We start from the raw sequence: 288,358 nt of genomic DNA, 5'->3' as shown, positions 1-288,358 counted from the left end.
CTTTCTGCAGGCGGCCCCTTTGGCCCCAAACTTCCAACCTCTTCGATCCCCATCCTCACTTGGAAGCAGCTGTTGAATTTTTACTCACTGAAGCTGTTTTGCTAGAGAACTTTTATACTTTTTCTTTTACTTGAGCCCATTTTAAGTCTTAACCTGTTGGTTCAAAACTTCAAGGAATTAGCAATAACATTTGACTCACGTTTTAAAAAGTCTTCCTTCATGTGATTTTCCAGAGTCTTCTGGTTTCCACATGGGCCCACCTGAAGCAGTGTATCAACATCAATATTCTCCCTTTCTTTCCTTCCATTTAAAGTTTATTTACTTATTTTGAAGGCACGGGGGGGGGGGTGGCAGAGAGGGAGAGCACAAGCAGGGGAGGGACAGAGAGAGAGAGAGAGAGAGAGAGAGAGAGAGAATTTCAAGCAGGCTCTGTGCTGTCAACATAGAGTCCAACACGGGGCTCAATCTCATGAATTTGTGAGATCATGAATCTGTGAGATCATGACCTGAGCTGAAATCAAGAGTCGGATGCTTAACTAACTGAGCCACACAGGCACCCCTTCTTTCCTTCCATTTAAGCATTAAGCATTTAAGCATTTGGTTATTTTCCTCAAATAGAAAATGATAGTAGAAAATGTTTTAAAGAGCCACAAGGAAGTGATACACTGGTGACTTTGATCCTTTCGGTAGAATACGTAAATGGATGTGAAATAGTTAAGCTGTAAAAGAATATAAACAAAACAAAACTCACAGCTTGCTGGTTGCTGTGGGTGGAGGGATTTGGGGGAGAGGGGAGGAATGACGTGGCGGTGGAGACAGTAAACCTAGGCTAAGTATCTTGGACTAAGCAGGAGAGCAACTTTAATGCGGCCCAGAAGCTAACCTTGGTTTCTTCCCCATTGCCAATGAGTTTATGCAAAATTGCAAATAGCCAGGGAGAGTTTTTGGAGACTTTGATCCTTGATATGCAATCTAAAGATTGAAAAGATTATATTTTCTCTCTAATTATATCTCCTCTAACCTTGTATTGAGTGCCTGTAAGGTGAGTAGGCAAGATCCAACCTGTTGATGGAGTGGATTCCCAGGGAGGCTGGGAGGCGATGCGTTCTGCCCAGGGGAGACCTCTCAGATCACAATTTGCAGCAGGAATTAGAAACAAGGGCTACCTGTAGGCAAGTAGAGGCAGAGAGGGAAACATATCCAGGGCATTTTTCCCTGAGATGTTGCTGTTGATGAGAATAAACCTCAGAACAGTTACAGGGGTGTCTGTATTTAAAAGGACCATCTGTCACCAGGACCCGCCTATTACAGCAATACTGAAAAGTAGGCAGTCACAGGCCCCAAATCATACTACCACTAAAGCCCTAGGTAATAACACGTGGGCTGTAAGCATTTAGAGGAGCAATTGCCCCCCAATTCTCTAGTGTCTCCCCTTTGGTCTTAAAAGGCTATTGTTTGGGGCTCCTGGGTGGCTCAGTCGGTTAAGCTTCCAACTTCGGCTTAGGTCACGATCTCACAATTTGTGAGTTCAGGCCCCATGTCGGGCTCTGTGCTGGCAGCTCGGAGCCTGGAGCCTGCTTCAGATTCTGTGTCTCCCTCTCTCTCTGCCCCTCCCCCACTCACACTCCGTCTCTCCCCCTCAGGAATAAATAAACATTAAAAGAAAATTTTTTAAGGCCGTTGTTCGCTAAATAATCCTATTATTTGGACACCTTAAAGAACTTATGTTCAACCATTTCCCTTTGTGGAAATGGAACATCAAAAGGTTAAGTCACCCCTCAAGGTCACCCAGCTGATCAGTAACAGAGACAGGCTCCTGCTACTCCTCGGCCAAGTAGAGTCTTTACACACTGGATGAGAACTCCTGTTTGATTTTGCATTGCTTTGCTTGCTCTCTCGCTGCAGTTCACAGGCTGCAGAGAGGTGATGAGGAAGAACTAACTATTCCCTGTGGGGGAGGAGGGAGTGGGCCCCGGGGAGTAGATACAACGGTCCCTCCCACAAGCTGGGGGCTGTGGGAAGCACCCCATACCACCATTTGTATTCCTTTCCTAGGACTGCTCTAACCAGTTGCCACAAACGGGGGGTACTGGGAACAACAGGGGCGTAGGCTCTCTCAGTTAAGGAGGCTGTAAGTCTGAAATCAAAGCGTCAGAGGACTGGAGAAGAATCCCTCCTCGCCTCTTCGTAGCTTGTGGTTGCCAGAAATTCACGGCGTTCCTGGGTTTGTGCCGCTTCCTTCCAATTCTGACTCTGCTGTCACATGGCGTTCTCCCTGTGTGTCCCTGCGGGCACTTTTCTGTCTCTTCTAAGGATACTGTCACTGAATTTAGGGCTCACCCGAATCCAGTATGATCTCATTTCAATCCTTACCTTGATTACATCTACAAAGATCCTATTTCCAAATGACGTCAAATTCTGAGGTTTTGGATGGACCTGAATCTCAGAGAGACCCTATTCAACCACTGTGTCCTTTATTCTGAAACGTCAGCTAATAACTGGGCACTAAATCTAAAGCATTATATAAGACTCAAGAAATCATTTTCTTTTCTATTTATGAATCCCTGTGATGGTCTATTGCAAACCCCAAATTCTGAAGTTAAAACTCCCTAGCAAAAGGCTAAAAGATTATATTAAACACTCAATAAAGTTTTAAGAGAATAATATATTTTTAGTGTGTTTTTCGACACCAGGCATTGCATTCAGTGATTTACGTGGACCATCTCATTAAATCCTTTCAAAAGCCCTGCAAGGCCTGCGCCATCATGGTCCCCATCTTACAAGGGAGGAAACTGAGGTTCAGCGAGCCTGAGCAACCTGGCCAGCCATATGCCGCCAGGCTCCTTGTCTTTGTGTTGGCCACAGGACTCCACAACTTTTGTGGTCTCCCTGGAACCTGCAGAGAAGAATCACAACCACTGGACGTTGACAATGTCAGTAAGATTCCAGATCCCATGCAGCTGATGATTGGAGACGGGGATATTGAAGCAAAAGCTGATCCCTGGAGGCAGGCTGCTTGAGTTCAAATCCCTGATCAACCATTTAATAGCCATCCGTTTTAGTTTCTTCTTGCCACAATAACAAATTGCCACAAACAACACAAATGTGTTATCTTATGGTTCTGGAGTTTTAAAATGGAGGTGTTAGGAGACCTGCGTTCTTTCTCAGAGGCTCTAGGAGAGACTCTGTTTCTTGCCTTTGCTAGCTTCTAGAGGCCACCTGCATCCCCTGGCTTCTGGCCCCTTCCTCCCGACACTGTAGCCTCTGCTTCCATTGTCACACTGGCCCTCCTGCCTCTCTCTCTCTCTCAAGAATCCTTCTGACTACATTGGACCCACCTGAATAATTCAGGATCATCTCCCCATCTCAAGATCCTTAACTTAATCTCAGAGGCAAAGTCTCTTTGCCATGAAGGTGACACACACACAGGTTCCAGGGATTAGAATGTGACCATCTTTGGGGAACCATTATTCTGTCCACCATTATGCTTTCAGGGATGAATTACTTAACCTCCTTAAGGCTTACTTTCTTGCTGTAAAAAAAGTGGGCAAATCATGGTACCTAACTTGTTGAGCCATTGTGAGGATCAAATAAGACTATGATGAACTCGTTGCCTGGAAAAGTAGGTAAAGGTTGCCGTTGTTATTATCACAATTGGTTAAGACACGAGCCAGGAGCTTTTGTCATGAAATAAGGTGGATGGAGTCTATACAGTGATGAGTATAGGGTTGATGGTCTCCACCTAGGACTGAAGTGCATGACAGGTGCCCCCATTCTGCAGGTAGGCAGAACAATGTTGAGTGAGGTCCAACCACTTAGACCTGGTGAACTGGGATTTGGGAAACAACAAGCTTTATAATTCTGAAACCATGAGGAAACTGAGGCACTGTCAGGAGCTAACCTTCAACTACAAGGTTAAAGAAGACCGTCTCCATACAAGGCTACCCTGCACTTCTGACACCAGCTGCAAGGGAGCTCCCAAACCACTCTCAGATTTAGTATTTTACTAGAAAGACAGAACTCACTGAAAGCTATCTCCTTATGGTTATGGCTTATTACAGAAAAAGGAAGTAGATAAGATACAGTCTTAGGAAGAGATAGGGCAGAGCCCAGGAGGAAGGTTCCAAATGCAAAGCTTCTGTTCTCTTTCCATGGAGTTGGGACACACCAGTCTCCTGGCATTGATGGGTGACGATACAGACGGAATATTTCCAGCCTGAGAAGCTCATCCAAACCTCGGGCTTCAGAGTTTTTATTGGGGCTCCATTATACAGGCATGATCGATGGATCGCTTGTGTGGTGAATCTCAGTTCCAGTCTGCAGGCCCTCTGGGCATGACCTAAAGCCCCTACCCTAAATCACATTGTTGGTCTTTCTGGCAGGGCCGGCCCCCACTCCAAACCAAAGCAATGCTATAGCAGTTACCTCCTAGAAGCCAAGGGCAAAGGCCAGATCCCATTTGGGGCAAGGTTTAATTCTATACTATATTGTCCTGAGGAGTTGAATGACTCAACCAAAGTCACATGGCTCGGCCAAAATATTTAAATTATTAACACTCTGTAATTCTTCAGTCTCTTATGATTAATATAGAATATGAAGCAATTTAGCATGATGGTTAAGAGTTTAAATTCCTAAATCAGGCTGCAGGGCCAGGCTACAGCTCTGCCATTTACTACTGTCTGACTTTGGGCAAGTTCTCACCCTCTCTGTGCCTCAGTTTCCTCATTTATAAAATGGGGATGATAATAAAACCTAAAAGATAGAGTCGATACACATAAAACACCTAAAACAGTATCTAGCATGTATTAAGTCCTCAATTGTAGTTTCTACTATTAAGCAGAAAAAATATAAGTAAATTAGAAAGCAAAATTTATCCATAATCTTCCTTTCTTCTTCTCACCAAACTGATAGTTGGATCTGTACGTCTCTAAACCTTATTATTCGTAAACGACAGGCAAATCATACTACATATAGTCTACAATTTCCCTGTTACCAAAGTTTTCATCAAGACTTATTTTGAAGTGAATAAGGATTTCTGAAATGGTGTAACTGTTGAATGAATGGGGCAATGCTAAGCAACAAAAAGACTACATTGTTTGGTTGCACAAGCATCAAGTAAGTGAGCAGTTGAAAGCCACCTAGGTTAGAGAAGCCAAAAAAGTCCTTGAGATTTGTGTAGAGTCACAATAACAAATGTTGTTTGTCCCACACACGTTCCTGCTCCAGCTCTATGTTTCTGTCATCACATAGGAGAATAGTGTTTGTCAGGGAGTACTGCTTTCCTAATGTCGAGGAAGAAAAATAACCTTGTGGAAATTTCTACTCACCTCAGTGGCAAGTTTCCAGTTTTCCAATTGTGAAGCGGCAAATATTGTTTTTAGCTGTTATGTCTAGAACGCCTCCCAAAAGAGAAAAGGCAATTATGTTCAATTAAGGGAAAATGTGATCAAGTTCCTACTGTGTGTCAGACGCTGGGCTGGCCATTCTGAGGGAACCAAAGTCAAAGAAGACTTCACCTTGGGTCCCCAGGCTCCCCCAGCCTAGCAGGACACACAAATGCACGGGGTGTGACAAATGACATGCTGAATAGATGTTCAGCCCCAGGGCTGTGGAGCTCCATTGGAAGCAGCGTTTAATTCTGACCGGGCCACAGAAAAGTGAGGACCCTTGAGCTCTGCCTTCAAAGATTTCGGCAGGTACCCTGGTGAGAGAGTGTGCCTACTCTATTGAGACAAAAGCAAGACATCACATGGGTATCGGAGATTGGTTACAGCAAGAAAGAATTACTGCATCAGGCTGATGAGACATGCAGTCAGTTTTCCTTCCTACTATGTGGGAAATTATGCCTTTTTTTCATGTTAATTATGAGAGAGAGAAAAAGTGTGCACGTGAATGGGAGAGGGGCAGAGTGAGAGAGGGACAGAGAATCCCAAGCAGGCTCTGTGATGTCAGGGCAGAGCACAATGCAGGGCTCCATCTCAGGAACCTGAGCCAAAATCGAGAGTCGGATGCTTAGTGGGGCACCTGGGTGGCTCGGTCGGTTAAGCGTCTGACTCTGGATTTCAGCTCAGGTCATGATCTCGCACTTGGTGAGATTGAGTCCCGCATCGGGCTCTGCACTGACAGTGTGGAGCCTGCTTGGACTCTCTCTCTCTCCCTCTCTCTCTGCCCTTCCTCTGCTTGAGTGCTCTTTCTCCCTCTCTCAACGTAAGTAAATAAACATTAAAAAAAGAAGAAAGAAAGAAAAGAAAAGAAGTGGATGCTTAACCAACTAGCCACCAGGCACCCAGGAAATGACGACTTTTGAGAGGTAGATGGGAGTGTCCTGAAATCCTTATACTCTGTCTTGTCCCTCCGATTTGAGTAGGGCCGATTGCTAAAGATCAGGCATTTACAGAAGTAGTTCATACTTTCAGGTGACTTTTAGGGTCATCAGCATGATTTGAACTCAGAGCAATTTCCTGGGAGAGGGAGGGTGGGTGAGGCATGCTCATTGAGTGAACTGATCATGTCACACTGGGAGCAGAATCATGGTGTCCCTTAACTTCTACCTTAGCACTCAGTATTCGTTATACTTCACCTCTTACACACTCAGCTTTCTGGATTCCTTCCTTCCTTCCTTCCTTCCTTCTTTCTTTCTTTCTTTCTTTCTTTCTTTCTTTCTTTCTTTCTTTCTTTCTTTCTTTCTTTTGAAATGGGCAAGAGTCTCCAAATTGCAAGGCACAGTTGGCACTATTTACATTTTAAGAGGCTTAAATTTTTAATTTTCCATTTCATTGGAACATTTTAGAAAGTTGCCCAGCTTTTCATTACGCTGCATTCTGAACATATCCTACCACTGTGATCCTAACCCCCGCAGAGCCTGTGCAGGGCTGGGCTTTCAAGAAATCAGTGAAGATAATGAGAGGTCCAGCGAGTTGAGAATGTTCCATGAAGCAAAAGTGGGCCAGAGCCCTCTACCTTGTGAGACCCCATTACGTGAAGGAGACAGCAGAATATGAATTTGGATTACCAGGCTCCAGCAGCCCCGCGCTCGCTCACAGTTTACCTAACACCTAACAAGAGCTCTCTGCAGCTTAACACATTTTCTACCTTCTGTCCCCCAAAGCATTATGGGAGGGCAGAGTCCTTCCTGGCCTCAGACTGCTGAATTGCATCAGGCTGTATGTCATTGCATTCCATGGCTGCCACTGATGGTGTCTATCTGCCAAATTTCCATCTGAGTGTCCCCCTCGTTAGAATTCAGAAGGAACAATTAGTGGTACCATTAAAATTTCCTAACTTATTTTGGTTTCACCCTTAAGCAACTGCTTAATTGGCTTGTTTCCCTTGAGACCAAACATTTTCCCATGGTGGGAGCAGAGAACATTAATAGCTTCTGGAATAGAGAACCGTCCCGGCAGGGATGGGGAAAGAATTCTCTTTTTCCTAAGGTTTTTCTCTTGGAAGGGAAACATCGTTACCACCTTCGTCTGCCTGAATCCTGCATTCTAAACATTGCCTGCACTTCACCTCTGCTAACTTGCAAATCTGTCAGTGAAAAGGGGTAAAATGTAAATCAGCATCAAAGCCGAACATTAAAAACAGCAGAGATCTAGGGTGTTAGGTTAGCTCTCACAGGTTGAGGCAAAAATAGCCTATTGTTCCCGAGAAAGCTCGGAAAACACACAAATCAGCAGCATGTAGCTGTTTGTCAGTAGCAATTTCTTTGTCCTGGCCGTCAACCATCTCCTCTCGGGAGTTTATAAGCATAAGAAATGTGCACAAAAGGGATTTTTCACCTGTGAATGGTGATAGCATTCCTTCCTTTAAGTGTTCTTTTCAGTTCTTGATTGTGAGCAGTATGCTAAATGGTTAAAGAAAGTCTGTCGAATTTGTTTTACGTAAAAAATACTTGGTTTTCAGATTTCCTGCATCTGTTGGCAGCTGGTTAAATATTGCCTCCTCTGCTAGGAGAATCATTGTCTTGGCAGTTAATGCTAAAGACAGCTCATTCTGCCTCTTCTTTCTCCCTTTCAAGGAATTTCTACAGTGGCTTATACGTTCTGTGGGGTAGTAAACACAGGGCATGGTTCCTACCTCTGTGGAATTTAATCTTAAAGCAAAGACAAATACTTAAAGTGCTTGTCTAGACGTATACACACGTGTGTGTTGTGTATATACACACACACATGCACGTATGTGCACATATACACACATAAACTACAAACTGTTTTAAGTGGTAGGAAGAAAAAGAGAGACCTAATTTATATATTTATTTTTAAATGTTTTATGTATTTTGAGAGACCACGAGTGGGGGAGGGAAAGAGTGAGCGAGGGACAGAGGATCAGAAGCGGGCTCTACGCTGACAGCTGCAGGCCTGACATGGGGCTTGAACTCACCAACTGGAGATCATGACCTGAGCCGAAGTCTGACACTGAACTGACTGAACCACCCAGGGGCCCCAAGAGAGACCTAATTTAAACGGGGGTGGTTGGGAACAGCCTTCCTAAAGAAAGCCACTTTGGAGCTAAGACCTGAGGTAGGTTGGACCTAGAAAGTAGGAAGAATGAATCCCAGGGAGAGGGAACAGGCTATAGGAAGGCCCTCAGAGACTGGAAGAAGTCCAGGGTGTGTGTGTGTGTGTGTGTGTGTGTGTGTGTGTGTGTATACACACACAGTTTGGGATAGGAGTGAGCAGGAGTCACACGGCCATGCAAGGACTCCAGGGTTTTTGCTAATAGAAGAGTTAAAGCAGTGTAGTGTGGTGCGATGGGTTCAGTTTTAAAGGGATCATTCCAGGGGCGCCTGGGTGGCTGAGTCGGTTAAGTGTCTGACTTCAACTCAGGTTATGATCGTGCGGTCCATGAGTTCGAGCCCTGCGTCAGACCCCGAACTGACAGCTCGGAGCCTGGAGCCTGCTTTGGGTTCTGTGTCTCCCTCTCTCTCTCTGCACGCCCTCTCAAAAATAAATAAACGCTAAAAAAAAAAACTTAAAAAATAAAGGATCATTCTAACAGGTGAATGGAGAATTGGTTTGAAGGAACCAAGGGAGAGAAGTGTTTGCCATAAACATGGAGAAACAGAAGGCGGATGAGGGATTCGCATTCTGTCGGATGGGAGAATTAACAGGACCTGATGACAGATCGAATGTGGGCATCACAGAGAGGGAGGTATAAAAAAATGACTTTTTTCCCTCTGATTTAAGCCCCGACTGCTTAGTGAGTTTCACTTTAGGTGACCTTTCTCCTATGACTATTGCAAGGGTTCAGAACAAGTCTCCCCAAAATGTGCCACTGTAGCATGAGGATTATTTTGAGCTAAGAGCAGTCAAATCCAGCAGGTTCAGGAAAAAAATCCACCTTGATTGCCTAAATTTACACTAGAAAGGGAGCCTGTACCAGGAAGAGAGAAATAGCAGAGATTGTCCTTTACAGAAGAAATTTACTGACCTAAGAGGGCAATCTTTGTTTTTCAAACCTCTCCTTTCTCTTCCAGTGCATGACCTCCTCCCTACCCCCTCTATATCCTCAGCCCCTATCCCTCTCCTTAGCTCAAGATGTTATATAAGCCTCAATTACCTGGTTGCCTTTTGAGTCTACACATCTTTATGGGGGTCCTGATTGTACATGATTAAATTTGTTTTTCTCCTGTTAATCTGTCTTATGTCATTTTAATTGTTTGAACAGGCAAAGGACTTAGAAGGGAAGAAGGGAAAATTTTTCCACCCCTGCACTGTGCAACCTGTCTCACTGCGAGTCAGAAATAAGCCGCCTAGCTAGTTTTCCCCCTCCGCTGTGGGACCCTGACTGGGAGAGGCAAGTCAGCTCCACAATCTCTGGCAGAATGAATACCTGTAGGGATTTTTAAACTCAAGATCTTATGAAAATGATGACATAATTTGGAAGTGACTGAAATCACTGTCCGTAATAGTGACTATTCGCAGGTGTTATGTGTGAGGGCCTATTAGAGATATAAAAAGCTTTCTGTTACAAATGTCAATTCTTCTTCACTAAGGAACTGGCTTGAACTCTTAATTAGTGTCAACAAGGAAATGGTTCTGGCCTGGAATTTGTTTCTCCAGGTCTGGGGATATTTTTGTCTATTTGATTGTTTGCACCATATTGGCTTGCCCCAGGACATCTGGGGAGGAATATTCATTTCTTGGCTTTAGGACTTTCAGGAGTGACTCCTTTCTCTGCCTCTGCAAATATGTCAAGTGAACTTTGAAAAATGGGTCTTTGTCAATTGACCTCCACAGGAGGGTTTGTTTCTCTTCGAAATGCTTTGAAAATTTCATTGTATGTTTTAAGAAGTAATCATAGTTAATAAGTATAATAGCGATTACGTATTGAGTGCCAAGAAACTATGCTAAATTGTAGACATAATCTCGCAAGGTGGGTGTCCTTGTCCTTCAGTAAAGTCAAATGGCCCGTGAGTGGTGGACATGAAATCTGAAGCCTGGCTGGGCTGGTTTCAGAGTCAGAGCACTTGGCCGAGCACTTGGCCAATGCCTCAGGTAGTTGAGGGAAACCTGGTAACCGGAGCCCTCCAGGCTGATGTTCCCTGGAGTGGCCGCTCTCCGGTGTGATCTGGGATCCCCGTGAGCTTTGGCAAAGGGAGGGATATTTTAAACCACCTGAAGAGGAAACAGCGACTTCCTCCTTGGCACTCCAACGGAATTTAATCACTTCTGGGCCCAACATCCTGTGGGTTACTACACATCCTCTTTGATTTTCTTTTCCTTTTCAGTATTCCCCTGTTACATTAAAAAACAAATCGTTTTCTCCAATTTCATCTTTATCATTCCCTTTCCAAGCCAAAAGGACAATTGAGTCACTGTGGCCGAAAAAGAGTCAGTGATGCAGTTTTATTGGGGGGAGAAAAAAAGTCCATTCTGGACCTGGTTCTGCCATGTGATGATTGCTTTCTAATTTCTGATTATGGGTATGATCTTAGATAAACCATTACCTGCTTCTTCATGTCAAAGCACAGTGCCTGGTACTGAACAGATGTATAATCTGTGCTAGTTGGTGTTGAATCCTAAGTAAGGAGGAGTTGTACATTCATTCATTTGGCAAGCTTGTGTTGAGGGCCCTCTCTGTGCACGATGCCATTCCAGGAGTGAGGGTGCAAGGATGATGCCGAGATTTCGAACACCCGCAGGCACCTGACTTCGATTCAGTTCTTGCTCTGCTCCCCGCACTAACTGTGATGCTGGCAAATTACTTATCTCCCTGAGCCTCCAATTTCTCATGCAACGATTAAGGCTTAATCAGAGGACCTATTTCTTGGGGAGGAGGGCTGAATGAGAGTGCCTATAAGGCCCTTAGCAGAGTGGAAGTGCTCAGTGTCTCCAGGATTATCATGGAAGGGAAGGTCAAGGGGAGGTGGACTGCATTTCCAGTGTAATTATACCAACAAACACACACATACACATCCATGCACGGGAGACAGTGATTTCTAACGTTGGGGAGGAGAAGGGCAAATATTTGATTTAAAATCATTTTTATAAGGGGCGCCTGGGTGGCGCAGTCGGTTAAGTGTCCGACTTCAGCCAGGTCACGATCTCGCGGTCCGCGAGTTCGAGCCCCGCGTCGGGCTCTGGGCTGATGGCTCAGAGCCTGGAGCCTGTTTCCGATTCTGTGTCTCCCTCTCTCTCTGCCCCTCCCCCGTTCATGCTCTGTCTCTCTCTGTCCCAAAAATAAATAAACGTTGGAAAAAAAAATTAAAAAAAAAATCATTTTTATAAAACTAAACAGTGCATCTTCTATATAACACAAACTGTGGAAAGTAAAGCTGAGCAATGTTGTTGATGTTGGAGATGTGCAGAAGAGAGCAGGGATCTTCAGGGTGAAAGCAGGAGGGGAGAACACATAGTAGAAGACAAATTCTGCAGAGTTCAATTTCAGTGTGTCAAGGGATGATGGAGTAAAGAATAAGCTAGCTTGAGCTAAAGGCTCTCAGTGTCCCTTGATGTTTCCATGGTAAATGAATCTATGAAAAAAGGGCAGATTTCAGTTTTGATAGAAGTTTAAACAGTGCCACAACCCAGCATTAGCAGGATTTTCAGAGTGAAAACAGACGTGGCCCGGTGACGCGTGGACAGAGAAGGAGGCTGGACAGAGCCAGTCATGGGACTCGGCCACCATGGCCGTGTTGCCGCTTGGCAGTAACCCAGCAGCCGGTGTTGGGCTGAGGTTTGGTGTGGAGTCCAGGGCAGAGCCTCCAAAGGGTACAAGTGCTGGCCAGAGTCCTGGTGCACTCAGCATGGGGTGAGTGGGTAGGCCTGACCCCAGAGGTCAGAATGTTCCAATAAGCAAGCAGAGCATGACAGCAGAGAATCTGGTGGAGGCAGTTCTCAAAGTCCAGCAAGATTGGCAGCTGACCTCAAAGAAATGCATCAGCAGGGAGCAGGGTCCTAACCTCTGGGCTTGGGCTCAGAGAAGGAGACTGACCAGAGCAAGGCGGGTCTTGTTTACAGATCTTGCACGCCAATCCCTCCAAAAGTCAGGTCTATGTGGTGGGGTTCGGGACCCGGAACCTACCATGGGTACCTTGAAGTACCCAGACAGCCTCTATTTAAGAGCTTCCTAGATGGGGATGGGACTGGGCCTGTTCATAAGGGTCCGATGTCACTTGCTGTGAGGAATGGAGACAAGCAGAGGCTGCAAAACATAGAATTCTCCCCAGAATTGGCACAAACAAATGCTATGCTTGTTTAATCTTCCCCTTTTCTGGTTATATTTAATTACTACTAGTACACCACATTGCTTTACTTAGTTAAACAAAACCAAAAAAATCCAAAATATGCTATTAAAACTACGTTCTGTATCTAACCATATGATCTAAAATGTCTGGGATAACCCCAAGCTGCAGTCGATTTTACTGCTTTCAATACATGGAAGTCATAACACCAAGTTAATTTTTTAAAAATAATTTTTATACGTCATCTGCCACAAATTGACAGATTGAAGACAATCCTTTGCCCTTCACATTTTCCATTTTTGGTTTGGAAAGCCATCGCTGCATTGAGGAGTCTTCAAACAGAGCATAGTTGTTGGGTTGGAAAGTGGCCACCTTGGTGATGAGCTTTCCAGTGAACAGAATGCGTTCCAGATTTGAAACAGCCACATTGGAGGTTCCTTCCGGGCAAGATCTGTTTGGAATACACCATAGTCCTGTACGCAGAACCTTCTGTGAAAATGGTGTTCAGTAAAGTTCAAATGTGGTAGGGAGCGGGGTAGGCTTTTCCAGCAATGTCTCCCCCAAATCTGAAGCCACCGAAATAAAAACAGGACAACCACTACTAGCCTTAGACATTTAGCCCTTTATGCCTGCCCCGTGTTAATCCCTCCTCTCCTTTGAACAGTGTTGCCTTAATACCATCAAATGTTTGCCCATCGGGTGGGAGTGTTAGCTCCTGAAATGCGACCAAGTCCATTGGTCCTCCTCTCTTCCTTCCGTTCCTGGCACCCCCTCCCTGCCTACATTCCCTGTACGGCAAATGGTCACAACCATCCCCCCTGGGTGTCCAAGTCGGACATTGTCAAGGTCATCCTGCTGCAAGGAAGAATTTTGCTTCCGTGGAAAAGTGTGCATTGTCCAGAGGACACAGCTCTGAGTATTCTGATGGTGCGGTGGCCGGCTAGACAGCTCTGTAAATGGTATATAGCTGATACATTGCAGAGTAATTCTTCGCTGTAGATGCGCAGATCCCATTCTGTCTTGTAGAGGGCGGCTGAATTCTCCTCACTGTGCAAGAAGCTAGTTTTGCCTCCATTTGTACATTCATTTCAATATTCCTCATCTATAAATGTGTCTATTTTTCAATTTCTCCCTGGAACCACTTATAACATCTGCCTGGTTCCTTCTTTATGAGTAAAATAAAATCTTTAACATGTGTTCATTTTATATCCTTATGAGTCATGATTTTACCTCCCCCCCCCCCCCCACAATTGTCTTTTAACACTGTCTTTTTCTCAGTCATAGCTTCTCCTTCATTTTATTCACTCAGCGCTCTTTTCAAGTGTCTCTAATTTGTCTCTTTCCCTGCAACCAGCTGCTGGCCTCCCAGGTCGTTGGCTCACTGACATTTTTCACACGGATCTGCCATAGCCTCCTAACTGCTACCCTGTCTCCAGCCTGGTGCCACTACCCCCCCCCACCCCCCCATTCTATTGCACACACTATCGTTCCCAAAACAGAGGTCCTAGCCTGTCCATTCCCGCTTAAAACTCCCTCAAAGACCTTGCACCACCTTAGACTCTCGGCCGTGCTGTGTGGTCTAAATCCTGGGCCTTTAAGGTACATGGTGAACTGACCCCTGCCCACATCTCTCTGTCCCCCACACTGTGTCCTCCTCAGCTAATAGGCTGACCACAATTTCCTTCTTTCTTCCTTTCTTTTTAATGTTTATCTCTGTTTTTGAGAGAGAGAGACAGACAGACAGACAGGCAGAGACAGAGTGAGTAGGGAAGGGGCAGAGAGAGAGGGAGACACAGAATTCAAAGCAGGGTCCAGGCTCTGAGCTGTCAGCACAGAGCCAGACATGGGGCTCGAACTCATGGACTGTGAAATCACGACCTGAGCGGAAGTCGGACGCTTAACCGATTACTTAACCGCACCAACAACTATAGAAGGGGGCGCCCACTTTATTGGTATTGTAGGAAAGATGAAAACAGTTAATATACACAAAGAGCTTTGAATAATGGCATTGGTTGGACCTGGACAAACGTTGGCTTTTGATAATACGACACCACACCGAAGGGTAAGGCAAGTCACTGTGATGTCAGACACCCATCTGAAGGGTCAGCCCGCCGGGTGGTGCATGCTTGGGAAGCCAAAGCTTACAAATCCAGTTTGGAGATTAATGTCAAGGGGTTTATTTTATTAATGTCCGCCCCTCCCCCTCAGGAGAGATTGGTCTATTTGCGGTCGTCTTTAAAGCGGGCTTTATGACTAGAGCGGGAGCACCTCCACGGCAAGACCAGGTCCCCCAGCCTTTCTGAGTCTTGCTCTACATGCAAATGTACAAGCTCCTGTGTTTCTTCCAGGTTGCTTTCAGTAAATTCCTCGTGCTCTCATGTCACCTGCTTCGTCTCTCTTGGTATCCACCCTCTCTGTTGCCCCCTCTTTGGCCCCCATCAACCTTACCACTTGGTCTTTCAGTTCTGGGCCCTTCCTTGTGAACTGAGTCTTCAGGCCAGTGGGGGGGCAGGGGTGGGGGGAGTGCGCCTGAGTGGTTCAGTCAGCTAAGCCTCCGATTTCGGATCAGGGCACGATCTCATGGTTCGTGGGTTTGAGCCTGGCGTCTGAATCTACGCTGACAGCTCGGAGCCTGGAGCCTGCTTCGAATTCTGTGTCCCTCCCTCTCTCTCTGCCCCTCGCCTGCTCTCTCTCTCTCTCTCTCTCTCTCTCTTAAAAATGAATAAACATTAAAAAAATTTTTAAAAGTCTTCAGGGACAGGCTGGTGGCCATTGCTGCAGCGGTGGTGAGGAGAAGCCGGACCAGACTTGGGTGGGAGTTTCTGCCCCTTACACTTTTGCCTTCCCTATTTTGCAGCTTGGTTCTGACAGTGAACTCAAGCTGAAGTTGCATCACGATAAAGCCATGTTAACCTCTGCAGCTGCGTGGAGTAGGGAAGTGTAAAGCCCCATTGTCTGCAGCAAAGCATTCGTCGAACACATGATGCCAGCCGCTGAGCTGGATCTGGGGAATACAGAGCTGGTGTCCCAGATCATGGCTCTGAAGGGCTTGCTCCGTTACCTGTGGGTTATGTTATGATCTGAGAGGCCTACAACAGGTTATTTTATGGAAAGTTTTATATCATAAAATGAGACGAAAAAACCTGATAATTCTACCACTTAATATCTTGGTCTGTCTGATTCCATTCTGCTGAATTCACACGTGATTATTCTATCACCCATTTGTCCATTTGCCTATCTCCATAATTTTTTTATGTAAATGGAATCCTTACGTATGTATCTCTTATTCTGCGATCTGATTCTTCCATGTAATAATATATCACAGGCATCCCGCAGGTCAGTACTTAGAATGACGCTTCATTCTTCTTGTATAGAATGTATGGTATAACGTACCGTAATTTATTTGATTATTTCCCTTGTATGAAAGTTTATGAGGCACTACAAAATTGGCTTCCAAAAAAATACTAATTTATATGTCTACTGACAGTATATAAAAGTTCCAGTGTGGGGGCGCCTGGGGCTCTGTTACACCTTTGAACTCTCGATTTTGGCTCAGGTCATGATCTCATGGTTCCTGGGATCAAGCCCTGCTTGGTATCCTATCTCTCCCTCTCTCTTTGCCCATCTCCTGCGCGCATGCTCTCTCTCTTTCTCAAAATAAACACTAAAAAAAAAAAAGTTCCAGTGTGCCCTAAACACTTAAAATTTTTTCTCTTACTATGAGGAGGAAAGTATTGTACTTTAGATTTTTATTTCTTTAGTAAGTTGCCCATCTTTTCATATATTCTTTTGCCATTTGTATTTCCTCTATCAATTCCCTGTCCCTCACTCTCACCTTCCCCCCACCCCTTTTTGGGGGGCCTTTTTTCAGGTTTGAAGAAGGTCTTTGAATAGTATGGCCATTGACCTGATGTCTCCTACATGATTCACTATCTCCTCTGGGTCTTTCTCTTGTCTCTTAATTTGCATCTGTTTGACTCATTTTTGTTGTTGCCAGGCAGAATCTTTAAAAAAAAAATTGTTATTGTACATTCACATCTGCACGTTTTCCTTTATGGCTTCTAAATTGTATGTCTCGTGGTGGAGTCCCCATCCCAAGATCATACAACCTAATACAGAACCTTAAATTTCATATAAATAGGGTGAATTTGTTTGGTTCATCAGTAATATTTTATTAAAAAAGGCCAAGGCCACTGAGTGCCTTGAATTACAGGCAATACTCGTTTGTTAAACGGTCGCATGCCATCCTTTACAGGGAGGGCTCTTTACCAAAACACATCTACGAGATTGAGTTCTCCAGTCTTGCAAGAGCTCTCAGCATTGCCAGCTATGTCATGGGATCTTTTTCAAGAGAGAACAGGCCAAAGAAAAAAGGAAGAAGAAAAAAAAATTTTTACATCTTAACGTACAAAGGCTATATAGATGGCATCTTGCCTTTTTCAGTGCGAAGTCAATGTTGAGCTTCTTGCATGTAAGACTTCGTTTCTGGTCATCTCCCCACGCCATATCCACAGGTGGTTTGTCTAGGGAGTGTTCTCAAACACAGGAAATCCAGGTGCTGTGTGTTTGGGGATTCGTGGAGGGCAAGAGGCCTCTCGGGGAAGGTACCATGAGAAAGCAAGGAGACAGCACAGTTTAGGGAAGTAAAAATTAATGATGGATGAAACTGGCCCATTTTAGAACCACATCTTGGGCAGAATCTAATTCTGCAGCGCCTGCTTCTGTAGCCCTGGTCCTGGCCACAGCTGCCACCTTCTTCCAAATGGCTTCGGCCTTTCTGCTCGACATCATATAGCTTTGGGAACAAAAGTGCCTTTTTGAAAAGCAAACAGCTTTTGTATATTTCATGGCCTTCCTCCTCGGATAGGAGGGTTCAAAATGAACCAGTACAGAAGAGGGAGTGCAGAAGACCTGACATGGCTTGCTGCAGAAATTGTCCCATGGGGCTCAGTACTGCTAGACCCCTGTGCATGGGCATTAGGCAAACTGCCAGCCTCATTGGAGGTGGGCACTGGGCGGCCTAAAGGACCTTTGAGTCTAGGCCCCAAGTGGCTTGGGGACGCAGCTGACACTCACTCACTGGTCTTAGCCATAGGTGGGCAGGAGAGGTTTGGAAGTAAAGAGTTCAAGGCAACGAGGGGATCACACAGGATTCTCACTGTCTCCAGGCTGATCTTCCTCCAGCCCAGGACTGCCTTCCCACGTCCGTTTTGAGGCATCATCACAAAGCCTCCTGTACGTACAGACTCGCTGTACAATTTTTTAAAATTACAACTTGTGTGTCTATAATTGTTTCAAAATTAAATTGAAAGTTCTTATATATCACATAGTGATCTATCTATCCATATATTCAGGTACATCACAAACTAATACCATCTTGCAAGAACACATACAAATAAAAAGATACGCTTATCAATGGAAGTAAATAGAGTTTGGAGATAAAGAGAATAAATAAACAGGGGCAGCTGGGTGGCTCAGTCAGTTGAGCATCCAGCTCTTGATTTCAGCTCAAGTCATGATCTCACGGTTCATGAGATCGAGCCCCGCATCTGGCTTGATACTGAGAGCAGGGAGCCTGTTTGGGATTCTCTCTCCCTTCCCCCACTTGTGCACATGCATGCTCTCTCTCCCTCTCTCTCTCAAATATTTAAAAAAAGAATAAATAAACAAAGCAACAAAGGGCCATTGAGAGGACAAAGATGATAATGTGCCATGAACTGATGTGCATAATTAACCCTAACCTTTGCACTTTGAAGTCAAAAAGAAAAATAAAAAGGGAAGGCAGAGAAAACCCATTTTAAAGCCCACAGTCGTTTCTGGTTGTGCCTGCCCTCTTCTCCCCTCCAGTGCTGGATGCTTTCTGGAAGAATGATTAGTCTTCCTTAACCATCAGGCCCCTTTCCCACTGTCCCTTCCTACCCCCCAGCAAAGAAATCCAAGCTGGGGAATTGGGGCCAGTGAGTCTCGGGGGTCTGGAAAAGAGTTGGCAAGAAGCAACCACTTTGCTCCCCTTCCCCCAGGCAGCGAGCTCTGTGGCCTTTGGGCCTCAGCTTCCTCTTCTGGAAAGTGCAGGGATTCATCTTCTCCAGGGTTCCTTCCAGCTGTCACACTCTGACATTGAAATTCACTGTGCAACCCTAACTTCATCAGCTCTCCCCAGGCCAGCAGAACACCCAGGCCCCGGAGCATTGCTGCCACCATTAGTAACGCGAGCCGCAGGGAGGAGCCACCCCCCCCCCCCCCCGCCCCGTTTGCGGGTGGTAAGAGTGGACAGGTTGTTCTTTAAAAGGTGACCTCGATCCGTCTAAAACCCGGGGAGGAAACCAAGGGAGGTTAATTTTTCTCAGCAAGCGGCCACCTAGACAGCGTCAACCTTCTCCTTGGCATTTCGGCATTTCTAGGGCCAGTTGAGACCAGTTGGTACAGAAAGAGGGAATTTATTAAAGGGTGTTGTCAAGCTTTTGAAAATCCAAACAGAACCCAGAGGAGGTTGAGCCAAAGGTTGTAGGTTGGGGCTCACAGAGTGAAAGACCTGTTTGTTTTCACTCCATTGAAATACTTGGCTTCTTTTAAATATACCACTAACAGCGCTTGCCCGAAATCAACTTTAATAGCACATATGTGTGAGTCTCAGCCCAAAGTGCTGGAAAGGCTGACAACAGTTTGAAGAGCAGTTTCCCTCACCAGGATGCGCCAGAGAAGGCTGATCTCCGTTATTTACATTACAGCAGGGGACGCTTACCGTTCTGCGTCACTTAGGAAATAAGGAGCTGGTGATGTTTGAATGAAACAACTTGGATTGTTTGGGGGGTTACTCTTGCCCCATGGAGGCTGCTCTGAGGCGAGGGGATGTCAGAGGGGGTCTCTGCGGGGCGGAATCCCGGCCAGGGGGCTCAGCCCTAGGCCTTGCCGACTTTACCTCTCTGAACCTGCAAAAATGGCCTTGGCTCCAAAGTCACCCCAAGGAAAGTCGATTTGCTCTGGAGGAAACCAATTCAGAGATTAGAGGCACAAGTTCCCATGGAAATTTACAGGTGATAAATGCCCCGCAGGAGGGCACCCTTTTTCTTTCTTAGCATCAACACTCAGATTCAGAATAACAAACAAGCGACATTAGCTGGAGGGGAAAATAAATAAATTAAGGAATTCAAACTGCGTTTCTTTCCCAACTTACTTTTAGAGAGCCTGCTTTCAGTATATAAATCAGCACTTGTTGGTGTTTTTGCCATTTAAAAAATTGCAAAAGCAAAACGTGGAAGAAAATGAAAAGAAGTATCACTGAGAAAAAAAAGGAACCTGTCATATATGTGTGGCTTTGAACTGATCTCAAGTCAACAGTCTTTAACGCTGCTAGGAAACATAAAATGGGCGTGTGTGATAGAATGTTTAAGCAAGAATGTAACAAAATTACCATTTGTTTACAATTACCTGAGGAAAATCCTACATCTGCTGGCACACCAGGGGGTGACCCCAGAACTATATTGGCTGGAATTTGCACAAACGGGACTCCACAAATTTTTTTTTTTAATTTTTTTTTAACGATTATTTATTTTTGAGACAGAGACAGAGCATGAACAGGGGAGGGGCAGAGAGAGAGGGAGACACAGAATCTGAAACAGGCTCCAGGCTCTGAGCTGTCAGCCCAGAGCCCGACGCGGGGCTCGAACTCACGGACGGTGAGATCATGACCTGAGCCGAAGTCGGACGCTTAACCGACCAAGCCACCCAGGCGCCCCTCAAGATTTTTAAAAACTGTAAGAAGTCAGGCAGACACAGAGGCCCTTAGAGAGATTTTATATGGCCTTCCCCACGACAGTAGAGATGCCACACGCAACTGGGTTCAGCTGCAAAGAACTGAGTAGGGCAGACTGTCCATAAGCACACCCATACGCACACGCACACACACGCACACACACCTCTGCCCCCTGCTTGGCGTGGCTGAGCTGGCACTGGGTCCACCTCAGTGAAATTCCTCTAGCATGCCATGTGATTTCCCCACGAAAAATAGTGCTTGGGTATCATTAGGAGAGAGCCCCAAACTCTTCAGGTGGAATCAAAGACTCCAGGGTGCTCTGCTCTTCAGAACACAGGTTCTGGAAGCTGTTCTCGTAACTGGCAGAAGAAAAGCGAGGAGAGTCTGTGGTTTCATGGCTTGGGAGGGGCTGCATCCTTTGCGTTCCGCTGGGAAGTGCATGGTGTTTGTTAGCGTATCGCCTCGATGGAAGTCCTGCTGCAAATAATCCTGTTTAACTTCGAGATGGCTTATAAGATAGACTTTCAGGAAATAGCAGTTTGCAAAATGCTGTTGGGCGGTCAGGGGGGTGGGGGGGTGGGAGGGTTTCCCGGGTTTGCGAACATAACCCCTCCCTAAAAACTGGCCAGGTGAGAGCCTCTCCCATCTAGGCGAGGAAGCAGGACAGAACAGGAGGGGTCCTGGGAGATGGTAGCACATCCGGAGTGATTCCATTGTAATCGTCTTGAGTAACATAAACTGCCCACTTGAGACAGCAGGTGCCCAGAGAGGCCCGAATACCCACCTTGTGTTCAGCCCTTGACTCAAGGTTGAGTCTGGAATCTTTGTCAGAAGGGTGGGAGGGGCAGGGCTGAGGCTCCTGGAGGGTGCCAGCTCTTCCGTCTTTGCGCTGGACTCTTCCCGTCTTAGCGGGGAGGGTTTCCCATCTCGGGATTCCCCTCTAACCTGGACACTTTGTCACCTTAGCTCTCTCTGGAAAAAGCAAAGCATTCAATCTAGTTTTGAAAAGAAAACAATAACTAGGGGTTCTACTCCAGGGGCTATAAAAGATTGCCTTTATCTTGATAATTCCTTCTCTGCTTATTTTTGTTACCTCTTATCTGTTTCCTGGTAGTAATCTCTTAGAAAGAAAATGGACTGTGGGCTTGCTGGGGCTGGGTAGGGTGTGGTAGCTGGGACTCTGGGCTCACTCTGCAGTTGGTTCAGAGGAGAGGAAACCTCTAAGTCTGGAGTGGCTGATGGCCCCTCCCTGGCTATGTCCTGGGGCTGGTGGGAAGGAAGAACCAGGTGCCGAAGGGGCTGCTGGGGGGTGGGGGAGCCTTCCCGAGGAGCTCCGGGTGGGGCTCCAGTGTCACTGGCCTTTTACTTCTTCCTCAACATCAGACCATCTTCCCCATTGTATGCTTGGGTGAATTAATTCCAGGCTTTGCCTCAAGTCTAGAAGGGAGCAATGACCTGGGCCAAAACACAATATGTCTTTAACTCTTCTTACACTGAGCCCCTATTCCTTCCTTCCTTTCTCTCTGTCCTTCCTTCCTTTCTTCCTCTTCTTCTCCTCCCCCTTCCTTCCTTGCCTTCCACCATTTCTATTTTCCTTTCTTTTTAGGGCTCTATTTTAAGAGCCACACCACCTTAAAGCCTGAGTGCCACTACTGCCCCCTTGTGTTTTGTTGATGAAAGAACTCAGTCCACATACCTGGGGAGAACCAAAGACCTTGGGAAGCACAGAGCTGTGAACGGAGCTGCGGAGCTGTTGACCACATCGTACTGTCAAAGAACATACATGCCAGCTGGGGAGACATTTCAGGTGGGGTGGCCCGAATGGCCTCGGGAAGCCATACAACTGTAGCTAACTGAGGAATTCCTTGGGAGAACACACCTTGATCTTGTCTAGCTACAATGAGCTTGTGTGGGTCCTTGTGGTGAGCTCTGGTACACACACGAGGGCAGGGCTAGATCTGTCTTGTTCAACATTGAATTTTAATGCTTCGCACAGCACCTGGCCCATATTTGTTGGGCTATATGGGAGTCAGATTCATATCACAGTTACATGCATATCATAATTACATATGCACCTATGGCAATATTTATTACATTTTTACTACATGCTAGGAACTGTTCTGAGTCCTTTATATGTATTATTTTCTGTATTTGTCACAAACACCTTCTAAATTATTACCCCCATTTTGTAAACGAGGAAATGTAAGCACAGGGTGGTACCTTGCCCCGGGTAGGCAGCAGCATCATGATTTGTATCCAGGCTATCTGGTTCCAGGGCACTCTTGTGGACCCTTACGTAACACGACTTCCTTTTGTATGCATCTGCGTTTCATCATGGTGCAAGAGTATCTGCCGTTAGCACAATAAAATGCACTTGTTAATCTAGAAAAACGATACGTTACGGTATCCTTTTTCAGTACTGCAAACTATTCCAGGATTCCTTAATATTCTTAACTACTGAACACCCCCATCAAACGGCGTGTACATATATGGCAAAGGGGAAGGTTCTGAAAGGTATTAATGTGCATTTCTCTGTTGCCTTTCTGAGCGCCAGGCTTTGGCCTAGTTGGGTCCAAGCATCTACTCACCTTGGCTCAAGGAAGGGGGGCCGTGGATGGGACAAGGAGATTCAGCATATTCTAGTGTGATGCAGGAAAGATGAGATAACATTCAGCTCCTGACATGCAAATGAGAATGAAGAGAAGACTTTTTTCAATTCATTCCACTTCCACCCTCCCCCCCCCCCCTCCTTAACATAGCCCAATCCTGGACAACCCCACTCAGAGAGTTCTGCTAGGGCATAGACATATGATAGTGAGAAGTGGGATTTATTGCCAGGTAATGGAAGAGGAAAAAAGCCTGATTCCTCCAGCCCCAGCAGATGGTGGAGAAGAGGTCTGTAGAACGAGGTAGGAGACCAAAAATGGGTTGTGTGTGCCCAGATTTTTGCCTCATCTGGCTTTGGCTCAAGGAAGGAGAGAAAAAAGCCAAAGGCAGAGAAGGGCTCTGTCGAACCAAGATGCTCATGAGGACCCTGAAAATCTCTCCGGATCAATTCTCAGACCTGCCCAGCTCACCCTGGAAAGCAGTCCTGCCGGTAGCACCAGAGAGGGGGGCTCTGGATCGAACTACCTCAGGCTACGAGGATCCCTGTTGTGGGATGCTGAGCTGAGAGTGTGCGCACTCCCGGGGGCCACAGTGGTAGGGTGAAAGAACATCAGCGCTGAGGCTGGGATTGCGGAGGTCTGTGGGAGCAGGGGACCACCGGGAGAGCACACTGATTGCAGGAAAGGCCTCTCTATAGCAGAGAGGGTTGAGTGAACTGGGGGGAGGGAGGTGGTGGGGTGGGATTAAGCCTGAGCATACCGCCCAGAGCAGTGCTCACACCAGGAAAGACCAGATCACAATTTACACGAGCTGCAATCACACTTCCCCTAAATGTCCAGGTGTCTACAGGGGACAAACTGGGGGAAGCTGAAGCCATCTGAGAGCTGAACACCTTTATCTAAAAGATACTGGACCCTTCCTAAAGCATTGTTTACATTATCAGGTTGGATTTAGTTTTAAACCAATTTGGACATTTACTTAAGATTGTTTAAATCATAGAAGTTGTGGGAGGCCAGATTACTTGTGAACAAAATGAAAATGTACATTTTCTGGGGTGCCTGGGTGGTCAGTTGAGTCTTCAACTCTTGGCTTCTGTTCAGGTCATGATCCCAGGGTGGTGGGATTGAGCCCCACATCAGGCTCTGCATGGAGCATGGAGCCTGTTTAAAATTCTCTCTCTCTCCCTCTGCCCCTTCCCCCAGTTGCGCGCGCTCTCTCTCTCAAAAAAAAAAAAAAAAGTTTATAAAAAGAAAATGTATATTTCCCTCTGTGCAGGTTAAAGTTTACAACCCCCCAAAAAAAAAAAAAAAAAAAATAAAGTTTACAACCCCAATACAATACGTACACCCAGGCAAGAATATAAAGGACCAAGCCTCTATCGATTCTTCCGTTTTCACTGTGAGTCGTGTCTTTATTGTCTCAGTTATTGGCTTTGCTAGTATCTGTTGCTGAAGATACTCCACTTCCTGAAGGCAGTAGCTCCTATACTAAAGTAGGAAGCTGTAGTAAGGGGCCATTGGATTGACCGAATAGGCCAAGTCATGGCAATGCCCTTTGGCACAAAGATTATTTTGTGGTAAAGACAGTTGAAAACCAGCAAAAAAAGTTCTTTACTGCCCACTCCTAACTGCCTCAAAATATAAGTTTCCCCTTTTGTAAAGGTGTTTCCAGAATAGGAAGAGAGCCGCTCTCAGAGACAACTCTTTTTTTCCCCTAAGTTTATGTATTTATTTTGAGAGAGAGAGAGAGAGAGAAAGAGAGAGCACCAGCAGGGGAGGGGCAGAGAGAGGGAGAGAGAGAGAATCCCAAGCAGTCTCCGTTCATACATGCGGACAGTGAGATCATGACCTGACCCTAAATCAAGAGTCGGATGCTTAACCAACTGAGCCACCCAGGTGCCCCAGAGACAACCTTTATCATCCGAGAGACTCTAATGTGCAGAACAGGACAACCCTTATTTACCATTTATTTCCTCCCCTTCTTATAAGTTCTTCTCCCCCTACCTTTCCAGAAGCCTAACCCCTTTTCCTTTGTGTAGCCTAAGATGGTACATAAGCCTCAGTTGTCTGCCTGCCTCCGTGTGTCTCGTTTCTTGATGAAACTCTTGTGCCTACATACGTAATTGTTTTCCCTTTGGTTAATCCATCTTTCATCGATATGATTTGTGGACCCAGCCAATGAAAAGGGTTTTTCCTCCAAGGCACCCCCATCTCCCAGCCCCCGGCAACCACTATTCTGCTTTCTGCCTCTACAGATTTACCTATTCTAGTCTTTTCGTCTCCATGGAATCATATGATGGATGTGTGGCCTTTTGTGACTAGCTTCTTTCACTGAGCACATTTTCAGGATTCATCCAAGTTGTAGCAAATGTTGCTGCTTTATTCCTTTCTTTGGCTGAATAATATTCTGTTGTATGGACATACCATAATTTATTTATCCATCCATCCATCCATGAATGGACAGTTGTGTGGCTCTTACTTTTCGGTTATTATGAATAATGCTGCTGTGAACATGCATGTACACGTTTTTGTGTGGACATATGTGTTCAATCTTGAGTATATATCTGGCAGTGGAAACACTAGGTCATTTGAATACTTCTTGTTTAACTTTTTAGGACCCACCAAACTCTTTTCCAAGTGGCTGCACCAATCTTAACATTCTCATGGGCGGGGGTGAGGTTTTCTAACTTCTCTGTATCCTTGTCACCATTTGTTATTGTCCTTCCTTTTCATGACAAATGCCCTAGTGGATGTGAGCAATGTCTCATCGTGTCAAATGTCTTTTCCAAGGTTTCTAATAACTGACCTTTTGTGTAGTTTGCAGACATTTCTAGAAGGTTCTTATATTCTTGGCATTGCTTCATGATCCTTTTTTTCTTCTAGTTGAGGGGTTTACTGCTATATCTTTCATGACTCTAAAATAAACACCTCTATTTAGACTTTTTTTGGAAAGTGACTACTCACGTGACCCTCTATATGGAGTAATTTTAATTGCTTTATGGTAATTAAATAGAGAGCTATTTATCTTGAAAGCCCCAAATTAAAGTTACCACAGGTTCCTAGTGATTCCCTCTCTAGTAACATGGGGTAATTTTTGTGTCCTGTCACACTCTGACAGATGTGTGACCAAACCTTACTCTGTTAATAACTTTACTTTTTAATTGAACTTTTACCCGTCACGGGCTGAGGGGCAGGGTATATAGCTGGTTCTGAGTTAATTACAACTGTCATTATTTTTTATTTGCAGTGCCCGAGCAAGCAGTAAAACAGCAAGTTAAGTCACATTTGCAATGGGACCATGACTCAATTAGTGTTTTTGAATAATAGGCAATAGTAATTAAGTCCACGGCAATTGCAGGGACAGCATTATGTGGTCACCTGGCTCTGGCAAAGGCTAGTTTGTAACATGTATCCAGGGAGGGTGTTTGAAGGGAGACAGAATAAACCAGGTGGAGGTTCTCTCTTTCATGATTGTTGCAAACTGGGAATGGAGACTCTTGAGAAGATCTTCAGTAAGTTTTCAACATCCAGTTTATCAACTTCCATTTCAGAAGCTCAAAATTCAACATTAAACTCATAGGTCCTGCAAGGTAACATTTTCAGTCCAGTTAACAGTGGCTATGAAAAGCCAGGTTCCTGAGACTGAATGGTGTAGGTTTGGTCAGCTTAGTTATTATTAAAAACAACCAAAAAAAGATTTTATTTTTAAGTAATCTCTGCACCCAACACGAGGCTTGAACTCTTGAGATCAAGAACTGCACGCTCCACTGACTGAGCCAGCCAGATATCCCTCAGCTTAGATACTTTTTAAGAAATGTGAACTTGCACTTACCCTTCCTTGATATCCTCCTAGAGTTCAAAAGATGATTGCTTTTTTGACTTTCTGGACTCCTACTTTCTTTTTTCTTTTTCCTTCTTTCTTTTTTTAATGTTTAATGTTTATTTATTTTTGAGAGAGAGAGACACACACACACACACAGAGTGTGAGTGGGGGAGAGGCAGAGAGAGAGGGAGACACAGGATTAGAATCAGGCTCCAGGCTCCAAGCTGTCAGCACAGAGCCCAACGCGGGGCTCAAACTCATGCACCGTGAGATCATGACCTGAGCCGAAGTCAGGTTGGACGCTCAACTGACTGAGCCACCCAGGTGCCCCTGGACTCCTACCTTCTAATTTGATGTTAGAAATCATTCAGGATGGAGTGGCTTTATAATTACTAAAAGAAAGGTCACAAGTGTTTCGCACTGTGGGTTGGAAGGTGGGAGGATGAAGTGATTTTCATACATTTTTTTTGGAGATGGAAAGATCTCCCTGCGGAGGGTAGCAGAATAAGCAACCACAAAATATGCCACCTTGACATGAGGGTTGTTTTGAGCAGAAGGCAATTGAGAAGAAGGAGATGTAAGAAAAGTTCTCCACCTTCCCCCTTTTTGCCTAAAAGTAGGACATAAGTTTGTAAAGGTGTCCTGCCTCCTCTCTGCCAGAAAGGACAAAAGATAATCACCGGAGACAACTTTAGACCTTTATCTGCCGGGAGAGGGCACCAGAGGAATCCGCATAGCAAACCTCGCTAACCAGCCCTATCTTCCATTTATTTCCCCATATATTTGCCTTTCCACAGCTTGCCACGCTAGAAACTCAAAGTCCTTCTCCTTTGTCTTGTCACTTCTTTAAAAACTTACTATTGTTTTATTAACATGCTATATAAGCCCAAGCTCTAGCCACCCCTTTGAGTTACTCACCTCTGGGTACTTCCATGTGTAAGTGTGATGACATGTTAATAAAACCTCTGCTCAGTTTTTCTCTTGTCAATCTGTCTTTTGTGAGTCTGATTTGCAGGGTCTCTGGTCAACAAATCCAAGATGGACAGAAGGAAGGTCAGAAGGAAAAGATGGTTTTTCCCCTTTCCTCTGCGTGACTTCTCACAGGGGATTTATTTCTCTCTTATGGGAAACCATTCCTCAATATTCTCTTAGAGACCCTACCATCTTCCACTCTAACAGTTATTTTTTGACAATGGAGTTTAAATGGACAAGTAGATTAGTCTGCTCAGGCTGCCATAGCAAGATACCATAGACAGGGAGGCTTAAACAACAGCAGTGTATTGTCTCACAGTTCTGGAGGCTTGAAGTTTAAGATCAAGGCGCCTTCAGGGTTGTTTTCTGGTGAAGGCGCTCCTCCTGACTTGTGGATGGCCACCTGCTGTGTCCTCAGGTGGCCTTTCCCCTGTGTTTGTGTATTGTAGGGGAAAAGGGGAGAGATAGCTGATATCTCTTCTTATAGGGACACCAGTCCTATAGGATTAGAGCCCCACCCTTAAGACCTCATTTAACCTTAATTACTTCTCTAAAGTCCTTATCTCCAAATACAAGCACAGTGGAGATTAGGGAGTTGATGTACGGATTTTAGGGGAAACAATTTAGTCCATAACTCAATTCTAAGGGTCAACCAACTCTGACCATCTCAGAACCTACCTTTGCTTGTTCTAATTTGTAGAATTCTTTCTAGTTGGTCCTAACCATTATTTTAGAGCCATTAAATCACAGAATAAGGGCAGAGGTGGCTCTGACCTTAGCGGTTCTTTGTGTTTTCTGGGAACGCAAAATGGCTGGAGGATTCCTCTATCACCCCTGCTTTCAGGGAATGCAGGGCTTAGTTAACATTCAACAGTATCACTAAAGAAAAGGCCCCCAAGTTGTTTTGGCTGGTCATCCTTATCATACATTTTTGAGCATACGCCCGGACATATTTATCCACTCATTTGATTATAAATTATATACATATACTATAATCCTGCTACATTATATTGCAAAATATACACAAAATACTTAAAAATAAACACAATAAAATGGTTTTAAGTTAAAAATGAAGAAAAGTAACAGTTTGAATTATTGCTTCCTCCACTTCACTCTGGAGACCACTACCCTCGGTTTAGGGTATAGTAGGGAAACCAACAATGAATTTGGAATGACTCATTTTAGATCCCGTGTTTTTTTTTTTTTTTTTTTTTGGTCCACTGTGTTGTCTCTTCTGAGTGGCTGAGTTTCAGCAAAAGACCCAGGAGCCTCCAGTTACCTCCAGCAGGCTGAGAATGTTGATGAGCATTGGTCTGCTTTGGTACCAAATACATTTTAGTGGAGATATAAAGAATACTTTCCCTTCCAGTAGAAAGAGGGCAGGAGAGTGGTGGGGGAGAGGTTTGGAGGGGGTGGAAAGAAGGGTTGGGAAGTTATATACTATAGGAAGAGGGCCAGTGCCTTTATTTTTATTTTTAAAGAACTTACTTCGCATTTAAAGCCAAAGCTTACACTTCAGTTATGAACATTTTGCCATAGCTCCTTGTTGTCACTGACATTAAGGACTGTTAGAAAAGGAAAGTTAAATTTTATTTACTTGCAAATGAATCCAGGCTTCAGTGGATTGAGGATGCAGACTCAGCTGGAGTCCAGCCGCTTGGATGTGAATTAAAACACCCTCCCTGGGGCAATAGATTTTCACCTCTAAGGAACCCAGAGGGAAGAGAGGGAAAAAGCCTGAGCCTCCAGGGTGAAGCATCTATTGTTATGCTAATGTACCATGAGCAGGTGTACAACTTCTACCAAGTTTTAGATGCTTGTGGCTGAATCACAGGGAAGAACCTGGGTAGGTTCTTACTAGAGGCTCTTAAAGAATACATATATTTTTAAGTTTATTTATTTATTTTGAGAGAGAGTCGGTGGAGTGGGAGGAGGGTAACAGGCACAGAGAGAGGGAGACAGAGAATCCCAAGCAGGATCCTGATTTGGGGCTCAGTCTCATGAACCATGAAATCATGACCCTAACTGAAATCAAGAGTCAGACGCTTAACCTACTGACCCATCTGGGCGCCCCAAGAATATTTTTTTAAAAGGATAGGGGCGCCTGGGTGGCGCAGTCGGTTGAGCGTCCGACTTCAGCCAGGTCACGATCTCGCGGTCCGTGAGTTCGAGCCCCGCGTCAGGCTCTGCGCTGATGGCTCAGAGCCTGGAGCCTGTTTCCGATTCTGTGTCTCCCTCTCTCTCTGCCCCTCCCCCGTTCATGCTCTGTCTCTCTCTGTCCCAAAAATAAATAAACGTTGAAAAAAAAATTAAAAAAAAAAAAAAGGATAAAAATCACACCTCTCATGCATATATGAAAAAAACACATGCTGAAGATTTTATTTAACTCAAACTGGTGAGGTGTTACAACCAGTCCAATGGAAAAGTTAAAAAAAAAACACAAAAAACAACCTCTGGAGTACAAGAATATTAAAATGAACATGTACTCCAACCTAGCTTTTACATTAGAAGGGAAGTCAATGAAACCTCTAGGGATAGGACTTATTTTGCATGTCTATGGCCAAGAATTATTTTGCATTTCTATCAGTCATATACGATTCACAGTTGTAAAATAGCTTCCACAGAATCCTATAACCCAGAAGAGTCCTCTAGAATCTAGATGATGCATAGTTTCCCATGAAAGCACAAATTTGTCCCCATTGCTTTAACTCCAGGGGCCATTGTGAATGGTGCCTACTGGGATTGTGCAGCACAGGGGCTGCTGGGACCACTTTGTGCCTGTTCTCCCCTCCTGTCCCGTTCTTTGGTGTCAGCTGCATCCCCCAAGCAGGGCATCCACACAAGAAGACACCCCCACCCCCCCATTCCTGATTTGGATAATATTTTTACTTCTTTTAGTTCCTACTACTTCTGTGATACCTGGAGAGAGATGGGAGAAGGAAGATGATGTCTGTTATTTCTTTTCTGCTTCTGTTAATGACCTCTTCCTCTTTCAGAGCTCTATGAGGGGGCTAGGGCAAAGAAAAGGAGGAGAATATGGTGCAAGTTTCTCTGTGATATTAGCAGTACTGTACTCATTGTAAACAGGCTGTAGCATATATGTTAGGAAAGTGGTTTCATTTTAGTAAATTAATTTTTATTGCAGTTTCTACCACATATTGGAAACGTGAGTGAGGGCAATTTGAATCTCTCTGAGCTTCGGTATTTAAAACTGATAAAATGAGATGGCTGCAATAAACATTTCAGGGTCACTTCCAGTTCTGAATATTTATGAATGTATTCCTATTGATTAAGTACCATGGATCATACATGCAAATATAGCAACTGATGTTCTTACTTTCATGGCTCTTTTCTTTACTGTTCTCATTGTTGAAAAATATTTAAATTAATTTATTTTATGAAATAGTGCATATGGTTGAGCTGCACTTTGGGAGAAGCTGAGCAGAAAGCAGAAAAGGGTTCATGTGTACCATTTTTACACTGAAAAAAGTCTTCAAATAAAATAGCCTGGTATAAAATTGGAAGGATGCTAGCCCTGTTAGCAGAAGTTTGATCCTTTGAACATTGCTGTCTTTTCTGCCCTTTCTCATCTCGACCCCATGTTTTAATGCATTAATATGGGTGTATTGTTTTGGATAACGTTACCACCATTTTGTGGCCAACCAGGACGACATCTTAATAGGGTGCCTGAGGGGGAGTGTGGAACTGGGGCAGCCGTCTTTGTGCATAGGCCTTGTATGATATACCATATGAAACTGTTTCAGTTACTTTTACTTCCTTAATAAAAGTTATTAGGAATTAATTAAAAACTTTTTTAATTCTGAAAACACAATAGAAGTTACCCTTTGGCAAGGAAAATTTACATGTATAAAGGGTGTCTCCCTCTCTGTATCAGGAACAGAAGAATGGCTCTAAATTACAAGAGAATTTTTTTTTTTTGTCAATAGAGAAAGCATCGATTTAAATTTGAACAACAAACCTTATCCTTGTTTGCCATGCTTTTCCAAATAACCTCCCCATAACTGACCTCCTCCTCGACTATACTTTTCTTCTTTTGTCTTTAGCTGACCATGGTATTTAGCCTGGAGTTCTAAGCCACTTCTTAGAGTTACTCATTTTTCTCTGGGTATCTCCTATGTATACACGAATTATACGTGTTATAAAACTTCTGCTTTTTTCTTATTAATCTGTCTTTTGTTATAGGTACCCCAGCCAAGAACTAAGAAAGATAGAATTATATGTGTCATGAAACTTCTTCTTTTTTCTTATTAATCTGTCTTTTGTTATAGGGGCCCCAGCCAAGAACTAAGAAAGATAGAAGGGAGATTGTTTCCCTATCCTACACATCAACAACCCTGCTAGATTTATGTAGCCTTTAAGCAAGTCCAAACTCAGACTAGAGCATTTTCTCATGACAGTGCATTAAACTGATCCATTGGCTGGGCCAGGCAAAGGACTTCAGGATTTCAGAGAAAAGGTTGCTGCTTGTTCAAACCCCAGCCCTCCTGACATGGGCAGCATATTTCACATTTCTGATTCAAAATTAAACACTAGATCTCCTTAGGGCTCATTAGAATTGGTTGTCTCTGGGCATTACCTATTCAGCATTTTGTCTGTGTTCAAAATTTCAGCTTAAGGGGAATTCTCCAAATTTCACAAGACATGATGGGGTTCATTCTTTCAGCAGCCATTTCTCACTGGTTTAGTGTTTTCCTGAGAAGGAAGCTAGCTTCCCTTTCTGTCATGTAATAAAGCATAAGATTTTCCCTATGGGTCTTAAAGCAAACCAGAAGCAAAATTACAATGAGAACAAATATTTGAGAACTCATCTAAGAATTTTTTAGGGAACAAAGGGCTCTGAGAAAAGAGATTCTAAACAACATAAATTGATTAAATGGAAAAAAATTGTTAATATTGTCCTCCTCCTTTATTTTGACATTAGATTCAGCTCGTGCCACAAGGGGCAGGACATGCTTTGATTTGGCCTAATTCAAGTCATGTTGGGAACAGAAAATAAGATTGGGCACTGAAAAAGTGTCAATATCTTAATGAGTGAGAAATAAATAAGTTCTTATGTAGGTACCATGTCTTATCCATCTTTATGCCTGCTGAAATGACAAGCCCAGTCACTTGTACATGGTAAATGATTGATAAAGTTTTGCTGACATGAATTATTAAAGATTGGAGAGTTTTGGGATTAGATGAGTGCTCTTAATGTTTTGAGACAATTGTCAAGGACATCCATGAGGCATTTGGGGGAAAGTGTATTGATTCTTATTTTTAACTCTATTCCGGAAGGTTTGCACATGGTTATTTACTCATCATGGCATAACATCCAAGGACACAGTTCATTTATCTTCTGCTTTATTTAAATTAGACTTAAGGAAAGCTTATTCAGCTTACTCCATTATTAATAGATAAGTAATATATATTCAGGAAAGAGACTTAGGTACTGGGGCAGAGGAGAGCTAGTTCAAACAGGTAGACCTCTAACATTTTAATGAGTATCAAGTACTGCAAATACTTGGCATTAGCAAGTTATAGAGTAAGTTTTTGAAACAGCCCTGTCTTAAAGTAGTTGAATGGCCAGATCAGTGATTGCTTGTTTCTATGTCTCCTATCCAGAATCATTTTTCCCCTCATTAAAGTTATGGCCAGTAAATAACCATGCTTCCTACAAAAGTGGAAACAGCAGTGTGGGAGTCATGTTTGAGTGAAGTACATAGCGATATAAGGTGGGTGGCACACACTGAAATATAGTGGTCACTTCTCCATTCAGAATTTATTTTAATTGTTTTTAGGTGAGAAAACAGATGTGAAGATTTCTCAGGCAAATACAGTTTCTTGGAAATACAAATAATTGCTCCCTCTGTTGTGCTCTGGATGTGCAGCGATACTTGCTGTGATAGATCCTGAGCTGACATTACGTTTCCAGGCTGGAGTGCTGGCCTTTTTCACAGCCTCAGAGGAAAAGGAGGCTGAGATTGAATGACTCTTTGAAAGAGCTGACCTTTGAGAATACCACCTTTGTATATAAATTTTAGGTTCTTTAATAACACGGAATGGTCTGTGTACATTAAAATTTGACATTATACATTTGCTGGATATTAGATACCCAAGCAAGGAAGAATGAAGGGATGAATAACGCCAAGTTAATTTACTTCCATATAGTTTGTAAGTTGCTTTGAGCCATATGAGATGCTCCAATTTACTTTGAAGATCATTCTTTGTGACTCTATTCCCTGCCTTGATTTAATATGTACAAAAGTATGCGCAGTTTCAAAAAATGAATCCCAAGTTTGTAGCACGATTTACTTTTCCTTTTTCCAAGGCTCTTCATTCTGAAGAAAATGGGTAAGGCACAGAGAAGCCTACTGTGGAGTTGGAGGTGGGGAAGGCAGGGAAGTGGAAGGGAGTGTGTAGAGAGAGGAAAGAGCCTGAAATAAAGAGGGCAAGAAAAATGTGGGGATGCACTGTCCAGAGATGAGAAAGCATGTTCAGGCATGAGGTCAAATTCAAAGTGTGGGGCCAGGGCACTTGGATTTTCACATATCCCAGTGATTCTTGATCTTGGATGCAGCCAAGAGCAGAGCATTGTTCCTTAAGCTTTCCCTCTAGGATTGTTTGGCAAATCCAGATTTCCATCATATTCATCTCTGCACTTGGAATCAGTCCTATAGATTTTCCTGGGGGCAAGGCAGATCACTTGGAAGTCTGGAGTGGAGTGACCCATGGCTGAGATCAATTTAAGTATTTTTGACAGGACAACAGATTTGTTTTCACATAGACAAGAGAAGGAAAGAAAATACCATTTTAATGCAAGATGCATATGTAAAAAGTTGTTCTTGAAGCAGGAGGCAATTCTCAAGAGAAGCAAGTCCCAGTTGGATCTTTGTATAGGTCCTTATAATAATATAGGACCTTATGATGATGATGATGAGGATAATAATAATAATAATAATAATAATAATAATAATATCATCTACATTGAATCAGTGCTAATGTGGGCCAGGGACTGATCTAAGATGTTAACTCCTGACTCCTCTCCACAAATCTATAAAATCAAAAGGTATAAATAGAGAAAAAAAGTCAGGTAGTTGGGAAGCTCTGTTTTCTTCTTTAATTTGTTTTGCCTGGAAATTTGGAAGAATCCTTTTCCAAAAATCTGAGAACTCACAGCTTTCTCAGAAGAGGTCCTGGCAAGGTCTAAATGGCACTCCTCTTTATGAACATTATAAAACATGGTATTTAATATATTAACTGACGTAGTGAACCTGCCAAAGATTTACTAATGTGCCAGAACATTTACCAGCAAGCCCTTAATTACTACTAACGCCCCCTCTGGGTTCATGGTATCCTGAAGGCAACCCATTCTGTCTCTTTCCTGTCCCTATTTGCTATCTCCATTCTCAACTAAGTGGGACACAGATTTTCTTTCCTTTTGCATTGGAAGGGATGGAGGGCTAGAAGATTCTCCAGGGGAGAATCCGTTCCTTGCCTCTTCTACCTTCTAGAGGCTGCAAGCATTTCTTGGCTTGTGGCTACATCACTCCAGGCTCTGTTGCTAACCTCACCTCCCCTTCTTCCTTTTATGTAGTCAAATATCCCTGTCTTCCTCTTATAAGGAAACTTATTATATTCAGGGCCCATGTAAAATTGTAGATAATGCAGGACAATCTCCTTAAGATGCTCAATTTAATCGCATCTGCAGAAATGTGGTAATGTCCATATATGGTAACATATATGTAACATTTTGCCATATATGGTAACATTTATAGGCTCCAGGGAATAAGATCTGGATATCATTGAGGGTCATTATTCAGGCTACCATTTTTTTGGTCAACCAAGACAGTTGAATCATCATGTACAGATAGCTACTTTACGACTGGGAGGGTCTAGAGGTCTTGGAGAAGAGTGGTAGTAATATGTCCTTTCTTTTTAGAGGAAATCTGGCCAACCCTGAGGATCAGCTCCTGAGCTTTTCCCTAAGTGGACTTGATTCTGTCTTTGGAGTCACCTGAGCCAAAAGCAACCCTCTTTTATTATGGTCTTGAATGTGAATAGGTTTCCATTACTATCTGGGGAAGATAAACTTTTCTTCTACTCTCTTAAGTTCAGTGCTTGAGGGCCTGCAAATTAATCTGACAAAGAGATTAGCAAGAGGAATAAACATATTTAATTACATATGCATGTATGGGAGTTCACAGAGAAATGTGACTCAAGGAGTCAGGCAGAATTTGGGGATTATATACCATCTTTTTCTTAAATGTTTATTTATTTATTTTGAGAGAGAGAGAGAGAAAAAGTGGGGGAGAGATGGAGAGAGGGAGACAGAGAATCCCAAGCAGGCTGTGCACCGTCAGCTCAGAGCCCCACTCGGGGCTTGATCTCGCAAACTGTGAGATCTTGACCTGAGCTGAAATCAAGAGTTGGCTGCTTAACCAACTGAGCCACCCAGGCATCCCAAGGACTTATATACCATCTTAACAGGGAATGGGGAGAGACAGAGGCACATGTCTTAGTGGGGAATGGAAACAGGGTACTTACAGAAAAACAAAGGAAGTTTTTAAAAGATAAATAGGCACTAAGGAAAATATTTGGAAGATATGATAGTTTCGTGGCAATGCCTCTTTCGGTGTGATGCCAACTTCTATTCTCTAAGGAGAGAAAATTAGAGTCGCTCTGTGGAGGGGATTTATGACAATTCTTGGGGAGGCTCTGCTTTTAAGCAGATAAGGGATTTCAGGAACCCAGATGCCTTTGGCTCAAAATAATTTTTCTGCCATGGTGGCTTATTCTGGACCCCTTCAGAGCCTATAATCCTGCAAGATTTGATCCAACTCAACGTTCTGCACTTTTGAGTCTTCTGCATGTACCAGATGTGTGTTCCTCATTAGCACACATTTAAGTTACGTGGAGAGAATGAGCACAGTTTTGGGGCTAGTGTATCAGTAGGGCTATTTTTTTTTTTTTTTTTTTTTTTAGAATAAGGAAGATGTATAACAAATCAGATCCCAGAGGAGGAAAACCAGGGCAGAGCACAGATTATCCTGGGACTGAATCTGTAATCCATCCTCCAATGTTAGAGAGAGGCCCTTTGTGGGGAGAATCTGAACCAACCTGGTGGGCATTGGTCTTCGTTTGGAGCCTGGTTCCTGTTGCTATGTCCTTAGGCTGTGGTGAACCCTCCGTCATGTCCTACTTTACATCCCTGGTCTGGGTCCTGAGTTGCTTCCCAAACTTCTCTGCTTGGGCTTGCACATCTGATCAGCTCTCCTTGTACACTCTAGCAATTTGGGGGTTGGATTATTCTCATCTAAAAGTGGACAGCCTTAGTTACATAGTTCTCCCTTTTAAACCTTGAAAACATAATTTAGTCATCTTAGGAAAATCATCCATCTTCCTCTGGGAATACCCAACCAGTGGGTCACCAAAAAGCCTTCCAGGAAAGGGGTGGTGGCTGGGTCCCAGGGCTCATCATCCACTGGCACATCAGTTATCCATGCTCTACGAATGAACCAGGGTGGTCTTCAGACAGGAAATAGGATGTCTGCGGGTGGCCCTCAGGAGGGCCCAAACTTTGAAGCAGGAAATGACAGAGCAGTGTGGAAGGGATCCAGGTGAGAGTGTTTCTGTGGTCGGGGCCACTGAACAGTCAAGTGTGGCTTCTTCAAGCTGCCAGCCCTCCCCCACTGCTCCCCCCCCCCCACGGTCTAAATTGCAGGCTGTGCCTGTTGCCTCTTTTACTTCATTTTCGGCTCTTGGTAGCTGGCTTCCATTACCACCACTTTATTGTAATGTTCACTCGTCAGCTCTCAAAATGACCCTCTCTCAGTCCCAGCTTCCTTAAAAGCATAGAATGCCAATCATTTTCTCCTTCTTTGAGGTTGCTAATTGTTACAGGTTGAATCGTGTCCCCCCCACAAAAGATATGTGAAATCCTAACCCCTACTACCTGTGAATGGGACCATATTTTGAAACAGGGTGTTTGCAGAGGTAATCAAGTTAAAATGAGATTATGTTGGCCCCTAATCCAATATGGCCGGTGTGGTGTCCTTATGAGAAAAGAGACAGAGACTCACAGGGAGAAGGCCACACGGTTTTATTCCCTGATGATGGAGGCAGAGATGGGAGGGCTGCAGATGGGAGCCCGGGAGCAGCACAGCTCACTGGCCACCACCAGAAGCAAGACGAGGAACAGGGCCTCATTCGGATGGCTCAGTTGGTTGATCAAGTCCAGCTCAAGTCATGATCTTGAGGTTCATGAGTTTATGGGCTCGCTGCTGTCAGTGCATAGCCCGCTTCAGATCTTCTGTCCCCTTCTCTCTGCCCCTCCCTGGCTTGCACTCTCTCAAAAACAAATTTAAAAAAATAAAAAATAAATTAAAAAAGAGGCAAGGAAGGATTCTCTCCTATAGGCTTCAGAGAGGGCATGGCCCTGCTGAGCCCTTGGGTTTGGACTTCTAGACCTTGGAACTGTGAAATGATAAACTTCTGTTGTTTGAAGCCATTCAGTTCATGACATTTTGTTACTGGGAAATAAACACACTCAGATTTACAATATTATAATCCCACGGGGTCCTGGTTCTCTGTCCTCTCTTTCTGGCAAATTCTAACTCTTCCTCTTCCTCTTCCAGGTCCCTAAAGCTAAGTGTTGACCAGGATTTCATATTTGAGTTTCAATTCTCTATTTTGCATATCTGGCCCTCTCACTCATTTCTAACCTTCAGCCTTTATTTCAACACAAGTGAAATGAATTTCAAAATTTACCTTCTGGTCACATCTGACATTTTTACTTTCTATAGAACATATTCATTCAGCCTAGATGTCCTACTGCCTTCTTGAATCCATTACATCTAAAATTATGCTAATTTTCAATGACCTCCTCCCCAGTCCCAGCCCCTTCTCATCCACCTGACTTCCTCATCTGCCCATAGCACAGTGACCGCCCCCCCCCCCCCCCGTCTAGTCATCCATATCTGAAATCGTGTATAGGATTGCTTTGAGTCTTTTCCTCATCCTTTTTTTTTTAAGTTTAGTTATTTATTTTGAGAGAGAGAGAGAGAGAGAGAGAGACAGTGCAAGTTGGGGGAGGGGCAGAGAGAAAGGGAGAGAGAATCCTAAGCAGGCTCCGTGCTGCTGGTGCAGAGCCCAGCGTGGGGCTCGAACCCATGAAATTGCGAGATCATGACTTAAGGTCAGACACTTAACCGACTGAGGCCACCGGGGCCTCCCCCCACCTCCCTTCTTTTTCTCATCCTTAACCAATTGCCAGGTGGAGGAGAACTTCCAACAACTTTCATCAGTGGAGTAAGCACCCACTAAATTCTGCGTAACAGACCATACCAAACAACCCTTGTTTACCATACTTTTACTTGTCCCTTTGCATAACTTGCCTCCCCGATCCAGAAGCCCCAAACCCCTTTTCCTTTGTTTAGCCTAAGATGGTATATAAACCTCCGTGATGGAGGCTGTCTCCTTACATCTCATTTCTTTGTGAAATCCCAGTGCATACAAATGTAATTAAATATGGGTTCCCAACCCCCTCTTGTTAATCTGTCTTTTATCAGTATGATTCAGGGGCTTCAGCCAAACTAAGATGGGTAGAGGGAAAAATAATTTTTCCCTCCCCCCTGCAAAGCCTCTGAAAGTGGATTGCTTTTTCATCCTCATCTCTGTCTTGCACCTCAAGCTGTCAGCAGGTGAATGGGGAGTGGGAGAGCGGCCTTGATTGGCTGTGAGTAGGTGCTCAGCATGAGGAGGGGTAAGAAGAGGCAGGCCTAGAGCCCATCGGGAGGTGAGAGCTCTCGCACTCAGACTTCCTGAGGTTTGAAGGAGAAATCACAGGCGGCTCATCTCCGCAGCCAACCAGCCTGGGTGACATCTTGAAGAGCAGCACTCATAAATTCCTGCTGGGGCTGGAGCCGGTTTGACAAACTGGAGGTTTGGGGTGGCCTGTCTGTTCTTTGGGGGCAAGCTTGGGGAGCCGAAGAAATCAAATCAAGGCCTCAGGCCCTTTGCACAGTTTTTTCTCCACAACTCCGGAAATAGGTACTCAGCTGCTGATTTAAAAATCTGATGATGTCACATTAAAAATATCGTAATTCTCTTCCTTTGATAGTGGCTTCAGTGAGCCTGTGACAGCATTGATCAAAAGGTTCTTTGTCCCGACTTTGAAATAAAAATGAGTATAATCTAAATGTATCACCTACTTATTTCTTAGGGGATTCTAATGGATTATTATTTTTAATGTAAACTGGATGTGTTTGTAGTAAGAACCACCCATGTACCTCTGTTCTCCGCTAAGGCAAATAAATGCAATGTTGCCATTGCTTTCTTTTTGTCCGCACGTTTCAGGTTGAGCTTTCTCACCCCAGGGGATGAGGGGTGTGGGCAGAGGTACATTTGGCAAAATTGTTTTGTAAATGTAGATGGGCGCGCTTTTGGACACGGGGATGTTTCCCAAGATTTCTTTTTGTTACGGATTGGGAAGACTATGTTTCTGAGCCTGGGCATCATTCCCACTTGCCAAATGAAAACACAAACAGGCAAACGGATAGACACATTTTTTTTTTTTTTAAAGTTTGAAGGGAAACAATTGGAAAGTCAGAAGCAATCAAATTACGGTAATATTTTCAATAAATTAACGGGCTGTGTTTGAGGCAGCAGACACTTGGAAAAGATTGAGCTGACAGATGGGCACAAATAAAGCCACAGGAAAACTGGGAAAGATGATAAATATTATCTGCAGGCCAGTTTTAAGCCCCTTGTTAATTAGCCATGCTGCTCCCCTTACAACAGGTAAGCTTATTTTTCTTTTTGCTTTGAAGTTCTTTCATTTCATATTGTTTTCTTTGAAATTTTCTCACGTTTCCCTCCTGTGTTTTTTTTTCCTACTCCAAATCTGCTTCAAATTTCAATCCTGTGTTCTGTCCCACATTTCCTGCAGTGAGGTTTTTGCAGGGGAGAAAGCAAGGACATTTCCTTTACCTCCTGTCATCTCCCTAACAATTTTCTTGCTATTAATGTCTAACAACTTCCCAGCCCCAGGGAATACAAATTCCTTTCCTTTTCTATAAATTGTTGTGTGCTGTTCTCACTGCCCATCACTAAAAATACAACACAGCATTATTGATCTTACTCTCCCTCCCTTTTGCCCCCTTAGAAGAATTTTACAAATGAATTGCTTCTGCCCTGTATCTTTTAATGGTTTATATTTTCTGATGTCCAGCCTGGCAGCCTGGCAGGGTCATTTAGCTGAAAGAGCATGGTCTTTGGAAACAGCCAGCCCTTGGTTCATAGTCTCGTTGCTCATATTCTAGTTTTGTCTCTTATTATCCGGATGACCTTGGGTAAGTTCTTTAGGTCCTCTGAACCAGTGTCTTCATTCCAGTGATTCCTACTGTCTCATTTGCTGATGAGTCTCAAGGAAATGTGGTGCATATATAACCCAGCACCCCCCTTCACCTCTCCGATCGCAGGACGGCCAGTCACGTGACATCCCTGCTCTCCCTTTTACTTACAGCTCCCAGGTGGCTGTGGAGAGGACCATGGGATGATGCTGGACTCCTCATTCTGTGCAGCAGCTCAAGGGTGGTGGAAGGTCAAAGAGCTGAAATGAAACTCACTGAGGATTTGTCTAATTGGAATAATTTATTTATTTATTTATTTATTTATTTATTTATTTTTTCCAGCGTTTATTTATTTTATTTTTGGGACAGAGAGAGACAGAGCATGAACGGGGGAGGGGCAGAGAGAGAGGGAGACACAGCATCGGAAACAGGCTCCAGGCTCTGAGCCATCAGCCCAGAGCCCGACGCGGGGCTCGAACTCACGGACCGCGAGATCGTGACCTGGCTGAAGTCGGACGCTTAACCGACTGCGCCACCCAGGCGCCCCATGGAATAATTTAGATCTCAGCCAATTGCCATCTTTTCAGAGAAGCCTTCCCTGACCATGTGGTCAAAAGTACTTCCCCTGGTCAACTCTCTAATCATCATTCTGCTTTATCATCATTACAACACTCTCCACTATCTGAAATTGCTTGCTAATTTGTATGTTTCCTCATTTATATTTTGTCTGTTCCTCCGCTGAAATGTAAACCCTATGACAGCTGGAAACCTACTTATCTTATCTTCTGTTATAGCCTCATTGCTTCGAGCAGTGTTTGACCAAACAAGGTCCCCAATAAATGCTTGTTACATGAAGATCTCTTGAATGTTGGAAATTGCCCCCCCCCCCCCCCCCCCCGGATCTATCAATACATGAATGTAGCAAAAGATATAGTTTTGGCTGGGTTAAAGTAATCTTAGCTGGTTCATTTATGTGTCTGCATATATGGTGAGCATGGTGAGACAGGTTTCTTTATTAAATTCTAACTGGATCCTAGATTAGCACAGTGATATACCCAGTAGTTTCATGGCTCCTCAAGAAGAAATAGGTAGCAGTTAAAAAGTTCTGTTTAATTCATGGAGCAATCATTGCTCCACAACTGATCATTCCTCTCTTAAAACACTTTTGGGGTGCCTGGTTGGCTCAGTCAGTTAAGCGTCTGACTCTTGATATCAGCTCAGGTCATGATCACACGGTTCATGGGATTGAGCCCTGCATTGGGCTCAGTGCTGACAGTGCAGAGCCTGCTTAGGATTCTCTCTCTTCCTCTCCCTCTGCCCCTCTCCTGCTCATACATGCTCTCTCTCTCAAAATAAATAAATACACTTAAAAAAATAAAATCTTAGAAAAAAACCCAAAACCTAAAAAACAAGACAAAACAAAACGCTTTCTTAGCTTGTCTTCTAGAATACTCTTGTCTCTTGACTATTCACCTTCCTTATGAGCTCCTCATTTCAGGACTCGCTGTCCTGAATTGGGGGAATTTCATCTCCCAACCTTGAACTCTTCATATCTATCAACATCACCCTTTTGGTGATTCATCTAGTCACATGACATCAAATACCTTCCTATTTTGACAACCCTCACACTTATTTCTTCAGCCCAGACCTTCAAATTCCACACACCCATTTCCAACTGCCCTGTGATATCTCTAGTTGGATGTTGAAGTTGATTGCATTAATATCCACAGCCTCTGCCCATGAGACTTTACCTTTTCTCTCACTAAAGAGGTAAGGTTTACCTTTCCTGCCACCCCTGCTCAATCTGGGCTGAGCCATGTCGCTTGCTTTGCCAATAAGATGAGGTAGAATTCATGGTATGTAAGTTCCATGCTGACTCCTCAAGAGGATGTGTGTTTCTACTTACTGTCTCTTGTGCTTCTGCTATTGCTATGAGAAGTACAAGATGAGGCGAGCCAATGTGGTCGCAGAGGATGTAGGGGAGGAAAAATTTTTTTCTCTACCTTTCTGTGTTCTTTTCGCTGGTCTATTGATCATACTGACATAAAATAGATTAAAAGGAGGGGCACCTGGGTGACTCAGTCAGTTGAGCATTGGACTTTGGCTCAGGTCATGACCTTGTGGCTCATGAGTTCAAGCCCCACATCCGGCTTGCTATTGTCAGCACAGAACCTGCTTCAGATCCTCTGGCCCCTTCTCTCTGCCCCTTCCCCACTTAACACTCTCTCAAAAATAAATAAACATTAAAAAATGATTAAAAGGAGAAAAGCAAACGTAAATACTTATGTGTGGAAGCCTCACGTGAAATATGAAACCGAAGGACAAGTTAGGCAATTGAAGTTTCTACGCCACCCTGAGCTAAGGAACAGGATAGGAGTTTGGGGCTTCAAAGGGGAGAAGGATGATTCATGGGACAAGAAGAAAAGCAGAGTTTTGGTAATTAGATATTTGCCCTGCCGTACAGATTGGTCTTACAGATGAAAACACTATCTCTGGTAATAGCTCTTTTTCTGGACCAGGCCCCTATCTAAATTCTTTCAGTAGCTAATGGAGAGGTAAAAGTTTTTCTTGGATCTGCTGGATCTTGATTGCCTTCAGTTCAAATTAACCCACATGCTAAAGTGGCATTTATTGGAGTCACGTATTTTGCTCCCCCTCAAGGAGGGACTTAGAGAAGAGATTCTCAGCTAAGGAGTCTACACTAAGCAAGACTACAGCAGATCCCAGCTTACTGGTTGTTTGTTTATCTTTTTTTGTGAGTGTCTATTTGAATTTTTTGCCCTTTATAAAATTATGTGATTTGGTCTCATATTTTTGATTTATAAGAGTTCTTTATATATTCTAGATACAAGTTCTTTGTTAGACATATGTGTTGTGAACATTTTCTCCTACCCTGCGGCTTGCCATTGTGATTTCTTTTTTTTTTTTTTTTTTTTTTTTAAATTTTTTTTTTTTTTTTTCAATGTTTATTTATTTTTGGGACAGAGAGAGACAGAGCATGAACGGGGGAGGGGCAGAGAGAGAGGGAGATACAGAATCGGAAACAGGCTCCAGGCTCTGAGCCATCCTCCCAGAGCCCGATGCGGGGCTCGAACTCACGGACCGCGAGATCGTGACCTGGCTGAAGTCGGACGCTTAACCGACTGCGCCACCCAGGCGCCCCGCCATTGTGATTTCTGAGCAGCAAAAAGTTTTAATTTGGATGAAGTCCAATTTTAGCAATTGTTTTCTTTTCTGGATTTGTGTCCTGTGAGCTATTGAGCTATGAGGTGGTTTGGGATTCACACTATCTAGCTGAGGCAGAACCCTAACAGGTATCTCAAAATGAATGTGTCCAAAACTGGAGTCCTGATTCTCACCCTGTCAACCCTCTGTCAGTCCTGTTCCTGGGACAATTGTCCTCATCTCAGAAAATGCAATCCAGTCTTCAGTTGTCAGGTGAAGAAAGCCTTTATTCTTCTCTTCCTGTTCCACTCCATGTGCCACCATTAGCAAATCCTATCGGAATCCCTTTCAAAATATACCCAGAATCTGACCATATTTCACCATCTCTAACCACTGTCTTCCTGGTCCAAGTGGCCATGATTTGTGCTGTAGGTTTTTGCAATAGTCTCCTAACTGGCATCCCTTCTCTGCCCTTGTCTTGTCATCATTTATTCTCAACACAGTAACCAGAGTGATATTTAAAAAAATTTTAAGACTGATCATGTCTATCAACTGCCCCAAATCTTTACAAGGCTTCATTGTCATTCAGAGTAAAACTCAAAATCCTACAACTCAAAAGACCCTACGCAATCTTTCCCACTTCTGCTCTCTCTATGATAACATCCATGACCACTCTCTCTAGCTGTCATACTGTTGCTGCTGTTCCTGGCCTTCTTGTGGTTCCCTTAACACTCTAAGCAAATACCTGCCTCAGGGCCTTTGCATCTGCTCTCCTCTATGCCTGTGGTAATTTTTTCTCACATATTTGTGCCTACAAATTCCTTCATTTTCCTCAGCTCTGTATTCAAATGTCTTTTGGGCACCTGGCATTGTATACCTACTTCCCCCCCCCCCCATAATTCTTCCCACTACCTGATTTTTATACATTTGTTTGATATTTGTTTTTCTGTACCTCTTTTCCCTTTACCTTGGCAAACCTTTAGAATATAAATTTCATAAAGGCAGGGATGTTATTTTGTTACTATTGGATCATCAGGGCCTGAAAATCATAGGTAATTCAAGAACTTAGTATAGCATATTTTTTTAATGTTTACTTATTTATTTTGAGAGACAGCGCAAGTGGGGGAGGGGCAGAGAGAGAGGGAAAGAGAGAATCCCAAGCTGGGTTTGATCTCATGACTGTGAGATCATGACCTGAGCTGAAATCAAGAGTTGGATGCTTAACCAACTGAGCCACCCAGGTGTCCCTTACTGATAGAGTATTAATCAGTATATAGCAAACTCTTTAATTTAAGAATTCAAAAATCATATTGTAAAATTTGAAAAATAAAAAAATTCTGAATGTTCTCTATACTTGGAGAATAATATGTTTACAATGTTGGTTTTCTGGAACAGTCTAAATGCTCAGCAATAGAAGTCGCGAGGCCAATGTTGGGTTAGAAATCAGGCATTCCAACTGCATTTTAGAAGGATTTGGTATAATGACATGAAAAATGGTTCCAAATAAGATTTTTTTAAAGTAGAATTAAAAAATGGTATATGTCATAGTAATAAGGGAAGAAATAAGGCATAAAAAAAAGGAGGGGAAAAAGTACACTATGATTTTAGAATGTGTATTTCTTAGTAGTGGAATAATAGATTATTTGTCTTCATGCTTTTTAGAATTTTTCACATTTCCTAGAAGTTTATTTTAAAATAAGCAAGTCTAGGGGCGCCTGGGTGGCGCAGTCGGTTAAGCGTCCGACTTCAGCCAGGTCACGATCTCGCGGTCCGTGAGTTCGAGCCCCGCGTCAGGCTCTGGGCTATGGCTCAGAGCCTGGAGCCTGTTTCCGATTCTGTGTCTCCCTCTCTCTCTGCCCCTCCCCCGTTCATGCTCTGTCTCTCTCTGTCCCAAAAATAAATAAAAAACGTTGAAAAAAAAAATTTTAAAATAAGCAAGTCTAGAGGTGCCTGGGTGGCTCAGTCGGTTAAGCATCTGACTTTGGCTCAGGTCATGATCTCACGGTTTGTGAGTTCGAGCCCCGCGTGGGGTTCTGTGCTGACAGCTCAGAGCCTGGAGCCTGCTTCAGATTCTGTGTCTCCCTCTCTCTCTGCCCCTCCCTTGCGCGTGCTCTCTCTCTCTCTCAAAATAAATATTAAAAAAATTAAAATAAGTTAGTCTATTTCCAGTTCCAGTGGCAACTCTAGCTTTGCTTTTCCACTTAAGAAAGAATAATGTATTTTTTTCCAAACCACAGAAGCCCCCTGATACCTAGGTTGGTGGTTCTGCTGCCCTCCATTGAGAATGACTATCATTTGTTCACCTGCTGTTCACGGCCACCTGAGTGGAGGAGGAGCGGGGTGGAGGTGACGGGTGTTCCCTGCAAACACAGACGCCCACAGAGGGGGCACAGAGGGAGGGACTTCACCCTCTCGGTGGGGCAACAGTGACGGAAACAGACACAGATCTCTTTTTCCACCCCAAATCCACAGGCCCTCTCAGATCTGTAGGAGGAGGAAGGTGCTGGGTTAGACATGGGTTCTGAGTGATCTTTATTCTCTGGGGAGTGTGGGTCCTGCAATTTCTGCTTTGTAGACATGATACGAGATGAAATCTTCCTTCCACCTTCTGACTCTGCTCATTGGCCACCCTGGGCTTCAATGCAATATACCTTTCCCATTTTCCTTTGCTACCCCCAGGGGAAGCAGCCCCGGGGAGTATATAAACTTGAAAACATGAATATAAAAGTACCAATGAAATCTTGGTGGCTCAGTCGGTTAAGCATCTGACTCTTGATTTCGGCTCAGGTCATGATCTCACAGTTGGGGAGTTCGGGCCCCACATCGGGCTTTGTGCTGACAGCCAGAGCCTGCTTGGAATTCTCTCTCTCTCTGCCTGCCCCCGCCCCCGCCAATAAATAAATAAACTTAAAAATTTTAAAAATACAAATGCCAATAAAATCTTAATTCATGTACTAAGATAAAAATGTGTCAATCCCATCAAATTAAAAAAATTGTCAATAATCATGTAATTTCAAAGCAAATGGGCAGAATGATTATTGCAAACCTTGTTTATGCTTTTATAACACGGCTTGCCGCTTTGGGTTGCAAACAGAAATTCTAGCCTGGCTTTGCAGTGTCCTCTAAAGCATGCTGTTTTTTATGTGCAATGGAACTTCTACAAGTGAGTTTTCTGTGTGTGTGTGTGTGTGTGTGTGTGTGTGTGTGTGTGTTTTAACTATGATGCTATTATTTTAGCATTCACTGTTATTATCATGTAAAATATTTTTATGACCCATAACAATGTCACTTAAGTATTCATAAAATAGCAATGCAAGTGCTCACGCTGAAAAATGTGCCCCCAAATCAATAGCTTTGGAAGGGAAGTTATATGTGATAAGATGCCAAGAAGAAGGGCAAGCAACCACAATGAAACATAGTGCCGTTAACACGGGAGACGACATTCTGAAATATTAGATACAATGTCAATATTAGATACAATGTCAGGAGCAGGAAAAGCGGGTTTAAAGCAAAAATATGTTACAAGTTGTAAATGTGCTCTGAGAATACATCTGTCTTATTTTATATTTATTCCTTTGAGAAAATTGTTCTTGAATTATGCAGGTTCAAATTACACAAGGCCTTCTGAGATGCACCCTTTGTATGAAATAAGACCTCCCTGCATTTTTATAACCAGAAATAATCCAACTTAAAAAAAAAACAACTCAGCACGGTTTGCCACTTAAATAAACAAGTTCCAAGTTGTCTTTTTAATAGGAAAACTGCATTTTTAGATTATATAATCCATCAGTTTGAATTGCTTAGAAAATCCCCATGTGCGAATAGGTGTAAAGGAAATGTGTTTTCGGTGGCAAGAATCAGGTAGTTAATATTTCCAAAGCATTTCGTTCAGACATATGAAGAGCTAAATTAATTTCCTTGAAACGTTGAGGAGAATGCACAGTTATTAATCTAATTCAGCCTCTTGTTAGTGCAAAACTCACTGGAATATTGCAGCGTAATGGTCAGCTGTCGAGATGATTTATGCCATTTATTATTTTTTAAAGGAGGGATGTTTTGCATTTTTTTTTATTTCCATGTGATAACCTCAGCAGAATGAAATCCCATTTCTAGTTTCCACAGTGCAATAAAAACAGGTTTGGCTTTTCAAGTTCAGCCCTGTGATTTGTGTGTGTAGTTTCAATTTGCGATGTGTCAGCCAATGAGCAGCTGATTTAATAACAGTTAAGAACCTCTACTACACAGGAATGACTGAAGGGATGTTTCTTGAGATCAATAGTCTTGCCTGCTTTTACCATGGAAATAAATCATTTTGCCACATGGTTGCCAAAAGGTGAGGGTTTTTTGGATCAATGACACAAACCTACGCTGTCTTTGGAGAGGCTGTGGGGTCTTGGCGCATCAATCAAATCAACTTTAATTAAATCTCATTTAATGGACTATTGCCTAATGAAAAGAACATTTCAAAGGAAGTCAGAGTTGAAGCACACAGGGCCTTTCCCTTCCCACAAACAGCTAACCCTCTAAAAACAAGGCAGCATCTCGCTAGAGCTGGTCTGCAGAGGAATTTCTGAGGCTCCTTTTCTGTTCCTGCTCAATCCTCCCCCTTTTAATTTAGAAAAAAGAAGCTGCAGGCTGTAACCAGGAACCAAATTGATCTTTAATTAAATTTTCAATGTTTAAAAATAGAGATCATCAAGAAACTTCTTCCCTTTCCCTATGCTCTTTCATGCAAACATATCTTTTTTTTTAATGTAAAATATATAACTAGTACAAACTTGCCATTTTATTTTATTTTTTTAAAAAATTAAAAAAAAATTTTTTTTAACGTTTATTTATTTTTGAGACAGAGAGAGACAGAGCATGAATGGGAGAGGGTCAGAGAGAGAGGGAGACACAGAATCCGAAACAAGCTCCAGGCTCTGAGCCATCAGCACAGAGCCTGACGCGGGGCTTGAACTCACGAACCGCGAGATCATGACCTGAGCCGAAGTCGGCCGCTTAACCGACTGAGCCACCCAGGCGCCCCCCCCCAAAATTTTTTTTTAACGTTTATTTACTTTTGAAACAGAGAGCATGAATGGGGGGAGGGTCAGAGAGAGAGGGAGACACAGAATCGGAAGCAGGCTCCAGGCTCCGAGCTGTCAGCACAGAGCCCGACGCGGGGCTTGAACTAGTGAACCATGAGATCATGACCTGAGCCAAAGTCGGACGCTTAACCGACTGAGCCACCCAGGCGCCCCAAAACTTGCCATTTTAAAGTATCTAAGTTAGCAGCATTAATTACATTCACAGTGTTGTGCAACCATGGCCACTCCGTATTTTCATCATCCGCGACAGAACCTCTGTGCCCATTAAACAACAAATCCCCATTCTCTCTTTCCTAGACCCTGGTAACCTCGAATCCACTTTCTGTCTCTGAGCTTGCCTATTCTAGATCTTTTACATAAGTGAAATCATACAATACTCATCCTCTTGTGACTGGCTTATTTTACTGGGCACAATATTTCCGAGGTTCATCCATGTTACAGCGTGTGTCTAGATTTCCTTCCCTTTTAGGCTGAGTAATGTCCCTTCATATGTCTATACCACATTTTGTTTATTCATTCATCTGTTGATGGACCCCTGGATTCTTCGTAGCTTTTTTTAAAGTTTATTTATTGAGAAAGAGAGAGACAGAGACAGAGAGAGAGGGGAGAGAGAGAGAATCCCTAGCAGGCTCTGCATCGTCAGCGGAGAGCCCCAGGTGGGACTCAAACTCAGGAACTGCGAGGTCATGATCTGAGCTGAAAACCAAGAGCTGGTTGCTTCACGGACTGAGCCACCCAGGTGTCCCAGTTCTTTGCAGCTTTTTGATTCTTCACACAATTGTATCTTGACGGACATTTCACCCTCGATCTGGAATGCACATCCTTCCCCTTTTATCTGTTCGACTTGAGCTTGAACGTTGCCTCCTAGGAGAATCCTTGTGCTACTCTGGGCAAAGGCAGACTCTGCTTCACCCATATGCCTGCAGGCCCTTATAAGCCTCCGTTGTGGTGGGTTTCGTGCTGCCTTGTGGTTATATTGTAAAGTCCATCTCCCCCAGTGGATGGAGAGCTCATCAAAGCACTGGCATGTCCTGCTGTCCTTTGGTTTCACCACTTAGCCCTTTGGGGGGTAGATGTTAATCAGGGTGTGTTCCTCCTGCAGAAAGCACCCTCCTCAGAAATGGCAAATATAGACCAGTGGCCCACTGGGCTCCTGTCCAAACTGGGCCTGGGCAGGGCTGGGCAGGTGCACTGGTGACTGGGTGGGAAAGAAGAGGCCAGGTTGCTGGTGACAGTCTGGGCGGGCACAAAGGGAACATGGCAGAGGCAGTCAGCCCAGCTGTCCTGCTCCCTCCCCTCGGCCAGTGGGAGGTGGGAGGTGGGAGGTGGCTGCCCAGCGGGGGTCTGCATTACCCAGCTCTCCCCATTTCCAAGTGGGACGCCGGGACTAGTTGTCACCGGTGGGATAGGAGTGGAAGCGACGTGTGTCACTCCCATACTGACATGGGTGTCTTTGGCACCCTCTCTCTCTCTCTCTCTCTCTCTCTGTTATACTTGCTCAAAACAAAAATCTTGATGTCTAGAGGATGACGGATGGGTGCCACAGAGAGAGCCCGAGTCTCATTGTATGCAGATGGCTGCCTTCCAGATCCCCAGGCCAACTTCAGAGCAGCGAGAAGTAAACCTTTATTGCCTTAAGCCGAGGTTTCAGGGTTTACGTGTTACAGGAGCTAGTATTACCATAACTACAGAGAAACTGTGAAAAACAAGTCCAAGCAAGCTGCTGGCAGCAGGCAGTCCAAAAAGTACAGTATTCCCCCAGAGAGGTAGCACACGATGAGTCACACTGGGATGAGCTTCGGATCCCCCTGCAGTAGGGGACTTGGTGCCCAGCCTTCAGCTGTCAGGCGCTTCGGACACTCGTGGCTGCAGAGAGCCATCCAGACCCTCATAGGAGGCAGAGCTCCGAAGGGGACCTCACGGATGCCCACTTCCCTGGCATGGGCAGGCCTCTGAATGGATAGGATCGTCTTTCTCTTGATTAGGTCATGTTATACCGCAGTGTGACAGGATATCTTGCTATAGCTGACTGGAGGGGACCTGGAAGTCATATACATGTGTCTTGGCTGGTCTGGAAGAAAACAAAGGTCCACAATGTGAGCTGCACGTGGGGCCACATGGCAAGAAAACCGGTCTAGACCGCATTGTCTAGTAAAGCCATGAGACCCTTCAGAGGTGTATCGGGGGACTATATGCTTAGAGGATGATTGCTAATGTATATCTGGGGGGGGTGGGAAGAGATAAAGGAAGCTTCCAAAGGGATTTTCATATGTTAAAGTAGACTTACAGGATCCTGGAGGCAGGGCTCATGGCAAACTAAGGTTGCCTTTTGCCTTTAGCAAAGTATTCGCACGAAGGCGGTTGAGCTCCTTGAGGAAGGTCACCCTGGCGGTCCCAAGTGCTAGGCATGGGCTGCAAGTTGTAAGGAGTTTGAATTTTTTTCTCCATTTCTTTTGCCTTTGTTCTCCACATCTATTAGTACCAATGTATTTAAGTTTACCCAAAGATAGTAGTTGCTAGGGCTGATGCAACGCCGTCGCTAGGCTGATGTGTGGTTTGAACAACTGAACTCATTATCTCACAGTTCTGGGTCCATAATTCTAAGATCAATGTGTTGACAGCGTTGACGTCTTCTGAGGCCTCTCCCAGTGGCTTGTGGTGGTCTTCTCCCTGAGACTTCTTGGTCTTCTCTCTGTGTTTGAGTCCTAATTTTTCTTCCCTTCAGGGCACCAGTCATAGCGGATTAGGTTCCATCCTGCTGACCTTATTTTTACCTAATTACCACTTTAAAGACTTCATCTCCAGTCAACAGCTGAGGTGCCAGGGGTTAGGACTTCGACATACGAATTTTGGAAGGACACAATTCAGCCCAACCTAGAAGTTTACCAGGAGTGTAAACTTTTAGATTGTTGAAATCATGAAAATGCAAACCATGTGGGGTTTGGGGGATGGATTTGAGATATATATATATATATATATATATATATATATATATATATATTTCAGAATTATTTCTGTCCTCAACGCACATCTTTCATCAACTCCTGCAAAGGCACAGCATGGGCTGAGCAGAGCATCACACTCATAGGGCGCTGTCGGGAGGCAGGCATCAGGGGACAGTGTAATGAGTGAGCGTTGATGGGAAAAGTCTTGAGTCAATCAACTTTGGTATAAGCTCCAGACCCAGGTGAGCAGTGGAGATGTTCTCCACACGCCTTCCTTTCCTGTAAACTTTCGTTATAGTCTCTTCCGGTCTTGGACTGTAGAAATGTCCATCACAGCCCCGAGACATTAATGGGACATTTGGAACATTAACAGAATAGAACATTAGAACATTTACATTTTGGAAAATGTAAACTTTGGAAAGCATCCATAGTGTATAATTTTGTAAAGTTCAAGTTTTGTAGGTTCAAAGAGAATGCAGCCAAAAAACCTCAACCATTTTATTATAATAATAAGTCAAAAGTTATGTGCAGTAAATGGTCAGGCCTCAGTTTTTGCTCTGTGACCCTGGAAACAATGCTATAAAGCAGATTATTGCAGAAGGAAGGGTCAGTCTTAAATGATTTGGAGGTTACATCCTTATTCCAAAGAAATTATGGACCAGACTAATACATGTAAAGCCACAACATCCATAAACCTTTAGTATAATCATATAAGTAGTAAAATTATACTTGATGTCATAAAATAGACATAACTGTACTCTGTATATTGATTATAAAATAGGCACAAATGTGTTATAGAATATATGTATGTTTTATTAAAAATATAACTTTAGAGGCACCTGGGTGGCTCAGTCAGTGGGTGACTGACTTTGGCTCTGATCATGATCTCACAATTCATGAGTTCGAGCCCTGTATCGGGCTTTGTGCTGACAGCTCACAGCCCTCTTCGGGTCCTCTGTCCTCTTCTCTCTCTGCCTCTCTCCTGCTCGTGTGCTCTCTCTCAAAAAAAAAAAAAATTAAAAAAAAAATATAACTTTACCATATCATAAATTTGACTCATTTCTGATGTGCTAACTGTACTAAACATAAGTAACATTAAATTTTTATCTTATAATTCTGGGGTGACTTTGATTTGTGCTTTGGATAACTCATTTCTCAAAATCTCTCAGTAACACTGTTCAAGGCAGGTGGGACTGTCATTTTTACCCCCCCAAGAGATATCTCTTTACAGGTAACTATGGACGTCTTATTCCCAGCATTGCTCTCAAACTCGACTCTTTTCACTTGGAGCATCTTTCTGTATGTAGAGATAGACTCTGTGAATTTTGATTTTGAGACCAGCTGTCTGTGGAGTCCGTTCCTGTTGTCCCTCTGTTGCCTCTCAGTCTGACTTCCAACATCAACTGCCATCCAGGTGTGTGTTTTTTTTTTTTTTTTGAAGGTCCCAAACCATACCTACTTCCTATTTCTGGAGCCTCCTTTCACTGTGTGTCTTGTGGGGTCAGCGACAAGGTGCAGGAGGTCCTTCTCCTGCCACAGAGACTGAGGCTGGGCGAGTTCTCTCCCTGCCCTTTGACAGCCAGCCTGAGGGACAGGGCTCAGCGTTGGGGTCTTGGTCCCACTCTGCTTAACTGCTGGATGTGGGTGGCCTCACATGGAAAGAGGCACATCCTGTTTTTCCTTGGGAGTCCTGCACCTAGCACGGAGTATCTGCTTACTCACATCTTTTGTGGAATGAATGGATTCTTCCTTCCACTGTCTACGACCAGGAAATCAATGTCCTTAGTTATCAAATCTGGAGAGGTTTGGGAATAGTGAGGTCTAACCAAGGCATTCACAGATTTCAATTCAGTGACACTTCTATTTATTAGGTTGTTTCAGAGTTGGGTCTTTGGCTCTATCACACTTGCAAAATTCATCAGAGTTGGAATTATACAGAACAAGATACATTTATTAATTTACAACATGCCTTTAGTACAGCTGTCTGCGAATGGCATTCCCTTCTTGGGCTTTTCCCGGGTAGCTAAATTCAGATCAGAGCACCGCTGGGTGAATATATAATTAGACTCCAAAGGGAGCTGTGGGTCCCTAAGGGATATTTGTAACGAGCTATGGTAGCTTAACAGAAATACCTTTATTCTCTCTGGGGAGAAAGAATATTTCTGCAGTGTGAGAGAAGATAGTGCACAGCTGAAGCTTGATTTGGGGGCTTACAGTTTTTGTGTTTTAAGTGTTTAATTTTGATGATGTCCTGCCCTCCCTGATTTCAGAAAGCCTATACTGCTCTATCAGATAATGGTTCTTTTTACCTTGGCATGAATTCAAATCTACACATTATCTTTCTATGGGATGTCACATTTTGAAGCTCACCTAAAAATATGGACCCCGAAGTGTTGCTTTCTATGGAAGGAAACCCAAGGGTCGATGACTATGGGGTGGGGGGGGCAGTGTTTCTTGGTCAGAGGGCAATTCATAAGTGTCACCGACACCATTTCATGTGAGCACATTCCTACCCTGTGTCTAAATGAGATTCTGTTTCTGCTTTAAAGATCCAGGACTGTCTGTGTGGAGTTATGTAACTGTTGGGTGTGGTTTCCAGAAGAAACACTGACATTTTTCCCAGCTATGTTTTTCTAAACTCAATGAGGACAGTCACTCATATTTGTCTCTTGATTCTTCAACTTCCTAAATATGTCTCCACACTAGGGGTCTTTCCTCTCCCTGGAAAACTCTTCCCCCAGGTACCCATATGGGTCTCTCACTTCCTTCAAATCTGTGCTCAGTGTCCCCTCAGAGAGACTTTCTCTCGGCATCAATTTAAAATGGCAGCCTATCATTCTACTTACCCTGTTTTCCTTTATTTATAACACTTATTATGACCTGCCAGTACATTATACATTTAGCCACTTATTATCTATCTCTCTTGTGTATTAGCTTCTCAAGGGCAGGGGCTTTTGGTTTACCTCTGACTCTTAGCCTGGCACCTAGTAAGCTCTTCCTAAACATTTGTTAAACAAGTGGATGAATTAATGAATGTATTAACCCCAGGTTTGGAGGTTACTTCTCCAGCATTATTTTGGCAGCTGGGCCCATTCTTTTCTTTGTTTTTCACTTCCTCCTTCCTTCTTCCTTCTTAATTTTTTTTCCCCTAATATAAGCTTTTCCTGGGTCATGGCAACCATTGGGTGGAAAAGGTTCTTTCTAGAATGATTTTCTATGGAACAATGGTATTCTTCATGAATTCTCAATGTCTTCCTTCCCAGATTGTGATCATTTCTTCTAGTGGGTTCTCTGTGTTTTTAGGGTCTGCAGCTCTCTTGGAGAGCTCTCTCTCTCCAGAGAGCAGCTCTCTCTATGGAGAGTTACCCCATCACTCTTCCTATCTGCCTTGAAGGATGACAATAGTGAAGGGACTGAGTTCGTGGAGATGGCAGTTACCGGCCCTTATTCTTTTGTAGCCCCAGTGTCCGGCACAATGAAGGCATTTAGTTAAGTATCTCTCAGACGAGTGGATGTGAGTGACTGATAGGACCCTGGATTAGAAGACATCTAGACCCGGCACTTTAGGGGTAGAATGCATGGAAAAGCCAAATGCCTAGCAAACTAGTTTTTAAAATGTTATAGATAAGAGTCATTTTCTTTCCTTAATTCAAGATCCTTTTTCTACTGCCCTTATTTAGACAGAAAGGGAAATGAGAACAAATGTACCAAATCATTGTTTTATATCTGATCATTAATTATCATTTATCCAACATATAAGCGTGGTAGTTTACTTTCAGAATTACTGTCATTATAGCAAATCAGGAAATGTATATATAATAATTTTACTTTCTCCCCAAGTTTATTAATTTTAAAATAACTGATGTACATTTATATGTTAAGTTTTTTTTTTTTTTTTCAAGATTCCAGTGGAACATTAACTCTCTCTCACCCTGTGTTCTAGTTCCTGGGTTATAATCCCTAGATAGAGCCACAATTTCCAGTTTCTTAGGTAGGCTCCTACTTGATCTCTACACAAACATATATTTAGCTTTTAATAAAAGAAAACGTAAGGGGCACTTGGGTGGCTCAGTCAGTTGAGCATCTGATTCTTGATTTCAGCTCAAGTCATGATCCCAGAGTCGTGGGATCAAGCCCCATGTCCAGCTCGGAGCTGAGTGTGGAGCCTGCTTGGGGTTTTCTCTCTCCCTCTGCCCCTCTCCCTCCCCCCACCCCATCTCTAAAATAAAAGAAGAAAATATAAATGGTAGCATACAATACTCATTGTCATTCATCTTTATATTTTTACTTAACATACAATTTAGAGATTATTCCATTTTACGGCAGAGAGCTACCTCCTTTCTTTATCCTATTGTCTACATCTATGATGATTTAATCCTTGCTCCACTGATACGACTTTGCTTCCAATTATCGCAATTACAAATAACATCATTTTATACATGAGCAAATATAACTGTTGGATAAAGTTCTAGATGGGAATGGCTGGGGTGTAGAGTGAATGTATCTGTAGTTTCTTAAATGTTTTTTTTTAAACTTATTTATAACATTTTATGTTTATTTGTTTGGTTTTGAGAGAGAGAGAGAGAGAGAGAGCACAAGCAGGGGAGGGGCAGAGAGAGGCACACAGAATGTGAAACAGGCTCCAGGCTCTGAGCTGTCAGTGTGGAGCCAACGCAGGGCTTATCAGGAACCATAAGATCCTGAGCTGAAATCGGATGCCCAACAGACTGAGCCACCCAGGTGCCCCAATATTTATTTATTTTTGAGAGAGAGAGAGAGCACGCGCGCCTGTGAGTGGGGGAGGGGCAAAGAGAAAGAATCCCAAGTAGAGCCCAACACAGGGCTCAACCCCATGGACCGTGAGATCATGACCTGAGCTAAAAATTAAGAGCCAGATGCTTAACTGACTGAGCCACACAGGAGCCTGTCTTTAAAATTTGTTGTTTAATGTTTATTTATTTTTGAGAGAGAGATAGATGGTGAGTGGGGGAGGGGCAGAGAGTGAGGGAGACACAGAATCCGAAGCAGGCTCCAGGCTCTGAGCTGACAGCACAGAGCCCAAGGCAGGACTCAAACTCACAAACTGCGAGATCATCACCTGAGCCGAAGTCGGAGGCTTAACCGACTGAGCCACCCAGGTGCCCCCAGGAGCCCCTCTTTAAAAAAAATGTTTATTGGGGTGCCTGGGTGCTGTGTGTAAGATCATGTAAAATAGCATTACTAAAGGTCTTCACTGTTTTAATTTAGATAGCATAAAAATGAAAATAGATTCACTTGAAATCTGTATCAACCAGGATTCTTCAGAGAAACAGTACCAATGGTATATACCAACATACACCACACACACACACACACACACACACACACACACACACAGAATTACTTTAAAAACTGGCTCCGTTGTGGGACCTAGCAAGTTTGAAATCTGTAGGGCAGCCCAACATGCTGGAGACACAGTTTAAGTCTGGAGAGCTAACTGGCTTTACCAAACAATTCAAGAACTGGGCAGCATCCCAGGTAGCAAGAAGAGAGGCGCTCCCGAGATGGTGGAGTCTCGAGGCAGAATTCCTTCTACAGCAAACCTCGTGTTTGTTCGTAAGGCCTTCCGCTGACTGGAGGACGCATGCTCCCTTCATCAGGAGTCACCCGCTTTACTCAAAGTCAACTGGTTGTACATCGTAATCACACCTACAAAATACCTTCACAGCAGCATCTAGACTAATGTTTGCCCCAACAACTGGGTACCATGACGTAGCCGAGTTGACACATGAAATTAACCGTCACATAATCTTTATTCTCTAGACTTACTTTCCTTAATGTTTCCAGTTTCAAATCTCCTTGAAGTGGGTGGTGATGGTGTGATTTCAGAAGCATAAACCTATGGCGAGAGTGTGGCCACTATAGAAAGCACATGAATCATTGTTTTTCCTGCCAGCCCATAACATCCATAGACATGTTTCCAGAAATAGATGCGCTCAGCCCAATTTTGCTCTGTTCCTCTTATGCTGTAATTCACACGTAATCCATAGTGCTCTGCTCTGGGGAAGGAACTGGAGAGAGGCTTTCTTTAGTGTCCACACTAACATGGAGGCAATCCATGACCCAGCAAGCGTGCCAACATAGGGACTCAGGCTCAGCAAATAAAGGGGGAAAAGTTAGGGTTTAATGATGGCTTCTACCTGAGCCAGCCTCTGGCTGATAAACCACTTATTCAATGATGATGACCCCCTCGTCTGACAGCACCTTTCTGTATATACAGTATGTTTTAGGCATGTGTCTTGACAAATATTCTGGAGCGAGTAACGGGGTTTTAGCTCAAGCATTCCTCAGATTATTTAAGATCTATTTTGGGTGTTAGTGTGCAGTTATTAGATTGTTTTAGAACTTTTTTATAAGCTGAGATTTTTTTTTTTTTCCTTTATGAGAAGGGGTAATTTTAGTGTGCTGGACATTTTTGTTTTTACCCGCTGTGATGGTTTTGTTCATCTCAAAGTTTAGGAACGTTTAGGCTGTTTCTTTCTAATCCAGTGGTGACCCCCAAATCATGGAATTACTTACTCTTAGGCAAAACCAAACAAACAAAACAGTCCTCCATTAATTCTGAGGGGGAGTTTTGCATGAAAGGCTCCTAATTGGCTGTCAGTGTTTCATCCGGCCTTATCTTAAAACCTTCTTTCTAATTCTTTGAGGACAAATAACACAGGGTGGTGGTAAGGGGTGTGTTTACATGAGGGTGTGGAGAGAACAAAGGAACTTTGGGAACAGCCGCGTTAGTGCAATTTAGGAATTCTTGCTTGGTACAGAGCCAGCCCAAAGAGCCTCTTTTCTTCAGATATCTTAACGATTAATTGCCCAAACAAATGAAAGGTGGCTGCTTTCCCTTTCTGATCATGTCTGAGATCTGGAAGCCCCTTTCTTCTCCTGTCAGCCCCCTTCACATCACACTGGATGTCCCTGGGAAGGGACAGCGTCCTGCTATGTCAATTGGTTACCGCCTTATTTTAAGCCTAGAACAGGGGAGACCTCTCTGCCAGGGCTGCAGAAACTATTTCCACCTCCTGATGAATCAGTTTCTTTCTTTCCTATAGACAGTGTTCCAACAGTGCTTCCTGAGAATTTTCTAGGGATTATTGTCTACATAATGTACATTGTTGATGGGAGAATAATTGTTTTTTGAACATCGATCTCGGCTCGTTTAAAACAGATAACACGTTGGAAGTTGTGCATGCCTGTGACCCCGTCTTCCAGGCTCCCCAGCTGTTGGTGCACTGCTTCTAGGCTGCAGGTGTTGGAGACACAACCCCTGCCAGCCAGATGTAGCTGGGAAGCTGGGTGGCACCGGCTGCAGAGAAGAAACCAGTAGAGGCGGAGAAGCGCCCTCCTGTGGCTGAAAGTAAGACTGTCCACAGAGAGGCCAGCCCAAGGTGCACAGAGGAAATGTTCTCTCTGTAAATATCCTTGCCCACAGGTATAAACCAAGCAAATCCAACCTTCCACTCTTCTGCTTTACCACCTTGACTTCACCTTTCTCAGAGGGAAGAATGACAGATGGTGGGGAAGAAAAAGAAGGGCCAAGGATATAAATTTTTTCCTGTTTTAGCTTTGGTATGCTGGCCTCCTCCCCACTTCACCATCTTCCAGCTCACTGGCTCATCCAAAGCATCACTGCCTCTCCTCCCCACCTCCGCCTTTTGACCTTCTTGTCCATTATAATTCTTACTCCATTTTTTTGCCTCCCAGTGAAATAAGTGGTTCATTCGTCTGCCTTCTCCACCAGACTTTTATTTCCTAAAGAAAAGTGGGTCATATCCTGGCTATGCCTGCATCCCACCTCCCATATTCCATACAGTACGTGCTGAAAACAGGTTCTTAGCGCACTGAATGGCAAAAGGAAATTTCTTGGTCAAGCGGGAAGAGTTCTGTATGATCTGTCTGATTGCAATTTAGGATTGTCATTGTGAGCCAAAAGCAGCAGGCTGATTTTAAATGTTGGTTCTATCAACTCCTTCAGTTGACTTAGATTTAGGCTAAATGTCCTCGCCCACATGGTTTCATTTGAAACACGCATTTTGTCTTTAAGACAGCTGAGTGAATTAGATGGGGTAGATGTTACTCTCCTCATTGTTTAAATAAGGAAAGTGTTCAGAAAGTGCGGGTGACATGCCCAAGGTTGCCTGGACAGTAATTCACAGCTCGCACTTTGTTCTTCTTCCTGCCTTTTGGCCCAGAGCTCTGACCTTCTCAAGTCATATTTCAGGACTCATGCTATCTGGGTAAGTCAATGACCTCCATGTACTTGCCCAGGGTCTTCAGTGAGTTGGGGTAGTTGGGGACCCATCGATTTTGGTCCTGTCCCCAGCCAGCTGGTGACTCACTGAGCACATGACATCAGGCAAGTCATTAACCTATGCCTACATTTCAGTTCCTTCATCCTGAAAATAAAGACGACAATAGATGCCGGTGGCCTTGAATAGTGTGAAGATTAATGAGATGATGCAGGGAAGTGCCCTGAGCTCCTGGGATGAAAGGCTGAGCAGAAGCACAAAGTCTAATTATAACTTCTTACCAGTTTCAAAGGAGCCCCTGGGAGGGCTAGTTCTTGCTTCTAAATCTGGACAGGATGCCTGTCTGGGATGCATGCTTCTCTCTCCATGGCAGTCCGGGCAGCCTTCTGCTTCCGCTTGTTTTGACAACTCTCTGCCAAGAGTAGTGCTCAGTCTACCCTCAGATCTCATCAACAATAGAAGTTAGAACCTCTAAAGCCATTGCCCCCGTCTTCCATGCTCACAGGAAGGAGCAGGGGCAAGCGATTTTGGACAGGCTTCGGATAGGGAACTTTTAATTTTCAGGAATGTGGGCGCAGTCCCTAATCTAAGGGCAAGCATGTCATATTGAGCAACAAGAATATAAGGAATCTGCTGGAACCTTCCAGGAAAGATTTTTCCTACCTGGTAAGAGGAAGATACAGAAGAGAACCCGACCTAGCCTTGTCCTAGGCTTCCTGCCTTCGAACGCAGTGTGCAGTGTGAGATTTGCTCTCTGTTGCTGTCTTGCGGCCTTCGGATTGCGGCAATGTTTGCCCTGACACCACTGAGTCACCGAAGCAACATGGAGTTCTTGTTTGTGAGAAAAATAAATCTTGGCTTAGGCCACCGTTAATATGCTTTTCTGTTACTTGGAGACGCTCTTAACTGATCCGTAGCCACGTCCACCATAGCATGGGTAAGGTCCAAGGTAGAGTTGTGGATGTTAGTGTAGAGGTTTTCAAACAATGGATTTTACACAGAAAAGCTTTGGATTTACTGATTTCTGCATTACTTTGACTTTTTTTTCTGGTCACTCCCTGCCCCCCCTCCCTGCTCCCCCACTACTTGTCAATCTATCCTAAATGCAAGAAAAAAATCAGGGCTAGTGCTGGCTTCCGAGCAATAAAAAAGCAAGCTTTGTCTTTGCTCTCCCCATTTCCCAGCTTTCTCAGCCAGATATTCAGAGCCCTCAAGGTCCCTGACTCTCTATTCTCCTTCTTACCCTCACCACCAGTCTCCTGGGCCCGGCACCCCTTCCCTCACATAAACACCCCTCTCTCGTGTCCTACCTCTTCAGAGCCATAATTGGTGTTGACTTAATGTGTCACCTTCACAGGTGGCACTAGCATTTTCACATAGTGTGGAAAATTCTGGGCACAGTTATGACGGAGCCAGCTAGGATTTGGCACCTTCCCACTGCCCTTTTTCGTTCTCTTCTAGTGTCTTCTTCCTGTTCGACAGGGTGCCATTCTTAATTCTAAAGGACTCAGTTGCCTTATTTCTAAATTTCTAAATTTCTTATTTCTAAATTTCTTATTTCTAAATTTCAGATCACAGATATTATCATCTACTCTTTGGATCCCCTCTCTAGCTCTGTGCCTACCCAGGCACTGTCAGACCCCTTTTCTCTCTAGCTCTACAAAAATCATCATCACCTCAGTGCCCTGATCAATGCTGCCATGGGAAAAAGATGTCTTCATAAAGAGGGTTTATCTCCCTCAGGTTTCTTGCATTTTTAGAGAGGATCTGGGGGTGGAGGGGAATGCTAAGAAGTTTGAGACCCTTTTGGGAACTCAAAGAGGATAGTTAGCTATTCTACCTTTGTGACCAGTCTGGTCCTAATATGGGTACAGGAACATCCACGATATAGCTTTCAGTTCATTTTCCCTTGTTTCAGATTTACTGTGGATTAGGGCATGAAGAATTAGCTAAGGTCTTGAACATTTTTTTAAAAAGCTCATTTATTTATTTTGGGAGAGAGAGAGAACACGAGCAGGGGAGAGGGGGAGAGAGAGAGAGAGGGAGGGAGGGAGGGAGGGAGGGAGGGAGGGAGAGAGAAAGAGAGAAAGAGAGGGAATCCCAAGCAGGCTCTGCACTGTCAGCACAGAGCCCAATACAGGGCTCGAATTCACAAACCGCAAGATCATGACCTGAGTCAAAACCAGGAGTCGGACGGGCACTTAACTGACTAAGCCACCCAGGTGCCCCAGGTTTGGAATATTTAGTAACTAGCAGTGGAAAGGAAATAAGAAGATGAGCTGCTTGTCATAGAACTTTGAAAGCAAATATAGATTTCCTAACCACCTCTAGGGAGGAGGGCCATTTTCCTGAGACCCGTAGGAAGCCAGCAATTACCTGGAGAGACTTAAGGGAATGATAAAGCAGCTGAGCTAATTAAAACATCCCCCAAATGCCACAAATTGGAAAGATTAATGGTGAAAGGGGTGCTTCAAGGATCATTTGTTTGCCTGTAAGGGATATGGTTTTGAATGATAAAGTTGACTGGAGATTCTCCCAGGCATTAAATGGTTTGGGGGGAGACCTTCGATTCGTTTTCTCTGTGTGTGAGACAGAACTCTGTGTGTTGGTGGCATTTTCACACAGTGAAACTCAGTCCTCTCAAGATTGAAATGTGCTGGTTCATGGGGCGCCTGGGTGGCGCAGTCGGTTAAGCGTCCGAGTTTAGCCAGGTCACGATCTCGCGGTCCGTGAGTTCGAGCCCCACGTCGGGCTCTGGGCTGATGGCTCGGAGCCTGGAGCCTGTTTCCGATTCTGTGTCTCCCTCTCTCTCTGCCCCTCCCCCGTTCATGCTCTGTCTCTCTCTGTCCCAAAAATAAATAAACGTTGAAAAAAAATTAAAAAAAAAAAAAAGATTGAAATGTGCTGGTTCTTAAGGTAATTAGGACTCCTTCCCAGCCAGAATGAGAAAACTGGCTTTACCTTATGCCTGGAAAGAAAGTCAAGTATATATGGAAGCCAGAATATATCTTACCTGTGAGCCAGCTCGTTAAGACGAATAACAAATGAATAAACAGAAATTCTGTTGAGAGATGAGGTATGTGTACGCAGTCTTTGATGACTGGCTTTATGCGCATGGATTCCCATTTTTTTTTTCAGATTAACTTTTCCTTTTGCTTCTTAAATCTTAGGTTTCTTGTTCTGCCCTCAGTGATTAATGATGTTCTGTTACTTCAAGCACCCCAAGCCTGGCTCTGGTGATTGGCTGCTCCTTTGCTTGACTTGATATAATCATTGATGAAAATGGCATTAATGGACCATGGAATAGTTGGCACTGTATATACATGGACAGATTTAGATTGGCTACCAAAGTGACCCAGTTTATTGTTTGGTCATTGGCCATGAAGTGAGCCAACACTAACAGACAGGAATTCAGTCGTATTAAATCACTGTTTAGTATCGGATGAGGGGTGCCGTAAGGGGTAATGCCCAATATTTGTTCTGTGATTTTCTAAACAAATGCTTTGGGGGGCCAGGTGCTGTGCTAGGTTCTGAGAAGGTCTTGGAAGAAGGAGTAAAGGATGAGCAAGACATTGCTTGATGGGGTTTATTTGGTGAAAGAAGGGTTTAGGCCTCATGCTCTATTTTACTCCACTCGGGAAGAGGCCTGGAAAGCATCAGGGTTTAAAATACAGGTTTGTGCAGGACTACTGTGTAAAGACTTATCATAAAAATAGCAAACAGGGGTGTCTGGGTGACTCGGTTAAGCATCCAACTTCGGCTCAGGTCATGATCTCACGGTTTGTGGGTTCGAGCCCCGTGTCGGGCTCCGTGCTGACAGCTCAGAGCCTGGAGCCAGCTTCAGGTTCTGTGTCTCCCTCTCTCTCTGCCTCTCCTCCTGCTTGTGCTCTCTCTCTAAAAAACAAACAAACATTAAAAAAATTTTTCTTTAAATGCCAAACAGACTGAGGAATGGTAGGAAGTACAGTCAAGGTCACTGTATTATTTTCTAGTGCTGCTGTGACCAATTGCCTATTACTGGATGGCAGAAGACATCAGGAATTTATTCTTTGATAGCTCTCGATGCCAAGAAGTCCAAAAATCAAGGTATCGGCAGGATTGGTAACTTATTGGGGGTTCAGAGGGAGTATCTGTCCATGCTTCTCTCCTAGCATCTGGTGGTTGCCTGCAAACTTGGGTTTATAGCTGCGTCTCTCTAATCTGTGTCCACTGTCACATGGCCACACTGCCTCTGTGCCTGTCCATCTCGGGATGCAGTGCTACTCTATGTCTTTAAACATTTATTTATTTATTTTGAGAGAGAGAGAACACACACACACACACACACACACACACACACACACGTGTGCATGCAAGCAGGGGAGGGGCAGAGAGAGAGAGGGAGAGAGAGAATCCCAAGCAGGCTCCATGCTGTCAGCACAAAGCCCAATGCGGGGCTTGAAGTCATGAACTTTGAGATCATGACCTGAGCTGAAATCAGGAGTTGGACACTCAGCTGACCGAGCCACCCGGGCACACCTAGTTTCTCTCTCTCTCTTTTTTAATGTTTATTTTTTGAGAGAGAGAGAGAGAATATGAGTGGGAGAGGGGCAGAGGAAGAGGGAGACACAGTATCTGAAGCAGGCTCCAGGCTCTGAGCTGTCCGCACAGAGCCCGAGGTGGGGCTCAAACTCAGGAATTGTGAGATCACGACCTGAGCCAAAGTCAGAGGCTTAACCGAGTGAGCCACCCAGGCACCCTGCCCTAGTTTCTCTTCTTAGAGAAGTTAACAATTTTTGTCGTTGTATTAGTCAGGATAGGCTAAGTTATACTGCGCTGATAAGTAACTCCCAAATCTCAGTTGCTTAATACTACAAAAGTTGATGTCTCTGTCATAGGACAGCTCTTGTTTCTATCTCAGGCTACAAGCCAGCAGGGGGACCCTACTTAACACAGCCACTCAGAGACCTAAGCAGACAGAGGCTCCACCTTAGAGTAGACTTTAAACATCACTGTAGCTGGGTCAGGGAATGTGGCAATTCCTACATTGACTGGTAAGGCTCCTGCCCATGTTTCATTAACTCAGTGCAGTCACATGGCCGGGTCTAACCATAGAAGGTAGGGAAGCGCAGACCTACTGTGTGCTTGTGAGGAGGAGAAGTGGAATATTTGTGAACAGCCCTAACGTCCACCACATTGACATGCAGCTTTCTTTCAGCAGTGACTAAACATTGACGTCACCATGCTTATTACTTTGGAGAGGCAGAATATACTCCCCTGTGGTGTGGCACTTGGATGAAACCACTAATATGATGCTGAGCAAACTCTTAGAACACGGCCATGGGTAATAATGCCATTTATAAGCAAAGACTTAAAAACAGAAGGACAAAGGATATAGGGTCATCCCATGAATAGTCTTATGATTAGTATTCAATAATTTAGGCTCCCAAGTGTGCTAGTTAATATAGGAGATATAAAAATAACCTACTGACGTAAGCTTGCTATTTATCTCATCCATCCATTTGGGCCTTATTAGAAAACTTGGCCAAGGACAGTCAAGTAATACAATTAATGTGACCCTCATTTAGATGGTCACATTTCTCCTGTGTTGGTGTTTTTGAGCCTAGTCTATGTTTGGTGAGCGGGAGCCCATTGAGACTTCTCCTGTGCTGTGAGTTCCTATTTCTGCAAACTGAAATTTCTTTTTGTATGTGTTTTTTTCTCCTTGAGATAAAATGGGAGAGTCCCATCATTTTCTTTTCCTTCACAAGAAAGTGTTTAGACAGGAGGGCAACAGACCAATTAAAGGGACGCTAAAGGGTGATCCCTTATTTAAAAATGTTTTTATTTAGTTTTTGAGAGAGAGAGAAAGAGAGTACGTGGGGGGGGGCAGAGAGAGAGGGGGGGTACAGAGGATCCAAAGTGGGCTCTGCACTGATAGGCTGACTGACAGCAGTGAGCCTAACATGGGGCTTGAGCTCACGAACCACAAGATCATGACCTGAGCCGAAGTCGGACGCTCAACCGACTGAGCCACCCAGGCACGGAGGAAGGGTGCTCCCTAATCAAGGTCTGTTTTAATTGAGCCTCAAGTTTACCAGTGAACTCTAACAGTGAGGATGACATGGAAATGAAATGAGGAGAAATAAGTACTCAACTTCCATTTCGAGAAAAAAACTCTTTTTTCCCCCCAAATAAAGGGATTGTACTAGAGCAATTTCTGCTTGTGCTGGTGTATGTCTGCAACAAATAACAGCTTTGAATAATGAACGGTCTCCACGGTGGGAAACTGCCACAGAGAGGCCCTCGATAATGGTGTACTTAATAATTAGAAATATGAGCAGGAATTGACCTTCCAAGTTGGATGTATTATTATTCACTTTACCTGTTCGCTGTCACAGTGGGTGCCGTCACTGAGACTATGACTAAAAACCCTGCTAATGACTTCTCTGCCAAGTCCCATAAATAATCTGTTTCCCCAATGTGCCTGAGGTGTACATGGCATATGCTTAGATCCATGTGGAGTGTGGATGGGGTAAGTGGCTTTGAGTTTATAGAGGATTTGTACCCAGTTTGTAGGTACGGGACACGCTGTAGATATGGCGGCATGCCAGCGTCCTCCGGAAATAGCCTCCCACTCCTTTGAGAGGAGATTAACCTGGGTCCTTGATAATGAAGTCCTAGCCAATGACATCTATTTTTAAAAAACTCTTACATTGGTAGTGAAATCACGCTTTCAGGAAAGAACCCAAGACTGGAACTTCGAAAGCAGCATTGCTCAGTATTTCTCAGATGACTCACGTCAGGTGTCCTCACCTGGCTTCACCGTCCACTGTGAAGCCTCCAACCCTCCAGGGCTCAAGGTGTACAAGGGGTGTCGATAACCAATGGTAAAGAATGCGCGCAGAGCCTATTACGCGTTACAGTTCCCAGAGGGGCCAATGGCCTCAGCGTCCAAGGTAAACGTGCCATACACGGCTCCATCTCCTTTTCTGATTCTGGGTCTGTCCTTTGCTTATATTTCAAGGTGTGTGAAATACTTGGCGTGAAAACACCTGGCACGGTACCTGCATTCAGTAGCTGCTCGATCGCCGGCTGTTTCCTGCTCCCTTCTCTTTTCCTAAAGTCTGCAGCTCATCAGCAGTGATGTCGGGCAGCCCGGAGCATGCCGATGAGGGCCTCTGTCCCCTCTTGTGCCGTGAATATTCATCCTCAGGTAGCGGCCCTCATTTGAGAATCTCATCTTGCACTGACCATTATGTAGTCCAACAGTCAGAGTCCCAAGACGTCATCGGCAAACAATGAGGTTTGAGGTTGACGCGGCTAATCGTGGAGGTAAACACCAGGCTGGACAGCCAGTGTCCCTCAGGAGGCTAGTGAAGAATAGCAATTAGGGTGGCTGTCACTACATATGGGCCTGGCAGGGGAACACAGACGACCGCAGCAGGGGCCTGGGGCGGCTGGGGTGCGGCGTGAGGCACAGACGGAAACCACGCGGCCCGCTCTTTGAAGGTGAATTTTTCTGCTTCGCGGTACAGCTCTTCCCCTACGTGGCACATATGCTCCGTGTGACAGCGGAGTGGGGGACGCCACTCAGACCATCGTCCTTTTACTGTGGTGCCTGAGGACCGGCGGGCACTTAGCTCTGTTTTCGGCCAGCAGCATGCCTCTCTCCGTTGTGTGCAACCTCGCTGCACCGCCCACGTCGGTGGGGTCACACGAATGCAAGTGTCTCTTCCGAGCCATCTGGTGATTCATTCTTCCCTACCCCCCGCCTGGAACCGTGAGAGCTGCTCACGCTTTGCCAAGTCAGCTGACGAGGGCCTCTGCTGCCCGCGGCCTGCCAGACAACGGGGCACCCTCACAGGCCTTCGCCATACACTCCAAAACACGTGCAATGGCTGGGTGGAAATCACAAACATCCCACAAAGCAAACACGCAAATTAGTTAATTAATACAGAAGCTGGCGTGTGTGTGTGTGTGTGTGTGTGTGTGTGTGTGTGTGTGCGTGTTGTAGATCCAGCCAAAATGACAGGATCCCATAAAGGATGCATGCTTAGTTATTTTTTTTTTTTATGTTACAATAGATCTTTTATTTATTTATTATGTTTTGTTAATGTTTATTTATTTATTTATTTTTTTTAAATTTTTTTTTTTTTCAACGTTTTTATTTATTTTTGGGACAGAGAGAGACAGAGCATGAACGGGCGAGGGGCAGAGAGAGAGGGAGACACAGAATCGGAAACAGGCTCCAGGCTCTGAGCCATCAGCCCAGAGCCCGACGCGGGGCTCGAACTCACGGACCGTGAGATCGTGACCTGGTTGAAGTCGGACGCTTAACCGACTGCGCCACCCAGGCGCCCCTGTTAATGTTTATTTTTGAGAGGGAGAGAGAGCACAAGCGGGGGAGGAGCAGAGAGAGAGGGAGACGCAGAATCCGAAGCGGGCTCCAGGCTCTGAGCTGTCGGCACGGATCCCGATACGGGGCTTGAACCCACAAACCATGAGATGGTAACCTGAGCCGAAGCTGGACACTCAACTGACTGAACCACCCAGGCACCCCCAAAATAGATCTTTTAAAATGTACTGCATGAGGCTAGTATTGGTTTTCTAGGGAAGCCATAGCTAATTCCTACAAGCTGGGTTGTTTAAAATGGTGGGCATTTATTCTCTCACAGTTCTGGAAGCCAAGAGTGTGAAATCAAGGTGTGGGCAGTGTTGGTTCCTTCTGAAAGTTCGGAGGGAGAATTTGTCCCAAGCTTCCGTCCTAGCTTTTGGTGGTTGAAAGCAATCCTCAATGCTTCTTGGTTTATGGACACATCACTCCAACTATGCCTGTTGTCATATGGTGCTACCCTCTCTGTGTCTCTGTTTCTTTGTCCAACTTTCTCTTCCATAGAGACAGCAGTCATTGGATAAGGGCCCACTCTAATCCAGTATGACCTCATCTCAACTTGATTACATCTGTAATCAAAGACCCTCTTTCCAAATAAGGTCATATTCACAGGTACTGAGGGTTAGGGCTTGAACATATCTTGAACATTGGCAGACACAATTCAACTCACAACAAGGCTCAAACACAGTGTAGTTAAAAAAAATAGCCCTTAGATAGTCCTTTAAAAATGGAGCTGGGGGTGCCTGGGTATCTCTGTTGGTTAAAGGTCTGACTTTGGCTCAGGTCATGATCTCATGGGTTCGTGAGTTCGAGCCCCACACTGGCTCTCTGCTGTCAGCACAGAGCCTGTTTTGGATCCTCTGTCCCCCTCTCTGCCCTTCCCTGGCTCGCACTCTCTCTCTCTCAAAAATAAATAAACATTTAAAAACATGGAGCTATAATAATGGGACAAATGAGCTAGAACAATTGGATATTGATATGTGAAAAAAAGAAAAAAGAGAGTTTCAATTCAAACCTGCTAAACTATAAAAATAAACTCAAAATGGATCATAGACATTAAAACCAGAAACCATAAAAGTTCTAGAATAAAGCATGAAAGAAAATCTTTGTGACCTTGGGTAGGCAAAGATTTCTTAGAAATGACACCAAAGCACAATCTATAAGAGAATAATTGATGAGTTGGGTTTCATTAAAATAAAAAACTCCTGTCCTTCAAAAGACATTGTTAAAGGAATGAACAGACAAGCCACAGACTGGGAGAAAATCTTTGCAAAGCATATACCCGATAAAGGACTTGTATGCAGAAAATATAAGGAAATCTCAAAACTCAACAATAATGAAACAAACAACTCAATTAAAAATGGGCAAATACATCTGGATGCGCCACTAGAGAAGATAAATGGAAAGCAAAACAATGCAGAGAAATGTTCAACATTATGAATCACTAAGCTGTCAGACACAAGAACCACAGTGAGATACTATAATACTTCTATTGTAATGACCAAAATGAAAAGAATTGACCATGCCAAGGGGTGATGAGGGTGTGGAGGAAATAGAGCTCTCATACACTGCTGGTGGGGATGTAAAATGATAAAAAGACTTTGGAAAACAGGTTGGCAGTTAAACAAAACATATATTCACCCTATGATTCCAGCCATTCCATTCCTATGTTTTTATCCAAGAGGAAAAAAAAATATGTCTGTACAAAGACTCATATGCAAATACTCATAGCAGCTTAACTTGTATTGGCCAAAAGCTGCAAACAACATGGATGTCCATCAACATGTGAATTGCTATGGACTGTGTTTCTCCAAAATTCATATGCTGAAGCCCCAATGCTTAATGTGACTATGCCTGGAGTAAAGAGGTAACTAAAATTGAATGAGGTCATGAGGATGGGACACTAATCTAAGAGCATTAGTGTCTTTATGGGAAAAAAAACACCAGAGAGCTCACTTGCTCTCTCTACTATGTGAGGACACCGTGAGAAAGCAGCCATTTGCAAACTAGAGAGACAGTCATCCTCAGCACCTAACCATGCTGGCATCCATGATTTTGTAATTCCAGATTCCAGAACTGTGAGAATAATTTCTGTTGTGTAAGCCACCCAGTTTATGGTATTTTGTTATGGCAGCCCAAGCCGACTGATGGATGAATGGACCAACAAGTTGTAGTCTATCTATAATACAATACTGCTTGGCAATACAAAGCAATGGACTACTGACACACACAGTGATCTGAATGAATCTCAAACCAATGCTGAGTGAAAGAATCCAGATCTCCACCTCCACACATGAAAAAGCACACACTATATAATTTCATTTATATAAAACTCTAGAAAATGCAAGCTAGTCTATAGAAAGCACAACAGTGGTTGCTTGGAGTTGGGGGTGATAGGCAGGTGTGGAAAGGGTGTATCATAAAGGGGTGTGAGAAAACCTTTAGGGGTGATAGATATAGTTGATTGTGATTTGGCTTCATGATTGATCGTGGTAATGGCTTCATGGGTCTACATATTCGTCAAAACTTATTACATTGGGGGCATCTGTGTGGTTCAGTCGGTTAAGTGTCTGATCCTTGATTTTTGGCTCAGGTCATGATCTCATGGTCATGCTCTCAAGATTGAGACCTGTTTTGGACTCCATACTGGGCGAGGAGCCTGCTTAAGATTCTCTCTCTCTTCTCTCTCTGCCCCTTCTCCAGTTGTGTGTGTGCATGCATTTGCACACCCTGCCCCTCTCTCTCAAAAAACCCTTATTGTCTACCTTAAATATGTGTAGTTTATTGTATGTTAATTACACCTCAATAAAAATATATGCTTGTCATACATACATATATATGTGTGTGTGTATATATATATATATATATATATATATATATATATACACACACACACACATGCTTGCTGGGTATTTTCCTGTTTTCTGGAAATATTAATTTACTTCTGAAAGTACTGTGTGGTAGGGATACACCTGAATTTCAGAGAATAATAATATACCCATAGGACAAGAATGTAGTCTTTGGAGAGAAGGAGGAGTGGAAGAGAGAAAGGAAATGGTGAATGGAACCAAGAATGATTCCTGGAATAGAGGGAGGAGGTAGGCAGAAAAGGGGAGAGATAATGTGGTTGATCATATTGTCCAACAATGGGCATATTGGTTCTTCTTACACTGTAGCTCTAACACTCTTCCCGTTGAGAGGTGGAATCTAGGTTTCCTCATTTTCAATATGGGGAGGCTTGTGACTACTTTGGAAGTAATGTTACGTGACTTCCGAAGTCATAAAAGATGATTCAGCTTCCGCCTTTTCTTGTGACGTTCACTCCCGGAATCTAGTTCTTGTGATGTGGGGAAGTCCAAGCAGCCACGAGGAGGCAACAAGTTGCCAGTTCTGTCAGGTCTGGATGGCCAGCACCAAGCCCAAGACATATGGAGGAGAGGGATGAGTCACCCCCAGACCTTGATCACCCCAGCTAAGGTCCTGACATTGTGGAGCAGAGAGGAGGTGTCCTTGATGGATTCTTCCTGAATTCCCAACCCTCAGAATCTGTAAGCATGCTAAAGTCATTGTCCTTTTACACCACTAAGTTTGGAATGTCCTTTTATGCAGCAATGGTCACAAAATAAGTTACTAGGGCGGAAGGGGAAGACATAGAAATAGTACAAGAGAGCTAGGATCCAGCTCTTCTGAAAAATTAGAAAAGTAGTTTTACTGGCTTTTGAGAGTTGCTGCTCTTTTTAATTTTTTTTGTTTTTGTTTATTCATGTTTTTTTGAGAGACAGAGTGTGAGAAGTGGAGGGGGAGAGACACAGAGAGAGAGAGAGAGAGAGAGAGAGAGAATCTGAAATCAGCTCCAGGATCTGAGCTACCAGTGCAGAGCCTGATGTGGTGCTCAAACTCATTAACTGTGAGATGATGACCTGAGCCAAGGTCAGCTGCTTAACCAAATGAGTCACCCAGGCACCCCAAGAGTTGATACTCTTGAGAAGTGGTCTAAGGCTTTCTGGGATGGGAAGTAGCCCTTATTATCATGGGTACCAGAAAAGTGGCCACAGTAGCACAAGTATTGGAGTGGAAGAAACTCCTTCGTCATCAGCCCCCTGACAATCCTTTCAAAACCAAAAATGTGGCCAAACACATGGGGTAGGATTTGTAAGTCTCTTGTCTCTGAAATAAAGATTAAAGAAAAATTTTGTTTGGGGTTAATGTTGTAGTTAATTGCACATACTATAATTAGTACTCATGATTTTTGCACAACATGATTCACAAGAGACAGATATGTCTCATTAGTAGACCACTTTGAAATTTTTTTCTTTTTTGCATTTATTTATTTTTGAGAGTCAGAGAGAGGCAGAGCACAAGGCAGGCGGGCAGAGAGAGAGGGAGACACAGAATCCGAAGCAGGCTCCAGGCTCCAAGTTGTCAGCACAGAGCCCGATGAGGGGTTCGAAATCACTACTGCAAGATCATGACCTGAGCCGAAGTTGAATGCCCAAGCAACTGAGCCACCCAGGCGCCCCATTATTGGATAATTTTAAAAAGGATTCCTTGATGTACTTTTGTCCACTCCCTAGATCAGAACCTTGACCCTTAGAATCAAGCAAAAGCCTCCCAAATCCAGGCACTTATGCATAAAAATATTTAGAGTTCTTTAGCTCCATTACAAAGATGACAAATGGACTTGAGAATAAGTCCATCTGCAACAAGGGCTACTTGTAAAGTGTATCCTATGTTAATGTAGTCCCATGACTATAAATAATATATTATGAATTCTGACATCAAGGTCTAGTTCTGCATCACTAGTGAACTAGTAACAACCTGTAATCAGTGTGCCTGCACTGATTTTGTCTTGTCTGAATTTTGTGTTCAGGATTTACAGATCCTTCCTTGTGTGAACCACTCCATCTTTGTCTTTGCCATCTGTTATGTTGGGATTTTCTACTGTTTTTGATTCAGAAAATTCATTGATAATTTTTATCTGCTTGGGCTCTGGATCCAGAATAATTTCAGACAGTCTTATCAATGGATTTCTACGGACGCTCCTGTTTTCCCCAAACGTGTAAATTATAGGCTAGCTCCTTTACGTTTTAACAAAGAAATGGCTGGATATTTTTACAGCTCTTTTGCCTAACCTGATCACATCCTGCATTCTGTCTGGTGGTGATAATGTTTTCTTTTCAGAGGGGCCAGCATTTGTGGCAAACTGTGGCAGTGGAGAGGGAATTTTAAAACCCATTTGGAGGGGAAAATCTTTTTCAGCTTAGAGTGTGAGCTGAAATGGATCTCTCATTCTGCGCTTCTCTCCCACTTCCTGTATCACACCATTAAACATCCTCCCAGGGACCAGAAGCTCCAGGAGATTGTTTAATCACTTCATGCCCAGTATCATGGGTACCACATTTGCAGGATGTGGGGCATGATAACCTCCTGTGGTTAGGAGAACAGCTGTTCTCAGTTTTTAACACATGCAATACAAAGTGAAATAGTCACACAATTATCCTCATGGCTAGTGACAGAAAGGAAAAATGATATAGGGGTTAATTTGGCCACATTCAAATAACTGGTATGTTGTAGAGCCTAGTTTGAACACAAGTTCATGTTTTCTTTCTTTGCTAACTTTGTTTATTTTTATACCATTGACCCCGATAGAGGATTATGAGAGCTTTCATGGGAAGAAGGGGTTAGTATGCTGAGGGCTGATGATGCGAATTTACTTGGTTATTAGTGTACCATATAATAGACCATAAAGCACATCCTTCTGGCTCCTGGACCCTCATCAGCCCTCTCACACATTTCTGCCAAACTGTTCTTTATACCGGAAAAAAAATTCACACCATTTTATGGATGGGTTGGCTTCCAGAGCAAGTGGGCTGATAATCTAATCTTCTTATGTTTGAGAGAGAGAGGCCATACACCATAGGTTCTGAAAGTGTGATCTCTGCACCAGCAGCATTGGCACCACCTAGAAACTTGTGAGAAATGCAAATTTCCCCAGATCAACTAAATTCCAATCTGGGGCGGGGGTGGGGGGTGCAGGGAGGAGGTAAGGCCCAACAAGCTATTGTTTAACAAGTGTTCCAGGATTCTGATACCCATTAAAATTTGATATCCATTTCTATAAACAAGATCCACAGAAAACACTTTTGTTCACAATCAACTGCAGGGCAAAGAAAGAATAAAAATATGGTCCCAGCCTTCTGTGAACTCATCCAGTGTTGGTGAGCTGTACCTATCTGCACACATGAATTTGTATATGTTTGATCTACCAATAGAACAGCGGTAAAAGTAGCATAGTGACGTGCCTCCTTGGTGGCTATGTGTAAAACCCTCTCACAAAATGAAAAATACGGGCAAAATTCACCATTATACCATTGATGTTACCAAATCATCCTTTACTCTTTCCAGAGATGGGGGAATGAAGAGTGTTCATGAAAAGCTTAACGGTAGGAACCACAACGTTCATATGATCAGTGACTGAAAAGGGATAAATAGCCTCATACTTCTTTGCTGCTGCCTTTGCCTTATGAATCAGCTCCAGCCCCGGGAACCTGAGGCTAGGTCAAGATCACAAAGCCTCCTTTGGGCTCAGCAATTAAACAAATGTGCCATAGACTTTCCCTTCTACTTAGCTTTTATTAAAAGAAGCGCTAGGGTACTGAGATGCAGTACATCATATTTATTACCAAAATTATTAACAAATATACAAAACTTATACATGTAATTTTCTTACATCCATTTATTCTCTATAATACTGATTTTTGTTCAAGTAGGTTATCTACAGTATGTAAACATCCCTTGGATTGACCTCACACAGATTAGGAAAGCCCTCTAACCCATGCTTTTATCAGATACTTCTTTTTATTTGGCTTTCATTTGTAGCATCTAATCTTCACATTTGGCACATGGAAGAGACATCTACAGTGCAAAAGAGGCAGATTTTCTGGTTTCGTTCTGAACAATTTTGCAGGGGCACCGTTAAAGAGCCGAGAGAACAGGGCACTCTAACTTGATGGAGTTGGAGCCATCCTAATGCCAACAACTCTTGGTTCAGCCGTTAAACTTGAGCACAAAGTCAATGCCTCTTCCTTCTCCCATCCCCCACCCACCCATCATGCAAGGCCGATTCGCCTTAACCTTGTCTCAAAAGGGTTAAAAGAAATGCCATCCATCCCAGGACAAGTAGGTTAATTTCACCGAATAACAAGCTTTCAGTGTTCTTTTGTGTGGGTTGGTTTGTGCGGTTTGATGAGCCAGCAAAACTCTTAAATGGAGAATAAAAGAAGATTTTTTTTTTTTTTTAAAGGGAGGAAGAAAGACAAAGAAAAGGATATGAGGAGTCAGACTTTCGTTCACTCGCCACCTGTGTATGTAAGACCAGAAACTCTTAGCGGTGGCCAAGGGACCAAGGCCTTGGCGAGTGGCAGAGAAAAGCCAAGCTCGTCAGAACTTAACCTTGGGCTCCAAGCCCTGGCAGACAGTGTCACAAAAAATTGAAACGAAAAAAGGAAAAAGAAAAGAAAGGTAATTGGAGTTACTGCCCCCCCTCTTCCTGTGTTTCCTTTTGATTACTTAACTTAAGGTAACCAAGTAAAGCTGATCCAGAGAGAGCTCTCTTCGCCGCTCACCCTCTTCTCGCTCTCCAGCACAGTATTGCTCGTGCGGTTGGCGGCGCCCACGGTGAGCGTCCGCCGAGAACGTCTGGGTTTGGACGCGCGCCTGCCTCCCGGCTTCCGTCACCACAGGGGCGCGGGCCCCTCCGACGCCCCGTAGAGCTCCGCCAGCTTCCGGAAGCGGGGCCCCCAGTCCGTCAGGAAGTCGAAGCTCTGCTCCGAGTCCGACGTGGCCGACTGCAGGGAGCTCAGCGACCCGGCCACGGAGCCGTCCCCCTCGAACATGTACGTCTGGAGGGAGTCGAAGGGCGGGGCCCACAGGTCCATGTCAGCCTCGTAGAGCTTGGCCAGCACGTAGCTGTGGACCGTGCTGCTCACGGCGCACGTCTGAGGCACGTAGCGGGAGAGGCTCTCGATCTCGGGCAGCATGTCCTGCCGCGTCTTGGGGGCGCCTCCCCCCTGCGCCTCCCGCGGGTTCCACATGGCCGCGATGTCGAAGGCCTCGGTGTCTTCCTCGCCGCCGCCCTCGTCGTCGTAGCGGACGATGTTCTCGTGGATGTTCTCCTCGTCGTCGATGATGTATGGCTGTTTCCGGTGCCTCCTCATGGACAAAATGAGCAGCACCAGCACTGCCGGAAACAAAGACGACAGGATATTTACCCGAGAGACCTGGCTGTGTGTGCCGTGACTTGAAATATTCATGATTGACCACAGGTACCGGGAGAGTTCTTTGGGCTGTGAGCTCAGGGACCGCGTTTGGATACGTTAAACCACAGGGTCGGCCTCGTTCTCACCCGTTCTGTAGGGCAGGTGGTGTAGGCACACGAAGCCTTCTATTTTTTTCCAAGCGGTCCACTTAGGAGAAGTTGTATGTAAAGTCTCGTTGCATTAGCTTATTGCTTCGAAATTGTGTGGGGGTATGTGTCCAGCCAGCCACCCAAAATACAATCCCGTTAACTAAGCACAGAGCCTTGTGGCCCGCCATAGAACCTATGCCAGGGATCAGGACAGTATACATTTCTCATATTATAACGTGGAAATCTTATTATGTAGGTGGAATACGGCTTTTTTTTTTTTTTACCATTAGTATGTAAATAGGATCCTGCTGTGTAAATATCATACACTAATATGTATGCATGTAGACATAGGCTAAGTATGAATCCAAGTCTTAGTCTTTTTATACCTCTTTCAAAAAACAAGTATAAGTGATGGCTGTTTTCCAATAAACTGTGATTCTTCAGACAGCCTTCCATTAAGGCGGTGGTGGGGACTCTGGCTCCAGTGATGTTCGTGGAAGGGAGGGAATGAGGAGTGACATTTTATATAATTCATCATGTTCTCAAAGAAGCACCACGCTGTTAGATGTGCCCTTGCAGATTTGGATAAAATTTTATCCCAACAAACGTATTTTTTTCCAGGATGTGTTCCCTGGGGTTTAAAGGGGAGAGAGAGATAATCCCATTGAACTGTTTATCTCTGTGACTGAAAATGTTTTCCAGGAAGTGTGTTGAGGTTTTAGCCGTAGAACTGCTATTGATTTTTTTTCCCCCTGATACGCTTTGTTGCAGCTCGTGAACAGTAACAGCTTGACAACATTGCAAAATAAAACTGCAGTTTACCAAGGGGGACAAAAGTGGAATTTGGTTGTATGCCCAGTAAGATTATGAACTGACAAAAAAATTCACAGTAACGATTTAAAAAATTTGAATGTAGAAGGTGCTTTCCGTAAATTGCATTTAATAATGTTCGTACCTAATATTTTCCCAAATAGCTTGGGTGACAGAATGCACACCCAGGAAACAATGATATATTCTCGCGTGTTTTCTGTGTGTGCAAGAATACAGCTCATGGACTACCGGATTGTGTGATTTCAGAGAAGTGGACTAACAAGGCCCTAAACAAGTAGGGGCTTAAACTGGGTGTGGGAGGCTGGGGCGTGATCTGGATGGATGCAGGCTGGATAAATGGGATTCTGTGTGAACATGCTCTGTTTGTGGGGTTCAGTAAACGGTTACTAAACTCAAATATTGTTTTAGGCACTGTGCAAAGCAAAAGAGAAACGACACTGATGATTTTTGCTCTTATAACTTATAATCTAAGGAGGTTGTGGGCACTGATGGTTAATGCAAGTCAGGCAGTGATAAGGCCTATCAGAGGGTTCTAAGTGTTGCAAAGAGAATACGGAAGCAGGGCCAGGTAATTCTTCCTAGGGGCCTGGAAAACCTTCACATAGATTACATTGGGATGCTAGTGTGGTAGTTTAGAAAATGCTAGGAAGCAAAATTTGAAAAGTCTTTGAATATCTTCTGGAAAGAATTCTGAAGATAGAGAACTAGGCAGCTTATAGATCTGGTCCATCTTGTATTTGTTGTACAGAAATCTTACATATATCTTACAAAATAAGGTAAAATATCTTATTTTTTAGGTAATCTGATTTAAATAACAAGTATTGGATAATGCCCTGAAAATCAGATTCTGGGAAACATGGTCCTATTCAACTGAAAGGCTTCCCGGACAGAAGAGAGTCCGTTCTAGGGGTGTTTTTTTCTTTAAGTATTATAGGCACAGTCCAAAGGGCCTATGAGATTTTCTAGGAAGTAGATACATACTGGAGACATGAAAAAAAATCCTGTAAAGTCAAAATTGCATTTATTTAATTGTCCACAAAGTGTATTTTGTTGACAGATCCACTGCAATTGAATCTTACTCAGTTTTATGAATTATATTTAATTTAGGATGTGCATTCTTAGAAATAAGAGTGCCTAAAACTGTGAGGATTGTAAATAAAGTTGCATAGCTCTGCTCAGTTTAGCTCCTGAAAGCTGTCTATTTATTCCGTACAATTCAAAAGGTAAGGCATAATGGGCTTGGGAAGCACAATATAAATTGCTCCTTGCACACCATTTCTAGCTTGAGAGCCTCTCTGTGCCAGTCTTTTGAAATCAGTCTTTCCGTAATGATGGCTTTTTCTACTCTTTGTGGGCAAGAGTGAACTTATAATGCAGACATTTTCCAAACATAGAAGTAGGGACAGCCAGTTTGGAAATTTCTCCTAGGAGCAAGTTCCTTCAAAGGCCTCTTATAGTTTATCCTGTTCTGCACTCAAGGACTCCCAATGCCATCTTACGGACAATCAAGGAATTGCAGGAAGGTGTTATTTGTCAATGCAGACAGGGAGCAGAAACCAGTTCTCTCTGATCCAGGGATCTGAGGACTTAGAAAAGTTAGTTATTTATATTACTTCTCCCTTCATATAGCACTGAACTAAAACGACACAATCAAACCACATGTTGTATTTGTAAATGTTTTGTGAGAAGCATATTCCATAGACTGACCTAGAAATTCAAACAGGTGCTGATATTTTGCTGTAGAACCTTCTTTCTCTGGTGTGACTCAGTCTCGTGGTGTATAGGTGAACCTGGGATCAAGGGGTTATGGGGATTTCTGAATGTCTATTCTCACTTAAATCCGCAAGGCTGTACTCTTTTTCCTCATAGAACGCTAGGAGTTCTTTCACGTTGAATAATATTACTCTCTTCTGTGTCTGCTTTTTTTCTAAGCAAAACATGTGTGCAATGAAGTAATTCAATCAGAAGAGTTGGGATATATGTACAGATGCTTTTGTGGTGTCCAGAGTTAGTTTAGGTGTTTTGTTGTTTGTTTTTGAGTGTTGAGTTGAAAAAGAATTGCTCCAGTCGCCTGATACGCAAGGGAGGTGGGTAGCAGCCTCATTGTATGATTTGAGAGGAGGAATAAAGGGTTGTGTCTCGCTGGTGCTCTCCCACTAGCCTGTCATTGCATCTTTGTGTTTCAGCAGCAGTGGCACACCGGCCCCGTGGGCCCTGTGTAGTCTCTGCTCCCCCTTAGATGGCCGTGGTGCCTTGGAGGGGTGCTAATGCCCCCAGAGAGCTTGTTCTCCCAGACGCCCATGGGGTTCACTCTGTCACTTCTTTCAGGTCTCCGCTCAAAGGTCTCCTTTACAGTGAGGCCCGCCCTGACCACCTTGTTTGAAGTTTATTTATTTTGAGAAGGAGAGAGAGAGAGAGAGAGAGAAAGCATGTGTGTGGGGGGGAGGAGCAGAGAGAGGGAGAGAGAGAATCCCCAGCAGGCTCTGTGCTGTCAGCGCAGAACGCCGTGTGGAACTCGAACCCATGAACCGTGAGATCCTGACCTGAGCTGAAATCAAGAGTCTGACGCTTAACAGACTGAGCCATCCAGGGGCCCCTGACCACCTTGTTTAAAATGACACCTACCCTTGTCTCCTGTCCCCTCAGGATACCCTGTCCCTCTTCTCTGTAACACCGCCTCCAGAAGTTGAGAATGAACATTTAGGAGAAGAGCCTTTACGGCCCAGATACAGAGATACACAGTGTAGGGTTGGGCTGCATTTCGCTTCTGGCTCTGCCTCTGACAATTGGCCTTGGGCCCGTCACTATCCTTTTGTGATTTAGCTCCTATTTATTTGAAATGAAGGGGTTAGAAGAGGGGTTTCTTGTATCCCGCCCCAAATTGTCATGTTGATTTTGTGGTGTCAAAATGAGCTTGCTTTGTTCTGAAGTAAGCTTTGTGAAGACAGACATGTGTGTTTTATCAATCCCAGCACATGGAAAGGTATCCTGGCCCAGAGTAGATGCCAGAGAAACAGATTTTCTTTGATCCGGCCAAAGAGGCCACGCGTTCCTTGAAGGAAGGGACTATCTTTGGTTTCTTTCTTTTTTCCCAGCCTCCCTCTGTCACCTTTTCACCAAGCCTGGTGCAGAAGATCGGGTCTGAACAGCTGTGTTAGAGTGATGGCGAAGTAGGCACTTGCGGGACCCCACAGAATAGAAGGGAGCCGCTTGCTCACCTAGGAGGACGAAGATGCAGGCCAGGATGGCGATGAGGGCACCCCGGCTCAAACTGACCGGGAGCATGTAGGCCTCGGGGCTGCAGGACAGGACATGGCCGTCGTCGTCACAGCCGCACACCTGGATGGTCAGCGTGCCCGTGCTGCTCAGTACCGGCTGCCCGCTGTCTGCTATCAGGATGGGCAGGTAAAACACACTCTGCTCCTGCTGCCGGAAGCCAGACCTCCTGGTGAGAATCCGGGCAGTGTTATCTGAAGAAGACAGGGATTCCAGGATTGAAAAATGGGGAGAGGGATAATGGGAGGAAAGAAGAAAATGGAAGAACCGACGAGTGAATTAACTAACTTCTTGGGTTGAGGAAAGCAAGAGCCCAGGGATGGGATGTGGGATGGGCAGAGAGGGACGGTCGCACATTTCCTGGAGGCATTTAGCTGCAGCCACTCCTGGTTTGTGTGGATCAGCATTTGAATTCAGACACATTGGATTTTTGCTTGCTTCTAGGCAAAACCCTGAGGCCTAGGAGAGAAACCCTTTTTGAGAGTGTGTTTTACCCTTTGTGACATATAGTGCCCAGGGCGAACTGTTAGACTTCAGATCTAACTGAAATGTTCCTGTGAAAGCTTGATATAAATGAACAATCATTGGCCACTTGTGGTCCCTGTTTGTTCCCGCTCAGCAGGTTTCCAAGGCCACAGGGCTGCTTCGTGCCTCCAGGAAAAGAACGCTGACGAGCCTTCTTGGCTGTGGCAGATTGCTTATTTTTGCCATTTTGGCTGGAATTCACGTCTTCTGCTATTTTCTTTTATGTCTCTGAAACGCAGTCACCACCTCCTCCTGTGCTTTCTGAAGAACCTGCTCATTTAGCAGACGCTTACTTGAAATCCCCTAATCACATGATTGATACACCCTGTTATCTCCCCCCTTCTTGGTGGTCTGAGTTTACACAATATGAATGTGGTGAAAATTCGTACCTGGTCAGCAATATTAGTTTTTCTCCTCCAGTTTTAAAGGGGATTAGCAAATTATTTGATGTGTTTCCACAAAGGTGGTGTGTGTGAGTGTGTGTATTTATATTTATATTTGCCTAATGTAGTGTTTGGGGATCTTTTATTTTTTTTAATCTGTGTTTTCACGTTTCCTCGAGTGGGTTTGCGTCGTAAGTCATGTCTTTTTTTGCAAAGTTCAGATCATTTTCAGTAGAAGAAAAGTTTGAGAGATGTGGTAGGACATGTAGGCAGTGACTCTCAAAGCTAATATCGACGTGGATGGTCCTCTGGATGTGTTTTACATTTCACCGGGAAGAGTCTAGAACTACACAAAAACTTCTGAGAGCCTGACCAAAGTGAACATTATTAATACCAATATTTCTGGTTCTCTTTCCCTTCTTGGACATAATGAAGGATTATATTTTTCTACCCTCTTAAATTTTGGCACGTCTACAGGATTTGCTTTTGATAACGATAAATGGGCGAAAGTGATTGCTGTCACTTCCAGGCAGAAGCACCTAGCAGGTGGTATGTGTGTCTCTGTGTTCTCTTGCCTTGGCGTGGCGTTATGCAAGAACGTTTAAGGTGGAGATCCAGGCAGCCTGGGACACCGAGCTACGTGGACAGCTGTCCTCGTTGCTCACACCCACGATCAGCCTCATGTGAGCAAGAAATTAGTTGTGTTAAGCCACTGAAAGTTTGGTGTCATTTGTTGCTGCGGCATAGGCCAGCCTATTCTGATGAACACATTATCCTTCGTTAGCTCTTTCACTTCCTCCTTGCCTTGCCTTTTCATGGTAGCAGTTATGGTTTACTGAGTGCTCATGTGCAAATACTTAGTCTTTATACGCAGTATCTTATTTAATTTTCACATTTGATGAGATAGTGATAATCTGACCCTTTTACAGTGGATGGGTTAAGTCCTAGAGAGATTATATAATTTGTTCAAAGTTACTTAGTAGCAGAGCTGAGATTTGAACTCTGGTCTCTCTGACTCCACATAAACATTTCTTCTATTGTGCTGTGTAACTACTAATTTAGTTTAGTGATACTAACTCTAGAAAATTATCCAGCCAGTGGAAATCCCTTCCTGCTTTGGTACAGGCCCCTTTCCTCTTTTATTTCCTTCTCAGTGGAGGAATATAGCAACTCGTTGCCAACCTGAGGATTAATTAGTATCTCTGTCTACTCTACAGCCCCCCTACTTTTCTGTTTGTCCAGATTTTGTAGCTAAGTATTACTAATTCTTTTTCACAGTGTTAATTTTGTGTTTCCAGAAACCAAGTTTTTTTTCACACAGAATTCTGTTTTGTTTTTTATTTTTCAGTTTAATCAAGGCTAGGTTGTAAGACTTGTAGAAAGCTTGACCAGAGATGAATTTCATAAAAGTATTATATCATGCCTACTTACACAACATGTTTCTTGATCTTAGAATTATTTACAGTTAAATAAAAAAGATCAGAGCATTGTGTTGCTAAGTCTAGTCTTAGAAGGGGTCTGGCATATAGTAGCCACTTGTGAAGATTTTGTTGAACATGATAATTAGGGCTTTAGTAACCCATTTGGAAGCAATATTTGTTTCCAAGGTGACACAAAACTTTTTTTTTTTCTGAAACCGTTCCCAAATTCTAGTTCTACTCTAAATGCTTACTTTATTATTTTGTTTGTAACATAATTTATTGTCAAGTTGGCTGACATATAGTGTATACAGTGTGGTCTTGGTTTTGGGGTAGATTCCCATGATTCATCGCTTACATACAACACTCAGTGCTCATCCCAACAAGGGCCCTCCTCAATGTGCATCCTCGATTTTTCCCTCTTCCCCCATCCCCCCATCAACTCTTAGTTTGTTCTCTGTATTTAAGAGTCTCTCATGGTTTACCTCCCTCTCCCTCTGTCTGTAACTATTTTTTCCTCTTCCCTTCCTCCATGGTCTTCTGTTAAGTTTCTCAAGTTCCACATATGAGTAAAAACATATGATTTCTGTCTTTCTCTGACTCCAGGAAAATACACTTCACACCAGTGAAATACACTTAGCCTACTCGGTTTCTGATCTTGGGCCATTTGCTTTCTTATCTATCAAATGAGACAGTGAGAATCGGAGGGATTAGTAACTTCCTTGAAACCTTAGAAGATTATTAAAAATATCAAATAAAGCAAAGTATGGGAAAATACGTTTGAAACTGCAAATTGTTATACACACACAGTCCTCTTAATAATGCTTTGGGGATTAAAAAGGCGCTACTTGAGGTAGTGCCTGTTGTGTTTATAAAAGGATATCATGTGTAGGGCACGAGAGTCCTGACAGAGGATCCACCAAATCAGATGTTCAATTTTTCATGAGCCTTAGTAAAAGGTACTCATGGGATAATTGTTATGAGGAAATTAAGAGTTCGTTCTTTCTATTGAAGATGTGCTGACTTTCATTTTGGAAAACCTTCCAAGTAATGAGTCATTTCTTTTATAGTCATCATGTTCTAGTGGCTTTTCTTTTTAAAGTATTGGCTCCATGAATTGGTGTCCAAAGTCATCTTTAAGAAAGTTGCAGCATTTTGCTGCATATTGTTTCCGTACTGAATCTGACAAATAGTGTGAAAGAACAGAGTGACATTTCACTGAAAATTTGGAGAAACAGTGTAATGTATCATCCTCCCAACCCCAGGGTTTCCGCTGTAAAACCAGTCCTAAGGGGGCTAAAATCACTTTTTGTAGGAAGGATTTCCCTGTGAAGCAGATAAATGAATACTTCAAACTTTGATCCAATAAAAATGTTGGGATGTTTAATTGTAGTACTTCTGTTGTTATGATTTATATTACCCTTCCTTCCAGAATTGTTAGAGTGATTTTATGATAACATGTAGAAGGTTAAAGGAAAGACTTGGAGGAACATTTTCCACGTAAAAGAAAACAGGTTTAATAGTCTTAAGTTTTAATGGCAGAATATGATGGGGGGTGGAATTAATACTTTAAGTCTCAAATAATTGGTGTTTGAGACTAAGACCAGGCAGGCCTAGTCATGACTTTTTGTTACCCTTTGTTTAGATTGTTATACAGTGACAATTACTATTTTATAATGGGAATAAAAATGAGGCTAGTAGAGCCCAGAGAAGTGACGATCTCTCTCCGCAAGGTCAGACAGAAAGTAGCAGAGTTAGTAACAGAAGGAGTTCACTTGACAGTTTAAAATTTTTTTTTCTGATCTCCTTTGAGAATCATCTGGCTGGGGAACAGAAGCCCCTCCTTTTCCCACCTGTGCCCGATGAAGAATGTGCTAGGTTTACAAATTTCCTAGCTGATCAGAGTGCTTACTGGAAAAGAGGGGTCTAGAATTCCATTCCAGCTAAGTTGTAGTGGGGAATGGTTTCTAGAATAGGAAACCCCACCTGACTCTTTCTTTTTAAACCATTCTAAAGTAATAAAGTTGTTTCAGTGCTCAGACTACTCTTTGTGATCCTATATTTGTCCTTTGTTATCTTAGGCTTTGTCTCCCTTTTGTTCTGGGAGCTCTTTACTGTCATCCCCTTTGATGCTTGCCCAGACATGTTCCCTCAGGTTTCTCTCTTTGTCTAGTTCAATTTCTATCTTTCTCAGATTTCCCCCATAGTTATAGAACATACACACATGGCTGTTATCTGTGGGAAAGAAGGAAGGCTTTTGCCTGTGTGCCTGGCACAGTGTCTCACACAGAGGCAGCTCTCAAACATTTGTCAGCTAACTGAAAGTTTCAGAATCAGCAGAGGACATTCTTTTTTTCTTTGATGTTTTGAAACAACACTTTAAAAGACACTGCAAATGGGCATTAATGTCTTTGCTGCTGCTAAAGAGCAGGTGACCTTTGGCGTGACACTGTTTGCATGGTAGAGTAAACAGAAGTCTCCAGCCCAAGCTAGAAGAGCATTGGTGGCCACCTATCCACCTGGTTACCTTGGTTGTCCCGAATGGTGAAGTTGGGGTTGTTAGCAGCCTCGGGAGCCAAGCTGTAGTAGAAGTGCTGACCACTGTGTGGGTCGTCTAGGTCCACGGCACTCACTGTCTGGATCAGCTGAGGGGGTGACATGGAATCATGTGAGTCAGAGTCAGAAGAAAAATCATCAGGACCCCGTGAGATCCCAAGCCCTAAAATCCGATAGTGGATTGTTTTACCTAATGAGAAAGGCATCCTGAAACTTACCTGGAAACTCTCCATGGCATCACACCACTCAAGATTGAATTTTGGTCTTTATTATTGGGCCTGAGTACATATTTGGCACATGGTGAATGTTACCTGAATACTTCAGGGGTTAGGCATCAGCATAACAAATTCTCACACCAACACCAGTGTTTTTAAGCAGTCTAAAGAGAAGACTGGATAAGAACACCGTGGGATGCCACAAGGCCCTGCTTGTTTCTGTTTTCCATTCTTCTACTTCACCTACTTAACCTCACCATTTGGGTTAATATTTCGGGGTCAAATTGCTATCTTTGAGAAGCCTCTATTGAAAAATGACCAATACCTGGAAGAGAAATAGACACGTCAACATCTACTGTGTCAGGTTAATGGAACACAGCTGGGAGGGGATGGGTCACAGGGCAGTTGCTTTTGGTTGGCTGGAAGGGGAGCTAGGAAACGTGGAGAGCCCAAGATCTCGGGTGGGATATGTGGAACAGACTGGCGTCAGAAGCAGGGTTTGGGGGTGAGGAGAACAAAAGAAGGGATGGCTTTCTTTTGAGCTCTTTGGCCTAAACTTTGCCTTTTCCACAGTGCTTTTCAAAGTAGTAGGTTGCTAGGAGGGTTATAAAGGCCATGGTAAAAAAGCTACTAAGAAAGCGCAGAATATGCGATTGAAAAAGCAGCAGGCCAACTGGGAGGGATATAGAAAAAGTGTTGAATGGATGGTCACCTTCCTATGTGTTTCCTCTACCAACCAATGCCACAGATACCTCCCACCCGTCTTGGGCCTGAACCTGTAGACTTGACCTTCCTGCTGTTTAAAACGGGTTATGCTTCTCTGCCAGGGTAGAAACCAGAGCATCGACGGTCAGTTGGCGGGCCCAGGTCGGATTGCTTATTAGTCTATATTTCTTCCTCTGTAAATTAAGGGAGGTAATGCTACCCCTCAGTATACCGAAGTTTAAATAACAAGAGAGGGAGGCTCCCAGCTGGGGGCCTTCTGGTGGACACTGCGTTGTTCAGATCCCCCTTCAATGAAGGATTTGATGCCCCGGATTTGTCAGTCTCTTTGAGGATTGTCTCATTTGCTGAGAGTCACCTACCCACACTCACCACATCCTTCCAGGGAAGCCCTAGGCAAATGACTGATGTAGTAGTGTAAAAGCCTGACCATCCCATCTAAACTTGGGCAAACTAGTTCTAGAGCTCTTTGAAGTCATGCAAGCCTTGTTAGTGGGTCTGCATCACAGCTGGACTTCTCATTTTGCCTAGTCCTGCAAAGTCGTCCTCTTCTACAGGCATTGGTCCCAAGGGCATTCCTTAATAAACATCTTATACCAGAACTCCACTTTTGGATACGCCTCCTGCAAACCCAACTGGCAGCTGGCCTCTTTTGAACCTGAAGGTTGAAGGAATGGAGTTGCATAAAGGAGAGAGGTTGATTGAGCACTGAGAGATGAACTTGCCCCATGGCATAGCCTAGTGTCAGTTCTGCTCACATATGAGGGCCACCCTACCACCCTATCCCTACTGAGATAATTCCTGTATTTTCCATCTTTCCCACAGTGCCAAACACATAAAGACAGAATCTCTCTCTCTCTTTTTTTTTTTAACAAAACATACCTCTTACTGAATGTTATAAATGGTTGATTATATATAACTTGGCAAACATAGTTGGGTAAATCATTTCAGAATATCTGACCTGTGAAATCATAAATATATTGGTGAGATGAGGGCCCTGAGGTATAGGACTGGTCCATGATTGGGCTTTTAAAGAATGAGTCAGCAAAGACACTGCCTTGCTGGGTTAGTTTCTGGAGGCTAAATTTCTTTGGTGGCAAATTTGGTTATCTGTAGCAATTGGGAACATAGTGGCCTGCTCTCCTGCCCTCCGCTATCCTGACGGGTCAGATTTCCTTCTCAGCCCCACTTGCCATGCAATATTCTGCTTAGCTGGTTTCATTCTGCCTTTAGTCAGCATCAGGCATGTTGTCTGATTTCTTTGTGGGCCTCCTTCCTGGCTGCTTGCGAGGAGGAAAGCACATATCCTGCCTCGGTGGACACACAGCTGACGACTACCCGACGCCTCTAACACAAGAAGGCCTGGTTCTTTATACGCCAGACATGCCTACCGAGCTGTGTGCTTTTGAAAAATCTTCAAAACATGTCCCAGAGCCAAAATCAAGGGGTAGGACTTTCAGTATCTTGGGCTAAAGATGATAAATATGACAGACTTGTGGCTCATGACCTGAACTTGAAGTCGTAAATAAATTGGGTTTCAAAGGACTAACAGGCCATTAAAAGATGTATTTAGAAATGTAGAAATGGGAGATATACGTGTGTGCTCCAAAAATAAGAGAGGTAGTTGAAGTGCTATTGAGCTGTCAGAATACAACTTGTATTCTGAAGACCTTTAAGAAAGTCAGTAGATCATTTCCTGGGGGAGAAGAGGTTAATTTGCTGTGCTGCTAGTCACGTTCTTTATAATAGAGATTAGTAATTAGCTTTGTCGTGTATTATACATTTGTCATGGTAAAATTTTATACAATACAATTTTATATATTATACTTCATAGGCTATATATGAAATTTTTATATTATAACATAAAAGAAATTATTAAAATCAAGGTCCAGACCTTCTCACTCAAAACTCAATTACCACAGCACAGTAACTTGCTGTTTTTGTATCCTGCCTCCACCAGTCTTTGTTCACATGTAGCCATAACTTTATATAACTGCGAGCGAGCGAGCGTATACAGGTAGTTTTGATACTTTCTCTCTTTACTTATAATAACACAGATCATTTGTTACACTGTAAAGTCAGCATTGTAACTTTTATTAGCTGTGTAATGTTTCAAGTCTTCCTAGAAACTCAATATATGTGGAAGTAAAATTATCCTAGACTTGTTGAAAAAAATTTTTAGGAGTGCTATAGACCATTACACTGAGTTTTAAGAAACAGTGGATGAGATGATTTAGATCAGAATCATTATAGGGCATTTTTTTTTTTCCCTGTGGAGAATGTGAATCACTTTTGAGTGAGAATGGTGGAGACGTGTGGACTCAATCTTTGGTGAGTACGGACGCCGATAGCAGTTTTGGTTGTACACACTTGTCAGTTTGTGCAGCAAGGTGCCACTTTGCAGGTGTAGAAGTGAAAGCAAAATCTGCATTTCAGCCAGAAGACCTGAAGTACCAAAGCATGAGTCCTTGCCTTGTAGGTGTGTGCTTCGTAGACTCCTAAGTTTCATATTAAAACTATACTGACCCATTTGCCTCACCACCAGAACCCACAGGACCATAGAATATACTTTGGAAGAAGAAATTAGGACTATTAGGGGGTCTGTTGGGTTATAGGTAGACAAGAAAGCATCTTACGGAAGCAGGGACATGGCCTGTGCTCTGAGGTACAGAAGGGTGGGCACAGGGTGGGCAGTAGCCCATTGCACGCATGACTACATGGCTACTCCAAGCAGAGTTCTGGATGTTTCTCAGTTACACCACTTGGAATTTGATCAACCAAATTATTCATTTACCTTTAAAAGCATATTTTAAAAGAAGGTACAAATATGTCTCTACAGATGATAGAACTAGGGCTGTCTCAAATTGGTAGAAACTTGTTCCTTCACATTCCTTTCCTTTCAAAAGTTACATGACGTGAACAACATTAAGAAAATGGTGTTTTAATTGAGGGAGGAGAGAGAGTGTAGGTATTCTAGGTAACAAAGCATTCTGAGAATAGGGCAGGCAGTCCCCCAACAAGGTGCCCATTGTCAGAAGTTAAGAAAGGGAGATGGAAAGATATAAAAATAAACCTTCCCTACTGCAGATATTTTCAGCTGTTAGTGCTCAACTGAGGAAAAGAGGACTCTTCTGGTCTTCATGGTCCCTCGCTCCCTGGACCCAGAGCACATATTCCTGTAGTCGGTACTATACTGTTGAGTCACAAGATGGGTAGATAAGTTCAGGCCAGCCTGTGAATCAGGCTACCATCAAAGCATTGTTTAGGTCATAAAATGCATTGGGGGCTCCACATGCTTTTCCTAACAAACTGTTGCGGCATGATGCACAGAAGTTGGGGACTCTCGTAAACTGCTAGTTTCTGGAGTCTCAATTTCTTTGAGGGCACATTTGGTTATCTGTAATGGTTCTTTTTTTTTTTATTTTTTTTTAACATTTATTTATTTTTGAGACAGAGAGAGACAGAGCATGAACAGGGGAGGGGCAGAGAGAGAGGGAGACACAGAATCTGAAACAGGCTCCAGGCTCTGAGCAGTCAGCACAGAGCCCGACGCGGGGCTCGAACTCACGGACCGTGAGATCATGACCTGAGCCGAAGTCAGACGCTTAACCGACCGAGCCACCCAGGCGCCCCAGTAATGGTTCTTTTTATTTGTTGGAGGTTAACCAACATACACACCACACAGACTGCCTTACCTGCCCTGCTTTGGCATTTTCACATACAAAAGCTTCATAGAATCTGGGGAATTCTGGAGCATTGTCATTCACATCTAAGACTTTGATTGTGACGGAAACACTTCCAACCTGGGAAGGGTTGTCTAAAGAGAACACAGAGAAGACCAAAGGTGAGGGGTCAGCAGTCCAAGAAGGTGGCTCTTTGCTGGAATAGGTTTTCACCTTGTCAGTCCGTCTTTTTAAAGGAATGAGTAAAGAACGTGAAGATGGCAAGATAAATGCAGGGTGTGTGTGCTGCCTAGTAAGAGTGCGGTCAGAACGTAGGCGCCTGGGCAAACAAGGGGTGTGTCTGAGAGAGCGTGTGACGTCAGGAGGTTGAGGAGAAGAGTCTGACTCCGAGGGGGTGGCGGTATCGTAAAACGCGTCTTAAAAAGAGGCTCACGCTTCAGGTTCTGGAATTAAAGACAGGTGAGTTCTGTATTCTGGGCTTGAAAACAGCCCATTTCTAATTGGATGTATACTCTGTGGCATTCTTGGCTTGATTCCTGTGGAGTAATCCGTTCCTATGGAATAATCATCGAATTATATTTCAGAAGGTTTCAAGCTATTCGCGGGAGTCCAGATAACACTGCACATTTATTTCTGCTTAGGGACTAAGGAGATATTTCAGGATCAAACACACACCGAATCTGTATCTTTAGCCAGGGCAGGAGGAGTTACTCACAATCACTCACGGGGGAGTGTGTCTTTTTGGTCTATCTTTTGCTTGGCAGTGGCACACAAGGACAATTTCACAGCCCCAGGAATGTCCCTGCTGTCCTTTTTTGTTTTGGCCACATCCCAGGAAGACAAAATAGAAATTTTAAGACACATAAATTATTCTTCCTAAATAGTTTTATGAAATCTCAGAATGCTTTATTCTTTTTTTTTTTCCTTTCTTTCCCCCAAATACCTATGCTCTGCTATATTTTCCCCTTAAGTATTTCTGTTGCCTATTTACCAAAAGTGCTGACATACTTAAATTTTTTTCCATTATAACCATGGTACTTGTTTATAGAAGGAATCATGAAAATACAAAAAAAAAAAAATCAGGGTAGATATGATCTACAACCCCACCACCGGCTGTATCCATTATATATGTAATGTTACATATGTGTCCAAAAGTATGGAAACATACACACACATGCATAGACTGCAATTAAGCAAAATTAAAAAGTTGAATTTAGAACTTTTAGGGAAGTATTATCCTGTGTCATTGAAATATGCTTTGAAGACACGTATATTAATATCTGCTGATAATCTCATTTTACTGTGTGGTTATAACAATTTACTTAGACTCGTATTATTAGACTTTTAGGTATTTCCCACTTTCCCCCCTATGTTAAAATAACACTGCGGTAGACATTTGGTGCATGGGTTTTTGTTGGTATCTATGATTATTTCTTTAAGAGGGTTATTATAAGTAGAATTCTTGAGGAAAAAGACTGTGAATATTTTTGATAATCTTAATTCAAAGCGTAATTGCCCATTTGCCTCTCTGAATGGCTGTACATAATTCTGCCAGTACCTCAGGGTCTGCATTTCCCTGAACTTTTACCATCACCAAGATGTTAATCTAGTTTTTAGTAATTTTCCATTTTTACACTTATGTTCATAAATCTGCCTTTTATTAGTTTCTTTAATGTTTATTTTTGAGAGTGAGTGAGCATGAGTGGGGGAAGGGGAGAGAGAGCATGAGAGAGAGAATCCCAAGCGGGCTCCGTGCTGTTAGCGCAGAGCCTGATGCAGGAATCGAACTCATGAACTGTGAGATCATGACCTGAGCCAAGATCAAGAGTCAGATGCCTAACTGACTGAGCCACTCAGGCGCCCCATAAATCTGCCTTTTAGTGCAAGATGTCTCAAATCTTTGTATCCATGTTTGTGTGTATGTATGTGCATAGTAAGGGTGATATGTTATAAATGCTGCCTTTCATCCAGTGATAATATTTTATACTTAAGGACAGCAACCCCCTTCCCCCCCACCCATGTGCCACTCTTGCATGTGGATTATTTTGAGCTGAAGGACTTGAAGCCCTGTGGGTTCAAAACAGACTTTTGTCCCTCCCTTAACCCACAGAGAAGAATCTAAATTGGGAACTTTTCCCAGAATAAGGGTTATCAACAGATTTTATTTGAGTGACCCATCTGTATGGTCGGGCTAGCCTCTGATTACTAAACATTTGCTCTTCTTATAGTCCTGTAAAGTGCATTCCTTTCCTTTGAAATTCCAAACTCCTACCCCCTTCTCCGTAGTTCAGAATGACAGGTATAGTTCATTGTGCCTGTCTTTGGAATTTTTATGTCTGTGTGGATTCCCTGTATATACACCTGTTAAATTAGATTTTCTCTTGTTAATCTGTCTCATGTCAATTTGATTCTTAGTCCAGCTGTAAGGATCCTTGAAGGGGACAGGAATTCTTGCCCCCGACCATACTATTTGTGTGCATTCCAGTCTTATTAAGGATTCAAAGCCTTTTAGGTTTCTCAGGAATTGTCCCTTTCTTCATATAGAAGTCTAGCTCCTTGATTTAAGGATGCTATTTTTGGTATTGCTTTTGTGTAGTGTCTTGCTTTTTATTTTTTATTTTTTATTTATTTAGTTTTTAATCTCTAGCACAGGACTAGGTATATCGGAGATACTCAGTAAGTATTTGAACTAAATGCATTCACTTACTTGTATAAACCATAATTTCCGTCTCTTCCCATAAAGAATGTAATGCTCATTCCAACAAGCTCTAGAAATGTCTACATTCTACAATGCTTATATTTTGTCACATTATGGAGATCAGTTTATTGTGTTACTTACTCATTTCCATAGCAAGGACAGTGATATTATGCCAAGAAAACTCCTCCCGATCAAGGGGTCTTGCAGTCATTAGGGCACCTGTTGTAATGTCAACATAGAAGAATCTTCCAGGGTCACTGCTTCTGTCAATGGAATATCTGCAGAAACAGATTAAATACGTTGCTTTATTTGGATAAATATACTTCAGCATATTTCATGAGAGAACTGAGTGCAGACTGTGTGAAACATGGTGCAACGAGTTCTGAGTTATGGACACTTGGGAGACTGCGTTTGCTGTTTTTATCACGTCCAGATACAATCCCCCCCCAAAAAAAACCATAAAAAACCAACAACAGAGTATTACTGCTTGAATTTTCTCATTCATAAGTTGAAATAAAACAGCGTACCAAGGCTTAGGGCAGTTTTAAGCCAATTAAAGATCCATTTCAGCTTTTTAAATCTTAATACTGCCCTAAGGCTTTTGGGACATTCTGAGTATCAATCTCTGCATGTCTTTGTTCAAAATGAATTTTATTTATTTAAGTTTTTGAAATGCTAGATTGGGACTGGAAAAGTTATAGTTAGTGTTTCCAGTCCCTATAATTAGTATCACCTATCGAGAAGGAAGGATTTTGCATTAGGTCCTTTGTAAACATGCTAATGACTGATCTGCTGACATACACAGTAATAGTATTTAATAGCTAGAGAGCCCTTATTCATGCGGTATTTTTAGTAGGGCGAACGAGGTTTGACTAGGTTGCATCATGTAAATAAACTTGGAATTTATGAATTTATGGGGCATAACTTGTTAGAAGATATCATGTGAGTTATATAATTAATGGTATATACAAAGCAGATGTTCCATAACCCAAATGGCTCCATTCTTGTTCAGGCAGTGCACTTCATTGCTTTTATCTTTCATGTTCAGTGTGGACCAAAATTCATCCTTACACAGGAAAAGAAGGATATATTTACCTGACGGTTTCAGACCTCTCTAAGGACAGAATGCTTGCCTCATAGTTTGCTATTGTCTGTATCCTTTGAATTATTATTTACCTGGGTACTCCATAATTCCTGTTGAACCTGATTTGGCAGTCTGACCCTTTGTGTTCTTTCATGTGGTCTCCATTTTGGGAGATTCAGTTAGTGTGGAGGGAGATTCAGACATCTGTACGTTTAAAACCCTCCATAATATGTCGCCATGATTGAGAACCATTCTTGAGAATCTGTGTAGTCCTTGGTAATGGTGAGTAATTATAATAGCTGCCATTTATGGAATACCAGATATTTTATAGCTTAAATTCTTATAAAATCTCTAGGAGGTGGGTATTCTCTCAATTAGCGGAAAAGAAAACTAAGGGAAGTTAAGTCACTTTCATACAGTTAAACAGCTAATAATTTGCAAAGGTAGCACATATATGTTTATATATGTACATATAAAACTACTGTAATATATTGGGTTCAGAATTCTATTTAGAGTTCTCAGCGATTACAGTGTATATCTTAAAGTTGTGGAAACTGGGGAACTGCCATTTTGATGGGAGTGATAAGTTTCTCTAGTGCATTGTTTTTCAGACTAGCGTTGAAAGAAAATGAAATAGAACATATGCATGCCAGACTGCTATGAGGGTAAATATTGATGGTAAAACTGTTTCAAATATGTACAAGGGTGTAGATATGTATATATGCACACACACATACACATGTATGTATGTATTATGTCATGTATATGTATTATTTGGTAAAATGTTTTCTTCCAAAGACGTATTTTTTTTCTGTAGGAATTCAGAATGGCTGTTCAGAGATTATGAATTAAAGGGAAAGGTGACCACTAAGGGCTGGAGAAGTTGGAATCCTTTCAGTTATAATTCTCCAAGAGTTGGGAAATTTAAGGAAGTACATTAATGCCTTTCTCTGCTTCTGACCCTGTTTAATGAACACTTACTGTAGCCAGGCACTGCTTTATACACCTTACATATATTGGCTCATTTAATACTTACAGTATCCCTAAGAGGTAGGTACAGTGTCTTGATTTGATAGGTAGGGAAACTGAGGCTTGGATTCGTTAAGTCACTTGCTCAAGATTGAAATCAAGCCTGGGCAGTTTGGTTTCCGGTTCCTGCTAACCACCACACCATTCCGCCTTAGTGCACATGGAACGTAGGGAAATTCTTTAAGGGAACATGGCCTTCTCTCTTCTTGAAGATAGATTAAGCCATGATAGCAAACTATTGGCTTCTTAATAAAGAACAACAATGCCAAAAATTTCACTTAAAATTAATTGGAGCGTTTCTTTTCTAGGTGTAATTAGTGATGTAGTTTTAAAGTTCACTATTTTAAGAGTTGAATTTGTCTTTGGAAAAAAGTACTGGTTGGCTCATGACAGTCTTTTCTTCAGTCAGCCATTCAGCCCACAGAGCCATAACCCTGGTGGCGGCTCTCCAAGCGGTAGGCACAGTGCCGAGGCAGCCCCCCGCCTCTATGATGCGCCAGCTTTCTACACTCAGACCTACAGCGCCACAGCAAATGGCACAGACAGTGTAGGAGATGGAGCGATAGAAGTAACTGACAGAACCCTGACGGTACTACTGCCTGGTGACACACTGAGCAGAAGCACTGCAAGCTCGCCTCAGAGAAGCCTCCCTCAGCAGGTGGAACCCCCCTCCGATTTCCCAAAGCAGAAGCTACTGAATTGCGGCAGCAGTAGCATTCCCTGCTCTGGATGGGACGCCGGGCCAGTTTTCAGGAGGCAGGAGAACAAATTAAAGGTGTAGGTACAGATGGAAAATGGGGACATTGGGACACACTAGTGAATTATGTAGGTGGTTTTCCTTTCTCTAACCATAATATTCTCACCTATTATGGGCAGAATAGGCATAATATACACAGACAAAACAGCCTTCAGTGAACAATAACTAGTGTTTGTTGGGCTCCCTGCTTAATGGCTTGGCTGAGGGCACACGGAATTTGGGAGCGATTTGAAGGTAGGGCGTCAATGGGCAGGCTTGCTAAATCCACACACACACACACACACACACACACAGCCCCCCCCCCCCCCCCCCCCGTAGGAGAGGACAGGAGGGCAGGCTGTTTCCATACCAGCAGAAGTCTATTTCAGTTGCCAAATGGTTCAGTTTCCTGTTTGCCAGAAGTGCCTGTAGCATTTATTAAAAAATTTAGGAGATCCTAAATTGTTTAGGAGATACTAAACATTATATTTTTCATGTATACGTAACTAAATATTGAGATTTAGTTTTGGGATTTACTAGTAAATCACGACCAGTTTATATGCCTGAACGTGCCATAGACTTTCTAGAAAGGAGATTATGAAAGTCCTAACAATCTTTTTAAAAAATTAAACGGCCTTTTATCTATAACATTTTAACTTCAGGTGATATATTGATTTTAGGGCAATTTAATATGTGTTTTCTTTTTAGGAATATAAATCTCATTAATTTTAATAAAAATGTAGAAGATGAATTAGCCAAGGTGCATATAACATGCAAATTATTTTAAAAGAAAATAACTTCTATAGGAAAAAATAAGGATAAAATGAACAATTTGGGGAAAGATAACAGGACAGTAATTTCCAAGTGGGTTTATTAAATTATCTCCAGAGATTTGATTTTAAGTGTTTTTCCTTCTGAGAATCCAGGACCCCTGATGTTCTACTTGGGTTTAGGGACCATTCTTTACTGCTGTGAGGCTGTACAAAGAGTCAGGGACCCTAAAGCTAGCAATATGAATTCTCCTTTGCACCCAAAATGCAGAGGGAGAATTACCCCCAGTTCTGATAAGTGGAATCCCTTGCCCCCTCTGCCTGAATGCTTATCTGTTGTCTCCAGGCCTGTGGCCGTCAGGCTGTTCTTGCCAGTTTCTCTCTCAGGACCTAGAGTGCTGCCCCAGAATACGCCCAGTGGACCCTGCTCTCTGCCTCTGGCCTATTCATTCACTCGTGGATTCCTCCTGACTGGGATCTATTGGAATAGAAAGCCTCTCCATTATCTACCTTCCTGATGCTGACCCACTGATGGTTTTCTTTTTCTTTTTCTTTTCTTTTTTTTTTTTTTTAACGTTTATTTATTATTGAGAGACAGAGAGAGACAGAGCATGAGCAGAGGAGGGGCAGAGAGCAAAGGAGACACAGAATTTGAAACAGGCTCCAGGCTCTGAGCTGTTAGCACAGAGCCTGACGCGGGGCTTGAACCCACAAACCGCGAGATCATGACCTGAGCCGAAGTCGGATGCTTAACCGACTGAGCCACACAGGCACCCCTACTGATGGTTTTCAAAGGCCAGTCATCTGAAGCAGCATTTTCTGTTAGCCAGACAGGGTTTCTTAATTGTGTATGCCTCAACTGCTCCATGGCAGTAGTGGATGTAGCCCTGTTGGTATCTTGCTTTCATTCTACATATGTCTTAAGATCATGACTTCAGTCTTGAATACTGCACATACACTCTAGGGTGTGTGTTTTCTGACTCCATTCAGTCCCTTTTGCTTGTCATTTAGCAGTGTGACTTGTCTAACAGTCATATTTCCAGTGCTAACCATGTGGAAGTCCAGAGTTAGAATCCAAAAAGAAGATGCAGAAGTATCCACTGGGTCTTCTGATTGACTATTTTAGAAATGGGCTCTGATATTTTCAAGCTTGTGTTTGTTTTACTTCTCTCTTCCCCCCATAAAGTTTTATTCTCTGAAGCTTTCCTCACAGTATCTTCCCTAACATGAGTAGGTTAACTAATTGATTAGAAGATACATATATTATATCTATGATATATTATTTTATCTCTAATATATGATAGATATAATATATATGTATGTGTGTTTTCTTGCCTTCTGAAAATATGAATTTACAGAATTTGTTTCATTTATGTTATGGTTATTATGTATCATTTCTGTTGGGGATAATATAGTTTCACTAACTTTTTCCTTCCTATCATACATTTAAAAAGTTTAAGGTTGGAATATCACTTCTATAAAGTTGGTATAATTTATACTAGAAAGATTAGTTGGCTTCTAACAATCAGAGATCAGAATTCAAGCAAAATCATTTTAGCCATTTCTGTAATGCCTGAAAATGTGAAATGTTTACTAATTGGTTAGACGAAGCAGATTTCCCCCACTATAGTTATTCTCAGGAGAGAACTGTCCTCGTTGAACTGAAAAAGCACATTTTAAATACAAAATAGCACTAGGTGAAGGAAGTACCCATGATAGAAAAGGCATTTGATAAATTGGGTGCATTTAAAATGTGTTGTCTGCATGCACCAAAGCCCCAGATCCGTTTTACCATGTGGCTTCCACAATGAATGTGACAGATGGCCTCAAACAGCCTTGGAATCCTGATCTTTTGTGTTGAGCTTCAGAGGCTTGGCAGTTGCTCTGGAAGGTTGAGGTGTCAACCTGTCCACCAGCTGTTTGCACTTTGGTTCCAGAATTGATGGGAGGAAATGGCCATGGCTATAGGAGCCACTCTCCTCTGCCCCTTGATGGGGAAGCATCTTGTTTGGAATCTTTAAGTTCAGAACACACTTTGGAGAGACTGATCTGAAGGCTTGAAATAGAAAGCCCTGTCTGGCCATTCTACATGGGATTGAAGCCTTGGACAGGAGTAGTTTCTATGTTTTTTCTATAGTGTGTGGAAATATATATAGTATACTTTTTTTCTAATCTTTTTAAAGTAGAAAAATGTTCCTAAAAATTGAAAGAGTGTGCGATGATCACTTTTGTATTCCTCACTAAGATTTGACAATTAAAGAACTGTTTTTTAATGTTTATTTTTGAGAGAGAGAGAGAGAGAGAGAAAGAGAGAGAGAGAGAATGAGCAGGGAGGGCAAAGAGAGAGCGAGACACAGAATCTGAAACAGGCCCTAGGCTCTGAGTTGTCTGCATAGAGCCTGATGTGGGGCTCAAACTCACGAGCTGTGGGATTATGACCTGAGCTGAAGTCAGATCTTCACCAGCTGAGCCACTCAGGTGCCCTAAGATTTGACAGGTTTGGTTTTTTTTTTAATGTTTTGGTAATCTCTGTGTCTGTCTGTGCTTTATGTGATTTGGTAGTTCTCACTGAGGATGCTTTTGACCTCCCCACCCCTTCCTCCTGGGACATTGGTAAACGTGGGGACATTTTAGGTTGTTGCAACTCAGGGGTGCTACTGGCATTTAGTGGGTAGAGGCCAGAGATGTTGCTAAACATTGTACCATGCACAGAACAGCCCATGACAACAAAGAATCCATCTCAAAATGTCACTGGGGCCATGATTGAAAACTAAGGTGTGTGTGTGTGTGCACACGTGTGCTTTTTGCTAAACCAGTTGACAGTGAGTTGCCAACATAATACTTCTAAATAACGTGAAAAGGCCGTGTTATTTAAACAGGAAGAACTAAGGAGAGTCTTCAGAAGAAGCAAAGGGAAAAAGTGCTAGAAAATGTAGGAAAGGTGAAATCTGTGGAAAAACCTGATTGAGTTGTTGGTCACATCTGGGTCCTTGGCAGAAATGATCTGTATGGTTGTTCCAATTGCCACATCCTCAGGAACCTCCACAAAATAAAAGCCAGGTTCAAATATGGGGGGCTCATCCACATCTTCCACACTGATGTGCACTGTTGTTGTGTCCTGAAATGGGCCTAGGTTCAGAAAACGCATCTCTAGGTGAGGATTGGCTCCTTCCACTTTCAAGGTGTAACTTTTCTTGCTTTCAAAACTCAGGGGCTGAAAAGTAACAGTAACAGGAAAATTGATTAGCCGTGAGCATGTATGTCAAGGTTCTAAAGGATGGCCAAGATTGACGGCTAGGGGTGGGTTTCCATCTTCATTAAAATGGTGGGAAAGAGGCAAAGGGAAAAACAAGGGAATTTTTCCTTTGTTCTGTATTTCTTGTTCTTAAGGTCCTTTTCCACAAATCGGGTAAAGAAGGTAAGGAAGATGCTAGACACCTCAGAGAGTGAAGGCAGCCAGTGTCCTGATCAGGACATCTACTGTACTCTGGGCAGGCTCAACTTTAATGTGCCTCCTCTTTAATCAGCCTAGTTACCTTATCTTTAGAGATACTCCTTTGTCTGAAAAGATGTGATAATTAAGAGAGATTTTGAGGCCAGTTTCAGAATATACATATAACTGAGGCCTAAGTCTTTTCCATTGTCTTCTTAAAAAAATTCTTAAGTACAGAGGCAATTTTACTCCCAAGGAACTACCATAAGCACCTTACAAGGGTTCTCGGAGCACTGTGTTAGATCAGTGTTTGTGTATTAAGTTTACCATAGCTGTTCTCCTGTAAAAATCTCTTAAGAACCTAATCCGTGGCCTCATTTTACAGTTGGAGACTGAGACACAGGAAGCTCAGAATACTGGGCTAAGCAGACATGGTTACGTAGTGTCAGAGTAGAAATGCTGGTCTAGATTTTTTTTGAATGTTTATTTATTTTTGAGAGAGAGAGACAGAGCACAAGTGGGGTGGGGCAGAGAGGGTGAGGGAGACACATAATCCGAAGCAGGTTCCAGGCTTTGAGCTGTCAGCACAGAGCCTGATGCGAGGCTCGAACTCATGAACCGTGAGATCATGACCTGAGATAAAGTTGGATACTTAACACACTGAGCCACCCAGGTGCCCTGCTGGTCTAGATTTTTAAATTCCTCATTCAGAGGCCATCCACAAAACTTGAACTTCGTCTGGTAACATTCCATGTCATACATATAATTTTTTTGATGGTTCCTTTTTTTTACATCTATTCATACCATAAGAATATTTTCTGTCAAAAAAGATACAACATTTTAGGGTAGAAAGTGAACTTGAATGGTATCCCTTAAGAACAATCCATTTATTTTTACGTTAAAAAAAAGAATGACCCCTTTATTTTTTAAAAAAAAATATCAAAATGTTTTGAGCAACAATTACCTCAAAACATCACCAATAATAATAAAAAAAATCATGGCAAGTCCAACCTTTAAAATAATTACAGTGGGTAGCGAAGCAGTAACTAGAGCTTAAAAGTCACCTGTCCACTTGGCAGTGACTTAAATTTTTCTAACTAAATATTCACTGGCACTTTTTTTCATAAAATATGCTGCATGTCAGCACATTTGATGTTAGAAAGAGGCATGTGTCCATTTAATTAAGTGCTTAGCTTTTGAGAAACAGCAGAAGTGGCTTTAATTAAATTGGGTATTTTCAAATTCTAACAAAACATTGTTTTGTTGTTGTTCCCTTACTACTTGTTTTGCATTTACTTACAATGTACATTGTATTCCTTGTGTCCTGCTGTCAGCCATTCCCATTTAAACCCAGGCACCATTTCCACCAGCTTGCCTGTCTCCTTAGTTCTTAGTCAGAAGGCAGGGCTTCAGGGGTGCCTGGCTGGCTCAGTCAGTAGAGCATGCAACTCTTAATCTTGGGGTTTTGAGTTTGAGCCCCATGTTGGGTTTAGAGATAACTTAGTGAATAAGTAAATAAAACGGTTTCAAAGAAGGCAAAGTTTTATTAACAGGGAAATCTACCACTCAGATTATATGATAGGAAGGAATAGTTTTACCAATTATTTGTCTGTGTATTTAAAGTTTATTGATTTATCTTGAGAGGTACAGGGACAGCGTGACTGGGGCAGGGGCAGAGAGAGAGACCAAAAACCCCAAGCAGGCTGTGCACTGTCAGTGCAGAGCCCAACGAGGGGTTTGAATACAAGGAAGTGTGTGATCATGACCTAAGCCAGATGCTTAACTCACTGGGCCACCCAAGTGCCCTACGAATTCATTTTATTTATACTTACTCTCAAAATTTAGATATTCATCTATTCCTGTTAGATTACATTATGTTCTCTTAGAATTCTTGCTTATTGGTAACCCAAAGTAGGCACTGTTGTTTATGGTAGGTTTGAGCTAGGTAGTTTGTTTTCCTTAATTTTAAGTCATTTTGTAATTTGGTATAAATTTGTATTATTATTTTTTTAATGTTTATTTTTGACAGAGAGACAGCGTGAGCGGGAAAAGGGCAGAGAGGGAGACAAGAGAATCCAAAACAGGCTCCAGGCTCCAAGCTGGCTGCACAGAGCCAAATGCAGGGCTCGAGCTCACAAACTGTGAGATCATGACCTGAGCTGAAGTTGGATGCTCAATTGACCGAGCCACTCAGGCACCCCATTTTGTATTTTCTTTTTAATTAAGGTCTAATTTATATACATTCAGATTCGTCTTTTTTTAGTATAAAGTTTTGTAAGTTTTAACACATAGTTATGTTTCCACTGTGATAAGATATGGAACAGTTCCATCACTGTCATTACTCCACCATTGCTCCTTGTCCAGTGGCTCCTTTGTGGTCAGTCCCTCCTACTGGCAACCACTGATCTATGTTCTGTCTCTATTATAAGAACGTAGTAGGGGCACCTGGGTGGTTGAGCATCCAACTTTGGCTCATGTCATGACCTTGTGGTTTACGAGTTCAATCCCCGGGTTGGGCTCTGTGCTGTCAGCTCAGAGCCTGGAGCCTGCTTCAGATTGTGTCTCCCTCTCTCTCTGCCCCTCCCCCACTCACCATCTGTCTCTCTTTGTCTCTCACTCTCTCTCAAAAATAAAAATTAAAAAAAACATAAAAATTTAAAAAAATGTATAAATGGAGCTGTTCAGGAAATACTTTTTTGAATCTGTTCTTTCACTAGGCATGATGCGTTTGAAATTCATCCATGTTATTTTGTGAATGAATAGTCTGTCCCTTTTTATTACTATTTACTGTATGGATATGGGTGTAGCAGTTTATTTATCTCTTCTCTACTCGAGGTACATTTGGGTTGTTTCCAGTTTCTGATGGTTATGAATAAAGCTGCCATGAACATTTGCATACAGGTTTTTGTGTGAACATAGATTTTTATTTAATTTGGGTAAAAACCTAGGAGTTGGATTGTAGGATTATATGGTTAAATGTATTTTTAACTTTATAAGAAACTTCCAGACCAATTTTTATTTATATATTTTTGTAAGTTTTTTTTGTTTGTTTTTGTTTTTTTTTAGTCTTTGTGAGAGAGAGTGTGAGTGGGGGAGTGGCAGAGAGAGAGGGAGACAGAGGATCCGCAGCGCCCAGGTGGCTTTGCACTGACCACAGCAAGCCTGATGTGGGGCTCGAACCCACAAATTGTGAGATCATGACCTGAGCTGAAGTCGGATACTTAACTGACTGAGCCACCCTGGCACCCCTCCACACCAGTTTTTAAGTTTTTTTTTTTTTTTTTTTTTGTTTACATTTATTTATTTTTGAGAAATAGAGTGAGAGACACAGCGTGAGCGGGGAGGGGCAGAGAGGGAAGGAGACACAGAATCTGAAGCAGGCTCCAGGCTCTGAGCAAACGGTCAGCATAGAGCCTGATGCAGGGCTCGAACCCATGAACTGTGGGATCATGACCTGAGCTGAAGTCAGACGCTCAACCGACTGAGCAACCCAGGTGCCCCTCCACACCAGTTTTTAAAGTGACTGTATCATTTTGAATTCCCTCCAGGAATGCATGAAAGTTCTAGCTGCTCAACATCCTTGTCATTACTTGATTTTATCAGTTTTTCTGATTTTAGCCATCCTAGTGGATATGAAGTATCTCATTGTGGTTTTGATTTCTATTTCCCTAATGCCTAATGTTTAGCAGTTTTTTAAATCTTCTTGAAGAGTTCTTTATATATTCTGTATTCAAGTCCTTTATCTGACATGTGTTGGCAAATATTTATTCCCAACCTGTGATTAGTTGTAACAGTGCTTTTGAAGAGAAGAAACTTTTTTTTTTTTTTTTAAGAGAGAGAGAGCATGTATGGGTGCTTGTGGAGGAGGGGCTGAGTGAGAGAAAAAGAGAATTTTAAACAGGCTCCATGACCAGCACAGAGCTTGATGTGGGGCTCAATCTCATGACCATGAGATCAAGACCTGAGCTGAAATCATGAGTTGGACACTTAACTGACTGAGCCACCCAGGTGCCCTGAAGAAAAGAAACTCTTAATTTTAATAAAGTCTTGTTTATCACTTTCTTATTGGGATTTTGGTGTCATATCTAAGAAATCTTTGCCTAATAAGGGTCAGAAAGATTTTCTTCCATGTTTCCTTTTAGAAATTTTATAGTTTTAGTTTATTACGTTTAGGTAAGTATATGATCCATTTTGAATTTGTTTTTGTGAGGTAGTAAAGTGGTTTCTCTTGCATATGGATATCCAGTTGTTCCAATACTATCTGTTGAAAGGACTAAAGTGAGTTTTTAGTTATTGCTAAAATTTTTTTGGAAATAAATTACCCAGTGATGATTACATTAAGATTGTCTCCTCACTTAAATAATTTTATGATTTAAAATTGAAAGAAAGCATTGCCCGAAATACCCTAAGCTTTAAGTTGCTCACAATTGATATAGGAGTTTGACTTTTGTCTTGAAAAGTTTTTGTACTTATTTTTTAACATCAAAGAATTGTTTATTTCCATAGTCATAATAGTAAATCAAAGAAGAATAATCTTAGAACCCAAGTTCCAAATTCAAGAAATTTCTTAGACTTAGAGCACATAAGAAGAACCATTATATTCTTGAAAATTGAACCACAAAAATTGGGCACAAAATAGTAATGTACTTTCCTTCAGCAGAATTAATTATTCCTTCCTCTGTTCCTATAGTACTTTGTCATGTTTTGTGGTTCTTTTATTACGGTTCTTCTTTCTTTGTTTTACAAATGTGACCGTGTTGGTTCTTTTCACCAAACTCAAGGGCAAAGGCTAAGAATTAGATTTTTATTCCCCAGTGCCTAGCAAGGGCCTAAAACCTGAAAGGCAGCAAAAAATGTTACATTGAATAGTGCAAAAAAAGTTTTTCAGTTCAAGTATTGACGAGTATTGACAAGTACCAGTTGGGTGATAATATACACAGATTTTATGTTACAATATTTCAGTGATTTTAAGGTGTGCATCTTTTCATATTTTGACATTTTGGAAATAGAGTTGTTTCTCCAATTGATGGCATCTTACAGTTGCTTTAGGCCCAGCAGGAGATAGCATGCATGTATTTCAGCTGAGTTCTGCACATTGTTGGGACTACATGTGTTGAACTTTATTACCTTCTAAAATATCTCCAGAAAGATTATACTATGATTTGACAATGAAACAAAAATTGTTGTGTGGGCAGAATGGCCTGGAAACAACAGCAGGGAGTAACTCTGATATTAGTGAAGCCCATGTATCTGTGTCAATAAGAGCTTTTTACCAAAAAAAACCATAAGGAAGAAGAAAGCATTGTATCATTTGAATTGCAAGAGTTTTTTTTTTTTTCTTTTTTAAAGTGCAAGAGTTTTTTTTCTTTTATAAAACAACGATGTGATTTACATTTCATGAGCACCTTAGATTTGATGAAATATGGAAGTTTTGCTTTTTGTGGCCTGCTTAAGAGGAAAATGGGCTCCAAACAATTGCTTGTTGTGTGCCGGCAGATAGAAGACATGCTGAAGACCGGAGTAGGGCATAACGGCACGCTCGTCTAGAATAAAGAGCAATCTGAAAAATACGTGTTTCAAGTTATCTTTCAAGCATTTGAGTTAAGAGACTGGAAATCAATTGATTGATTACTTAAAAGCCAAAAAGACCCAAGATACTGGGTAGTAATCAGTGTGGTTTTATGAAGACCCAATTCTATCAATTCAACTTAATTTTTCTTTTTGAAAAAGTATGTGCTTTTTAGACAAATAATAGGGCTTATGGAAATAAATCAAAAGCAGAACTTCTGTTTCACTTTTATATGACATTATTAATGACAAAGTAGGAAGATGGGTGTGGGTCAGGCATCTGAGTGAATGTTGTTCCAAAAGTACAGACTGAGCAGTCAATAGCCTCTAAAGTATTTATTATATTTGACTTGTCCATCTACCCAACTTATTGACCTCTTTTTTAATTCTATTTCCTATCACCTCCTAAGTTCAGAAGAGAAATCCAAATGACCTTGGCAAAACTGATGCCTATTTTGATTAAATATGGATATAGTTTTAGTAATGACAGTGAAAGATAGTGGTCTACCTTATAAGGTTTAATCTTTTCTCCACATAAGGGAGCTGGAGAAACAATATTGTGGGGTTCCCTTCAGATACAAAATTGTAATAGTTAGTATTTTTTTAAATAAATGGTCTATAATAAGGTCTAAGCCATATTCTAATAATTTAAAATGCACTGATATATTATAATTTAGAATTATCTTATATATTATTTTTTAGAATTATCTTATATATTATTTTAAGATACAAAATGAAATTTAAAATATATGGGGAATGCCAAAAGCTCTTTTTCTGATTAATTTTTTTAAAGAAAATTTTTGCATTAAAGAAACAATAATTCTCCAAATCTTTGAGCATTTACCTTGTGTACAGTTACCAGTCATGGTAGGCAGTGTATTATTAACTCTTTACTTGAGGCATACCACATCATAGGGGAGTGTTCTTAATCTTATGTCATATACCAAATTGGTATTACCATTTTTAGTCGTCTTTTATAATTCTAATGTGTTATTAACTCAAAGGATGAGAATAAAATAAAAAATTGTAATATTTAAATTACATCCAGGTTTATTTGATTATTCTGAAGTTAATACCAGCACTTTACTGTTTTGAGGTCATCGTGTGCTGATTTATAAAGATTTCTGGTTGGTGGAATGCTGAATACATCTGTTCTTTTGCTGTATTTGTATATTGCTTATGTAAATACAGGACAAACATGTGAACTTTTCCCTTCTAAATCAGTGTTAATTCAACTCTGGAATAGCGTGTAGTAAAGTTGTCATTAAAGACATTATTAACTTGTGCTCCATTCTAAGTTACGACTTTGTTGCTTTTGTCAAGGTCATCGATGATCTCCCTGTGGTTGGCTTTCAATGTTCTTACATGATCTTCAACAGCATTTGTCTTTCCCTTCTCCTGGAAACAGTTTTTAATACCTTCCAGGGTACCACACTCCCTCGATTTTCCTCCTGTTTCCCTGATCTCTCCTTCTAAGTCTCCTTGCTTATCCTTGCCCTTCTCTCTGACCTCTTCATGCTGGGGTGCTATAGGGCTCATTTCACTGTCTTCTCCGTATGTGCCCAGTCCCTTGGAATGTCATTCTGTTGGATTTGCTTTAAGCAGCATTGGTATGCTTGTGACTCCCAAATTTATATTTCCAGCCCAGAACTCTTCTCTAGACTCCATATTCCTATAACCAGTAGCTACGACACATCTCCATCTGGGTGAGATGTCCACACTTAATCCCAGTATTTGTCACCACCTGCCTGCTGCCTTCTCTCCCTGCAGACTCTCCCATCTCAGTTAGAGGCAGCTCTGTTCTTGTTGCTCAGTTGGTTCTTCTCTTTCTTTCTTATCCTCATTCAGTCTGTTAGGAAATCCCGTTAGCTCTACTTTCAGATTATACCCAGATTCTGACCGCATCTCACCACCTCCATTCCTACTACCCTAGGCCAAGCCACCATCATCTCCTACCTGGATTATTGCTTCCCTGTTATGGTCTTTTTTCCACACAGCCTACAGAGTAATTATCTTAAAATGAAAGTCCAGTTATGTCATACATGTTTTGAAGTCCTCCAGGTGTTCCTTGCTTTACTCAGAGGAAGAAGTACTTAGAGTAGCCTGTAAGATCCTATAGGATAAGGAGTATAGGCTCCTATACTCTTTATAGGAGCCTATACTCTTTATAGGATCCTATAAGTCAGACCGTATAGGTCTGACTTTTTTCGTCTACTAGTCTTCCCCTGTACTCAGCCTTATCAACCCCTTTGTTGCTTTTGAAACAGACTAGACAGAGTCCATCTCTGGGCCTTGGCACTGATTTTGCCTGGAACAACATTTCCATGCCCATTCCCTGTCTGCAGGGCTCTGTGTATAGTTCTCACTGAAGTCATTTGTAGGGCACCTCCCAGGGGTGTGCGTTGTCAATCTGCCCAGCTCTGTGCTGTAACTCTACCCACTTTAAATCTTTGTATAAATGTCGCTTGTCTGTGAAGCCAGTCCCAAACACCCAATTTAAATTTAAAGTCATGTTGGCTTTTCTGATCTCACTTTTGTTCTGTTTTACCCCTCCCCACCGTGGCATTTGTCACTTCCTAGTACTATATTACTTGGTTGATTTATTTGGTATTTCAACTATCTTCTTCCCCTTTTTAGAATGTAAGCACCACAGAGGCAGATATTTTCAGTTATTTTACTTACTGTCTACATCATGCGTGTAGAGTGATACCTGGCACATAGGTAGATGCTCGACAAATATTTGTTGAATAAATAAGATATCTTAGATGTATTTAAAGTAGAGGAGATGGAAGATTAAATCAATGAGTTTTTGAATTTATCACATATAGAGCTACTAGGACGATAAAATTTCAGTTTTTTAAGGTTTTATTTTCCACCCAGATATATCCATATGTGCTTTATGTCACAGAAAAAATTGGTTTTCAGAAAACTGATATTCAGAAAACTTGGTAATTTGTGAAGCAAAGGAATTTCAAGTGATAATACCACTCAGTAGCTATGTTTGATAAAACTTTTCCAAGCCTAATTAGCATCTGTGGATCTTCGAGTAGCAATTAAAAAATCTCTGCATGTTATTTATTGACTCATAAATAATATTATAGCTTGCTTTATTATTTATGGTGTAAAATAGTGAAATCTGAGTGTTATTCAACTGTAAATATTGATCAAGTCATTAACATCATTAGTGAATTAAGCTACCACAGTTTTTTTAAGTGATTAAGTAATGACTTAGGATAAATGACATAATTATATTTTTATCATCACATGGTACCCTCTCTGTAAAATGATGACACGGCCAGTGTTTACATGTAAGCGAAAGGAGGTTTTTTTTTTTTTTAACAAGTGGAAAGAACATTTGTCCGAGGATTTAAAACATTACATACCTCTAGTGTAACAGCCCTTACTGATCTCGTATATATTCCCAGCCTCCATTAACATGATTTGAAAAGAGGGGTTGCCTTACCTTCTTCACAGTTATGATGCCAACTTGGAAATTGGGATCTGTGTTAATGTCAAAGGCATCTGCACCGTCTCCATCCACGATGGTGTATTTCATCTCTGCATTGATTCCCTCATCCAAGTCCTTGGCAAATACTCTACCCACAGTGGAGCTAACTGGAGCTGATTCCAACACACTCATCTGATAATGTTCTGTGAAGAAAGGTCAGAACATGCATTCGTGTAATCTGTTCCTATAAAAAATGCCTCAATAGTGTCAAATCATATCAGACATGCTGGGCAAAATGCCTTCCTCCTGGTTTAAGAATTAAAACTTGAGTTTTACAGAGGAAAAACTGGAATCCAGACAGGCTGAGCAAACATTATGAGGTCATAGTCTATACTGGATGTTTGATAAGGAGGGACCAAAATAGCTTGACCTAATCCTAAGAATAGGACAGGATGAAGGGTGCCTGGGCAGCTCAGTTGGTTGCGAGTCCAACTTCAGCTCAGGTCATGATCTCATGGTTCAAGCCCCACATCAGGCTTGCTGCTGTCTGAGCAGAGCCTGCTTCGGATCCTCTGTCCCCCCCCCCCCCCCCCACCCTTGTCCCTACCCCACTCATGCTGTCTCTCAAAAATAAATGAACATTAAAAAAAAAAGAATAGGACAAGATGAAAACAAAAATATTTCTTCTCCACCCCCCTTGTTAACGTTTCTATATTTTTGAGAGTGGGGGAAGGGTAGAGAGAGGGACAGAGAATCCCATGCAGGCATCACACTGTCAGTGTAGAGTCCAACACGGGGCCTGAACCCATGAACTGTGGGATTATGATCTGGGCCAAAATCACGAGTCAGACGCTTAACTGACTGAGCCACCCAGGTGTCCCCAAAATATTTCTTCTCTCAGTGACTCTACCTTCAGAGTGGAAGGAATTATCTTGCTTTCCAATCTTTCAGTCCCTCCTAATGAACTATTTCCCCAAATGTTAATTCCTTCTGACAAAGGAAAAAATAGGATTGCAAAGTATGTATTTATTCTGTTCACACTTGAAATGCCCACGTTTTCCTTCGTGGCCTGGCCAGCATATGGAGTTTCTAGCTCTGTCCACTTGCCCATATTTAGTGGGGATCAGTGAGCTCTAAATGAGGAACAGCCACAAAGAGCAGCTCCAGCTACTCTACGACCAGCTTCCAGCTCCGTGTGTTGTCCATCAGTGCGTCCTTGCCCTCAGCCCTGCCCACTGCAGACCTCTGTTGTGTTTTGTTCTCTTGTTCCAGGTTAGAATATCCCAAAAGTCGTCACATCTGTGAGAATCTCAGAGTTGGAAATGTTCTCCTTTTCAACTTGATATTTTGAATTCACAATTAAATTTAGTTCATTTTCATTTTCAAAGAGTTGTGTCTTCACTAACTTACCTTCTCTGGGGCTCAACTTTTTGACGTTCTTCATTATTTTGTCAATCAAAATGTGACTGAGTAAATAACAAAGAAAATCACACAATCACATTTTCAGTATGTTCATGGTCTCTTATTCTAATATGTATTGGCAAGCTACAGGGAAGCCTGGGATGTAAGGGCTTGAGTTTCACAAAGATTTGGGGAGGTTGATAGCACCCAACCAGCTCACAGCACCCTCCCTTGTACAGGAAAAGAAATAAAGCCTGTTCTTTGCAAATATGAGCCAGGAAATTGCTAAGTTCTGTACTAAGCTGGCAGGCACTTGGATTTCATGATCTCTTTCCATTCTCTTCCAAAGTTGTTGAGGATTATTGCAGAACTTTTGGGAAAAACTAATAAGTATTTTTCCCACACCAGGAAAGCTACACGTTCTGTGTTTAAACAAGCATATACGTAAGATTTCTACACATGATGGATTGTATTAGAAATAAATAGCCTAAGATCTTGATACTCCTTTGTATTTGGTTCAGTTAAAAGTAACTGAGCTTGCTCAATATAAAATAATAGTTGTGTCATTTGGTCAACATCCCATGATCAAATTATGGTAATATTTATAAGAAAGAAGGAAAATTGAATTTTTAAAATGAGCAGTCAAGGGGTGCCTGGGTGGCTCAGTCGGGTGAGCATCCAGCTCTTGATTTCATTCCAGGTCATGATCTTGGGGTCGTGGGATCAAGCCCTATATCAGACTCCATGCTCAGTGTGGAGGGAGAGGGGGAGAGAAAATCCCAAGCAGGCCCTGTGCTGACGGTGCAGAGCCTGACACGGGGCTCAAACCCGGGAACTGTGAGATCATGACTTGAGCTGAGATCAGGAGCTGGATGCTTAACTGACTAGGCCACCCAGGCGCCCTAATGACGATTACTTTTATGTATTTACATTTCATCTTCTGTGCAACATAGTCCATGCTTTTACTCTACGCTGGATTCTCCATTATTTTGAAAAAGTGACAACTCAAAATGTTTGCTTTAGAATGGGTGTTAAGATGTTGGCTTGCGGGGCAGGACTAAAACCCTGGTTCTCGTTGTGTTGTGTGATGCCGTTGTGAAGTTGGCAGGTTTGGGGTGATAGGAGTTTCCTGCGGTTTGTCCAAATTCACACACTTAGGAGCTACATAATAATGTGGTTTTTTGCCCTGTTTTCATTGGAGATACCCTCTAGTGTTAAATTTAAAAAGCCAAATAGGGTAGTTTAAGGATGTTCAAGAATCTATAATATATATATAGTATATATATAGTATAAATAGTATAGTGTACATATATATACAGTGTATATAATCTATAGTGTGCAATAGGAGCCATTCGTGAAGTAATAAAGATAGAACCCACAGAATCAGCAAAGCAGTAAGAAACCAATCCATATGGCATTTCACAAACTGTTCCACGATGCACTGCTCTTCAGTATGGTAGAGCCAGGCAGCTTCTCAGCCTACTTGCTTGTGCCATTCGTGAAATTCTTACCTAGTGTTCTGCCTTTCTGTTTCATAAAATCTCATGGGGGTCTTTGTGTACACCAGTTGTATGTGAGTATTTGAACTTCTCCTATCTTTCAGAGATAAAGGAGATGGCTCACTTGGTCTGTCTGATTCAGAATATAGCTACTCAGCTACTAGTCTGGCTTGACTCTGGTTTTAGTTTAGTTTAGTTTTTTTTTTTTTTTTTAAACCCGATTTCCCTGGTCAAGTCTTTCACCTGGAATTGTGGGTGCTTTCACCTGGAATTCTCATTTCTCCAACGGCTCCCTTTAGGCATCTGATTCTCAAATTCCCTTCTCCATTGCTGGGCTCCATTCCACAGTTACAGCTCTGTATTTCCACCTTCCTTAAGGACATTCAATCAGATTGTCCTGCTGTCACTTCATATTCAAATCCGTATTTGTCTTCCTCCTTCCCTGCCACTGGTTCCATTATGCATCCTCTATTTCCATCAGTACTACGATTCTTCTCCCTGTCACCCAGACTTAAAACATCGTAGTCATCTTTGACTCCACCCTCTGCCATGTTTCCTTCAGCCAGGAAATCAGGAGACAGAAATCCATGTTTTCTTGTTAGTCCCACTCCAGTCCTTCTGCTGTTTCTTTAAGTCCCTATTAGGTCAAATCTCGACCATTGTAAAAGCCCCCTGACAGGTTCCCCAGCTTCTAGCCTCCACTTTTGTCAACCCCTCCTGTACCTGGCTGTCAGATTAGCCTTCTTTTATGTCTCTGTCTTGCTCAAAAACTTTTCAGTGACTTCCTTTAGAAATATAACACATTTGAAACACTGAAGAGCACGTCTCCACTTTTAGGCGGTCTTTGAACATAAAATTCCGTTCCCTACTTTATTTCCAGGTCTTTCTGTTGTAGATATATATATATATATATATATATATATATATATATATATATATACACACACACACATATATGTATATATATTTTCCCTTACATTTTGATTCTACTCGAATGAGCTGTAGGAAAGCAGAGATTTTGTTTGTTTTGTAAACCGCTCTATGTCCCATACCTAGATGGTGCCCAAAACAAATATTTTTTTGAATGACTGAATGGCTTCCCCCTTCTGGAATGTCCTCCTTTCTTTCTATTTAAATCTTTTATATGTTTCAGTCCCCTGTTGAGGTATCATCCTTCTGTGAAGGCTTCTTAGTTCATTGTGAAAGTTTCATTCTGCACTACTCAACTGGCATGGCAAATCTACTTGTTGGTTAACTTCCGATGAGTTTAGAATATGTACTCCCCAGCTGAATTTTAAGCTTCAAGGGGGCAGCAACTGGATCTCAGGTATCTTGTATCCCTCATGGCCGGTGCCATTGCAAAGCAGGTACTTGGTACTCTTGTGAGTTGACTGGTTAAGTAGTTAGGCTGCTATGTGTTCACCTACAGTTTTGGCTTAGTTTCTCTGTGTGCATTCTCAACAGGGCAGTATTGTCTCCTAGGGGACAAACATTGGTTCGGGGAAGGGGGAGATCTGAAAAAAATAATGTTAGATGCTACAGTGGTTTGTAGCTTTCTAAAGTTCACCCCTATCCAACAAAATCTTATTCCTTACTATTTAATTTTATGGGGCAGGGTGCAGGGCATGACGATCAAGGAAAAAAAAAAAGTTTAGAAGAGCTCCAGAGAGAGGTGATAATGAAAAAAGTGAGAAACATTGGTATAGTGCCATGGGATGTTGGGACCCAGAAGGGAAATTTTTATGTGAGAATTGCACAATAAATGTATGAAGGGAACCCATGGATAATTGAACTTAAGGAGGAACTCAGACTGCCCTTTTTCTTTCATTTCTGTAATAGGTGCATCCCTCTGGCCTGAGATCTATACTCTCATTGGTTAGGTACTCACTCTGGGGAAAGCGGGGTGGGTTATCATTGACATCTGAGAGGGTGATGTTGACCGTTGTGGTCCCAGCTAACCCTCCAAGCTGCCCTCCCATGTCCTTGGCTTGGATAATCACTTCATAGTATTCTTTGGCTTCTCGGTCCATGTTCATGAGAGCTGTCCTAATGACACCTGCAGGGCAGAAAAGATTTTGTTTTCATTTTTATTTTTTTTTTAAAGTTTTGTTTATTTTTTGAGAGAGAGAGAGAGCTCTTGTGCGCGTGCACACACGAGTGGGGGCGGGGGCAGAGAGAGAGAGGGAGAGAGGGAATCCCAAGCAGGCTCTGCACTGTCAACGGGAACAGGCTCAGTCCCACGAACCGAACTGTGAGATCATGACCTGAGGTGAAACCGAGTCAGATACTTAACCGACTGAGCCACCCAGTTGCCCTAAGATTTTGTTTTTAAAAATAAAACCACAAATGCAGTGTTTAAGATGGGCTTCTAGGTTTCTCCCTTGTGCATTGTTAATATCTAGAGTCGAGATGCAAGTCATCTGTGTTTTATTAAACTTGAGGTCAGGAGTCTAGCTTCAAAAAAATGCTGTGCTTAATTAAACAATTGGTGAGTAGGCCCTGTTCCCTCAGGAAGAGCTCAGAGCCCATTTCCTTTGGCAGCATTACCGGGAGAGAACAGGAGGTGGCAGCAGTGTTCTCCAACAGAGTTAGGGACTTGCAGTCCGGGCCGATTTCAGGGGTCTCTGTCTTACCAGAGAAAACTGGGGCTTTGCGTCTGGAAAACAAAGCCTCATATGTCTGCAAATCTGTGATTTTAGATTTCCCTCTTTCAGCTTGCTCTTTCTTCAGCCCCTAGAGCCTTTGTAGTGTGAATGACTTTTCTTTAGGCAGCTCACTCCTAGTCTGCTTTTCCCTGCCTCCCCTATACCTGTAAGCAGGTTTGGAATTCTGATACGCTTTCTTTTCTTATATATCCATTCGGTTTTGTTACATTCTGCTTACCTCTGTGCTTCACTGATTTCTGTGAGCTGGGACATGAAAGATGCTCTGTTGGGTTGTTCATTTTTAACATGCGTAAGGGACGAACTTCCCCAGACAGTGAGGAGCAGCATCACATTGTGATGATACAGTGCCATTTAAGAAGAGGGGTCTAAATCAAAATCCAGTGAAATGTGTTGTTTTGATCCTGTGGAGGATGTGCTGTAATGTTTTATCTCCCTTTTAGCCCTGCTACTTAGAAAAGTTGACTTCTCTAGCACTCTAGGCAAAGATTAAAGGCTTGTTTACTGCAAGTTTACAGCATGACCCTGGGCTAAATAGACCTTTTGCATGCAAACAGAAGACATTGGGAACCACAAACCTGTCACCAGTTTACTCCTGTAGTGTATATATTGCATTATAGTAACAACATTCTTAAGTGAAATATGCAGCATTTTCCTTTTTTAAAATGCCCAATGGGTACAGCAATAACTATCTTTTCATGTATTTTTGACCTTAACACTAAAGATACCCCCTGGGAGCTGTCAAAATAATGTAAGGTTCCTCTTAGGATATAAAGGACACATTACCCTCTTCTTCTGTATTTTTCTTCCCTGTGGGCATCTCCTCACTACCCCCCCCCCCCCCCCCATTTGTAGAATTGTTAAAGTTACTGTTTTATAGAAGTCCCTCACTGCAACCTTTTTTCTTTCCTCCTACTAATTTATACTCCTTCACTTTCTACTTTTATGATATAATTTTCTGAATGCCTGGTTCCCCTTAGGACTTCTGGAAAAAAAAATTCTATCAGGTTGCTAATGGAAATGTATTTTTTTTTTTTCAAATGGAGAGGTGACTTTGAGTGTTCACCATTGACTCTACCTCTGTGACTGTAAGTTTCTTCACTCAAGTTCCTTGTTAATTACTCTTAGGTCTTCAATTTTCTGGTATGTAAAATGGGAATAATGGCGCACTCATGTGTTTCATGAGTTCACAAGAATAATGGGAGGCTCAAATATGGTAATGTCTGTGAAAGTGTTTTAAAAGGAAGAAAGATTGGCACAAGTGCAAGATAATGATAAAACAAATTCTGTAGTCAAAACTCTCAGGTAGAACTGAAACAAAACAGAAAAACAAAACCAAACTTCTGTCTTTTCTGCCACATTCCTCCTTACCCATCCAGTTCTTTATGCTGTCCCCCCTGCTAGAGCTTCCCACTCAGTACCTGCCTTTTGGGGGGCCACATCTCATGCTCTGTGCTCTTTCCCCCGCCTCAACAAAACCTGTGCGTCCCAGCATCCATTTATTCTGGCCGTGTTTTCTGCTTAGTGCAGGGTGGCTCAGTGGGAAGAACATCAAACCACATGTCAGGGGACATATCTCTAAATAGAAGTACTTTGTTAGGTCTCAGTTCTCAATTTCCTTATCTGTTAAGTGACCAGTGATGGACTGGATGATTCCCCTAAGGCTCTTCATAGTTTCAAAATCAATGATCCTAGTTCTCTAGCAAGCCCAGGTTAATGTGTCAATCCTCTCAGGTCTTTCTGGAGAGATAAAAGATATTCCCTGGGGATAAATTCAGCTGTAGGAGTTATTGAAGGCTAGTGAGGCTATACCTTTGTGTAGGCAGGCTTTCTGGCCTCTCCAGTCACATTTGGTACACTGTCTATACGTAGCCCTGCTCTTACCCACCGGGGCAGTGCTGGTTTCCTGTCTTAATCCTAAAGCTTGTAAACAATCTCCTTTGTTTTATACGGTCCCTAGAGAGTCCTTGAAAAGGAGAGTTGAGTTTGCCGTAAGCAGCAGTTATAAATTAATAGGGAATAAAGCAACCACCTCCCACAACTTGCATCAGATACCTGTTTTGGAGTCCACAGAAAAATATGGCTGGCCCTGGAGAATGCTGTATACTACCCGGGCACTGTTGCCGTAGGTTGGATCATCAGCATCTGTGGCTGTCACCTGGATGACAGAGGTCCCTGAGGAAGAGAGATGATGGAAACCTGTTCAAGTTGAATTGCTAAAGGCCGGATGCAGTCTGGAACGGGCATTTGGAATTGTTACGTTTGTTTCCTTGGGAGCATCCCTTTTGAGGTCAGGTTTCCATAACTCCTATCTGGTGCCTCTCTAGTGGGACAAGAGTTATTTGTGTTTTAAATTCTTAGTAACCAGCAAGAGGAACACAGCCTTTGGGTTCTTCATTGCTCTTTTGATAATACCAAAATGCTTCTTCCTCATGAACCAAACATGTATCCGTCTATCATCTGTCTTTTAAGAATCAGAACCAAATAACCATGCTAGGCTTATTATTACTATTATTTTTTAATATGACTGATTTCAGTGTCTGTGTAGTTTCCTGCCTAAGGACTTGGTTATCATTTTTGGTCCAGTTTTATACTTTGTGAGCTGTTGTGCACATTCTCTCTTTCTGGGTATAAAGAGGGCGATCTTCTGTAGAACTGCTTTTTGTGAGAATCAGTGACTCTCCACCTTACCCACTGGTGACATTTCTGGCACAGTGGCGACATAAGGTCCATCCAGGAACTTGGGCTCATTGTCATTGATGTCTTGGATTTTGATGATGAACTCAGACTCCGGCTCCATAGGCCTGCCTGTTCTCCTGTCCAGGGCTTGAGCCCTTAAAGTGTACTGGGCCCTTTCCTCTCGATCAAGCCTCTGAATGGCGTGGATGTCTCCAGTGGTATCGTCGATGGTAAACACGATGCCTGCACCTTCTCCTGAGAGGATGTATTTGATGGATCCATCCCCTCTGTCCATGTCTGAATGGAGCTGGGGAAACAAACAGAGAAACTTGAAATCTCATTATGGATATGAACAGGTGTTGGAAATAAATGGATTGTCAGTTTGGTCCAAACTTATGACCTCTTTTCAAACAGTAGTAATTTTTTTTTTCACTCAAGTGTTTAAAATGTTGATCTACAGAGAATTACCATACGTTGAACATGATTGTATCAAGGAGCAAATACAGACTGATGAGTAAGTAAAGTTTTTCCATATCACATTCAGTATCCTAGACTTACCACTATATCTTTAGGTTCTTTTCCCTGAGAAGTCTAGAAAACAGGAATTCTGGAAGTATAGGCGCCCAGCATGAGAATAGAAGCAAGTATCGTAAGGAGGAACCTAGCTTTTCCACTTAAGAAAAAAATGAACAAGCCTAATATTTAAAAGTAAAGTTTTTGACATAAATTAAGTTTTTGAGTTTCAAAAACCTGCTGATGATTCAAGTTGCCTGAAAAACTGATGAATGGATTTAAAAATAGGCTGTGGCCACTGTACTGGAAATTGTAAGTGACTTCCAGGGACTCTTGAAACTCTCTGATGCTGTGGTCCTAATCCAGTAATTGCATTCGTTAGGACTATGAGTGCTTGTGTTTCAGGTGTCAACATGGGTTTACCAGAGGTGGTTATTATTTGCATGAATGTATCTCTCTTTGGTGGGACCGTTTCCTGGGCTTGTCCTTGAACCACTCAAATCTGTATGTGGATGGGGACATGCTTTTATCTGCCCATCCAACTGTGTTTTCTACTGGATTACTCTGTCTGTAATGACTGATGCACTCTCAAAAGGAGTCCGGGGCCCTGTATTCATAGTAGGCCTAGAAAGACGTTTCTTCTGCATCTGTAATTACAGATATAGTTCTATGGCAAGAATCCTGGAATTTTGTGTTATCATATAATAAGAGTTTCTCTCTGAAGGAGGCTGCCACTAGGTCTGTGGTTGCCTGGGTTTTAGCACTTTGCACAGTTCAGAGATTTAGTTTATAAATCAGGCAACCCGGTGTTACGCTTAAGCTAGTGGGGCAGATAAATGGGGTCTAAAACACGAAGGCGGTTATAAATTGAGGGCCCTTGACAAAGTACTGGATGTTTGTTAGTCTCAAATTTCTGATATTATAAATGTGGAGAACATCATTAATACTTACTTTGAAGGGTTGTTGGGATCATTAGAAATTAATGGATGTAAAGCACCTGGCACACTGTCTTTCCCATAATAGGAGCGCTACAAATGGGGCCGATTATGATGATGATAGTAATGGTGATGTGCATAGAGAAAAGGGTCTTAACAGCCCCAAATCTTCTCTGCTTCCTTCAAATCTTCAAGAGTTTAGCAGAGACGGCTGAAACCACCTGTTGGCTTTTTTATTATGCACAGTCTAACAGTAAAAGCTGCAGAAGGCTGCCTGAAGCATTGCTGGGACAGTGTTACTCTGAGGATTAGGTGGCACAGATACCAGGAGAACACCTGAAAAATGTATTCACGGCATCCTAAGACAAGGGTGGGTTTGGAGGTTGTGGCTGGCTCTGAGGTGATCTCAGATTGACTCACGGCCAAATCATGCAGGCAACTGTTTTGCCGCCTAGAGGAATTCAGCTGTGTCTTATCTAGAGAAGAGAAATAAGAGAATAAAATTGACTGAAAAAATAGCTGTGGATTTTTTTTCTACTTCAAGAATTCGATTTAGAATATGCAATTCTCACGTTTCCTCATACCGTATACAGTATTATTTTTTGCAATCTGAATCTTCTAATAATGCAGTTAAAAAACAAAAAAAAAAAGAGGTGGCCTGCTCTTATTGTGTAGAATAGAAAGCCGTTTTGTTGGGACCTGGCCACAAAGAAATGAAAATCCATTCCATCGGGAGCTATGTTTCCAGGCAAAGGGATGGAATTGGGCGAAGGAGGACAAGGACCTCAGGATGTTTTTTAACTTAAAAAAAGTTGCTGAGTATATATGTTTTAAGACATGTAATCTTAAGGCATGTGACATAGAACATTTACTTAGAATGAGATAGGTTCATTTAGGGCATGGCAGATTATTTAGGGGGAAAAGAAAAGAATATCTGACATGAAGTACACAGGACTGTTTTGAGGTGTTCTGCGTATTATCTAAAAAGTTTTATCTTATGGTCCTTAAAAAAAAACTAAGCATGCTCTCTATCATTATAGGCCAAACATAAGTGTTCTGCCTGTGGGGAGAGCTTAATAAATAACAGAAGACTAACATCATTGCTGCTGCAGGGGGTTCTAGTTCCTTAGGAGCCATCCGGCTGGCTGAGGTCAGTATAATCTGGGCTGAACCTCAGATCTGTTCTCTGTTTTTGTCAGTGCTGGGAGAAGAATTTGAGGAACTCTGTATGGTAGGTTCCTTGAAGGCGGGAACCATGTGGCTTTCATCGCAGTGTGGGTTCTCACATGCAGCAAATGCTCAGCACAAGTGTATCGAATGGGGCATGTAGCGTACAGGGTTAGGTTTAAAGCATTTTGTGGGATCTTGTTCCCTTTGTCTCAGAAGAGCTAGCAAGCATCTTGCAGGTAGCTTCTGTGTGTGTGTGTGAGCCCGTGTGCAAGAGGGAGAGGTGAGAGGGAGGGAGGAAGGAACAAGAGGCATGATGAGCCTCTCGTGAACAGGAAGAGATGGGGACCAGCTATGAAAGGGACCAGAATCTGCTTACACAGAACTGTTTTCTGAGGAATATCATTGTATCAGTTCAGGATCCAGTCAGGGAACAAAACCTAAACGAGTTATGTTCGCAGAGTGAATTTAATATGGAGGATTGAAAAGGCAAAAAGGGAACATGGAAGTATTGGAGAGAGAGAGAGAGAGAGAGAGAGAAATTCCAGGAAACAGCTAGCGTCCCTCTGGCTGGGGGAACAGAGGGCAGCAGTTGGCGCTTCTGGAATCTAGATGTTTGGAGGAGGCTGGGCCTGAGGCATCCAAGGAGGGAGCGCGGCCGCCTGGGGCTGGGGCTTCAGGAGCTCAGTGGACATGCCTCTATCACGCACTTCTCTCAGACTTCAGACTCTGATTTCTGAGAAGGGTGTGCCATCCAGTCGTGCTGCTATTGTTGAGGGGGTGTGGCGAGGCTGGTGCTGTGCTGGGGGTGGGGGAAGCATCCAGGAACTGGAGCCATTTGCTGGCTTCCAGGAACAAGTCCCTTCTCCCTCTTCCTGCCTCTGGTTCTCCCTCTAGTACATTGTACCGTCAGAACCCAAGGGGGAGCTGGTCGGGAAAAGTCTGCGTCCTGACATCACCGTGTGGAGTATGGTAAGGTGAACACAGAGCCGAGAGACCCCAGCTTCCGGAGCAGCTTGGTAGTGCGCGTTTAATATTAGGGTTTACCAGCCGTAGAAGACACGTTTGGTTGCGACCGTGGCAAACATGAGACGTTGACGGTTTTCCCGAAGTCACTCAGCAGATTGGCAGTGTACTAAAAATGTGTTTTCCGTTTCACCGTATCTAATTCAACTAACACTGTCTGAGTGCCAGCTCTTCTGAAGAAGGTAAGGAGCTTCTGGAATGGAGTTGGCAGCACATGCTCATGCACATCTTGGGAGAACATTCTTCTCCCCCAAATCCAGGCAGAATAAGACAGGTGGATATCCTACTTACCCTCGTAATGCTTCAGTTCAGCTAAAGGAGTAGTGAATGATGGGCAGTCCATGTAGATTGTGACAAATCTTGGTTGATTTAGGATTTTAAAATCAAGGGTGATTTTCACTCTTTTTTGGTCGTCTTTCATAGTGCCTCGTACAATTCCAGGAATGCAGTAGTGCTTCCACTTTGTGGTCAGACAGCTGCCGTGGAGCTGTGGACCTCAGCATGCCTTGGAACTGCAGCGTCGTGCCCAGGCACAGGCTCTCTGCATCCCCGTCTTTGCATATGTCAATATAATCTAGCTTTAACTTGACACTACCTTGTCCCTGGAAAGCCCAGTGTGGGTTTTATAAGGCCATACCAATTACAGCCAGTAATTGTTGCCATACTCCTTCTGAAATAGGCAAATACTCAGGCAGGCTCTCTAAACAGACATCTTCCAGAGCTCAAGGTGACAAACTGAATGCCCCTGGGGGGAGAGGGAGTGAAAGTGGATGAATTCTCTTTCATAACAAAGTGAGGGCGGAGGGAAGTGCCTGGGTAAGTGAATATAAAATGTGGAGGTCACACCCCACTTCAGTGGCTGCGCAGTGTTGGTTGAACAAGGTGGCTGAAGAGATGCACGCAGGGTGTCCTGTGTCCTGGGTTGGGGTAGTTAGGAAAGGGTGGGCACTAATCATGAGTACTCGAGGGTGCTACACAGCCAAGCATTCCCAGCGGCAGGAAGCAGTCAGGCTTGCTTGGATTCCTGGTGTCACCCTAACGCCATCGACTCTTGTGTGTATTTCTTAGGGCCAAATCTCAGGGCAGTGAAAAGGAAAACCCGTGGCTTCAGTGTCAGATTTCCTGTTACCTTCTTTGTAACTGGGGGCAGTAAGCATAACCTCTCTGAGCCGTGTTCGGTCGGCTGAATATCGGAAAGTGGTGAATCATACTCGCCTCACAGCATTGTTCTGATGGTTAAGTGACCTGCTCTGTGTGACTGTGCCTGGCACGTGGTCCTGTGGAAGCCCGGTAAAACGTTAGGTGCCCTCGTCTTTCTGTAGTTTTATATGTCCAGCTGTGTGCTGGGTGCTCAGGGTTGGAGAAGCGTAGGGAAGGCTACAGATGGCATCTCCGTTTCCACCCACGGGAGAAGGGAAGGGGGCTCTAGACTGTACATGCACACAAAGCAACTACTGAATACAAATGTATTTTCCGAAACTTACTTTAGCAGTAGCCGTGTATGTCTAGTTGGAAGAAATATTTTACGAATAATGAGTAGCTAGAAGCCTTTGGAATTCTGAATAGATAGAAGATGTGTTCATGATGGCAGTGGCTTTTAAGCTAGGGCTCTGAGAAATCTGAACGTGATTCAGCAGAGAGCTGGTGATTGTGTGTCCTGGGCAGGGAAGTAGCCTGAGTACACGTCTGAGGTAGGGACAGATGCCCTAGGTGTGTGTGTCAGGGTCAGTAAGGAGACCGGCGTGACTGGGATCGGGACTAGATTTGAGAAATCATGGGGGAGGGCCGGGTAAGGGAGAAGGACTCATTTTCTGCAAGCCCTTGAACTATATGCTAAGAGCTCTGATAAGCACTGGAGCCACAATGCTTTCTTAATCAGAGGAGTGACATGATGGAAAGGGTGCTTCAAGGAGATGAATGTCCTGAGTCCTGGGGGGAGGAATGGGAAGATCCTCTCTACAGGGAGATGGGCAGTGGCTGCTTAGTTAATCTAATCATGAGGAGCAGAGGGACCACAGTAATGACAGAGCCTGGAGAGGATGAGGTGACTCAGAGAAACTGGCAAGGAGATGCTGACAGGATGTGGTGACTGGTTGTGCATGAGGGATGGAGAGAAAGAAAGTCAAAGCCACAGATTTTGAGGCTAAGAGATTTGCAGCTGTACTAGGTGTACGCCTCCTGAGCTACTGAGTTCCTGTGACGAAATCCCTGCCTACCGCTGTTACCACCACTATCCTTACCACTACTGCTATAGAGTCATGGTTGTGAAGATCTTACTCTGGACCAAGTACTGTGCTAAGCACTTTACATGTATTAGCTTGTTTAACCCTTACTGTGCCATGAGGTATTCACTTATTAAATGTCTTTTTGAGTACCTTCTATGTGACAGGTGCTGTGTTAGGCCTTGGGGATAAAATGGGAGCAATGTCCTTGCCCTTATTAGAGTCTAGTCCAAAGGTTTCAGACAATGCTCCTGTCAATAAACACATGAATGAGATATTGTGGGTTGTGATTAGAGGTCTGAAAAAAATAATGGTAGTGAGAGAGCCTGACCAAGGGGCCTACCTTAGAGAACGGTCAAGAAAGACCTAGATTCAAAATGAGCCCTGAAGAGCGAGGAGAAGCCAACCACCAAAGAAGCCAGAGGAAGAATTTTTATTATGGAACGATAAGGCAAAGCTTGGCAAGTTGTAGGAAGTACCAGGAAGCTATGTCTCTGGAACATGAGACCAAGGGAAAGAAAGAGTGGCCTGCAGTGTGGCAGGAGGCCAGGAGGCAGGCTGGGTCAGAGAGGAATAGCCATGGCAGCCATGGGGAGGAGTCTGGATGATTCAGAGTACAATGGGAGGACATTGAAGGATGGAAGAAGAGGGACATGGTCTGACTCTCACGTGTGGAGATTGGATTGGAAGAAAGTGTGGGTGGAGGTGCGGAAACTGGTTGGGAGTCTAGGCGTTTGCAAAGGTGAGAGGCGACAGGGGAAGTGGAGGGAGGAGGAATGAAGGATTTGGGGATATGTTTTGGCAAGGGACCGACAGTTTGCCGGTGGAGAGCATGCGGGGGGCAAGAGAAAGGTTTTACAAACTGAGTGATGGCAGTGCGAACATAGGGAAGATGCCAGGGGTGGGCAGACTCGATTTGGGAAGAAAACCAAGAATTCCTTAGCGGATATGCCACGTTTGGGAGGGCTTTGAGCCATAAATGGAGAGCTATCACGTGTGCAGTGGGGTTTATGAGTCTGAAGCCCAGACGAGCGGTCTGAGCCAGAGATAGAGGTTTTGGATTCGTTGGTTTAGAGGTGGTGTTGAAAATCATAGGGCGTGGCAGATCCATCCAGAGCATGAATGTGGGTAGAGAAGAGAGCCCAGGCAAAGCTGACGAGATGGACCACTAATGGAGGGTGTCAGATGAAGGGAGAAGACCAGCAAAGAGGCCGAGGAGGAAGGAAGGAAAATGGGATTGTGACGATCATGAGGCAGAGAGAGAAAAGTGAGTCAAGAAGGAAGGACTAGTGGGCAGCGTCTGAGGCTGTGTCGGGCAGTTCCATGATATGAAACCACAGGATTTGGTAGTAGGGAGGTCCTTGGGGGCACTGAAGACACAACTGTAATGCAGCAGACAGAAGTCAGATCTGAATCCACAAGTGGGTGGGAGTTGAGGAAAGAGACAACTCTTGGGAAGTAGTAGTTCTTTTATTATCCCCATTTGATGTTTGAGGAAACAGAGGCTAATGGGGCTTTGTGCCCTGTCCAGAGTCACTCCGGAAGCAGTTGGTAAAGCTGGGTTTTGAACCCACATGTGTTTGACTCTGAAGCCCACCCACATTCTTAGCCTCGGTGCTAAACAAGTGTTTAAGTTATCATTTGAATGAATTATTTATTTTCTAATTAGGTCCTTGTTTCCCCTTTTCTCTCACTTGGTTGCTTTCACAAAATGGTCTCTGATTAGCATCCAAATAAAGTAAACACAGGAGAAAGCCTGGATTAAAAATGAAATGATGATAGATAAATCAAGGGAATTCGAGTGTAAAGTTTATAAATATATTCATTGATTGTCTCCAACTATTCTAAAGTGCATGCTAGGATCTTCTGAAATGAAGAATGTTTTATTCTTTTTTTTTTTTCCATTAAATTTAGCCCCAGGCAATACCTGTGGAAATGCTTTGAAAAAAAAAAAAAAAACAAAAAAAAAAAACAAAACAAAGCAAAGTAAAAAAAAAAACCCTCCCTCCACTCCTCCCTTTGCATTTCCCAGTTTCTTCCCCATCCTGTTATTCTCCAGGCTGCTGCTGCCTCTTTTGGGACTCGAAAGTTTCTCGCAGGGTCCCAGGCTTTTCCTCCAAAATCCAATTCTTTGTTTTTTCCCACTTAGAACAGACATATGAACAAGGCGAGAAATCTTTCCTTTCCTGACTGGTATCTGACAAAGCAAAAATTAGATTTCAACTAGCTGTCAAGTAACATACCGCTAGATAAAATTGTTCTCAGGACCCAAACATGGGCTCGGTGACCTTTTCATATTCAGTTCATATTCATACTCTCTTTCAATATTCAGAACCCTGATAATGTGTCTGTGTGGCCATTCTTACCTTGCCGACATACAAAGGGTCAGTTCCAGTGTACTCTTCCAGAACAAAAAACTGATTCCAAACCCAGCTCCTCTTTGTCCGCGAGTGTGACTGTGGCTTATCTGACAGGAGCGCTTCTAATTTGCATGGTGGTGTTGGCGTGCCGGAGAGAACGGTGGTCGTAAGGTCCATCAGTCCCCAGAAGTACAAGGACATGCCAAGTCCCAGCCAGCTCTTTGCATTGCTCATTCTACCAGAAGTCCACATGGGATTGCCAGGTTTTCAGAAAGTAAAGTACAGGATGATAAAGCCACTGGAACTTGAGGGTTTTCCAAATAAAAAATAACTACTACAGTTTACCGGACACTTAGGCTTCTCAAATGAGATCCCGATTCAAGTCAATCTGCTTGAAGTTGACTTCCTGTCAAGTGAAGGAGAACACACTGTGATGATGTCAGTTCTTTCCTGTGGGCTTATAGCAAGTTTTCAAGAAATGTCAGTAAATATTCCGTTCTCTACTCCATGAATTAAAGAGTCATAACATGTTATTGCTTTAGAAATGTTTGAGTAACAAATAATATTTTAATAAAAAGAAGACAACCTATCTAGCTATAATCAATCGCAAGCCTTTGGATATGGATTTCAGCGGGAATAAAACTGGTGAATAAATTTCTTCTCATTGATATCATAGTTGGAGGGTTATGCTGTATTATTGATTGGCTTGAATTAATAGTGCGCTCTTTGAAATATTTATGATTAGGCAGCCTCCTAAACTCTTAAAAATAGCATTCGCTTCCAAAATTTACAGCTAATAACTAATATTTTCATTAGCCCAACTGCTTTTCTTGGCTCATTAAAAAACCAAAAGCAAATCTAACTATCTTTTTTTGCCACCCACAATTATCTTGTGTCTACCCCATGTTATCGATAATATTAGGAATCTTGGACTTCATTTACAGGCAGCTACAGATCCCTTTCTGACTCTAATCATTCTCTGACCTCCTGGTGGAATCTGAGTTTCACACTCTACTGCTTTGGCTCTGAAGCACTGAGAGGGGCTGCTAATGTGACCTTTCTAGGATTTGAACGGCCAGTTAATCATTATATCACTCACACCAGACTTTAAAAGTGCCATTAGTCACATGCGTCTGTGGGCATGTGAAGAGAGGCTAGCCAACACATTTTTTTCCTGATCTGAAAGAGTCATTTAGACAAAGGGATGTTGACTTCTGCCCTGGGGACACCTTTTCATCAGTCAAACTTCTTCTGTTGCTATGAAGTCAGATTAGCTGGTGACCTCACTCCTGGGCTATGACCTCATCAACCTTTTCTTCCTTGACTTTGGCTGGGTGTCATGAAATGGCATAGCCCTTCCACCACTCTGTCAGCACAACCAAAGTAACTTCTGAGGGCTTAATATTTTCACTGTTGATGTGGAGAACTGCTGTCATCATCTCAGAACAAATGTGTGTATTTGGGGATTTCCGACCCATGTAGCTAAACAATGCTCCGTTTCTGCAAGTGGTTTAAAATGAACGCATTGATGCCATCTCAATTACCACCTTCTGCCTGTCATCAGAACTCATTTTAGTGACCTCTCAAATACTCACTGTTGAAATGAACAAAAGAATTAAAAAGATATCTTATGATCATTTCACACAATATGCCATTTCATTTCTGTGTAAGAAATCACTTCAGAGAGAACCGATAAAGAGGACAAGCTAGGGGAGACCAGGGAATTTCTGTAATAGAATGGGAGGCTATGCCTCAAGTTCTAGCTTGAAAGGCAGATTGACTGCTAAGTAAAAAAAAGCAAGCTAGGTGTACCTTATTTAAGGCGACGTGTTTGTTAATAAAGAACAATGGTGTGTTAGAAGGTTGCTCACCAAGTATTAGCGGTTTCCTCTTTGGACAGATAGGCAGAAACCCAGTTCCAGGGAAGAAGGAGTCTTGTTCTGGAAGAAGGAGTCTTAACCCGAGGAGATGGGTTAATGAACAAAGATTGGTGAGAAACAGCTATGCTGTTTTAGGGACTGAAAAGATGGACTGAAGGGCATGACCCCAAAAAGCTATCGCCAGAATACTGTGATGCGTCATCACAAGGGGATTATTCCATGTGTTGTGAAGCACAAACCCATGTGTAACTTCCCCAGAGAGCATTAGATTAAGCGTCCGATACTTCAGCCCCTGGTGGTATTTTCATTACCTCTGACTTATTCACTCTGTAAACCTCCGTTCCTCCTATTAAGTAGGGAGGCATAATTGTACCTACTCCACAGGACTACCCTGAGGATCTGTCAGCTGAGAGAATGTAGGTGAACGTACTCTGTAAATGGCTGGGGAGCCAGCTGACATTTGAACGACCATGTGTGTAAAAACGATGAAACTGAGCCTGAACCATATTTCATGGGCACTTTTTGGACCATAATTTTGAAAGGACTTAATGTATATATATTATTTCAGATTTCTGTATCTGGGATAAGTACTATGGGGTAGTAGATTCTGACCCAGCCTAATTCTCTAATAAACAACATTATTTTTTTTCCATATAAGGGAGCTTAATGAAGGACCAGCTAGCTATTTGAAAATTCTGTAGAACAGAGAAAAATTCTTTTCTGGGATTGCATTTATCAAAGTTAGACTAAACTCAGTACACACACACACGCACACACACACACATATACACACACATACACACACACACTTTATTTATTTCCTTTAATATCTGTGTTTCACATGTATACATTTTGCCTAAGCATTATTTTTGATGATTTTGTATTTTCTCTGGCTAGTTTTAACATCTTGCTTTTGAATTCTAAGTGCCCAAGTGCATACACGTTTGTGTGTGGGGTTTGTAGATGCCCCCTTGCCTGCTTGGACTGGCTGAATTTTCTGGACAGAATGAGATTTGAGGAAATTTTGAGGGATTTTAAATACTATCCCTTATATTTTCTCATCTCTTATAGACTACGCATGCATACATTCTTGCCAGTTAACCCCCCCCTGTCTTTCCCTCCGTGTGCTCTGAAGAGCTCAAGGAGAAAAAAAAAAAAAGGTGTTCTTTCGAATCTTTGTGATGAATATTTTGTAGGCGGTTCAGCTGCCTCAGCTTTCATCTGTCTCTCCTGCCCACTTTGGCCTCCTACACACGAGTGCAAAGGCCTCACGTTCTTCCCTTTTGCCGAACACGGCCGAGGGTGGATGTTGAGGACCTGTGGAGCCCCTCGGTGGTCCTGTGAAAGCTACGGTGGTCCAGGTGCCCCTCTCACGCTCCCTGTCACAGACATGAAATATCAAAGCCCGCTGTGCCTGTAAACTCTTTTGTGTTAAACAACTCGATAGCTGCAGTTGATGGAAAGCACTTTATTCCTGCTTCCTCGGGGGCAGAATACATGAAAAATACTCCCTGCCTAACTTTTCAGAAAGTACAGTCTGGGTTATACAAAAGTTCCATTATCTTTTCATAATTAGGGCTGTTTGTACACGTGAAGGGAAATCGGTTCTATCAGAAATACTAACCCATTTTCACTTTTTATAAAAAATACGGTTCTCCTGTTCATGTTTTTCCTACGGGATAATAATACCAATGACATGTTTGAAGGTGGGCTGATTTCTGTTGTTCGTATAAAGGAAGAGACTAATATATGTATATTTGTATGTATGGATTTGCTTTGGAAGACCACATATGCCACACCGAGAATACATTAGTGGAAATTGACTTCTGTGTTAAATGAGTCTTTTAAAAGTTTTTCCCCCATCCTGCCTGAAGAAAGCAAACAGCTTGGTAATGAACACAGTAGGAAGAAATTAAAGTTGTAGATAAAGTGTGCTCTTGGTGAATTGTTTATTTCATTACTTAAATTCGTTGTGATATTTAAGATGGAGGGGGAAGGGATGGTTACTGCTTTCTCCTTGAAGCGAACTGGGCTTTTATGGTCTCCCTCTGATTTCTTTCTTCATTATTCCAGTTTTCCTGAGCCTTTCATGGTTAATGGAAGTACTACTCAGTAAAGCTCAAATGACATCTCTGTAGAAGCAGAAAGTCACTTGCCTCTGCCACAGACTCTTTCTATAAAGGGAAGGTGTTTTAATTTTCTAACATAGCCTCATGCCTTTAAGAGGTAAACATAGATGATGCTATTGTGGTTTTGGGGAACTAAACTTCTTAAGCTATCGCTTTTAAGGAAAGAGCCTTAAAAATGTACTTAAAAAGAAAAAAGAGAAACCTGTGAAGATCCTAAATATTACAGTGAGCTGTGACAGTGTACCATGATGTGCATCGACATTGAATCGAAACGCATCTCAGTGTCACAATGCCATCCTGCCTCAATCAAGTGTCTCGCTTGAGAAATATGAGCAAAAATACTGTACTTTATAGGAGTCACAATTCTTCAGAATAGGATATAGAACCCAGAGAGAACAGAGCAGGTGGTTGTGAGTATAAATTGGAGTGAAAAATTCATATGATGATGATATCTTTGAATATGTACAGTTCACAAACAGCAAGATTCCCATTGTGGAATTCTGTAAAGAAATTACTTCCGTTGCTTGTGTCAATGAACTTGTAGCATTCCTGAATCTGGGTGTGTGTGTGTGTGCGCTACAGACCAAAGTCTGCCACTGGGGACGTGTTTTGGAGAAGGTGTGTACTGTGGTTTTGTGTGCTGAAAGATGAGACACTTCTGTGACCAGAAGTCTTTTTTATTTGCTACAGACGTGCCATCTTGTTTCTTCCTGGGCAGTCATGAACGATAGAAGCTTCATCCCTCTCTTGTGGCCATCAGCATACCAGCTTCCACAAAGCTACCCATCTCCGGAGGCGATCGACCCTCAGCAGAGCCAGAAGAGGTTGTCCAGGTACTAGATTTCCTGGATTTGGTTGTGTTCTCACTTCTATTCTGCTACTCCATGCCTGACTTTCCTCGTGACACTGTCCCCATCCCCAAAGTTAGCATTTCTGAAACAGATACGGCTTAGTGTCAGTGTGTACATTTAATGTGGTCATATTTCCTTCCTTTACCGCTCCAAGAGGCTGTTAATAGATTGATGGTGTGTCTAGAATTGAGGAATTTTGGTAGACCTTTGTTTTTTTTAATAGACCAGAAGTAGAAAAACAAAGAATACTTTAATTTCCATGGATACTTCTTAGAGAAGGTGGTTGTCACTCTTGCTTGTTCTAACTTTGCTGACGTGTATCTCGATGAATTCCCATTTCTCCAAGTTCCTCAGAAACTGGAAATCCTGAACCTAACGGTTCAGCATTTACAGTGTTCACTCAAGCTGTTATCGCCTCTGACATCTTCCTTTTCTCACCGCTGGTTCTTTCTACTCTCATTTTCTTCCCCACAACCAGACTGGTTTATGAGAGGGAGTGCTTTTAAGAAGTTCAAAAATGGAAGCATGGGGCTGACGTGGCTGAGGGGGAGGCACAGGGTAGCTGAACCGAAGAGTTTAGGAACAGTATCTGGTTTTATATGAGGGTGTGTGTGTGAGGGTGTGTGTGTGTGTGTGTGTGTGTCCGTCCATGTGTGGGTGAGAAGAGTAGAACAAAAAAATGGGAGAAAGCATGAATTATGTAATTAGAAACTGGCTTTGAAAAACCTGATGAGGCCCATAATAAATCCCGCTGTGTGCATCCCAGGTATCTGCTGATGCCCCTAGCTGTAAACTCCCTAGCTCGGGTCACAAAAAAGGCATATACACTTTAGAAGTCCTTTCACAAGAGTTCCTGCCCAATTCCTCCTTGCTTTCGTTCCCATTAGAATCAGTTTTCCACGTGAGGTTGCCCTGTCTTTTCTTTCTGTATCTTCCAAGAATGGCAAATGGATTCTTGCGAGTTCCTTTCACGCATACTTAGTATCTAGTCCATGTTTTAATCCTAAAGGAGTCAGGAAGTTTTTGACCTACTTTACGCTTCCTCCAGTTTTCACTTTTAATCAAGCTAATGAAAGTACAGTTCAGTCCACGGGCAATTTTTTTGACTACTGTTAGACAAGAATGATCAATTTTGATTTTTCAGAGTTGTCTCACATGCTCACTAATTTGTAGCCTTATGTGGCCTTTATAATTGCTTTAATTTGTGCTTGTTCATTTTAAAGAAAGCATGTGTTTGAAATGTAATTCTTCGGCTAAAGTTCTTTGAAAGAAGTTGCAGATAATTGCTGCTTAGTATTTTCTCTTATAACTTCGCCTTTGTACAGAACTTTAGGAAAACAGGACAGTTCTTTCCTGGACCACAGTCTTTCCTGAACTATAAAGATTAATCCATAGGAAGAAGAGTTTTTGGCTGAAGTCGGTGTGCCAAAGTTAAGACTTAATTTCTCAGTTTGGTAAATATTGGAGCCTCAAATATGCTTAGTCGATAGTGGTTTGTGAAGCCAGACAGAACGGAGTTTCAGTTTTAGCCCTACTACTTCTGATCTGTGTGGTCTTGAGCAAGTGGCTTAAACTTTTCAGTCTGTCTGTCGTCTACAAACTGGAGATCATTGTAGACTCTTACAGGGTGATTGGCAGCATTAAGCGAGAAAATACATGCAAAGCTCTTAGCACAGTATTTGGCAGATGGTCAAAGCCTTGTGTTTGAAAAACAGTAGGTGCTTAATAAATGTTCTTTTTCCCTCCTTCAAGGAGTTTACAGTTTAGTAGGGGAGATACTGCCATTAATGCTGGTGGTAGAAATAGTGGTAGGAGTGGGCGTAGGCATAGGCGTCACAGCATCGCTAGTGACAGGGATGACAGTGTTGTAGCAGCAGGAATAACAGAAGCAGGAACAGCAGAAGTATTAGCGTGGAGTGTTCACTTTATGCCAGCCTGTGTTAAGTCCTTTACCTTTACTTTACCATTTGGTCTTTGCAAGAATTCCACGAAAAGGTATTCTTTTCCTGTTTTACACAGAGACAGAGCATTGTGCTGGGATGGCTCGGAGGCTCCCACCTGCTCTCACAAGAGCTGGTTTGCATATCCCTTTGCAGCTCCTTAAACTGGTCATGGCAAGAGTGTTGACACCGCAGCTCTTGGCAAGTGCAACGGAGAGTGTGAGCGGATGCACCTGGGTTCTTCTCAGGAGCGGCTGTCGCACGCGCTTTGTGCATGACTGACTGTGACACACATCTGTTTGTGAGAAGGCCCGCCAGAGCCCTGGAAACAGCGCTAGGCCAGGTCAGGGGAGGGGGAAATGATGTGCGTCAGTGAGGAAAAGTTTAAGGTAGCACGTGAACTAGACCTTGAAGGAAAGAGAGGAGGGCATTCCAAGTGAAAGAAAATGCAAGTGGCAAGGTGCAGACGCAGGGTGCGGAGGCCCGGCAGGAGAAGAACACTTGAATTTGCGTGGAGAATGGGGCCCATTCAAGAGCTGATGAGAGATGAGCAGGAGAGACAGGCAGAAACCAGTAGCTAGGAGCTGTGGACATTGCTGGGCCGAAGTGTTTTGAGTATCTGTAGTTGTTCACAGTGAGCGATGAAAGGTTTCTGAGTGTGCAGGTGGGCCACTCCGGTCACTGTTTAGTGGGGTCACTGGAGCGTGGGTGGGGGGGGCCCGTGGGCCAGGCGGTTGAGAGTCCAGGGAAACCTGCGAGGAGAACTTCAACCAGGAATCCCGGGTCAGAAAAGGATTGGTGAGGAATCCAAACCATTGAGGAGGCAGAGTCTCCATCGCTTGTACACTGAATGGATGTGAAGGAATGTGGGTATGGGGGTGGGGAACGGGGCGGGGAGGGGGTCTGAACCAATGGCAGGAAACTTCTGTGCTTCGGCTACAGCTGGAAGTTGGGAGGAGGCATTCGTTAGAGGCAAGGTAATAAAATCGGTTTTAGATTTAGGGATAAGGAATTCATCCTTCTATGCCTGGTTATTTAAAGAGGAAGAACTTTCCTTCTCTTTTTAGTCCAAAAGTTCAAAGCAGCTTTGGGCATAAAGAACGTGAGCTCCTTCCTCTCCTTTAGAGCACTTCTCGCTGCTTCCAGAGCTCACCCTGCATCCAGGCCCCCTGCTCATGACCCGGGTTGAGGCCTGCTCCAAGTGGCTTCCTGTGGCTGACTTGGTGAAACTGATCTGAAGCTTCATCTCAGCTAGGGACTTTTTGACCTGTCAGCTCCCAGACATTGTTCCCTTTATGTAATATCCACTGTCACATTGGAGTCGTGTGTATTGTATCTTTCATTTCTCCAGTGTGGAAGGAATGTATGCAAAAAGGCCAACTGGCTACTCTGCTCAAGGGAAGGAGAAACTTACAGAACAAAAGAAAACAAAATCTCACTGATGTTTATTATTTATTCTGTTAAAGGAAAAGAGAAACTTCTCTTCTTTAAAAACATTTTTTTTTAATGTTTATTTATTATTGAAAGTCAGAGACAGAGCGTGAGCAGGGGAGGGGCAGAGGGAGAAGGAGACACAGAATCTGAAGCAGGCTCCAGGCGCTGAGCTGTCAGCACAGAGCCTGACATGGGGCTTGAACTCACAAATTGTGAGATCATGACCTGAACCGAAGTCGGACACCTAACTTACTGAGCCACCCAGGTGCCCCGAGAAACTTCTCTTCTAATACAAAACCTCCCTCTCTTTTGGAAAATGATGCATAATTTGGACTCTCTGGACATCTTGGCTAAAGACTCTTTCTAGCTCAGCCTCTCAATGGGTGATGCTGGGTGTTTGCTTAACGTTTTTGAGGCTCAAATATCTTTTTTAAGGGGTTTAAAGTGTTGTCAAAGATTATCACGATCTAATACTATAGATTAAGTTCTATTTTTATTTTATTTTTTAAAATTTCCTGTGTTTCCCATCTCATCTCTTCTCAGAGTGCCTCATGCATCTCCTGTTGGCTCTTCATTATTCAGTCTGGTAATTATTTACTTGCCTCTCCCTTCCCCATGTTGAAAGCTCCTTGAAGATACAGGTAGTGTCTTTTATCCCTAGATACTTGATGCCTAGTGCAGTATTTGACACATCCCAGGTGTTGAGTAAATATTAACTGATGCTGGTGTGGTTTTTTAAAAGCTGTAAACAAGTATTTAACAGTTTGGTATTATTATTCTTTCTGCTTTCAGTCTTTTGATTAATAGTTCTTCATACTTATCTTAATATCTATTCTTACCACCAATGTATTAAGAGGCATGCATAACCAGACAGTATAAAGGCAGAAAAGTCCAGAAAACAGTGAGTTTTTACACATGATATTTTTGTTCTTGGAGAGCAAATACAGTAAGCCCTGACAAGTCAGAAGTGCTCTAGACCTTGGCATCATTTGTTATAATGCAAAGTTAAGGAATTCTTTGTAGAGATGCTCAGAAACCTTATGAGGGAATTGGGGTTTGAAAAATTATGGTGACCTAAAATTCTGGGATGTTTTTTAGTTAGCTGGTTAAAGGGATATGACCACGAAGTTATCTCTGGTGGTTTGGCTTTTTAACCTCTTTATTTTGGGGGAAAGGGGCTGATATGAGAAGATCTTTATTCTCTAATTCTTTGCAAGGTCATCCCCTACCTGTTGGTTTGACAGTCGCCTCTTTCTTGAACCTAGAGTCTCTAGTAGTCCAGTCTTTGCTGTATTTACATTTCCTTTCAAAATGTTTTTACTGTATCTGGTTTGGCTGTGCATAGAGGTCTATGATGAAAATTTCTTCACTGTCTTTTAGAACTGAGTCTTACCATTGAGAAATTTAATGCATTTTAGCAAAATGATAGAGGAAATTAAGAAAAAGATACGGGATTCCAGAGAAAAGAGATCCAGCATAGGGGACTAGCAAGGAGAAGCCCTAATTAACAGGTGTATCCTAGGTCTAGACACGGAAGCCAGGCCAGGAGAGGGAGGGTACCAGGGGAAAAAATGAAACTGGTATTAGAGGGTTTGAGAAATTCTTGCAGTATTTGGAAAAATTGTTGATGGGCAGGAGACAGATCTTAGGAACATTTGAAAAAAGTGACATGCACATAAAGAAGAAGGGAAAAGAAGATGTTAGGCAGTTATTAATCCAGAAAAACAAAACTGTTCTAGAAAGAAGGAATTAGAATCTTAATGTACAACTTGATAGGAAACAACATTCATTCATAATAAGGTAAATATTGACTATTCTTTTAATGAAAATTGAAATAGAACTGTGTTAAGAAGGTGAGGGAGAGGAGAATGGGTGGGAATATACTTACTTTTATTTATTTTTATTGTATTTAAATGCTTTTTCTTTAAAGTTTATATATTTATTTCAAGAGCGAGAGAAAGAGAGAGCATGAGCAGGGGAGAGGCAGAGAGAGAGAGAAAGGATCCCAAGCAAGCCTCTGCACTGGCAGTGCGGAGCCTGACATGGGGCTCGAACCTACAAACCGTGAGATCATGACTTGAGCCGAAATCAAGAGTTGGACCCTCAACTGAGCCACCCAGGTGACTCAGGAATACGTTTAAAGAGAACTAAATTCTCACCTATTCTACTGGGAAGTCAGGTGCTGATATGTAAAATAGATCTTTCAGGAAATATCTGTGTAAGCATATTACTTAGAAATACATGGGCAAGTATTTGAAGAAACAGCTTCTGGGGTTGCGTTTGGGGATTGGGTTTTGGGATTGGGGCAAGGAACTGCTTTTTCTTTTATCATTAGCCTTCCAGTGCCATCTTGTTTTGTTTTTGACCAATGCAAATATTTTACTTTTAATAAAATAAAAATTGATTAAAAATTTAAAAGCATTAATAAGCAAAATAGATATTGAATAGAAAAGAAAGCATCCAAACAGATCTTATGGATGTATTTTGTATTTTTTAGGACTTAAAAAAAAACTTTTAAGTATTTCTGAGATCAGAATGCATCTTATAACTATGAAGGTTATTAGTACTTACATTATTAGCACTTAGGTGTAAGTGCCTTTCTCCCCCAACCAAAACTTGCAACTATTATATTTCTGGTACCTTTTTTTTTTTTTTTTTTTAATTTTTTTTTTTCAACGTTTATTTATTTTTTGGGACAGAGAGAGACAGAGCATGAATGGGGGAGGGGCAGAGAGAGAGGGAGACACAGAATCAGAAACAGGCTCCAGGCTCTGAGCCATCAGCCCAGAGCCTGACGCAGGGCTCGAACTCACGGACCGTGAGATCGTGACCTGGCTGAAGTCGGACGCTTAACCGACTGCGCCACCCAGGCACCCCTTCTGGTACCTTTTAATTGTGGTTTCATAGGATCACAGAAGTGGAAATCCTTTAGTACAGGATTTTTCAGAGCTCTGCTCTTCTGGGCACTAGGAGTTCTGGAGCTTTTTCAGGGTGAAATTGCTAGACTCTGCCTCCCTCATCTTTTTCCTTGTCTTTACTACTATATCCTCTTTTCTAGGCTCCATATTAATCTATATTATATGTCTGGCAAGGCAGACTTCTTAAGTAAGTTGGTTAATTGTGGTTGGAAAAGCTATGTCCTGTCCTTCACCATCCACCATCCACTCTTCATTCACTGGACAGTCAAATGGGAAAAATTAAACCACGCAGGTTCATAGAACACATTAAAAAAACAAAAAATACTAAGAGAAGATATAGGTGAATATTGCTTTTAGAATACTGGGTTGAGGAAGCCTTCCAAAGGATTAGCTAAGGTCGTGAAGGAAAATGTTAATAGAGTGAACTAAATTATTAGAAATTGTTATATATTTAATATAAAAATTAGGCAACATGCATGAGAAAACACAGACTTATTATCCTTAACATATTAAAGAGTCTTTATGTTCATTGTTAAAAATGATGATCATTCCAGTAGAAAATGATCAAATGACAACAAGAGAAATTCATAAAACAGCAAATAAAATGACCTGTAATATATAAGAAACATTTTACTTTTACAGTTAGCTGAGGAAAATGAGTTATTTTCAGCCTGTTAACTTGGAAAACATTAAAAAACAAGCTAACCAATGTTGCTGGGAATGTGAGAAACTAGACATATTGAAAATATACTTCAGATAGAAGTGTAAGTTGACAAAAGTTTTTTTGAAAGCAGTTTTGCAATATGTGTCATGTCTTTAAAATGAATACGTAATTGATCCTAAGGAAATAATTATGATACACATTTTATTTGAATTTAAATATATTTGTATTTATTATGGTATTTCTACTGTAGCAGAAAGTGAGATTCATCCAGATTTCTAACAATAGATGATTTTGAAAACTATGATATATCCACGCAAAGGGATATCATGCAACTCTGTCTTTGAAGGACAATCGAGAATCGGTATTAAAGCTGTTCTCAAGGGGCGCGTGGGTGACTTAGTTAAGCATCTGACTTCGGCTCAGGTCTTGATCTTATGGTTTGTGAGTTCGAGCCCCACATTGGGGTATGTGCTGCCAGTGCTTGGGATTCTCTCTCCCTCGCTCTCTACCCCTCTCCAACTTGTGCTCTCTCTCTCAAAATAATAAATCAAAAAAATAAAAAGCAGTTCTCAGAAACAGCATTTATTGTCACCTGCTTAACACAATGTTGCCATGTGTGCTTCAATTGGAGAAACAGAATTTAGACATTTCATAATTTTATCAGAAAGTGGGAAATCTACTCCAGAAATACCTCAAAATGAATTAATACCGTGAGTCAAGTTATGTTAGAATTAGCTGATCCAAGACTGGTATTGTCCATTATGTATAGATCTCAGTTACCTTCATAGAAGGTAGTTACAGAAGGCATTGTCTTTAAGCCTGAGATTCAGTATTCTGTACTCCTCCTCGATACTGCTGTACCTTGGCTATCCTCAACAGACCATGCCCAGCCTCGCACACATAGCCACGTGCATGGGACAGGAGTGGTTATTTGATCTGCAGGCTGCAGCAGCAACCTCCTTCTAATTACATGATAGTGATATGATCATGGGGTGGAGATTGATTCAGTATCCTCATTTTTCTGGGCTAGTTTATCCCCTGATGGTTCTTTGGTAGTGTTCTCTGCTCAGTAATGGAACTACCTTCCAAGCAGATGTGTGAGATGGTCTTAATTTGAACTCTTGAATGAACTCCTTCTGCTCCCCCCAAATCTGTCCAATTAGCCTCTGATAGAATCATTGAATATATACTTAAGTTTGTGTTCTTAGGGACATTTTACCGTGTTAACAGGGGATATATAAAAAAGGAGATTCCCAAATGGCCCAAGCAAAACAAACTGGTCCAAAGAGCCATCCATCATGGGTTCCAGAAGTGACCAGTGGAGTCATGAGGAATGAGAACTGTTCTCAGTCTAGGATCTTTTGGTCATTTCAGGCTCATCAGAGTCCAGTCTGGTTTTGGCATCAGGGTCACCGACTGGCCTTAGGCCTAGATCAAAAGGCACAAGTATAGCCTCATATAATGAGGTAAGGGAGATCTTATCCCCTGACCCTTCATCGTTTGACCCTGCACTGGATCATTTTGGCACTAATTCCTGTTCTGGCTAGCTATTGCTATGAAACAAATCAGCCCAAAATGTAGTAGCTTACAACCAGTTGTTTTTGTTAATTTTTGTGGTTTCTGTGAGTCAGGGATTTGGATGTATCTTGGCTGGATGGCTCTGGCATGGGGTTTCTCAGGCATCTGCAGTCACATGGTGGCTCTACTGGGACACAGGGGTCCGGTGCAGCTGGAGGCTGTTGGTGCATCTCTGTCTCTTCACACGTGTCTTCCACATGGACTAGTTTGGGTTTCCTCATGGCATGGTGGCTTCCATGAGAGCATTTGGACTATGTAATGTGGTCAGGGCTCCCATGTGAGGATGTCTGTTCTCAAAGCAGAAGAGGCATTATCTTTTATGGCCCAACCTCAGAATCTTCTCAACTTTACTTCTGCTGCATTCTGTTGGTTATCAGCCACTTCCAGGTTCATACTCTGGAGGGAAGGGAATTGGACTCCACCTCCTGAAGAGGAGTGGCAAGGCTCCAGAAGAGCCTGTGGAATGAGACATGTTATTGTGACCACCTTTAGAAAATATACTTTGCCATGCCTGGAACATGAGACAAGCCATCCGGGGCCACTGAGGTCAGTGTGGAAGAACTTTTGTGATCTCAGATAAGCAAAAGCAGGGTTTTGTATTTGGAAGAGCATTTGGAGGGGGTGGGGGAAAGTCATTCTTTGTCTAACTAAACATATCCATATCCATATTCATATCTAATACACAGGCGTCTGGGTGGCTCAGTCGGTTAAATATCTGACTCTTGATCTTGGCTTAAGTCATGATCTCATGGTCGTGAGATTGAGCCCCTCGTCAGGCTCCTCTCTGGAGATGGAACCTGCTTAAGATTCTCTTTCTCCCTCTCCTTTCGTCCCTCCCTGGCTTGCGCACACATACTTGTGTGTGTATGCTCGATCTCTCTCTCTCTGTCTCTCTCTCTCTCAAAAAACAACCACAAAACAAAACAAAACAAAACAAAACAGAAAGCCAAAAACCAAAACCAAAACCAAAAAACATGTATACAGAGAGCAGGTCTTGTTCGAATGGCCTAGTTACCATGTATGTTGTGATAGAGATGGGTGTATCTAAAGGATGGGTGTATCTATATGAGCTCTACATACACAACTTTGATTATGCCTGCTCAGGCATAACAAATAAGGAAATACGGTTCTGACTCCTTAGTACTGAGTGGCTGGAGAATTGTTATCAGTTGATTATTCTCAACTTTAGTACAATGACAAGTAGTATTTTAAAGGAGTAAGTTCTGTATAGAGTGTTTAATATTCATTTGTATTGTAAGGATATCTAAAGTCATGATCACTAAGCACTGAGATTTTACCAAAGTGGAACAAATTAAAGAGATGGTGGAAAAGGACGTGTCTTGGCTTTAGGCATGTAGCTCTTTGAAGAAGTATTAGAATATAAACAGAACAATAATGAATAAAATAAAATCTGGTAATATCTGGAAGTAAGAGCTCAAAGAACAAATGTAAGATTGATAGGTCATAGTGGATATCATTTCCTCCCAGTTTGACTCCTAATTGTTTCCTCTCTTGGGTCTCTTGCTCTGCTTACTCCAGTCTGTGGAACAAATGGCACTTCCAGCCATCCAAGTAGGAATCCAGAAGCTATGGTAAGATTCCTTCTGTCTCCTCTCCAACTGCCCCAGTAAGCTCTCAAGCTTTCACCACTATAGCAGCCTCCTAACTGGTGTCCCTGTTCTAATGTGTTCTCTTACTAGCCAGAGGGATCTTACCAGGTCACTCACCTGCTAAAAGGTTTCTAATGGCTCCTCATTTCTTAACTGATAAAATCTGAACTTCTTGAGGAGGTACTCAAGGACGTAAATGATCTAACTCCTTCTACCATTCTAGCCTCTTTTCCTTTCCCTTCTCCCCTCACATTCGTCCATTAAAATAAACTACAGACCCTGTAGTTTAACACCTTTATGATTTTGTTCAAACAAAAGTGCTTTTTCCAGGCCCTTTGTTTGGCAACCTCTCTTCCAGGAAGTATTTGTTCATTATGAGGCCTGTCTTTTGTGCCCCCATACCACTCTACTCTGTCCATTTCACTGGCACAGCCCACATCAGTCTGCTTTCCCCACTAGCCCATGAATCTCTGAGGGCAGCGGCTGTCACCCCTGTGTCTTCAGAATTAGCATGTGTCAGCACCAAGCAGGAATTTAATAAAACTTGGAACTGAATAAAATTGAACAAAAAGTGAAAGATTCAGCAATGTAGCATTCTCATTTCAGTGAGAATTGTGGCACTTGTATGGCAATATTAACAGGGAAGGGTTCTGAGGATCCACCAGGTGGGACTGGGATCCTCACCAGAACTTTCTCAGTTTCTGACAGGGGCAACCCGAAGGAGACTGTGGAGTGAGGCTGGAAGCTTGGATCAGATTCACCAGAGTCCACAAGGCTCTGAAGATGAAGCCTACAGTGTCCAAGGAAAGGACAGCTTTAAGGCTAGAGGAGAGAAAGTCAAGGTGCTGCTTAATTAACCACATCCACATTTTAGAAACTCATTTCCACTGAAGATGGGATCTCCTAGGAATCAGGAGCAGGGAACATGGCCTTAATCAGTAGAGGAAGAGATTGAAACAAAGATTTCCAGACAGTGAAGCTTATGAACTGGGACAGATTGCTTATGGAAATTGAGAAGTCTGCCCTTTTCCAGGCGGGGGGAGAAGGCAGGGGCAGGACACTGCAGGCACCGAGGCTTTCACAGACTCAAGTAGGTCTGCCAGAGGTGGGGATGGAACCAAAGGGCCTTAAGGCCTTTTACAAATCCCACAAATCAGGGATGTTTTCAAATGCTGACTTTACATCATAGTAAGCATTTATAACATTTCACTCATGTTCGCCTAGAAGAAATGGTGAATTTGTGAGCATGCAGTGAAAAGAATTAGTAGTCTTTCTCTAAAGTGTAGTCGGTTGGTGATGATGCTTGATACTAGCTATTTCTACTTTTACTTGCTTTAAAGTAACTGTTATAAAAAAGGAAAAAAACTTTTTTTTTTTTTTAAATAACTCGCTGATTGATCTCTGGTAACACTTGTTGCAGGATAGGATTGTTAGCCCTGCTGCCTGGAAAAATTGAGTGTCTCCTTTGCTTTTATGCTGGCACTTTTCTGCCTTTCTGGTATTTAAATACCATGTAGCAGTGCCACAAAGATGTTCAAATGTTACCAGTGGAAACTGCATTAGCAGTTGAAATTCCTGTCTATTTCTTCTCTGTATCGGTAAAGGAATTGGGTTTCTTTGGAATGGAAAATGCTCTTATATATCTCTTGCAGAATTTAATTTATTCTTTCTTTCTCTTATAATCCCTTTCATTTTTTTCTTCTATGTAGTAAAGAAACATTCAAAGAAACCCATATAAACTCTACAAGGTTTTGTTCTCCTACCGTAAGGCTAAGAATAGCTTAACAAGAACCAATCCACATGCTTTAATCCACATGAGGGAAAAAGATTTTGTAAATGTTTCTCTTCAAAGCACCAAAACTAAATGAAGGTTAAGGGAGGAGGCTCAAAAGAAAGCCTTATTAATGGAAAATACATTCTGATAAATCAAACTGATTTCAATCTTAATAGTCCATTTAAATAATGGCATTGGTTAATAGTATCAAATTAGGATTAAAGAAAGGGATAAAAATCTCTTTCCACAAGTTGTTTCAAAACAAGGCATTCACTGGCTGATGCCATATGATATCAATCTGATTATACTGTACACAATAAGGCATCATGCCCTGTGCTAAAATCCTGCTGGGAGATGTATTTAATCAGATGCCTTTGATATGACTTGAGGAATAGTTACTGTGGACTCAAAAGAATCAGAACAAAATCTTTAGCTCCTGCAGTCAATCTTAATCCAGTGTGGATGCTAGGTGTCTATACATACCCTGTCGTAATGCACTCTCAAACATAAGCACAAGCTAACTGGTTGGACTTTCAGATTTGTCTTTTCAGAAGCCACACGCAGAAGTTTGTTTTGCTTAATAACATGTTCTACAACTGACTGTTCATTCCCAAGCTTATCACAAATCAAGTCAAGATAAAGATTTTCTGTTGGCAGGAATTTTAGTGGACCCTGGTGAGTACAATTAACAGCCACCCGATAATAATTTAAAATTACTATCTTAGCTCGCTTTGTTTGGCTCCCACAGGAACTAAATCAACACTTTCACTTCCCAAGACAATCTTTCTGTGTCACTGGCCAAATTTAAACCGGATTTTGTGAAGCTATGTCATGGAAATCACAGACGGCATGAAGTTTTACAACTTACTTTTCTCCTTCTTCCTCGGTGCGCACTATTTTTGCATTTTCCCGAGCTCGTCACTTTAGTTGTGGAGTTCGCGTCACGCTGCCAGCTCCCACTCTGTGTCAGAACAACTTAAAGTGGTCCTCCTTCTGCCGTTTGAAATTGGTCTTTAAATTATAATCAGCTCTGAAGGAGGCTGTTGGAGGTAGGGAATTCAGTCCAGCAACTTGGAGGGCGGAAGGCAGCTCCCGGCTAGAGCTTTCTTTCCCCCTCTGCCAGTGCCATGGGGTCGGAAGGCGTCTCTGGGGGAGGAAGGCCCAGCCAGCCACAAGTTGCTAACGCACCCCACAGCTCCTTGGGACGGGAAGGAGAACAAAAGGCATCACTTATGTTAGGTGATCAGCGGCAAATGATGTGTGGGGTGGGAGGGAGCCTGGTGTACACAGGGGAGGGGGGCGGCAGTTGCCCTTGTCTGGATGGGGGAAGGACAAAGAATGCTGTCCCTGAACATTTGAGGCCCTGGGGGATTTCTTCAGGGAATCAAACTGCAGAGGACGATTAGCAGCCTTGTACAGTAAGAGCTAAAGTTCTTTGGACATGTTGGCCTTAGCTGAAAATACCTAGTGGCTACTTACGTATAATACCTATCAGCGACTTACGTATTTCAGAAAGATAATGGGAAGGCTAACACATTGCACGTCTTTTCCACTACCGTTGCTCAGTGTTTCCAGTAAGTACATGCAGTGTGTCTCAGCCGAGCTGCTCTTTCACATTATTGTTAATTAAATAATACTTCCTAAGAAATCTGTCATTACCGGCAGCCAGGACCGGGTTTGTTTAGTTTGCCTGGGGCTATTAATGCTCTAACAAACGGTCTCTTAATTGCCAGAAGAGGTAATTTCGTTGGGGGTTGTAGATCACTTTTCCCAACAATTTTATGGTATATTTTCTATCTGAAACTTTTTCCTTTTTGTTTCTCTGTCTGGAGTTCCACAAGGCCAGAGGGATCTTTCTCTAATGATTCATCCATTGAATTAGCCATTCTCCGTAATGGAAAAAATGCATGTTATTGAATCTGTAATTCCTCCCCCCCCCCATTTCCATTATGACTAAAGAGAAGCAACTAATAACGGATTTTAAAATTAACTTAATTTTCCCTTGCTCATTTCATTACTTATTCTTTGAAATAAGTGACTTTTGCTGGGAGAAATGATTTCTGGTATGTCGCAGGCGCAACTCTGACATTATTTCTTGTCAACTGTTTTTCTAGTAGACAGGAGTGGTGGATGGGTAGAACAATTATCATTAGATGTAGTTGAAAGGGGGAAAGATGAGGGCATTCGGCCCCAGAGAGGAACATGTGCTGTGGCCTAGAATTTAAAGTGACCTTATCTTTAAACATTTTCTTTCTGTTCATAAGCAGAGAATAAGGACAAATATTAAGAAAAAGTCACCTTTTTTTTAGCGTTATAAAAGCCTCCATATGCCATTTCAAAAAGAAGTGCTATTTCAGCCTTTTCTTAAATGACCTCTTTTTCATCATAATATAATACATTTTTTTCACCTTTTGACCGGTACTTTGGTTTTCTAATAAAGCTACATACTTATTTCAGAGGAATTACACTTTAGAATGCATCTTGGTGGTACTTCATCCAACAGTTTCATTTGGCTGAATTAATGTGTGAGCGAGAGAGGGAGAGGGAGAGAGAGAGAGAGAGAGAGAGAGAGAGAGAAAGAGGAGAGAGAAAATAGTAGAAGCAAGAGACTCATGTAATCCAACCTCTAAGCATAACTTTCTTCAATTTCACATTGCAGTATCATTATAGTAACCTTTATGTGTGATAAGCATTAATTTGGCTGGATAGTACTAAAACATATATATCCATATTTTATCAGTGATTTATTGTCCTGTGATCAAAATAGTTTCCTTTCTTCCTCTTCGCCAAGTTCACATTTTGTTGTCTGGTGTCACTTGATAATCTTTCATTCGCCTTCCCCCTCAACCCCCCCGGCTCTTGTCTCTCTCTTTTTCCCATTAAGATGTGAATGGGTAGGCATCTCAGCCAATATGTCTATACATGGCTGAATACACTTGGAGAAAAGCAGGGTCTCCCTTTGTCTGGACCCTGGATGGCTGCGTGTCATTCCGCACCAACGGGCAAGGCCTCCCTCACAGTAGGAACTTTGCAATAATTGCCAGAACAAATTGAGCTCAAGCTTATCGGTTCCTTTCCTTTTTCATTTGGAAAATGGAGGGACTGGGAGAACAAGGCCATTTTTGACCAGTGACAATACAGCGTTGAAGTAGATTGGATACAGCCAGTGCCCAGTCGTATTGCAGACAACTGTCATGGGATATATTGTATACAGGGACGATAAGATGTGACCTCACAGTTATCAAGCTGAGCTGTGTTTTCCCACACACCCTGGGCATTCCACTCTGTACGATCAGCATATACAGCAGTTGGCAGGGGAGTGAGTGGAACTTCTATATGGACAGTTGGCAGAGGCGAGCAAACACAGATGCGACTGGTTGGTGCTCGCGTTCTTTCTGCATGTTGTGTAGACCAGCAGGGGCGATACTCAGCTTGCTCTGCACTAGGGAGCAATGAGAAAAACGGTCTTTGGTAAGAAAGTTGAATACAGGGGAAAGAAATTCATTTAAAAGTCGATTACTTATTTTTTTCCTATGCAGATTTTTAAATCAGAATCTCCGTGAACTATAAATGATATATGATTTTCATTGTATTTAGATACATTGATATCTGATATCATATATCATATATGATGTCTGTAGTATATCTAGATCCTGCTCTGTGTTTGGTATATATTTGTGTGTCTGTGTGTTTGTGACTACATGTTTTTATGTGTTCATTAAGTCCACAATACATGGATGTGGTTGGAAACTATAATGTGCCTATGTAAGTGCAAATGCAAACATGCAATAGCCGAGTTGATTTTCATATATATATATATATATATATACATATATATGTATATATATATGTGTATATATATGTATGTAATATGTACATGTAATGTATACATACATATATATGTAAATATGTATATGTGTATACACACACACACACACACACACACACACACATATATGTATATTCATACTCCAAGGCTTGATTCTAAATCTATAAAGTACCACATGTTCCCTTCCAGAAATCTTTCCGCCTTAACGACAGACTATGGTTGGGCTTGTACAACCAGGACTGTGTACTGTGTTGTTATTACAGGTCGCAGGGCCTTTGGCAAACTGGGTGGCCAGCCTGGTGTATCAGAACTGCCAAAGCAGTCAGGCAACCTGTCTATGTGACAGCCCAGCCTATATTTTTAAAAATATTGTTACTTAAATATGTTGGAAGTGTGTGTGTGTGTGTGTGTGTGTGTGTGTGTGTGAGTGAGAGAGAGAGAGAGAGAGAGAGAGAATTCCCATTCAATGGGGTTAAGCTTTGCTCAGCTGCTTTCAGAGCAACTGGAGGAAGACAAGACAAGGCGCTACGGCCAACTGGATGGCTTTCCATCTGCCCTCTGCTTTGCTTGGAAGTAACCAGCCAGACCAACGGTTTTCTCTTTGTTCAGCTTTTTTTCTGATCTGAAGCAGAGGCTGACATGAAACAAACATGGCATTTCTTTTTGAAAACTGGATTCTGAAATTGGCCTCATCTTTCCAGAAGCACAGCGCTATTGCAGTTTCTTCCTGGTTTTGTAAATGTCATAAACAGTTTGCATATAAAACTCCAGATTTGGAGGCAGTTACCACACTAGGTTTTTGCAAGTTTTTTTCGGGGAGGTGTTTGGTTTTTGGTCATGAAGGGATGTGCTGTAGTGTAATGAATGGAAGCAGTTTCCCTGTACAGAGATGAAGAAGATGGGGCAACAGATTAATAATAAAGAACACGTTTGCCAGCTTTTTATTATCACTTTTAAAGGAGACACAGTAAAATGTGAAGTCATGCAAATGTGGTTTCTTGAAGAACTTCATTAGCATCACCCAGAAGCTATAGTTTACAATAAATGGCCACCAGGGCCCCCATAGGTCATGGCTCGTGGCCAGCTCAGTGCAATTGAAGTGATGCTTACTGTAAGGCGCGTCCCCTGGACACGATGTATGAGGTACAGATGACAGTACATTATCTAAGCCAGTTGCACTGTAGTGATTTGAATTCGGAAGATTTTTAATGGAGCAAGCAGGGGAAAAAAACCTACTAGAGGAATGCAGTCCATTAAGGTCACCTGGCAGAGAGACCAGATATGCTTATGTTTAAAAGGAGAGGTAAGAAAAGAACATTTTTAGAAGAGAGCTCCCAGTATTCTTTATACTGTGCTCTCCTCCCCCAAACACACACACACACACACACGTGTGTGCACACACCTGTGCACACACCCCTACACACAGGAGTGAAGAGAGTCCCCTCACTCATAACACCTTTAACATGTCTTGGTGTCTTGAATCTTTAGGAGATACAAGGAAAAAGAGCTGTGTTTGGGTGAAATAAACATTGGAGAATCCTGGCAACTGAGATCGCCCTTTCTGTTCTCCACGCATGCAGTGAAAAGGCGAGCCATGTGATTTTAACTCTGGTTTACTTTGAACTTGGGATGGAATTGTGGCTATTCTCACAGACACCGTTAGGGCATATTGACTTAATAATGAGAGTGATCACTGAGAAGAGCCACGTGCTGTGGACAGGCTCAGATTCTCCAGAGGAGGCAACCTGACGTGACGTGCAGCAGGATCACTTGGGTGCTAATTTACAGAAGTAAATCTAAACCCAGTTCTGCCTGATCCCACAGCCCATAGTGTTTCTCCCGCTAGTACTAATAGCTAGTATTTGTTTAGGCCTTACAGTGAGCCGAAGCCATTCCCAGTGTTTCACTTACCATGACTTCGTATTTGTATTTATTTCAAAAAGTAATTCATTACTCTTCAAATGGTGGAAAGAACTGCTTGTTTGCTCAAGGGGACATGGCTTTATTCGGCTTTGTATTGTCTAGGTGATGAGGATGCCTGCTTTTTAGGTCAGATCATCATGTATCTGGGTGGGTTACTGAGCTTTTCTGTAGAATTAGAAAGAGGATAGTTTTTATTGATTTCACACTCACAAACATCCCCTTCCATCTGTTTTCTGGATGCTTTGATCTCCTATGCCATTCAAACTTTGTTTCATTTCAATGTTAATTTTTAAAATGAGCTCTTAAAATTCACCTGATTTGATAACAAAATTCAAGGCCATTAATTCTTTAATTCTTTCTGAAGATTAAGAATCATTTTACTTCCCAAATACGAAAATTTAAAATTTTGTTTTAAATAAATGTCATTATTTAAGACATAAATGTCTTAAATTTATAAATTGTCATTTCTGTTCTGCAAATCTGGTAAATCTAAACAAATCTAGGATTCTTATTGCCATTTCTGTTTTGTTTTCTTCATCGTGAGAGGAAGTAATGTGTGTTACTGGTGAAAGGTCCACACAGAAGATGGGGGTGGTGCCATTCTTTGTAATAAAATGGTGGTTCTAAGTATCAGATCCAAGTTACGGTTGAGGGAAGCCAGCAGGCTAGAGGATGGCTCCAGTCAGTAGATTTGATGCTTTTCTGTAATGTTTATGCTTGTTTTCAGTAGCCATAGGAGTAATGAGTGCCAGTGCCTGTTGACAGTGACCCTATTTTCAATTTCAGGTTTTTTTTTCAAATTCTCTTTTATTTTCGTGTTTAAAAAAATTTTTTTTGAGAGGGAGGGCGGAGAAGGGGTGGAGGGAGGGAGGGAGGGAGAGAGAGGATGGCAGAGGGGTGGAGGGAAGGAAGGAGGGGGAGAGAGGGAGAGAGAGACAGAGAATCTTAAGTAGGCTCTGCGCCCAGCAGAGAGCTTGATGCAGGGTTCAGTCCCACGACTGTGGGATCATGACCTCAGCCCAAACCAGGAGTTGGATGCTTAACTGACTGAACAACCCAGGCACCCCTCAGTTTCAATTTTAAAAAATATCCAGTGATGTTTTTGGGTAACCAGGCCAGTGAGCATGATCGTGAAATATTCTGTAGGATTTACTTTGGAATTGAAGTTGTTTGCTATTAGAAGGCTTATTTTGAAATGATTGATTCCATCTGTGGCTGTGATCATTTCCTAAGTTAATTACAAATGGGACTTATTACTATACAGTGATAAATACTGTTGAGGATTTCCTAAATAGGTTCAGTGGTTCCACAGACTTTTTAGGAAGAATAATTCACATCCAGACCCTGATGGAGATTCCAAGTGGCTTCTCCACAAGCTCAGCTTTGACTTCCTTCAGCTCTGTGCTTGGGTTATTAGTGTCTGCTTGCAAGTTGGAGGGGTCTGGCTCTTCTTCACTCTGATGCTAACGTTTCCTCCTCCTCTCAGATAATTGATAAATGGGTGTGGTTGTTTCCAGCTCCCAGGTGGCATCAAGCCACCGCTCATGTTCACTCTCCACCAGTGTTTTGATCAGGGATCCTAGTGAGGGTGGGTGCCTGTCAGCTCCCGTGGCGTGCTGTGCCCTGGCTGGTGTTCCCAAACTGCTAGGGTTACACAGTGTATGAGTCAAAGCATCTAGAACATGGATAGAAGGGCATATTCCTGGAGGTCGCCTGGTCTTTGGTGCAGTGTAACGAGGACAGAGGGAGGGGGTGTTGTGTGGAGGTTGGTGGGGCATATCAGGGTTGAGGGGTGTGCCTGGTGTTAGCACAGGAAGAACAGTGAGGAAAGTGGTATTCTGCACTGCAGGAAGGCATTAAACTTTTTTTTTTTTTTTTTTTTTTTTACCTTGTGAAACCACTAAACTGTTCTTCTCTCAGATGTTCCTTTGCATGTTTTTGGAAAGTTAGGAAGAAGAGTTGCCCATGCTGCATAAGCAGAAAAACTCTGAGCTTATATAAAACATATAATGATGTTATCAATAAAATAAAAAAAAACCCCGAAATTACCATAGTGGTACATATTTAATTACGCACGCTTCTCACTGTGCTATATGGTAATAACGGCAAGCAAATCACATAAACAGTGTAGCTGGTGTTACTTTTAATAGGGAAGGGAACTAATATTTATTGAATTCCTAATATCTGCTGGGCTCCATGCTGGGTGCTTTACATATGTTATCTCATTTAATGTGTAGCTAAACAAGGCATTTCCAGGGTCTGGCGTGGTTGGAGGAGGGAGAGGTTACACTTCTCGGCCCTTGGGAAGACTCGGGGTTCTCTTTTCTTTGGAAAGGCACATGCTGTCCCAGTGGTTCAGGGTCCTTTGCCCTCTCCCCAGTTTGGGAGTTTGGACTTTCTGGGCCCTAGAAGCTTAGCCACAGTTGGATGCAATGAGGACACAACTCCTTCTCCCTATGCCCTATCTTACCTTCGAGTGTCACTAAGGGCCAGGAGTTGACCCGGCAGCCTGTGCTCCAGCCTCCAGGTGCAAGGAAGCAGAACCTAAAGCGACTCCTTCTCTGAGTTTGAGGCAATGTGAATAGGAAACCTGCTGCCCATCCCCAACTCTTGCCATCTCCTTCTCCCCCATCAACAGCCTGATGGAGGGAAAGGAAGAAAGCCAAGCATTGTGCTTTAAGAGGAGACCCTTCCACCTTTACCTCTCTACGCCCTTTGACATACGTTTACTGGCAGTACCTGATATGTTACTACTTAAAGTATGCTTTTTTATTTTTTAATCTTTTGGGGTTGGGGAATTCTTCGAAAGTCTGATAACTATTCTTGACTCTACTCCCTAGAAAAATGTACCAGTGTTTACACTTCAAGTGAAAAGTATTTGATTCAGAGAGTCACACAAGCTGCCAAGGAAAACGTCTGGGAGGATGGGAAGGAGAGGGGTGGTAGGAAGCATGGATCAACCACTTATTCTTCAGCAGGGCTGTTTTGTTCCTTTGCCTACCTGAGATGTGCTTAAGGTGACAGGAGCTGACGAGAGGAGGCAGCTAGCAGTGGTAAGAGATCATTTTTAAGTATGAGCTCCTGTGGGAGAAGGGAGGCCCAACTGGGGAAGGTAGTGGGGCTTATAGTGAAGGCCTCAGAGGGCCGACCATCAGCACGTGCAGCCTTGCTGTGCGAAGTGTGGCCCATGGGCCAGTGGCATGGTCATCACGCAAGGGTATGGTCATCAGCCAGACGCTTGTCAGAAACACAGACCCCTCCCCGACATACTGAATCAGAATCTGCATTTTGACAAGATTCCGTGTTCAAGTTTGAGAAGCATGAGTGCGTATTGAAGGCACGAGGATAGGACTAGGGAGCGGGGGTTGAGATTAGAGGAAGCTGGCAGGCAGGGCAGGTGCCCATAAGTACACCTTCTCAGGAATAGAAAAAGAGCTCACACAGGGGAAGAGACAATGGAAAGGGCCCTTAAGTGGTACTCCAAGGGGGAATGTGGGAATATTCAAAGTCTGGGGAGGAAAGTGATGTATTTAAATACAGGGACAGAACTGTAACAACAAAAAGTTGTTTACTACAATATGTTCTATCACAATTTAGTGTGAATTATGTTTTCTAAGCATCCAACAGGTATCGAAGATTTGTCATGCTAAATGATTTACGGTATTCATGGAGTAAATGACTTTAGGCAGACTGCTATCTCTTCCCCTTGATGAATCTTTTGAACTTATCATTACCTTGTTTTCTTAAAACCTATGCCACCCAGGCAGATGAGCTTCTGGAAAATCTCAAGGGTCTTAAGTCGTTAGTTCCTATCATTGGCACAACCATCTCTGACATGCTCTGGATGCCCTTTTCTCTTTTCTCAGAGAACCTTTACCAAATACTTGTTGGACACATTACATTAGCATCTGTTGCTTGATTTCTAACTGTTCCTTTGTTTTGTGAAGGCAAGTGTAAAGCAGTTATAATTTTTGGAGCAAGGAGAGAGAATAAGGCTATGATTTTGGTAAAGTTAGAGGGTATATTCCCTGAGAAAATGCTAGCCACATGTTCTGGGTTGAATTGTGTCCTCTCCGAAAGATAGGTTGAAGTCCTAGCCCCTGACACCTATAAAGTGGCTTTATTTGGGAATAGGGTCTTTACAGATAGAATCAAGGTAAGATGGGGCCATTAGGGTGGGCCCTTAATCCAGCAAGACTGATGTCTCTATAGGAAGAGGGAAAGTGGTCCTGAGAATGTGGGGGCTGTTGCCAAGAACTCCTAGGACTGCCAGAAGCTGGAAAAGGCAAGGAAGGATCCTCCTGTAGTGGTGTGCAAGGAGCACAGCCCTGCCAGAACCTTGATTCTGGACTTCTAGCTTCCAGAACTGCCAGACAGAACATTTCTGTTGTTGTAAGCCAGCCAGTCTGTGGTTCTTTGTTATGGCAGCCTAGGAAGCTAATATACCATGCTTAACTATTTTTCTATAATGAATTATCATTTTTATCTAATTTTGAATGAGGTCATTTAGTTTTGTCTACTACTACTTGAGATGGAATAATCATTACAGTCATTAAAGAAACTAAAACATGTTCTCAGTTAATACTAAATTCAAATCCCCTACTTGTATAGGCACCTGTATAGTTTTTATATAATCAGTGTGTGCTGTGGTTGAATTTACCTTTTCATGAAATGCCAAAATGGCTATTTTACTTTTTTTAAGTAATTTTTTTAATGTTTATTTATTTCTGAGCTAGAGACAGAGCGCAAGCAGGGGAGGGGCAGAGAGAGAGGGAGACACAGAATCGGAAGCAGGCTCCAGGCTCTGAGCTGTCAGCACAGAGCCCGACGCGGAGCTTGAACTCACAGACCACGAGACCACAACCGGAAAGTCGGAAGTTAACTGACTGAGTCACCCAGGCTCCCTGGCTATTTTTCTTTTAGATTTAAAAAAACTTAATTGTGTTATCTTAGTGGAAAAAATGTAAGTAACAGTGTCTTACAACTTGTCAGCACTTACTATCTGAGATATTCTAAATAATTTTGATTAAAAAATACTGAAAATATATTTACTCCTAAATCAGTAAATTGTTTGAAAAAATGAAAAACAAGTACTTAAATATTGTCTGATGTCAGCAGCTGATGGTATCTAAGATGTCTACTCATTTAAAGAAGTGGCAAAAACATGAGAAAAACACAAATGGCTAAGGAAACTCAGGAAAGCAGCTAATGCAGTAATAGACTGTATGGCCAGGGGGGTGTCAAAAATCTCAAATTTATTTTGAGACCAGAGGCAGGTAATCTGACCCTGCAGATTACCTTCAGGGAAGGATGGTGTGGCTGCCCATGTCACTCCCATGGATGACTGTCAAGTGTAAAGGCCAGGACTGTGTCAGACCCAAAGAGGGCAGCCGATCCTGAGACCCTTTTAGCTGGGTAAGCACAGCCCTTTTGGTGGTGGCTGCGTTTGTGTTACAACTTCCTGAACTGCAGGAGGTTTCTGTGACTGGCTCGTCCACTGAAATTAGATGTGTTTGAGATCCTGCGACACCTCCCACTTTTTGTCACTTGTCTGAGGGAAATTTAGCATATGTCTGTTGTTTTGAACTCAGCGCCAAGAAGACTAGTTATAAAAGTGCTCAGGGGGTTTCTTGCAAGACGGCTCTGCGATGTGAGTATCGTTGCAGAATTATATCAAGGTCACTTGTATTTATTTTTTTTCTAAACAGTTTCTTGACTTTAAAATGCCTTTGGAATTTCCAACTCAAAATTCTAATCCCTTTCAGTGAGCTCAGTCTCTATGCAAAACTTGCTTCCCGCCTGCCAAATTGAAAGCATCTGGATGGAATACTGAATTTAGGTCATTTTTTTTTTCTTTCCAATTTGTCCTTCTCTAGAAGAAAGGAAATCAAATCCAATAACATCACGTAGAGGGGAGGGTAAAATAGTTCCAACAAGAGCTTTTTCTTTCAACAGTTGGTTGGACTTAAGTGTGTGACACTTTCCCGCCTCCCCATCTCTACCTCTTCTGCCACTGGATCTCAGTGGCTCATTTGATTTTTAAAGACTTGCAGCTTTTTACTTTCCATTATCTCTATAGCACCATTCTCCACTGAGGGGAATGACTAGAGTGTTCCTAGTTAGTTCCTGAGGGCAAGTCAACGAGGACTTGCCCATCTTCCCAGTGGAGGCTCTGGTCCAGGTACAGACGAGGCTTCTCAGACTTGAAAGTACATTGGATGCACAGGAGTCCTTTAGGGTCTGGCTAAGGTGCAGATGTTGTTAGGTCGGCCTGGGATGGGGCCTGGGCTTTTGCATTGCTGAAAAGCCTGGAGGTGCTGTGAACAGATGCTAGTTGGTGGGCTGCATCTAGAGTAGCTAGGGGTGGCTCCCTCTGGGGGTATCTAGCTTTACTTGGCCCTGTCTCTCTCCCAACACTTAGAAATTTCTGTGCTTGATACGTTGAGTGCATTAGGATTTAGCACATGGATGTAATTCCACCATTTCCCCTTTCTGCTTCATTTCATTTCTCTCTCTCACTAAAAGCACAAATTGTGTTCAAAAAATTAGTGCACACAGAAACTTGCCATTATAGAGAAAACATTTTTGACTGTGTAGAGAGAGGAGAAACAAGGAAAGATGTCTATTTCAGTGAACCTATATTCTATCATGAAAGAATTTAGAAAATAGTTGTATCAGAGGTGATAGAGTTTCATTAGTACTTACTTAGCACTAAGGTAAGTAATAGAATGATAGCAGATTGAGGCATATTTAATTTTCAGCTTTCCAAGTGCTCTAAATAAAAGAGATTATAATAATATGACCAAAGCTATTATATCCACAGCAGCACTTAAGACTGATAGATATAATGTTCCGCTTAGGAGCTATCATGGTACAATTAACTGAATGGTATTAAAAAGAAGTTTCTTAAAACACTTAAAGTTGTGAAGCAATTCTGAAATAGATCTGTGCTTCTCAAGTAAATACAAACAAGGACTGAGTCATTTTAGTGGATAATAAAAGAAATCAACAAGCCCAATTCTAGCTCCCTGTGGATGAGATTTAAAGCAACAAATCTATGCTACTTTATGCAATTAACATAAAATATACTTAAATTTGGAAGATTTACCCTGCCATCACCTTCCCACACAGCAAACACAAATCCCAGGCTAATTTGCCTTCGTTAATTCACATACCATTGCAGGGCTGACTTCTGCTCTCAGATGCTTATGCACAATCTACCTTCAAGTTAAGTTACTGCATATGGGCCCTTTAGCTTCTGTTCAGATCCTGAAGGAATCACAGGTTACAGACATCATGAGCCTTTCAGCCCGATTCTGCAACCCTGAGGGAGTCTCTGCTGATGGAAGCAGAATCAAAGAGGTTTGTGGAGGACAGTTTTTTTGCCTTTCGTCTGGCAGAGCTCAGACCCAGATGCTTTGCTCTGAAAGGGAGGGGGCTGTGGCAGGCCTCGTGTGGGAAGAGATACTTTCCAAGATGTCTCTTTGACAGACGCTTTCCTGGCCCTCTCTTCCCCAAATATTGCAGGAATGGGCCTAATAAATTAGGATCGAGGGCCAAATAAATCATGAACAACCTAAGGTATTTCAGAATTCTTTTTGAAAATGGGTATTTAGAATATTTTGCCATTCTCCTTAACTAAGGAAAACCCTACTCCGAAATAGAGTAAATAATAGGTGATATATTGGTTCAGTATTTTACCACAGTAAACTAAGAGGGTGGCATGGGGCAGAGGGAGGAGATGGTAGAGAATGAGAAGGCAACCAGACGGAGAGGGTCTCATACCAACAAGGCAGACAGAAGAAGAAAGAAACAAACATGGAGAAGAGATGCAGAGGCAGAGGAAACACCACAGAGCAGAAAGACATTCTATTGTTTATTGAAACACTTATGCTCTTTGTGTGTTTTCTTTAAAGTGTTCAAAGCAAGTCTCATTCCTTTGTTCACAAAAAGAGTAGACTGAGAACCAAGGTGGTTCATTGGAGAATCTGCATTTTAAAACTCCATGTATCATACAGAAGAGAGGCAGCAGTGGGAGGCCAACCAGGAAATGGCATTGGATGGCTATGCATTGGGGGCTCTGGGCCTGACTGGATGGAGAGGGGGAAGGGCATGAAAGGACCGAGGAATCCTCAACTTACTGTTTTCAGTGTGGTTTGGCTCTAGAAAGAACTCAAATTTCACCCAAATACTTAAGATCTTGCCACACATGCTACATATTCTGTATTCAGTATTTTTAATAATAGCCCCAAAGGAAAAAAAAAACACCAAACACATTACTTTGTCATCATATTTGATCCTTCCAGCAAGTCTGTGAAGTTGATGATACAGGTGTTAATTCTGAGACCATCTAGTCAAAAGGCAGGTAAGGAAACTGAGACTGGGGATTTATTATTTTTTTTTTAAATTTTTTTTTTCAACGTTTATTTATTTTTGGGACAGAGAGAGACAGAGCATGAACGGGGGAGGGGCAGAGAGAGAGGGAGACACAGAATCGGAAACAGGCTCCAGGCTCTGAGCCATCAGCCCAGAGCCTGACGCGGGGCTCGAACTCACGGACTGCAAGATCGTGACCTGGCTGAAGTCAGACGCTTAACCGACTGCACCACCCAGGTGCCCCAAGAGACTAGGGATTTAATTGCTTGGGAAAAGTGACCTAGCTAGGAAGGAAATGAGTAATAATATTTATACTGGCTGAACATGGGGTAGCTGTGCCATTATGATATTTTGGGTAAGTAATTTAACCTTTCTGTGTCTAAATTTCCTCATCTGTAAAATAGGGAAGATAATAAGAGTACCCGACTTTCAAGATTCTTGTCAAGAGGAAATGAAATAGTACAACAAGCACTCAGATCAGTGTCTGACAAACTCTTTAAGTTCTAGATAAATGCTAACTGTTATTAATATAATTATTAAAATTTTCCAGTAATTACTAATAGCATTAATAATTATTAATAATCAACAAGCTATTCCAACCAGGCTTTGTGGATGTACAGCTGCCACTCATTTCAGTAAGCTATGGTTAGGCAACTGCTAGAGCATCAGTTGATAATCAGAGGTCACCATCTCTTTTCAGATTCTGGGAATGCTTCAGAGACAAGATTGCTGTTGTTTACAGGGGAAGAAAGAACAATTTCAGGCAGACCAAGGGTCTGTTTTGGAATACGTTCTACCAGAAATAGCTTTATTAATCAAGGTTTTTTTGTTTTTGTTTTTAATGAGAATGTACATGATAGCTTTTTTGTTGTTGTTGTTTGTGTTTGTTTTTTAAAAAATTTTTTTTAATGTACTTATTTTTGAGAGAGAGAGAGAGAGAGAGAGAGAGACAAAGCATGAGCGGGGGATGCACAGAGAGAGAGAGGGAGACACAGAATCTGAAGCAGGCTCCAGGCTCTGAGCTGTCAGCACAGAGCCCGATGTGGGGCTCAAACCCACGAGCAGTGAGATAAATAGTTGAGCTGAAGTCTGACGTTTAACCAACTGAGCCACCCAAGTGTCCCTGTTTGTTTGTTTTTTTGATGATTACTTGATGCTTTAATGTCACGTTAAGAGCATTTTCTGACAGGCCTGAAGGTCACCTAACTCTCTAAGTCTAGAAAATTACAATTTAGCACAAAATTAGTCATTTTACAAATCTGTGAAACCAATAAAATGAAATAATATATATCCACCTAAACAAGACAGCATGATTTTGGTTTGTACTGCCTTGTAGGATCTTTTTTTAAAAAATTAATTAACTAATTAATTTTTAATTTCACATCCAAGTTAGCATATAGTGCAACAGTGATTTCAGGAGTAGATTCCTTAATGCCCTCAAGTGGTCTTTTTTGTAAAGACAGACTGTTTTTATTGCAAAATGTCTCCCACCCAAACCTTGTGGCTAAAATTGTGTTGCTCTCAAGACATGTCCTCCCAAACCTTGGTTTTTGTTTTTTAGTTATGTTATTACACATCTCTGTTTAGCCATGAATAGTTTTCATATTAAAAAAATTTTTTTTAAATATTTACTCATTTTTGAGAGAGAGAGGGAGAGACAGCACATGAACAGGGAAGAGGCAAAGAGAGGGAGACACAAAATCCGAAGCAGGCTCTAGGCTCTGAGCTGTCTGCACAGAACCGGACATGGGGCTCAAACCCAACAACCGTGAGACCATGACCTGAGCTGAAGTTGGACGCTCAACTGACTGAGCCACCCAGGTGCCCCTAGTTTTTATATTTTAAACATATAAACAGCTCTGTTAAAATAGATTAGAAGTTTTTCAAGCATTGAAAGAGATTTGGTTTGTAGATGCATGAGAAGTGCATCTAGTGGTATTACCCATGAATAACAAATAAAGAAAGACATGAATAGGTCTGGAAAAAACTCAGAGAGGTATCCAGCAAATCCCATGGAGAACACAGAATACCTGGGCCAAGTCATGCTTTGCATCTGATGACCTGAAAGAAGGGAAGAAAAAGTTTGTGCTTACTACCATCAAATGCACGGAAATCTATTATCTTGCAACTATGTGGATTCCACACCCACCAGGGACCAAATATGAGGGATGGGGCTGCCCAAACTATAGGTTCGAGGGTTGAGGTTAGCAACTTCCTGTGGGATGAGGCCAGTCCAAGCTTATTAAATAATAGGGTCACAGGAATTCATTTTTGAGAACTCTGTGGGGGTAAATTCTGTAGTGAAAAAGGGTCCAGAATTTAAACTTATGTCTTCCTGTTTAAACATTTTCCAGTAATTTATGAAAAACTCTTTCTAAAAGGGATGCTCATCATTGAGATGATGTTAACTGTGCGAATTATATAACAAATAGTAATTTGAGATAAAATGAAAATTAAAAATAAAATTCAGTGGCATCTCTTTGATGCCATTTAGCATGGAACTATGATTGTTGTTCTTATGGGTAAAATTGTGGGGTTGGTTGGTTTGTTTGCTTGTTTAGCTCAAGTTCTCATTACTACATTCCCACATTTGACACATAATTGTATACTTGTAGAATCTCTTAGAAGATGACTATGTGGCCAAAAAATATTAAGGGGATAATAGAACCTTCCATTGATTTTATAATTAACCATATTGAAGGAACCCCAAACATGGAATAAATTACTCAAAAGCTGTGCCATTTTAAGATGATTTAAATATGTATATTCACATTTAAAAAGAAGAGTTGACCTCTTTTCCGAAAAATAATTTCATTAATGGCTACAGAACCTTTATCGTGCAAACTGTCCTATTAAAAGTTTTACCCATCAATCATACTTTTTAATTAACTACAGACTTTATTTAGGTTTCCCCAATTTTTCCACTAATGTCCATTTTCTATTCCAGGATTTAATCCTGGATCCTACACTGTGTTTAATTATCATGTCTCTTTAGTATCCTTCAATCTGTGACAGTTTCCTGAGCTTTCTTTGGCTTTCATGATACACTTTTAAAGAGTACTGCTTAAATATTTTGCAGAAGGCCCATCAGTTTGGGTTTGCACGATACTTTCTCAAATCATACCTTTTAGTGTAACTCTCTTACTTTCCTAATGGAAATAGAATTAGGAGCTAGAGGCGACCTTAGAAACCGTGTTATTGATTAGTCTGAATTCTTGATTTCATTGGCCGAAAGCAAGTCCTCTGCCTCCAGTTTAAATGGCTTCCCCCAGATCAGTTACAGGAATGGAGTACTCCATTCTCTTACCACACACCTGATCCTTTTTCTTTTCTTTTTTTTTTTTTCAACGTTTATTTATTTTATTTTTGGGACAGAGAGAGACAGAGCATGAATGGGGGAGGGGCAGAGAGAGAGGGAGACACAGAATCAGAAACAGGCTCCAGGCTCTGAGCCGTCAGCCCAGAGCCCGACGCGGGGCTCGAACTCACGGACCGCGAGATCGTGACCTGGCTGAAGTCGGACGCTTAACCGACTACGCCACCCAGGCGCCCCAACACCTGATCCCTTTTTCAAGGCACCATGAAAATGGTGCCTCTAACTTCGTCCAGTGAACACCTTAACACATGGGGACCCGCAAACCCTGGTGATGCTGTTTATGCTCTTGGGACAGCGTTCACATAGAGTGTAGCCCTGGGGGTACTGACGAGTCCACCTGGACTGTTTATAAGTTGATTTGAGGTGGCTTATAATAAAAGAACAGATAAAATATGAGATCCTACAGGATGGTTGTTTGGATATAACGTGATTGGCACATGGTCCTGATGCTTTACCCAGATCTTGTTTTTAGAAGTGGGTGGCTGAAGGGCAGACATTTTTATCTTGAAAGGATGAGGTAGGAAGTGACTCCTCTCGCTTGAAACTTTCTCATTTCATTGTATACAGTGCATGTTGTCTTTACATGTCTAATAAATGAAAACACAGTTTTCTTCCCCCACCTCCAGCACCTCCCTGCCCTCCAGTACTGGAAGGCTGACATGAAATTTACTGATTTGCACTAATCTTGCAATTCACAACTCTGCATTTTATGTAGAACTTTTTGGATTTCTACTTACTGTGGGGTTTTGCTATAGTTACCAAAACAAAAGACAAGCCAACAGAGTGGGAGAAATGATTTTGCAAACTACATATCTGACACAAGACTGGTGTCTAGAGTACATAAAGAATTCTCAAAACAAGGTAGTAAGAAAAGCAAACAAATTAGAACATGGGTAAAAGACAGGAAGAGACATTTCACCAAAGAAAATATACAGATGGCAACAGATAAAAGGTGTTCAAAATCATTATCCATCAGAGAATGCAAATTAAAACCATAATGCAACAGTACTGTTGGCCATTCAGAATGGCTGAAATAAAAAAAAAAATGTGGCAACACCGAATGCTGTTGAGGATGTGGAGAAATTGGATTACTCATGCATTGCTGGTGGGATTGTAAAATGGTACAACCATTCTGGTAAGTAAATAGTTTGGCAGTTTCTTAAAAATCACTAAGCATGCAATTACCATACTATCCAGCACTTGCACTCCAGGGCATTTCTCCCAGAGAAATGAAGACTTATGTTCACACAAAAACTTGCACATGAATGTTTATAGCAGCTTTATTCATAATAGCCCCCAAACAGACACAATGCTGACGTCTTTCAGTGGGTAAATGGTTACACAGACTGCCATGTCTACACCATGGAATATGCCTCAGCAATAAGAGAACCATTCATCTATGTGATAACCTTGGTGAATCTCTAGAGAATTATGCTGGGTGAAAAAAGCCAATCCGAAAGGTTATACACTGTAGGAGTCAATTAATAGAGCTTTCTTGAAATGCCAGATTTACAGACCTGGAGGTTGGACCCATGGTTGTCAGGGGCTAAGGAATGGGTGGAGGCAGGGGGGAAGTGGGTGTGCTATAAGAGGGCAACATGAGGAATCCTTGCTGTGATGGAAGTAGTCTAGACCTTGACCATATCGATTTCAGGGCCCTGCTTGTGATCTTCTACTTCACTCACCAAGTTACCATGGGGGATGGTGGGAGGAGGTGCTGAGTGATACACAAGATCTCTCTGAACTATTTGTTACAACTTTAGGTGAAGCTATAATTATCTCAAAATAAAAAAGTTTAATTTAAAATAGGATATAGCCAGACATTAAAGAAGGGAAGGGTGTGGGGCGCCTGGGTGGTGCAGTCGGTTAAGCGTCTGACTTCAGCCAGGTCACGATCTCGCGGTCCGTGAGTTCGAGCCCCGCGTCAGGCTCTGGGCTGATGGCTCAGAGCCTGGAGCCTGTTTCCGATTCTGTGTCTCCCTCTCTCTCTGCCCCTCCCCCGTTCATGTTCTGTCTCTCTCTGTCCCAAAAATAAAATAAACGTTGAAAAAAAAAAAAAAAGAAGAGAAAGAAGGGAAGGGTGGCTACTTTGTCCTGAAAATATTTTTGTTTGCATTTTTTTTAAATCCATGGATACTCATGCATTATTAGTGCATTAAAAATTACCAACGGCGGGGGGGGGGGGGGGGAGGGGAGGGAAGAAGAATGTAAAGCAGTGTGTGCATCTTAACTAAGAAAGTGTTAGGGGCGCTTGGGTGGCTCAGTCGCTTAAGCAATCCGACTTCAGCTCAGGTCATGATCTCGCGGTTTGTGGATTTAAGCCCCGCATCAGGCTCTGTACTGACAGCTAAGAGCCTGGAACCCGCTTCAGATTCTGTGTCTTCCTCTCTCTCTGCCCCTCCCCTGCTCACTCTCTGTCTCTCTCTCAAAATAATAAATAAACATTAACAAAAATCAACTAAGAAAGTGTTAAGACATAAAACTTGGCTTTGTGCTGCCTTTCAGTCACAGCCAAGAGGGAAACATGAATCAGTTATATAGCTGTTAAGTAGAAGGACAAATACAGGTAATTCAAGGGCTAGTGCATATGTAGGGCTCATATTATTTTCATATTCTACAGAATAGAAAGGGTAAATACTAGAGGTGGCATATTTGTACCTGTTTATATATGGTACAAATGAAGCATCTGCGCTTTAACTGATGTTATGAACTTTGGTTGGCTTTCTAGTACTCCCTTCCTAACAATTCATACTTTTCTTTCTATAAGAAAGGAAATTTAAAGAAAATAACCATAATCAGTTTCTAGGTGGAAAAAATTGAGAATTACTAGAAGGATGGTAAAAATGAGCAATGATCCAGCCATCATCCTTGTCAGAATTGGCTTGCAACTGTTCTTTTAAACTTGGTTTTTCGTGGAAGAGTTTTGCAATACTTGTAACTAGTGGTATATAGCTTGTGTGATAAATAATTTTTTATTTCCATGCATATTTTTTTAAATTTCCATGTATGTATAATTAACACACAGTGTTATATTAATTTCAGGTGTACAATACGGTGATTCACCATTTGTATACGTTATTCAGTACTCATGTGATAAATAATTTCAAAAAAAATATAAAATCCCACATATGAAGTACATAAAAACCAAAAACATAAAATATATAGAGTTATGAAGACTAGAAATGTATAGGGAATATATAAAGCAAATGCTAAGATTCCAACAATATAGAATAAGAGCTGAATGAAAGGAGATGTACTGGTGTACTCTTGGATGGGAGGTTGAAAGAGATTTTTAAAGTTCATCTGGTATAGACAGGTGGAGAAAGTGGTGTGTGGGTTTGCCCTTCCAGATACTTAACGCATTTTATTTGTTTTTATTATGTTTGTATTGAAGTATAGGAAATACACAGTATGGTATTAGTTTCAGGTATACAGCATAGTCTAAATGCATTTTAAAGCTATGATTTACTCATTGAAGTACTAAGACCGTAAATACAGAAACATCAGTGAAACCACGTAAATTTCAGAAATAGCCAACTACGTGTAGGAACTGAGAATAAAATACATGTGGTATTTCAGTTTTTATAAAGGGAAGGCTCCCCAGTACATGAGTCTAAACAGTAATGTGCCATTAAATGTTTAACAACCAGCTGTTTGAAAAAAGGTATGCAGATATACATGCGCACATGTATTTATTATGGGTTTTCCAGTGTAAAGGATGCATAGCACACAGCTGACAAATAAAAATTCACAATTCTCTTTATCGGCAGTAAGTGTAATTCCATGTAGTCCGTTGTTTTCCTCATAACGCTTTTCTGGATTTTTTTCTAACTTTAAGTCTGTAGGCATGTTCAGTCATGATTTGACAAAGGGAGCCACATCTCAGTCTGCTCTTTTCCTAATAGATTTATTGCCATTAAATCTGATATGTGGCTTATTGTTAAACTTCTTCTCACCCTCGTATAAATTTTTAATTAAACTAAAAACTCTTTCAGCTTCAACACTAAATCAAACCCTGATTGATTGCACTTGCTGGTTTTCAAGGTAAATACTCCTACCACGACCAGTTTCAAAGCTACCAACATAAAGTCACTGAGCATGGAGTTGGGAAGAGATCGGAGAAGCACACCACAATATGTTATTTCCCGCCTCCAGATTCTGTGAACGGTGAAATAAAATGGAGTCACTGAGGTCACGGGGTTTTAAAATGGAGCCGAGAGACCATTAGGGACGTGGGCTTTATGCAGGTCCTCCCCGGGTGGAACTGTGAACTTCTGAACTGGGCCAGACATTCCAAGGACTCTGCAGGGACATCTGCCACTTGCTACAGTAACAGGCTTTTGCTTAGTGATAGTTTTAGCAACCAATTATTTAGCCAAGATTAGTTTTCTGCCACCAACACCAATCAAAATTCCTTGTAAACAACGTGTACAAGCATTCCCTTTTGTTTAAAACAAACCCTGACTTTTGTTGCCTAGTGGGACACAGTTTAGGCTGTTACCTGAATCTGTGCTCCCTCAATTGTAGTTCTGAGACCCTAAACGAATGCTTTTGTTTTATTTTAGTTCTGCCTCTTTTCTCGGTTGACAGTATGATAGTCATAACTGACTTTGAGAGCATAGAGAATAGTAAAATTTAGAAAAATACTTGGGAAGTAGTGCAGTTGGAGTATTTATTACCTTTGTTTTAAATAAAATTTATTGAATTGTAAGTTTACATAATTTTTAAATAATGTCTACCTTTTACAACTGGTTCTCACAATTTCTGAAAATTCACCAGTTGGCTTTCACAAGATGTTGGGCTCTTTCTCCTATGCATCACTGTCCCTAAGACAGAACCACAAAGTAGAAGATTTGAAACTTCCAGAAATATTTTATTTTTATTTTTATTTTTTAAACGTTTATTTATTTTTGAGATAGAGACAGAGCATGAACGGGGGAGGGTCAGAGAGAGAGGGAGACACAGAATCTGAAACAGGCTCTAGGCTCTGAGCTGTCAACACAGAGCCCGATGCGGGGCTCAAACTCATGGACCGCGAGATCATGACCTGAGCTGAAGTCGGATGCTTAACCGACTGAGTGACCCAGGTGTACCACCAGAAATATTTAAGTCATAGAGTTGAAAAAAAATGAGATGTAAATAACAGAAGATGGATTAATTGCCTTCCTAAAAGGCAGTTTAGCCATACGTATCAAAATAAAAGATTTACCAATTCTCTGACCAAACCATTTCACCATTTATTCATCCATTAATTCAGCAAATTTATTGAGAACCTCTTATGTGCCAGGAACTAAGAATTCTGTAAGCGTAGAAAGATGCATAAGATAGGAAATTTGCCACAATGTTTTTATTTTTATTTATTTTTCTTATTTTTATTTATTATTTTTAATATGAAATTTATTGTCAAATTGGTTTCCATGCAACACCCAGTGCTCATCCTAACTGGTGCCCTCCTCAATGCCCAGCACCCACCCCCCATCAACTCTCAGTTTATTCTCAGTTTTTAAGAGTTATGGAGAGAGCCAAACCACAATGTTTTTATAGTAACAAAACATTGAAAAAACATAAATGTTTGTCAACAAAGGATGGGTTAAGTAAATGATGGTTCATTGACACAATGGAATACAATGTAAACATTAAGAATGAAGGGGTGCCTGGGTGGCTCAGTCAGTTAAGTGTCTGACTCTTGATTTTGGCCTAGGTCATGATCTTGTGATTTGTGGGATGGGGCCCCGTGTTGGGCTCTGCACTGGCAGTGCAGAGCCTGCTTGGGATTCTCTCTCTCTCGCTCTCTGCCCTTCTCTCGCTCTTTTTCTCTCTCTCAAAGTAAATAAATAAACATTAAAAAAATAAAGGAATGAATCTGTAGATAAATGTTTATTGAAATGGAAATATGTCTGTTGTACATTTTAAGAGCAAAATTAGTAGGTTTTAAGAGTGTACATAGTATTATTCCATCTTGTAAAAAGTAATTATGTCTCTGTACATGTGTATATATACGAGGAGAGGAAGTCTAGAAAGATTTGCACAAGTTACTAATAGAGGCAAATATTTCGATTCTGAATGCATTGTTTTGTTTTTTTAATCTTTGATTATTTGTTTTATTTAATTTTATTATTGATATATAATTAACATACAGTTTTATATTTGTTTCAGGTGTGCAATATAATGATTCAACAATTCTGTACATTACTCATGCTCATCACGATAAGTGTACTTTTGATCCCCTTTATCTGTTTCATCCATTTCCCCATACACCTCCCCTCTGGCAACCACTAATCTGTTCTCTGTAGTTAAGAGTTCCATCTTTTCTTGTTCGTCTCTTTTGTTGTTGTTGTTTGATTTGTTTCTTAAATTCCACATGTGGGTGAAATCATATGATATTTGTCTTTCTCTGTCTGACTCATTTCACTTATCATTATACCTGCTGGGTACACTCATGTTATGGCAGATGGCAAGATTTCGTTCTTTTTCCATGGCTGAGTAATATCCCTTTGTATATATACACCATGTCTTTTTTATCCATTCATCTACTGATGGACACTTAGGTTGTGTCCATATTTTGGTTGTTGTACATAATGCTGTACTAAACGCAGGGGTGCATATATCTTTGTGAAGTAGTGTTTTCATATTCTTTGGGTAAATACTCAGTAATGGAATTACTGGATCATATGGTAATTCCATTTTTAATTTTTTCTGGAACTTTACTATACTGTTTTCTGCAGTGACTGCACCAGTTTGCCTTCCTACCAACCCATGAGGGTTCCTTTTTCTCCACATCTTCACCAACACTTGTTATTTCTTGTCTTTTTGAATGAGTGGTTTTATAGCGAGCATGTATTACCTTTAAAATTAAAAGTAACAGTGAAATTCCTTCCATTAAAAATTATTGTGATACATACATCTGTCTCATAGATGAAACTTGTTCTAGGGGAAAAAAAGGCTTTAGCCTGGGAACTGAAAGTCTTATTTGGGGTTCATAATACCTTCTCTCTAGATCTGTTTCAATATAACCATAATAAAAAAGTTAAAAAAAAGAGGCATTTGAATTTTAGTTTCATTTCATTTCTGACTTTGATTGAGATAGTTGTCCACACTGAGCCTTATTTTCCTAATCAAGAGGCAGGATCGACTGTATTCTAATCCATACTATCCACTTAGTCACTGAGTGATTTTGAGGCAGTTACTCAGATGATCTGTTGTTTGGTTTCCCAATCTGAAAAATAGGGATGATGATGATGATAATGATAATGATAAAATAAATTTTGAAGGTTGTTGTGGGGACTAAGTGAAATAAAATGCTTGACACCCAGTAAGTATTCATCAAATGCTAGTTGCATCTACACTGGAATAATACAACAGAAATGCAGCCTGAGCTAAGTTTTCTTTGAGAGAATAGCTAATATAATTTATTTGTCTCATTTCACATCTAGAAAAGAGATAATGGAGGATTGAATGCAAGACTCTTGGTTTTGACTCATTGAAGAAAATACCTCTTCTGTGTTCAATTATCTAATATATTTTCCTATTTTAAAATCTGGGCTGTCCTATTAAACAACATAAATATTTCTATATAATTTTATTTCCAGAAATCTCTATTCTATCATTGTAATTCTTTATTATTCCATTAACTCAAAACAGTTTATCGTTGCCTTGCTTGATATTCTCTGTAAATGGAGGTGATACAATTATGCTATTTTAAGTAATTTAAAGACCATGTTCCCTACCACCTATCCATTTGTACAGTATATTATTTTGTATGCGTGGCTATCGGATGCCAACACACTGCCCGGTCTTTTAATAGAGAGCCATTAGCCATGTGAGGATCAAACGCGATGTATGTGTTAATGATATATTTTAATTTAACACATGACAGCAGGGAAGGCTGAGCGACAGATCATATTTAGTTACAAATAAGGGAAGAACTCATTGCTTAGGAGTGTTCAAGTCACAGGTGAATAGCAAAAGGTTTTTATTCCTTCCCTGACAGAATAAATTTATCTCCTTAAAAGTCACCTTTATGCTTTTTACTTATCATCAGGAAGGCTGCATTCTGTATTTCAATTTTATGTGGACAAGACATTAATTTTAAGTGAAAGACATTGTTCTGTGCTGGAATTAAATGAGGTCGTTATTGGTTTGAGTGGTAAAGGTGGGGGGTTCAGGCTCATGTTTGGCTTTAATGAGAAAAGTGCTATGTGAATATGGTCCTCTTGACTTTCTTGGCACTGAAAGCAAAGTAGAAGTGGGGCAGCGGAATTGAAAGCCATCCGTCGCCTCTCTGTGTACCTGGTGTCAGGGTGCATATCCAGTACCATCAGAAAGGGGAGTGCAGTCTAAGAATATATCCGTTCTTTCTTGGTGAAGAGATTGGTAGGACTCCGTAGGATTGATTTTTAGATAGAGCAACTCCAAGAGCAGGAACGTCTGCTGTTGAAAAAGGGACTTCAGAGGTCGCCTAGTTTAATCCAAAGTCTAATCCTTTTGGCAATAGCGTCTATCCATTTCTTTCTTTCTTTTTTTTTTTTAATTTAAAAAAAATGTTTATTTTTGAGAGAGAGACAGAGAGTGAGCAGGGGAGAGGCAGAGAGAGAGGGAGATGGAGACACAGAATCCAAAGCAGGCTCCAGGCTCTGAGCTGTCAGCAGGGCTCAAACTCACAAACTGCGAGATCATGACCTGAGCTGAAATCAGATGCTTAACTGACTGAGCCACCTAGGCGCCCTGCATCTATCCGTTTCCTAAACACCCCTAGAAAGAGAGAGATTTAGCCACTTCTCCTGATACAGAAATGGTACCCCATTGGCAGGAGAGAGAAAGCTGGCGATTAGATAATGGTGAATATTTAAAACCACCTTCACTCATTCCGTATCTGAGAGAAAATAAATGAGATTTTGTTCATATAGAGCCAAGAAGGCCGGTTCCACCCAATTCAGGGAAGGCTCTGGATGATTTTAGAGGAGCACAAGCTAATTAAAATTAAATAGCGCCTAGTCCTCTGGTGGCCTCGGCCACGCTTCCTGAAAGGGAAGTTCATATAACTTCCACTTTCTCACTTCCCATTCTCTTTGCAACCTAGTGATATTTGGCTTTGCCTTTTCTAATCAGTTGAAATGACTTTTGAAACTCACCCAATGTGTTTTTGCCCACTTGGTGGACACTTTATAGGCTTATATTATTTAACCTCTCTCTTGTATTCGAGAGAGGAGGAAGGTTCTCAGAAGTATTCCAGAATACATGGTCTCCTGTTATTCCCTTAAATGTTGTGACGGGGAAGGGCTGGGCTTTCTGTAGCTTCCCCTCTAAAATCAAGGGAGGTGGAGTTGTGCTCAACACATCTCTAGTCTTCTTTTCTCTTTGGGTTTTGATATTTAATGAGCGTTAGGCCAAGCACTGTGTTCTGTGCTTTACTTATGTTATCTGATTTAATGCCCTGTGATATCAGCAGGAGGGAGAGAGCATCACCTTCCATTTACAGATGAGAAGACAAGTTCAGAGAGGTTAAGTATTTGCTTGGGGTTACGTAGCTAGTAAGACATGGAGCGTTGATTTAAACCAGCCTGGAGCCCTCATCAGGTCCAGAGTAACAGAGGACTCCGAGAAGGTGCTCTCGCGGGCAGGAGTCCTCTGCTCAGGACATAGGCTGCAGAGGCAGGTATAAGCTGAGGGTAGAGTGTTATTGGGACGAACAGGCAGGCTTATGTGTGTGTGAGAGCTGGTGAGGAGGCTTCAGCCTTGCTGTGTGGAGAAATAGAACAGGAACTAAAGTCATGATGTGAACTTAGATTTAAATCTCTCTTCCCAAAAGAGAATTGTTGGTTTTGTTCATCACACTTAATAACGACTAAATGTCTGTTCACCCCATAGGTCATGGACCTTGCTCACCTTTTTTTTTTATTGCTGAATCTTTGACCTATAATACAAAGGCAGTTAATGATCATTATTGAATGTTACAAACCCCTTTCCTCTTGAAATTCTCTGACATCTATGAAACCACTGTCTCCAGGTTTTTCTCTCGGCTTATTGGCTGTTCCTCACCAGTTTCTTTATGTGTTCTACTTTCTCTTGACCTTCTGGTGTTTCCCAAGAATCTACCCTTAACATACATGCCAGTCTACTGTATTTATGTTTTAGGGGTTATAAACTCCACCCAGTGGCATTAGCCAGCCTGTAATTATTGCTTCCAAAATCTCTAGTTTAGTTTGAATTTCTTTCCTGAACACGTAGCTCTGTGTCCAACTGTTTCTTAGTCTACTCCACTTTGGAGTCCCGAGGGCACCTCAGATTCAGTAAATCTAATATGCCCCAAATGAACACACTAAGCCTCTATATTCCAAAATTTGTGTCTCTCTGTCTGTCGATATTTTTATTCTAAAGGGAAGGTCTAGAGCTTTCATTAGACAATTTGAAAGTTCCATGGCTCAAGAAAAGGTTAGACCTATTGTGCATTCCTCCTTAAGATAAAACTCTTTCCCGTGGATCATGATCCCAGTGTTTGGGACAGGTACTTCTGTGCAGACTTACAAATCCCAGCTGTTGTAATATTTCTCATCTCAGTCTCATGCCCTTTGTGTGGGGATAACACAATCACGTGGTTTACATGTGCCAAGTTGCGCTGCTGTGCTATCATTCATCACATGCTTACCCTCAGTTCTGCTTTTATGACTGGCCTTCCTGTTAGCTTTGGGCTCCTCTGTTAAACTGAAAAGAATTGAGGCAAGGACAGACATATCCCAGGATATGAAAAAGGGAAGAGCTTAAAGACAGACTAGATAACCATATCAAGTGATGCAGAAACAGGAAGGAAAGTGAGAGAAGGGAGAAGGGAATTAGGGGGACTAGGACGTCATTGGTAACTTCTGAGTAAATGATTTGAGAGGAATTGAGAGAGAGGAAGACTGATGTCAAGGTGATGAAAAGGGTGTAGATAATGAAGGGGATGTGAAGAATTAGAAGATACTAGAAGGGGCAGCAGTGAAATTCCTGACTATGGAGCTCAGACTGAGAGAGGAGGACTTGAAGAATGTGGAGAAGGGGATTAGAGTTCTTGATGGAGAAGGTCAAGTTCAGGAGCAGTAAGGTAGGGATAGAGAGACAGAGAGAGAGAGAGAGAGAGAGAGAGAGAGAGAGAGCGAGCTATGAGATCAGAAAACAGCTTAAGAAGGTGAGCCCCAGAGTCAAAGTCTTATGTTTGATGCTGTCTTTAGCAATGCTGAGCTGGTTGAAGTGCATTATTTTCATGGCTAGTTTAGAAGGGAGATGAAATGGGTGAGAGAGTGTGGGGCGGCGTGTGTTGGTATTCTTCTCAGAAGAGGCGAAGTTGAAACACTTCCCCTTAAGCATGGGCTTGTCTCAGTGACTGGCTTCTAATGATGCACTGGGAGTGACGCTGTGTGGCTTGTGAGACTAGGTCATAAAAGGCAGCGTAAGTTCCTGCTGGCTCTCGCGTGGGGTGCTTGCCTTTGGAGCCCAGCTGCTATGCTCTGAGGAATCCTGGGTCACGTGGAGAGATCTGTGTGAAGAGGCATTTACAGTGTGACCCAACCCTTGCCTGGGCTGAGATCCAGCCCAAATCCAGCAGCAGTCTGGCAATTCTGGAAGGGAAACTCTGGAAGGCAGGTCCTCAAGCCTTTGATTGAGTTGATCATGCCAGGCTGATGCCACATGGAGAGGAGCCTTTCCTGCTGCACCCTGTCCAGATTGTGGATTTGTGAGGAAAATGTATGATGATTATTGTTTTAAGCCACTAAATCTGGGTGGTTTGTATGCAGCAACAGAAAACTAGAGTAGGGTTTCAGCAAGGTACTCAACAGAGATGTTTCTGTATGTCAGTGTGGCCTGTCCAGAGAGCAAAAATGTTGGACACTGGGTGATCTGAGTTCAAATCTTTGACCACCTCTGTGATGTGGAACATTTCTGAGCTCCATTTGTCCTGTCTTTAAAGTGGGGAAGATATGGACCTCAGGGATTACTGTGGGATTTGGAAATAATTGATATAAAGTCCATAGCTGTTATATGATAGTTATTAACAAATGGTAGCTATTCATTTTATTGTTAGGGAAGTCTGGGAGGAGCTGGGCTCGGACATCAGTTTTATTTGTCTTACCATCTGGTTCCATTGCTAACTAAATGTGTGGCTTGGGCAAGTTACGTAACCTCTCTGAATCATGTATTCTTCTTGTGTAAATGGAGGATGAAACCTCTTTCAGGGTTGTTGGGGATTAGGATCAGTGTATGACAGATTAGCAATAGCGTAGGGAGTGACTGACACATGGTAGGTACTCAACAAGTAATATACTAATTGTAAGTATGATAATTCGTATGATATCCCTGAATTACTTACGGCTACTGGCAGGAGTAGGGCAGACTAGAAAATTCTGAGACAAGCACTGAAGCCTTGGAGGCAGTTGGAAGAAGGTTCTAGTAAAGATAATGATGACATTTTGGGAATGATAATAATTAATGTAAGTTTCAATAGAAGAAACTTTTGAATGATGGGAGTAGGATAAAGACTTTTAAAAAGTATTTAGAGCAACCCCTTTGTTCTACTAGTACTAAGAATTAGAAGAAATAGGCTTAGAAGATTAGAAAAATAATGAGTTTCTAAATATTAGAAAAGGCCACAAAACTTCACCATAATGGGTCTGCAATTATGAGAGAACAGGAAGGCCAAGAGGTTGAAAGGAAAGTAATATGATTGATGAGCAGGATTAGTTTAGGCATTGCAGAAAAGAAGAGGAAGATTTAAATCCCTCCATCATACAGCAGACATCTCATGGCCACAGCTGTGTTCTCTCTCAACATTAGCCACACACTTGGGCTGGCACAGGACTTGAGGTCCTCTACTGGCCCTCCACCTGTGGCTGAATCTCTCCCAAACTTCCTTAGACAGGAAACTGTTCTTTGCTCAGAAGGTTATCAATCAGTAATTTACTGGCTCAGTGTCTGGGAACCGGCTTCTTGAATTCTTCCCGTATCTACCAACTTCAGTCTTTTTTTTCGAGGATTTTGTCCTTTGAATATTCCCCATTCCTTAATTAATGGCTATTGAGCATCTCTTTTGGCCTGGACATAATAACAAGGTATACTTAACAGCTCCTGAGAGGGGTATATGTCAGCCTCTGGAAACATTAAAATTTTTTTTCATGTTTATTTTTGAGAGAGAGACAGAGACAGAGACACAAGAGTGCAAGTGGGAGAGGAGCAGAGAGAGAGGGAGACACAGAATCTGAAGCAGGCTCCAGGCTCTGAGCTGTCAGCACAGAGCCCAACGTGGGGCTCCAACCCAAAAACCGTGAGATCATGACCTGAGTCAAAGTCGGATGCTTAACTGACTGAGCCACCCAGGTGCCCCATGCCTCTGGAAACATTAAAAAAATTTTGTTTTTCGTATCTAATTAGCATGATCTGTTCACCTGTCTTCTGTACCTTTGCTATAACATCATTCATTCATCTGATATTTACTGAGTATCTACTATGTACTAGCCATTGGTCTAGACCCCTTATCTTCTTGGAGCTTGTAATCTATGGTGGGGGTTTGGGAAAGGGTGGCATTGATGAGGAGATAGACCACAGAAGCTAGACAATAAACAAATAGACAAATGCCACTAGAAAGAATATCCATGACATACAATATATCTTGACCAGCTACAAGCCCAAAACGCTTATGTGCTTGAGAGAGCGCAGGTGTTGGGTGTGTTAAGAGAGGGGAAGCTTAAGTGGCCTGGAAGGCTGCCTGCCATTCTGCCCACATCGTACACTCAGAGCCACTGGAGTACAGGCAGGTCCTGCTTCCCTGGCTTTGTCTTGGACCATCCACAAGCGACTTTCCAGACTCTTCTGGAGTTATCCTGTCTCCTTTCCATCCCTCATAGGGTTCTGGCCTTCAGGGAGCCAAGGTATGGGTCCATTCAAGTCTCTGAGATAGGCCCATGGAGAAGGTCCCTGAAAGTTTCTCCAGAGAGTAATTGCTACCCAAAATGTCACCTACAATGTGATAAGGAGCCTGCGCCAGAGGAGAAATCAGTGCCCTGTGTCTTCTATAAAGAAAATCTCACTATGGGAAAGATGTCAGCTGAACTACATGGTTTTCTTAGTGGTTGACGTGATTTACATTCTAGTGTTGGCTCCCTGTTTTGTCACAGATTGAGAACAAAAAGCTCGTGGACAGGTCTGTGGGCCACACTTTAAGTAGCATTGCTCTACAGTGTAAAATGCAAATTAGGGAACTGTTGTACTGTATCTGGCCTGCAGATATGTTCGCTTTGGCCTGCACACAGGTGTCAACATTTTAAAATGGAAAGATTTTGCATAAACTTCCACATTTCCAACCCCTCTTAGTCATGCCCTTGTCTTGTGTTCCTTCAACATCTGATGTCTTGGGGTCCCATATTCCTACATGATAATACTCAGATGAAACTGAAAGTGACCATCCCTTTTATATTGAGGATGTACCTTGAGGGAAACCAAGGGACCCATTTGGCCCACTTTGTTTATTTTTGTTGCCTAATGGCCCCTAGAGGCATTTGATTTGATATCCCCTAAGAATCACGGGGGTCACCGAACGAGCATGATTGTAGCTCAGCCCCAGGAAGGAGAAGGAGTGGATTGGGGTGTGATTTAAGATTGCCTCTCCTTTTCCTTCCTTTATTGTTGGATCCATTGATGGAATCTTCTCTTGGATCCTCCCCATCGTAAAATCACTCAAAACTTGTTGTGTTGAACCTGCTGAGTGATGAGATTGGGAGAGGAGGGTGGAGGAAAGGTGAGTATGCATATGTTCTTTCATGCACAGCAAGGCCACAGTGCCAATCTGTCAGGCACTATTTTTCCAGGAACCTGGGGAGCCATTAAATCTATAGACCTGAGAGCAGACCAGGAAGGGGTAAGAGGGTGTCTCAGAGGCCCAGCCCTGTGCACCTCTCCTAACTGCTCAGAGATGAATTACCATTAGCCTTCCCAAGAGAGGAGGTTATATCAAAGTCTGCTTTAGAAACTGCCTTTTGGTTTTCTGATGGTTCAGTGATCTTCTTGTTACAAAGATTCTCATTTCACTGCTCCCTCTAATCCTTACAAATTTTACACAATGGTTTTTGATCTGACTTCTCTGAAAGCACACACTAGTCTTCAGTTTTGGTCAGCTTTCTTGTTGCCAGCTTTTCATTGGTTTAAAGCCTTGACTGTATTTTCTTGTGCCATATAAAGTACGCTGATTGAAATTGGGAATTACAAGAGAGTACTTGTGATGCAGAAGACTTGATTTTGAGTAAGCCTTCAGTTAACCAGCCTTGGGTAAAGTTCTGGAAACCACTGAGGTGTTCTAAAACAGAAACCTTGCCTGGCAAATTCCCAGGACCACATTAGCAGCCCTTTGCTTGGTGCTTTCTGAGTTCTGTTTGCATTTTGTTGTTTTTTAATTTATTTATGTGGTATACAATAGCATGAGATGTTATGGCTCCTGAGCTGAGAGAGATGGATGCTGGGGTCATCACTTCTTCAGTCTAAAGACAGTTGAATTTAGAATTTTAAGCAAGGAATGGTGGGTGAGAGAATATAAAAAGAACAGAAGTATGTAAGTATATATATGTGAAATATTCTACAATGTAAACAGAATAGGAATGTTGAGGAGGCACAAAATAAAGGAGGAATTAAAGTTGGGTGCTGTTAAATAAATACTTAAAGGAAGTTGGCTTTACAGACAGTACTGGGTCCTTTTGCTATCAGCATATTTTATGGGCACAAAAATCATTCAGTGTTTCTTTGTCTCACAAACTTCACTGTAATTTATTGGACACCTTCGTGTGCAGAGCTTATATTTATTGCTTATTTGGTTCACCTAATAAAAAGAACAGATGGTACCTGATGAGTCCCAGCCCTTCATTTGGTTCTTTCTGAAGTTCCGCCCTGCCCTGCATCTATATCTCCTGTAATGTGGCTGTAGCTCCACCCATTAAGGGGTACAGTTGGCTTCCTCGACTCAGAATCTGGGTGACCTCATGATCTACTTTGGTCAGAAAGCAGCAGAAATGGCAGTGGCCTCAAGCAGAAGTTCAAAGGATACATTGTATGCTTTCTCTTTCTCTCCAAACTCAATTATACGATGAGAACAAGCCTGGTGTGGTGGAGGGTGAGAGACCTTGTGGGGCAGAGCTGACTAAGCCTAAGCCCATCTGTGCAGCCAAGCTCCCAGACATGCTGAAGAGTCTAGCCAAGATCAGAAAATGTTCCTAGCTGGCTTGAAGCTGACTACAGATGCATGAGTAAGTTTCATTGAATTGAGCTGAAACTGGAACCATCCAGCTGATGATAGTCTTATGAAAAATAATAAGTGGTTCTTGTTTTATGTGTTTTGTGTTGCTTTGTTATATAGAATGGTTGTGGCAATAGAAAAGTGATATAGAGGGTGGCTTTGTGGCTCGGTTGAGCATCCGACTTCGACTCAGGTCATGATCTTGCAGTTGATGAGTTCAAGCCCCGTGTTGGGCTCTGTGCTGACATCTCAGAGCCTGAAGCCTGCTTCAGATTCTGTGTCTTTCTCTGTCTCTATCACTCCCCCACTCACACTCTGTCTCTCTCTCTTTCTCACATTAAAACATTTAAAAAATAAAATGAATTTTTAAACGTCTTAAAGACATCTACCGTCAAAGAATAGGATGGGAACTTGGAAGGCACTAGGAAACTAGAATCTTTAAAATGAGGACATCCATCCATAAATATTTGATATATTAAATTCATTTAATTATTGAATCTAATAGGTTCCCAAGATGTAAATGCTCAGCAAGGGGCATCTGGGTGGCTCAGGCGTTTAAGCGTTTCACTTCTGCTCAGGTCATGACCTTGCAGTTTGTGGGTTTGAGCCATGTGTCGGGCTCTGTGCTGACACCTTGGAGCCTGGAGCCTGCTTCAGATTCTGTGTCTCCCTCTCTTTCTGCCCCTCTCCCATTCATGCTCTGTCTGTCTCTGTCTCAAAAATAAATACAAACATTAAAAAAAAAAAAAAGAAAAGTGATACAGAGAGTATGTATTAGTCAGCTTTGGCTGCACTAAAGCTGTATAACAAACAATTCCCAACACTTACTGGTTTACAATATTTCTTTTTCCATTTTATTTTCCTCCCAGGTTTGAGGTTGGCTGCTTCAGGTTGAGGGTAGGATTCAGGACTGTTTCATGTGTCCCTCATTCTAGGATAAGGGCTACTGTGGATGTGGTTTTCTCATGACAGATGGCAGAACACAAGAATCAAGCTAAAACATGCAAGCAAATTTAAAGTCTTTGTTTGACCATGCCCACTCACTTTCCATTGTGTAAAGGAAGTCACACAGCCAAGCCACAAGTCAGTGTGGCAGTGTGTAGCTTACCTGTATTGCTGGAGGCCCAGCAGAGTCATATGGCAAAAGAAGGGCGTGTAATCCTATTACAGGAAAATGATGAAGAACTAGGAACAGTATTTGAGCACAGGGAGAACTATTTAGAAGGCAAAATGGGGCAACTGTTTTCTGAAGTACTTGATGAAACTCATTTACGCAACAGAGAGTTTGCGGATGAAAAAGCCAAAACAGCCTATTAAAAATTTGTGGCAGGGGCGCCTGGGTGGCGCAGTCGGTTAAGCGTCCGACTTCAGCCAGGTCACGATCTCACGGTCCGGGAGTTCGAGCCCTGCGTCAGGCTCTGGGCTGATGGCTCGGAGCCTGGAGCCTGTTTCCGATTCTGTGTCTCCCTCTCTCTCTGCCCCTCCCCCGTTCATGCTCTGTCTCTCTCTGTCCCAAAAATAAATAAACGTTGAAAAAAAAATTAAAAAAAAAATAAAAATTTGTGGCAATTAATATGCTAGGAAGAATATGGAATTATTATTATTTTTTTGAGATATACATTATTTGGAGCAGGAGTGTGCCAAAAATGTTTTCATTGTTCTGTTCAGCCACCCTGTCAGTTCCTCTGTATGTTCACTGCATTTTGGGGGGTTATGTGGTGTTTCTCCTCCTTTCCGTTTTATAACTTTACCTGCTTCCCTTTTAGTGAGGTTCCCTTGGGTTTTACAGTGTTGTAGAAACAGGAAAAAACAGTATAAAACTTTTTTTTTAGTTTGAACTGTAAAATGAGTTGCAGCAACTAAACAAGAGAATAAATTCATTTTATTATAGAACTGCAGGACTCTACGTCGCACATAATAGGCTACACAGAAAAGTGCTTGAAACACCCTATTATATATGGTATGTCACCTGTGTCTTAAGAGGTATGTCACATTCTTCCCTGAGAGTTTTAGAATCTTGACATTGTTTTTTGTGGTTGATTGTTAACATGGTTTCTTCCACTGATTGGTCTTCCTTTGAATGCTGCCACTTTATTATTTAGGAAGTAGGGCAGTCACAAAATACTTTTTCTTTGTTAAAAATGAATATTTAACAGTATCTCAGTATCTACAAGCATGTATGAGAAAAAAATTTATTTGAAATAGCATTTTGAAAAAAAATTGAAGTACTGTACATATTTTCAGTTGGTTTGCCCTCTGGATTTGTCTTTTAAAGGTGCCCTCTGTCTGCCTGTCTGTCTGCCTGTCTTCCTGTGTCAAATGTGTCGAAGTCCCTCTAGCGGGAGCACCGGAGCTTGGGGGTGGGCCAGGGACCTCTCCAGAGTTATCCTCCCCCTCCCCTCTCTTCTCTGATTCAACCCCCATCTTTTCCTTGTTTCCCTCCTCACTCCTGAACACATAACGGTGCCAGGGAAGAAAGGTATTGTGTCCTCAGGAGCAGTGAGCGTCAGAGGAGTCCAGGGGAAAGAGAGGGAGAGATACAGGCAGAAGAGCCCTCCAGGGTGGATCAGTGGTGCTGAGACCGGAGCACCAGGAAGAGGTGGAAACAGGCACCTGCAGGTGTGAATGTGGAAGAGGTGGAGACCTGTCAGCTGAGCCGAAATGCTCCTGTTGGGGTTCCACTGATGTGACTCTCTAGCTTCAAGATACTCATTCTCGGTCCTCCCCAGGACCCAGGTCTCCTGTGCTTGGTTGGGGCACCTGTGCCAAGTGAAGACGATTCATGACATTCTACCTGGAGATGCTTTGTGTTCAAGGTCTCATTGACCCTGCCCCGAAACACAGTGTGGATAATAAAACGAATGGAGGGTTCACTGAAGGGAGAAAAGAAGTAGTAGCGGTAGATTCTGCACCGAATATTTCCACGGAGTTAAAGAATGCTGGAGCTGAAAGGAACCTAGAAACTGTACCGTCCAACCTCTCAGTTTATAGATGAGACTGAGGTCTGGAGTCCCAAAAAGACTGACTTGCTCTAGGTGGTGTGAATACCAGGGCCAGTAGCAAACCCAGGCTCCTGGCTCCCAGGCCAGTGCCCCTGGCCCAGAACTTGCCTTCTGCGTGGCCCCTTTGAACCAGTTAACGATTTCTGTGCAAGGAGCAATCGGGGAAATGTCGCAGTTACAGTCTGTGGCATCAGCGGGGTTAACGAATCCTTTCAACATGCAGTCATTTTAGTGTGCCTATTCAGCTCTTCATTTAACAATATTTAATAATGTCTATTGTAAGTTCCGTATATTATACAGTAAGCACACAGGGCCAATAATATTTTATGCATTCTCATCAAGAGTGAAATTGTAAGGGCCATAAATGGCCTGATGGAAGAGGATGATGAGCACGGCGGCTCACAAATCACGTCTCCTCGGCTGAAAGAGCTGAGTGACTGTGGACATGAATTCTTCCTGTCTGACAGGCCCACAGGGAGCCACCTGCCAGCTGGGCAGAACATATAAAGACATCTACCATTCATGTTTCGTTCTGGCCAAAGGATGATGGTAGCCAAGGAATGTTTGCCCTTGCTGCACATTAATCTTTATTGCTTGCACGTAGTGAGTATAAATAGTAACTGTGGAACACTTACTAAGTGCAGGACTCCATGCCGAGTACTTTTAATTAACTCATTCATTCATTCAGCTTTATTCGCTGATTCATTCACTCATTCATGCATTCAACTGTTATTTTTTGAGTGCCTACTCTGTGCCAGGTCCAGTTCTATTTTTTTTCTTTTATTCCTCACAGTAACCTTAGGATGTAGGTACAGATGCTTATTCCTCACTTACAGCAAAGGAAACCATTTAGGTTAAGTAAAAATGTCCCCAAGTCACGCAGCTATGTAGTGTGTAAGACAGGATTTAAACCCACAGGCTGAACTTACTTAACCCTCAGCTATACAGCCTCTCCCACCATCAGAAAGTCTCTACACATAACACAAAATGGGAAAAGCCTGATGATAATTTGTTTAGCCAAGGCTAATCTTGAGTGTGAACAGAGTTAGAGTTGGTAGTTACCTATTGTGGTACCATTTGTCATTCCTGGGAGAATCCCACGTCCCAAATATTTCCCCCTTAATTCCATAGTGCCTGAATCCCACAAATAAAAGTGCTTTCTTTTACATTATTACACAGATGTCTTCAAAGAGTAAATACGACATCTACCCTCAGTTCAGACTTTCTATTAAACTTAAAGCTGCATTTCTAGAAGTTTTCTAGATGTTTCATAGGCATCTCACATTCAAGTTGTCTAAAACTAAACTTTGTCACTCACTTGTAAATGCAGATCAAAACAACAAAGAGAAAGATAGTACTTCAGACCTAGTAGGATGTCTAGAATAAAAAAGACAATAACAAGTGTTGGTGAGGATATGGAGAAATTAGAAACCCCCCATACATTGCTGGTGGGAATGGAAAATGTTATAGCTGCTTTGGAAATGAACATGGCATTTCCTCAAAAGGTTAAACATAGAGTTGTCATATATATACCCCAACAATTCCACTCCTAGGCATATTCTCAAGAGAATTTAAAACGTGTCCACACAAAAACTTAGACATGAATGTTTATAATGGTATTAGTCATAATAGCCAAAAGGTGGAAACAACTCAATTGTTGGTCAACGGATGACTGGAAAAACAAAATGTGATATAGCCACACAATGGAATGTTCTTTAGCAGTAAGGCAGTATGAAGTACTCATGTGTGCTGCAACAGGGATGAACCTTGAAAACATCATGCTAAGTCCAATAAGCCAGTTACAAAAGACCACATATGATATGATTCCATTGATCTAAAGTAGCCAGAATAGGCAAGTCTATACCTACAGAAGGTAGATGAGCAGTTGATTAGTGCTGGTGTAGGACGTATGTGGGAATGGGGAGTGTTCGTTGGCTAATGTGTACAGGTTTTCTTTTGGGGGGTGTTTAGAATGCCCTAACATTCATTGTGGTGTTGGTTGCACAACTTTGCGAATATGCTAGAGACCATTGAACTGTATACTTTGGATGAATTATATGGTATGCAAACGTATAAAGCTGTTATATCTATTGGAGAAAACTGAGCTCATTCCACCTGTTCCTCATTCTAGGATAATAGCATCCTTACTGTGTTCCATGACTGTTCTGTGTATTTGTTGCAAGGGTTAGCTTCCTATTCATATTTGTCCACCTGCATCCAGCAACATGCCTGGACCATATTTGACCCACTTCATGAGGTACATTATCCTGAGGAGGATAGTAGCATTTTCCTTGATGCCAAGGAGAACCAGGACGGGAGGAGATCCCGGGAACCTGGGAGAGAAAAGAGCAGGGTATGTACTAATAGGAGGTACTGAAGGCATCCTGCCTACGTCATGGGTTTGTCTATAGTTGGCCTGGGTGTGCTGGTTGAGCTTTGCTCAAGGTCATTGTGTTTTTTCCCTCAGTCCTTATTGTGGACACCTAGGTATTAGTGTAAGAGCTGTGGAATGGTACAAACATTGGGATGAATTCAGTAACTGTTTACTTGATGGGTCAGAATGTCCCCACACATCATGATTTTCACTTGTGTTTTATCCATTTTCATCAGTCTCAGCTCAGTAATTAGTGAGCTGCGGGAGGAAACCGCATGACACGCGAAGACTTAGAAGGCAGGGGCTGATGCTGGTGAGCGCACCAGGCCAAGTCCTGCAGCAGGAACAAGTGGCTGAGGATGGGACTTCCGTGCCAGTCTGCCACCTGCTAGCTGTGTGGGCCCTTGGTCCGTGATGTAACTTCTCCAGGTCTCAGTTTCTCTGTGTGTGAGACTCAGGTCATCATAATGCCTCCGTCACAGGCGTCGGAGGGGATAAAGTGAGGACGGCCCGTGAAACACTTCGAACAGTGTGTGGTGCTTAGTAAGCCCTTGATAAATGTGCTTTATGTTGAGGGATCCTTTGAAGACCCTTTCTCCACATAACTTGTAAACCAAACATGGAGTTCCATGCCACATTTTATAGTAATTAACCTTCACATCAGTTCAGCAGGCCTTTATCATTGCCTGGAACATTAGGGACTATGTTAGCTGTCCCTGTTGGGGACCTCTAATAGATGAAATGGACCAGTTAACTGACAGGAAGATTTATATCATCAAGGCTCCATTAATTGATTCATACACATCCTGGTTTGTTTTTTTTTAAATATAGAGTGTGATATGGAAATATATTCAGAAATGTACAGACAACTTATGAAATGTATGTTCTAGTACAAAGGGCTATTACTGTTATGTTGGAACCCTAAGAGTACAAATACATATGTGTGTCCTCAGATAATTAGGCTGCCCAGACTACGCTCTAGGGAAAATCTAGTCACATACTGAGGAACTCCATACCTTCTCTTTGTGTTGTATTGATTCTACTCCTGAATTTGTTTCCAGGGTTCTGTTCTCTAGGAGTAAACAGAAATTACATTTCTCTACTGTTTTCTGGTTTCTTATTTCTCAATTATGAAAGCCAACACAGGCCGAGCCCCCGCTCTTGAACAACACAAACAGCAATAGCAACAAGCAAACCACACTCCACCACGTAGAACAGCAAATGGCAGAAGAGGCAGTTGCTCAAATAAAATTACAAAAAGACCACCTTAAGGTCAGACTTCAGTGATCAGTACTAGCTTAGGTTGTTCCTTGGAGCTCATTAGGCCTCGGGCTCAGTCCTGGCCCTGAAGGTGTATGTGGTTTGAGGAGCTGCTGCTCAGGAGAGCAAAGGGCCACCAAGGACACCTTTGGCCCAGCCTTTTTACCACTTTGGCCTGTTTTCCTGTGAGACTGAAATAAAAGAACAGCGATAATTCACAGGGAGTTTCTAAAGTAGTGGTGACGTATCATGTCCAATAATGATCTTTTAACATATACTTTCCCTCCTTATAGTACAAAATAAAAATGCAGCAGGAAGTAAATACCAACAATGAGAATGCAGATCTATATTTAATGCCAGAGTTCTGTATTTTGTTGATCAAAGCGCCAGGGTACCCAATTTGGAGTGTTGATATGATCTCATGTTTGACAAAACACGTAAGTAATACCTACCATTTATTTAGCACCTGCTCTATATTTGGCACTGTGCTAAGTGATTTACACATATTATCTTGTTTTATCCCAACATAAATAATAATATATATTTTAATAATAAATAATATACCATTTATCCCCATTTTACAGATGTGAAAACTGAGGCTTAGGTTAAGTGAGTTATTCAAGATCACATGGCCAGTATGTGTGAGAGCCAGAAAACTCTGGACTCCAAACAGTGGTTTTTGCACATTGGTATACTGCCCCTAACAGATATAGGTTAGTAATTGTTATCTATGAATGTGGAATTTTTTTCTTTTAGCTTATTTGTATTTTCTAATTTTCTTCCATGAGCTTATTTACATAATAAATAAAGGGGGGGAGGTAAGTTGAACCATAAACAACTTCTTCTTTGCTAAAACAGAAGGAGATAGAGGGAGAAAGGGAAGAAGGGAAAGTGATAAAGTAAGGTAAGAAAAGAGAGGAAGAAAAAGGGAAGGGAGAGGAGGGGGAGTGGGGATAAAGGAAGGAGGGGAGGAAAGAGGGAAGAAAGGGATTAGAGGGAAGTGTGTCTTCCTAAGGTGGCTTTAGGAGATGTGTGTACATGGCTCTGTCCCATTGTGTCCCTTTGAATGCAGTCCAGCCCAGAGGACAGGAGCAGAGGAAATGGTCCTTCAAAGCACAAGAGCGTGGGGAAGGGACCTCCATGCACGTCGAACACTTTTCATTCCAGATGTGGAAAGTTGGGTATTACAGTACGAACGGAGTTGTAATTTATCTTGACACCATATTTTCTGTAAAGTGTAGTTGTGGCAAAATAGCTTGAGTGTTTTGGCAGAAGACTATTGACTACCCCCAAAACTTGCCCCGTTTAATTTTCAAGGTATATTTTGGGCACCAGCAGTGGAAAGGACCCAGTAAGGACTAGCAGCTGGAGTGGTAGTGCAGTTATGTGGGAGAACACAGAAAACATGAGGGCAGCAGTGGGACACAGTAGGGTGACCACACAATTTATCTTTCTAAGTTAAAGGGGTTCCCATTAATCGTTAGTTGGGACAGCAGACATAAATTAGAACTGTCCCTGACAGCCTGGGAAGTTTGATCACTCTAGAGAAGCCAGATAAATCAGAAGAGTCAAGAAGCCACAAAAATCAGATAAAAGACATGAATATAAAACACAAAGACAAACGTTTTTACAAGTCCAGCCTCGTTAGAAATCAAAGAAATTAAAATGACAACAACAAAGATGTTTCCTTTCACTTTTCAAAATGGCAAAAATCATTTTAAAAAGAATAGATGTACCATTATATTGAACTCCTGTATATGTCAGGTACTTTCTACACCTTTTTCTTAATTTAGTAATTTTTTTTAATGTTTATTTGTTTATTTTTGAGAGAGCGTGAGCAGGGGAGGGGCAGAAAGAGAGGGAGACACAGAATCTGAAGGACCCAGGCATCCCTAAGTTTTATATTTTAAAATAGGTTAATATTTATAGAAAAGCTGCAAGAATATTACAGAGAGTTCTCATCTACTCTGTACTCAGTTTCCTCTTACATTACTATGGGACGTTTGTCACAACCAATGAACCAGTATTGATAAATTATTTTTAACTGAAGTCCATACTTTATTTGGGTTCCTTTAGTTTTTACCCAATACCCCTTTCGCATTCATGCTGTCACGTTGCATTTAGTCATCACGTCTCCTTAGTTTCTCAGACTTCATTGATTTTGATGACCTTGATAGTTTTGAGGAGTACTGGTCAGGTATTCTGTAGACTGTTCTTCAGTTGGATTTGTCTGATGTTTTCCTTGTGGTTTGACAAGGGTTACGTGGGTTTTCAGGAAGAAGACCACAGAGGTAGAGTACCATTCTCATCACATCATATCCAGGATGCATACTGTCAACATGGCTCATCACTGTTGATGTTAACCTTGGTCAGTTGATAGTATTGTCAGGCTTCTCCACTGTAAATAACTCTTTTCCTCCTCTTTGCACACTGTACTGTTTGGAAGAAAGTTACTATGCAGCCCCCGTTGAAGGAATGGGGAGTTATGTCCCACCTCCTCGAAGGTGGGGTATCTACATAATGATTTGGAATTCTTCTGCATAGAGAGCTGTCTCTTCTCCCTCATTTAATTACTTTTTTGATCATTGATTTATATTAGTAATGGACTTATGGATGTTTATGTTGTACTTTGGGTTATAATCCAATACTGCGTTACTTATTTTGTTGGTCAAATTGTTCCAGCTTTGGCTGTCAAGAGCTCTTTCAGGTTAGTCCCTGTGACTCTCTGGCAAGCCCCCACCATTTGTTTTTTCAGTACTTTGTTACTTTCTGGACTGTTAAGATGCTCTAGGCTCATCTTGTCTATTTAATGCCCCAGCCCCAGAATCAGCCATTTTTTTCAAGAGGCTCTGGTTCCTTTTCCTGGAAAATGGTATTAGAAACCAAGATCTGGGCCCTCAGTGTGCTTGTTGGTACTGGGGTGTTGTTACTTCTAGGCCTGCTTGCTAGGGAATATGTGTATGTACTGCCACACATGTACCTGTGTATCTCTAATTACTTCTCTGTCTATATCCATCTGTGTATTAAGCTAAACATGAACTCACACTTATGACTGATTCTCATCTAGTACTGCATGGTTCATTCTAGCTTCTCACTTTGCTTATCTGTAACCTGTCATTCCAACAGTGAGTGATTTCTGTCACCCAGAATCCACTTCCTTATACTCGGTTTTGGTGAGAGTGCTGGAAAATTGTCACTGTTGATGCTGTTGTGGGAGTGTTGGTATAACCTTTGTGCAAGGTGATTAGGTAGAATATGTCAAAAGCATTAAAAATGTCAGCTGGTCAAAGGTCAGAGTATCAGTCAGTCTCCAGTCAGGAGGGAGGAAGACAAGCAAAGTAGGAGCAGATTCTCCAGGTGGGAGGAAGATGGCAGGAGTGGGAGGCAGAGCACAGACTCAGGTCAGCAGCCTCCATTCTCCTTGTGCTCAGGTGAGAGCCAACGCTTCCCATCAGCCTTTGCCCGCAGACCTGTTGCCGACGGTAATGGGGAAACAAAACATTTGATGGGTGAATGCAGCAAATTCAGTTCTTGATCAGACGTTTTCTGGAAATTTAAAAAAGAGGTTGTTCATGGTTTACCTCTGAAAGCGGCTGACTGGTGGTTGTCGAGAACTCATTTTATATACCTTTCGCTATTTGAAATAAAAAAACAAAAAGGTATACTATTCACAGAGAGTTTACAATCTAGCTACTGTGAGATTTATTCAGGTTATTTATTCAACCTGAAAAACAACTCAGGCATTTTTGTTAGAAAGAGAGAGAGAGAGAGAGAGAGAGAGAGAGAGAGAGAGAGAGAGAGAGAGAGAAAGAGAAAGAGAAAGAAAGAAAAGAAAGAAAGAAAGAAAGAGAAAGAAAGAGAGAAAGAAAAGGATACCTAAGGGTGAGGGGTGAACTGAGAGCCACATATTCTGCGATCCTTAGCCCTTCTGGTGCCCTGTGGTCACAGCGTCTGTGCGGGTCACCTCTGTCGTTGTAGGTTCCTCACAGTTTACATGAATGTTACGTGGCACAAACATAGGTGCCGAAGTAGAAGGCATCTATAGGCTGTTTTTCACAGTCTCAGCTACAAAGGAACAGAAGTCTGTTGCAGTAAGAGAGAGAAGGGTAACTGATTCCAAACAAGAAATAACAATTGTAAACTATCACTTTTTATCTGAGAAGGGATTAGTGAGGGATTACTTCTCAAAATGAACTCCCCCAAGCTTCTCTCTGCTCTTAATTTGATAGGCATGTTGCTAAGACTTTGAAGGAATTGCTGAGATGATGGTGCCAGTGAGAATCTGGGGAGGAGAGGCTGTCTAGTGCACTGGAGAGAAGAGGAGGGGAGCGTGCTTTGCACTTCTTCCAGGTGGTTTGGGGAAGATGAGTCAAATTTGGAAAGTGCAAAAATAATTTAAATTGTGGCTGAGTCTGAAGAACAGGCTTTCCCTTCAAAGCAGAAGTCGTGGGAGATGTTAAGTTGGCTGGCTATTTATTTGAGCAACAAACACACTAATAGTAATTATTTGGAGGTTCTAAACAACTGAAAGGGTATCTGAAAGCCAACTTTTAGGTAAATGAGAGCAACTGAGAGAGGAGATACAACTCTCTCAATGCAATGAATTAGCATTGAAAAAATGCAGTGCATTGTGACTTTCCAAAAAGTCCCCTTGTTTGCCTGTGTGTTACAGAGAAGTCACTCACTTGTGATTCTCTGGACACCTCCATACCTCCCAGAGGTTCAGATAAACCAGCATCACCACCTGGATTCCCATATAACACCAACGCCTGCACTGAGATCTGTTACCAAGTGCCATGTTGTGCAGACTTACTGAAGTTGGGAATCCCTGTGGCACAGACAAGTGGTGATCATTACAAAAAGAAAAGGGGAGGGGCTTATTGTTTAGCCACAGGCATATTCTTGAATAGGTGTTCTACTGTATCAGCCATGTCCAGAGGACAGGCGGGTGGGCCCTTTATGGGTCCATGTTAGTAGAAAGAACTAAGGGAACTGTAGTAATTCCATCTTGCAGGGAAAGGTGGAACGCACATCTCAGAGGGCCTTGGCTTGTGCCCGGGAGGTGTGGTGATTCTGTGTAGAGTTCATCAGTGTCCTCCCCACCATAGCCTTTTCAACTAAGACTTGAGCTCTCTACAGGGGAAATGAGACCAGCATGATGGAAGAATGGTAGAAGCTAGGAGATTTGACATAGTGAGATGGAAAGATCAGCCTCGATGGTGCCCCTGTTCAGTGATGGGAAATGAGACTCTTGACCCGGTAGCAGGACCCTCAGCATTGAACACAGGAGACTCTAGTGGCCTCAGTTACTGAGCTATGGCTTACTTATATGCGATGCACAAGAGATCATCACAGCGAACCAGATCAAAGAGGGAGGAAAAGGCCAATGATATGCCATGGGGTCAAGAGGATTAGTGACAGGATACACATAGACACCTTCTGGGGCCACCCAGACCTCGTTGGTAGTAATGTTAAGGACAGAGAGCCAGAGTTGTTGTAGCATGGGTAATGCGAGGGCCCAGTTAATGCTCTTACTTGATTGGAAAGTCCATGTTTATACCACCCTGACACCTTCCCGTCCTACTCAGCTGGTAAAAAGGAAGACTTGAGAAACAGATATCATTCCTTTTATTCCTTGAAAGGTGTAGAAGAGAGAGAGTAAAGCTCTTACAGCTTTAAATGTCTTCAGCACTTGTGATAATCTTGTATCATCCGAGATGTATTTTTTTGTCCTCGCATCGAGAATCCAAGCTCACGGAGCAGGTGTATCTTTATCTTTATATCCTCTGCATGCGCTCCAACACCAGAAACAAAGCACGTGCTCAGCAACTTCTTGTAAATGGATGGAGGATATCTAACCTAAAACAGGCACTTATGGTGCTTTATTTGGGTTGAATTTTAACCTCTACTGAAACTGAATTTTTGTGGAGAAGGGGGATACCTGGACATCTTTTCAAAATTGGCCCTTCACACCCATGGAGCTGGAGTTTAGAGACCATCAGTCTAGTGCCGCAAGAAGCGTGGCTGATGGACTGATCCTGGGCCTTGGACTGTTCATCGGTTTGTGATAAGTACATTTGGAAACTTGGGGTAGTTCGACATTGCAGAAACATCTAGTCCTGGGGTCATTCTTCTAGTACTTCATACTTGTAGTAGTTTTACAGTAGTATTGGTTTCTGAAGGGTTAAAAATAAAAGAAACAAAAAGGTCTTTTTTTTCCCATCTCAAATTATACATTTGTAGTTTGGTGCTCTGCCTTTTCAGAGAGGCACCTTGGTATAAACATGTGTCCTGGAGGAAGGCTCCCCAGGTGGAAGTCTGGTTCCTCTGCTCTCTAGACGAGTGACCTTGGGCAAATTACTTAATCTCCGTTCCTCAGTTTCCTCTTCTGTAAAATGGGTTATGATGATGAGAGAATTTTTAGTACCTGTCTCCTGAGGTGGTTGTGATGATAGAGTCCACACACCTAAAGGACAGGGCCTGCCACGTAGTGAACGTTGCACAGTTATTGGCCACTATTACTTCTGTAGATGAAAAGCAGACTCAGAGAAAGTGTGAGAGTTGCTTGTGGTTACAAGGCTACTCAGAGAGACCCCTGGGTCCCCAGACATCTCCACAGATTGTGCCTTCTCACTATTCCCTCTCTTTATCCCAGATCTCTCCCTACCAACCACGATAATGTTCTCTGAATTCTTACCTGCTCTTCTCCCATTCTGCTCTGGCCCCTCAGCTCTCTGTGCCCTCTTCACACTGTTTATTGTAAAACACACCTCAGTCATGGTGGTCTCAGTAGCATCCCTGCCTCCCTGACCTCGCCAGAATCGCTGCGCTCCTGTGTCCGGGGGCCTCACCTTCTCTGCCGGAGTCGTCACAGAGATTACCTGGGGTGGCTGATGTCTTGACAGAGTGCCCACTCTGCCACTTAACGAAACCACGAGGATGTGTCACAGGAACACTGCAGCAAAGATGAGCAGTGACTACAAATGTTTATGAAAATGATGACTGATTTTCCTGCAAAGAAAATGAATCACGCAATATGCTGCTGATGCAGGTCATTAAGTCAGTCCTTGCGGGACAAGCAATATTGACCTGTCATGGAAAGAACAGTGGGCGACAATGGACAGGATGTTTTAATTCTCATCAGACTCTGTCCATATGAAAGAACTGATTTATTCTAAGACTGGTGCTGGAGAGTCTTCCTTAGGTTTTGTCAAAAACACAACAAGCAAATTAAAAAAATCTGCTCCTTTGCCCGTTTGCTAGGCCTATTTAAAAATTCTATACTTTGAGAAGATAAAGAACACCGTTCTCCTCCCATAATTCCTCTCCTCCTGCAAGGCTTTAAACAACCATTTTCAAGCCCTTTCTAAATCTTATGTCCTTGGGCCTCTTGTACGTCACACTGTATTTCTTCAAAAATGATTTAGTGAGGATTTATTGTGTGCTGGGCCCTTTTCTAGGAGCTTTATATACGTTAACTCATTTGATCCTCTCAGCCGCCCTGGGAACTATGTTCTCTTTATATCCCCATTTTAAGTTGGGGCACAGGACGATGTGGGGCTGGCGGAGAGAATGTGCTCCTGTCGTGTCTGCAGGGGGGACCGTGAGAGAGATGCTGGGGTGCTGCTCATGTCTCTCTCCCTCAGCCGCCCCTGAGGCCCCTACTCCCTCATTCTCTGTCTCCTTCCAACCTTCCCCCTTACCTGAGAGCATAGCACTCTACTTTCTGTTCTGTGGGGGCAGTGGCAGGGTCATCACTAGAAGTCCTCACCACTTTCTGTCCATCTGCCTGTGCCTGAGAACAAATCTGAATAGTGACGTTGGGGAAATTGTAAATACAGACCCTAACAGTCTGATGTAAGCGTCCCTAGGACTTTGGCTTTCTCCTCAGAAATACAATCCTGCATTTTCAGTAAGATGTTTTAGGTGGGAGGAGGAAAGGGAGGGAAAGAGAAAAGGACTGTTGAGTAATAAGAGATATTTTAGAAGCTCTGGAATCTAATTATTAACCCTATCTTTGATTAGCTTTTCATTGCTTGAACAGAAATTGGGGTGAGACTGTTGAGGAATTCCCCAAAATGTCTTGTGGCCAACGGCCAGATTCTTACACCATTTCTTTTATGGTTAGAAAGCAAAAATACTGAAGCAAGAAGAAGCAGTCTGTGATTTAAAATTATATAAGCACCAGGTAGGTTCTTACATCATATCAGGTTGGATTCCAATATTATTCCAGTGATCCTAAGAAGGCTACCTCAAAGCAGATGTCAAAAAAATACATTCAAAGACTATATTGACTAATTTGAAACCAGTGCTATTTGACATTAAATAAAGTTAGTATATACAAAAGTCTAGATGGGTGAGATCTCAGTAATCTCTGTATATTTCACAAGCTTCCATAGTGTGACAGATATTGTATTAAAAACATTTAAAAAAAACTTTTTTTTAACGTTTATTTATTTTTGAGACAGAGAGAGAGACAGAGCATGAATGGGGGAGGGGCAGAGAGAGAGGGAGACACAGAATCGGAAGCAGGCTCCAGGCTCTGAGCTGTCAGCAACAGAGCCCGACGCGGGGCTCAAGCTCACGGACCGCGAGATCGTGACCTGAGCTGAAGTCGGACGCTTAACCGACTGAGCCACCCAGGCGCCCCTTAAAAACATTTTTTAATGTTTATTTATTTTTGAGAGAGAGAGAGAGAGAGAGAGAGAGAGAGAGAGAGAGAGAGAGACAGGGTGTGAACAGTGGAGGGGCAGAGAGAGAGGGAGACACTCCAGGATCTGAGCTGTCAGTACAGAGCCTAATGCGGGGCTCGAACTCACAGACCACAAGATCATGACCTGAGCCAAAGTTGGACGCTCAACCAGCTGAGCCACCCAGGTTCCCCAATATTGTATTTATTGGGAAGGGCATCTTCTGTATCCTAGAGCAAGTGAGGTCTAATCCAGACAGAAATAATAGTGCTAGTACTACCATGCTGCCCAACGCCCAGAGAAGTGAGATTTTTACGGTTCCAGTTGGCCTCCCATTTAGTAAACGTTGTGTAAGATGGCAGGCAAGACTTCAGTGTCTCTAGCACACTGCTTGCAAACAAGAGTTGAAAGACTCTGGCACGTACTTGAGTTTGCATTGGAGACAGTTCTGGAGATTGTCTTGCCCGCCATTTGTTGATGAGCATAGGAAGACTGGGCTAAAAAGGGCATACTTGCCAGAAAATAGGAGAAAGATAAATTGGAAAAAAATTACAAACTTGTAGAAATGATTAAAATCTTTGAAAGTGAGATCGTTATCTCTGTACATATGTTACATTCTTTGATTAATTTTGGTACTTGAGGAAACAATAAAGCACTGTCAGCTTGAAAGAATTTCATGTAGCATTTAGAAATGAAATACAGACAACCCATTTTCTAGCTTTTGGAAGTGGAAATATAGACAATTTATGTTAAGTAACAGAATTTTACAGCATTTGAGATTTATACAACCGATCACAGAGCCTTGAATTTAAGGATTTTTACGGGGAGAAAAGGAAGAGCAGAGCCTGGGGAGTCTAGAACACATCATGATTAAGCAGTGGCTCTTGCTAGATGTTACAGTGTAGCACAGATATTTTAAGTTAGAAAGAACAAGACACTTCCACAGAGAATCAGTGTGGACTTCAGAGATCCTCACACATGTGATACATCATGCTCAGGGGAGTTGGTGTAGAGGGAAAATCGACCTTGGCCCTGGTGGGTAAAGCAGAGGTCGTTGACATACGGATTAATGGGATTGTACTGTCCAAGTATTCACAGAGTAGTGGATTCTCCACAGCAACGAGTGAGTCCTCAGACATACTCAGAGAAGCTCAAGATGGAAGGTCTGGTGTTGTGTCACACAACACTGAGTGCTCTGATGGAAACTGTCATAGTAGAACTGACCAGAGGGACATTGGGAGTCAAGGCCCTCTCAAAACCATTTTCCCTGTGCTCCCAGTACCTCCTTCCTTTGTTGCTCTGATGCTGACTGGAGCCTGCTGACCTCATCTTTCATGGTCCACTCTTCATGCGATGCTTGGCCTGCGCAGCATTTGCTCCTGGGCCTACTTCTTCCACTGGACAAAGCCATTGCATGTCCTCTGGGTTTGCTGGTTTAGTTTGAACAGCTGCCTGACTTACGTTGGCTCACATGTTTTTCAAAGTAAAAACTTGATTGTCTGTTTTATAATTTTGCTTAAGATGGATGCTGTGGGTGATCATTGTGTATAGTAGGCAATGCTAATTGTGATGTTGGATACAAGGAAAGAACACGAAGCAATAGAACCAAATGATAATTCTACAGTTGTGTTTTTAGTTAGTAAGCAAGCCAGTCACCTATCCATAAGACTTATCCTAAGCTACAAAATTAACAATTGTATTTTTCCCTCTCTTTTCTCCTGCTACTTCAGGAAAGTTAACTTGCCTAGAAGAAGGTAACATAGGGTTGTGAAAGTTTAAAATTCACAGAAAACATTTCCTCCTGTGCTGTGTGTTAGTGTTTAAAGACTCGGGGCGATAAATAAGCAAAAGTAATAGAAAAACACATTGCTCTCTGCAAAAGAATTCGCATCTGAATATAGTGAAAAGCAAAATATTATAATTATTGCAACCTATTTTCCCTGCTGTTTCATAGAGTAAATTTATGTTAAATAGATGAGTCTTGGGCAGTTTTATTTATGACTTTTATGCTCCTTCACATTTACTAGTTATATCTATAAAATGTGGACATTTATATAGCTTTAGGAATATATTCATGTATTTGGTATATATTTATAAATATTTCAAGTATGTATATATTTATTATATACTTATATAAATATAACTAAATGCATTTTTGTTCTCATTTATGATATATGCTATGAATAATTTCTGTTAAATCTCATGTAATCAAAAACTCACAGTGTGATGATCTTTTTTTCAGAATCTTGGCTCCCATGCTGGGTCATATTATTTCTCTGAGATACAGAAATAGTTTGAGTTTTTTAAAAATGTAATTTGCAGCTATGTAGTTTTCTTCTAATAACAGCTTCTCTCAGAAACACAGAGCAAGGGTCAACAGAAATTCCTGGCTGACTAGAAAGCAATTAGAAAAATTCCTCTTAATTTGGCTATTTAATTTTTGCTTTTATTTGTAGCAACATTATTTTTTTTCCAGTAAAACACTAATTTCTAATTCAACAAATAATACCAAGACAGAGGAGGATGAGGTGGAGAGGCAAAAAGAGAATTTGAAAAGCCATAAAGTAGCTTATAAAAAAAACCAACCCAGTAGATTTTCTTTTGACTAGCAGCTGTTTTTCCCTTAGCTGTATCAGACATGCTCAATAGAATATTCTTGAACGAGAAATGAAATATATGTTTAATTATATCTTTAAGCTTATGTAGGAAATCACTTTTCTGTCCCACAGAACTAAAGACCTACTCATGTTAATTTAACATTGTACTTCATGAATTATTTTTATATTACCATATTGATTAAGGTTATGAATGCCTGGACCTAAAACCATGTTAATCCCAAATCAATATGCTTCTTTTGTTATTTTAGATATTAACCACAGTAAGCGTGGTAGTGTATAGATTTTTGAAAAGTGCCTTGGAAAATGAGCTCATTTTATGATATGGACTATTAAAAATTGAATTTGTGACTATTCAGATGAAAACTCTTCCTTTTTTTTTTTTTTAAAAAAACACACTGACACCAAAGAAGCCAAACTTGATTTTTTCCCAGTGGAATTGTCAGTTTTATGTTATTACCATGTGCCCTCTTGATGGTCTACATGATTGAACAGTGACAGACATTTTGGCCTGATTGACCGAGACTCAGATCTAGACCCTGGGCTTACCTTTTGGAATGTGCAAATGGGATTTTTGCATCTGGTGATAATAGTGAATTTGCAAAGATAATAGAAGAGAGTAATATGAATTTCATTAAGTGAAATTTATCTTCATGTTCATTGGATTAGATTACACTTTTATAACTTTTAACGTTCTGAGTTTACAGTCTTCTGGATGGCCTCTGTTTTTCTGCTCTGCTGCATTCTCTAACAAAAAAATTCTTGAACGTTTTCTTAGACACCATTTTGGTTATCTCACCACTGTTACTGATGATCAGATAATGCCAGACTTAATCACTAGTTAGCCATTTAAGTTTGGAAAGATCAAGTAATACCCCTCACCCTTTGTTTTTTATAGTTGGCATAATACTAGAATGGATTATCTAATAGAAGCGTTGGAACGTTCAGCAAAGGGTGTGGTGATGACGTGGACCTAGCAGGAGCCTTCAGTCCCTCACCAGACTGCAGGCTCTGTGAGGGAGGCATTGTTTTGTTTTGTGCACTGTGGGGATTCTAGCCCTGGGACAGCACATCTCACCTAGATTTCAATAAATCAATAAATTTATTTCAATAAATCATTTGAAAGAGTGAATAAAACAAATCAGGGCAATGCAAACTAATATCAGTTCCTGTTTTGATGTTTATGTTACAACTTTGGTAGACCGTGGGATACTATACATGAAGTATACCTAGAATTCAGCAAGATATGGATCAATTTGTACGTTATGTTTTTCAGGGGAAGAGACAAGTATATGTTAGGTCACAGGTTAGTTATGTCAGAGCCTGGCCAGTGGTCACTCAAAAAAACACCAATTGAAAAAAGAAAATAGTAGCCTCTGGAGGAAAGCTGTATGGCATGTTGTGGTGCTTCTACTTAAATCTTTTCCCTAGAGATGAGTGAGACATTCATAAATTAGGTGACGGCAGACTTACAGTTCATAAAGAACACAATTGACCTTTAGATTAGGTAGAAGGTAAAAAGATGAAACATTAGAAGAATAATGCAAATACTTAGTAGCACCTAGGTTCAAAAAGTATAAAAATATATAGGCTGACAAAGATGTAATTTTCCTGTAGTTAAATACCTAGTGTAGATTAGACTTGAGACGTAGTTGATTGCAAACCGAATGCAAACCAACAATAATCTGATACGGTCACTAAAATGTAAATGTGACTTGGGGCTGCATTAATACATGATTAATCTTGCATCTGTGGTTCATGAAACCTCTGACATTGTATGCATATTGTACCTATGTGTTCTTTCTTTTCTTCCTTCCTTCCTTCCTTCCTTCCTTCCTTCCTTCCTTCCTTCCTTCCTTCCTTCCTCCTTTCCTTTCCTTTCCTTTCCTTTCCTTTCCTTTCCTTTCCTTTCCTTTCCTTTCCTTTCCTTCCCTTTCCTTTCCTTTCCTTTCCTTCCTCCTTCCCTTCCCTTCCCTTCCCTTCCCTTCCCTTCCCTTCCCTTCCCTTCCCTTCCCTTCCCTTCCTTCTTTCCCTTCCTTCCTTCCTTCCTTCCTTCCTTCCTTCCTTCCTTCCTTCCTTCCTTCCTTCCTTCCTTCCGAGAAAGGGTTCATACCTTTATTAAGTTCTTAATGAGAACAGTGACTCAGAAAGTATTAAGATCTACTAGTTCAGAGGAAGATAGGTAACAGTCTTATTTGTATGTAGGTCAGGTCAAAATATAGTTGTACCATTATAATCAGTTCTTGGAAATACATTTTAAGAGTATCCATGATAAAGCATCTCTGGGAGGAAGCTGGGATAGTGAAAGATCTGAAAATCATGACCTATGAAAGTAGGATTGGGGTACCTGGGTGGCTCAGTCAGTTAAGCGTCTGACTTCGGCTCAGGTCATGATCTCACAGCTCATGAGTTTGAGTCCCATGTCAGGTTCTGTGCTGACAGTTGAGTCTGGAGCCTGCTTCAGATTCTGTCTCCCTCTGTCTCTGTCCCTCCCCCACTAGTGCACTGTCTCTCTCTCTCTCTCAAATATATATAAACATTAAAAAAGTAGAAAAAAAATAAAGGATTGAAGGAACTGGAAGGCTAGGCTTGGAAAGAAAAGATTGTAGAGATATTACATGACTTCAAAAAAAGAAATGGTTGTTTCAGATTGGGAAAGGAGATATATACTGACAGTATCTAGTACTGGAAATGGAGATTCTCGTAGTTGGGTCGTGGGTGTGAAATAATGCTCTGGTTGTGTTGTACGGCAGTTTGGCATGATTGCTTTTTTTAAGATGCACGTTTATTTCTAGGTAATTTAGGGGAAGTTCTGTGCACAAGTGCATATGTGCAAAAGTACATAGACAAAGAAATTTATAAGGGTATATACTCTAGCAGTTTTATTAATTTTCCCAAGTTGGAAATATCCTCAGGGTTTATCATAGGTTATATCCTTGATACAACTATGGAATACCATGCAGCAGTTAAAATGAAAGAGACAGATGGATCTACGGGTTCCAATATGTAAAATATTATTAAGATTTATTAAGTGAAAAAATAGCATACTGAATATAATATGTATGTATTATAATGTATGGAAAAGTCCCACAAAAGTGATATCTTTCCCTATGTGCGTAAAGAGAGAAAGATCTGGAATAATTCATAATAAGCTGACAATAATGGTTCCCTCTTTGGGATTCAGGGAGGATCAAGGGGCTTCTTATTTGCATAAATTGTAATTTTTACATAAAAATGTATTCAAGTGGTTTAAAAAATAAGAATGAATAATAAGTGGAAGTTGTAAATGAATAAAAGTGAGTAAATAAAATTTTAGAGGATTTATACATGGAGAAATGGTTAAATTCCTTTCTCTATAGAGTTTCAGAGAGGAAACAGGCTCAGTTGTATTAGGCTTATTTTAATTCTGTGTAAGGAAGCATTTTCTAGGATTAGAAATGTTTTAAAATGGAATTGGTTGTCAATTATTGGCTCCATTCTCATTGGAAGGGTTGAAACAGAGCTTAGATAACTATTATTAACTATTCCAAAGATGTTCTAAAAAGAATCATCCTATTCAATGGGAAAGATTAGTAAAATAATTTTCAATTTTGTGAGTTTATGATTCTGCAGCTAGCTAATGTCTAAGTGCCCTTTTGGTTATATATTCTACCATTCTAATTTAGTTCTTGACTTAGCAACCAGTCTTTTATCTCTCCATATCCTCAGTTTACCTCTATAATCTTATGTCCTTTCATGATTTCTTCCATGCCCAATCTTACCCAAAGTATGGGAGGCACCCTACTGGTTCAGGAGGTGATTTTGATTTTGAGTGCTGCATAATGTGGCATTAAAGCCCAACCTTTCCCAAAGTGTGGGAGGCATACCACTGGTTCAAGAGGTGATTTTGAGTGCTTATGTAAATACAGTGTTAAAGAATATTGAATCACTGAATTATCAAATCAGTGGGGGGAAAACAGTTTTTTGCCCTTTTCAGTGCTTTTGATTGGAGTCAAGGAGAAAATTGTTAACATTTTTCTTGTACTTGATATTTTCCCTTTTTAACTAAGTGAGAGAAGCTTTTGAGCTTTGAACTTCAGTTATCAGCAAATACAGATCTATAGCAAAGTAATATTATTTTTGTTCTTCTTGAATGTGTTGTGATTACTCTCTGCTTTTGGTGGCTATAGCATAAACTACTGGTTACGTACCCAATATCTATCACTCCCTTGTCTCAAAAAAAAAAAAAAAAAGCCAAAAAACCCCCACCAAAAAAAGAAGTAAATTTTGAATCACTGACATAATTAGAAGAATCAGTTATATTTGCTGTATTGGTTTGTATTGGTTCTTTTCTTTTCTTTTTTTTTTTTTTAATGTTTATTTTTTTGAGAGAGAGAAAGAGACAGAGTGTGAGTGGGGGAGAGGCAGAGAGAAAGGGAGACAGAATCACAAACCGGCTTCACGTTCTGAGCTGTCAGCACAGAGCCCGATGCGGGGCTCGAACCCATGGACGGTGAGATCATGACCTGAGCCGAAGTCAGATGCCCAAACCGACTGAGCCACCCAGGCGCTCCGATATTGGCTTTTTTACATACCCACCTAACATAACAACAGCTGAAACAGGTAAGTGTCTCATGCAGTAGCCAAGAGATAGGAAGTCTAATCTTAGCTATGGCAGCATCATAGTAATTAGGGACCAGTATCCTATTTTTCTGCTTTGCCTCTCTTTGCATGAGTCCTCTGTTCTCATGACTGCTTACTGGTCCCTTCAGCTGTTGCCCTTCCATCCATCTGTAGGAGAAGCAGAAGGAAGAAGGGGGCTAGGGCAGAAAGTGTGCAGCCCTCAGATGAATAAGCACTCTTTTTTTTTTTTTTTTTTCAACGTTTATTTATTTTTGGGACAGAGAGAGACAGAGCATGAACAGGGGAGGGGCAGAGAGAGAGGGAGACACAGAATCGGAAACAGGCTCCAGGCTCCGAGCCATCAGCCCAGAGCCCGACGCGGGGCTCGAACTCACAGACCGTGAGATCGTGACCTGGCTGAAGTCGGACGCTTAACCGACTGCGCCACCCAGGCGCCCCATGAATAAGCACTCTTTACACATCCTTCCTGGATATCACACCTGACACTTCTGCTTTTCTCACTGGCCAGAATGAAGACTCATGACCACACCTAGCGGCAAGAAAGGCTAGAGGTTACAGTCCTTGAGCTGGCACAAGACTCTCAAAAAGGATGTATTATGGTACTGTTTCACCTTTTCTGATGCGTGTGCACCAAAATTTACTTGATTCAGATTTGCTGTGTTTAAGTTTTTATGAAACTTTAAATAAAAATTTTCATTATATCTTTATTATTATGTAAATTATTTGTAAAATGATTTAAGGGGCACCTGGGTGGCTCAGTTGGTTGAGTATCCGACTTTGGCTCAGGTTATGATCTCTCGGTCCGTGGGTTTGAGCCCCACGTCCGGCTCTCTGCTGACAGCCTGGAGCCTGCCCTCGGATTCTGTCTCTCTCTCTCTCTCTCTCTCTCTCTCTCTGCCCCTCCCCTGCTTGTGCGCGTGCGTGCCTGCGCTCTCTCTCAAAAATAAACTTTAAAAAATATATTGAATTAGAAGACCCATTAGACTCAGATGATAAATGATGATAACTGTTTTTCCTGATGTACTGAGGGTTAAGTAGAAATAGCTAGTTAGATGATAAATATTAATAAAAATACTAGATAATAAAAGTGCTTGAATATAGTAAGAAAAAAATCACAAGTTACTATTACACATATGGTTTGGGAAACATCACATCAAAAACCTGTTTTCTTTATTCTGACTTTGACTTCTTAAATGATGTTTTTGTACTCTTACTGATATTTTTCCTCTATCAAAATTTTTTTACTGTGAGGAGTTACTGGTTAATGAGTATGGACTTTCAGTTTGGGAGGATGAAAAAATTCTGGAGATGGATAGTGGCGATGTTTGCCCAACAACGTGAATATACTTAATGCTCCTGAAGTGTATACATATACATAAATAGATGGTTAAAATGGTAAATTTTATGTTATTTATATGTTACCACAAATTCAAAAAACTAAAAATTAATTTTAAAAAATGTAATTAAATTCAAACACAAATTGCCTTCCACAGAATGCTTTCCTTAGTGACTGCTTTCATTCTTACTCATGCCTTTAGTTTGGGTGTTCTACATATTTTTGGGCAGGATTGCTATTATGTGGATATTGTAGTATATGGATATGCTCATAGAAGAAAGCAGAGCGTATAGAATCTGAAGTCACTCATTTTGACACTTTTATACAATGGAGCCCGTATCAGTTTGAGCACACTATATTATATTATTTTCAATTAATTCCAATCTATAATTAATATCTAACTAGGCTAGCAAATGATTAAGTACTCTGATTCCCATTGTTCTTTTGGAGCTACTGTTTTGCATAATGTGAGGCTCATAGGCCTACAATGTGAGGGTCATATATAGGGCTGAGATGAATGGATTTTGCTGAGACCTTCCTTTGTGTTTCTCCAGTTTCTGAGTCAAGCTGCATGTAACAAGATTCTGAATTCTTACACTTGAATGTGCAGTCTCCCAAGACCCACTGGGATCCAAGCTTTGCATCTGTTCCTTACTTATCTGGTTTCCCACTGCTTTAATTGCATCCCACACTATTCTATTATCATTCACACCTGCATCTGATGATGTTTTATTTTTTAGTTTCCAGAATTTGATGGAGGGAGGGATCATGAAGTCCGCAAGAATTCTCATTGATAAGAATTCAAATAAACACAATTTTTAGTAAGACCAGTAGGCATAAGACCACAGAGTGCATGGAGAGAGATGCATCCATGTCTACATCAAAATTAAGTTTCTCTTGATCTGCTGAGGTTTATTATGAGCAAATTTCCTAATAAGCTGATTTTTCTTAAATATACTGCATTATACCAGGATGCATAGAGTTTGCATAATAAACTGTGACACAGGAAAGTGTTTTATATGTTCTCTTTGAAATCTATTTGTATGCCTAATGTTACTGTCACATTTCTAAGTAGACTCTAGTTTTTCCTAGGAAATTGAGATGCCTTTGTGTTCTATTCATTGCAGGGATTTTCCTGCAATTAAAAAAAAAAAAAAACATTTCCACCAATGGAGTCCTTTCAGAACACCTACAGAGGATATAAAAAATATATTGTAGTGCATTGTATTGATGTCAACAGGACTGTGTGTTTTCACCCTGGTGTGATGTCAGAACAATGCAGGGCATCTTTCACGGCGCCAGCTCAGTGGAATAAAAGACCCATTCAGAGAGAAACCCTGGGATGGTCACAGTTTTTAGGAGTTTCTATGCATGGCCACACAAGCTTATAACTTTAAATTTTTCTTACAGTGCATTCTAGTCTTTTCCCATTGCAGCTGAACTTTCCTACTGAAAAGCGAATATTTTTATATATAGCAGCTGAAAACATGTATTCATTCTTTGGTTAAAAAAATAAAAAATAAACATTTTTCTGTGGAATGATTCTATCCCAAGGCCAGCATTATTAGCACATTTTATTCATGCTGCTTTCTAAAACCCCTGGAGTTAAGACTGACAGCAGAATGTGGACTCCACAGATCCCACCATACAAATTCCCAAACCCCCCGTCTAAGGGATTGACAGATGTGAGTGTGGATGGTACTACGGATGCTTTGGAGGTGAAATTAAAGCATCCTGTATTTTGACGTATAAAGTAAACGTAAAGCATTTCATTTTAGGTAGAGGTGGGAGAGAAAGAAAATGAAGCACTGCCTTAAAGTTCAGGAATTCTTTTCCTGACTCTTCATTTTGTTGTTCTTGGTAAACTTTTATTCCTCCAATTACAGAATTCAGTTGTGAATCGTGAGGAAATGGGAAAGTACAAATAAAAGAATAAATTAAGCTGCTTTGCAATGCCTTTTCCTACCCCACCCAGAAATGTCCATTGTTGATATGCTGCTGTGTGACCTTCCTTTGGAGTGTATATGTGGCAAAATGGGTCATACAGAACAGGTGGTATTTGTAACCTCATTCTGATCTGTGTATAACGAACCCTTTCCTATTGTTTCTTAAGTAAATATTGTACAGCATCGTTTTTAATGACTATAACGTATTTCATCATAAATGAACCATTTCTTTTAAAGTGATAGTTCATGACACTTGTTATTTTCAGTTTTTTGTTTATTGTAATTAAAAAAATTTTTTTTTGATTCTACATCCCTTTTCAGCTGAGTCACTATGTGCCCTTATTCCCCAGCTGATGAACTCGTTTGTTTTCCTGTTATAAACGAAACTACTATAATCATCTTGGACACATATCTGGTTGCGCGTGTTGAGAATGTTACATAGTATAGATTTATGTTAGAGAAATGTCTGAGTACTAGGACGTGTGGCTTTTAAAATTTTAATGTATATTGCCAAATAAAAATTTTGAATATATATCTTAATGCAGTTTAAAAAGTTGTACCAATTACACCCCCAACAACAGCGTCAGTTTCCAGTTTCCCACATCCTTTTGAGCATTGCAAATAACAAAATATTGCCAGTCTGACAGGCAAAATTTTATGTAACTTGATTTTTATTGCCTTGCTAATTCAAAAGTTTTTTTGCAATGTGTGTCTACTATTTCCGTTTCAGTGAATTATTTTCTGTTTGAGTCACTTCTGTATATTTCTATTAGGTCTCTTTTCATTGATTTAAAGAAACTTTAGACCCCTTTTTAAATATGTCTGGCATATGTGTTCTTTCAGTCTTTATCTTTAAAAAATTTTTTTGTTTATTTATTTTTGAGAGAGAGAGAGAGAGAGAGACACAGCATGAATGGGGTGGGTCAGGGAGAGGGGGAGACACAGAATCTGAAACAGGCTCCAGGCTCTGAGCTGTCATCACAGAGCCTGGGGCAGGGCTCAAACTCACAAACTGTGAGATCACTAGCTGAGCCAAAGTTGTACCCTTAACTGACTGAGCCACCCAGGCACCCCTAGTCTTCATTTATCTTTAATTTTACTTGTGGTAATTTTTTTGCCATACAAAAATGTTTAATTGTCCAAATTTTAATCATTTCCTGTATGACTTCTAGGTTTTATGCCTTTGCTGGGAAAATTTATAAAATAGTTTCCTGTGTTTTCTTCTAGGGCTTTTGTGTTTAGCTATTTAATCCATTGAAATCCATTGAAATTTGTTTTTGCTTAACGGTATGAGGAAGCAAACCTTTTTTTCTTTTCCTAAAGAATATCCAGTTGTTTCCAAACTATTTCTTTTCCGTACTATCTTTTGCCACTCATTTCAAATGCCAGCTTAATATAAATGGCCATATCTCTTTGAATCTCTTTCTCTGTACCTTGTTCAGATAACATATTATTTTAATTATTCTAATTAAATAGAATGATATATTTATATTATTATAATATATTTTGCATCTGGAAGGAAGGAAAAAATATGACTTACTTAAATGAAATTGTTGGGTATGATTTTAACTCATGGTTTGAGAGAGTCCAGAAAAGTTGTACCAGCTTATATACTCACTAGCAGTATATGCAAATACTTATTTCACTAATACCGTACATATGTATTACATATGGTTTACATATATTTAAAAAAAAATTTTTTTTTCAACATTTATTTATTTTTGGGACAGAGAGAGACAGAGCATGAACGGGGGAGGGGCAGAGAGAGAGGGAGACACAGAATCGGAAACAGGCTCCAGGCTCCGAGCCATCAGCCCAGAGCCCGACGCGGGGCTCGAACTCACGGACCGCGAGATCGTGACCTGGCTGAAGTCGGACGCTTAACCGACTGCGCCACCCAGGCGCCCCTGGTTTACATATATTTTTTAAGTTGCCAATGTGATCGATGAAAAATAGTATCTGAAAACTTTATTGTACATATCCTTGATTACTAGGAGCGCTGAATGCTTTTTATTCAGTTATGCAGTTTTACAACTGTTTTTCAATATTTTCAGTCAGTTAAATGTGCTCATGTTTCAATAACAGCTTGCCTTAACTATAGAGAGCATAGTGGTTGATCCAGGAGCAGGACAATTCTGAAACCAAGAACTGAAGAAACCCCCTTCCTACCACTAGGGCATCAAAGACAGTAGTAGCCAACCTTTATTGAGCTCTGTTCTGAAAACTTTATATTCCATGGCTTATTAAATCCCCCTTGCACCACTGTGAGGGAGGCATTATGTCAAACCCCACTTTCTAATGAAAAACAGGGGCTCAGGTTGATACACAATTTGTCAAGGCCACATAGCTAGTAAGTGGCTGGGCCAGGGTGTGAACACAGGTAGTGTGACTTTGGAGTCCCAGTGCTTCCGCCAGAGGGTCTCCTGAATTTGCCGTAATTTCTCCAGGACAGCCATGGGCACTTGCTGAAGGAGTCTGTCCCAGAGTCAGGACAGCAAAGACAGAAACAGTTGCCCATCCCTTTAAAAAGGTAGGGCGTTATGGGGTGCCAGTGTGGCTCAGTCAGCTGAGCGGGTAAGCAGCTGACTTTGGCTCAGGTCATGATCTCACAGTTCATGAGTTCAAGCCCGCGCTGGGCTCTCTGCTCTCTGCGCAGAGCCTGCGTTTTAAAATGCCCAAAATGCCGTGGAGGCATAGCGTAAGTTTCCTGTGAAAAGTAGTAACATTCTTGGTCTCTGTGAGAAGGCATCCTCATCTGGAAGGGGCAGGTGGTAATCACTGTACTTATTTATTTTTTTAAAAGTGCAGAGTAGAGTGTTAACTGCTTTATCTGATTTCATTCGTTGATTTTTAAGCTGTAATGTGGTGGATGAAGAGCTGATCCTAGAATTAGAAGTGTTAGTTCTGTCATTTTCTTAACTAGTTTTATCTTTTATCCACATATACTGATTTTGTGAAGTTAAAACTAGTTAAATTTTAACTATGCCGTGTAACTATCTGAATAAAAAATAGGCAGGTGGAAGTTTCCTTTTGGCTTCCATAGTTGGCTAAATGAAGAGGAAGAAAGGGTTCAGTTGGGTTCTGGTTATCCCTCTTTTCTTCCTAGTTTGCTGTCTAAAGTTTAGAGGTAGTTGGGGGAAGTGGAGGGAAAGAAAACGAATCTAAAACTAAGTAATTGATAAGAAGCAAGTCTTATGTGTGCAGGTGGTGCCTTGTGCATGGGTCTAGAGTAGGGCTGGAAGTTTCTGCTTCTGTATCCACCTGTATGAGTAATAATATAGGAATCATATATTATATGATTATAATTATATGATCATTATAACATTGATCAGTGCCCTCTCCTAATTCACAGGCAGCTGGATTTATGAGATGACATCTTAGAGGAGAGTTTGGAACCACAGATCTTCTTGCCAAAATCCTGGGTCGCCCTTAGTTCTCTTACCTGAACAGATGGCCTACTACAACAGTTACTTACACCAAGCTCCTAGAAATAATCCCCGTTATTGTGACACTCAGGAGATCTCCAGATACTGTTGATTCTGTCTCAAAAATGCACCTTGATTCCTCATTTTCTCCTTCTGTGCTGACATCTTCAAACTAGGATCTCTTGCCTGGGTTTGTTTTCATTAGCTTCCTAACTGGGCTCACCAGTTCTGTCCCCACCCCGCTCCCCCATCAGTGTATTCATTCAGTAGCCTAAATGAACTATTAAATTAAAAAAATAATTTTGGAGTAATTTAAGACCTATAGAAAAGGACAAAAATACTGCAAAGTATTCCTGTGTATTCTTTACCCTTCTTCCCCTAATGTTAATATCTTACATGGCCAATGATAGAAGCCAGGAAATTAACACTGATGTAGTACTATTAACTAAGCTAACAAACCTTACTCAGTTTTCACCGGTTTTCCCAAATAATGTTTCTGGTCCAGGAACCAGTACAGGACCTCTCATTACATTTTGTTGTCCTATCTCTTTAGCCTCCTGCAATTTATGATGGGTCCTCAGTCTCTCTTTGACTTTCTTGACATTTTTGAAAAGTACTTGTCAGTTCTTTGGTAGAATGTTCCCCAGTTTAGGTTTGTTTGTTGTTTTCTATGATTAGATTGAGGTTATGCATTTTTGGCAAGAATGGTCACCAAAATCATGTGTTCTTCACAGTACATCTGTGAAGGGGGGCTAAATGTCTTGTTACACATATTAGGTCTTGTCACAAACCTTCAGTGGTTTTCCATTTCTCTGAGAGTAACATACAAACTCTTCAAAGACCCTGCCCAATCTAGTCCTTACTTAAATTCATGCCTCATGGAAGGGCGAAAACAAATGAAAAATCGGGGCTTGATTCTCAGTGTTGAAAATAAGGGAAGAGACGTCTTTCCCCTCCCTAATCTTAGAACATTTACTTTAGAAACCTTGTAAGGTCTTTTGCTCTCTGCTTGAAATGTATGTAAATCTTTGTAAAAGCTAAAATAGACTCTTGCCATCTTGAGGACCCAGGACTGTGTTTCTCAGGGACCTGGGAACCATCTCTTTGAAATGTCACCATTAAGGAAGATAGAGCCTCTAACTACCTCCCAGTGTCTGTGGGAGGATAGAACCTCGCTGTAGCGGGTGCCTTATTCCAAGCTACAAAGCTACCTCTTGTTATAAAGAGAAGTTTATTTTTCCTTTGAATAAAACCAATTAGTGAACACAGATGGTCACCCCAACTACTGAGTAAATTTAGGAACAACTGTGTGACAAATGGTGCTGTCAAGTCCTCTTACATGACTAGTTGTTTCTCCTGAGAACGTGTATGTAGTGGGTTGTGTCTACTTGGCTACGTAAAGGGATGAGACGTCTTTCAGTCTTTGGAATCTCTTGATGGATCGCTTGTGATGGGTGTCACATTTTGGCTTAATGCTTCTTCAGTAATAAAACTGTTTCTTTCTCGTCTACATTTGTGGAGAGGTTTCCTGGTTGGAGAGATTCTGTTTTTATTTCTATTTCCCCAACACTCCTCTCCATTAACTCACTCTGGCTTTCTTTCCTGTCTTGAAAAATGCCAAGCTGTTACCTGCTTGAATTTCTGCTTGAAACCCTCCACCTTCCTGTACCTCTTTATAAAAGTGGTTCTTTCCATTCTTGACTGAGCTTCTATATAATATCCCTAAAGAGGCCCTTCTGACTACCCTGCGGAAGCCATTCCTTCCATGGACTGTCTATCACATCATCCTGTGTATATCTTACAGAGTACTGAACACAATCAGTGCTTACTGTGTTTATTGATTGGTTGACTTTTTCATAGTGTTTCCCTCTACTAGAGTATAAAGCAACAGGAGGGAGAGATTCTCCTCACCCCTAATCAGTCTGTCTGGTTCATAGCTGAGTCCCCTATACCTAGAACAGTGTCTGGCACCTAATAGGTACTCAATGAATATTTGTGGAACAGAATTAATAAGATGGGCATGATCAACAGATTAGGGTGGTTATATAATGAAGATGTACATCTGCTTTTCTCGCATTTCTTTTCAACTTGTAGAGAAATCTTAACAGACTGGTTTTAGCAGTGTTTGTATTTGTTGAGCATCTAAAATGATTATATGGAGGAAGGAATACATGAATACACCTTCATACTTGAATAAAAATAGGCATAAATCCTTGTTTTTCGAATAGGAAAATCTACAATGTTTAAAAAAAAAAAACAACAACCACTCAAATATTTTAGGAAAGCTTTCATGTTAATTTTGGCTACAGCTGGGGCTATTTGAATTGTAGCGCTAACTAATTGGCCGGTGTGAACATCAATTAGTCCTGAATAAAGAGCAGGAGAGGAATGCCAAGAGGGAGGAAGTGAGATTCAGATCTGTAGCAAGTCTTCTGGGAATCTTCACATCCTCATAGAGGAAGCCTTAGGGGTTATGCTGACATTTGAAGGAAGGCTTAACATAGTGTTTCTCAAACTTGAGCATGCATTGGAGGGCTTTTTTAGCCCTGGTTGCTAGGCCCCACCCTCAAAGTTTCTGATTTGGTAGGCCTGGAAAGGGGCCCACGAATTTGCATTTCTAACAATTTTTCAAGGGATGCTGCTGCTGCTGGTCCAGGCCCTGTGTTTTGAGAATCATTGCTTTAAAGTGTTGCTTGACTAGAAGAATTGATGGAGTTTGTTTGTAACAATCTTTTGGGAGTTGATAATGCCTTAAAAAAAGTGAACAAATGTTACATTCTTTTTAGTTGCCAAGAAAAAGGGTCTCTTTTTGCATGTTCGTCTTTTTAGGCCCCCATATCTATATTTGGGTTCCTACTTATTGAGTATCTACTAGTTATATGCATCTTTTCAATTAATTGTTATAATTATGTACAGAGTTAAATATTATTATCTCTGTTTTACGCAGGAAGAATTTAGGCTTCAGGATGGTTTGATTGCTGCCCGGTTGTTCAAACCTAGTTAGAGATAAAGCTGGAATTTCAACAGGGCCATCTGACTTCAGGATTAAGCCTCTTTTCACTATGCTGCTTCTCAGCCAGAAAAATTCAGACTAATTTTAATTTAAGACTAAGGGGTAACACCTTGAGGTGTTACACGGCTGAGGAGGAAATTACTCATTAGCTTGAGGTGAGCCTGATCTGATATAGAAGGTTGGTTAAGATAAAAAAAAAAAAAAAAGAAAAGAAAAAAGAAGAGTTCCAATGTGAAGTACAGCATCTTGGTGTATTAGTCAGGAAAAGTGGCAGACTTGCTTACCAAGAGGGTTGGAGTATTTTAAATGTTTATTTATTTTGAGAGAGAGAGAGAGGGAGGGAGGGAGGGAGGGAGAGAGAGAGAGAGAGAGAGAGAGAGAGAGAGAGAACCCCAAGCAGGCTCCACACTCCGTGCAGAGCCGATGGGGGCTCAGTCTCACAACTGCGAGATCGCGACCTGAGCTGATACCAAGAAGCAGACACACTGAACTGATTGAGCCACCGAGGTGCCCGAGAGTTGGAGTATTTTAAAGTTAACTCTAGCAAAACACTCATTTTCTATGAGTCTGAGTAGTTTTTCTAAGTTGTGAAAACAAGTTGACTTTTTTTGGTCTAATTGCCTACATGATTCAACGTATTTTTTGTCAAGAGACTTTGAAACCAAAGAGATCTTCCATAATATCCCAGGAATGCATGGAACACCTTTGAAAATCTCTGACAAACTAATAACATAAGAAGCAAATGACTGAGTTCATAATTGTTTCCCCTTCTCTAAGCCAAAATTGATGGCCAGTAGGAAGGCATTGAAAGGCAGTACACACTGATGCTATTTATAAGGTCTCGATATTTTAGACTTGTACAGCACCATTCATCCTGGGATCATAAAAGTGGTTGTTAAAATTTATACCATATTAGTCTGATTAACACTCAGATGGGTAAAAATAAAGGATTGAGGAGAAATATTTATTTCACAAGGGTAGGGACTTTAATATACAGAAAGCTGCATAAATCTGCAGATGTTCTAATTAGATTCAGCTGAACTGCTTCAGAATGCAGGATAACATGGATTTACTCTGCCAACAACTAAGAATAACTTTTCTGATGCAAAAAAATGTTCAAGTTTCAATATTGAAATATAAAATACCCCAGCCCAGGGGATAGATTCTTTTCACATCAATTTCTTGATTGGCTCAGATTCCTCCAGCACTTAAGTTACTTCTTTATTATAAGTCTTAAACGGAATTCACTAAATGGTACCCTAATGATACTCTTCCCAGGCCATAGTACCTGTAATCCTATTTTCTGTTAATAGTTGAACATTAACCTTAGATCACTAGAATACTGTCAAGCAAGTTATCCACACGGTGCTTAATTTACAATCAGGGAGTAGTTTAGGCAATGAGAAAATCTGGCTCTCAAAGAGGATGGCATTAAGGAATCAAGGGATGTATTTCACAGGATATTTTTGTCAGTCGATTTCCATTTTTTTCTTGAATATATGTCATTTTTTAATCTCAGGAAGTTATTTCTGTGTGCTGGCAGGGTAAATCTATGTCGTTCTGAATTTAGAAGTAGTTCAGCAAATCTAATCAGAGAATTTGTTAGGGCCCAAGTTATAGGCAGGGTGGGGCACGAACCCTTCTCTAGCCTGGGCATCCTGTTGGACCCCTAAAGGCCTGGAGATCCCTTTGGTGTCAAACTTCAAAACATTCCTTCAGTATCAGAAGGCTTTATACTTCCAGAGAACCTGGCTGTCAGATCCAGTCAGGCATTTTGATTTAACTGTTTCAGCTCTTGGAAGGCCAAGTAAAGGAGAATGTTCCTTTTCAAAGGATGTCAAGGGGGAACAGGAGAGAGGCTGTATCCAGAACCTCCTGTTCCATCGACAGCCCTTTACACAAGCCAACCTTTGGTCAATATTCTCTCAGTTTTATTTGATAAGCCAACCTATTCTCCTTAATTAAAATGTTGGCAGGCAGTGTTCATGTGAATTTATGCCAAGGATTTGTTATAATCTCCTTGTTTTGTGATTTCTCATTTTTAATAGTGGAAGAATAATTTCATAGACCCTTCTGAAGGAGAGTCTCTGTAAACAACAATTTTATCTCCTTCATAATCTTTTTGGATCTCTGCATATTTGTGTGGAACAAGAAAGATAACATTGCCCAAATATGCTATTTTAATTTATTAATATAAACAATATAGTTGTGAAAGGCATTTGCGGGAAATTGGTTTGAAATAGATGTTACCATGGCATAAGCATTAGTTTGCAACATTCGAAACAATGAACATAGAAAATCAACATTATTTATAGACTTACCAACTACCTATTACCTTAGAATCCGAGTCAGGAATGAGTCAGGAATATTATAAAATATGTAGACCCATGTCTCTCATTTATATTTAACCCTTGGCTGTCCAGTATCATTTGTTTCCCTGTTAATCCTATACATAAACTGATAGAAAAACAAAAAACAAAAAACCTTACCAGTGATGTAAAAAAACAAAAAAACCAAAAACCAAAACTCGTCGCTGATGTAGAAAAACCAAACAGTGCCTATGACATGAAAGGAACTTGATACATTTGAGACCCCACAGCCTTGTCTGTACCCCCTTCTCATTTCTTAGGCGTTTCCTTTCTCTCCTTTCTTCTGTCGAAGGGTAAGTTGGACATAAAATGGATGGGATTAGAGTAAGCTTATTAGAATGCTTAGCAGCGTATCATGCAGGGAAATATTGGCAGATGAGTTTCAACATGGGTAAAATGAGTACAAGAATGATTAGTGCCTCTTCTCATTCCAAGACAGCTTTGTCTATTACCATGCGCTCTGGAGATGGCAGCTGCAGGGGTGGCAGAGTCTGATATGCCAGAGCTAGGAGATGTTCCAGGGAGGGCCCGCTCCTCGCCGCCAGCCAGATGTTCTCAGCCCAAGAAGGCCAGTCCCGCAACTCTCAGGATATGTCCTGACGGCAACTGCCTCCTCTTCCCATGAGTCAGTCCCTGGTCATCTGCTTACAAGCTGTGATCTTAATTGTTCAGTCTTTTATTTACTCAGTTCCTATGCAGTGTCCTTGGGGCATCAGAGACTGACCTTAGGTCATCCCTGGATTGTCAGTTTTCAGATTTGTTCACCAAACTAGGTTTCTGTTGGGTAGCTGTCCTAGCTGAAAATACACAGTTTTGCCTTTAGCGTGTGCTCTAGGATAAATAGCTTGCTTGTTTGGTATTTCTAGACCAAGGACCTCTGGCCCCAGTGAACTGAATCTGAGAAATAAAATAGTTGATATTAGAGTGATTTGTGTACTTGAGTCTGGTACAAGCACTTAGAAACAGCCAACATGCTTACAGGAAGAGAGAAGAACAGAGGTTGTCTTTGCCTCTTCCAAATTAAGGCATGACACCCCAGTAGTGGGATGTCCTTCCAGTCTAGGTTCTACACTTACTCCGTCTTTCTTTGTTCATCTTTACTTGCATAGAATCTCAGGTATATGGTACATATCAGAGAAGAGAGTCCAGCTTTTGCCTTGAAATCTTTCACAAGTTCACCAAACAATGAGTTTTTAGATTACTATCTCACTGACAGTATCTACCCTCATGTTAAACAGTATCTATTTCACTTTGTACTGTCTAGCCCTGACAGTCTAGATAGGGTTAATGCTCATTAGGAGAGGCTAGAGAGGCCTTGGACCTTCTTTGCTGGGCAGTGTGATGCCACAGTTTTCCAATTGCGATGGAATTTGGAAAGAGGTTGAGACCATGGGTCGGGGAGAGGGACATGCAATAGGAAACAGCCCTATTGTCCCCTCACTTGGTGACAGTCTCACAGTACAGCAACACATTCAGCTCCCGGGATAAAAGCAGGTGTTTTGCTTTAATTAAGACCAACAAAGACTTCTCTGTTCTCAATAGGCTTATATTTTTAGACACTAAGGTAAGGAGGAAGAGAACATTATCCCATTCTGTGCACAAAACTAAAGATTCAGCATGAACTGCATAATTAAGAACTGAAAGGGGGAAATGCAATTCAATTAAAACTGACAGAATAATACACGGAATCAATGGCTTTATTTGGTGTTTAATGGTGATACTGTTTTCATTTCATTATACATGAGTCATAACCAGCTTTGCCTTAGTTTAATTGTATTCCTTACAGAGGAAACTGAAGTATGCAATTTGCAATAGACTCATCAATTAAAAAGAGGCTTATTTAAGATGATCATAAATTGATCCCCAAGACTGAAACCAGTATTTTTCCATTCCAATATATCACTTTACTGGAATCATGAACAATTTTGGACAGGAATGGAGAGAACCATTGGTAGGGGAGATGAGGAACAGTGTGCAAAGGATAAAAGGCCCGATTTCCATGACAAAAAATAATCATAGTAAGTGTGTTTTCCAGTGGAGAAAATGATATGGCAATATATTTTTGATCCAGTGAGCTGAACAAAACACGATGAGATTTTAGGTTGGAGAGGAAATGCTAGATTGAGCTGCCTGTATAAAATGAATCATGGTATTGGCACAAAATCAGGTGTAACAGGGATATAGCATTTCTATGTGTGGCCTTATAGCCAAAGGGATTTTAAAATTGGGGTGTGAGACCCAAGAAAAGCAGAAAGGAGAGAGAAGTGTTACAAGTTAGGCTACTTGAGTACGTCATGGAATTAGTGGTGGGATAGAGAACGTTTTGCTCTTAGGCACATTAATCACAGAAAACATCTCAGATGTTCCACTCAGTAGAGTTTCATCCCACTGCCAGTGCTCTGTGAATACAGCCTAGGACTCAGCATGAATTAGCAGTGAATGCTGAATGATTATAGGGTCAGAATCCGACAGGTTGGTCATAATGAAATGTGTCTGTCTTATGTCTTTATTCCATTAGTTGCGTGGATCAAAGTTGCATTTTCCCCATGCTTGACTAAATTTCAAATGTGCTGTATAAACATACGGACTCTCTTTTATAACAGCTGTGCTCTCAAGCACTGATAATGGATTAGGGCTGGGGAAATAGTAATTTTTCCCCTAGTCAGAGAGTCAAGGGGACTACCTTGTTCTCCTTGGGTGGTGAGTGCTAGCTACCCAGGACTTACTTATGTGGGCTGGAAGCACAGCCTCCTAACTTATCTACTTTCTATTATGAGAATGATCTTTCTGACTGGCCAGTGCTAGACCAACTCTTATGCCAAAGATTCCTTTATAATGACCTGGAGTGGATAGTGGGAAAGCAAAGGAAAGAGCCCTAAAGCCCACAAAGCAAACAAAACAGGAACACTTGCACTTTTCTTGATGTGGTAGATAATCTTTTTTTGTTTGTTTGTTTGTTTATTTATTTTGAGAGAACAAGTGCACATGCATGCACCAGCAGGGGAGGGACAGAAAGAGAGGGGGAGAGAGAGAGACAGTGAGTCAGTCAGTCCCAAGCAGGCTCCACATTGTCAGTGCAGAGCCTGATGCGGGGCTCAAACTCACGAACGGTGAGATCATGACCTGAGTGGAAATCAAGAGTCGGATGTTTAACCTCCTGAGTCACCCAGGCGCCCCTGGCTGTGGTAGATAATCTTAAATTGATACTAGAGCCTCATCTTTAAGATCATTTTTGTGTCTTCTTACATACTTTTGGTTTTCCTTTTATTTTTTTGGACGTTGAAAAATGTCAGCATGTGGAGCAGCAGAAAGGTTTTCAGGTACTTGCATGGATTATTCTTTGAGTCAAATACTTGACTCAAATTTTGATTACATAGCCATATATAGAAGTAAATATGTATCTATAGATATATTAATTTCATATGAATGTAAGTAATATGGAAGATCTATTAATTTCATACACATGTAAGTAATTCTAAGTAATTCTAAGACTGGAATTAAATTGCTCTTACTCTTTTTAGGTTCTAGAATTATTGTTGGCAAAATTACAGTTTTTGTAGGATGATTAGAAAACAAGAGCTATCATTTGTAAAGCAGGTAAAGCTGTGAGGCTGTGGTTAAATAGGACATGTCCTGTGTATGATTTGTATGCTAACTGTGACAAGCAAACACTGACCCATTCAGACTTTCTTCTCCATTCTAGCTGAAAACAGCACTATTCAGTTGCTAGACAACTACACAGGTTTAAGATGGCCTTTGTTGCTATGGAACAATGAACTTTTCTGCCCTTTTTAGGATTCAAGCAAATGACCTTGATCTTGTTCACTGTGGTTCAGCTAGAAGAGCAAGTAAGTTCAGATGACATGTTTGGACCTGTAGCCCTCATTCATTCATTCCTTCTTTCTTTCATTGATCTCTACATTCAGTAAACATGTTTTGAGCATCCCGTATGATTTAGGTATTATACCAATTGTGAGGTAGTTTGTCTAATAAACACTTGATAGCACTTACTGTGTGCCAGATATTAACTCATTCAGTTGTCATGACAACTGTAGGAGATATGTCTCCCTCATTTTACAGATGAGGAAACAAAGTCACAGGGAGGTTGAGTACATGCCCTAGGTCACACAGCTGGTAAGCACAGAGCTGAGATTAGGACCCAGGCAGGCTGGCTCCAAAGCCCAAGCTCCTCTAACTCCAAGATACAGTTTCTTCTCACCTGGAACTTACAGTGATAGGTCTATGGGAAACAAATGGTAATGGGGAATAACAGGTAGCTGCTTAGGGCCATCAGGGGAAATTGCATTGAAGGGGAGAGGATTTAGACTGAGGCAGGAAGGATAAGAAGGAGGCAGCCAAGGTTGAGAGAGTATTCAGGCCAAGGGAAGGTCAGATGCTCAAGGAACTCAACAAGGGCCAGGGGGATAGAGCAGCCAGGTAGGTGGGTGCTAGTTGCCTCTGGAGGGGAGTGAGCCAGAACAGGATTTGAGACAAAATGTCTGGAAGAAATTTTATGAGACAGAGAAAACTATTCACGTAGATGAGAAAAATATTTCTTGGAATATGGGGTGTTTGAATGGGGATGGGAAGTATGTGGAGAGGCAGTTAGGAGGACAGAGATGTAGGTGGGTCCTGGAGAAAGTCTTAGGGGTGTGGCCAGTCACTGAGAAACTCCCAAGATGCTGAGATCCGGGGGCCATCTATTCCTATGCCCTGGGTTGATGCCCAGGGAAGGCACAGTCCCTTTCTCAACCAGAGGAACTGGCAGTATCTTAGAGCCAGACAAATGGGGTCATGGATAGCATCAGAGAGACTCTGGTGTCCCAGCGTGGCACCAAAGCTAGAACAGTTCCCGAGTCCCCAGGAACACAAATAGTGGAGAGAACAGCCGGGATTGAAGGAATCACGCAGATAGTCATTAGGAATGTCTCAGGAGATTTTCTGTAGCTGAATGGCAAATGCAGTCAATAATGTCTTGCTACTTGAGAAAGTTTTCCCTTCTCCCCAGAAAGTTAGGCTGATCTCAGGAAAAGGCAGGTTGCTGAATGCTACGGATTACCTTCTGGCTCCCTTCACAGAATGGAGACTCAAACAGAAGTGGAATAATGGAAAAATAAAGTTGATCTCTTGCACACCCGAGTTGGCGGAGTGAGGCTCTTACTTGCTTCACATGGAGGCATCTTCCAGGTTTGGTAAAAATTCACCTGCAGCAAATATTCACACTGTGGGTTGATTACAAACACTGGAATTAAAGCCAAATCACTTGGAGGCAACATGTTTAACTGTGGGAGAACCATCAGAGAGGAGGTCGACTCTCAGAAGTCACTGAGGATTTTGAAAATAAAGGTAGTCTGTGATGAGGCAAAGCTTGAAAAAGCACAAGTGAATGTTTTAAACCCTCTGGGCAGATAAAAGGTAGTCTTCAGAAGAGAGGATAGGTGAAGCCAGTCAGAGGTTTAAAAACATTAAAAAAATTTTTTTAGTAAATTGAATTACTGGTGTTAGGGAGAATACCTAGAAAAGACGAGTTATGAAAAGGACTTTTATGGCTTCTAACTTGGACTGTGGTCTTTCTAAAATAAACTAATAGTTATTTTTTGGCAGCACCAGCTAAAGCGAGAGTACTGTTCTTTAGACAGAAATGACTATCAAAATAAAAGTGAATTGAATACCTCCTCAGTGGGGTTTGCTTCTGATTTGCCAGTGATCCTGCACGTGTGCATATGTGTGTGCACACACGCGCGCACACACACACCCACACACGTGCAGGCATAGTTGGAGAGAGGTGGGAACCAGATTTCACCGTAAGACTGGTGCACGGTCTCAGAGGGGGATAGTTTCCAAGACTATTGGAAAAGTACACGTTCTTTCAAAAAAAAAAAGTTTTCATTTGCTTTTATAAAAAGAAATGAACACTTTTTCATAGACTGTCCCTATAACTAGATCCCACATCTAGCAATAGACACAAATAGGTTGTTTGGGGGAGGGGGAGTTTCAGGAAAGAACCTGGGAGTGAAGGTCAGGCTTGGAGGGTTCCCATTTGCCTCTTGAAACAGACATCCATTATCGAGATTAATGACTATGACTTGGGTTGAACTGGGAACCAGCAGCCAGAGACAGCTGCTCATGCATCCAGTTGTGTGAGAGTCAGCAGAGTCATGCCTATCAGCATATTTAAAAGGAACAACCTTACTGTTGTATGGATAAACTAATGGGAGAGAGGGAAGTATTTTAACATTTATTTATTTTTGAGACAGAGAGAAACAGAGCATGAACAGGGGAGGGGCAGAGAGAGAGGGAGACACAGAATCTGAAGCAGGCTCCAGGCTCTGAGCTGTCAGCACAGAGCCCGATGCGGGGCTCGAACTCACGGACCGCGAGATCGTGACCTGAGCCGAAGTCGGCCGCTTAACCGACTGCGCCACCCAGGCGCCCCGAGAGGGAAGTATTTTAAAATGCTGCACCCACTGTACCAGTTTAAATGGTTTTATAATTTTCTTTAGTAGTATTCACCTGGTTGAAGACCAGCATGGAGGGGAATATGCTAGTGGCAAGGGAAGACGGGGGAGACCGATGCATACTGAGAATGGCATCCATGGGTTGTCATGGGAGGTGGTAGATGTGTTATAGTGAGAACACTTGCACAAGTCAGCAGACAGGTTGGAGGTTGTGGTCAGAGAACTTTTTAATTTCAGAAGTTGGAAATGGTACACATTTTGGAGTTGATGAGGTTGGGATGTGATTAGGAGCATTGGTGGGTCAGATAATGTTGAGGAGGAAAGGTCATTAGAAGTAAGGAGATCAAGGAATCGAATGCCAAAGTTGGGGTGGATCATCCACATGAATGTGGAAGGCACCAGGAAAGAGGACCACCAGTAAGGTAGGGATGAGGACAACTCAGACCTAGAAACTGATACAACAGAGGCTAATACTTATTCAGTGTGTACCGTTTTATAGATGAGGAAAAGGAGCCTCACAAAAGTTGACAGACTTGACCAAGTGACACTGCTAGGGTCAGAACTGGTTCTCAGACCTGGGCAGTCTGGCTCCATTGCCTACATACTTAACCACCTTGCTTTGCTGCATCAGTGAATGGTAAGGTGACATGGCAGGTAACAAACAGGGAGCCAGTGGGTATGGTGGGAAACTTCAAGAAGCAGGAGGGTTTACAAGGGGAAGAGAAAGTAGTAGTCTTGGGCAACTCGAACTCTTGGCTTGGAGACAGGACAGGCACAAATGACAAACCATCCTCCACTTAAGAAAGTTGCAGGTTGAAGGGGTGCCTGGGTGGCTTAGTTGGATAAGTGTCCGACTTTTGATTTTGGCTCAGGTCATGATCTCATGGTTCATGCATTGGAGCCCCGCATTGGGCTTTGCAGTGACAGTGTGGAGCCTCCTTGGGATTCTCTCTCTCTCTCTCTCTCTCTCTCTCTTCCCCCCTCCCCCTCTCTCCCTCTCTCTCCCTCTCTCTCCTTCTCTCTCCCTCTCTCTCCTTCTCTCTCCCTCTCTCTCCTTCTCTCTCCCTCTCTCTCCTTCTCTCTCCCTCTCTCTCCTTCTCTCTCCCTCTCTCTCCTTCTCTCTCCCTCTCTCTCCTTCTCTCTCCCTCTCTCTCCTTCTCTCTCCCTCTCTCTCCTTCTCTCTCCCTCTCTCTCCTTCTCTCTCCCTCTCTCTCCTTCTCTCTCCCTCTCTCTCCTTCTCTCTCCCTCTCTCTCCTTCTCTCTCCCTCTCTCTCCTTCTCTCTCCCTCTCTCTCCTTCTCTCTCCCTCTCTCTCCTTCTCTCTCCCTCTCTCTCCTTCTCTCTCCCTCTCTCTCCCTCCCCTCTCTCTCTCCCCTTCTTCTGCACATGCTCCCTATCTCAAAATAAATAAACTTTAAAAAAAAGTTGCATGTTCTAGACAGCAGTTCCCCCTGGGGGCACACTGATTTCCATTAAGGGAGGGAAGTGGAAGGAGCATTTTATGGAAAGGTAAAGCATATTGGAAGCATGTGAGAAGGTGAACAGATAGGCAGGGTAAGGGGGTGGTCAGTTGACCAGACTGTAGAGATGAGGATTTGGTGAGAATGGCCAAGTGGCCTTCGTTTCTAGCAGCCGTTGTGGCAAACACTTCTGGAGTCCCCAGGGGTTCATTTTTCTAACTGCCAGTGAGGCAGCTATTGGTAATGCAGTGAGTGGGTGATTCTTTGCTGGGGCTGACAGAACAAGGAACCCCAAACTGGGTGGCTTAAGCAACAGATATTTATTGTCTCATAGTTCTTGATGCTGAAAGTTCAAGATCGCGGTGCTTGCAAAGTTGGTTCCTCCTGAGGACTATGAGGAAGAATCTGTTTCAGGCCTCTCTCCTAACTTCTGGTAGTTTGCTAACAATCTTTGGTGTTTCTTGATAAGTAAAAGCATCGTTGAGATCTCTGCCTTCATCTTTGCATGCTGTTCTCTGTGTTTGTGTCTGTGTCCAAATTTCCCCTTTTTATAAAGGTACCAGTCACAACGGATTGTGGCCCACCCTGTTCTTCTTAACTGATTCCGTCTGCTGCAACCCTAGTTCCAAATATTGTCGTATTATGATTAGGACTTCAACATGTGAACTTTGGGGGGACAATTCAACCCATAACAGTGGGTGTCAGGGGCATTGCTCCCTTTTGGCCACTCCCATTCATTCAGTATCTGTTCTGAGCACCTGAGCCTTCAGGACACTTTCCTAGGTATAGAAGGGAATATACTGATAGAATGAAACAAAACCCCTTGCTTCAGGGACCTGGAGTTGGTGGTGGTAGAGGGAGTGGGCAGAGTATGAAAAACTCAGATACCTGAAAACAAAAGTAGAACCTGGTAAGTGCTATATGTGAGATACAAGCAGACTGTTACATAAATTAAAAGATTGTTTGAGGGGCGCCTGGGAGGCTTAGTCAGTTAAGCATCCAGCTCTTGATTTCGGCTTAGGTCATGATCTCACAGTTCAAGGATCTCACAGTTCATGGATCTCACAGTTCAAGTTGGGGTCTGTGCTGACAGTGCGGAGCCTGATTGGGATTCTCTCTCTCTCTCTCTCTCTCTCTCTCTCTGCCCTTCCCCTGCTCTCACTCTGTCAAAATAAACTTAAAAAAAAAATGTTTGAGAAGGGAAGTGAAGTCTTGCAGCTAATTTGGCTTCTTTTTTATTATATACGTATAGAATCTCATTTCGAGAAGTGACAGATGACCTGCTGTGAAGGTCTACCTACCGTGATTCCACTCTTTCAGTTACACTGTGTATATAAACAGATTTATAGCTCTATTTTTTACTATGTCAGATGTCTTTGAAATGCATTATTTAAATATTTTTATATAACTGGTCGGGAAAAAGATTACCTGAGATTGTAAACACTGCGGAAAATAATGTTTAAAAGAAGTCATAGACATTTTTATCCAGAAAAAAGTGATGGAACTGTTGACTAAATATTGACTATAAATCTTCAGCCACCCACTATCCACAGGTGCCAATCTGCCTACAGTTATACACAATTTATATAATATGTTTTTGATGCCAGAATACACAGGAAGTTTCTTGAATCCTTTAAAAATAAAATCATTAACCATCTTGAGCCACTTGGGTCTTCTTCTCCCTTAATACCTTTCATCTTCCTAAGTGAGATCAGAATGACCTAACTGGGACAAATGCGCTGAGCTCTATGCTTAGGCCTGGATTCTTTATTGAACTAATAGATAAACATTGATTATTGCCAGTGCAATTCCAAAATTTAAAATTGAGCTGGGATCTATGGACTGGAGTGTGATAGCCATGGGAGCAAAATGTCTGCCCTGAGTTTCATAGGTGGTTAGGGGTGGGTGGATTTGATGGGCATTTGGTGGTGTATGGGGTGGAAAGCTAAGAAAAGAGAGAAGATGAAGAGGAAATTAGTCTTCTCCTTTTGGGTTGATAATGAAATTTTCCCAAGAAAGTGAAACTATCTTGGGAACTGTCTCAGGGCAAGAATGAGTGAGAATTAGAAATCTGGAATCATCGATTCAACATTTATTGTATGCAAGTGGAAAATAGAATTGGCTTTGTTATTGACAACATTTAGGACATCAGGGCTCTGAGTTAAAGATGGGCCTGGTTCTTGGCATCAGAATTCCTCAAGTCCTGTAAACTTGACCCAGACGGTGATCTTGTCACTGGAGATGAATTTGCCATCTCGTTTGTGGCAGTGAGGAGCAATAACCAGATAGTGCATCATTGAGCCTCTTATTTGGGAAGGATAAATAGTAGGAAAAAAACCCTTTATGACTTTTTTTTTTAAAGAGACTATTTTTAGAGTAGTTTTAGGTTGATAGCAAAATTGAGTGCAAAGTAGAGAGTTCCGCTATCACTCCTGACCCCACACAGCTTCCCCCTTTTATCAGCAGGAGTGACAAGTGATGAACCTACATTGACACATCATTATTATCCAAAGTCCATAATTTACTTACTGTTCACTTTTGGCGCTGTATAGACAAATGTATAATGACATGTATCCATAATTATAGTATCATGCAGAGTATTTTCATCGCTTCAGAAATCTCTGTGTTCTGCCTCTTCATCCATTTCTCCCCCCAGCTCTTGACAATCAGATATTTTTAGTGTCTCCATAGTTGTAGCCTTTTCTAGAATGTCATCTACTTGGAATCACACAGTGTGTAGCCTTTTCAGATTGGCCTCTTTCACTTAGTAATATGCATTTAAGTCTCCACATCTTTTCAGGGTTTTATCACTCATTTCTTTTTAGCCCTGAATAATATTCCATTGTCTAGAAATACAACAGTTTATTTACCTACTGACGGGCATTGTGGTTACTTCCAAGTTCTGACAATGAATGAAACTGATGTCATCATCTGTTTGCAGGTTTTTGGGCAGACCCAAGTTTTCAACTCCTTTGGATAAATACCAAGGAGTGTAATTGCTAGATTGTATCTTAGGAGCATACTTAGTTTTGTACAAAACCACCAAACTGTCCTTCAAAGTAGCTGTACCATTTTTGTATTCTTACCAGCAGTGAATGAGAGTTCCTGTTGCTTCACATCCTGGCCAGCATTTAGTGTGGTCATTGGCCATTCTAATAGGTGTGTGAGTGGGAGTACCTCATTGTTTCTGTTTGTATTTCCCTGATGACATATGATGTGGGGAATCTTTTCATAAACTTATTTGCCATCTGTATATCTTCTTTGGGTGAGGTGTCTGTTTACTACTTTCATGTTTCAAAAATTTGTGATGGATGTACACATTTTTTTTTTAATTTTGTAAATATTTATTTTTGACAGAGAGAGACAGAGCATGAGCGGGGGAGGGGCAGAGAGAGAGGGAGACACAGAATCCGAAGCAGGCTCCAGGCTCTGAGCTGTCAGCACAGAGCCCAGCGTGGGGCTTGAACTCACAGACCCAGAGATCATGACCTGAGCCGAAGTCGGATGCTCAACTGACTGAGCCACCCAGGCGCCCCTGGATGTACACATATTTAATTATAATAACCAAGAGGTGGTTTTAGCTCTTGATTTTAGCTCTAATGTTTTATTTTTTTTTTTACTGATTTTCAAGTAACAGTACTGAATCCTCACTCTCTCCTTTCTTTTTCCCTCCTTTTCTTCTTTCTTTCATAAGATAGTTCAGTGCCTAATACATGGCAGTCTCTAAATTGTATCTAACATGTGTCAGTGATATATAATGATGAAGAAAATAGACATGGCCTTTGTCTTCAGCCCTTGGAGGGAGATGGATAAAAGTGATATAGTCTACAAATAATTATAAACTGGGATAAGGTGATCAAGGAAAAGGAAAGAGAACTATGAGAGTATATTATTTATTTAGCAAGTACTAGCTATGAGAGTGTAGGGTGGGTGAGAAGGTTCCAGAACAAGTGCAAGGGACCAAGATTGGAGTGGGCCAGGGGTAACAAGAACTGAAAGAAGGCCACTGTGCCTGGGGTACCTAGAGCAAGTGGGAGAGAGGCAAGAGAGCTGGAGGAGTAAGCAGGAACGAAATGGGGCAAGGGGTACACTTTTTCAGTGAGCAGTAAGAGAACCAGATGTTAGCATTGTGGAACTGTCCCATAGCTGCCTGTGGAAATTCCATAGGATGCAGGCTGGGGCAGGAAAGAGAAGAGCATGTTAGTTTGCACCAGAGTAGTGATGGAGATGAAAGAAGAGGATTGATTCGAGAAATGTTTAGGAGGTAGAACAGTTTTGTAATCTACTTTCTCCACTGGACATATCGTGGATATCTTTCTACATTTCAAAAATGTAGATCCACATAATTAGATTTCCATTGTAGTTCTTTGTATGGATCAATAATGACATATTCAATAATCTCTTATTGATGGACTTTTTTTTTCAATTATAAATGACTCTGCAAAGAATATCTTTTATGTATTAATTGTCTGGTTATTCCCTTAATGGATATTTTACATTTGATGCCAAAGGAACTCCCAGAAACTCTATGCCCATTTATTCTCTCATAATAAGTGTGTAAGAATTCTGCTTTCCATTCCCTTGCGAACCCAGTGTATTGTCAACATTAAAAAAAAATTTTTTTAATGTTTATATTTGAGAGAGAGAGAGAGAGAGAGAGAGAGAGAGAGACATAGCATCTGAAGCAGGCTCCAGGCTTTGAGCTGTCAGCACACAGCCCGACCGACGTAGGGCACGAACCCACGAACTGCGAGATCATGACCTGAGCTGAAGCCAGACGCTTAACTGACTGAGTCACCCAGGTCCCCCTGTATTGTCAATATTTTTAATGTTAGCTGGCTATGATCACAGTTAAAGAAAATTAAGGATCTTAACTTGTATCCTCTTGATCACTGATGACACCGGACATGTTTTCACGTGTTTACTGACCATTTATATTTATTCTTTTGTGAGTTATTTATTTCCTTTGCCCACTTATCCATCAGGCTGTTCTTCCTGTTGATTTGGTGTCATTCTTCTGTAACCCCTTTCGTATGTATATGATGTTTGCTCATGTTTTGTTTGTATTTTAATCTTGCTGACGGGATTTCCTTGTTTATTTTTTGTTTTTACTATATTTTTCACTTTTGAGTACTTGAATCTGTCATCAGTCAGTGCTTTACTTTATAGGTGCTAGCTTTACTGATATACTCAAAAGGGAGTCCTCCCTCCAAGGCTGTAAAATTATTTTCCAGTCCTTATTTTCTACTATGAATTTGGTTGGAATTTGATATGAGGAATAGGGAAGCATTGACTTATTTATTTAGCAAGTACTAGCTAGCCAGTTGTCCCAAAACATTTTAATTGAATAACCACTATTCCCCTCCCTGATTTGAAGTGCAGTCTTTTTTATTCACAAATCCTCAGATATATTTGAGCTCAATTCTGAACTCTGTATTCTTCTTCTGATCCCTCATCCTGTGCCAGATTCACGCTGTTTTAATTACTGTTATTTTGGAACACAATTTTCATATTTGGTAGTGCAGTTTTGCCTGTGTTATTCTTCTTTGTGAGATTTTCCTAGTTATTTAAAAATATTTATTCTTGAAAATGAATTTTAGAATTATTTTGCCAAATTACTAAAATATCCTTTTGCAGTTTTGGTAGGGATTGAATTACATTTGTAGATCACTTTTACTGTAGCATTAGGGGTCATTACAAATTTTTTCAAATAGTGATGGTAGTGTTTTGATTTTGGAGCAAATAATACTTAGCATATATTGTGACCCATCCTTCAGAAATATATGAGAAATTGGCAAGCTATATGTTATGTAATTCAGTAAGTCACTCTATGGCTCTACATGATTTATTCATTCAATAAATATTTACTGATTTTGGTATATGGTAGCTGCCATTCTGGGTGCTGGGGATGCAATAGCGAACAGATAAGATCTCCTTTCTCACAGTCTTGAGAAGAGAAACGTTGGAGTTTGCCTTCTCCGGTAGATGTGGGTGGGGGGTAAGGGTGGGAAGGCTATGATAGCTACAGGTAACTCTTTCCAAAAATACTTGGCTTTCTTTCCTAAAAAACTGAGTTGGAGTTGATCATGAGGGCAAACAAGAAAGGAAGTACCTGCAGGTTCCAGTTCCCTGAAGGTGAGAGTACAGGAAATGCACTTCCCAAATGGAGTGTTAGCTTTGAAAGAAGGAAAGAAATTAATAAGAGGAAATTCAGGGAGGATGGGTCCAGAAACAAGGAGATTAGTGTTTATTTCACTACTGGATTTAGAAGTGCTTTTGGATAGGCAATAATTAAATTTATAATATTTTGCCTGTTTATTCATCACTTCCAGCAAACAATGGAACGTCTTGTTCCAGTGTTAAGCTGAGGCATCATAACTTCTTTGTTTGAAATGGAATTATATTCAGTCTTTAAACCAGGGCTTTGAACAATTTCCAGCACGTATCTGGCAGTTAATATTTATTGAGTAAATATGCAGATTAGTGAATGAACTAATTTATATGGTTTTATTGCCAAATAGAATTTTCATACTGAACAGGTAATGTCCTATCTCCCATATACACTTGCACTTCTGTGTCCCTACATAATGCGTATTTAACTCTTTCATGTGGATAGCAGAGAAGGCACTGGGCTTGGGGACAGCTCATTTGGGTTTTCTAATTTGCACAGCTGCTTTCTAGCTAGTTACTTAACATTGGAGAAGTTATTTAGCTTCTCTGGGTTTTTACTTTTGTCATTCTAATATGAAGCAATTGGGATAAATCAGTGGTTTTTCAATCTTTTTAAACCATTGGGCATTTTCTTCAAATGGAAGCTTTTCTGGAGCCCAAAATGTAAAGCAGATAATCTGGGACTCATCAGCTGAAAATGGAGATGTGAGAGAGTGAACCCTAATCCGTTCACAACAGTATCCTTCATCCTGTTTTCAGTATTTCTGAGTCTTGTTAGGGGTCCCCAAAGGGAGCAAAATCTAGAAACCTAATAAGATTATTTCTAAGGTCTTTAAGAATTGCATAAGTGATGAATGTACATTCTCATGTGATTTTTAATAATCCTGTGAAGTAAGGAATACAGTAAAACCTTGGATTGCGAGGAACTTGTTCTGCAAATGTCCTGCAAGACAAGCAAACATTTCTAATAAATTTTAACTTGGTAAATGAGCACGTAATATGAGTAGTATGTGACACCGAATGTCACTTGATATGACAGCCAGTGGTTCTTCTCTCTCTCTGTCTCTCTCTCTCTCTGCAGGATTATGGTGATTGTCTCCCATGCTCAGGCTGCGGCATTTGGCAGAAATCAGTGATTTTTCAGAACTTTGGGAGGTGCCCACAACTGGCACTAGTGTATTTTTTGTCACTTCAAAGCACCTATGGTGCTTTTCAATTACAAGAGGAAGCTTAGGAATGTTTTGCTTCATTCTAGGTCATTGGATAGGTACCTTGTTAACGTTGCAGGAAAAAAAAAAAAAAAGATTCCATTGAGTCAATAGACAGCAGTGATTCTGTTAGTGATAGTGAAAGTTGTCCTGCACAATAACCCTTCTTGTCTCTCTCACACCAACCATGAAGGTTTTCAAAGGTAAATGGAGGTTAATTTGTTTATTTTTCTTTATATTTTGTATTTTCTTCATTATTTTCTATTATATTACAGTACTGTAATCATTTTTACATGAATATTTTTGGGTTGTGGAATGAATCATCTGAGTTTCCATGATTTCTTATGGGGAAATTCACTTTGATATATGAGTGCTTTGGATTACACACATGTTTCCGGGAAGAATTATGCTCGCGAACCAGGGTTATACTTTACATAGTATTATTATATCTTTTATGGGTTTGGAAACTGATGTTCAGAGTTTATCATTTGCTGTAATCTCTTTATTGGTAAATGGAGGAACTGGGATCAGAGCCCCAGTCCTCTGTTCCTTGTTCTGGCCGTCCTTTTGTTACTGTCAAATGATTTCCCCCACTGGCTTTATGTTGATTCAGTGGAGTCTCTGGTTAAACTATCTTAAAGGATTTCTGCCAGAAACCATTACTGTTTACTTATATTACAGTTCACATGCTCACATATATCATAAAGCCACTTAAATGTTTTCCTAAATATTGTTCTACACCTGCATTAGCCAAGTTACAGAACCTTTAATCAAATAGCTAAGAAATAATGAGCTGTGAGGAATCATTATCATTTCTCAACAAAAATCTTTAAAATGCAAATTAAATGAATTGACTGAACACTTAAATCTGTTTAATTTTGAAATCAGTTTCACTTTTTAAAATAATTTCCACTTTGAGACAGACGAAGCACATAGTTTTAATTTGAAACATATAAAACTGAGACATCCATTTAAACCCAAATGCATATTAAAGACTTCAGAGCTAATTGAGATTAAATACTGGGTTGGACTAGGGTGGCAGTTTGGGTGGCCACATCAAGTAAGGACTGTCTCCCCAGATTAACTGCCCTGGCATGTTCTGGATTTTCATGTCTTAGCTTTCTCATGCTGACCTCTCCCTTGGAATGCATTTCTCAGTCAGGTAAAAATATTACTCATCCTTCAAGGCCCATTTCAGAAGCTCCTTTCTCTCTGAAGCTCATGCAGTGTCATGGCTCCTCTTCCTTCTTGGACAGAATTAATCTTCTTCTTCCCCTCAGGGCTCCCCTAGGAGCTTTGCAGAGTGTGGGTAATACCCTTTATACGGTCATATAGCCAGTTTTACAAAACTCTGTCCTCCTTGCTAGGTTTTAATTTCTGCAAGAGCAGATGACATTAAGCATTTTTAAGTGTGTTTTTTCCCTACTATAACGGTACTATATACTCAATGAGAGAAAACTTGGAAAAATTATAAAACGTTTAAATTAAAAAGAATTAATTTCATTGATCCATTGCCTTAATACAACCAGTGCTTAGAATCTGAAATAATTCTAATGTTTTCCCCATTATGGACAAATAAATGTTGACTTTAGTCAGGTAGGCATTGTTGATGCTAGAAGGTAGTGGACGACTATAAATCTATCTTGTCTGACTCTCGATGTCCAATGTAGTCACCTGGCAGGCATATATTTATGTCTATTCTATGTCTCTCAATATATTATTTCATGTATATTTAGACTAGAGAGGGGAATTTGCTCAGAGTATGGACAAGCTTATCTGGAAAGCACTCTAGAAAGTCAAGAAAGCATTATGTGAAGGCACTTGACTCTGAAAATCCCATCAAGAAATTTAGCAGAGGTGAATGAATTCCAGCCTCTGGCCAAGTGAGAACTGAGGAAATGGACATGTATCCCAAAGGAGGAATGCATGCTCCCGTAGGTTCTCCCAGTTAAGGGTCTGAGGGTGACTGGGACAAGAACCATGACTCAGTGGCAGTTTTATCATCATGCTTAGGAGCACGTTGCTTACACTTTGAGCACAGACCCTGGCAGTTGTTTACCTCAAGCTCTACTCCATTTCCTGCTTCTTTTGGCACAACTGATAGTCCGCCAAGGTTATGAAAGCCGGGCCCCAGAACAGCGAGAGAGGTGTGCTTGCCATAGGAACCACACTGATGGTCACTGGCATTCCTTTAATGAACATCGACAGTGTGATGGGGGCTGTCTTATTCGCAAAAGCTGAGTGCACGTGTCCACGAAGATGGATCACGACTACTAGAGCTCCTGGGTGACAAAACTTGAGATAGTCTCAAGTTTTCCACCTGTAGGATACCGTTAGCTGAGACCCTCTTGTTTTTTTATAACATTTTTAAAGAGTATAACATCTACGCAAGCTCCTTGTAGAGATTTTATAAAATGCAGAAATGTATGAAGATGTAAATCAAAGTCAACCATACATCTACCACGCATAAATAACTGCTGTCAATGCTGTCATGTATTGACCTTCAGTCTTTTTCTGTTAATGTGTAGGTACACAATGAGTGTAGTATTATATATAAATATGCTGTCCTATTTTTCATTTAACTTGAACTAGCTATGTTTTGATACAGATTATTATTTTTTTTTATTTAAAAAAAATTTTTTTTTCAACGTTTATTTATTTTATTTTTGGGACAGAGAGAGACAGAGCATGAACGGGGGAGGGGCAGAGAGAGAGGGAGACACAGAATCGGAAACAGGCTCCAGGCTCTGAGCCATCAGCCCAGAGCCCGACGCGGGGCTCGAACTCCCGGACCGCGAGATTGTGACCTGGCTGAAGTCGGACGCTTAACCGACTGCGCCACCCAGGCGCCCCGATACAGATTATTTTTAAGTTAAGGGAATATTCAAACAGCATTTAGAAGTTAGCTTAATATTCTGTCACACAGATGAACTAACATTAAGTTAACCATTCCTCTATTGTTCCATAGTCCGGCTGCTTCTAGTTTTTTTCAGTGTTAGATAGAACATTTCAAAGATTGTCTTTTTGTAGAAGTTGTACAAATTTCTAAATATTTCCCTAGAGTAAATATGTAATATAGGGATTATTTGAATAAGAGGTATGAATTGCCTAAGAAGAGTCTTTATTGATAAATGTCTGTCCAGAGAAGTTTAGACATTTGCTATTCTACCAATAATTGTTCCAATAATTGTTCCAGTACATCCTTAAAAAAGTTATATTAGGGGCGCCTGGGTGGCGCAGTCGGTTAAGCGTCCGACTTCAGCCAGGTCACGATTTCGCGGTCCGTGAGTTCGAGCCCCGCGTCAGGCTCTGGGCTGATGGCTCAGAGCCTGGAGCCTGTTTCCGATTCTGTGTCTCCCTCTCTCTCTGCCCCTCCCCCGTTCATGCTCTGTCTCTCTCTGTCCCAAAAATAAAATAAAACATTGAAAAAAAAAAAAAAGTTATATTAAAAATGTTTGCTATTTTTGATAAATATAAACAGTAACTCACGTTTAAAAATTATACCCTTTAGGGGCGCCTGGGTGGCTCGGTTGGTTAAGCGTCCGACTTCGGCTCAGGTCATGATCTCACAGTTTGTGACTTAAAGCCCCGCGCAGGGCTCTGTGCTGACAGCTCAGAACCTGGAGCCTTTTTCAGATTCTGTGTCTCCCTCTCTCTCTGCCCCTCCCCTGTTCACGCGCTGTCTCTCTCTGTCTCAAAAATAAATAAATGTTAAAAAAAATTTTAAAAAGAAAAAATAAAAATTATATCCTTTAGATTACTAGTAGTTGATAAATTTTTTTTTGTATATTTTTCTACTTGTGTCTTCTGCATAAATTCTTAATGTATTTTATGTGGGGTCTTAATGTTCTTAGTCATTGATTTCTTGTTTGTCATAAATATGATATTTTGTTGGTTTAAGGTAGATATAGTTTATAAGATTAAGACTGTTGCCTTATAGTTTTTTTCCTTTCCTTTCTTTTTTTTTTTTTTTTTTTACTAAGAATATATGTAGTATATCATGATGAGGTAAAGCCTAGTTTTGGAAATAAAGTGTTAGACAAATTCTTTAATGTCTTCTATTAGATGTTAATTAAAAATTTTTTTAAAAATGTTTATTTATTTTTGAGAGAGAGGGAGAGAGACAGAGTGTGAGCAGTGGAGGGGCAGAGAAAGAGGGAGACGCAGAATCTGAAGCAGGCCCCAGGGTTTGAGCTGTCAACACAGAGCCCTATGCGGGGCTCGAACTCACAGACCGCGAGATCGTGACCTGAGCTGAAGTTGGGCACTCAACCGACTGAGCCACCCAGGCACCACTAAGCCTTAATTTTTAAATGGAGTTCTGTGATGCCATCTTCTGGATATAGTAATGAGATGGTTAAAGAAGATAATATACCTAAACCATAACAGAGGGTCTGGCACACAGGAGGTGTTCGATCAATATTAGCTATTATTTTTACTTATGTTAGGAGAATGTGGGCATTTTCCGAAACTTCTTTTTAGTATATCTATTGAGCAAATGCTATCAGATTTATCTCTTGTCTACTAATAGATTCTTACATTGATGCAGTAAAGTACTCGGCTGCAGTGGAATGTTATTTTTATATGTTCTCAAATTTGATTTGCTCCTAATTATTTTTTTAAAGAGTAAATATTAATGTTGGGCTTTTAATAATCCTTCAGCTGGAAGTTACCAACTTAGTCAATTGATTATTTGGACTTAATCCCTAAATGCTAAGAGAATCCTGAAGATTCTGTAAGAAAATAAAATCACTATTTTATTAATTTATTTATGTATCAGATATTTATTTAGTGCCCACAACTGAAATTGAAAAATGTTGTCAGGTAATTTTGTCGGCCACAATGGCCCAACCCCACTTTTGTTTAGCTTTTCTAAGTTATTGGGAATAATTAAGTGAGAAAAGATGGCACACTTTGCAGGGCTCCCAGGTCCTATTTTATGTTTCTGTGGCTCAGGGCTGGCATTTTTTTCCGCCTTCAGAAGATTTGTTACAAAGATTGAAATACTGAAGACTATATGAACTTATTGTTAAAATTAGACTGAATCAGGACTTCTGTTTTCTTTCTCCTGATGAGATACAATGAAAAAAATTATGAATGATGATGATAAATGACTTTAATTTGCTTTTGGACCAAAAATGGAGTGCAGCATTATCCGAGTGATTTATTCTTTTAAAAAAATCTCTAAAGTGAACATACCTAGTAGTCTGACATAATATACTGATAAAAATTTAGTAAGTGGTTTTCACCCATTTTTTATAAAAATGCAGAAGGACTCCTCCCTGCTTCTCTCAATTGAGAAAGTAGGAATAAGTAAATTTGTTTTGTGGTTTCTTTTCAGAAAAGAGAAGAAGTGCCTCTGTGACAGATTTGTGTGCGAGGTAGGGAAGCCTTGTTCCACGATCTGGCAATCTCACAAACCGCAAGGCTGGGGTCTTTATATCACTTAGAAACTTTTGAATCGAGTCCAGCTCTTTCCCACTGGGGAACGTCCACTTAGGCTGGGCCCTCCCATGGCCATGCTCAGAAACTGCTTTCAAAAGAGCCTGTCTTTCTCCCTGTCTCTCTTTTCAGTTCCACAGGCGTGGGGGAAAGAAAAGACTTCTTTTAATGTACTGAAAATAACATCCACTTAAGAATTCTGAACCTCAGTGTAGTATCTCATTTTTCTGGTACTCTTGGTGGAGTTCCAGACACATAAATATTTCAGATACCTAAACTTTCCTACCATAAGCACCACACCATTTTAAGAATATGACTTTTTTTTTTTTAAGTTTATTTATTTGAGAGAAACAGAGACAGTGCAAGTCGGGGAGGGGCAGAGAGAGAATCCTAAGCAGGTTCCATGCTGCCAGTGCAGAGCCTGAGGTGGGGCTCAAACCCTCAAAGCCATGAGCTGAAACTAAGAGTCAGAGGCTTAACCGACTGAGCCACCCAGGCACCCCAAGTATGTGACATTTTTGATTGAACTGATTATCAGAGGTATTGCCACTTCTCTTTAAAAGCGGAGGGTACAGGGCATGATATTTAATGCTTCAGTCTTTCAGATAAGCCTATTGATAACACCGTGTTGTAATAATAAAAGTGAGTACTTCTGTGGTCACTCCCTGTGGGTCAGGCACTGTTCTAAGTCTCCTACAGCTTCAAGTTATTTACTTCCACTTTCATTTCCATACAGCCCTATGACATAGGAACAGCGATGGTGTTCATTTCGCAGAGGGGAAACTGAGGCGCAGAAAGGTTGAGAAACTTGTCTGAGACTGAAAGGTCACCAGCAGAAGCGCTGGGGTTCAGACGCATGCAGCGGGGTTCAGAATCTGTGTCCTTAACAACCACATGGTGCTCCCTCTGCACCCCTTGTGGTGCTCCCTCTGGGCCAGTGAAGGCTGTTTGCTCTGGTCTTGTGCATTTGGAGTTCTTCCATCTGTATGCGAAGGGGTCTCCTTAAGCTTCCCCGCTGTCATCTGCTCTTTCTCTCCCTTTTCATCCTTTCTGCCTTTCAATTTGCTGCTATTCGTTGGATTTGGATTTGGGAAATCAGAATAAAAAAGCTTATTAGAATTGCATATTGTCACCACTTATAAACTTAGCGTGCTGCTCTCTTAGGAGAAAATTGTGTGAGCAATAGTACATGAATCTGTCTGTGGATTTTGTTTGTTAATCTCTGCAAGTCTTGGTTCTGAATAAGGAAGAAAATCCAGCATTTGTAAGTGCCCTGGTAACAAGGACAATACTGATAGTTATTTGTTGAGTATCTACCGTCATTCTGCACTAGATGCTTAACCTCTGTTTCCTTATTGCAAACCCTTGTCGGCTCCTAGAGTGGGGCATGAGCTCCCCGTATTCACAGAAGAAGGAAGTAGGTCTCTGAGAGGTTAAGAGACTTAACCAGTTTGCACCCAGCTAGTAAGCTAACACTCAGGTGTAGGGCTTGCTGACTTCAACATCCTTGCTTTGTCGTTCTGCCCTTTTGCCTCAGGTATTACTCTGTTTTCTTTAGCGTACATTATTGCAATTTAAATAACCTTACTTGTTGGTGGCTTAATTACGATGGTGTGTTCAGACACGTGCTTTGAAGTGTGGACTTAGGGAACAAAGTGGTCTGAGGCTTTCTGTTAGAAACAGTGTAAGAAATTTTTGAAGAGTTGTTTTAAACATCATTCAATCGTGTTTGTAACCCCAACATATATGAGACGATGGATTTAGATGTGTCGAAACTCTGGAAGTCCAACTTGGCATTGTTGCTGTGGGACATGGGGCATGGATTAGGGTGAGGAAAGGGGAATGGCCAGCAAGACACGAAGCCAAGAGACATTTTGGATGTGGAATGAACAGAAGTTTTGACCTATTGGGAAGTGGTATTGACGGATGGGTCAAGAATGACTTTCGGGGCCCCTGGGTGGCTCAGCTGGTTAAGCATCTAACTCTTGATTTCAGCTCAGGTCAGGATCTCATGGTTTGTGGGATCAAGCCCTGCATCGGTTTTGCACTGACAGCTTGGAGCCTGCTTGGGATTCTCTCTCTCTCTCTCTCTCTCTCTCTCTCTCTCTCTCTCTCTCTGCCTGTGTGTGTGTGTGTGTGTGTGTGTGTGTGTGTGAGACAAAATAAATAAACTTAAAAAAAAAGACTTTCAAGTTTCTAGTTAATTTGAATTTGAAAGAGATCTTATGGCCTGAGATGTGGAATATAACAGATGGAACGACTTTTGAGGGAGAATGTGAGTTTTATTTTAAACATTTAAGGGTGATGAACTTGAGGGACACACAGGAAGAAGTGCCTAGCAGAAATCTGATAAAAAGGCAGAAATCTGATTATCCTCATAGTTAACAGGGACACCACAGGTTCCTGATGAGCAACTTGGTGTTTTTGATGAAAGTGGATTGTCATATATGTCAAACATTTATGGATTGTCTTCTGGCATTCATTCTTCCTTTTGCCTTTCTTGAAAATACTCAGATCCACTCTAGAAAACTCGTCTTTTTTATTCTCAGCCAAGCTCTTTGAATGGGGCTAACCTACCCTCTACTTAGTAGATAGGCTTTCAGAACTTAAGCTTGCCACCACGTGCATCTCCTGACTCCTCAGGATTAGTTTTATCAATTAGAATGCTTTGAGCTGCAAGTAACAGGACATCCGAGTAAAAGCGTCATAAGGACCGGGAGGTTATCCCCCGCAGCAAGATTTCTGGAAGAAGGTGGCTCTAAATGTTTTCCCGTGACTCAACAGAGTCACTCTCTAGATCCACCTAAGATTCTCAGAGTCACAAGATGGCTGCCACAGTTCCAAATACCACTTCCTTATATAAAAACATGCAAAGAAGGGTAGAGGGACTTACATTTCTTTGTACTATTAAAGGGAGAAATCTTTTCCAGAGGCCTCAAGTAGACTTATCTAAAGGTTCTCTTGATCAGAATTGCCTGGACCCTAAACCAGTCACCGGAAAAAGTAATGGTGTTATGATTGACTTAGTCCAATTATGGTTTATCCCTTAAGACCGAAGGTGTGCCCCCACTTCCCCGAGCCCATTGCTGCTTCATACTTGAACAAAATCAACGTTCTGTTATCAAGGAGGAAGGGGGTAACAGCTATCGAATAGGCAACATATAGTCTGTTGCCTGGGGCCTGTGATTCAGTAGACACAAGTAGATCTTTGCAGGGCATCCTTCTGGCTCTTCCAAGAGACCTAGAAACGTCCTCTTTCTATGGACTCTGTGATAGGTGGCTCTGATATCTAAAACTGCTGCCGCCACTACTGTTGCTCTGGAGAGAGTTCACCTGAAGACAAAGACAATACACAGAGTAGGACACAGCTGTGAGAATCACAGCACAACATAGTGGGAGCCTTGATTATATGGTGCACGTTTGGATCAAGCTATAACTAAGGCTGATTATACCTCAGAGTGTCCATTTGTAGGAGAAAAGCCATTCTCTGTTTTTACTTAAGCCCTGTTAGGCTAGATCTTTTGTTACATGCAGTGTGAATAATTTTTATAGTAAAAGGGGTGGGAATTTGAGCAATGAGGCCTCCTGTTTCTTTTTGTCCTAATGAGGAGGGAGTCCTGATACCATTTTCAGTTTAATAGTGTTGAACATGATTGGTAAAATTCTAATATGCCTTTTATCTTTGTAGCAAGGAAATTTTATTTACTCCAGGCAACTAGAGGGACACCTTTCTATTTGAAGAAGGCAGTGAGGACAAGATAGCAGTATTGCCCCAGAGACAAATAACTTTGAAGTTCTGGGAGAAATATAAATAAATAGACCCCTCCAAAATCTCCTGTATTTTGTGAATAGAGCAACACCATTTTTCATTTTCCCTGCCCAAATGATTCTTCCAGATAGTACTCAAAGTAAGCTGCCCTATCCGAGATTAAATGAGGCATTCATGACACATACTCTTAAGTCGACGATCTGCTCTTACTAGGCCTAGAAAGGGTGCCTTACTTACGGACACAAATGTCAGTGTCTCATAACCTCTTATTTCACTCTAAGCATCTCTGTCCTCTTCAAACAGCTGGAAAATTGGTAATATTTTATTTTTGTCTTTTAAGAGTGATTTGGTTTAAAATAAGCAAATAGGTAAGCAAAAAGTGCTTTAAGCCTGCTTCTTCAAAATGAGCAATGCCTCTGTCCTCAGGGGCTGTCAGATTTATGCCCTTAGATGAACAATAATTACATTAATAACTTTAAGGGCTAATTAGCATTTTACAGTAAACACATTGTTCATCAGACTAAGGGGAGGGACGGCTGTGTCCTTTCTGCAGAATAATTGCTTTTCAAAATCAGAGCCCATTTATCTTACTTCAGCGATATATGCCACCAACTGACCAAGACGTACCTCTGTGCTGATTCTTCCTGAGCCCCAGTCTGGTTAATTCTTACAACAGAAAATGTAGAGATGCAAAGAGGAAAATATGAATTAACTTTAGTTTCCACTGGATGAACCAAAAAAAACCGAAAAACAAAACAACCAAACAACAACCAGAACCTTGTCATCTCTTCTTCACATACTTCACCTTTACCAGTGCTTTTCTCACTTCCTTTTGCTGAGGTCTTTATATGACACGTTCAGTCTGAGACCACACTCCCTCTCTGCTCTCCCCAGTCTCCGTGCAATGCTGGAAATTGCCATGGGGGCTTCTTTATTGCAAGTCCTGGAAATACACTTTGATTTCACTTTAGATTTTGCAAGCTCAGAGCTAACTGTAGATAGATTTAAGAAGACTTTTCATCAGGATATCGACGCTCCTCCCCAGAAGCCCCCTTTTGGAGGTTTTCTCTGCCTGCAGCCACTCTCAGTACTTCCCTTAACCCACGGTTACAGCAACTCCAAATCGACAGTCTTGTCAGAACGAATGATCTAAAATAAACATCCTCTTGTCTGCCTGCATTACTAATCCTGACAAGGATGCTTCGCCTGTATCAACCCTGAACCGACAGTCTTTCGAAGCACCCTGCTCATTGCTGTGGTCCAGCAGCAGATGGAGGGCAGACAGAAGGCCTGCTGACGGCTCATGACCTTACAACCCAAATGAAATCATCAAAGCACACCCACCTGCTTTCTCCCTCCTGGCAGTCTTCTCGGAAGTAATAGTTATCTCATTTAAGCAAAACCCTTGGAGTCAGTCAACAAATCACATTAGAACAACCCCAGCAATAACCATTTTATGGACAAAGACACTAGATAAGGGAGAAGAAGTAAATTTCAAGTCCACGGTTTTACAGTCTAGGCTCCCCTCTGATGTTTTCTTTGCTACTCAGAGCGCTCTAAAACTTTGATATCTTTGGGATTCATACTGGGCACTATCTAACGGTACCGACAACTATCAGTTAATAATAGACATTCTGTCTCTTTGGTCTTCGAGAATATTTTATAGGTTTTTTTCCTCACTCTTATTAAGCTTTATACTGTGAGCCTGAAGAATACAAAGAGAGGAGTTGCTAAGTTTGTGTATTCTATATCTTAGAACCAGGGAAACCAATGCAATACTATGAAGGGATTTTTCTATTCGTGTTTTAAGGTTTGGTGTCTTCTATAAAGCTATTAAAATTTGACATTACCGTTTTCCAAAGAGCCTTAACAAAAATTTTGAGGGAGCATAGTGATGCTTCAAAGCTGCTCAAATTGTATGTGCCTAGCACAAATTAAGTAGAAATTGCTTGATTATTAGGCTTATCTGATCAATTAAAATAGCCGATTGGAATAAAAGAAATCCACTTTTGTGCCGTAATTATCTGAACTGATTGTCTGTGTTACACTGTGAGTCATTATCATTTTTATACATCATTTCAAGAGACACAGCCTAAAAGCTTTCAAATTAGGTTTTTTATAGAGGAAAAAAACCTAACTGTGGATGTTATTCTTAAATTTTCATTTTATATCATATTTATCTAGGCATCTCAGAAAGTCTTTAATACCATGGGAAAACTGAGAGGGAGAAAAAGAAAAGGCCACCATCCAAATTTTTCACAAGGCCTTCTTAAATTGCTACATGTCCTCTCTTAGACTATTTGCAGTACATATTCTATTCCTGGTAAGTAGCCCTGAGTGTCTCCTATTAATTCTGCTTGGAGTGTGGTTGTTTTCCTTAAAATATATCCCAAGTCACACCTAAGCTCAGGTGCCGAATGCCAGGCCTTTAGAAATTAAAACAACAGCAACACAGAACTGTTTGCTTCATTATCAACCTGCTTATTTTTGTCATACTTGATATAATTCGGAACTTTTACTAAAGACAATAAGGACAGTCATCAGCCTTGAGAGCTAACTTTCTGTGTAACTTGACTGGGCTACAAGGTGCCCAGATATTTGGTTAAACAACATTCTGAGTGTGTCTGTTGAGGGTGGTTCTGGGTGAGATTAACATTTGAATCAGTAGACTGAGTAAAGCAAATTACTCCTCCCATTGTGGGTTGGCAAGTAATTCACTGAGGGCCTGAGCAGAACAAAAAAGCTGAGTAAAGAAGAATTCACTCTGTCTGTCTCTGAGCTGGGCCATTGGTCTTCTCCTGCCTTTCCGAACTTGGACTAGGAAACCCATTGGTTTTCCTGGGTCTCCAGTTAAGTGTAGAGCTTGCCTGGGACTTATATAGCCTCCATAATCACAGGAGCCAGTTTCTTATAATATATACATATACCCTATTGGTTCATTTTCTTTGGAGAACCCTGCCTACTACATCAGCTTGCCAAAATCAACATAATTTTGAGAATGAAGCTATTTCCTAATCTTACTGTGTTAAGATTTATTTTTTAATACTCAGAGAAATATTTAATCTGATCTTGATAGAATGTACCAATAGTGAACAATCTGCTGTTTAGCATTTTAGTCTTTTCTGATGTAAGAGCCCTATTGACCCTTGGGAATCTGCAAGGAAGGCAGGGACATTAAAGTATGTGCTTACATTCCCCCATAAACATGTTCAATTTGGCAGAAAGTACAAATTTCTCCTGTTTCAGCAGACCCTTCCTGAAAGGAACACCTCATATTTCAAAAAAATGTAAACTAAATGACCTACTATTTGTTGGGACATAGATTAAATCTAATCCAAAAGACAGTAAATGACCTACTAAGTGCAGGTTTCTGAAGTGAAGAATAACATAGATGCAGGATGTAATTTCACCCCCCACCCCAAATTGAGAGCCACAGTCTAAAAACAGATAAATGGCAATGCTGGGGAACCCATAGGAAAGGGCTCCAGTAAGTACCTGCTCATTATCTCTCAGTCTCTCAGTGTTGTTCTTCCCTTGCTCCATTGTAATAGAGTTTACCTGGGTACCTGATTGCCCTGTTAGAGACTTCATTTCCCAGACTCCCTTGCAGGTGGATGTGGCTATGAGACTCTCTTCTCTCCAGTGAAATGTAAATAGGTGTTACCAAGTGCATCTTATACAAGAGATTGTTTAGAAGGAAATTATTTGTTCTAGACTTCCTTTTCCCACTTTTCCCATGAGAACCACAGGCTGGAAAAGGGATATGGGGCAAACTCAACTTTGACTATGTAAATTCTGTGGGTTCCAAGTTGGAAGGAATGTATGTCTCTGAATGACCTCATGGAGCAGTGCTGCCTCACTTTCTATATAAAAGAGAAATAAATTTCTATTCTGTATTTTTGTTGTTGTTGCTATATCAGCTTAGTCTTTATTCAGCCTTGCTAATACAACTTACTGGCTTTTTATTTTTTTTTTTTTAAATTTTTTTTTTTTTTTTCAACGTTTATTTATTTTGGGGACAGAGAGAGACAGAGCATGAACGGGGGAGGGGCAGAGAGAGAGGGAGACACAGAATCGGAAGCAGGCTCCAGGCTCCGAGCCATCAGCCCAGAGCCCGACGCGGGGCTCGAACTCACGGACCGCGAGATCGTGACCTGGCTGAAGTCGGACGCTTAACCGACTGCGCCACCCAGGCGCCCCCTTACTGGCTTTTTAAAATGTTCACTTATTTATTTATTTTGAGAGAGACAGTGCATGTGTTGCATGTGTGGGGGAAGAGAGAGAAGAGAGAGAAGAGAGAGAGGAGAGAGAGACAGAATCCCAAGCAGGCGCTGTGCTTTCAGTGTGGAGCCTGATATGGGACTCAAACTCGCCAACTGTGAGATCATGACCTGAGCCGAAATCAAGAGTCAGATGCTTAACTGACTGAGCCATCCAGGCGCCCCAGTTTTTCTTACTGAAACCTTAGCAGAATCCCTAGGTTTACCCAGTTGTTCCCTCTGATAATTCTCCTCCATAAATAACCAACTCCGTGCCTGCATACACACCATTGTTGCTCTGATTGCTGATCTTTTTGGGGGCTGTTATACCCTGAAATAGCTCATATGTTATACGGAAAACCTTGTGAGTAAGTTAAAGCTACACTCCAAAGAGACATTTGAGACATGGACATATACTAAAGTTATTTTACTCATAAAGAAACTGTCTGCAAAGTATGAAGTTGAAGGCTTAAGGTTTTTAGCATATTTATTTTTTCATTCTCCTGTCTCTGTCTCTCTGTCTCTGTCTCTGTCTCTGTCTCTCTCTCTCTCACGAGCGGACACACACACACACACACACACACACACACACACACACATGCTCAATCTGTGTATTTTAATAATAATGAGTTAGAACGGCTAATCACAGGGGCGCCTGGGTGGCCCAGTCGGTTAAGTGCCCAACTTTGGCTCAGGTCATGATATCACAGTTCATGGGTTCAAACCCCGTGCTGGGCTCTGTGCTGACAGCTCAGTACCTGGAGCCTGCTTCGGATTCTGTGTCTCCTGTATCTCTGTCTCTCTCTGACCCTCCCCCACTCACACTCTCTCTCTCTTTCTCAAAAATAAATAAACATTAGGAAAAAAAAACCCCAGCAAATCACAAATTCAATAAGAGGCAACTTTTTTTTTTTTTTAAGGAAAGATCAGATTGGAAAACTTAGTTTTCAAGAAAATCAACACCTAAAAAGCTACGCATTTAATGGTAGAAACCTATCTCTTAGATAATGCCCAAAATACTACTGGTAGTTTCAGGGGAAGTGACTTTCTCATGGGAAAATAATAGATGAGTGAGGATATTTTATATCCAAATGTAAACCAAAACCTGTAAAAGTGTATATGTAAAAATTCAGCATAGCTATACAACCTTGATTCTTTTTCTTTAGAAAGGAATTTGTTGGTTTTTGTAAAAATGCCACCTTTAAGGAGTTGAGTACCGCTGCCTTTGTCTTTTACACATTTGATAGGAAAATCAGAATAGGGAGCCAACTGTGCTGTGTATAATAGATCTATGCATTCCTTTGACCTGTGAACAGGATCCGCTGGAATTGACTTGGAGGTGAGCTGATTTCACACCTCACCCCTGGTACCTCACCCTTTCACACCACACCTCACAGAGAATCTGGATGGCCCTACTCTGTTTTAGGAATGGAGAGCACATGTCAATGTGCCTCTATGAAACTTCTTTTTAAAAATATTTGCAAGCCAGAACCATATTTGAAAACTTTATTACATTAAAAAATATATTCTATCAACAGGGTGATATTTGGTATCAGGTCAGAAATATGTTTATGTGCATTTTATGATCAAATGAATCATATTTTCTGTAGATGCTTTTCATAAGTCAATAGGTAACTCTTTCCTACACCCTCCAGATCTGATGTGAGGCCAGACTACTTACCTGTTGAAAAAAGAGAGGTTACAGGGTTACAGAAAGTATTTATTGGTTTATGATGAATTTATATATTACTTGATTTATATATATTTATAGATATTTGCTAATAAATTATGCAATATTTATTCTACACTATGGGTTCAGTCATTCTTAACTAATCTCATGTTTTTGTTGTCTTTATAAAGGCTTACATTAAAATGGCCTCTGTATTATTGCTAACGACACCTAAATTGACTGGACAAAACTGATGAATGATAGAATAGGATGCATTATTAATAATAACAATAAGACCAGAGTGGATAGACCAGGAAAGTAGAACCTTCTAGAAAATGCATAAGACATGTCTTTTCACTAGTGCTTGCTTTGTGTAGACAGATCCCTACTGACCTAAATCTGAAACTGTGAGGGCATAGTTAAACCTTTAATAGATAACTGGAAGCCAAAATGTTCAAGTGCAGGAGAATCTAAAAACTCAAAGTATTTAGAATGGTTTAAATAGAAAATTTCGCATGGGTTTAAAAGAGGGTGGGCAGATAATTTTGTGTAAAATGCTAATTGATCTCTTCTTAGTGTTTTGAAAACCAGTTGCAAGCAGAATATAAAAATATACCTCTCCAATGAGGAGTTCAACTTTTTGGAATTCTAATATACACTAGTGTACTTCTCTGTACCTTTTTGAAAATAGTAATATTTTTGGTTACAGTTTCTGTTCAAAATAAAACCTAAAGTTTTATGGTTTTGCTGTTTAGGTTGAAAAGTTACCTTTTAAAGAGTTATGGGAATTTCCCTCCATTTGGAACAGACCATCTTTTTATTCTCAGAGAAATATAAAATATACAATTGTGGAATATTCCATTATGGTGGATATTGTTAGTTATGCAGATATAAAGCAAATACCAGCCCTTTACTCTCAGGATGTGTTGGCAGTGAGGCAATTCAGTAAAGATGCTTTACGCTGAAGTGTTAAGAGTTGTGTTAAATAATGGAGATTTGCTGTATTACTTATGCTTTTATGGAGTAAAGTTGGTGAACTTCCCCCCAACCCCTGACACACACACACTCTAAATTTAAATACAGATACTGTATGCTTGAAAATTATGATTTGAGCTAGATAGGATTATGAGGTAAGACAGGGCTCAGAGAGAAAGACACATCTGATTTTCTTGTCGCTTCATCTTAGGGAAAAGATTGTAGCAGAGACTGGAAGACAATCAATTCGGATTGTTTGGGAAAACTGTACTCACGGACAAGGGCTTTTGTTGTCTGGGCCCTGGTGCCAACTCAGTCCCTAGTCTTTGAGGACATGGTTTCCCTTGAGAAGAAGAGCTGTCTGGGAGAAAGGTTCATGTCCTCAGACACGGAGTAGGACACAAAATAGGCCTTGGTTTGAGAAGAGCAACTTCCTCCATGTCTGACGGGGTCTCTATTGGTCCCGGGTACCAAGGCAAGGAGGTGGCTTGTGACTTCCTGGAAATGGGTCGTTCTGGTCCTAGCAGGCCTGGGCTCCAGGCTTTACAAACAGCCATTTTAGTAACAGTTGTCAGTTATGTTTTGTGTTACATTTTCTTCCATCGTCCCTACACTTGGTTTCATAAGTACTGCAGCGAATCAGAGTCTGTCCCATGCTTTGGAAAGAGCAGCCAAGGGAAGAGCAGTCAACAACTCAGCCATGGTGGCAGCAGTTGCTGCCACGGTATGTCTGATCAACAGAATGGCATTCCTTGTGGTGAGACAGAAGTCCCCATGGAATCTGCCAAGGAACTCTTAAAGGCCTGAGAAATGGTAGGAGAATCTGATGGGGGCAAATTTCTGGCAGTGAGGTAAAGGACTCTCACGTAATAGTAATTAGATATAAAATAAATATCATCTGCTAGGGTGAGGAATATATGGGTTTTATGTACAAGAAAAGTAATTCATACTGGAGAGAATTAAAGTAACAGAACAAAAATACTGAACCCCCAAAGCAGAAGAGTTAGACAGGCTGACTTGGGGCAGGATAGAAGAAAAGACAAAATCCTACCTTAGAATTACATTGTATCAATGAAGAGGGATGGATTGATGATGTAGATTTGGTCATGGGATCATCAGGGACAAGGCTGAGAATGTGTAATGTGATGTATTGGAGGATGTTGCAATCTAAATCAAGGGTTGGCCAACTTGTTCTGTAAAAGGTCAGATATTTAGGCTTTGCAGGCCAATCAGTGTGCCACAGTGGCTCAGCTTTGCAGTTGGGGCACAAAAGGAGCCATAAATGAATGAGTGTGGCTGTGTGCCAATAAAGCTCTATTTGAGGACACTGAAGTTTGAATTTCATATAATTTTTAACGTCACAGACAGTATCCTTTTGTTTTTTCCTAACCGTGTAAAAATGTAAAAATAATTCTTAAGCTGCAGGCTGTATACAAAATAAGCAGTGGAAGTCAATCAGAGAAAGACAAATACAATATGATTTCACTCATATGTGAAATTTAAGAAACAAAACAAACGAGCAAAGGGGAAAAAAGGAGGGAAAGACGAAACAAGAAACAGATTCTTAACTATAGAGAAGAAACTCATGGTTACCAGAGGTTAGGTGGGTGGATGGGCAGGAGAAAATAGGTGACAGGGATTAAGGAGAGCACTTGTCGTGATGAGCACCGGGTGTTGTATGGAAATGTTGAATCACCATATTGTACACCTGAAACTAACATAACACTATGTTAACTGTATTGGAATTAAAAATTTAAAGATAATAAAATAAGCATAAAATTACTGTAATTTTATGTATAATTGCTAATGGACAAAATGCTTAATCTTCAAATCATAGATGAGAAGACTTAGATTAAAACTTTGATTTTAATAAAATAAAGTATTATATAGACAAGTATAGAAAAATAAGCAGTGGGCCATAGTTTGCTAACTTTTGGTCCAAGTTAGAAGTCCTTGATGGGGCAGATATTGTCCCTTAGGGAGCATTTGGGAAACTTTGGAAGGCAGTTTTTGTTTTGTTTTCCAGTTGAAGTCTTTCTAGAGCATTTACATATTTAAATACATGGTATTTTATTTTGAAATATTTTTCTTTTACTAACGAGGTGTTATCAAATTGGAGATGAGTTGACCATTTGAATGGATCAACAGATGCAGAAAATCTTTTAGCATGAGTATTCTGTGCAACAAACAGAACAAAATCTAGGACATTGAAATTACGGGGAAAAGCAATCCTGAGCAATTTCTGGGGAGCTAGGAGAGACCAATGAAAATTCATAGTATAGTACCCATTATTTTAAATTTTAAAACAAGTGAAACATCTTTGTTATTTATCTTTATTTAGTGTGCATTATTTGTACATGCATGTTCACACATACCCAGAAATACCTAGTGAATGAAAGTATAAAACCTTCTCTAGACTCTTTCCTGACTATGACTTCCAACCTCATCTTTTCTGCAGTGATAGTTTCTCAACTTGCAATTTTACTCCCACAGGGATTTTTAAGAACATGACCTTCAAGTATGAGGAGGGAATGACTGGGATTGAAATATTGTTCTTGAAATCAGTACATTTCTGAGTAGCCAAGCTGTTTACAGGTAGCACTCCTCTGCTGGAATCATCTAGAAGACATGCTGACTTCCAGTAGTGTGTGTTTCTGTACTGTAATGAAATAAGGGAGACCATTTGGAAAATGTAAGGCCAATAATCATGTTTGTCACAAATTTAGCTGTAGGATATAAAAAGTCATTCCTTTCTAGCTCCTAATGAGCTATTTTCTTTTGGTCATTTATTAGCCTTTCCTGAGACTAAGCCCTCTAGGCAGCTGTCAGTCATTATTGTGTAATGACACATAGGGCATCGGTATTTTTGGAAAGAAAATACCTCATTTTTCTCTTTAGTTCTGGTGAAAAGAAGTTTTTTTTCTTCTTATAGCCAAGGAAATGTATATTTTATATCCATGCATATAAATGGATTACAAAATATGTGTGACCTCATTTCCCTGAGTCTAGCCTCAATTTAGTAAATGTCATGTTCCAATAATATGGATAGCAATCCCAAAGAAGGTTGTAGTGATTCACTATACAACACCTATAACACGACAGACACTATTTCATTATCACCAGTTAAGTTTTTTTCAGTAGGAAACAAAACCCAAAAACAAGCCAACCAGCACTAATGAAGAAATATTGCCCCACTGCTCTGTCTTATCAGTTACAATGGAAAGCACTTTGATTAATGAGAAGTGCACAAATATAGCAGGTTAACTGCAGGTTACTAATTCCCGTATTTTTTCAAACTTAGGAAACATGAAACAAACATGGTCTCTCTTTTTAATGAATATTCCTTGCTCTTAAAATTCATTCTTAATTCAGAAGATCTATTTGGAGATCATGACCCTATCAATAAAGAGTTGTATTAAAAGGACACTTTTGTCGATCCATAGATTTTATCACCTATCAATAATTAATGCTGGAGCTACCTGCCTCATCTAATTTTTTTTCCAGTGGGAGAAAAATCCCATTGTTACTTTAAAAGAATGTCCTGATTATGGTTTTCAAGTTAAAAATTGGTCTGTTATTGTTCTTTTGTTTGAATCCAAATCCCAAAGTAGATACTTTTTGATATTAATACACTACTGGAGCAGTGACTATTTCAAAGAGAAATCTAATAGTGGAAAAGTAATACTGTGATCGTATAACATCAGTTATGAAAACTATGCTGCATTCAGTAGGTATTAGACTCACCTGGACCCAAAGCATAGACGTACCCACTCTTAAACGACTTGAATTACCAAATCAACAAGACCCCAAATCTTGTTTGGAAAAGAATATGCCAGGCAGCAAGCATGCCATCAACCTTAGATCCTCCTTGTGGACAACAAACAATGCTACGTTCAGGACAGGAGACCTTGTGTCATTTTATTTCCTTAATACAAAGGGCTTACGAAGAAAACCAAACGGACAAAGCAACAGAATGAGCACCCCATAAGTTTTAACTATCCTCATGAAAACAGAAATCCTTAGTTATAAAAATTCACAATTGAGAGACAACTCTTGGAAATGAGAATTTAAACATAAGCTTTACATCCTTTTTAAAATATATTACCTAAAACCACTATGTCTGGCATATAACCATTAACATAGGGGCTGGATCCTTTTTAAAAAGAGAATACTTAATTTGAATATATATTATGTGTAGAGTTATAGGCTCCTATTAAAAGTATATCCTACAGGGGTGCGTGGGTGGCTCGGTTGGGCGTCCAACTCTTGATTTCAGCTCAGGACATGATCTTGCAGTTCATGAGATTGAGCCCCACGTCAGGCTTTGCACTGACGGCATGAAGCCAGCTTGGGATTCTCTCTCTCCCCCCCCCCCCCCTTTCTCTGCCCCTCAGCCATGCTCTCAAAAGAAATAAATGAACTTAAAAAATATATATATCCTGTAACTAAAGAGATTAAAAATCCATATGGTATATTTCCTTCTGATTCAGGGAAGCAGCGTGGAGTAGAACATGAGCTTTTGCAAGTCAGACAAACTTGAGTTCAGATTCCAGTTCTGCCCTTAGAAGTAGTTTGAGCTTGGATAAATCCTGTAACTTCTCTGAGTCTGCTTGCACATTGGAAAATACTACCTACCTGTCTTGTAGTGTTATTTGAAATGTATGTATCTGTCTCATGCATAGCAAACCTACAAAAATAAGTAGTGCTCATGCTTTTTCCTCTTGCTCTTTTATTTGAATCCAAACCCCAGGTTAGAGTTTTGACAGAACACTGCCAGGTCCTAGGGACTATTTGTGTTTTATGACTTATTTTCAGTAAAATCATTATTTGTTAGAAATTAGGCTTTTTTACATTATTAGATGTCAGGCCCAGCCTTTCTGTGGGACTAGTAGATTAGCTTGGAGCTAATCTGGAACTTATGTTTTTCTGAAAAAGAACTAGTTCCTACTTTATTTTTTCTGGGATGGCTTTATGTGAACTCCACATCTTGGTTATAAATTTTGACTCCTTCTTGACCTTTGAAAAAAATTTTTCTTTCTTCTCCACAAGACTGTTTTCAGAAGTAATGTTTATTAAATGGTATAGTCATACTTGAAATGCAATTGGTTACTAATTTGGTTTTAAGAGATAGAGTATGTAATACTAACATAATCAAAATTTTTAGATATTATCTGGTTTTTAGGTATAATACTATCAACATAAAATGGAAAGTCATCTTCTAGAACTTTGGAAATGTCCACACAGATTTAAATTTTTAAGTTAAAAAATATTATATACATTATATCTATGTTTATAATTTCTAGAATTATCTATTTAGCCCTAAAATGTGCATTGGCTCTATATACGTTTATCAGTTGCACCACCCCTCACTGAAATAGCAGTTTTTCCTAATAGTCACCATTTATCAATCTTCTAAAATATCTCCAGAATCAACATACAGCAAATATACCAGATTTCTTTTTTTTAATGTCCCAGGAATGTATTTTTTATTATTTTATTTTATTTTTAATTATTATTTTTAATGTACATCCAAGTTAGTTAACATATAGTGTAATAATGATTTCAAGAATAGAATTTAGTGATTCATCACTTACATATAACACCCAATGCTCATCCCAACAGGTGTCCTCCTTAATGCCTCTTGTCCATTTAGCCCCTCCCCCAGCCCACATCCCTCCAGCAACCCTCAGTTTGTTCTCTGTGCTTAAGAGTGTCTTCAAATATACCAGATTTCTTAACAAACAATACTTGACATTAAATAAAAAGGATGAAGTGAGTGTGATCAGTAGAATAATGCACCCCCCCCCAAGACATCCACGTCCTTATCCCTAGAACTTGTGAAAATGTTATTTTATATGGCAAAGGGGGAATTAAGAAAGCAGGTGGAGTTAAGGTTGTTAATTAGCTGACCTTAAAATGAGGAGATTGTCCTGGATTATCCAAGTGGGCCCAATGTAATCACAAGGGTGCTTGGGTTGAACTGCCCCCCCCCCCCAAGCCATTCATATGTTGAAATCCTAATCCCTGTTACCTCAGAATGTGAACCTATTTCGAAATAGGGCCTTTGCAGAGGTAATCGTAAAATGAGTTTGTTAAAGCGGGGCCTAATCGAATATGACTGTGTCCTTTTAAGAGGAGGAAATTTGGACACAGGCAGGTAGAGAGGGAAGACCATGTGAAGACACAGGGAGAACGTGTCATCTGCCAGCCAAAGAGAGAGGCCGGGAGCAGATCATTCCCTCTCAGCCCTCAGAGGGAGGATGCTGCCAACACCCTTTGTCTTGGGCCTCCAGAACTGTGAGACAATACATTTCTGTTGGCCAAGCCACCAGTCTGTGGTACTTTGTTGCGGCAGCCCCAGCAAACTAAAACGGGTCCTTTACATGTGGAAAAGGGAAGCAAAAGAGTCGTAGAGTGGTTCCGGGTGAGCAAGACTTGACCTGCCACCGCCGACTCTGAAGATGGAAGGGGACATGGTCCAAGCATGCAGGCGGCACCTAGAAGCTGGAAAAGACAAGGAAGCGGTTTCTTCCTTAGAACCTGCAGCAAGGAGTGAGTGCAGCTCCACCTTGACTTTGGGCCAGTGAGATCCATGTTGGGATGTTTTGTTTTTTGTTTTTTTTTGTTTGTTTTTAAAGATTATATTTTTAAGTAATCGCTATACCTAGTGTGGAGCTCAAACTTACAACCCTGATATCAAGAGTTGCACACTCCACTGACTGGGCCAGCCAGGTACCCGAAACAATGATTTTCTTTTCATTTTTTTTTTAATAAGCTCTAACCCAACATGGGGCTTGAACTCACAACCCTGAGACTACATGATGAGACCCATTTTGGAGTTCTGAACTCCAGACCTATAAGATATTACATGTGCATAGTTCTAAGCACTAAGTACAGTTGACCCTTAAACAACATGGGTATGAGCTATATGGGTCCACTTATATGTGGATTTTGGGGGTAAATGTAGTACAGTACTGTACATGGGTTTCGTTGCCTTATGATTTTCTTACAGCATTTTCCTTTCTCTAGCTTACCTTATTATAAGAATACAGCATATAACATACAAAGAATGTATTCATTGACTGTTTATGTTAGTTGGTAAGGCTTTTGGTCAACAGTAGGCAATTAGTAATTAAGTTTTTTGGGGGGAGGTCAAAAGTTATTTGTGGATTTTTTATTGTGCGGGGATTGGTGCCCCTCACCCCCACATTGTTGAAGGGTCAGCTGTACTAATTTGTTACAGCAGCTATAGAAACCCTGTACTATGAGTTTAATTTCTCTTAGGTATGAAATCTGATTTCCTTGGGATTCTGTTTGACTTCCTTTTGTTCTGGTTTTATCTCGTGGGTTCAAAGCTTTTGGGCTCCTTTCTCCCTGTCTGCTATTTTAGAGAACATGTGAAACATTTTTAAAGGAACTTGTCGTACTTCTCTTCTCCCTTTCTTAAGAATTGCAAACTCTTTTAGGATATTCCCTTGCTCCACATAACAGGAAATGTTTTAGAAATGTGCACCTTTTCTAAAAAGGCTGGAGAAGTCCTTTATAGTGAGACATACAATAGACCCATTTTTTTTTAATGTTTCTCTTCTTCTCTGAAATTACTTCACAATCCTGGGTGTACCTCTTAAGTCACACCACAGATGGCCATTAGTATACTAAGAATTAGGAATTGATTTTACCTGTTTGAGTCCTAATATATTCATTTTGTATCCCCACAAGCCTCCTCTGTAATTCCACAGTTTTTCACAGTAATTTAGCATTATGTAAAGTAACAGTTAATAGAAAATCTTGAGGTAGACTATAACCATGCAAGAAGAGATTTTTTTCTTTAACACTCTCTGCTTTGTTTCACTGTTGGAAATGAAATTAGAAAAAGGAATTAGGAAAAATTGTATGTGTATGTGTGTGTAGCAACATTATAAGTCTCCAAGTAACACTCAAATTTGTCCAGAATGAGCTGTATAACAAATGCTTTAAAAATTACAATTAAGGGGGCGCCTGGGTGGCTCAGTCGGTTAAGCGGCCGACTTCAGCCAGGTCACGATCTCGCGGTCCGTGAGTTCGAGCCCCGCGTCGGGCTCTGGGCTGATGGCTCAGAGCCTGGAGCCTGTTTCAGATTCTGTGTCTCCCTCTCTCTGTGACCCTCCCCCGTTCATGCTCTGTCTCTCTCTGTCTCAAAAATAAATAAACGTTAAAAAAAAAAAATTTAAAAAAAAAAATTACAATTAAGGCATACCTAAATCAGAGATTCTGGTTACTCATTATAGACTACTTTTACATTAAAAATTAAGAAATAGAAATCTCATTATTTTTGTAACTTATAGCAGCTGCTATTCTTTAAAAAATATCAAATACTTATGGACATGCCCATTTCTTCAGTGTATATTTAGAGAAATAAGGCCACATTCATTTTACAAACATTAACTTTTCTGAACGACATAAATGATATACATTATAAAGTCTAAGGAAACGTGAAATGGTCGCAAGAAGGACACGAGGGGAGTGGAAGCCCTTTACTTCTAACTTGGAAACACATCTTCAGTATTTGTAGTGCTTACCACCGATGCCGACTCCCCTAATGATGTTGGTTTAGACTCCTTGCTTCATACCAAATGGCAGAATGTGAGTTTGTTTTTCTGTGGCCTCTGACATTTACACAAGAAATGAATAATATCTAGGATAAGAGAATTCAGGAGGCTAGTTTTAGAACCAAATCAAATTTGAGAATTTAAGTATTACAGATTAACTGATGAAGATCTCACACTAGCCCATATTTATGAGTGGCCAGTATAAGGATCAAATTAGATAATGTATGTAAAATCCACAAGAGGTTTAAAATGGGTGTTGTTGCAAGTAGTGTGTGTGTGTGTGTGTGTGTGTGTGTGTGTGTGTTTAGAGTTATAAATGTAACAAGAAAACTCCAGTATATCTACCAAAAATTTTATATCTAAGGAGTTTTAAATGCTTTAAATATTGAACACATAAATCCTCGAGTCAATTCTGTTCTGTAAGAAGACCACAAGACTTGTAATGTCTGGGGTGTGGTCAAACACTGTGTCATGTTTGAAATATGATTTTTACTATGTCAGTAGCTTATAAGGTTGTAGAATCCATGAGTTCCAAGGAAACATTTACCTGGGAAGAGACTCGATTTCCAGGAATCTGTAAACCTATTATAACTACAAGAATTTTTAGGTTTGGAAAATATAACATCTCAATTATGTAGACACTAGCCTCATCTTTCTGATACATATATGAGAACCCAGTAATCAGTTTAAAATGAGGGGGGTAGTTCTGAGTTGTCAGGAGAGAGTTCAGAAAATTCTTTGATTACGACTCCTATTTTCACTCACTGGGCTCTTCTTACTCCTGGGACTATCACTGGAAATCCATTACTATGCCAGGGCACCTGAAAAAAAACTGTAGTGGTCTGGTTTCCCAGCAGATTAGAAGTAGCCAAAACTCCAAGACATGTAATCGGAATTTAAGAACCCACAGGGTCTGGGACGAGTTAATACAGACGCAAACAGTTCTGCAGTCCTGAGTAGGACCCGAGGGAATCTCTTACAGTCCTGCCCAATAATGGTTATTCATGATGACGTCATTGAGAGAGTCTTTGAAAGGTTGTCATGGCAAGGGTGATGCTGACTCAAGGTTAGTGATCATCTACTCTGTGCAAAGCAAAGGTGAATGAAGCACACTTCCTGTTCCTGAGGAGTGTACCATCGATTGATTGGGGTGGCAGACAAATGTGAAAAGATGTGATTTGTAGATAGGGGGTTAAATGCCCTGAGAGCAGAGGCAAAACACTATGGAGGTACATGTATTTCCTAGATAAGAAAATGGGATTTCTTTTCAAGTTAAAACAGTAAAACTAGTGTAGATCGTTTTACTAAAGATTGGAGATGTAAAATGTCAACTCTAGCTTGTGATTTAGAGTGACTTATTTCCCAGATGTTCCCAAAAGCTTGATCATGTTTTTGTTTCATTGTTTTGTTTTTGCCTAATAGCGAACTAGTTACAAATATAACTTAAGGGAATTTAATTAAACTAATGATAGAGATGGCCATTGTGAGTTGTACCAGAGATTCCGTTGTTCTAAGTCATCCCTAACACCATCTCACTCTGGCGCCTGAGTGTTCTCAACTGCACTGTACTGTGTAAAGATGAGCTTTTACTACTGGTACTTTCTTTTCCCCCTCCCTCCCTCCCTCCCTCCCTCCCTCCCTTCCTTCTTTCCTTCCTTCCTTCCCCCATTCCCCCTTCCTTCTTCCTCCCTCCTTCTTTCCCTCCCTCCCTCCTTCCTTCCTCTCTCCCTCTTTCTGTCTCTCTGTCTCTGTCTCTCTCTTTTTCTCCCTATTAATATTTCATACAGTATAAAGAATCAGCCAGGGGAGGGGACTGTCTATCTCATTTCATTTGGGTCATGAAAGTTAGACACTATTGAAGGCCAATTTTTTCCTCTCTAAGCTACCACCAGCTTTGATGTAATAAAAAGCTGTTACTACCATCCAGTGGGATGAATTCCCTGCCTCTTGTTTTAAGTAAGATAAAATAAAATTTTACAGACCTCCTTCATAAATGCACAATAAGTCATTATTCTCTCCCTGACATGTAGCACAAGCCCAGAAAATAATCATCACATTAAGCCACATGGGTACTTAAGATTTATGCTCTTTCAGCCAAAAGAACAAACATAGTGAAAATGTATTAAAACATGGATCTTATTTATCAATTAAAATAACATTAAATGCATTGAAGGAATGCTGTGGCTTTATTTTCCTGATGTCTCTTATTTATCTCGTCTTGGACTTAGTTCTTATCCTGGAGGAATACTTCCGCGTCCCCATGAATTCGCTACAATAGAAAAGATGATATTACAGCATGCTTGTTACATTATTATCTGATGGACGGGTAGAGTTCCTTGTAGGAGAATTTTCAGGTCCCATAAAAAGTACAGTGCCCAGTAAAGAGATTCCCACCCAGGCTTTTGTAAATAGCTTCCTCAGTGTGCCTGCAGCCTCACTCCATCTCATAGCCACTGTTGCTTACTTTCACCCCATATGGCTCCTGGGATGTTTTAAGTACGTTCTTTTTTTTTTTGTTTGTTTCTAATCACCCAAGCTGGATTTTAAACCCCCTAAAGAGAGGACCAAATATCTTTTTGTTTTCTCCACAATTCAAGCACAGATCCAAGTATGTTAGGGGAGCACGATAAACACTTGTTAATTAATCATAAAAGGTGCATCTGCTCTCTTTCATTTCTGCCCCTTGGATCATGGAGATGGCAAGAATAAGACATAAAACTTCTCCAGGGCATTTAAATCTTCAAAGTCTCTTGTTTCAAAGGCTTTACCTTCTGTGAAGGTTAGCGAACTATGATTTTGCCCCTAATGCACTTCCATCATTGGCCAAAAGCAATGACATTTTTGAGACACTCTGAATAAATGTATTATATATGCATATATATAATATAAATATGTATATTTGAGCAAAGACTATTGTGTGTTACCACGATCACTTAAAATTCTTGCTTCCCTTGTTCTCAGGGCCCCCTTTCTCCTTTTTTTTTCATCAGCATTGTGCTTATTGTCGATATGTTTAATTTCCTTATTTTGATTATTTACCATCTGTCTGTCCTAACTAGAATGTAAACTTCAAGAGGGCTGGGATTTTTGCTTGTTTGTATTTTTCACACTAGGATAGCCCTTCGTGTGCAGTAGGCACTCAATAAGTAACTGTTGAATAAATCAACGAAAGAGGCTGCGCTTATAAGCGGAAAGGATACTGGGCCAGGCGATGTATCATCTATCATGCCTGGCTCTGTCGATAAATAGCACTGATATGTATTTTTAAATTTTTTTTAAATGTTTTTGTTTGTTTTTTTTGAGAGAGGGAGAGAGAGCATGCGTGCGAGTGGGGGAAAGGCAGAGGGAGACAGAGAGTCTGAAGCAGGCTCCAGGCTCTGAGCTGTCAGCACAGAGCCTAACACAGGGCTTGAACTCACAAACCGTGAGGGCTTGAACTCACAAACCATGACATCATGACCTGAACTGAAGTCGGAAGCTTAACTGACTGAGCCACTCAGGTACCCAAATAACAGTGATATTTTTAGGTCTGTTTTTCCCATCTGTATAATATGAGGAAAGGTATATAAGTTATGGATCCTTAAAGTCTCTGCCGTCATTAAAATCATCCATAAACAGAAAATAATTTTTAAACATTGTTGAACCATGCCCTAGAAAAATTATAAAACATTTCTTCCTAATGTTGGTAGATTTTCTTAAATTTTCTGGAATCTCATTTATTTTTGATGTTTGTGTATTTATTTGGAGAGAGAGAGAGAGACAGATAGCATTAGTGAGCAGGGGAGGGGCAGAGAGAGAGGGAAGGAGAATCTCAAGCAGGCTCCACACTCTCAGTGCAGAGCCTGACACAGGACTCGATTTCATAAACCTTGAGATCACCAACTGAGCCCAAATCAAGAGTCAGATGTGCCACACGGGTGCCCCTAAGATTTCATTTTTTTTTTTTCAACATTTATTTATTTTTGGGACAGAGAGAGACAGAGCATGAACGGGGGAGGGGCAGAGAGAGAGGGAGACACAGAATCCGAAACAGGCTCCAGGCTCTGAGCTGTCAGCCCAGAGCCCGACTCGGGGCTCGAACTCACGGACCGCGAGATCGTGACCTGGCTGAAGTCGGACGCTTAACCGACTGCGCCACCCAGGCGCCCCAAGATTTCATTTTTTAAGTGGTAGTTTTGAGTTATGGTAGGAAAAAAAAAAAGTCTTTCTTAAAATAAGAGGCCACAGGTCATGGTCCTAGGTCTACCTCAGACTTGCTGTGTGACCTTTGGATTATTCACTTAACCTCTCTGGAGATGAATTTCTTCTGTAAAATGGAGATTAACAATTAGCAAGGTTGCTGTCAAGTGTTTGCTACCAAGTGAACGTTTGAAAAACAGAACGCTCTGTGCAACTGTAAACTAATACTGTAATTATTATTATTGTAGGTCTGAGGATAATCTTGGACTGGCATCTCAAACCATCTGTGCTGATAGGCTGGCTGGTTTTATTTTCTAATCTGCTATATTCTGAGGTTTTTATAGAGCACAATAAAAGTGACTTGATAGAAAAATGAAATAAAAAATACACAAGGCCAAATTTAAAATTTGGAATTTATTTTTAGATATAATAGACAAAATATTTCTCTGCCAAATTGCTATAACTGTGAACACTTACTCCCAATTTCTGGGAGTTTGCTGGTTATGGAACACTAGCTGACACCCAGGTGGCCTCACATGATTCTTCTCATTTGATTACTGTCATCAGTGAGTGACTGAGCAGAGAGGTGTATGTAAAAAAATGACTATTTTCTGTTCTTAGTTCCAAGGTTGTTAGGTTTTCTTTTATGTATCTATCTCAAGAGGTTAAGTGACCTAAAGAGATGGTAAAACTCATGAACAAATTTATAAAAAGGGAGAGCGCAGATAGAAACCAAAAAAAAAAAAAAAAAAAAAGGCACTGTACCATCTTCTAGGAAGACGATTTTCTCCTTTGTTTTAAAATTTCATTCAAGTGCACAGCACTGATAATGCCGGAGTCTGTTCAGTCTGGTGTGGGGGATGCCCTCGAGTGCACGCGTTTACCTTCCTCCCCTTAGCTCCTTCTCCAAGCTTCTGTTACTGCCTTGCAGCATGCTTCCAGCCGAGGAGAAAGGTAACCAGGAAGCAACGGCAACAAGTGAGTGGAACTTGCTTTTGCGAACTAATTGAAATACTTACAGTCGCCACACAGGGCTTGTTAGAAACGTCCAGAGAAACAAAGAGTCTGTCCGAATGATAAATTAATTGTCCACCTTACTGATACAGTGCCAGAGACACAGACTGAGATTTATCATGCACACTTGCTGGAAAATTCTGAGGCATAAATTATGGTAGCTTCGACATTGCTAACACGAGTGTGGCAAACACGATATGATTTCTACAAATTGCAACTGACACAAGAGAAAGTTTTGAGTGTAGAAAAGCATTCGCGGCTTTGGTGGCAACTTAAGGAAATGGTCTCCCACCATTTCTTTCTCTGCACCCAGCCCTGGGGCAAGTGGGATTGGATTGGAAACGTGTTGGATCCTTTTGCCTGGCTGTGCTTTGGGGCTCTGCTCCTTCCGCCTGGAATGTGTCCACCTTAGTTACGAGGTAAATTCTCATTCATTCTTCCAATGTCATCTCCCTTATGGAGGCAGACTCAGTGCCTCCGGGCAGAGCTTGCAGGGCACCTGTCCCCACAGTGCTTGGCACAGCCTAGCTGCTCAGTACATCTGAGCCCTCTGCTCTCCACACCCCCTGCCTAGTACGCCTTCACCACATACTTACCACTGGGGGTGGTGGGGGCTTGTGTTCTGTTCAAGAGACTAAGCACCTCTGGGGCAAGGGTGATTTCTTTCATTTTACATAACTCCATAAATGTTAGTGAATAAGGGCATTCATACCCACACGTACATACATATATACATACCAGGCTGGGTTGTTTTCTTTTTTCTTCTGTCCAACAATCTATTTTCATCACTTTTGGGGAACAGGTTTAGTTGTCAAGGCCTGAGCCATATCCCTCCCTTTTGCCCATTAAGTGGTTTGGGGTATCTTTTCCGAAAGTGTTGCCTATGGGTCACCTGCATCAAGTTCACCTGGGGGGCTTGCTGAATGCAGGTTCCGAGTTCCCCCTCCCACCCGTCAAATGTGGAGTCTTGGCTCAGCACTCCTTTTACTGCCAGTGAGTTCCGTGCTCCCATCCTTATCCAGTAAAGGTAAGGTGAAAGAAGAAATGATTGCATTTTCAATAAGCTCTCCAGTGACTCCGGCAACCCCTGAAATTTGAACAGCTGCTCTTTCTCTGGGAGGTTGCTAGCAATTATTCTGTAATCTCCTGAAAGACTTTATCTCCTTCAAGGGATAGCTGCCTTGTCTGTTGTCACTCTGTACACAGGGATGGACCCAGGCCCCATGCTAATCCAGGGACATCGACCGGGCAGCCTGGCACTTACCCCAGAGTCAGGCTGCCGGCAGAATAGCTGTAATGACAGAAGGGGTGTGATCACCAGGGACTGGAACCCACTGCCAGAAAGATCCGTTTTAGTTCATCTGTGGGGAATAGCCTTCGTTATCACACATTTGGCTGCTCTGCTTGGGGTATCCAAATGTTCTTGTCTCTTTAGAAAAAAAAAACCCAGGATGGGACGATTTGGTGATATATATATATTTTTTTTAACGTACCATGCCTCAGGCTTCTCAAGAAGAACATAGTTTCAGCACTATTTTTACTTTTACTTCAGATAATCCGTGCTCCCCACCCTTATTCAGTGAAGCTAGAGTGAAAAAAAAAAATGAGTTCTTAGAAGATTGGCCTTGAAAAGGTTCTCATTTATGCCCATGAGGGAAAGGGAAAAAGATTTCTAAGCTGGGTGCATTTTTTTTTCTTTTTTCCTTCTTTCTTTTTCGTTTCTTTTCTTTTTTTCCTCCTCTCCTAGCTTTTTGTCCCTGCAGCAGGACAAATGAATGTAAAGGAAAAATCTACGTCAAAAAAAATCTTTAGAAGCTTTGAGAATAATAAATGTTAAATCTCCGGGATAAGGAAAATTGAGTCCCTCTGTAATGCTCTGCAAAAATGTATTCTAGAGGATGCAAAAAGAGATGGAATAGGAAAGTCACGTTAAAGTCATTTACTTATCTACCAAGTTTTGAAGCAGGGATAAAAATCAGACAGTCAAAAATACTTGTATTCAAAGATTTGGAGATTTCTCTGATAGTAGAGTGTGAAAATTGAATGTCTTGATTGTTTACTTTATAATGGATCTAGAGATGTTTGTGAGAAATTGTTTAAAAAATATACTCTTGGACTTTAAGAAAGAAAAGGGTGCAGGATCAATTTTGAATACTGGTTCCTAGAACACAGAAAGAGTCACTCAGAAAATGTGAAAATACTGTTCATGGCCCAAATATTTAGAATAATAAATAATTAAGAATGTTTAGAAATATTAAGAATAAAATAATTGAGGCTTCTATATGATAGGGGAACCAAAAGTCCAATGCATATACCAGACAATTGGAAATCATTTCCTCGAGCAAACACATTTTATGACCAAGAAAATCATGCTTATAAAAGCCAACTAAGCAATATGGAAATTTAAGAAAACATGAAATATAATTAAAAAATTCAAATAGAATCAAGCACCATTTTGCTATTCATTTCAGAGTCAAAGACAAGTGAGTGAGAACGCAGTGCAGAAAAGGGTTGAAAATTCGGGATAGGTCAAGAAGTCCATTGATCCATTCATTAAGTCAGAAGAAGACTCTTAACTCAGCACCTGCCCTGTGCCAAGTGCTGTTCAAGGCACTGAATGTAGCAGAGAGAAGAGAGGGAAAACCTCATTATTACGAGGTTATATTCTAGTGGGTGTAGACAATAAGGGCATAAAGAGAAACAATAAAATATTTCACATATCAAGACATGCTATGAAGAAAATAAACCCATTACAACAAAATAAAAAATGGGGAGGGACTGGAGATGGGGTGCATTGTGTTTTCAAGAGCGTCAGATAAAGCAGCCCACAGGAGTTAACATTTGTTCAGAGGGCTGAATGATGTGAAGGCATGACCCGTGCAGCCATTTGGAGAAAAGAAGTTCAGCAAAGGGAACCATAAGTGCTAAGATCAAGAGATGGGAAGGAAGAAGAGGTGTTGGAGGGACAGACAGGCTAGGATGGCTGGAGCATGGCGCATGGAGGGAAGAGATTAGGAAATGAAGTAAAAAAATCACAACACTTGATTTCCTCGTGTTGCAGTCGCGTTGTGATACTGTCTTGAACAAGGAGATGATGACTACCGCGTGTGGATCCTGGGGAAATGATTGTTTTTCTGATTAAAAGTCACAGACTCTGTTGGCATGCAGTGTTTTCATCTTTCCCTTGTTTCTCTTCCTGCCTGCCTGGAATACAGAGGCAGCGCCTGGAGATAGAGCAGCCGTTTTGCAACTATATGCAAGAGCCACATATTAAGGATGGCACAGCAGGGAGCCAGGGAGAATTTGGTTCCTTAATGATTCTGTCGAGTAGCTATACCAGCCCTGCATTGCCAATCTCTAGACTTGTCGTTACACGAGGAAGAAATGAATCTCTTACTTGGGTAAGGGTAAAGTGCTTACATCTCCTGCTTGTTTAACTGTTACAGTGTTTAAGCCATGATAGCTGGGTTCCCAAGACATGCAGCTCAAAGTGTAAGTGGTCAGGGGCCAGGCCAAGCAGGGTTTATTATCACAGTAAAGAATTTCACACTTTATTCTAACTGCAATAGAAAATCTTTAGCCACAGGTTTTAAGCAAAAGAGTGATACCATCTAGTTTGTTCTTGGAGGCTATTCTGTCTGTTGTGTGTAAATTACATAGCAGAGAGGCAAGATGGAAGCAGAGGGAACAGTTAGAAGGCTGTTGCAAGAGATGATGTTGTTCCTCCTATTTGTTTTACAAGTATTTTGGTAGAGTTATGCCTTCAAAGGTTAGATGTTGTAATCGTCTTACTAGCCAGGCTGTTTGACAAGTTCCTAGCATCTGAGAATACTGGATTAGGGGCTACTCTTTCTAGCGCAGACTTCAAGGACTGACTCATCAGCAGTACATGGGTACTTGGGTGTCTCCTTTTAGCTTCCAGATGTTGAAACGACGAGAGTTAATTAGTGGTTATGTACTCTGTCTCCCTGCCTGATCGAGCTTCTCCTCACCGTAGTGAAGTCTCCCTCCACCTTATTTGTTTCTCTTTTTTTTGCTTCCCTTGCTAGGGATCATTAAAACATTAGCCAGAGCTGTCCGCCAAACTAATAGAAGGCCACCGGCCTTAAGGATCATCCTAATGAAAAACACAGGACTTAGAAAATTGATCAAATTGGGTTTCTTAACTGCCTGTGAATTGCTGTTAGCTTGGGAATTAAAATAAGGACCAAAATAAAAGGATACAACCCAGATTATTGATTAGAACATTGTTTTCCCTACCTAGGTTTCGGAGGAAAGTAAGTATTTTCCTAAGAGATAATATGATTTTCATTTTAATATTCTATAATAGGTCAGTAGAAGTCAGATTTTGTTGAAATAATAGTTTACTTATAAACACGTAATTACAAATATCTGATTTCAAGTTTAAGGAAATATAATCTATGTGAGAGAAACATTAAAAAAAATAAGTAAAACACATAGGTGGAATAATGCTATGTAGTGCCCTAAAAATGTCTTAGAAGGAGGAAAGATGGATTGTAGACACCTGCTACACATTGTGGAGATCCAAGAAATAAGTGACAGCTCCAAAAGAATTCATTTTAATTATAAATGAGAACTATATTTTCAACGGGTTTGAGAAGCCATAAGTGTTTCCTTCGAAACTTCTTTGTAGCATTGCAGGATGTGAACGCTGGAGAATTTGAGTTCAAGGCTGTCCCTGTGGACTTTGAGAGCTGAGGCCACTCCTCCCACACACTCCCCTTCCCGGGGCATCCCAGGGCAAAGAGCTGTTTCTGGAGTGAATGAGAAAACGCACACAGAGGGTATGGAGGGCCAGTGGTGCCAGGGCTGGTTAGCAGGGAGCCTGGACTCGGCCCCTCTTTTCTGCTTTCGGTCTAGAACAGTAAAACCTGGAATTGTGAGCAACTTGTTCTGCTAGTGTTCTGCAAGATGAGCAAACATTCTAATAAATTTTAACTTGATAAACGAGTGATGTCTTGCAATACGAGTAGTACGTGACACAGAATGTCACTTGATCACAACTGAGCCAATGGTTGTCTCTCTCTCTCTCTGTCTCTCTCTCTCTCTCTCTCTCTTTCCCTTGATGCAGGATTGTGGGCGATCATCTCCCATGCTCAGGCTGTGGTGTTTGGCAGAAATCACTGATTTTTCGGAACGTTGGGAGGTGCCCACAACTGGCACTGGTATATTTTTTGTCACTTCAAAGCACCTATGGACTGTCCTTTGTATTTCGGTACAAGAGGAAGCTTAGAAAGGCTTTGCTTCATTCTAGGTCAGGCCGCCTGCAGATACAGACCCTTTCCTCTGCTGCCTTATTGCCAGTTACGTTAAATACAGTAAATGGCAAGAGTTTATTAATACTGCACTATAGTCAATATTCACGTGGATGTATATAATGGCCCCCATGCAGAAAAAGGTTGAAAAAAAAGGCAGTAAGAAGGAGTTAATTATGGTGAAGTTAAGGAAATCGAGGAATACAAAAGAGGTATGTGAGTGGCCAAAATTGCAAGATTTTATAAGAAGTGTGTGTCTGCATCTCATCTGCAGAGGAAGAGGAGAAAAAGGCACGGGAATCCCTCACTTCAAATGAGATTAGGGAGATGTGTAAAATGTGGGAAACAGTGCGAACTTTTGTAGAAAAGCACCACCCGAATAAGGCAAGCGATGAATCTGTTTAACAATAATGACATGTCACATTTCCACAAAATCCTCAAAAGGAAGCAAAAACAAGTGTCATTGGATAGGCTCCTTGTTAAAGTTGCACGAAAAGAAAAAGATTCCACTGACCCAACAGACAGCAGTGATTCTGATAGTGATAGTGGATAGTTAGTCCTATCCAATAACCCTCCTCTCTCTTGTCTCCCTTACACCAACCACAAAGGTTTTCAAGGGTACATGCAGGTTAATTTATTGTTCTTTATGTTTTGTATTTTATTTATTATTTTCTATTAATTACAGTATTGTAATCATTTTTATCTGAATATTCTTGGGTTGTAGAACAAATCATCTGAGTTTCCATTATTACTTCTGGGGAAATTCGCTTTGATATACAAATGCTTCCGATTACAAGCATGTTTTCAGAATGAATTATGTTTGCAAACCAAGGTTTTACTGTATCACTCTTTTCTCTCTTTCAGTCAGTCTTATGCTGTGACCTTTATCTGACTTTTAGCTACATTAATTTATGGGGCTTTTGTCCAATTTTTGGCCCAAATATATTCATATTTCTGTACATAAATTCCACTAGAACAGACTTCCACATAAATCTTTATTTTATCTTAATTTTCTGTGGGTTTGGGAGTGTGACATCATCTTCTTCATTTTTTAAGCATCCATACTTATTTTTGTCTTTGCTTTTTTTTTTTTTTTTTTTACAAAATCTGGGCACCATGTTCTGTCAGGATTTTACCAGGATTTTGTTGGCCCAGTTGCCATAGATGAATGGCAAGTACTAGTTAGTGACCACCATGAGCTGGAGGCTTCCTTCAAAGTGACATTTTCAGAAGAAAAAAAAAAGTAATATGAGATTGCTATATGTGTTCTTTCCTTTTGTTTGAATTAGCTTCAAGTCACTGTTAGTCTGTTATGTATGAGGCAGATTTTTTTCTGGACCTCTGGAGTCCTTATATAACAGTAGGAAGATACTATATCCAAATTTTATAAATTCATTTATAAATGAATTCTGCTTATATTTATATAAATCCAAATTTTATAAATTCATTTATAAATGAATTCTCCTCATATTTATCTAACATATACATACATTGTATTTCTACTTATATTGTGTTTTCTTCTTTTTTTTTTGGAAAAGATGTGTTGGTTCATTTATTGAATGCTGAAAAAAGTAAGATGATTTGAACTTAAGATAGTTTATTTCTCATGTTCGCATCATGAATGAAATGGAGTGATATGGTCTGAAATTAGATAAAATTTAGTTAACATATTCACAGATTTTTAAATATTATTTCATTCTTAATCTGGAGGACTTTCTCTAGTGACAGTGTAGATGTGACCTTCCATGGACAGAGTTACATCCACTCTGGTGAGCTCTGGAGAGTCCCAGTTAATGCCTGTGTGTCAGCATAATTTTTTACGGCATTCCATTTCACTCTGAAAAGTATCCTCGTTTGGATGAGAAGTTATATACCTACCCTATTTACCTGCAGCATTTTTATCATATCAACTAATGCTTAGGTGACTCAGACCTAGGGTAAGATAGCCCGAAGCATGCCAGAATGAAAAACTGAAGATCTTGATAAGCTAAATAGATAAAATAGAAGAGATAAAATGTATTAGAATTTAATGGGGTGTGGTGGGGAGGGAATTACCTTTAGATCCCCAAAAGTAATTGTCTAAGTACAATATGAAGGGAGTTGAGCTTAAAAGCTGTTCATTCAAAGAAGACCTGGGGATTTTAATTAGCCAGAGGCTTGCATGCTGTTTGGCAAGAGTGTGATGCGGCTAATCACACAGCAAGGAAGGTAGTGGTTCTATTGTCGGAATAGTGCTGGACCCACACTGTCCAATAGAACTGTCTGTGGTGATGGAAATGTTCCATATCTGTGCTGTCCAGTATGGCAGTTACTAGCCACATGTGGCTGTGGATAGCACTGGAACTGTAACTAGTGAGCCTGAGGAACTGAAGGTTTAATTTCGTTTAACTTTCACTAATGTGAGTTTAAAATTAAACGGCCACATGTGGCTGGTGGCTACAGTACTGGACAGTGTAGGTTAACATAGAGAGAGATCTCAGTGGGGGGTGGGGTTGGCAAACTGGGGAATGGCAGTCGAAGGGTATTTGATAGGTTGTGTGCCTGCGAGGGACCATTTCGGTCAACAGTACAGAATTTTAATGAACATTAAACTGAGCGCAGAGCACTGTGGTAGACACTATAGGGTATTCAAAAGCAAGTGGGGCTGTCCGTGCAGTTATAGATCTTATAATGTCTTATTGAGACCAACGGGAACACAAGTAGATAAATCATTAGTGTTGGTATTGCAACATGAAGTCCCTTTTGTGGGAATCTAGGGGATGGAGAGGTGAATACCAGCCTCTGGATCTGAGAAGGTTTTGTGGAGGGAGTGGTGGGCTTTGAAGAGTATGTCAGGCTTGGAGAGATAGAGATTAGCATCAAGATGAGAAAAGGCCCAGGGTCAGGAAAGAGTAAGACCGGAGAGAAGAATGTGTACCAGTGGGAGGGAAAGCTTGTGTGGAAGCAAATGGTGGAGAAGCTAGTGCCTCTCTAAAAACTTCAGGCTTTGTTCTCTGGACAATTAAATGAATATTTCTAAGTTGGAAATGGATGTATCGCACCCTTCTTTTGTAGGGGCACAGACCATGGAGGTGACTGGAAGCGAGGGGCAGTTGTTAGTAGGGTCACCATGAAGTGAAAACATGAGCAGCAGATGTGGGTGACCAGATTGCAGGCCGACTGGGAGACGACACTGCCCTTTGTCCATTTGAAGCATCGTTGTAACTAAAGGGATGAGGGTTATTCCATGTAACACGAGAGGAGCAAAGGTTGCGCTATATGAAGGCAGATTTTGGATCAATCAACTGAGTAGATTTCTTCTTTTTTAAAATATTTATTTTTTGAGAGAGCACAAGTGGAGGAGGGGCAGAGAGCGGGGACAGAGGATCTGCAGCAGGCTGTGTGCTGACAGGCTGACAGCAGCGAGCGTGATGTGGGGCTCGGGCTCACGAACCTCGAGATCGTGACCGGAGCTGAAGTCAGACGCTCCACCAACTGAGTCACCCAGGTGCCCAAAGTGAGTAAATTTCTTACCACGAGAGCTTTTGAATGGAACAGATACCTTGTAAAATGGCCAGGAAGCCCTCACCCACATAAAGGTTTTGTGCTGGGATTAGAGGGAAGCATCCAGCTGCTTTCCGGATTTTGAAATTTCAAGGACCGGTCAAAATAAAGCAAGAGAGGAGTTGGAGTTGCTAACTTTTAGTTTTGCCAAGTGAGAATATTAACTCTTCCCCCAGACACGATCATCTCATATTCATACCATTTTAGGTAATAAATTTCATCACCACACTCCCTGCTCCCCAAATAGGAAGACGATAATTTAAAAATAAAGAATGGCCCATTCCCAACGAAAGACAGTGGCCACCCTGATTTGGCTGTCTTGCTCATCTCCCCTGTGATGTGTGCTTTGCATCTCTGATAACTTTGGCTTCCCTGTAGCCTGGCCAGTGCTTAATAAGCAATGATATTTAAGTTGAAATAACAGTTAGTGTTTGTTTAAGTCTGATAGGCAGCTAATGTGGTCCAGCAGCCAACGTAATTATTATTTCTCAAATTTAGGTTGGGAAAATCACCATTGTTGAAACAGTATTATGATAAGCCCCCAGGAATTTGACAGAACAGTTACAGAAATGAGATGGTGGTCCAGGTACAGAATGATGTAATAATTAGTACAACAAATGTCATTTTTAAAGCCTCCAGAAATAGACAAAAGAGAGAAATCCCAGCCACAGATAGTTATCACAGAGGGCAAAACTTTCCACTTCTTTGTTATCATAAGTCGTGAAGCCTCATTGATGCATATTTTATCACAGCACTCTTGCCATATGTGATCTGAAGTTTCCGAGCACATCCCCAGGGACGACGGTTACTGATAGAGATAATCAAGAATTCCTTTTATGCTCCTCTCAACACCGCCACGGCTCAGATTGAAATTAGCATCTTTTACAATGAAATACTGTTTCATGTCACAAACAGACATGACAGCTGGGGAGATAGGCCTGTTTATCCAGTTATACTCGTCACGTCTTCAGTTCATTATGGTTTATTAAGATGTGTACTGTAAGCTCCTGAATGGCGAGACAGGGAGTTTTTGCACAATGATTGTCATTTGAGTAGAGGCATCGAGAAGCTGTTCTTAAATAGGGCTGTGAGGGGTGATAAAGGTCAAAGATCAAAAAATCATCATACGAAGGCATCTGCTCTAACTGTAATCACTTATTCTCTCCAAACATGTCTTTCTAAGATGGTATTTTCTCACTCTTGTAGTGTGACATATTACTTTCCAGTGCAAAACCATTTGAGAGGAACTTGGTAACCGGCACTCAGCTTGCATTAAGTACCTACTATGTTGCAGGAACTGTGTTAGATGCTTCTATGTGTTCTCTCATGATACATAGTGATGACGTCAATCTCATGACATGGGTAGTAGGAATATATTTTAAAGAAAGATGTCAAGTTACTTGACCAAAGTCACATAGCTTATACATAGATTTGAGAATTCTAAACCTGCTGCTTTAAAAATTTTTTAAAAAATATTTATTTATTTTTGAGAGAGAGAGAGAGAGAGAGGCAGAGAGAGATGGACACAGAATCTGAAGCGTGCTGCAGGCTCCAGGCTCTATGCTGACGGCACAGGGCTTGAACCCACAAACTGTGAGATCGTGACCTGAGCTGAAGTCAGACACTTTACTGAATGAGTCACACAGGCGTCCCACAAACCTCCTGCTTTTTAAACTATCCTGTACCACTGAAAAAACTGTTGTGTGTGTGTGTTTTGAAACGGTCATTTTTATTGGCGACAGGTAGTAAAGAGGACTGTAGTCCCTATCTTCTTCTGATAGTATTTGCAGTTACCATTTATTGTGTGTTTCCTATGTGTTAGGGAAGGTGCACAATGTTTTATCAAATATAATGTGTATATTGTAACAAATATATAAACAAATATCAAATGTTTAATCAAATATAATTCCTTTGAGATTGGCATTATTATTCCCACTTTTCAGATGAGTGAACTTGCTCAGAGAGATGAAGTTAAATTGTCCAGGAATTTAAGTAAATATCACTGGCTCAGAAAGAGTCAGGAATAGTGATCGAAAACCAACCAGACTCCACTGTCTGTGGCTTAAACCCCCAGCCAGTGCTCCTGGAGCTCATCAGATAGGGGGAGCGACACCCACATTCCCAGAAAGTGGGGTGGGTTATATATGATCCTGGGACCAGCAGCAACCATACTCAGGCTGTCTGTTTCCGGAGATAGTGCACTTGACCATTATACAGCACTGCTGTGTTGTATCTCCTGAGGTTTGTTAAGGGGTTTGCATTTCACGTTACAGATACAGTGAAATTCCTGACAATTATTTGGTGTTCTCCCACCCCCTTTCCCCATCCCCAGTGCCACCAAACTAGGTGAGTTTATCTAAGCACCAAGATGCTTCCCAGTAGTAAAGAAAAAGTTGGGAGCTGTGTTCACGTGCTGAAGAGTCCCATTTCTTTTTCCTGGGCATGTAGGAAGAGTACACTTCTCAGTCTCCCTGCTGATAACTTGGAGTCAAATGGTAGGGTTCTGGTTGGTGAAAGGCAGTTGAAAGTGACATACACCACTTCATTACTAACTATAAAACACTCTGAAAGACCCTCCCTCTGCACTTTCTGCCTTTCCTCCTCCGTTGACTTCAAGCAAAGATTTCTGCCCTTCAGTGAAGTAGAACCAAGAGATGGAAGCAGTCTGTAAATTTTGGAGTCATTTCTTGGAGGAGAAGCACTCAGACTGACCGCCTGATAGGAAGCTGAACTGTGATGTGAAATAGACTACTGTCATGTTAAACCACTGACATTTGGTGTTTTTGTTATAGTCGGTAGAAGGTAGTGTGCCCTAAGTACTGCAGACAGTAATAGTTCTGAGCCCTCATGGTGCACCCTTTCTCTTTCCAACACATAACACGGTCAGACATCCACTTATGGTTCCTTTTCATTGAGGAAGGAATCTTGCTTGGACTTCCCCTCTCAACTGGAGACTCTGGGAGTCTAGTCCTAGAACCGAAGGTATTATTGAAGGGAATTCAGCTTTGGTAGAAAGTCAAGTGCCTTGCTGGAAGAAACTGAAGGTTTGGAGACCAGCAGTAATTTCATGCTGGGAATTGTAACAGAAATGACAATGGCTAGAACATAAAGCCAGTAGACTAGACAGAAAAACCTAGATTCTTTGGTGTTTCTTAAGACTAGACAGAAATAGACATTGGTAAATGGCATGAAATGCAGTGGTCATCTAATCAGTACAGAGGCACTGTGGGGGTTGGTGGGGGATGTGGGCGGGTGGCATGGGGCCCTAGAATCCAGTTTCAGGTTAGGCAACTATTGTGTGGCCACTGCGAGTTACTTCTACTCAGTGGGTTCAAACAGTATTCAGGGGTCCCTTAATGCTTGACTCAATCTCAATGTGACAAATACGTTAATAAGTTGTATTGGTTGAAACATCACTGTTATGGTACAAATGTCTATATCCTCCTCAGATTCACATGTGGAAGCGCTAACTCCCCCTTCTCCCAGTGTGGCTATATTTGGAATAAGGAAGTAATGAAGGTTAAATAAGGTCATAGGGTGGGGACCTGATCTGATAGGTCTAATGTTCTTAGAAGAGACACCAGAACTCGCTTGCTCTCTCTCTCTCTCCCTCCCCCCAGCCACACGTGCACAAAGAAGAGATCACATGAGCACACAGTGAGAAGGTGGCCATCTCAATCCGAGGAAGGAGCTCTCCCTAAACACTGACTCTGCTGGCAGCTTGATCTTGTACTCCCAGCCTTCAGAACTAGGAGAAAATACATTTCTGTTGTTTGAGCCACCCCGTCTGCGCTGTTTTGTCATGGAACCCCTATAGACTAATACTCCACCTTTGGCTCTGATTCTCTAGTCATCCATTTAAATCTTCAATTTATGTTAGTTTATAGAGATAGGTGCCAAATTACATTGTAGCAAGCTACAATGTGATATTGACCAAAACATCCAGTTTTAATATGGTTTATTCTCTCTCTTTTTTAAATTGTTAAATGTTTTATTTATTTTTGAGAGAGAGAGACAGAGCATGAGTGAGGGAGGGGCAGAGAGAGAGAGAGAGAGACGGGGGAGGGAGAGGGAGAAAGAGACAGTCTGAAACAGGCTCCGGGCTCTGAGCTATCAGCACAGAGCCTGACACGGGGCTCGAACTCGGGAACAACGAGATCATGACCTTGGCTGAAGTTGGACGCTTAACCAACTGAGCCACCCAGGCGCCCCTACTCCTCTCTTTTTTTATCACATGCATGTAGCAATTTAGGAGTTCATATAGTACTTTGGTCTAATTTGGGATGTTGCTGCATTTGGCTTTTAGGCTTAGTTTGGAGAGATATGGCTTGAATGAGCCTGTGCTGATTCTCACTGCAGATCCTCTAGATCCTGAATCTATAGATACCCATGGAAAAATAATTGCCATTGTACTGTGTAGGAGTGAATATCTAAAAAGTGCATGCTAACAACAGTGAAAAGGGCACACTTCTTTACATGGCAAAAAACAGAATGGAGTCATTATGGAATCTGTAGGAAACATTCATTAAGAACTTAAATTCCTTCTAAATGAACCTATTTCCTGGATAGCTCATATTCATGCATCTCAACCTGGGAAGACAGAATCAGAGACAGTGTTTTAGGTTCAACTTATAAATGAGTATTTCAAACTGCTAACAGTTAATGAATTTCTCTAGGTTTCCCTGGGAAAGTGCCAATATCTAGGACCTAATTCCCCCTGTTCATTTTGCATCTGGGCTGGATTTGCTAGGAGGCAGATGGTGAAAGTCAGAAGATATTTTAGCAGGTAGGGCATGGAAAACAGGTTTGCCAAAATACCATGTGGTGCCTGGAATTCAGAGATGGAGACATGGTTAGTTGTTCTGGTAATTGCTGAGTTTCTCAAGGCCACTTCTAAAGAGTATACCTTTCAACTCCTGCGTCTTCAACCTTTAAAGCACAGCCCACATGACATTTAAAAATAAATTTACTTTCCCCAGCACATCATAAAGCTACACCTAGATTCCAAGGAGCAATATCCCCTCTCTGCTTTGAAGAAGTTATTACTCAGGTAAGAAAATACACACCTGAGCCACCCACCATCACTGGTAGAAACACCGTCAAACGTGGTGCACAAACGTAAGTTGTACAGGGAGAACAACGGAAGCTTGGGGATGGGCAGAGAAATCTATGGCTAATTGAGTTCTCATCCAGGAAGAGATGTTTGAGTCATATTTTGGGGAAAAGGATCAGAGATAGTTCCAAAGAAATGTGGTTTCCTCAAGAGGTGGGAGTGACATGAGCAAGATTGTGGTAGAAACAGCTCCTAAGAGTGGAAGAGTGAGGAAACTGACTTAATTGGCAGGGAAAGTCCATACTTCCTTTTAAAAACATTTGTTGAGATCTAAAATGTCCCAAGTAGACCAAAATAGTATGAAATCAGTTGCAGCCAGAAGGGTGGTTGGCAGATGGTGCTGAAAACATGAAATAGCACATGTAAAACTAATTTGCAAAGGCAGGGCTCTATTCATTCACCCAGCAGGTAATTTTTATTTATTGCTATAGTCATCGGCTGATGAAACTATGTTGGGTTCTTTAACTGAATGGAACACTGGAGATAGGACAGTTGATGATAATTGGTCAAAAATACATCATGAATTTTCAGAAAACAAAGCAACATGTCCACCTGAAAGGGAAGAAGAGTGCTGTCTATGAATTTCTCAGTCTCCAGAGAGCAACATCGGGAGTCCCCCCATCCCTCCTAAATTATATTGAGAAAATTCTATGGAGGCCATGTGAGGAGAGGGTTAGGAACAGATAAGACATAATGTGGCTGCTGCAAGGAAAATCATTATTTCAAGTTTATTGACAGCATCTCATCTCCTTAATTATAGCTTTGTTGACAGCTATTCGCTTTGCATGCACAGAATCCTTTTGAAACAATTCATATTTCAATTTGCCTTGAAACCAGAGAATTGTTGAAGACAGGTGGTATTTTGTTTTTGTGTTTCTGATAGTGGTAAACAGTCTGGGATGTCAGCCTGGAGTTGTGGGGCAGAAACTTCCTAGGTTAACCTTCTCAGTACCTCCTCCCATTCCTTGCCCTCTGACTCATACATTTATACAATCACCGGAGCTCTAAGGGAACAGAGAGCAAGAACAAGAATATAACTGATGGACCATCGAGTTATCTGGCATACCCAGCATGAAGTAAGCCCAGCGCTAAGTTGGGGAGTATGGCCCACCAGCACCCCAGGACAAGTAGGAAGTTGCTAAGCTAAGAGAGGAGGTGGGACAAGAGATGTTTTCAAGCTTGGGCTTATGGACTTCACTTATGAAACTTGTCTTTCTAAAAATTGAACTCCAAAAAAAAAAAAAATTGAATTCCTAGATAGCAGGGCATACCTGTATTCAAGTCAAAGGCCAGAAACACTTCCCCAGTCAACTGTAAATGATTTGGATCATTTACAATTTTCACATAATCTTGACTTCTTCAGTTCTCTCAATCAGCGTAGATAATGATCATTGAATTAAACTATTCAATTAACCTCGAATCTACCTAGATTCCCCTTTTGGCCAACCCTCAAAGAAAAATGTCTGTGTCAAACTTGCATTTTATTTTAGTATTTTGGTGTTCCTTGAAAAATTCTACTTACACTCATAAATAAAGAATACTTGTCAGAAGCTACGCTTTTCAATTTTTTAAAAAACAATTTTTTTCCAGGCTCCTTCCATAAATTGTTTATTGTTCAATATGGCTGTGGCTTTTCAACGTAGTTACTTATTTTTGATGCCTTCAATTTGGTTTAAATATTTCTTTTTCCCAGCACCAAATGTATGAAAGGTTTCTTTTTATCTCAAAGATGCAAGAGTTCTCTTTGGTCTCTTCCACTGGACATTAATAATGGTGGGGTGGAGGTAAAGGGAAGGTAACAGATCTCTTTAACTTAAAAGCTGCTTATCATAATGAAACAAATTCCTAATAGTGCCACACTTTCTCTTTACCCTTGTGATAAATAAGGCTGTGCCTTAGTGGTCCTTTTCTCCCCTCTACGTCACATACTTCTACCCCAAAGAGTCCCCTAGCCAGTGACTTCTAAAGGTGTCTGCATGGCCTTATGGGCAGCAACTTTCTTAGAACTATGATTGAAGGGAGAGATTGATGCCATATGACTTTTGACAGATATTGACTCAAGAAACTGGGAAGTCCAAGGTCAAGGGACCAGTAGCAGCACTTGCCCGGTACATTCCTCAGTGTTCTTAGGATGTTTCTCTCTCAGGTCAGTTCCTCGTTTATTCTGTAGGAAACCCCTGAATAACCAGTCAGCTCATGAGTGACTGGGGTGTGCTTTCATATGGTTTCATACACTCTGTGCTCCACACTGCTTTGAGTTGTAGAGATGTTTCCTGTGACTCATGTTCATTTAGGAGACATCTTCGTTCTTGATTTAGAATATTTCCCACCACAAAGTACATTGAGAACACTCTTTTTATAAAGGTTTCCCCCTGTGGAATAATATAAAAACCTAGGAGGAAATCCGTGAATAAAACATGAGTGTGCTCATCTCTGTTCTACATCACTAAGTCATATGAACATTCTTAAAGCCACAGTTTGACATGGTGCAATGGTACCCTCATGAGTAAATGTTACAGTAAAAGGCTCAACAAGGCAGTTATTTTAGACATGTGCTGGGTGGGCTGTGACATATAGCGCAAGACTCTTTTTTTAGCAGCAGATGACCCCTGTCGTCGACAGAGGAGGCACTCTGTGAGCCACAGGGCCTAGCAAAGCCTTCTGCCTTTTGACGAAAGAGCCGCCTGCCGAGAGCTGCGTCCGATGCCATCTTCAGTCCTGTGATAAGTGCTTGGGCCCCTTCCTACAACTGCCTTTATGCTCTGCGAGAATGAAAAACCTGCAATTATGGACTTCAGTTCACAGTGAAGTGCATAGAAGCACCAGGGCAGCAGTAAGTTTAGAAAGAGAGTGCTGAACTATGTTTGAAGTCTTTGGTTGATTATTGTCTGGAATGGTGAGCAGGAAACAGCATTCCCTGAGAATAGGAGGTTGCCAGATGGAAATTGCAAAATGGAAGTTCTCTTTAAGAAATCAGAGTCGCAAGTAGGCTGAATGCAGGGCTCTCCGGCAGAAGAGGTTAGACCTTCTCAGGATCTTTTTTGGCATTGAAATAATAAAGGCATTGAAAGTAGTTTTAAAAATCAGTTTATTTTTTATGAAATAGCCAGTAAGATAATCATAAAGCAAAAGACAATCCAACAAGATAATTAGGATCAGAAGAGAACACAATCTCTAATGATATAACTGTCTAAAAACCTTGGCCATGAGAATTTCCTGAATTTGTGGAAATCAAAGTTATCAGTCTTGTTTTTATATAAGTACTTTTAGCCTGGAGGCCTGGGTTCTAATTCTCTAATTTACAAAATGGTATCTAAAATGCTATTGCCAACTCTTTCTTCTGTAGATGCTAAAAAAAAATCCACAAAAAAACAAAAACAAAAAAACCCCTAAAAACCCTGTTTTGCTCATTTACTTAAAGTCAACCCATAGCAATATGCACTATTTTGAGGGGACAATATCATGGATAATAGAAAACAGCAAATAATTTTTTATTTTTTATTTTTTATTTATTTATTTATTTTTTTTTTTAATGTTTATTTATTTTTGAGACAGAGAGAGACAGAGCATGAACGGGGGAGGGGCAGAGAGAGAGGGAGACACAGAATCGGAAACAGGCTCCAGGCTCTGAGCCATCAGCCCAGAGCCTGACGTGGGGCTCGAACTCACGGACCGCAAGATCGTGACCTGGCTGAAGTCGGACGCTTAACCGACTGCGCCACCCAGGCGCCCCCAGCAAATAATTTTTTAAATGTTGTATTTGAGTCTTTGGAAAATGTTTTAGGTATTTGCATTTAAATAGCCATATGTCTCAAACTCTAGAAATTGCCAGCCTTTCAAACAAAATAGTGTATCCCTGTTAAATGGATGAATCGCTATGCTGTATATTTATAAAACAGACTTTGTAACTTTGGACTGTCAGTTTCAAGTAGTAAGACTGGAATCAGTAGCTGTGTCATCTTGGGTAAGTTACTTCTTTGTGACTCCCATTTCTTCAGTTGCAAAGTGGTGATGATACCAATCTTTACGTTATGGGGTTCTTACCAGGAATAGTTTGACAATATGGGGAATACACTTTACAGAAGCCTTGGCACACAGGAAGTGGTTCTTATTCTCTATGATGATCCATGGTAAGGTTCCCTGTCCTTATTGTATTGCACTTACCCCTATAACTCTAAATATCTGGATTAGAGATAACTTAGATCTTGCTCTTACCAGAATTATACTGAGTAGTTTACAAGGTCAATAATAGCCTATAAGAAAGAGTTCATATACACTGAAGGGGTAGAAAGCACCCTGGAGAATGTCTGGTACATTCTCCCATCTATTTGGGCTCAGACTTCCATAGGCCAGTCAGCAGCATGTTTCCCTCTGATGACTGAGAGCTCACTGCTTCCCAGGGGAGCCCATTCCAATGTAGGACAATTCGTCATTAGGAAGCTTGTCATTATGCTGGGATAAAATTTGCTTCTATGTAGTTTCTATTCAGGGGTTCTGGTTCAATGGTCAGTGGCGACGCAGAATAAATTTAATTTCTATTTTACACGAAGATATTCCAGATACTTGGAGATGACTGTTCCGTCTTTTCCATGTCAGGTCTTTTCTGTGTTGGGTCTGCCATTTTGAAGACCTTCAACCATTTCTCTCCTCTCAAAGGGCATATTTTTTAGCATATTTTGGGCATATTTGGGCATATTTTGAGGGCAGTGGCTGTATTCTACAGATAGGACTCAGGTAGAGTGTGGTGAGTAGAACAGAATGAGACAACTCAGGTGCCAGGGTGCCACTCACCCTTCACATGGTTTATCTTTCTCACAGGCATTTGTTCATGTGACATTTCAACTTCTTAGCTCTGTCCCATCCTATCAGCCTTTTTGATCCCATTTCTTCATCTAATGTATCACCTTTCCCTTCTGGCTTCATTAAATTTATAAATATGATCGGCATACTGTCATCTGCCCATTTGTGCCACAAATTAAAATAACTTGTAATATGGGGCGCCTTGGTGGCTCAGTCGGTGGAGTGTCCCGACTTCACCTCAGGTCATGATCTCATGGTTTGTGAGTTTGAGCCCCGCATCAGGCTCTGTGCTGACAGCCTGGAGCCTGGAGCCTGCCCTCTCTCTCTCTGCACCTTCCCTGCTCGCACTTTCTGTCTCTGTTTCTCTCTCAAACTAAATATACATTAAAAAAATAAAATAAAATAACTTGTAATACGTGCCAACAGAGGCTTACAGTAGAGAATTCAAAACCTATACTAGATTAACCATAGTTTCATTCATTTATTAAGGAAGTATTAAAGAACTATGTGCTTAGCATGATGTTGCATTCAGGTGGTAAAAAGATGAACAACAGAGTTCCCATCCCTGTCCTCCTGGTACTGGAGTCTAGTGGAAAATGTATTCATTGGCGTCTGGGTGCACTGTGGCTTAAAATTTTTCAACCATTTCTACCAGCCTTTGTTGGTACAAAGATATAATTACAGCACGGTCTTGATCACCCAGTTTGCGCCCAAAAGGAAACCGTTTAATAGGAAAAGATACTAATAGAGACCTGTTTACTTAATAATTTTTTCTCTCAAAGTTTTGTCTAGGATAATTTTAGAAATCATCTATAATGTGGCCAACATAACTATGAGAATTATGTATATTATTATTTGGAAAATGGATGACCTACCCTTAAATTGAAAATGTGTGCTTTGGTAAGCAATGCATGGAGGTTGAACTTTGCCCAAGCCGGTGGTTCTCTACCAGGGGTAATCTTGCCCAGCAGGAGACACGTGACAGTGTCTGGAGACATTTTTGGTGTTCGCAGTCGGAAGGAAGGGAGCTAACAGAGAGCAGGGATGCTGCTGGATATCTTATAGTGTACAGGTCAGCTCCTTTCTCACCCCTCCAATAAAGAATTAAGAGTTATCTACTACAAATGTCAGTAGTGTGGAGGCTGAAAAATCCCGCGCTAGGGGAGGCAATGTAACGGGAGCTGGAGAGTCCGGGGTTTGAAATCTGCCCTCAGTGACCACTTAACCTTGTGCCTCTGGTTTTGCATTTGCAAAATGAAGATGGTAACAATGCTGTCTTCACAAAGAGGACTAATGAGGTCATGCATGCGAAATACTCTGTGTAGCGTCTGGCACAGCGGCAAGGACTGAAATAAATGGTGGTTATTTTTATTGTCCTGTTTGCTTTCTCTGTGAATACTACGCATTTTAATTGACACAAGCGAATTACTGTATATATAGATGTACCCAAAGAAACGGATAGCACTTCTATATCATGAAGAAATCTGTTGTTTTCCTGTGTTTAAAGAAACAACCCTCAGCAATTTGATCTCCAAATGTTCACCAGCCCGTGAATCGGATGATAGCCTCTGTGCTTAGCTGCCTGAAGTATTCCAGGGAGATGCTGAACTGCCAAATGGATTAATTTTTTAATGACTACTTGAGGATTTTATTTCCAAATACCAGTGTACCTCCCATTTTTAGACTGAAGTACATGTTCCGAGTGTTATGGAGATGAAAGCATGGCTAAGGGTAAAGGTAGATAAAACTGGAAGACCTCAAAACTACCATATTAATGAAAATGTATTTTGACTGCTAGATACTTTTCGCTTTAAATACAGTTTGTAGTGATATTAATGATAGTACAACAATTATATTTAATATTTATTTATAAGATGAACGTCCTTGCCAATTGGAGTGCTTGCCAGTTTGTATAAATTAAGGGCACAGATTTAGATACTTATTTAATATCCAAAAAAGTTTATAAGACCCATGCTCTCAAGCGTGGCTGCTTCTTTCAGTGATGTGATGATGCTGCCTTTGCAAATTCATACTCCAGATGAGGCCTTGGACATGGAGAATCAAGGGATTTGAAGAAGAGGGAGACCAGAACTTGTATTGTTTCTTGCATTAGAAAATGGAGAGAAGGCAACATATGGGCTTGTGTGTGGGTGGGCAGAGATGGCTGTAATGTCCAGTTGGTTTTTCCTTGACCTTAAAAGGTGGCAAATCGATGATGACTTTTGCACTCTACGTGTCTATTCAAAATATCTGCATGGAAAAAGATCTTAGACACTGAGATTGAGTGTTTATTTCCATCTGTTCTGATACTTATATCAGAGCACTAATAATTTTTCAAATTAAAAAACATGGATGTGGTTGCCTTTAGAAATTACTTCTAAATGAAGTTCCTTTAGCCAAGTTTTAATTAAATGGCTAAATGAGATTACTTCTATTCATTGAAAAACAAATTATGGTAAGTTCATTGATCATTCATGATATATACAAATTAACCACGATTATTCATGATATATACAAATTAACCACATATTAAGAGTTGGTTAGGGATTCAAAGACATTGGCTTTATAAAGTAAAATAAAGTGATAGTGAATATGATAGTGAATGTACACTCTTCCTTCAGGAAAATATTATGTATACAATAGCTTTAGCCACAGATTTTTAGAAATATGTTTAAAATATGTATATGCTCAGGTACACACTTAAAATGTCTATCCAACAATTTATATCAGCTACTATTTAATAAACTGTATTGTAAGTTGGGGGTGAAAAATGGAAACCAAAGTTTGGATCCATGCAAAGATATCAGCTAGAGAAGGAGAAAGCTGTACTGTGCATCTTTTCATGCTATTTTGACCACAACCTTAACTGTAATCCTAGTAAACAACTCTCTCTGGGAACAAGGGGTAATTGAATCTTCATGCTAATTCTATCCTGGTTTTCTCTTGACTACTAGCTCCCAATTATGCTAACATATTATACCACGTACTGTTCTCTAAGAAAACACCAAGACCATGGTGTTCATTCCACTAAGGTCAGACCTAAAAGGAAAACAAACAAACAAACACAAGGCTGCTGATTTATCTATAATAGACATTTTAGTTCCTTACGGGCACCTGTTTTTGATTTGATATTCAGTTAACATTGCTGATTTTAGTTACAAATTAGGTGCAAGGGCAGGTAAGTGTGAGCATATTGGCCACAAGTAACTTTAATGGAGGTTTCTGTCCTTACAGATGTTGAACACGCTATTGCAGTTGCATGGTTGGGTTTGACCATATGTCAGATAAACCTCAATGACAACCAGAAGTAGCCACTGCCACTGGCAATGGAATTATTATTTTATTAGTAACCCTTTAATTAGTTGATGCAGAAGGGAACATGCAGCCATTTAGTCAGAATTGATCTGATGAATACTCAGTACTTCAAGGGTGGAATTTGTGTGACTACTTGTTGGGAATAATAATCATTTGGTGATGGGTCATCTTTATTATGAAGAGATACCATGCATTTTTAACGACTTATGTAGATATGCATACAATATTTAGGTAAAACTCAACAAAACGCCAACACAAATGGAAAGCCTTTAAAGATTTTCCCTCTTAGGGGTGCCTGGGTGGCTCAGTCAGTTAAGCGTCTGACTTCAGCTCAGGTCATGATCTCATAGTCCGTGAGTTCGAGCCCTGCGTCGGGCTCTGTGGGGAGAACTCAGAGCCTGGAGCCTGCTTCAGATTCTGTGTCTCCCTCTCTCTCTGCTCCTCCCCTGCTCATGCTCTGTTTCTCTCTGTCTCAAAAATAAATAAAAACCTTAAAAAAATTTTTTTAAAGATTTTCCCTCTTTTCTCACCTCCCTTATATCCATACCAGAATGAACTTGCCAATGATTATTACTGTTGGTCACAGGCATGTCTTGCCCGTTTAGAGAAAAAATTTAAAGTAACAAAGTATTCAAGTACAGTATTTCATATAATATTTTATAAATTCATCTAACTTGGAAATTTTATTAATTCTATTTTTTCCTTATAAAAATGAAATCAACATATATTTATTGAGAATCTACTATATGTAGGATTCCAGCTATGAGCTATATATAGAACTATAAAGAAATATCTCTTCCATGCAAGAGAACTCTTTGCTCTCAACACGGTCAAGGCATTAGTTGGAATAAACTCCAAACTTTTAATTAGATTGTCAAAAATTCTTAAAATTTTTAAATGTTTATTCATTTTTTGAGAGGGAGCACGCACGTGAGCGCAAGCCAGGGAGGGGCAGAGAGTGAGGGAGACACAGAATCTGAAGCAGGCTCCAGGCTCAGAGCTGTGCTGAGCCAGATGCGGCTCGAATTCCCGAACCTTGAGATCATGATGTGAGCCAAAGTCGGGCGTTTAAGCAACTGAGCCACCTAGGTGCCCCTGAACATTGTTTAAAGTAGTAAAAACACCCCCATTTCAGGTAGTGCTGTGCATGTATTTGACGTTTGTACTTTGTATCGTATTTTATTATGTAATTGGCCTTTAGCTCTGGAAGAAGAAATGAGCAGTATTGTTATAACTTTACTTTGCATATTTTAAAAAGACCTACCAGTTTATAGTTTCCCTCACTCTTTTATTGCAGTTATTAACTGATGCATTCCCATACCAAATGTTCTTTCTTTTACGATTCCTTAAACTTAAAAAAAAAAAATTACATATACCTTGAGGGGAATTGGGCCGTTTCTAGTTTGCATTGCACTTGAGTAATGCTTTGAGCTGGATATTTTTAGGGTTCTAAAATTAAGTGAATCCATATGTAATTAGGAATGTTCTTAACTAGACAGTCCTGGTTAGCAGGAGATTGGCAGGTTATTCTGAAAAACTATTTAGCGAACCATGAATAGCAATTAAATGAGAAAAGGCTAAATTTCTCTTTATAATGGGTTGTTGCCATAATTTAATGTGGCAAGATGATTTTCTATTTTTAATTGCTGTAGACAGTGCATTTCGTAAAGTAGATATTGTCATCTGAAAGGTAGAGTTCCATAATTTTGTACCACTTACGCTCTTTAACACCCAGCAAGTGTTCTGCCTTTGCAATCCCTTTTGATTCATGATGGGTAAAAGAAACTAAAGGTTGGTAAAGATAGTTTTGTACTTTACAAATTGAGACCAAATGAATATCTTGGAGAAAGGAAGGATTTCTTTTTATGAGACTTTATGGCCTCATGTAATTTAGTATGCTTATTTTATAACATAGTGCTTTTATTCGCAGAACAATTACACTTAACATTGACACTTAAAGATGTTCCTTTTTTAATTAGAATAATGAGAACTTTGCTCCATCTTCCATGTCAATATGAGGATTCAGGGAGGGCTTAAACCTAATGAATACATGGTTCTTCTTCCAGCCCCCAACACCAAGTACTTAATGCTCTCTACAGTCCCTTACTCATTTCTTTTCTGCAGAAGTCATTTTGGAAGGAATTTATGACAGTGCCATCTTTTAGCAAATACCAATAAGTCACAGTCTCCTGCCTATAATAACTGTAGATGCTCAGCTGCTTAAAATCACCTTTATCACTTAAAATGTTTTCTTTTGTCTCTAAATTAGCATGAAAACACAGAGGAGGCGATTTCTTCAGTTAAATGTGAAAGATTAATCACTAGGCATTTTGTTTCACAATAGAATATAATTAAATGTCAAAAATGGAATATTTACTTTTCTTAAACTTTAAATGTCTGTGCAAAGAGTGTTGGAGAAGCACAAAAATGTGGTGCTCTTTGCCTGTCTTTTGATTGAGCGGCTGCTAAGGTTTGCACCTAACTAATATCTAGTAATGGACACCGGGATTACCTAATGTATTCATTACTGCTGTGGTTCCTCAGGCTGTTTTTAGAAGATGCCACATTTTATCCATAACCAGAGTAGAACCTGGAGGGGGGAAAAATGTCAGCAGTGGCTCATAGATCCAATGTTCCCAGCGTTCTGGGCGTATGAATGTTGCTTTTTTTTTTTTTTTTCTTCCCTGAAAAGGAACCAGGATTTCCAAAGTACATCACAGTGAAACAAGTGAAGATAGAAGTGATGTGTTACTTGTCTATTTCGCCCTGCTCTTATTTTCGCTGCTCTGCACTAGTGATTCCAACACCACCAGATCAGAATGAACAATTAACTGTCTAATTATTCTGGTCACACCAGCCCACAATGAAATCTTTATTCCGTGTTTACAGCAATCTTTGGCAGAGGCTGTCTTGCTGTTTCTAAACTAAGAAGAACTGCCCTTTGGCTTCTCTCGGCATCAGCTGCCTTGGTTTCAGCCTCGGATGCCAATAATCAGACTTCTTTTTCTTCCAAAGTGGACATTTTTTTTTAGGGTGAAAAGACCTATTCTCATCACCCCCCCATATATTCTGGCTGATTTATGTCCTGGCCACTGCAGCTCTTCCTTCCGTATCTCTTTACATTTTTTCCTCTCTCCATAGAACACCACCAGGCAAAACCCCATTTTAAGTCCAAAATTGTAAAAAATGCTTAACCAAACAGTGCTCACTACTATGAGGGAAGGAAAAATACAACTACTGGTTTATGGGTAGAGGGAAGTCAAGGAAATCCTTCCTGCTTTTCTCAACTGCTAATTTTCTAGCTCAAAAGGCATTCAATAACTTCTCCACCAAGGGGAAAACATATCCACTTTTCAGGGGCTCTCTTGATTACTTCCAACTATTTACTTAAATTTGCCAACAGCTGCACGTCTTTGAGAAGCTTCAGAACTTGGGGAATATTTACAAATATATAAGAGGCTGAGAGAGTATGTCTGAATCCCTTTGACATGGCAAGAGAAAACTATTGCACTGTACAGCCGGGGAGAGAGAGAAGTTAGGGCCGATCCAAAGACAAGAGAAAGGCCATACCTTTACCAAAGGGAGAAGGAAAAAGCACCTCGGGTAGCCCTCTTTGGACCAACTGATGGAGCACCCTTCCAGAATCTGAGAGCAGATGACTACCAGTGCTGGGGTCCGCTGCCCTACACTGCTCAACCTTTTTTCCCCAGAGGAACATTTCCCTGCTCTGCAAGGATGATAGCATCTTTCGTCCCCATTCCAGGCTCCATACCCTATGTGATGGTTCCCCTAACAACCCTTGGATCTCGCCTCTCAGCCCCCAGCACTTACTACATTCGCACTGCCTTTCCCTGTGAGAACTGGGTCATTAAATTTTACAGGGGAGAAAGGTAGAAGGGGGCGTTTCAGTAGTATAAACACTGATTAAATTCCCGGGCAACTCTCCCCAAATGAAAGATAATTTTTCTACAAGTATGCACAAGAATGTCAAGAATGCTAAGTCATTTTTATGTTTGTACTTTCCTTTTCCATTTTAATTTTACACTGCCACATGGCACACATGCTAAAAATGTGTCTCCGTAACCTGCAGTGTAGCAAACTTTTCACAAAACGTTAAAATCCCATATTTTATAGACTGTCCTTTCCCAGGATGCTCCCAAGCATTTTCTGGATACAAAATTAGATCATCTCACGACAACTGTCCCATTAGAAAGGCATGGCTGCTCCTGCATTGGCAAATAGGGAAAATCAGAAGCACTGGAAAGGAAAGGTCACACCAAAGTCAGTGGTGACAGCCACTCAGTAGACTCTGAGAGCTTGGTTTTCCAATTCATACTACTTCTCACTTGTTCTTCATTTATCTCTCTTTTTGCTCTGGCAGGAAGGGATGTGGCCAGTGAGGAGGCCTGACCTCATCTCCTGTACTTGGCTCAACTCTGACACGCTGTTCTCCCACACTCTTGCCCTGTTTTCTCCACCATCGGCTGGCCAGCTCTCACCAGGGGCCAAGCCAAGAGGAGCCAACTGCTGGTGCCCTTGTGGCCGCCTCCAGGGTTGGGAACCGAAGCCTGCCCCTGCCAGGTAGCATGTCCATTGGGGCTTCGAGGGGGCACACTAAGATAAAAAGTAATTTCCAGATTGTATAAAGACACCAAAGGAAAAAGCTGGGTCAGGTATGGGGTTCACAGCTGGCAATGACCCCAGAGCTCCCCAGCCAGGGAGGGCTGAGGAAGGTGAGCTGATGGAAGTACAGCGTCCCTCTATAGGATCGGTGCGATCACGGCATACAGTTGTGTCTTGTTTTTGTTGCTTTTAAGTAGATCCAGTGGCTGTGTCCCTGACCCCACCACAGTTCTGAGGGGTAACTTCCTTTGGTGGGAAGACATCAGCAACTAGAAGGGATCAGGGGAGGGCAGACCCAGTTTCCAGGAGACTTATTAACAATCAGAAGACAAAATACTTCCTGGTGGTTGTGCCAAAAACAACAGCAGCAATAGTAACAGTAATGACAATGGCAAAAAATAATGGCACAGCAAACCCTGAATCCACCGGACGACCAACATCCGTCTCCCCACCTGCCCGCCCCCCCCCCCCCCCCCCAAGGTGTTCTGCTGCCAGCCCTCTCACTCATTGCCCGGTCTCCGCAGAAAAAAAGGCTCTGGCGCTGCCTCCGGGCTGCCCTCCAGGTTCCAGCCCCCACCCTCCGCCCCCATCCCCGAGGTGGATAGCCAGGCCGAGTCTCCAGCTTCAGCCTAAGTCCAGCCCACAGTCTGTCCTGTTGCTAAGGGCGGGCTGGGACTCCGCGGTCGCGTTTCTTTTACAAATCTACAACTTTCACCCTATCCGACCTCCTAGCCGCCCCCCTCACCCCAGCTCTCACCACACGGCAACCACAAGGAGCAAAACCCAAACACCCCGCGCGCAATTCAGAGCTTTCCCTGGGAGTGTCAGGGCCCGGAGACAGGAAATCCGGGGAGTTGGCGATGTCCGGCAGGTGGCGGGGACCCTAGTCACCATCACATTCTCCTCCCCCGGCTGAGCTCCAGCGGGGGCGCGGCGAGAGGCGCGGGCTGCGATCGGCCCCGCAAGCGCCCTAGCCTTCCAGAAGCCTTGGTCTCCGGTCCCCCTTCTGGCGCGCATCCCCGAGTTGGGGACGCAGCCAGCCCTCCTCGTCCATCCGCAGCCAGAGGGAGGCGCCGCAGCCAGAGGGGCAAACGAGGGCGAAGCCGGGGCCAAGCTCCCCCTCGAGACTGGGGTCCCCAGTCCCCATGCCGCGGCGCGCGCAGCCCTGCCACGAGCGCGCCGTGTCCTCCGTCTGCCCCGCCGCGCCCCAGCTCCCTGCTCCCAGAAAACAGCTCCCCAGCCCGGGCAGCCCCTTTACGTCCCTTTCCCCCAAAGTCCGAGGAAGTCCAACTCCGATCGGCCCGCAGGCTTGCCGCGGCATCTGCTACCCGCGGGGAGAGCACGGCGCGGAGCCGGACCCGGCGCAGCGCCCCGGGGGGGGGGGGGGGGGGGGGGGGGGGCGGCTGCCCGGGGCCAGCGGGCTCTGGGCGCCCTGCGCCGGCCCTGCTTCCGGAGCCTGGGGACAACGCGAGGGCCCCCACCCGAGCACCCCGCTTTACCTGGCACGGCCGACGACTCTCCGGGGACGTTCGGTCCAGACTCCTTCGGGGCGGGCGTCCAGCTCACATCGCTGCCAACCTCGCCGGGCGGCCGGTGTCCCGCTGGGTCCCTTCGCCCCCGCTTGCGACGTGCCCCCGCCCCCCCACCCCCCGACCCCCTCTATCAAAAGTGTCACAGCTTTTCTGCCTTCAGATCTTTCGCAAAGTCCCTGCGCGGTCGCCGGGAGTTGGGCGGCAATGCCAGGCGCGCCAACCCCGCCGATGCCCTGCCCCGCCCTCCCGTGGCCCCTTGCGCTCTGCCCGGCCGGGGAGAAGAGCCGCCTCGTCGTGGTCACCGTCCCCGGAGCGCGGCGCGCGGTCCGCCTCCCCTCCCTCGCGCCTTCCCTAGCCCGAGTGGCTGCCGCCTGCCTGTGCCGCGGGTCCTCATTCCCCTGCTCATGAATATTCTGACAGAGGCTAATGCCGTGGAAGTAAATTGAATTAGCCAATTGGTGCCAGGAATGTGCGCTCCTTCCTTCTGAGGAGCTGTCTGGAACCCCACCAGATGAAAGCAATTAGAGTCCGGTTGGCACCCTGTGGTTTAGAGCAGTGAGGGGCAAAATGGGTTAATTCTTTAAATGCAGTTTAGATACCACATTTAAATGTTTAAACTCCTCTATTGGCTGAGAGAGTAAGGAAATGTTGAGAGGAAGCAAGAAGAAAGGAGGTGGGTAGTTCTGTGGGGGGGGGGGGGGGGGGCGTGTATCTACCCCCCAAACTCCCCCTGAAGTTGAAGTGACTTATTCTGAGTAGATTATGGATTCCAGAAGAGGCAGCTAGTGAGAACAGGAAGATAGGCAAACAGGATCAGAAAGGGATGAATAGCAACCTAGGTTTAACCTTGACCTTGAGGATGCAACAGACCTAATTTTCAGGAGGAGGAGTGAGGAGACATGGCAGATGAAGAGGAAAGCGTCTTATCATTTACTTTTAAGAATTTCTCCAAATGCTCTCATTTTCTTCCTTTGTCCTCCTAGCAAAACCACAGAGTGTTAAGTCTTCGGGTGAAGTAGAGATGGGGCAGAGTTACCTTAAAGGTCAGTAGAGGAGGCTGAGCCCACCCTCAGGTGAAGAGAGCCTTCTGAATCACACAGTAGCTATGACCAGGCCGTTCCAGAAGGCAACTTCTGACTATAGTCCAAGCTTCTTGGTTCTGGGGCCAAACAGACAAGGTTGACAGGAGAGACAATCTCTCTTTTGTCCTGTCTCCAGTCCTGGAATTTCAAGTTCTTCACAAGTTACTGACTACAATTTAGTTTTAACCAGCAGGTAAAGGGGGCAGTCCCTGCCCAGGTCTGCATCTACCTCTCTCTCTCTCTTTACAGTCTTCAGGTGCAGTGCTTTTAGGGTTTCTTCCCCCGTCACTGATTTTCTAAATACAGAAACTTATTTTGATTGAGTTGATTGGTGAGTAACTGTTTTTCTCTTACTTGTGGCCAAATGATCTATGAGTATAAACAACTGATAAAAGTATGTGTCTAAGTAATTGATAAAATTCCCACATGTGCTCCGATGGAAGTAAATATCCTGGTTAAGGCAGTTATGCCATATTTTAAGTAGGTTTCAGCAAGGCCTAGAATTGGAACTCACAGTTATAACAGCAATTATTATTACAGCAGCCAGTGTTTATTGAGAACGTGTTCTGTGACAGACAGGCACTGCATCAGTCATCTCATTTAATCTTTCCAACTGCTCTGTTCAGTATACACTATTGTTTTTCCATCTTAATAGACGAGGAAGGTGGCTCAGGAAGATAAGTAGTGTGTCCAGGTCACCTGACATATAAGTGGGGAAGATGAACTTTGATTCAAAGCAGCTAGGGTCTTCAGGTCCCCAGTAGCCTGTATATTGCCTTCTTATCTAAGAAGAGGGCTGGTGTGCTGGTGTTTGGTTGAAGTGATTTCTCCTTAGTGATAAATCCTTACCAACATTTAGAGAAAACAAACAAAAAACAGGTTTTTTGGGGGGCGTGGGGGCAGGGAGGGATGGTATGGTTAGTTTAGTGTGTTACTTTGATTGGGCCACAGGGTACCTGAATATTTGGTCAGTGTTATTCTGGGTGTTTCTGTGAGGGTGTTTTGGAGGAGATTAACATTTAAATTGGTAGACTAAATAAAACAGATTGCTCTTCCCAGGGTGGGTGGGTCCTATGTAATCAGTTGAAGTCCTGAATGGAATAAAGAAAGCTTACCCTCCTCTGAATAAGAGAATCCTCCTGCCTGATGGCCTTGGAACTGGGACATCAGCTGTGTTTTGGACTTACCAGCCTCCATAACTGCATGAGTCAGTTCCTTATTATTTATCACCTATTGGTTTTGTTTCTCTGGGGCACCCTGACTAATACAGATGGATGCATTCAGTAAATACTACTATTTGTGAATTTCCTGTAAATGTCTGAATATTTCTATCTACCAACACATACTGTCCAGTATACAATAAATATACATTTTTTTTACTTAAGGTTTTCTGGAACGATTATTAATAAGGGAGGAACAATTTTATATATATATGTGTATGTATATATATATATATATATATATATACACACACACAAATATATGTATGTATATAAGCATTTTAAATGAAATATATATAATTATATATATTTTACATAAAAGCTTATATAAAATAAGTAAAATATTTTAAGTAAAATATTGTCTTTGAAGAATTCAACAATGGACCATAATAGGTTGGCATAAAGCAAAGTTTATAGATATAAGAGGGGACAAATTTTAATATTATAATATTAGGAGTAAAAATAAGCTAAATCTCTGAATTCAACAGTTATTGAATACCTATTAAATGCAAGGCACATTTCTATTGAAACATTTTCTATTGAAGTTCACAGTTAAATCAGTTAAAACAGTTGAGGGTTTGCCATACTTTATGCTCTGAAACTTTGGGCAGTTTAAAATGCTTTGTAAAAATATATATACATACTGTTTTATCCCTGTATTAAATATTTAAGATTGACTCCATCGCGATTTTTCCCTTACAACACTCTGTTGGATCTTTCTTTCATGGAGAGTATCCTCTTAGGATCTAGAGGCAACATATCCCAGAAAAGTCTTCAGATGTTGGAATGTTTACTTATATGAATATGTTAACATGATTTTAGGGCCCGTAAAATATTATCAGGATGAGTGCTTTCCATATGTCCCCCAGGGTTTCAGGGGACAGTGTTGAGTGAGGACCACCACAGTCTGAGGAGGGGCACTGGGTTGGGAGTGTGGCACAATCCTGGGCAAGCCATTCGCTGTTGAGTTAACCAAGTTAGCACCTCTGCAAAGTGGAAATAATAATACTGTATTAATTGGGTGCTCAGTGGTTTACAAAAGCTCTCCCATGTGCTGTCTCAGTCCATCCTTCTAGTAATTCCATCCTCCTTGTGAATTCAGCGTTGTTACCCATATTTAATTGACAAGAAATATCAAGCTCACAGAGATTCAGTATCACTCTGAGCTTCTCCTAGGA

At 41.6% G+C, this 288,358-nt stretch overlaps 2 protein-coding genes across 5 annotated transcripts; one reads left to right on the top strand and one right to left on the bottom strand.

Annotated features, from left to right (window-relative positions):
- Positions 1–75,714: 75,714 nt before the first annotated feature.
- On the bottom strand, positions 75,715–284,983 carry CDH20 (cadherin 20). Of its 4 annotated transcripts, none has more exons than XM_086683133.1 (12): positions 284,846–284,983; positions 126,308–126,707; positions 118,091–118,385; positions 117,455–117,574; positions 114,625–114,792; positions 109,852–110,039; positions 100,348–100,601; positions 93,910–94,046; positions 91,083–91,204; positions 86,421–86,538; positions 81,510–81,761; positions 75,715–77,292 (listed from the first exon to the last, which is right to left on the bottom strand). In XM_086683133.1, the coding sequence occupies exons 2-12, from the start codon at positions 126,551–126,553 to the stop codon at positions 76,787–76,789; spliced, it is 2,406 nt and encodes an 801-aa protein (XP_086539259.1). In that variant the 5' UTR covers positions 126,554–126,707; positions 284,846–284,983; the 3' UTR covers positions 75,715–76,786. The 4 variants fall into 4 exon arrangements, with proteins under 4 accessions (XP_086539259.1, XP_086539260.1, XP_086539261.1 ...); XM_086683134.1 differs by lacking the exon at positions 284,846–284,983 and adding an exon at positions 143,948–144,274; XM_086683136.1 differs by lacking the exon at positions 75,715–77,292 and adding an exon at positions 77,909–78,091.
- LOC147575661 (uncharacterized) lies at positions 283,399–286,315 on the top strand. Its single transcript, XM_086682861.1, has 3 exons — positions 283,399–283,456; positions 283,871–284,122; positions 284,264–286,315. The coding sequence occupies exons 1-3, from the start codon at positions 283,399–283,401 to the stop codon at positions 285,322–285,324; spliced, it is 1,371 nt and encodes a 456-aa protein (XP_086538987.1). The 3' UTR covers positions 285,325–286,315.
- The last annotated feature ends 2,043 nt before the right edge of the window (positions 286,316–288,358 follow it).

The sequence above is a fragment of the Puma concolor genome, chromosome D3, assembly GCF_028749965.1.
Source record: "Puma concolor isolate L17-30 chromosome D3, mPumCon1.1.hap2, whole genome shotgun sequence".
Lineage (NCBI taxonomy): Eukaryota > Metazoa > Chordata > Mammalia > Carnivora > Felidae > Puma > Puma concolor.
This window is presented reverse-complemented; position numbering and strand designations above follow the sequence as displayed.

Coding starts and splice junctions, on each gene's coding strand:
- CDH20 (XM_086683133.1), bottom strand. CDS start 126,553: ATGTGGACTTCTGGTAGAATGAGCAATGCAAAGAGCTGGCTGGGACTT. Junction 114,793..117,454: donor TTCTGTGGACTCCAAAACAG/GTATCTGATGCA, acceptor TCTGCCCTGCAG/GTGTCATTAGGACAGCTCTC. Junction 100,602..109,851: donor GCATCATAACTGTGAAGAAG/GTAAGGCAACCC, acceptor GTTACTTTTCAG/CCCCTGAGTTTTGAAAGCAA.
- LOC147575661 (XM_086682861.1), top strand. CDS start 283,399: ATGGGGTTCACAGCTGGCAATGACCCCAGAGCTCCCCAGCCAGGGAGG. Junction 283,457..283,870: donor GCCAGGGAGGGCTGAGGAAG/GTGAGCTGATGG, acceptor CGGTCTCCGCAG/AAAAAAAGGCTCTGGCGCTG. Junction 284,123..284,263: donor CCACACGGCAACCACAAGGA/GCAAAACCCAAA, acceptor CCCCCGGCTGAG/CTCCAGCGGGGGCGCGGCGA.